This window comes from Anolis carolinensis, chromosome 4 (assembly GCF_035594765.1).
Source record: "Anolis carolinensis isolate JA03-04 chromosome 4, rAnoCar3.1.pri, whole genome shotgun sequence".
NCBI lineage: Eukaryota > Metazoa > Chordata > Lepidosauria > Squamata > Dactyloidae > Anolis > Anolis carolinensis.
This window is the reverse complement of record NC_085844.1, coordinates 224,692,294-224,980,651: the sequence shown is the minus strand read 5'-3', so window position 1 is coordinate 224,980,651 and position 288,358 is coordinate 224,692,294. Positions and strand designations below refer to the sequence as shown.

The 288,358-nt window shown below is 40.6% G+C and overlaps 8 protein-coding genes and 2 long non-coding RNA genes across 18 annotated transcripts in view; 4 read left to right on the top strand and 6 right to left on the bottom strand.

Moving 5' to 3' along the window:
• Positions 1–31,563: 31,563 nt before the first annotated feature.
• On the bottom strand, positions 31,564–40,484 carry LOC134298480 (uncharacterized). 2 transcript variants are annotated; one of them, XR_010005581.1, is made up of 2 exons: positions 40,352–40,484; positions 31,564–32,128 (listed from the first exon to the last, which is right to left on the bottom strand). It is a non-coding gene; the product is annotated as an uncharacterized LOC134298480 (long non-coding RNA). The 2 variants fall into 2 exon arrangements; XR_010005580.1 differs by lacking the exon at positions 40,352–40,484 and adding an exon at positions 38,964–39,360.
• Positions 40,485–61,505: 21,021 nt separating this feature from the next.
• Positions 61,506–121,433, bottom strand: sdc4 (syndecan 4). Its single transcript, XM_062979780.1, has 9 exons — positions 121,377–121,433; positions 116,800–116,930; positions 107,058–107,195; positions 106,761–106,855; positions 90,360–90,616; positions 68,614–68,752; positions 66,946–66,995; positions 65,952–66,138; positions 61,506–64,283 (listed from the first exon to the last, which is right to left on the bottom strand). Exons 1-9 carry the CDS (start codon positions 121,431–121,433, stop codon positions 64,132–64,134), a joined length of 1,206 nt encoding a protein of 401 aa, XP_062835850.1. The 3' UTR covers positions 61,506–64,131.
• Positions 116,816–132,366, top strand: sys1 (SYS1 golgi trafficking protein). Its single transcript, XM_003225292.3, has 4 exons — positions 116,816–117,032; positions 121,639–121,906; positions 127,754–127,821; positions 128,065–132,366. Exons 2-4 carry the CDS (start codon positions 121,745–121,747, stop codon positions 128,303–128,305), a joined length of 471 nt encoding a protein of 156 aa, XP_003225340.1. The 5' UTR covers positions 116,816–117,032; positions 121,639–121,744; the 3' UTR covers positions 128,306–132,366.
• On the bottom strand, positions 130,526–148,778 carry LOC103280028 (neuritin). Its single transcript, XM_008117606.3, has 4 exons — positions 148,741–148,778; positions 143,785–143,891; positions 141,144–141,306; positions 130,526–134,062 (listed from the first exon to the last, which is right to left on the bottom strand). Exons 1-4 carry the CDS (start codon positions 148,776–148,778, stop codon positions 133,837–133,839), a joined length of 534 nt encoding a protein of 177 aa, XP_008115813.2. The 3' UTR covers positions 130,526–133,836.
• Positions 148,779–151,133: 2,355 nt separating this feature from the next.
• Positions 151,134–160,021, bottom strand: tp53tg5 (TP53 target 5). Its single transcript, XM_008117604.3, has 5 exons — positions 159,848–160,021; positions 154,724–154,792; positions 154,343–154,503; positions 152,512–152,854; positions 151,134–151,261 (listed from the first exon to the last, which is right to left on the bottom strand). The coding sequence occupies exons 1-5, from the start codon at positions 159,881–159,883 to the stop codon at positions 151,241–151,243; spliced, it is 630 nt and encodes a 209-aa protein (XP_008115811.3). The 5' UTR covers positions 159,884–160,021; the 3' UTR covers positions 151,134–151,240.
• Positions 160,022–170,929: 10,908 nt separating this feature from the next.
• On the top strand, positions 170,930–205,757 carry dbndd2 (dysbindin domain containing 2). Of its 2 annotated transcripts, none has more exons than XM_062978875.1 (4): positions 170,930–171,178; positions 195,236–195,391; positions 195,971–196,117; positions 204,843–205,090. In XM_062978875.1, the coding sequence occupies exons 1-4, from the start codon at positions 171,136–171,138 to the stop codon at positions 204,938–204,940; spliced, it is 444 nt and encodes a 147-aa protein (XP_062834945.1). In that variant the 5' UTR covers positions 170,930–171,135; the 3' UTR covers positions 204,941–205,090. The 2 variants fall into 2 exon arrangements, with proteins under 2 accessions (XP_062834945.1, XP_062834944.1); XM_062978874.1 differs by having other exon boundaries at positions 170,941–171,178; positions 205,038–205,757.
• On the bottom strand, positions 190,234–193,229 carry LOC134298479 (uncharacterized). The gene is made up of 2 exons (XR_010005579.1): positions 192,213–193,229; positions 190,234–191,865 (listed from the first exon to the last, which is right to left on the bottom strand). It is a non-coding gene; the product is annotated as an uncharacterized LOC134298479 (long non-coding RNA).
• Positions 205,758–211,967: 6,210 nt separating the features above from the next.
• On the top strand, positions 211,968–225,128 carry pigt (phosphatidylinositol glycan anchor biosynthesis class T). Its single transcript, XM_003225299.4, has 12 exons — positions 211,968–212,191; positions 214,988–215,165; positions 215,805–215,932; positions 217,254–217,354; positions 217,590–217,676; positions 218,539–218,626; positions 218,717–218,814; positions 219,399–219,564; positions 220,642–220,842; positions 222,069–222,234; positions 222,363–222,446; positions 223,959–225,128. Exons 1-12 carry the CDS (start codon positions 212,002–212,004, stop codon positions 224,209–224,211), a joined length of 1,740 nt encoding a protein of 579 aa, XP_003225347.2. The 5' UTR covers positions 211,968–212,001; the 3' UTR covers positions 224,212–225,128.
• Positions 225,129–230,491: 5,363 nt separating this feature from the next.
• blcap (BLCAP apoptosis inducing factor) lies at positions 230,492–245,794 on the top strand. Its single transcript, XM_008117602.3, has 2 exons — positions 230,492–230,684; positions 243,973–245,794. Exon 2 carries the CDS (start codon positions 244,109–244,111, stop codon positions 244,370–244,372), a length of 264 nt encoding a protein of 87 aa, XP_008115809.1. The 5' UTR covers positions 230,492–230,684; positions 243,973–244,108; the 3' UTR covers positions 244,373–245,794.
• A 15,571-nt stretch (positions 245,795–261,365) lies between these two features.
• The window catches only part of src (SRC proto-oncogene, non-receptor tyrosine kinase), a 116,001-nt gene continuing 89,008 nt past the window's right edge, over positions 261,366–288,358 (bottom strand). For 4 of the 7 annotated variants that reach the window (XM_062978869.1, XM_062978867.1, XM_062978872.1 and 1 more), the window contains 10 exons: positions 286,717–286,752; positions 285,107–285,205; positions 282,450–282,553; positions 275,006–275,155; positions 273,103–273,258; positions 272,240–272,419; positions 271,622–271,698; positions 270,230–270,383; positions 269,252–269,383; positions 261,366–267,887 (listed from right to left, as the gene is read on the bottom strand). In XM_062978869.1, the coding sequence (XP_062834939.1) occupies positions 267,679–267,887; positions 269,252–269,383; positions 270,230–270,383; positions 271,622–271,698; positions 272,240–272,419; positions 273,103–273,258; positions 275,006–275,155; positions 282,450–282,553; positions 285,107–285,205; positions 286,717–286,752 (1,297 nt within the window). In that variant the 3' untranslated portion in view covers positions 261,366–267,678. The remainder of the gene's footprint in view (positions 267,888–269,251; positions 269,384–270,229; positions 270,384–271,621; positions 271,699–272,239; positions 272,420–273,102; positions 273,259–275,005; positions 275,156–282,449; positions 282,554–285,106; positions 285,206–286,716; positions 286,753–288,358) is intronic. The other 3 variants (XM_008117599.3, XM_003225288.4, XM_062978871.1) reach the window with 2 other exon arrangements.

The window sequence follows — 288,358 nt, the reverse complement described above, 5'->3', positions numbered from 1 at the left end:
AAATTCAGCTCTGTGTTTCCACTTGAATGCCAAATTAACCAAACTATGGGCAGGAAACATAAGCAAGGAAGACTCCGCTGATTAGTACATTTCTCCCATCCATATGATGTGAGCATCTTTTTCTTTCAGGAGAGGGGAGTAGGGGGATAAAGCACTGGGTGTTCTGTGGAACATCCTACTGGAACAAGTGCTGAAGTTGTAAAAGAGTTGAGTAATCCAAAGAAAACGTTGGTGCTTCGTTTCCAGGTCAAACTATCATAGGTTGTCTTATATTTGATGACCTTCAGAAGTGTTCATTTAGGTCCGCATTTTCTTGTATCTCTAAAGCTCAGAGTAGGCAACAACATCTGTCTGTTATATCACTGTGTAAAAAAATAGCTTTTGGAAAACTCAGAGCCAAACTAGACGTTACAACACTGATGCCTAAATTCACTTCTCTTTAATCTTTCCCAAAAACAACCACCACAGAGGTCTCAGACATATTGGAGCAATGGCATGGAGGTGGCAGATCCCATTCATAAAAATATATGAACATCCTGATTACCAGGGCCATAGCCAGAAAAAGAATTCGGGGAAGGGGGGGGTTGAAACTTTTTTTAGTGAATCATGAAGAGTAGTTCCATAATGTAAAATAATTTAGAGATCAGGCTCCATCAATAAATTCAAGACAGATAAAGTTCAGTGGACATTCATGGGGATTTGGTTAATCAGTTAAAATTCATTAGTAAATCATTCATGGATAGACAGTGTAGATTTATAAGGAGAAATGATAAATTATTCCATCTCATTCCGCTGAACAAAATGCCAGCAGAAGCGTGTACCAGTTTTTTTAGATCAGAGCTTTAAAAAGTTACTTTTGGGACACCAACACCCAACATTACTTAGATAGCATGGCCACCAGAGGATTCTGGAAATCTATCCCATACGTCCATATAATTTGTGTATTTCTGCTTTAGTTGTGCATTCCTATATGGAAGTGGGTTGGATTGGATGGTCCTTGTGGTCTCTTCCAACTCTGTGGTTCTGTAATTCAGTTGAATAGCTCTATAGCAGAAGTCTATGTATATTTTTACAGAAACCTTTTAATTTTTCTGAGCCACCGTTCAGGCCATACTGTCTGGGGAATTTCCAAAAGCAGCTTTTCTGAGCTCTGCTCAGAATTAGATTTCAGTGCATTCAGTACAGCCTACTGTCCAATAAGTGGACATTGGATTGCAGCCCTAATTAAGCATGTTAATGGTTGGTTGGTACTGCCTAGGAAATAAATGGCAGAATTGTGCTCTGAAGTCCTGAGTGAGTGGTCCTTGTGTGTAAAACCATGGCAGGCGTAGTCCTCAGCTGTTGCAGATCCCAGGGGAACTCAGCAGAATTGCAACCTCCCCACTTGGCTCCCGGCCGCTAAAGCTTTTTCCATGGAAAATGACACAGTTGTTCTCCATACACACATATTAATCCTGTGGCCACCAAAATGAAAGGAATGTCTTTTATTTGTTTAATTTCTCTGACAAAAAAAGCACACACTGCTCAAAAAACAGCGGTATAGATAAGTATATGGTAGAAGCATGGCAAATTGGGAAAGGGGCAGTGGAAAAGAAAAACAAATGGTTGGACCTAAGTCCATACCATGTTGAATGAACTGTTTCATTCAGCTTCCAAAGACTTGACAACTTGTCTCTATGCACCAGTCAGCATAAAACAGAAATTGTACAGTATGTAAAACATAGCAAAAAGTGGGTTTTCTTAGGAAAGATGAAACTACAGCTTGTATGTTCTTCAGTTAAGCAAATGCAAGCCCATTCAAACTTCACCTGCTTCTAAAAGCATGTCCTGCCCTTGAGCATGCAATTCAGATAATGTAGCATAATCTACAGAGTAGGCTTTACAAATTGTGATTTGTTGGACTACATCTCCCAGCAATGTATAACCACTAATTGCAATGGGGTTATTTTAAAACTGTGCACGAAAGGCACACAAGTGCAGTGTGCAAGACTAACGAAAACAAGCCTCATGGTTTTCCAACCTTTATTTATTTACAGCAGCATTTATATTCCGCCCTTCTCACCCCGAAGGGGACTCATATGATGATCAGAACACTATATGATCATCCCCATATGATGATCAGAACACTATAATAATGCATTTGGGCACATAAGTGAACAACAATAATCTGTCATTGTCTAGTTTAAAAAGCAAAAAAAAAGCTGCAGATCTGGCCACAGAACAGGTTGCACAAACATTTCAACAGAATCTGCAACTCATCCCAGCAGGATTGTCCTAAATGGTGTTCAGTCACAATAGTTAAGCAATACTGCAGAAAAATACCAAAGGAGGTTTCTGTACCATAGGGCTGAGAACCCTGTAGTCCATTTGTTCCAGCCAGAATACTTTTTTTATTTTATTTATTTTAAAAAACTCAAAGATTAACATTAAAATGTAGAATAAAACTAAAACATTAACAATTGTTATATGCCATTAGATATATTTTTATGATCTTGAAATGCAAAATTAATCCCTTTGTAATTATTTGTTCTGTTTCATTATTTCGAGATGGATCTGTGGGAAATGGTTTTCCCTTCATTAGCCTGAGTCACAGAAGAAATAAATGAGAACCATATTTCATTTAATGTTTTTTTTAAAAACCTGATTTTAATGTTTGAATATTTTAAACTCCTGGTCTGTGACCGTAATAATAAAATTAATTCATGTTAGCTTAAAGATATTACCTTTCTGTTCTTTTGTGCCTCTTATTTGCCATGCCAGTCTTTCTCACTTGCCAAATTCCATACCTTTTTATACTATAAGTCTAAACTAAGGTCAAAGAATTTTTTTCCAACAAGTACTAACCAGAGTTAACCCTGTTTAGCTTCCAGGATCATATGGGATCTGGTCCCTTTAGAGCAGGCATGGGCAAATTTTGGCCCTCCAGGAGTTTTGGACTTCAACTCCCACAATTCTGAACAGCCTACTGGCTGTTGAAGGTTTTCATGGCCAGAATGACAGTGTTGTTGTGTGTTTTCCGGGCTGCATGGCCATGTTCCAGAAGTATTCTCACCTGACGTTACACCCACATCTATGGCAGGCATCCTCAGAAATTATGAGGTATATATACATCACAACCTCTGAGGATGCCTGCCATAGATGTGGGTGAAATGTCAGGAGAGCATGCTTCTGGAACATGGCCATGGAGCCTGGAAAACACACAACAACCCAGCCTACTGGCTAATAGCAATTGTGGGAATTGAAGTCCAAAACACTTGTAGGGTCAATGTTTGCCCATGCCTGCTTTAGAGTATTTAGGTAGTTTCCATAAGTGCTCCTGGTATAAAACTCCAAGACAGCAGCTACCTCCTTGACACAGGGCATATGACACATCTAAACCAATTCTTTCTTACTAACACTGGAGATCTGCTCAACACTTATTGAATAGAGAACTGCTGCCCTCTTCTGTTTCATCCGTGTATTTCAATGTCTGCCTTTGTGAAAACCTATTTTATTGAGCTGCAATATTGTTTTAATAAGACCTATGTTCTTTTCACCAGACAGTATAAAACAAAATGAAATTATGTTGTAAACTAAAATTTTAATTAAATTGTGCAGATACGTCTGGGTGTACGTGTGTGTGATGAGGAGGACTTAGAAATCAGAAGACTAAACCTAGTTAATTAAAGATCCAAAGAGTTCATTTCCCAACTGTTTACTATCCACAGTTCCAGAGTTTGAAAAATGGCTTCTTTCCCAGCACATCTGCCCCAAATTCCCAAATGTGTTGGGAGTTGTGGCCCAAAAAGTCACTTCTAGATTCTGCGTCATTCCCGCCCAAGCAAACCAACCACTACATTTGCAACCTCAGCAGTATGTTCATTGATATACATTTTCAAATATTTGTATCTGCTATGAGATCTTCATCTCTTCCATTTCTGCAGGTCAAGCTACTATTTAGGGCACAGAGGATTTGTTTTCATTCTTACCCCGATCAGCTTCCAAATCCACCACATTCTGTCCACATGGACGTCATTATGGTATAATACAAGCATAGGCAGAAGTTAGATCAGTACCTAGTGGTAGATCCCTGTATGATTTGTGGCAGACCAGCAGGGATTTCTTATTCTGTTATTTGTCAACAAAAACCATGCCTTTTTGTTGCTGAAACAAAGAAAAAGTGGAATAGATTTTTGTATGGGAGTACTGTAAATTCCATTAAAGAAAAAGGTGTCGTGGTTTGAATATTGGACTATGTAGACCAGAGTTGGATTTGCCACTTGGCTGTGCTAACCCAATAGGTGACCCTGGGTGAGTTGCACACCCTCTGCCCCCCAAAATCGTGTCATAGGGTTGCATAAGTCAGAAATGACTTGAAGGAACACACCAACGAAGAGGGGAAGGATGGTGCTTTGTTCCTTAATTTGTAAGTTGTATGACCTATTTGAATTTGGGCTTCAAATAAAAAGCAGCTTGCAGTTTGTCCATCCCTGCTTGACACTCAGCATAAAGAGAAGCTTCCGTTTTTGTACAGAAGCAAGATCTACCTGCCATCATTTTGCAAATGAAAACCAGGACACATGTGGCCAAAGTAACATCCAGATGTGGTCAAGATGGTGAAGATTATTAACAAGGAAGAACATACTACTTCTTCTCTCCTGGGTGCCAGGCCCAACCCTTGTGACCAATCAGTTGTCAGGGGTGGAGCTGCACCCACAAACTTCCAGTTGCAGTTCCAGAAAGAGAAGTGACTTTGCACCTTTGAGCACCAATGCAGATATGCTGTTGGAGGTTTAGTTCCCCTAGAGCAGGGGTCCCCAAACTAAGGCCCGGGGGCCGGATGCGGCCCTCCATGGTCATTTACCTGGCCCCCACCCTCAGTTTTATAATATAATATTTTATATCAGTTTTAATAATATATTGTATATACATATAATATTGATAAAAATATAATGTTATACAATATAATACTAATAATAATACCATATAATAATATTAATTATATGTTATATGTTACATGTAATATTACAGTATAGTGGTATAGTTCAATATCGTAATATAGAATGCTAATATTGTGCTATGCTAATAATATAATATATTGTATGTACATACAGCTGCTTTGAGTCCTCTTTGGGGTGAGAAGGGTGGGATATAAATGTAGTAAATAAATGTAGTAATTAATTAATTAATTAATTTTAGAGTTGGGCTTGCCCAAAGTCTGAAATGACTTGAAGGCACACAACAACAACAATCTTAATTCACTTGACTATCTCATTGGCCAGAAGCAGGCCCACACTTTCCATTGAAATCCTGATAGGTTTATGTTGGTTAAAATTGTTTTCATTTTTAAATATTGTATTGTTCTTTCATTGTTATTGTTTTGCACTGCAAATAGGACATATGCAGTATGCAGAGGAATTTGTTCGATTTTTTTTTCAAATGATAATTTGGCCCCTCAACAGTCTGAACGATTGTGGACCGGCCCTCTGCTTTAAAAGTTTGGGGACCCCTGCCCTAGAGAGTTTTCTTGTAGATTGAGCTCCCCTTATCCAGAACTCCAGAATACAGGCAGTCCCCAAGTTGTGAACAAGATAGGTTCTGTGGTTTGTTCTTAAGTTGTATTTCTTTGTATACAGAAGTTTTAACACCCCTGTGGTATTTGTTTTGCTATCTGTACCTGTACCCTGTTCAGAAGATTTTGCTTCACTTTCCATCCCTGTGATCATTGGATTTTGAAAAATTTTGCTTGTTTCAGAAACAAGGATTGTTGCGAAAGCATCAGTGGAGACATATTTTCCCCAAGATAACTCTTCCATGAGTCAATTTCCGTTCCTAGGAGTAGATTTCTCTCACTTCCTATTGTCTCACCCCCGTTCTTAAATATGAGTCATTTGTAAATCAGATTTTTATAACTTGGGGACTACCTGTACAAGTCAGTATTTTGTGGATACAAGTCAATATTTTGTGGATACTGACTTGAATTGAAAATTATTCACATGGGTGGCTGAGATAAGGACATCTTTGCTTTCTGGTTGTTCAATGTACACAAAATTTGTTTCATGCACAAAATTATTTTTAAAATGTACCTTCAGGCTATGTGCATAACATGTATATAAAACCTGTGGTAGGTTCAGTTGAGACTTAGGTCACATTTCCAAAATGTGGCATTTAAAAAGTAAATGTTTCCCCTTGACATTCAGTCTAGTCTGACTCTGGGGGATGGTGCTCATCTCCATTTCTAAGCAGAAAAGCCGGTGTTGTCCTCAGATGCCTCCAAGATCATGTGGTTGACATGACTGCATGGAGCACCGCTACCTTCCCACTAAAGCAGTACCTATTGATCTACTCACATTTGCATGTTTTTGAACTTCTAGGTTACCAGAAGCTAGTGCTAACAGCAGGAGTTCACCCTGCTCCCTGGATTTGGACCACCGACCTTTTGAACAGCAAATTCAGCAGCTCAGTGGTTTAACCCAACATTTTTTCCCAAGCATTATGGATAAGGCATACTCAAAGTATATGAATTCTTGGCCTTTGCTTCTCAACTGCCAGGTTTTCCATTCTTTTACTATTAATAGAAATGAGCAGCAGCCATGTGACTGAATGTAACTGAAAGTTGTGGGCCCCTGGACTTTTATTAAGAAAAGTTAGAATTTCAGAAATCAAATCCAGTATGGTGTAATGATTAGAGCACAAAAGTACAAGATTTACAATAATTATTTACAACAATAGAGGAGGTTCCATATAAACATTAAAAAGTCATAGGCTTTGAAACAGACGCTTAGATAGGCATCACTCATGAATACTTCAGCTGTGTATTCCTGCATGGCAGGGGGTTGGACTAGATGGCTGTTGGAAGTCAATGTGAACATTTCATGTCTGCAAAGACTCCTGTCCAGTTGCCACTCAACCATGAAATGTATCTGTTGGCCTTGGAGCTTGTTGTAAAAAAAAAACTTTGTGAAAAACCATGGACACTGACTTGAAATCCTAAAAAGAAAGGCAAGAAACAAAGGATAATAAAAATAAATCGGTGTAGTTTATCTCATCAGAATAATAAATGCTCCAGGATGGATTGAAGTGGCTGAAGTACTTCCTTTGGCTCATCTACTTAGGGCAGTGGTTCTCAACCTGGGGTCCCCAGATGTTTTTGGCCTTCAACTCCCTGAAATCCTAATAGCTGGTAAACTAGCTGGGATTTCTGGGAGTTGTAGACCAAAAACATCTGGGCACCCCAGGTTGAGAACCACTGATTTAGAGTATGAATCCCATGCCTAGGGTATTGGATCCCTTTCTTGGCCTAAACTGAATGTCTATTATGAAGAATTATGCTTGAGTCCAAACCTTGCTTTTGTGAATATTGACTTGAATTGAAAACTGATGCAGAGTCTAGAAAAAAAGCTTAAGAGTCAAGGTAATCCCTTTACAAAGAGCACCCAGTCTAGTTCATGCAGACACATCCTAAGACTATACCCGTAAACATCACTAGACTGCCCTGTTTGCGTTAGTTGACCATTTGCTCTTAGCATTGGTGTGTTTACAGTAAAGTATATTTAGATGGCACCATGGCCTATTCAACCTTAAGTGACCTTCTCTTCCATCAGTATAAAATCTATAACTGTTTTACCTTGGGAACATACTGCAATTACATTAGCCAAAACCAGCAAGGGGTTGCTTGCTCTTTGAGGAATGTCTGTGTACCTGCTTGTAAGAAACTTTCCCATGAGCTTTTTAAAACTGCCTGGGTTAATATGTTGCCAACCAGTATGAAACATAAAAGTTAGTAAACATAAATAAGTATGACAGTATACCAAAATGATAAAACATTGGTTCAAGCTTTCTGATGAACAGTGTATAACAACAGGACTCTTGGTAAGAAAAATCTACCTTATACCAGGTCAGACCACTGATGTCTAGAGCATTTTCAGTACATTTTAGGCTCATTCTGGAGGAAAACTACGTTTCAAAAAAAGGTTTTACACTGATGGTCAGAAATGGAAAATAATGTTATTGTTGTTAATGTTAGGGAGGTGGAAATTTAATTTGCACAAAGTTGACACAAGTATGTGTGATTGCCAGTCTCATCCCCATTTTATTATTTACTCTTTCAAAAATGTTCCAGTTGTGATACTCATTAAGTGACCTTTTCCATGGCAACTATAAGCAGTAGGCATTCCTAGTCTCTTGAATGTATCATAAATCATTCTAGAGAGTCAGACAATTCTGACAGAGAGGAGGTGGTCCACAGACAGGAATCTGTATCTCCTGATAAAGATGGATTTTCTGAATCAGAGGAGCTGCGGGTTCAAGCAGAGGTGAATCAGTGGAGCTTTCTGAATCAGAGGAGTTGCGGGTTCAAGCAGGAGGCTACAGATGATGAGAACACATTCCCAACATTTATAGATCACCCAAGGGACAAAGAAAGATGACGCAGCTTCTAACAATTACTACTAATTTAGGCATTTGTGTTTGGAGACAACTGCCTATAAATGTTTCAGACACTTCCTGGCAGCTTTCTTGCTTTCAGCTCTCCTACTTGGTGACTAGGAGTGCATCTACACTTTAGAATTAATGCAGTCTGGTACCACTAACTGTCATGGCTCAATATTATGGATTAATGGGAGTTGTAATTTACAATATCTTTAGTCTTCTCTGTACAAGCATGCTGTTGTGTTACCAAACTATCAATGATACCATAGCATTGATCCATGGCAATTAAAGTGGCATCAAGCTGCATTAATTGTAAAGTGTAGATGCACCCTAGTTGTACTTTTTGTGTTTTACTGATTTCAAACCAGCTATAATTTATTATTGTTCTACTGGCTTTGTTTATGCAGACTACTGACTTGCTGAACAACTTCTGGACTGGCTGACAGCCACTCTAACTGTGTTTCTTTTTATCCTGCTAGATAATCTATTATTGTCCTGGGCTGAGTTAACTCCTTGACAGGTCTTACGCCCCAACCATCTGGTTCTTGGACTACTTGCTGACAGAATATGGTTAAACTGATTTTAATAGTAATGAAAACCAACACACGTTGAAATTTATTGAGAAAACGACTGATAGTTCTCTATGTTCACTTGACATAGTGATGGTGCACACATACACACACACACACACACACACACACACATTCAGTGAGATCTTACATCCCGTTTTCTCTTCTTTTTTTAAAAAAGTGTTTTGCTTGTCAAGAGCTAACCCTGGCACATCCCATCTCAGGATATGAAACAGAGTCAGTAGAGTCTCACCTATCTAACATAAACGGGCCAGCAGAACGTTGGATAATAAGGAGAGATTAAGGAGAAGCCTACTAAACATCAAATTAGGTTATGATTTTACAAATTAAGCACCAAAACATCATGTTATACAACAAATTTGACAGAAAAAGTAGTTCAATATGCAGTAATGCTACGTAATAATTACTGTATTTACGAATTTAGCACCAAAATATCAAAATGTATTGAAAACATTGACTATAAAAATGCATTGGATAATCCAGAACGTTGGATAAGCGAATGTTGGATAAGTGAGACTCTACTGTATATGCAGAGCACCAGTCTTTCATATTCAGTTATCCCAGATAGGCCTAAACAACAACAAAAATGAGGCTTTTCTCAGCCTGTTGAAGCTCGACCCCGTTCAAGCAGAGAACTCACAGTTTTAAAAGTAATTGTTCCTTCAGATTAGGAATAGGAAGCTCTTAGGGTCTTTTTCTTGCATCCCAGGCTTTTTACTAAAATACCACACAGAACAACAGTACTAAATATGCCTTCAGAGTAAACACTGGAGGGCTGGCAGGGAGACTCCATGTAGGGATGGTGCCAACTCTAGTAGCCAGTATCCTCTCTTTAGTTTCATTCATGACTGTACTTACCTAAGCCATGGATGGCGCCTTGGTTCTTTCACACACTTGTCTGCAAAGACAGCACTGGGCAATTTGGAACTGACTGATACCTGCTTGAATACTCCAGCCATCCCACCTAACATTTAGTGCAGGCTTGGCAAATGGGACCTGTGTTTACCTGCCCACTCAAAGTGGGTTTGAACAAATGAATCATTTCCCCTGATCAAAAAATAATTAAGCATTGGACTCCCAGCCTCTGGCATCTGACAACCACTGTGCCGCGAATGCACCATCCCCAGGGATAACAGTAGATTCAAGTAATATCAGTTTAAAGTTCAATTTATTCTGATGGCTTGATTACTAACTGCCAGTGTTAGAATGTGCAATGCCACAGAAACCAAAAATGTAAAATGGCTAAATGTTCAATCACCCCATGAGCCCTTATGATAGTTACCTTACACAGCCCCAGCTCCATCCAGTGTTGCTTGAATAGATCTTATAGGGAGATCTTTGTGCAAAATGCTGTCTATTGAACTATTTACTAACTTTCATGAGCTGTTAAAGAAAGATGTGGTCAAGGGATGAATGGCTAGTGAAGGACATTGACATAATAGCTAACTCACTTTGGAAAGATGCTTTGAGGTTTTTCACTGTACACAGGATGACACAGTGAGCCCATACCAACTGATTCTACAAGTGAAGCTGATGGCATGTTTGTACTAGCCATGTCCCTCCAGCAGTTACTTATATAGTAGGGATGGACAAAATGCACATAGCCTCCGGCATTTCATAGATGAAAAATAGAACACCTTTGGCCAAGCAACATCAGACAGTGAACAATATTAATGAAAAAGGCGTAATCTAGGGGAGGCAGTTTGCTTTTGGTTGAGTCTACTGTGAAGGAAAACGATTCTATCCCTTTCCCACTTCTCTCCCCACTATGTTAACTGAGCTTGATCTCACATGGTCATCAAACTCATCTAAGAAACTCTGTGCAGATGACATGTTCAGAGCTAAGTAGAACTGATCTGCCTTTTTGTCAACAGCCAGTTTGAGGGGTGGGGTGAGAGGGGAAAAACAAAGAGATGTTGAGGGCCATATGAACTCGTTGTCTACATAACCAAAATAAAGTGAACACTGCTTAACTGCTGCGAAGAGTCCAAATGACACACAGCCGGAGTTTAGTCTGGAAGTTGGGTCAAGCCCGACAGACCCACTGTCCACACCACCAATTGACATATAACAGCATTGCAAGCAACATTTCATTTCTGGCGATGTCATACTAGGGTGCTCAACCATGTGACCAGAAATAAGACATTGCAGCAGTGGACCTGATGCACCCTTGGCCCAGCCAGCTGGGTGGACAGCTGAAGGACTCCAGGGATGTTCCAGGACTGCATTAGAACAGCACTGAAATGATTTAAACAGGATTAATATGGGAGTAGTAGATGCAGCCAGGGAGAGAGTGAGATAAAGGAGAGAGCTTTCCTGGTCCCTTCTATTGCTGGCTCCACCCACATCTGATGGATTGCCCCTGAGAGAAGGTTGCCCAACGTTGATTTAGATGCTGAGGGAGAGGTTGTTTCATAATCCACCTGAATAAATCCAAAAAGAACATCTATGCCAGCAACAGCCAGGTTTAATGCAGCTGGATCTTACTGAATTTCCCCATACTATACCAGTTGCTAGCTGGATGAGAGGCATGACTCACAGTGCTTAGGGAACAAATTGGCTCTAATTTGGCTATATTTAACTTGACCGCTTAAGCACAAACCTGTCTCTAATGTGGCTGCCTTGATACACGATATCGTTTAAATGAGAACATTTTGTTCCATTTCTAAAACAAATGTACAAGTAGTGTTTGGAAACTAGCTTCCAGGCTTTGGGTTGTTAGATTAGAAGATAATTGCTCCATTGGTATAATGCGAAACATTTCTGGTTGAATTGAAATGAAGAGGTCATTTAGCCCATTATTGTATATTCACAAGGAGAGCAGGAATCCTTTCATTTTATAGCAGCTTAGCTAGGCAAAGACCAATGTGGAGACCAGAAGCCAAAAGTCAAAATTTTCATCCTAATCAGTTTGTAAATGCGTATTAATCATGTGATTTTCCTACATTGCATTAACACGCATACTATATAAAGACATCCTGCAAGTCACATACAGCCCATAAAATCTAAGAAAGCCTTGACCATTCTTCCTGCCAGATGCATATGATAGCAAAGCCTTTTTCCAGGGTGAATCCATAAAATATATTTAGAACCATTTGATACAAGTTTAGTAGCTATGACCCACCCTACAGAATTCTGAGATTTGTAGTTTGGTACGGTACTTTGAATTCTCGCTACGAAGTTCCAGAGCTGTAGTGCAGAGGCATTTAATACATCTCCATTAGGATTTCATAGAACACAGCTATGATAGTTAAATTAGTAGCAAATTCCTATAATTGTGTGGTGTGAATACATTCCAAGATTGTTGTAGGAAGATAAGAAGAGACTCTATACCAGGGGTCCCCAAACTAAGGCCCGGGGGCCGGATGCGGCCCTCCAAGGTCATTTACCTGGCCCCCGCCCTCAGTTTTATAATATAATATTTTTATATCAGTTTTAATAATATAATATATTGTATATACATATAATATTGATAATTATGTTATACAATATAATACTAATAATAATACCATATAATAATATTAATTATATGTTATATTTTACATATTATATAATAGTATAGTGGTATAGTTCAATATAGTAATATATAATGCTAATATTGTGCTATGCTAATAATATAATATATTGTATGTACATACAGCTGCTCTGAGTCCCCTTCAGGGTGAGAAGGGTGGGATATAAATGTAGTAAATAAATGCAGTAAATAAATAATTAATTTTAGACTTAGGCTCGGCCAAAATCTGACATGACTTGAAGGCACACAACAACAACAACAATCCTAATTAACTTGACTATCTCATTGGACAGTAGCAGGCCCACACTTTCCATTGAAATCCTAATAGGTTTATGTTGATAAAAATTGTTTTCATTTTTAAATATTGTATTGTTCTTTCGTTGTTGTTATTGTTGCACTACAAATAAGACATGTGCAGTATGCATAGGAATTTGTTTGTATTTTTTTTTTTCAAATGATAATTCGGCCCCTCAACAGTCTGAAGGATTGTGGACTGGCCCTCTGCTTAAAAAGTTTGGGGACCCCTGCTCTATACCTTATAGGAAGGTACAAAGTCCAGCAGCCCCACGGCAGACAAGAGAGCTGTTTCCCTGTTGCTAGTTGATACATTTGTTTCAGCTAGAAAGGTAGGTGTGTATGAGTGCAGTAGGATATATGTGGAAGCTCATGTTCAGAATAAGCAACAATACTATTTTAAGGGAAGGATAAGCTTTATATTATTTGCAACTATATCTGGAGATATGGTTAGGATGCTATCACTAGGTACATTCCTTGGAAAGAGTTCCAACTGAGAAGGGCGGGAAGTGAAGTAACTCAGAAAATAGTAGTCTAGGTAAGGAACAGATTTAGAAAGAAATAGTTTATCTGTTTCTACTAGTACAGTATCTCCTTTGTTGTTTATAGGCACATGATTGGACTCCATTTCCAGTAAAGGTAAAGGTTTTCCCCTGACGTTAAGTCTAGTCGTGACTGACTCTGGGGGTTGGTGTTCATCTCCATTTCAAGGCCAAAGAGCCGGCATTGTCCATAGACACTTCCAGGGTCATGTGGCCGGCATGACTGCATGGAGTGCCATTGCCTTCCCGCTGGAGCGGTAATAATAATAATAATAATAATAATAATAATAATAATAATAATAATAATAATAACTTTATTTTTATACCCCGCCTCTATCTCCCCGGAGGGGACTCAGGGCGGCTTACATGGGGCCAAGCCCGAATAAAAACAGTAGCAGTATAAAACACAGCAATAGACAACAACTTGCACAATAAAAAAAAATTAAACGTTAGCCAATAAAAAAACAAGAACTATTAAAAACATGGATTAAAACTGAGAGATTGTAAAAGTAGACTGGGTAAGGTGCACCATATAAATATTGTAAACACAAGGTGACTGATAAAGTGCTGCAAATTCTGGAAGTGCAAATTGGGATGGGAATAGACCCTGTGTCTATATCGAGTTGACAAAGGTAAAAGGTGCAAACCGGTACAAGAATGGTCACAGATACAGATTGCTTCTGGATTAGCAATCTTTATCTAAAGGCTTGAGTAAAGAGCCAGGTTTTCAAGCTCTTTCTGAATGCTACCAGGGTGGGGGCTTGCCTGATTTCCCTGGGGAGCGAGTTCCAGAGCCGGGGGGCCACCAAGGAGACCCAGGTACCTCTTGACCTACTCACATTTGCATGTTTTCGAACTACTAGGTTGGCAGGAGCTGGGGCTAACAGCGGACGCTCATTCTGCTCCCAGGATTTGAACATGGCACCTTTTGGTCCGCAAATTCAGCAGCTCGGCGCTTTAACACACTGTGCCACCAGGGGCCCCCCATTTCCAACATCTATAATATTTGCTTCATAGTTCCTTTGGGTTCTGACTATGCCTCCAATAAGCAACACAACAAATGTAGCCCTTGATCCGAAAAAGGTTACTCAGTCTGGTCGCCACTATGAGTAGTTTTGTATACGTTTGTACATAACTATTGTGTTATCCTTGTTTGACTATAAAGTGATATGATGTGAAGAGTAAGAATCTATTTCCCCAAGAAAACAAAGATTTATTGTTATTATGTGCATTCATGCCAACTCCAACTTATGGTGACCCTATCAGAGAGTTTTCTCAACAAAACTTATTTGGAGATTTGCTGTTGCCTTCCTCAAAGGCTGAGATAATGTGTGGTTTAACCATCATCACTCAGTGAGTTTCCATAGTTGACCTTGGTCTTCTGAAGTCCTTGTCCATTACCCAAATCATTACACTGTGCTGGAATCTATTGTTCCAATATCCACATTATTGAGTCTTATGTGCTTCAAAATAATGTAGAAAATGAGGTTTTAAAGGAGAGAAAGTACTGGTCCTAGGGTGACATTTTCTCCTTTTAAAATCTGTTCTCTGTGAAGGCCCTGACTTTGCTAACCTCTGTAATTTGAAGTCCTATTATATGCTCAACTCAGAAACTTCATGTCTCTTGGTTTCTTTTACCTCACTTTGAAAGCATTTTCCCTCTCTGTGAGTGACTCCCACTATATTTCTGAGAGGTTTTATAATGTAATATCCCCACTAATACATTTTGTATTGTAGTTGTAGTGTCAGTTTGTATTTGGAGTGGTAAATCCTTCAGTACTTGTTAGCTAAAACATTACAGTATAATGTTACATTACCTCCACAAACATAATGATCAAGAGACAAAACTACCCAAAGGTCTGTAAAATGTGTCATCTCTATAAAGAAAGGGATATTTTGTTTTCAGCAATGTTGTAACCCGCCTGGAGCCATGAAGAGTAGCAGGAAAGAAATAATCATCATCACTATCATCATCATCACCATCGTCATCATCTCAATTCAACTAGGATGAAAGCTTTGCATAAGCTCTCAGGAGAAACAATGCTTGAGGGGATACTGAGGAGTGCATCCTGAGAAGAGTTAATAGAAGCTAAAAAGCAGGAGGAGAAAAGGAATGAAAAGATTAAACCAAGTGAGGAGTGGCTGAAGTAGAAGAAGACTTTCAACTTCATCACACAATGAATTTTTAGCATCCTGCAATGCTGCCATCCCAGTTGAACGACGGAGCCCCATGCTGCCCATCACACGACGTAGCCTCATTTCCAGCAGCACTCAATTACTCATCTGGGGTGTCAGCATGGTAGGAAGCTGCACTGTCAACACAGGAGCCTCCCCATGTTCCATTTGGAACAACAGGAATACAATGGGAACAAGAGGCACTTCCCTCCAAGTGATGGGCAAGTGTCACTACCAGCCAGGCACGGAGCGATGAGCCAGGATTGTCCTGCTGCCCTGCTGATTCACCACTGAGGCTGGCAAATCGGCACAGGGGACCTCATCAATGTGATGAGGTTCCTAGACTGCACAGAAATTTGAAGCTAGAGAGTATGGAAGTTTTAGGATCAGTATATTTTTTCAGCCTGCCTGCACAGTTTTCCTGATCTAGTAAGCGAGCAAGTGTGTGCTCTGGCATGTTTTATCTAACCAATTTTTAGGAGTTATACCATATATAACTGTCCCTCCAGGGACAGAGGGCAAGTTAAAAATAAACTTTTTGTTATTGTATAACTTTTATATTGGAAAATAGAAGATGCAATTAAAACAAGGCAGCCAAATAACAACGGCCTTTCTTGTGACTAACACAAAGCTCTTGGTACTTGTTCATTATAAACTATTCTGAGCACTGTGATTATGCTGAAAGGGCAAGATAAAAATTAACACACATAAGGGTATAATTAAATATAGTATAACCTGCATATCCATTCTTAAACTTACCATGGAAACAGGAACCGTGGCTAATAGGAAACCCCAACTGAAATGAACAACTTCTATCAGAAGTTACCATAGAGTTGCCTTGGAGAAACAAGAAAATCCACAAAGAGATATCCTCTCTAGGAACTTGTGGATCCTCTTGGGTGACTTTATGGTAGTTTCCAGCAGAATCATACCATAGAATCACCTGGAGGATCCAGAAAATCCCTAACGAGGAAATATTTTGTCAGATGCAGGTAGGCTAAACTATAGGTTCTGGTCCTGTGGGTACTGGTGTCTACTGTATGTAAAGGTAGTACATACATCCCTTTAGTATGAAGAATTGTATTTACTTTTCCCCAAAGAACTGCAATGTAGCCCATTGATTCAAAGAAAGAAAGAAAGAAAGAAAGAAAGAAAGAAAGAAAGAAAGAAAGAAAGAAAGAAAGAAAGAAAGAAAGAAAGAAAGAATCCAAAGAAAGAAAGAATCCAAAGAAAGAAACAAGAAGTATGATTCCAAGAAAGAAACAAGGAGCAAGAACAGACTCATAATTAGAAAGGGGTCGTAGAAGTAGAAGGCGAAAACCCTCCCACACATTTCTGTAGTTCATTGGTTCTTACTGTCAAGAAGTTCCTTCTAATGCTCAATCAACATTAACCATCTATATAACCTGGATCTATTGTCTGGGGCAAGAGAACAAAGCTACACCTTCCTCTCTGTGACAGTTCTTTCGATGTTTAAAGAGTGACATCATGTAATTCCTCAGCCTTCACTTCATTTGATCACCCTCTGATTCCAGTGATTGTATTTGATGCATGTACAATAGAGTCTCACTTACCCAACATAAACAGGCCAGCAAAACATTGGATAAGTGAATATGTTGGATAATAAGAAGGGATTAAGGAAAAGCCAAAACACCATGTTTAACAACAAATTTGACAGGAAAAGTAGTTTAATACACAGTAATGCTATGTAGTAATTACTGTATTTACGAATTTAGCACCAAAATATCACGATGTATTGAAAACATTGACTACAAAAATGTGTTGGATAATCCAGAATGTTGGATAAGTGAGTGTTGGATAAGTGAAACTCTATTGTATTTTAAAGGAAACATGTTTGAGATGGACTATGGCAAGTAGAATATTTTAGGTTTCCTTAAGATGACAGAGTTATTTTATGGGCCAAAAGTTTATTGTGTGCCTAGAGAAAGATCCTAGAAAAGAAACAATTCCTGGTGCAAATGCTCACCTGCCATCTACCAGTTCTGTCCACCACTAAATCCTCCTCCCAATGACACAGTGAAGAGATGCCACCTGGAGGACCAGCCATGTGCCTAAAAGTCTTGATTTTTGCAAAAAGCTTCAAGGTAAAAGGCAAAGTTAACACCAAAAGAAACACAATCCAAAGAAATTGCCATGGATAGAGTGTGTTAGGATCAAAGCACTTATGAGGTTAAAATTATTTTTATAGTCTTTGCAGACAAGCCCTTACTCTCCATCCCCAATGTTATTCCCTTTGGAGGCTTCCTAGTATCTCGGGTGGAGGAGGGGGAGGAGGTAGATGCTAACAAAAATCTAACATGAGTAATTATTTGACAGATGGAATTTCAGTTTTGCTGGAGAAGAATTTGAAGGAGCAACACGATAGATCTCCCTCTCTCCCATGTGGACACACAGTAGCCAACACGTTTCCTTTTGCAAAGTCTGTTAATTGACAGTCTTAGAGGGACTTTCTTAATTTCTTTACTCAATGAGCTAACGGAGCTTGAGTAGCAATTTCCACTTTGCTTTACTCCCTGAGCACTGAGATGTACACAGAGCCCTTTGCAGAGGGGCTGCCAGGAGGCTCCTGCATGAATGGTAGACGAACACTGTGCCTCTTATAGCTCTATACATTCAGATCTGAGGAAAGATTTTTTAAAACACTCCAGGAGCAAGAGAAAATGAAAGGCTGTCAAACCTCAAAAAGTATCACACTGCAGGTAATAGCAAAGGTGTTTCATTAACACGGAAACTTTTTAAAGTTAAATGCATGCAAGCATATAGAGCACACCAGAACAGAAAGGAATTAAAGCTTGACTTCCCTGCCTTTTGCCTGTAAGAATATGCATTTTAGCTGCGCACTGAAACTGCAGGAGATTCCAAAAAAGAATTGCTACTATATTACATACAAAGTATATCTAAGATCAAGCTTTTGTGGATTTCAATACACTTTTAGTTCAGTGCATTTGAAGAAAAGGATTAAAATCCTCCACAACTTATTTTAAAATAAATCATTTATTCTTAAAGGTGCTGCTGGATTACTTTTTCTCATCCTGTTTTTGTATTTATCTTGAGACAGACTAACACAAATATTTCTTGAAATAAAGAATGCACAAAAAAGTATAGACTTAGTACAGAAAGAAACAAAACTTCAATTCCTGAGTATACTAAAGCTATCAAATATTAGAAGAAATGGAGAAGGCAAACTCTTGCAGTAATGTGAACAACATTGTATTCACATTAACAATGCAATCACATATTTATGCAAGAGAAAGCCACAATTAATTCACTGGAATTTATTGCTAAGTAAGTGTGCATGGTTGTAGCTTAAAAGGCCACTGAAAGCATTTATTTCTTTAAGACAATGACATTGTCTCAACTATATTTTTCTTAACTAAGTTCATTAAATTGATATCTTAGAGCTTTATAGTCAGTCCTACACATTTGTTTAAATTTTGTGGGTTTCATTAATATAATCACTCAGTGAATCTCTAGGTCCCCCATTACAACTCCGTAGTCAACTTTTCTCAGAAACTGACTATAAAGTAGTGCTAGAGGACCTGTAGATTCCTAGAGGGGATATCTCATTAGGAGAAGCTGACTTTAGAGCAGACATGGGCAAACTAAGGCCTGGGGCCCGGATGCGGCTCCCTGGGTGCTTACCTCAGGCTCTTTGCATTTTCCCTGTCCTCTTGGCATAAAGACACAGTGGCCCACTGCATACTTATGCCAAAAAGATGGGGGAGGAACGCACATAGCAGCTGAAAGCCCTCTGGAGCACTCTCAGCCATCATGTGTCTCATCCGCCTCCTGGCATAAGGGCAGTGCAAGCAACCCCATTTTATGCTGAGAAGACGGCTCAAGGAAGGCATGCAGTGGCTGAGAGCCCTCCAGAGGATTGAGCAAGGAGGATGGGAAGGAGGATTGGGGCAGTCGCTGCGTGACTTGCCTTCCTCCCAGCATAATGATGGGATGAGCAGCCCCATCCTTATGCTGGGAAGACAACCTGAGGATGACCCGGGCCCTGACCTTGCCCACTCCTGGCCTCGTCCTTTCCTGTGCCCTCCCCACCCAGCGTGTGCCCGGCTCCCCTCTCTCCTGACCCAGCCATCCCGGCTGGATGAACAATGTGGCCCCAAGGCAAAAAGGTTTGCCCATGCCTGCCTTAGAGTCACACTGGAGGACCTAGAAATTCCAAGAGAGGTATTCTCTTAGATAAAACAATAGCCTTTTTTATTTGCATTTTTTCCACTTTCACAGGGTCTGGTGCCCCTGACTTCAGAGAATGTGGAGGGCCAACTGTACATATTTTATTACACTCATATACTTTTATCTTAACAACCTTGTGAATTAGCTTATTCTGAAAGTCTATGATGTTGTCTAAGGCCACATGAGTATTATGAAAAGGCGAAGATTTTATTTTCTCTATGTTATTTATTAGGTAAAGAGGGAAGGTATGAGCACAAAACTCATGCATTCTTCTTCATTAACGTTGTTTGCACTGCACCACACTCTTCACCATAGCCTTTGGTTGTCTGGGCACATCTTTTTGACCACATGCTGGTGCTGCTTGCACATATGAGTCCTTTTTTAAAAAGCCAGTGGCAACACTAGGGTTTGGGTCACCCAGAGCAAGGAAGGGAGGTGGACCATGGCAACTGGGAAGCCAACAAAGCCCTAGGTTCCAGAAAATCTGACCTCTTACCATGCCAAGGAACCCAGCCAGTGACCTGCTGCTATCTTTCCCCCAAAGTAGCCCATGATGAGTTGGTCTGGGACTATGAGAGCTTCATGAGCAGGAGGAAAAGCAAGGCACATATCCCAGAAAAGTCCCATTCTCTTTCCACTGTGACATATTTAATTCTATTTTAATGTTTGTATATTTTAGGTTTCAAATATAAAATATTTTGTATTGCATTGCTTTTATTGTAAGCTGTTTTTACATCATAATAATAACAATAACAATAATAATATTTTTCCATTACAGCAGAGTCTCACTTATCCAACATTCGCTTATCCAACGTTCTGGATTATCCAATGCATTTTTGTAGTCAATGTTTTCAATACTTCGTGATATTTTGGTGCTAAATTCGTAAATACAGTAATTACTACATAGCATTACTGTGTATTGAACTACTTTTTCTGTCAAATTTGTTGTTAAATATGATGTTTTGGTGCTTAATTTGTAAAATCATAACCTAATTTGATGTTTAATAGGCTTCTTCTTAATCTCTCCTTATTATCCAACATATTCGCTTATCCAACGTTCTGCCGGCCCGTTTATGTTGGATAAGTGAGACTCTACTGTATTTATAAGTTCCTTAAAAGGTATGCTTGCCCAGTTGGTTGCACCACCTTCACTTTTTTTGGATGGGATACTGTTTCACCTAATACTTTTACTAGTAAGTACAGATGTCACACCCAGCCACACACCTTTCTCCACACCCTCCATCTTTTCCTTTCCAGGAAGTCCCTGGTAAGGCCTCACCTGACAGACCTGTCAGTGGTGGCCCTGCCCTTCTCAGAAGCCAGACTGAAAGGCTCTTTGTTCTGCTGGGCAATTATATCTGAGAGTGGGAATAAAAATGTGTTGAAAACTCCTAACTGAAAGGCAGCCTCTGACTGACCGTGAAGGTTTTGAAACAAACAGATCAGCCATAAACAGTGAGCACTTTGTTTTCCTTTGCCATGCAGAAGCTCATTCGGACTGGTTTCCTCGCTGATTCTCAAGAGCCAATTTCAAGACTTAACCTGAAATAATAAGTTGTGATAAAACAAGCCTTGTGCTTTGCAAAGAGAGACAGAGAATCGATAACAAGGCAAAACCATCTTGAAACATTCTTGTTTGTACGCCACTGGGAACCAAGCTGTATGAGAGATTACACCAATACATTCCTTCTTTCCTCCTCTCTAGGCCTTATCAATTTCATAAGCACAAAAGTTATATTCTCACTGTGTCAGAACTATTATCTCATACTGAAGTAGGCTGTGTTTAAAAAGCATATATTTGGCAGGAAAAGTATTAGGACATGCAGTGTGACCCCCATATATGCAAGGGGTATGTTCCTGGACTCTGCACGGACATGTAAAACTATGGAAACCCTATTTGAAATGAAGGACTTCTGGCCAGAGAATATCATAGTGTCACACTGAAGAACCCAGAAAATGCCTTGAGGACTTATTTTCTCAAATGTAGATAAATGAAACTATGGCTACTGGCCCTGTGGGTATGACGGTTGTATTGTATTTGCATGTCACACTAAGCTATTTTTAACATTAGCCATAGATTGATCTTTTGGTTATGAATTGCTCAGCTGTTATTGAAAAATCGTATCCCCCAAAATACGAATTATACATAGGTATATGAATCTCCATAAACTGGCAAAGCCACAGTCTTGCAATGTCCAGCAGGCTGCTTCCTCTACCTGACCTCTTTCCTTCTGACCTCTTTCATCAAAACTCAGCTAGGAAGCAGACCAGCTATATATACACTAGAAGGAATTTGCACATTCTCTTTATTAAACATACTGTCTCAGGGAAATTCAGCTAAGAAGAAAATGGCTAAGCACCCCAATCTCCCTGATATGATCGGGGGTGAGCCAAACCCATTCATACATTTTCCCCATCCTGGAACCTCAAGAGTCTGTTTTGCTCTCCAGAATTCATTCATAAATTCCGAGGGTTCATTAATAAATGTATGTCAAATATTTTTCTGTCAATCTCACAATGCCAGCAGATTGCCCTTCCATATCCTGTAACCCTGAAGAAGCTGAACAGATTGTGCCTCCCCCTCCTCTCTTTCCAAAATTGTAACCTAGAATGTATGCCTAGCCATACTTAGATGTGTGCACCCAATTTTCATAATCTCACCACAACTGGACAGGGAGCAAGAGGAAGAGAGACTCTAGGCATATTCAAAGCACTCCTCGTTCCCATAGATGAGATCCTCATTGACTGAAACCTCTTCCCATTGATAAATCCATGGATATATTTCCTGCTGTCATTGAGAAAGGTTTCTGACTTTCACTGATATCTGCTGCTGAGAATCAGTGCACATGTCGCAATAAAGATTTCACCCATTTTACTTCTTTTCATTCATAATTTCACATTATTTTTACTGGATCAACTCCTTTGTGTGTACCCAAGTTGAATTGTTAAATCAAGCAAGAATTCATTTACATATTATCTGGGATTTGTGTTCCTCTCAGGGACAGAACAACCAATGGACTAAGATATCAAATCAATGAATGACTGCCATTTATTTTTCCTGCCACAAAGGAACACCAACCAGCAAGGACATCAGAGGAAATCCCCATCCAGTAGGAGCCCGCATCCTAGCTGTGTCATTTCTCAGCAAATCAGAGCTGGCTCAGGTATTCCAAATGGCTGTCAAAATGAATAAATATACTCTGTATTTTCTAGTGTCAGATCTTTGGGAGTGCAGACTCTATTCTGACATCCTTTCAGGCCTGAAAGAATAAACCTCTGTTCTATTTCATGTCTTGATTTGACCTTTGGTATACTGTGGCATGCCAGGCTCCAGACCTGTGGGGTTTTTTTAATAATAATTTTTATTGCAAATTTACTAACGTAACATAAATTAAATTGGGTGTCAAGAGGGATTTGGGATAGAAGGGGGAGGTTAGGGTTATATGTGGAAAAGAAAAGGAAGGGAAGGGTGGGAGTGAGGGGGAAAGGGAGTAAAATGAGTGGGAACAAAAGGGTAAGGGAAGCAAAGGGAAGGAAGTTTGTACTTCCATTTTTCTTATTTGCAGTGTATTAAAGTTTCATATAGTCCTCTTTTATTTTTATTTATTTACCTATCTTCACTCTAGTTCTTCGTATTTTCTATTGAACCTTCCCTTCTTGTGTCTTTTATTCTTCTTACTACCAAACCTTTTTCTTTTCTTTTCTTTTCTTTTCTTTTCTTTTCTTTATATTTTCATATATTCTTTAAAGGGTCTCCAGTCTGTAGTTTTAATGTAACTTCTTGTATTTTTTTCAATAAAAATGTTCATCTATCCATATCCATGATGTCCATTATTTTGTCTAACAAGTCATCTTCATCCTGTTTTCATGATTTGGCATAGACCATTTTTGCTTCAGTGGTTAAATAAACAAACAAAATATCTTTATTTCTGTCCAGTTTCTCTTCCTCGTCCATCATGCTCAGTAAAAAAATATTCAGGTCTCCGCTCTATTTTGATTTTTAGAATCTCTTGAGATATTGCATGAACCATTTTTCCAGTAATTTATCACCTTTTTACATGTTCACCACATGTGGTAGAACGTTCCTTCTTGGTCGCCACACTTCCAACATTTATTTTGTGAATTTTTATACATTATTCCTAGTTTTTGTGGCATCACGTACCAGTTGTACATCATTTTGTACCAATTTTCTTTTAAATCTATTGCGTATGTATATTTTAATTTTGCATTCCACATGAGTTCCCATTCTTTTAATTTAATTGGTTTCCCTATATTAGTTGCCCATTTTATCATACAATTTTTACCAATTCTGTTTCAGCAGAGCATTCCAGAAGTTTATTATATATTCTTGTTATCGTCTTCTTTTCTGTATTCATCGCTTTTTCCCAAAAGGAATCTTTGTCAATAAAATCAATCTTCTTATCTTTATTATATTGTTCTTTTAACTGGAAGTATTGGAACCAGGAAAAATTCTTAAATCTTTGAGCTATCTCGTCCTGTGATTTAATAGACCTGTGGTTTTAGCAGTTACTGAAATCACTCAACACAGCATATAATCATGGTATATTTGACTGTATGCTGAACAATTCAGTAGTATTTCTCTCTGCTTCCAGCCATCTTTGCCAGCTCTGATTCAAGGGGTAAACTGGGGAAACAAGGCAGAAACAAGCCACAATTCTGGATTCAGACACAACAATAAACCATGGCTTAATTACACCAAAGATCATAAGCCAACAACAAATGATGACCTCACCTAACGAATGTATTTATTTCATTATGAGCTCTCATGGACTTTCATCAGTCATCCTGAAATAAGTTCCTAAAATGCTACTAGATATCTTCTCTTCCCCCTACCTTTTCCTTACATTCAAAAGATTTCTATGTTCCTCATAGCAACATGATTGTTTCTCTAATAGAAATCTGACAATGCCTGAAATCACTGTCATTGGACTTATTTTCTTATAATGCATTCCTATTCACATTCACTAACAAGTAGGTCCTACTGTGTGCAATGAAATTCATTTATATTTCAAATATAGCTTACACACATAGCCTGGAGGCAATTTTATACATTTTTAAAAAAATAATTTGCATCAAACAAAGTCTGTGTATACTAAACCATCAGAAAGCAAAGGCGACACTATCGCAGCTATCCATGTGAACCATTCCAGTTTTTAGAATATTGTGGATTTCGGAATTCCAGAAAAAGGATGCTCAGCCTATAATATCAAAGGCCACATCCATTCAGGGGGAATCTGTTGGTGGGTCTATGTGGTGGGTCTGACGCTAGCAATGAATGAAGCCCTCCAGACTAAGTTGTCCTTCCTTGATCTACTACTCTTTTCTCTTTCTGCCATCTCCTTCTTCCTTCCTGTCACAACAGATTATTTTCAGAGGTCTTTTGAAATTAAACCAACAGACCTGTGAGACTTTAGTTTGTCTGCCCCAGGTGCATAAAGAAATAGGAAATAAGAATATCATTTTGGTATGGCAAGTGGCCGAAACTGAACAAAGAAACACTATTCATCCATGCTTGATACTCATGTGTTAAGTGTGCATCCATTAATAGCTGAAAAGGGGTTTGCATTTACATGTTCCCTATCTTCAAACTGTAAAGTAGATTAAAGGGAAATGTTTGAAAGAGACTGTTGCTAGTATGAATAAACACACTTGTTATTTATCAGGAAGATTGGTATTTGGCTGACAAAAGCAGCATTTTGGTTGAGCCAAGTTTGTTGAAATATAAACCTAGGGAAAGAACAATCTAAACCTATCATATAATATGGCCTAAATATAAAACCTTTTCCACCTCTACTCATGAACTCAGAGCAGCTGTTTGACATATCAATGAAAAGAGTGGGAAATAGTACCAGACTATGCCCTCCCTATAGGTTCATAACACAGTAAAACAAGAGAATCTAACACTTTGGGACTGGTGGGCATATCTGGAATCTGGAGAATGTTGTGGGCACTTTTCTGAAATGGCTGTCATGAGGAGGGGATGTTTGGATAAACAAAAATGACTTCCTATTATGGACATTGCAAGTCACAAAACAGCCATTTCCTCCAAGGTAAACTGGTCAGACTAACAGAATTACTTGCAGTTCAGTACAAGTGCATTTACATTACAGTGGGTCCTTGGTATCGGTTAGGTTTTGGTTCCAAGAACATTGCTTTCCCTCATGGATACCAAAAGAAGTGCTTGCACAACTCCTATAATGTAAAATTGTGTGGCAAAATAGCATCCATTAAATAAAACTTGTGTATATGGCCAATGTTGCCCGGGCATTGTAGGGGCCACTGCCTGCCTGCTTTCTCCCTTCTCCAGCTTGAAATGGGCCACCTCACAATGCCTCCATGGCAATGCTCTGGAAACAGTGGGAAGACTCTCTTTGCAGCTCTTTTTTCCTCCTACCATTTCACTCATGGTGAACTACCAACCCACTTTGCTCCTTTCCTTTCCCTCAGCTCTGTGCCCAAAAGAGATAGGGTTTTTTTGTTGTTGTTCAAATAAAGCAAGCAACAAACAATGAAACAAACAAACATACTTTGACTTTCAAAAATGGTGAACAACTGGAAAGAGTGCCAGAGAGACTTGAGGATCTGTGAAATAGCAAGAGGGTACAGCAGAGTATGGCTACACCGCTGTGTCGTCCTTGGCACTTGGCAAAATCACATTTTGAATTTTGAATGTTTTTAAAATAAATATTAAATAATTGGTAGGATGGCACTTACTGAAAAATGTTTTAGCAAAACTTTATTTCTGAAAAACGAGCTTGTGGGTGAGGTCAGTGTAACGGCTCGTTAAATGGGTAGCAATGTCATAATTAATACTACAACACTTTTTAATCAACCAATTAAAAGCTATTGAAGTAAACAACCTTAAAGAATTTGTTTGGGTGCTTTTGTATAAATTAAAGACTGGTGCCACTAATGTGGGTGGAACGCAGCCAGATATACACAGACAAAAATCACTGTAATCACCTACATTTGAAAGCTGCCACTCTCGAACAGGATTATGTGTACACACAAGCAACTTGGATGGAATACAATGCTGCAAAATGTAGCAGCAAGCAAACAGGAGAAAACAGAGATTGGAAGCATAGTTACTGATCATGCTAACTGAGCAATTCTAAGTGATGGCATCCCAAACTGAAAGAAATTACTTACATACATACCTGCAAGCTTACTTTTTGAATCAAAAAGACTTCTCAATTTTGCCATGTTTTGGAACCATCTTGGACTGTTTTAAGACCAGAAGAAGCCTTTTTTTTTCCTGAACAGGAAAACCATTAATTTTGTTGAATAACACCACTTCTGTGCTTAAAACACCCAGGCAGGAGCAAAAATATGCAGGACTTACCTTCATCCTCTTAGGAGATGAACAGTTTTGTTTAAAAGATTGAAAAAAATGCCTTCTAGTTTTTTTTAAAAAAATGGAAGAATTCAAAGGCACTCCAGGAATTTAAAATAACTCTATGCAACCCATAGACTCTACTTTCCCCTTCCCTGTTCTGTACAATGTTCAGACTAACCTTAAAAAATATAATTAAAAATGTAGAGATACGGTTTGATAAAGCACTTTGCCGAGGTAACAAAGACTATCGGACCAGCAGCATTTCCCATTATGCCAGACACTTCTGTTTCCCTTGTTCTGAACAAATTCACATAAGTTATTTTTTTCTTAATGGAAAAACTTCTTGGAGATCTGATTTGAACTGAGGTAAGGGTTATATACACTCCTCCATGTTGCAGTAAGTCTGGATTGGATTTCTATCTAATCAGCCCATCGCCTTTTCTTTTGTTTTTAAGGCAGAGGTTAACTGTGTTGATACAGTAACCCAAAGGCATCATAAGGCTAGATCCAATGTCACAGAATTTCCCATTTCTATGTAAAGTTGTGAAAGCTGGACAGTGAAGAAACCTGAGAAGAAGAAATCCACTCATTTGAAATGTGGTGCTGGAGAATAGTTTAGCAGATACAATGATAGCCCAAAAATGAATAGATTGAGGGCAAATCCACCCTGGACTCTCACAGAATCAGATATTATTAAACAAGTTATTGTGCTTTGGACATATTTATTTGTTTTTTGTTTGTTTGTTTGTTTACAGTATTCACATTCTGCCCTTCTCACCCCGAAGGGGACACAGAGCATACATAGACAGCAAATATTTAATGCTGTTTTTATACACAAACAATTATGGGTGTCTTTAAAATACATAGAAGAATGTGTGTGTGTGTGTGTGTGTGTAGGCTTTTCCCATCTTCAGCATCTCAGAGGCTTGTGCTCGGTTCCAGCCGGAGGGGTGCTGTTGCTCCATCTCCTTGTTGAAGAGCTGTTTGTAATCTTCCTCCTTTTTAGGTCAAATTGCCTGGCATTTTTATGGTATTTTTCCTTTTGGGTGCCTTTAAAATACCTCCCCTGCTTTTAAGCGGTGCCTATTTATCTATCCACATTTTTTGCTTTCGAACCGCTAGGTTGACTGAAGCAGGGCTAAAGGCCAGGAGCTCATCCTGACCCAGGCTTCGAACTGTCAACCTTGGGTTGACAAGATTTACTGCAGCTGGTGGTTAACCTGATGTGCTAAAGCTCAGCCCATATCATAAGATGACATGGTGGTAATATTGTGTAAAATTGTGTATGCAATAGGGGAAGAGGAAGACTTCACTGATGAATTGACTCACCCATGGAAACTGCATCCGTGTCTTTGTAATCCCAAAGCAGGACAGATTTTCACAATATTCAAATTACTACTGCAAGTCAAAGTGGACTTGATGGCAAATAACAACAGCAACCAGAGCCAGTGCTGTGCAATCAGTTGTGTTGTGCATAAAATGCAACTCACATAGTTAGAACCCTTAAAACCCAACCTAGGAATTGCCTTCTTCATTGGCATTACAGCACATAGGAGCTGACATTAAAGAACAACACATGAGCTAAAATCTGAAGCATTAGCTCCACAAATTTCATTAAAAGGGAGTTTGGACCAAATACCTCAGATTGCAGACCCAGCCTGCCTATTGGAAAGGTAGGCAGCAGAACGATGGGGGGATATCATGCTGTATTCAAGTGTGTTGGAGAATGCTGTCCCCATGGAGAAAGGTTCGGCATGAAATTGGAGTAGCTTGGGAGTGGGCCTTTCGCCTGAAGCCTGGGTGGCCCTGTCAAATGGTTTTGTGTGTCTCTTTGTGTGAACAAGTCATGAATAATACAGAGAAAGATGTTAGACTTGCTTCCTCCCAAACAAACCAAACACTTCCCTGCACATGGGCAAGTAACAACTAGCAGGTCAAGGACAATTTAATGCAGGTGAAAAACCCTGATATAGTAGTGTTCTTTTGTTTGCTCATTTTAATATAAGGAAGCATTGCAAATTCAACGATGAATATGTCTTTTGCAAAAGAAATTTCTTCTTTTATATTACTGTCCAATTAAAAAAAGAAAGACCACAGAAATATCCAATTAGTTTCTATGGAATGTTTTGATACAGAGGAGGATTCAACTGTACCGCACACCTTGCTTACAGCCAGAGCAGGTTTAATAGTGTGCTGTGTTGTTTGCGTAAACCAGCTCGGAGAGGTCAAGGAAAGGCTCTGCAATTGCTTGAATGTCTTTCTGCAGATTGCCCCAGAATAACCCTCCACGGGATTGTCTCATGACCTAGACAGATCACGGAGACCTCAATGCAGGGCTTGGCCTTCTGCCTACCAGTCTATGGTAAATGTTTATCAACAAAACTGCATATTGGAGAATGTACAGAGTAATGAGATCAATATGGGGCTTTTCCTCCCATACAAGCTGCTATGTAATAATTAACCTCAACCTCTCCTGGGAAACTGGCTGACATCACCTAGAACTTTGGTACTACATAACATTTGAAAACAAGGTTAGAGTTACGTTTCATGGTGTGGTTGTTTCCTATTATATAGAACTGTATTATCTTCCTTATTCAAATCAGAGTAGCTGTGAAAAATGGAAAAATAAATATGCAGTATCTTTGACGACTTTACATTTTGCTGGAGGAAAGTTCCTGAAGGTGAAAGAAATCATTATTATTATTGATAATAGGAACATTTGGAAAAAGAAGTCTTTACCATTTCAGAGACAACTGTGAGAGATGGGCAACTGACAAGGTTTACATGTCCAGTTTGTGGGTTTCCTATAAGCACAGTTAAAGTCTTATTTAACCCAGGTGTGGCTCAAGATTTGTGCCCACCTACAGGATTTGAGACAGAAAGTAAGACATTTAATTCTTCCATACATTTTCAAGAAATAAGTCAACTACTTCCTCTTTCCTAATCCTGTTTTAATTTAGCTTTGTGACAGAGATTAAATTTTGAAAAATAGCTCAACCTAAAAAATTCTAGAACAGTGATTCTCAACCTGTGGGTCCCCAGGTGTTTTGGCCTACAACTCCCAGAAATCCCAGCCAGTTTACCAGCTGTTAGGATTTTTGGGAGTTGGAGGCCAAAACATCTGGGGACCTACAGGTTGAGAACCACTGCTCTAGAAGAAGCCACAGTTTGACTTGCCTTGGCATGTTGGCCCTCTGCCCTTTGCAACATTTTTGCATTTTGCACCATGCCATTGCTTTTTCACTTCTCAACCACTACCTAATCCTTTCAATTCTTCTTAAAGGACACTGTTGACAGTTTGGTTCTACTATCAGGAGACAGGTTTCTGTTTAAAGGCATTGTTTATCTAAAGTCCTATTCAGGTCGAAGTCCAGTTTAAAGATAGAGAATTATTAGAAGGGAAAGCAGGAAATGTAGGACCAAGCAGTGCAACTCTACTCAAAAGTAAATCCCTTTTATTTGTATGGGTTTTGCTTCCAAGAAAATAGGATCAGATTGCTAAACAAGGGTGTCACCATCTCTCCTCCAATCTCTTCCACCCAAGAAAAGCAGTTTGAGCAAAGCTCTATTCTGACAAATCTCTCTGTAACAGAGCTGCGAAAGACATCTGAGCTGTTCCAGAAATGGGTGTTGCCATCCCTTGCTACACACACAAAGAAGATTAACAGCCTGTGTTACCAAAAGCTGTGGTCAGCACTGCACAAGGGACTGCGATCTAACCGAGCTTCATCAGATAATATCAAACATGTTTTATTGGCACAAGGAGATATCACATGAGTACCAATGTAAATAAGGAAGTAAGGGAGGCTGTGAGATCTCAGAGATCTCTGGCAGGGAATGTGGAAAAGTGTTACTGTCTGTGTTAAGCTTGTGTAAGTGCAACTTTCCACAAGGTCCTACTTTGCCATCTCATTTGGTTATGGGAGTGACTGAGCTCACAAAGACAGTACCAGCAGATTGTAAGACTTGGCAAATTCTACCAAATGTCTGAAGTTTTCTTTGAGTATGGCCCCAATGGTAGACTTTGCCCCCTTCTACACAGCCATATAATCCAGATTATCAAAGCAGATAATCCACATTATCTGCTTTGAACTGGATTATATGAGTCTACACTGCCACATAATCCAGTTCAAAGCAGATAATCTGGATTTAATATGGCAGTGTAGAATGGGCCTTTGCGACTGCTGTCTTGAGGACTAGCAGATAAGAGTATATCTTAGATAGGTAAAGGCTTCTAAGCCACAGAGCCGACATTGTCCATAAACCCTCCAAGATCATGTGGCTGGTATGACTGCATGGAGCGCTTTTACCTTCCCGCTGGAGAGGTACCTATTGATCTACTCACATTAAAAGTATATCTTATTGCTGTAGAAATAATGCAGTTTGACATTGCTATGAGGTCATGGAAGGGCTGGTGTCATTGTTTTCTCAGATGGAAAGACCCTGTAAAAAGCAGAACAAATCACCCGCACAGAACACACATGGTTTTCTTTGCATTTGGAAAGGGCACACCTCAAATGTGAATCAAACAGTAGCACCAGCCTGGAAAAATACCCTTCCCTTGTTCCTGTTTTCTTGAATCACACGTGGGGTGGCAGAGGCGATGGTGTTTTTTCCCTAATAGGTGGGGTGAACAGTTTTGCTTGTGAGCAAGCTAGTTGCTATTTGTTATGAGCTGTTCAGTGAAGTGTTATCGGCCCTAATCAGGCTGACTCTGAGTTCCAGCGACTGGAGTGTAAACATCGGATTTTCCCCCCTTCCCTTCCGGTGTGAGTGTACGATGACGTCACAGGATCAGTTTTGGATTTCGAGTGGAAATGCGAATCCTTTTCTTCTGGGCACACCTTCCTGGGTTGGGTGCTAGTAAGGGGCCTGGCCAGCAGGTGGCAGCATATCACAAAGTAAACAAGCTGTACCTTCCAGTTGCCTTCAGTGCTGTTTGAACGAGACCCTTGAATTTCATTGGCTTTTCTTAGGCGAATAATACTCAAGAAGTGGTTTTGCCAGTTCCTTTTCTGAAGGATATAGCTCACAGCACCTGGGCAAGATATTAAGGTACATATTCAAGGACAGCAATATACAAAATCCACCTAAGAGTGATAGCTTATACCTCATATATACCTCACAACCTCTGAGGATGCCTGCCATAGATGTGGGCAAAACGTCAGGAGAGAATACTTCTGGAACACGGCCATATAGCCCAGAAAACACACAACAACCCCACAGAGTGACAGCTTTATTGGCTATCTGAAATAAAATACAACATGCAAGCTTTCAAAGCAACACTGACGTCTTCATCAGACAAATGGAGCCACAGTAGCACAATGGGTTAAACCCTTGTGCTGTCTGGACTGCTGACCTGAAGGTTGGGTTGCTGACCTGAAAGTTGCCAGTTCTAATCTGCGAGATAGGGTGAGCTCCTGTCTGTCAGCTCTAGCTTGCAGGGACATGATACAAGCCTCCCAGCAGGATGGTAACACATCTGGGCGTCCCCTGGGCAACGTCTCTGCAGACGGCCAGTTCTCTCACACCAGAAGTGACTTGCAGTATGTTCACTTCTGTCACAATAAAAAAATCAGGCAAATTATGTTTTAAATTTAAGTTATTGTTCTTTTATAGATTTTGGATTTTGTAAGATACAGTACTTGGCATTCTTTCCACAGGGACCATTTTGCTTGGGTAAAATGACTAGTTCTTACTGTCATCCAGAGGTGTCCTTTAACTAGCTGAGGTCTATGTTGTCAACCTACTCACACTCTCTTTGTATGTACTACCTGTTAGCATCAGGCGTGGTTCAAAATGACCAAATTGTTAAGAGGTTATGGATCTTCTTCATATTTATTCTGCTGTATTGGCACTGAATAGACCATTATTGCTTTTCAAAGCTATTGGAAAATAACTGCATCCAGTCTCTGGGCACATATACTTTTGGCAAATGTGAATCTCCATGAATATGTAGAGACCACCTTTTGAAAATTACTAGTCAAGAAAAGCATGACCTTGTTAGAATTCAACCCTTTGAACAAGTGATATTCATAAGCATTAATGTAATGGCACAGAGGTAACTCAGTTGTTAAACTGAAGAACCATGTCTTTAAACTGCCAAGGATAAAGACATACCACTACAAAAATATACTTGGTTAGCAGAGGATGGTTGTTTCTTTGCAGTTGTAATTGCCCAAAAGATATACATTTCCTTGAAACCTCTTAGTTTAAAATATGCACTCAGAGATTTAAAAAACAAAGTCTTCTTTCAAAAATAACCTATTTTGTTTACTCATAAACATCTTGTATTAATTCACCATACAGGCACATTTCTTATTGAAGTTTACTTACAGATAGGATGTAGCTTCTCTCTGTGTTGAGTACACAGGGCATCATTCTTTGTCAATAGTCCATAGTCTTTAAGTATTAGTTGTACTCACTGAAGTCCATAAGCATACATGCATCCATTAAAGTCTCTAAACAGCAACATGCATCCACCTCCACTGAGGTCTGGACACATACATCTGCTTTCATTGAAGACCAAACACATACTGGATACAAAATGGAGTCCTGTGTCTGAACATGCTCAGTACAATCACATGTCTATAACCTCTCCCACACCAAAGAGTAAGTTAAACTGGCAAATCAACATACACATAGAGTACTGGTTGGCAGATATATACATTAACAAATCAATAGTGTAGGCTTGGGAGGTTGCTATTTCTAACAAAAGCTACTTTGGTAATTTACTATTAAATATACAAATGTCAATAGAAGCAATGTGTAGAAATCTTTCTCTAATTTCCAGTCTACATCGACCCTATAATGCAATTTCACACTGCATTATATGGCAATGTAGATGGGGCCTATGGGGTTTCAGGCATGTGGGTATGATGAAAACATGAACCTAGAACTTGTTGGGACATTAAAGTGGGAAAGAGGAAGAAAGAGAGACACTGCAACCGAAAAGTGGTGACTGGGGAAGATAAAATATCCCTTTCCTTTATGATTGCTCTACTGCAAAGTATATCATCTTGATGACATCTTGAAGCAGAGAAGCTGTCATTTTATTAAATGCATCTAAAACTAGAGGTACTGGGCCTCAAACCTGCCTGTCAACCATTACCTCAAATCTCAGGTGTGCAGGGACATGTCCTTGTTACCCAGTGATGAATCACAGCAGATTTCTTTCCTGTTTACTCTGCATCTCTTTTCGTTCCTCATTTATTAATTTATGGATTGTAAGTTAAGAAATCAGAAGACCAGGACAGGGAAGGGCCACGATTGCGGAATTAGACAAGATCCTGAAGTACTAAGATATATCCTTGAATACTAAGGTTGGTTCATTCCATCACATTTCCTATATCTATGTATGGTTATGAAATCTGAACTGTGATGAAAGCTGAAAAGAAGAAGAAATCAAATTAAAATGTGATGCTGGAGAAGAGCTCTACAGATCCCGTTGCCTGCTAAAAAGACATACATTTGCTAAAAAGAACAAATCAAGCTTGGACTCAGAAATCCTACACCATGCTAAGGTTAGAAGGTTACAATGGCCGTGCTAGTTGAGGAACTCTAGGAATTGTAAATTTTCCAAGTTCTGATCCTTTCTTTCTGCATCAATTTTCTGATGCAAGACATACCTGGATTCTGCCCCTGCTCCAAAAAAGCTATTATCTACCCTGCAGTAATATATGTAGACATGATACATACATGTTGCAATTGGTTTTCTCAGTAACTGCAGCTGCAGGTGTGTCAGCACAGAGAAAACATTTGGCCTCCTTCCCCTAACACTGCTGGACTCTGATCAAACTCAAAACTTCCACCTGTTTTTTTCAAGGTTGGTTTGGGGGTGGAATGGGGGTGTTTAAATACCAGCAGAAAATGTTGTGATTCAGAAAGAAGAACTTACATGATTCTCCTAGAACATATTTTTTCTAGGGAATTCACTGTGACAACAGAAACCTTTTCTTCATTACTTCTCTTCATTAGGCTCCAAGCGATGCCTGTCAATATTTGGCTCAAAACAGTTGCTTGAGGGTAAATGGAAGATTTACAGATGCAAATACAACTGTTGTGGAATAAAAGCAAGCAGGCCTGGACTTGATGGTTGTATGTATGACAGACAATTTGGAAATTCTGAGTGTAACAGGTTGGATGTAAGTTCAGTCGCATATAGAACATAAAAGGTAAAGGTTTCCCCTAACGTTAAGTCCAGTCATGTCTGACTCTGGGGGTTGGTGCTCATCTCCATTTCTAATCCGAAGAACCGGCATTGTCCGTAGACACCTCCAAGGTCATGTGGCTAGGTTGGCAGGAGCTGGATCTAACAGCGGGCGCTCAAGCCGCTCCCGGGATTTTAACCTGGGACCTTTCGGTCTGCAAGTTCAGCAGCTCAGCGCTTTAACGCACTTCATATAGAACATAGTTACTGAAATAAATGAAAGGCCACTGATTTTAGTGAGTCTGCTCCAAGCATGGCCAAACACTGAAATCCTTGGAAGAAGAGTGGAAATCTTAACATGAATAGGTTTGAATTATAATGTTTGTGTATTTAGGCCTTCAGGTTGCCTGTTGACTTATGGTTGACCCCATTAATTTCATAGGGTGTTCCTAAGGAAGACATTCTGAGAGGTGGTTTTACCAGTTCCCTTCTCTGAAATGTAGCCGACGGGACCTGGTATTCGTTGGTGGTCTCCTATTCAGATACTAACTATGGCTGACCTTGGTTCACTTCCAATATCAGTCATGATCTGGTGCCTGTAAGATATTTATGCTCTTGTATTATCATATCATACCTGAGAGCCAGCATAGTGTAGTGGTTTGAGCATTGCACTATGGCTGTGGAGACAAGGGTTCATATTGGCACTCTGCCATGGAAACCCCCACTTTCTCGGCCTCAGAGGGAGGCAAAGACAACCCTCCTCTGAACCTATCTTACTGGTCATTGAATGGAAAAGAGGCAAGCAGCCAGACACAGCTACATCTTGTCTTCCCCAGTAGCTGTTGACAGCCTCTGCCCCTACTTTCAATGGCAATTCCACTGGTCCTTGTAGCCAGCAAGACAAGCTCCATTGTGTTTTGGGTATTACATAGAACAATCTGAGGTAGCCCTCAATGGCAGAACAGGTGGGTGACAAAATGATACATGTTACAACGGCTGTGAAGGCAGACGAAGGCTGCTACAGTGAAGAGGTCACCACTTGTTTGGTATCCATGCCTCTGGATTAAAATCTCTTTCTGTGAACAGTGTGTGTTAGTCTCTATGCATTAATATACACACATAAAGCAAATTCACTCCCAGGCATATTCAAAGCAAAGCAAACCAAAACCAACAGAAGACTCTACCTTTAGAAGACAATCATTCTCAGTCATTAGTGATCATGTATGATGATGATCTTGCTAAGAAAACTTTGTCATAAGTTTACCATAGAGGTGCCATAGGCAATGACTTGAAGGTACACATTAATAATAATTATCATACCTGTCCGGAAATATATGAAAACGCAACAGGTGTCTTTCATGTGTTTATCACATGGTTAAGCTATATCCTTAAATACCAAAGTCAGGATACCAAACAATTGTATTTCCAATTTCCATGTATAGTTATGAAAGTGGGAGAGTGAAGAAAGATGACAGGAAGAAGGTCAAGTTATTTCTAATGTGTTGCTGGTTATACCATGGAGTACCCAAAAAACACAAATAAATAGTGTCCTAGGATGTATATTATAACAGTTTGACATCATTTGAGGTGCCTTGGCTCAATATTATGGAATTCTGGGATTTGTAGTTTCATAAGACATTGTCAGGGAGCTCTGATGCCACAACACACTACAAATAGGATAAACCAGTAGCAGTTAAAGTAGTGTCAAACAACTATGATGTGGATGGTCTCCTACAGCAAATTTTCACAAGAAGTCAGTGAATCAACATGACTCACTGGAGGAAAAAACTATAATACTCAGCAAACTAAAAGGCAGCAAGAAATGAGGAAGATTGCATTAACGATATGTTTATAGTTTCAAGACTTAAGGAGGACAGTTTATTATTACATCTAATGGAGGTGTCTCATTCTTAAGATCAGGGTTCAAAGTTGACTTGATGGCAAATAACAACAAGAGTAAATTCCAAAATTAATTTTTCCAAGCTCTGTACCTCGAGGCAGACAAAAGGACAATTCTTTCCTTCACCACTCCCCTTTGAAATTCTGTGTTCATCTGAATCTCTTAACAACACATATTACTGTTTTCCAAATAATCCTCCTTTTATATCCATTAGCTTTTGATTACCAAGGAAATCTAGAGTAGTGGAATGTCAGAGTAGAAGCAGATGGACTCTATTCACTAAAAAGTCTAGGGCTAGTTATCGTCTCACCATCTGATCTAAGTTACAGAAGGTTTGTGAGGATAAAATGATCAATTAGCAAACTACATTTGCCCCTCCATATTTGCAGGTTTAACTATTGTGGATTTGATTATTCACAGATTTAATTAACATGTTCTCTCTAGGAATTTCTAGGTCCTTCAGCATGACTGTGATCAACCTCCACTGGACGCTCACCGTGGAGTACCTCAGGGAGACCTATGTCCCTCAACTTCACTGGATTGGCCACATTGTCCAAATGCCCAATTACCATCTCTCTAAGTATTTACTTTATTCTCAGCTCAAGAATGGAAAATGGAATGTCAGTGGATAGCAAAAGAGGTTTAAAGATGGAGTTAATGCTAAACGGGGAAAAATGTGGAATAAACAGTGATAACTGGAAAGCCCTGGCACTCAAGTGTTCTGACTGGAGGTCCGCTGTTACCAACAGTTCTGTGGTTTTTGAAGAGGCACAAATGGAGGGTGAAAGGGAGAAACATGCCAAGAGGAAGGCACACCAAGCAAACCCTTGTGGTAACTGCCTTCCATCTGGAAATCTATGTCCTCATTTAGTGAATTCAGAATAGGTCTTCACAGTCATTTACGGACCCACTGCTAAAATTTAACCTTGGAAGACAATAATATTCAACCACAAGTGATTGCTTATAGAATGTGCACAAACACATCTCTCAGCCTCCCCATCCTCAGCTGATCTTGTTGAACAACCTTAAAATCTTGATGTTGCCATACTGTCATCTTTCTCTGTCTCAGAAAATATACCATTTTGAACTGCAGTTGTCAGGATTAGAAAAGACTTACTTTCACCAGCTAGCTGGGGGAATTCTTGGAGATGTGGTCCAAAGAAGTAACTCTTGTCTAATCCTGCCATTGATGTGGTCAAAATCGGGCTACTCACAAAAACTGGACTATGTGTGCCAAGTGACATCCATGTGATCCTGAAGCTGAGCAATTGCCTCCCTCCTTTTGAGTCAGAGTTAACCACCATAGCAGCAAGGTGGGAAGGTAAAAAGAGAAGGTCAGAGGCAGGGCTGAAACATAAGGGAACAAAAAATGCTGCAGAGATAGAAGCAAATCTTCACGGTAACTGGACAAGTGGGGGAAAATACTTTAAGGACCTTGGATAACAAAGGATTAGGGAAACAAAGCTTTGCCTCTTGTGATTTATGGCTCTATCATAGCCAAAGGCAGTTTGCCCATTTCTTTCCCTGAGTGGGAGATAAACCCACAAGAGTGTTAGGTCTCACCTAATCCTCATCACTGGAATTGTCCCAGGCTTATAGCACTGTCGAAAAGAGATAATTTGATCAAACCCAGCCTAGATAACTAAGGAGACATTGATTGCTTTTGGAACATCCTAGTGCTTTCATTTTGAGAATGTGTGCAAATATCCTGTTTTACCCCAGCACAGATGTACTCAAGCTGTGTTTACTTCCTGATTGCCTCAGACCAGTGCGGAAAAATTATGGCTGGCATTCTGTTGGGAAGGTAAATTATTGTAGACTTACCTACAATTGTGCATGGTTAAATTGTATCATTGCACAATGTTTGTATTCTTAGAAGGGGAGGAGAGACAGTAACGCTACCAGAACTACACCAATAGATATACCACAATGGTGCAAGTGGATCACCTGGCACAATGGGGCAGCTTGCATGATGTTTTGTTGTGCATCATCACAATTCACTATTATGCTTGGATGTCATGTCCACAACATAGCTCTGGCATCATAAAGTTACATGTCATTATCATTTATGGTGCAGGATTTTGGCACATGTTGCCACAGCAGAAACACTTGACATCTAATACCTTCCCCATCCCACAACAATCTCTCCTCTGTCTTCTAGTGCACATATAGAAATATCCCACCCAAAAAAGAAGGAATGCATTAACATTCCCGGGAGTGGGGGGGGGGGGGGAGGAGTATGTAGTAGTTCACTGATTCTAAATCACAAGGTACCAGACCAATATCTGGCATCTCTAGGCAATTGAAATCAAAGAAATCATATAGAGTTAGGAGGTTTCATAAGGGCCATGTAATCTAGTCCCCTGCCATGCAGGTATACACAAGTTGAAGCACTCTCAAAACATGATCACCTAGCCCCTAACGAAGAAGACTTCACCACTCTCCCCATCAGATGGGGTACTTTTCCACAGCATGCCCCCATTCCTCTATCATTTTACAACAGAGCCTGCTGGCTTCCATCCCACAACGTAGAACTACTTCCAGCGGACTTCATCATAAAACTATAAAGCAACCAGCGCATGCCACCATGGTGCATGCTTCCTTTCATCGGATGAGGTAGGGTGACAGCCGGGTGATGTGGGGCAGGGGGCGATGGGTTCCCCATACTCCACGCTGGGCACAGCCAGAATCACCATAATGTGTGGCAATTCCAGCAGCCCATCTGATGAGGTCACAAGGCAGTTTATTCCATTATTGGAGCCATTGAGGAAAAGGCTATAGCCATACCATAAGCCTACAATTCCAGTGATTCCATAGCACTGAGCCACGATGATTGAATTGGTGTCAAACTACATTAATTCTGTAGTGTAGATATGCCCATAATTGCCTTCTTACTTACAACCTTATCATACCTTTGGCGGCTGGCGGTGGTGGCACTCCGTTTTACCATGGGGCATGGGAAATCTGGTGCCCCATGCCCCACATCACCCAGATCCAAGCGAAGGCGATGTTTGTGGCTCCCCCCCCCACCCCCCATAGACTGTATGGCAATACAGGAGCTCTCCTGTGTTGCCCTACTGGCAGCATGCACCAGCTCCATGCTCCTTCACCCACGGAACTGTCACAGCATCATGTGATGGGAGCCAGCCAGCTCTGTGGGTGACCTCAGCTAAAATCGGCACATGCCCAATGTGATGAGGTTGTTACATAACTGTTCAGTAGCATATCCCTCCTTCAGCAGAGTTTAGCGATCCAAGCAAGAGGGCCATTATGGTTGTCCAGTTGCCAAGTGCAGAGAATTTCCAGACACACTCACAAAGGTCTTTTCCACACTACAGACTTAGTTTGATCTCACTTTAACTGCCATGGTTGTGTTCTATGGAAGCCTAGGATTTACTGGTTGAGAATTCTAAATACCACCCACCTCTGTCCTGAAAGGATGTCATAGTAAAGATTCTGCTCCAAAGACTAGGACATAGAGCGACAATTTCAAACTAGGATATAGAACGACAAATTCAAACTATATTCCACCTAAACATTTGGAAGAACCTCCTGATAGTAATAACTGTTCAACAGTGAAATATGCTTCATCATATTGTAGAGGAGTCTCCTTCTCTGGAGGCTTTTAAGCAGAGACAAGATGACCATCAGTCAGGAGAGCTTTGATTGTGTGTTCCTTTATGGCAGGGGTTGGACTGAATGATCCTCATGGTCTCTGCCAACTTGATGATTCTATGATTCCAGGCATATATCTTCAGCTTAAGGACCACCCATTTGCTTCTTTTTTTAAAAAGTTAAAAAGCAAGAGTCTCAGGAAACTGAACACCATATCCAAGATCACATCAACAGATTTTTTTTTATTCCACAAAATTATATCAGATACACATGATATCAGATACACAGCCCTGATTTGTATAAAAACAAGTTATTACAAGATCAGTGGGCTTGCTATATGCTAGAATCCATATATTCTGCACTTTAAAATGCCAGCATTTTGAACTACCATAAATTAATCCTGTTGCCTCTTTAGATTAAAAAACATATGGGGATCTTGATTTCTATTTCTATGCTTCCCTGTTTCACATAACTCATTCTGGCTCTGCTAATTGATGCCTCACTTCTTATGTTCAAATACGGAGGGAATACTTTAGATAGGTGAGAGGAAGCCAAAGTAAACTTCTCTGTTACAGTCTCTCCTCTTCCTTGCTGCTAGTCTCTGCTGGCTTTTCATACTGAAGCGGATTAATTTCACCTGGAACTTGTTTTGCAAAGGAGAGAAAAGAAACTACTTGGACGCAGGCCTAAACTCAACCCCTTTCCTTTGAGGTGCATACCTGCTGTACACCTGAGCATACTACCTCCTCTCCCTCTCAGCCCCACTGTTTGCTCTCTTGCAGCACATTTAACTCTGTCATCCCAAAGGCAAATGGAATGCTTCTCAGTTAGTGCTTTCTGGCAGTTCCAAAAATGGCACATTCGCTCCAGGGGAACCAGCTGGAGCTAAATGAAACAGTAAAACAAGATAATGTTCACACCACCGTTCCTTTATCTTAGAAGAACATCAAATCAGTTTTTACACATTCATTGCTTCACTCAGACTGTCATTCCTACCATTATGCAGAATGTAAGGCCATGGTATTGCCTGCTGTGAAGCAGCAAAAGGCACACCCTCACCACTTACCCCAGTCAGTAAGTACTAATGTTAGGCAATTTATTGGGACCATGAGGCTGAAAATCCTAAAGCCACATCTCTTTCTTCCTGACAGCAAAATGCAATTAAACATTTGATTGCTGCCTATTAGTGTCTTCCCACAAACTGTTGCTTAAGGTGCCTACCCCACTCTGACTAACCAGACCAACTCTTGAGTATGAAGATACAATTTCTCTCTATAGTCTTGTCTACACTGGTCTAATAACCGATACTCACTATGTGTTTGATCCTGGCTGTCTTCACAATGTTTTTACACCTCTGATAGGCATCATGAGATCTGGTTTAGCCCCACCTTAAGAAAAGTAGAAGGATGCTCCAGAGTCTGCCTGAAACTCCAGAGAAATCCCACAGTAAGGTGAAAGTCTATGAGACTGATGCAGCCTTGGTCCTGCTGGACCCTCTGGACCCCAACCCACCGGGGTTTGTGATCGTGTGTGTAGCTACCTCTAGTTTAATCAGCCAGTATCAATAAAGTGGGTAAAGAGTCATAGAATCATAGAATCATAGAATAGTAAAGTTGGAAGAGACCTCATGGGCCATCCAGTCCAAGAAGCAGGAAATTGCATTCAAAGCACCCCCAACAGATGGCCATCCAGCCTCTGTTTAAAAGCTTCCAAAGAAGGAGCCTCCACCACAGTCTGGGGGAGAGAGTTCCACCCAGGCAACCTCTGAGGATGCCTGCCATAGATGTGGGTGAAATGTCAGGAGAGAATACGTCTGGAACTTGGCCATACAGCTCGAAAAACATACAACAGCCCTGTGATCCCGGCCATGAAAGCCTTCGACAACACAAAGTGGGTAAATATATATTCTCCAACATTTCACAGATGAAAACTGAGAGACATGTGGCCAAGCAAGCTCACTACATAGTCAAGATGGCAAAAGTTATTAATGCAGAAGAACACACAAGCCTGGAAAGGTTCCCGGAATTTGCTTTTGCCTGAGGCTACTGGCAAGGACAAGCTTCTGCCCTCTCCTCTCCCTCTTGCTGAGTTAGTGGAGTAAAAACTACTTTTGTACTTTGCAGCAATTGAAGTAAGCTAAGGGGGAAGGGGGAAAGTGAGAAGGAAACAGTAAAACAATGACTTTTTAAAGCAGCTAGAAAGTGGGATGGCAAAGGATAACTAGAGGGCAATCTGTGTTGTATATGTGCTGGCCTGCACCCCTAAGTTATCTTGCTGTCTCCCGGGTGAGGTAGAAGATATTGACCTTTAACTACCGTGTTTCCCTGAAAATAAGACAGTGTCTTATATTAATTTTTGCTCCCAAAGATGCTCTAGGTCTTATTTTCAGGAAATGTCTTATTTTTCCATGAAGAAGAATTCACATTTATTGTTGAACAAAAAAAATGAACATTTATTATATACTGTACAGTAATTGTCATCACAAACCAGCATAACCAGACAAACTGTGAATCCTATCAAGAATTTATTGTTACTATTTCCATGTACAACTATCTATGGTACATACATTTACTGATCCTGCATGCTCTGGTGTTCTGTTCATTGGGCATGCTTCCAAAAAAAATCTTTGCTAGGTCTTACTTTTGGGGGAGGCCTTATATTTAGCAATTCATCAAAACCTCTACTAGGTCTTATTTTCTGGGGATATCTTATTTTAGTGGAAACAGGGTAGGATAGGAGTCTGATCAGCTTCTGCACGTAGAATTTGACACAGTGAAAAAGGGTACAATCTTAATTTTTGACTCAGGCACAGTTTCCTCACTTTCTGCAACAACCTTGCACTGTGAACATTCATTATTTTTCACATCTGGGCTAGGGTTGCATGGTTGGCAGATCATAGTAGAATATTTGCAATGTGACAGAGTGAAAGATGTTCATAGCAAGTTTTAAGAAGCAGGGTTTTAATTTCTCTAATAGAAAGTGGGGGGAATTATGGCAGTCCTAGAAAACGGCAATGCCTAGTCAATTTGATTTACTGTGAGGGCAACCACTTTCCCTCACAAAAGGTTACATACTTAACAATCTGAGGAGAAAACAATGGATGAATTATTTCCTGGCATGGAGATGGAGTGCCAAAGAAAAATGTTACAGATTTCTGATAGTGACATATCTCTTAAAGGCAGCAAACCTTGATTCATGAAAAGGTGGTAACACTAACCTTGCACCAAATAATGGACTTATCAGCTCTAAACAGTATAGCCTCCACATTTGCTAAGATTAGGAGTATAGGACCTCAGTGAATGTGAAGAATCACACATTTTAAAAATGCTCTATTATTTGCACCTCTCTAGGAATCTCTAGGTTTTCCAGTCCAACATCTAGTGGAACTTGACTGTAGAATCGCACTGGATGTCCTACAGATTTCAATATAAGTATTCATGCAGAGTAGTTCTATGGTCATATTTTGGCTGAGGTTGGCTATAAAGGTGCACTGGAAGACCCAGAGATCCCCAGAGAGAGCATTTTAATCAAATCTGTGAATAATCACATCTGGAAAAGTTAAACCTGGAAGTGTGGGGGGCCGACTGTAGTTTCCTATGCAGGAAATGGGGTGGAAGAACCACAGGTTTGGGGGAGAAGAAATAAATCTTTGCTCAGATTATCCACCTCTTCAGATTACCACATCCTTCTTCTATCTATCAAATATATATTTCTGCTTTTCCTCGTGAGATTTTTTTTGGCTGGTCTTGCAAGGTATGATGCAGACACAATAGGTTCGAGGCTAGAACTTTTAACCACAGCTAACTATTCTAACAATAACACCCAAGAGTTTTCCCCATGCTGCCTTCAATCGACATATGGCCCCATGCAGATTAAAGGGTCATAAATGTCAAATGAACCACAATCTGCTAACATAACTTAAAAGTCATACAAAAGAGTAGACCAAAGCATTTGCCCTGAAAATGGATTTATCCATACTTGACTGCATAGGAAGTTTAACCTTGGTCAAAATGGCTATGTGGGTTTCAGCAGTTGCCGACCATATTTCCAGCAAAAAATAAACAAACTATATTTATTTATTGCTGAAAATTCACTGCAGACCATCAGTCAATGGCATGCAGATCAGCACTGGTCCATATACCAGCACTTTGAGTAGCACTAACTTAAGTAACATTTCTGTGTAGGCTTTAGCATCTGCAGTTTCCCAACATTTGTGAGCTTAAGTGATTTGGACAGTTCTTTACACAACCAACCTGAAGTTTTTGGAAGCATGACACAGTAATATAAAGCTAAACACTTTCCTTTTACAACAGTGAGAAATAGAAAGCTGAATCGTTACAGGTTTTTGAGCTTCTTCTTATACATTACAATTTGGGATTGCCAGGGCTCAGGATGCCAAGCAGTCTTTGGGAATTTCTGTACATCTATACTTTTCCGTGTGCAGTGATGGATCTTAATGAGCAACACTTGAGGAAGTGAATGTTCATTTTGTTTGTATGTGTAGGTAGTTTTTAAAGCTTCATCATTATCTCCACCCATTTCCAACTAGCACAAGGGCACTGTGACTCAATGTGAAGATGTTTACTTCCATATTACGCTTTTTCAGTGTTCGTGCATCAAAAACCCAGGAATGAGAGAAGGAAGACTAGGAAGCTTATAGAGATAATGCAAATGATCTATAATGTTTGAATCAAGGCATGTAGTGGAGTGTGCCAATGCTGTAACTGATGTGCCTTTTTATTGTAGAAGTCCTGGCAGAAAAGAGCAAGATCTGGAAAGAAAACTCCAGAAGGACTGGTGGTAAACCTTCCACAAGTTCTAGAAAAGCATAGCTCTTAGAGAAAACTCTCTATGGGACATGGGGCACAAGGCCTACTGGGAAGAAAGGCAGCTACTACAGCTACGCGGCAGATTTCTCCTTCTGCTGAAAAAGCTTTGGGTTTACTGCAGCTAAGGGTTGTCTTACTGTTTGCAGGATTTTACTCAAAACATGCATTCATTTACCCAGCTTGCCCTCAGGCCTCTTTCCACCATCAGCTGTCCTGAAAACACTTCTGTCTACATCAGAAGGACCCACCTCGTAACCTCTTAAGGGCTTACTCCTATTATATTTCACATACCTGTCCCCTGCATAAGGGTTTTGGCCTGCTGCTAAAGTGCAGTGGTAGGACCAACTTCATCTTCTCTTTGTGCTTTTCCAGCTCTGGGGCTATTTGTCAAAAAATCAAAGCTAACCATGGCAATAAGTATTGCAGTCCATCAGATATATTCCCATTTGTACAAAAAAACAGTAGTGAGTCCATAATGAATCTTTCTTGTGTGCCTTCAAGTCATTTCCGACTTGTGATGACCTTAAGACAAACAGTTTTCTTGTTCTGAAGGGGGTTGCATTTGCTTTATAAGTATTTAAGCAACCTTCCTGCTGCAGACTCACTACTGCTATTGAAATTGTATTCTGCAAGATGTCTATCACACACAATTGGCCAAGAAAACAGTTGAATCTCAAGAAAGAGAGAGGATAGTTGAAGTTTAGAATGACAGTGTTCACCACCCCCACTCTGCCACCAGCTTTTCCCCATTAGAAACGTCTGGTTTAGATTCCCGGTTTTTTTTTTTTCAGTTGTGCCCCTGGAGGAAGAAACAAAAGGATTGCAACACTGAAACATGACCCATGGCAAGGTAGAGGAGTGGTTTCCGGTCAGACTGTTACAAATTATGTGTTTGTTTATCTCCTGTGTCACAGGCTCAACCCAGAGAGGAAAATTCCTTCTTTGCAAAAAGGTTGATTGGCACACTCCTTTATTCTCTCCGGACAAATGGTTCAATGTTCATCCACAAAGCTACTAAAGTAATCTCTGAGAAAACCAGATTGATGGGTTTCCCCCCATTGTGTGATCAGGAGTGAGCAAACTCTGAAAGTGCCCAAAGCCCCCCAGCCTCACCCTATGTAGGTCACACTTCAGCAAACTTTGATTTTGTTTATTTAGACTTGTAGTAAAAATGAGAGCCATCTGGTATTCTCCAGTTTGACTCTGTTTGGCTAACAGCTTTTGGGGAGTGGTGAGGGGGTTCCATCAGGGAGAAATGTTAAGAGGAAAACAGTTGAAAACATCAGACAAGTCTTGTTGGATGAAACCAGAAGTCGTTTTAGTCCAGAATTCTGTTCACATAAGAGTGGCCAAACAGGAGCCTGTGAAACGGTCACGTGCAGTTGCCAGTCACAAACTACTGTGGCTCTGATCCAGTTCCAGAAGTTGTATGTCAGGTTGCAAATTTATGGAAAACTCTTTGATCATCTACTCCAGTATTGTCTATTCTGATTGGTAATATTCCTTCAGGATCCCTAGTAGAGATATTCACATAACTTGTTCCCTCACTCTTCTACTGGAGATCTTAGGAACTGAATCTAGAACAATTAACATCAAAAGCTTATGCTGTCACTGAGCTATAGAGTCCCCACAGGGCTATGTTTCCTGTCCTGCATCCTGTGAGCTTTCTTGTGAACCTTCAAGTCATTTCGGAGCTCCCGATGGCACAATGGGTTAAACCCTTGTGCCGGCAGGTTGGTGGTTTGAATCTGGGGAGAGCGGGTGATCTCCTTCTGTCAGCTCCAGCTAAGCATGCGGGGACATGAGAGAAATCTCACACAAGGATGGTAAAAACATCAAAACATCCAGGCGACCCCTGGGCGATGTCCTTGCAGACGGCCAATTCTCTCACACCAGAAGCAACTTACAGTTTCTCAAGTTGCTCCTGACACAAAAAAAGTAATTTCTGACTTATGACATCCCTAACTCTCATGGGGTTTTCTAGGAGAATGTATGTGCTTCATCGAAGGTCACACAGTGGCTTTCCATGGCTGAGTGGAGAATTAAACTGTTCTCCAGAGTCTCAACACTTAAAGCACTTCATTCTTGCTCTCTCTACCCAACCATGAAAGTTTTATGTTATCATTAATCCAAGAATCAGCAATAATCTTATCTGCTTCTGGTAGGTGGAACTTGTGGGTGAGTATCCACATACCATCTTGTTGTTTGCCTGAGGCCAGCAAATTATCCAGGGCTGAAACAGCCAATTGCTCCAAAACAGCCATGTACCCACTTGGTGGATTGGCAATCTAGTTCTGTTTTTTCCTTTTCCATGAGACATTTCGTTCAGTGCTAGAAGTCTATCTCAGGACTCAGGGCATTTAATGGCATTCCTACAAGCACTAATATTAAAAGGCACACAATCATTTGAAGCCACTTGACCAAATAAGGAGAGTTCTTGGATTCATTTCAAATGCTGCATTAAGAGTTCCTTTTATGTTACCTCCACAAGAATTAATTTCAGTAGGAGGAAAAAGGCTTTTCATATAATCCTGATGTGAAATTACAGCTATCTGCAAACCACCTACTCCATGGCTAGTCTTCACATCACAGTGGTAATTCATAGAAGCTCTGATTGTATGAGTAGCCCAGACCCATATGGTTATAGAGCCCAAAAGTAACCTTGTGAGCCAGGAAACCCTTCTGATCTTGGCCTCTGTTTCTTGCCAATAGACTGTTAGGCACAAACAAAAGGAAACGTTTGGTGACAGTAACTATCAAGCTTTATCATTGATGTGTTTAGGCAAATGGAAAAGTGTGAGGATAAAGCAGTGGGGGGAGGGAAAATAAGGAGAAATTTCAAAGGCTTTCAAATGCTTATTTATTAGGGCCAGGGTGGGCTTCAAGCTTGAGGGAACCTTTGCCTAACCCAAGTTTGGGCTAACCTGCAACATTCAGTGGTTTGGGGACTTGTAGCCAGGACCTCCCTTCCAATGGCTTATTTGGTGACACTCCTTTGATCCATGTCACATGGCTGCCTTTTTTATCTCCTCCTCACCCTGAATGACAGCATTTCTCCAAGAGGTCCCAATGCATTTAAATAGCATGCATTCTGTCATTCAGGCCTGGATTCTGGGAGGGGTTTTTATTTTGTTTTTGTGATTTGCATTTAAGGTGGTTTTGACTTATGTTGATCCTGTGAATGAGAAATCTACAAGAATCCTGGCTATCAAAAATCGAAATCTATCTTACAAATGGACTGGCCTAGTTCTCTGAGGGCAAAACTGAACCCGTTTTTTCAGAGCAACAGCCTAAACCTTAATCTCCTGTAATATTATCTGTGCACCTCTGAGGTTTCCTCTTCTTGCTATTTCCTGGTTCTAGTACAAGTAAAGAATACAGCTCACTTATTTCTGATCTTTGATGAGGGTGCTTGACCTCCTTTTCATTGCCACATGCTGCTGACAAAGACTACCAAGTTTACCTTCTTCAATGTTTATTTTGGGGTTTTTTTCCACAGCATTACTTTGAGGAAAGTCCATCTGACACATAATTTCTCATATAGGCCACCCAAAGAGCTAGTGGTTGGGAGATTATGTGGACTGTAGTTTCCACGTTGTGAGCAATCCTCATCAAAATAAAAATGTGGCAGGAGATAAAAGCTTCTTCTATTTGTTGTTGTGCGTCTTCAAGTTGTTTCAAACTTGTAGTTACCCTAAGGCAAACATATAACAAAGATTTTTGGATCTGAGTGTGTGACTCACCCAAGCTCACCCAGTGGGTTTCCAAGGGCATACAACCTGGGCAAACTGGATAGAGGTGCAAAGGTCACACCAGGACAATGTACAGCCCAAAGGTTTCCACTCCTAATTGAGAGTGATAGTGCATCCTATCATTATTTATTTATTATTTATTTATTACATCACTTCTACCCCGCCCTTCTCACCCATCAGGGGACTCAGGGCGGCTTACAGTAAACAGTTTTCATCAAATTTAAAAATCCATCAAGATTAAAAATTACAATAAAATTAAGAATAGCCATTAAAATATACATAATTATACATTTAAATATACATTTAAGGCGCTTTCCATGTTCATGTGGGGTCTGTCAGTAGGTCATATATTCTTATCTCATTTTTGCTGCTACTCATGCTCAAATGCCTGGTCCCATAACCACGTTTTTGTCCTCTTTCGGAAAGACAGGAGGGAGGGAGCCTGCCTGACTTCAATGGGGAGGGCGTTCCATAGGCGGGGAGCCACCACTGAAAAGGCCCTGTCTCTCGTCCCCGCCAGCCGCACCTGTGAGGCTGACGGGACCGCGAGCAGGGCCTCATCTGACGATCTTAAGCTTCGAGGTGGGTCGTAGCGGGAGACACGTTCGGACAGATAAGCTGGGCCGGAACCGTTTAGAGCTTTATAGGCTAAAGCCAGCACCTTGAATTGTGCTCGGTAGCTAATTGGCAGCCAGTGGAGCTGGCGTAACAGAGGAGTAATACGCTCCCTGTACGCCGCCCCAGTTATTAACCTGGCAGCCTCCCGTTGGACTAATTGAAGCTTCCGAACAGTCTTCAAAGGCAGCCCCACGTAGAGTGCATTGCAGTAGTCTAAACGAGATGTAACAAGGGCGTGTACCACCGTGGCCAAGTCCGGCTTCCCAAGGTACGGTCGCAGCTGGCGCACAAGTTTTAATTGTGCGAAGGCTCCCCTAGCCACCGCTGAGACCTGGGGCTCCAGGCTCAACGATGAGTCCAGGATCACCCCCAGACTGCGCACCTGCGCCTTCAGGGGGAGTGTGACCCCATCCAGCACAGGCTGTAACCCAGTACCCTGTTCGGCCTTCCGACTGACCAGGAGGACCTCTGTCTTGTCTGGATTCAATTTCAATTTGTTGGCCCTCATCCAGTCCGACACAGCGGCCAAGCACCGGTTCAGGACCTGGACAGCCTCCTTAGTGACAGGTGGGAAGGAGTGACAGAGCTGGACATCATCTGCGTACAGATGACACCGGACCCCGAAACTCCTGATGATCTCTCCCAGCGGCTTCATGTAGATGTTAAACAACATGGGAGATAACACAGAGCCCTGCGGGACCCCACAAGTCAACGGTTGTGGGGCCGAGCAGGCATCCCCCAATGACACCATCTGGGACCGACCCTCCAGGAATGAGTGGAGCCACTGCAAAACAGTACCTCCAAGTCCCATTCCCGCGAGGCGTCCCAGAAGGATACCGTGATCAACGGTATCGAAGGCTGCTGAGAGGTCCAGCAGAACCAGCAGGGACACACTCCCCCTGTCCAGTTCCCGGCGTAGATCATCGACTAAGGCGACCAAGGCTGTCTCAGTACCATGCCCCGGCCTAAAGCCAGACTGTGCCGGATCCAGAAAATCAGTGTCAACCAAGAAACCCTGGAGCTGCGAAGCAACCACATGTTCCAAGACCTTGCCCAAATAGGGGAGATTGGAAATAGGCCGAAAGTTTCCGAATTGAGTGGGATCCAATGATGGCTTTTTCAACAGCGGCTTGATCACAGCCATTTTTAGGCTCGCTGGAAACTTGCCCTCCCGAAGGGAGGCATTTACCACCACCTTCACCCACTCGGCCAAACCCCCTCTGGCTTCTCTCACCAGCCAGGATGGGCAGGGGTCTAGGATGCATGTGGTCGGTCTCGCCTCTCCCAGGATCTTGTCCACATCCTCGAGCTCAACCAATTGAAATGAATCCAACAAAACTGGACAAGCAGGTGCACTCGTTACATCCTCAGAGACTGCCGTTAATATGGTGTCAAAGTCGGAACGGATCAGAGTGACTTTGTCCGCAAAGAACCGAGCAAATGCTTCACAGCGGGCTGCCGAGTTATCAGGGCTCCCACCTTGATTGGTGGGAGTTAACAACCCTCTGATGACACGGAACAGCGCCGCCGGACGGTTCTGTGCGGACGCAATGTTGGCCGCAAGGTGGGCTCTCCTTGCAGCTTTGATTGCCGCGGCATATGCCCTAAGATAGGAGCCTAGCCGTGTTCGGTCTGACTCGTTATACCCTGATCGCCACACGCACTCTAGTTCCCTCTTCTTTCGCTTCATCGCTGCCAGCTCCTCAGTAAACCAAGGAGCTGGTTTAGCTCGGTTACTCGAGAGGGGACGCTCCGGAGCGATCGTGTCTATTGCCCTAGTCATCTCTCCATTCCAGAGAGAGACCAGAGCATCAACAGGATCACCTGCCGAGGAGGCGGGAAATTCCCCAAGAGTCGTCAGGAATCCTTCTGGATCCATAAGTCTCCTGGGGCGGACCATTTTAGGTCCACCACCCCTGCAGAGGTTGGGGGGCGCAGTAAGTCTAAACCTGATCAGGTGATGGTCGGTCCATGGCAACGGAGCGATGGTGAGCTCCTCCACACCGCCACCTTCCTCCCATCCCTGATAGAAGACCAAGTCCAGTGTGTGTCCCGCACTGTGGGTGGGGCCTGTTACTAATTGGGACAGCCCCATGGTTGCCATGGCGGCCATGAAGTCCTGAGCTGCACCTGAGAGGTTGGTCTCGGCATGGACATTGAAGTCCCCCAGCACTATGAGCCACCGGGACTCCAACGCCAGGCCCGAGACCACCTCAGCTAGCTCAGGCAGGGAGACTGTAGTGCAGCGGGGTGGTCGGTACACTAACAGAATCCCTAATCTGTCCTGGTCTCCCACCCTCAGGTGGACACATTCAAACATGGTCGACTGTGGGACGGGGCACCTGGTCAGGGGGATGGAATCCTTATAGACCACCGCGACCCCACCTCCCCTCCCTCCAGTTCTCGGCTGGTGCTGTACGGAATAACCTGGCGGGCAGAGCTGGGTGAGATTAACTCCTCCCATCTCGTCCAGCCAGGTCTCCGTAATACATGCCAGGTCTACATGCTCATCCAAGATGAGATCTTGGATGAAAGATGTTTTTCCGTTCACTGACCTGGCATTAAACAGCACCACCTTTAACCTGGAGGGACCGCCATCCTGGCTACCCAGATTAGCTATGTCAGGAGACCGTTTTGGAACTATTAATGTCCTACCAAAAACCCTAGGCCGAATTAAATGATTTGGTCTCCCTTTCCCGTATCTCCCCCTCCCAGACACCACCTCTATAGGGGCTCCCCACCCATCAGAACACCCTCCTCCCCTATCACACTGTCCTTTCCCTTTCTCTTCCCCTGGTCCAAACGATGTTATTTGGTTTACTAGTTTTCTGTTATAGATTGGCATCCTTTCACACCCATTCCCTTCCCCCACCCTGCAGTCCCCATAACCCTCCAGCCTCCCCCACCCCCCTCCAACAATACAAAGTGCAAATGCAGTTGTAAAGTGCAGAGGGTGCATGAGCAGCATAGGTATAGGGGTCTGAGCTGACTAAAGTGCAAGGCAGGCAGTGGGGATTATGATGGTGAACTAATTCAATATGGTGCAATATGGTATTATAAGGTGCCAGGGCAGGACCAATTAGAGATGATAGACTTAGTAAACTAGTCAGGGGGACCAGGCTTCACAGTGCATAATAGTTATTATAACAGCGTTTAAAGATTGTTATAGCAGCAATATATAAATAATGAGTGGACCTCAGTAAGACAGACTCTTAGTTCAATAGCCAATGCTGGGGAAAGCGAGGAGGGCAGTAGGCCTGCAGCAAGAGACAGAATGATTTTAAAGTCAGTTCCTCTGCCTTCTTCCTCCGGATGGCTTTGGAGTTTTAAAAGTCTTCCCTCCCTTCTTATGTCCACTCACCAGCGCTGGGAAAAAGGGAGGGGGGCAGTAGGCAAGGAGTCCAGAGGCAGCAACAGGCAGACTGGCTGGAGATGTTTCTGGCCTCTTCTGCAGCACAACAGCAGGCCTCTCAGCCCTGCCAGGGCCTTGTGGACTCAGGCTTTATAGATGGTCCTTCCTAGGAAGTGCTGAGTCACACCCAGATGGAAAGGGCCTGGGGCTGCAGTCTACTCACAAGGAGTCCAGAGGCAGCAACAGGCAGGCTGGCTGGAGATGGAGATGGAGATCATTGGAAACCTTTTAGCAAGTATAGCCATTTCTTTGGGTTTGAATTTCCTACCTTGAATAAGGGAAAGGATAGTCTTCTAAAAAGTCCCTTCCAGATCTATGACTAGATCTGCTATTTTTTAAAATAGAAATTCAGGGAACTGAACCTGGGACTTTCTGTATATGCAAATCTTCTCTTACAGTTTCACTTGTGTTGACGGGGACATGAGAGAAGCCTCCCACAAGGATGGTAAAACATCAAAACATCCGGGCGTCGCCTAGGCAACATCCTTGCAGACGACCAATTCTCTCACACCAGAAGCAACTTGCAGTTTCTCAAGTCGCTTCTGACATGGAAAAAAAACTTGAGTTGATTGTAATCATCTGAACCTTGTTTTTAGTTTTTTTTAGTTTATGGGTGTCTGCATAATCCAACTTTTAAAAGACCTTCTCAAATGACTAATGTCAATTTAGTTGTTGCTTTATGTGTCTTCAAATTGACTTCAGTTCATATTGTTCTTATCCTAGAGTTCCCTTGGGAAGATTCATTCAGGGAAGATTTGCCATTGCCATCCTTTGGGGCTGAGGGAGTGCAACATGCCCAAAATCATTGAGTAGATTTCCAGAGCTGAGTGGATACTCAGCTCTGGAAACTCAATCGACAGGCCCAGTCCTTTAAAACTGGACACACCCATCTGTATTTTAGAATGTGTTTTATGAATGTCCCGTGTAAGTTAATAATTTTTAACTGTTTTATAGTGCATTGTACAATTTTTATATATGTGTTTTATTGTAAGCTGCCCTTAGTCCCCTGTTGGGTGAGAAGGGCGGGATATAAATATTGTAATAAATAAATAAATATCTAAACTCTGTGCCAACACTCTAAACGCTATATTGCATTGGTTCTGTAATGCTAGGCAGCACTATAAAAACATAGCAAGAAGGCTTAGGGGCTTTCTTGGAGGAAGCTTTGTATTTTTTTCCCTCTGGAAAAAAGCCCCAGCTCAAGTACTCACCAAACAAGTCTGAGTTCAAGGGAATCCAGAGAACAATGTCTGAGATTGTGCAATTTTTAACTAGAGATGTCTTGTCTCGCATATCTATCCACAGATGTGGATAGCAGTCATACAGACTGATTTGAGGACAGTGCCCTGGTTATCTCTTGGTTAATAATACACATTATCACGATCTTATAGAATGGCTGCAGTGTTAAAGTCTCATGTTAGCAGTTTTGTGGCTGTACAAGCACAGAGTCGACCCAATACATTTTGCTGAGACAGAACAGCAAATAGCACCTCCTCATACATAGACAAAGACACTCCCATAGTCAAGCTGCACAGTTCCCTGTAGCAGTTATTTGGCACCTGAGCCAGGGAAATCGTGTTCTTCTTCCTCTTCCTGGCAGGAAAAAATAATAAATTATATGGCCAACATTTTGCCACCCTTTAAAGACAGCTGTTGCCTCAGGGTGCCTAATGATAGGGCCAGTTGTGCATCTCACGGAATAGAGTCGGGACTGGCTGCTTCATCACTCTACCAAAGCCAAAGAGTGAAATTATGGTATTGCCCTCCCAATAAGGATTTGTTTCTCCCTAGTTTTTTCCCTTTGGTCTCTACATTTCTAGTATTGCTATAACTGAAAATTTTGGAGTATTTAGAAATAGTTTATGCAGCCAAGATATCAAAAAAATGTGAACAAAACAAATATATGAGTTCTAGGCATGAACAAATTTCAATATCTCACACTTCAGTGTTGGAAATCTGGGGAATGAAGGAAGATTTCACAGGGGATCAGAATTTGTACATAGAGAGGCAATTCCGTCATCTTGCCACCCTACTTCCAATTCTGTTGAGACCTCGGTATAATTAAATTGATCTTGTCAATTTGTAAGTGCAGTCAGTGTCCATACAGTTACATCTTTTTTTTTCTGCTCCCAAGTATCTCAAGAAAAAGACCATTGGGCTTGATTATATTGGTCTTTCTGTGTACGAATATGTATATTTTAAATATTAACTCTTAGCAGTGAGGAAAATAATCCAAGCCCTTTTAAAAAGACACTTATGACATACATGCATTTATCATGAATATGCATTAACTATATAATAATATAGCTAAATCCATATGACAGTTTAGAATAATTCATAAAGATATGATAATTAACAAAGGAATACAATTCAAACAACATGATTAAAACCTTATAAAAAGACTTGTCAAAATGGGAATTACTTGGCACTAAAAGAATAACAAAGTATGTTGCCTCATGAGCCTCTCTAAGGAGACCATTCTATAATTCAAGGAAGGCCTTCTTTTATCAGTTGTTCGTCTTCCTTCAGCAGTGGACACAATTATAAAAGTCTTGCACTCTAAGTGAAATGCAAATTCACACTTCATCTCACTTTTTCCAACACACTGGAGCAGGGAAAAGAAAATGGCAACTACTGCAACTTGTTGCTTTTCGTGCTCTCCTATGTCTAGAACTTGGTAAAGCTTCTTGGTTCGACTGCAGCTCCCCAGATATGCCACCCTGCATGGCTACTCCTTACACTGGTTGAAACATTACGGGATATGGAGTACAGAAGGTAGTATTACCCTGGCCAGCATAGGATACAAACATTAAAAAGTCCAAAAGGATTGTCAAATAACAGAGAGTTAAACAATATGAGGATGAAGAATGCTGGAAGCTGCACTCTAACAGCATCAGATGTCCCCTTTCCCATTCCTAGTCTAGACTTCATACTTCTAATCCTCACAAATCTCAACTAGACTTGTCCTATATCTTAACTTCTGTAAACAGAACTTTAAGTGGGTGTTTAAGCTATGCAAAAAATCCTGCTACATTTGTAGGCATTCAGCACTTTTGGTCAGAAACAATAACTTAGTACTCAGACGCATTGAAACTGGATTTTGTGGGCTTTAACTGTTGAAAATGAAGCATTTAGGATAGCTGTTGGCATGCAAAAGGAAATACAGTAGAGTCTCACTTATCCAACACTTGCTTATCCAACGTTCTGGATTATCCAACGCATTTTTGTAGTCAATGTTTTCAATATATCATGATATTTTGGTGCAAAATTCATAAATACAGTAATTACTACATAGCATTACTGCGTATTAAACTACTTTTTCTGCCAAATTTGTTGTCTAACATGATGTTTTGGTGCTTAATTTGTAAAATCATAACCTAATTTTATGTTTAATAGGCTTCTCCTTAATCTCTCCTTATTATCCAACATATTCGCTTATCCAACGTTCTGCCGGCCCATTTATGTTGGATAAGTGAGACTCTACTGTAATAGATCTTCTCACAAGTTAAGGTGCAATACATCATATTGCTTTGTACAGTGGGGAGTTAAATCTGGACAGACAGTGGCTTACCAAACACCACCAAGTGGCATCCAGATTGAAGGTGAGATGGGAACTCCCAAATATTACATTGTGTGTATTAGGGGGAATGTGGTGATTTATAAAAGGGCATGTTTTGGATCCTTAAGTTATGCTTAAGATGTAGCTCATGGTTTTACAGTCTCATGCATGTTCACTCAGAAATTAGTCCCATTGTAGTAGCGTGATGACAAATCATGCAGTTAACTTCCAAGGCTACTCCTACCATTGGATAGATCAAGGAAACAGAAATTTCTAGAGATAGCACTTATCTAGGAAAGCCTACGTTCTTCAGTGTGATTCTATATTAGTTTCCCGTGGAAGTCAACCATAGAATCATGTTGGAAGATCTCAGAAGGCCTAGAGACATGTTCTCTCAGGTAAAAAGCATTTCTAATTGGTGGGTTTTCGCTTTCACAAGGCCCATGTGCCCCTACCCCAGCAAATGTGAATGGGAATAGTCAAGGGGTTCTTTCCATTATCTCATGCTCCACGCTGGAGGTTCTGTTCCCTCTTCCCTCTGCTACCTGAGGTTCTAGGTCCTCCAGCATGATCAGAGGAAGCTGATTATATACTCATAGTGGAGGATCTAGAGATTCCAAAAGAACATTTTAATCAAATCTGTGACTAATCAAACCCGCAAAAGTAAACACTGCAAATGTGGAGGGGCAACTGTACATGTTCATTAGTCTTCCTTGCTCCCTATGATCAGCCAACCCGTTCTCTCAGTGTGATGGAAAATGCTATCATCACTAATGTTGAAGTAAGATCCAGCTGCCAATCCAGTTGGCCTCTGTAGATATTGAGGTGGATGGTAGAATCTATACAGTATGAACCCCTTATTTATGAACTCAGTACCCAGCTTTACTTTTGTATGCTCCAAAAATCCCTCCTATTGGTGTTTGTGGGCCTCTCTAGGTCCTCCAGAGCTGTTATTCTGTGTGTTTCCAGTCTAAGTATATTCAAAATATATAGGGTTCCATATTATCCACAATTTCGGGTATCCACATTATCCACAATTCAAGGTACTCTTGGTGTGTATCTCTCATGGCTACTGGAGTTCTAATGTATTACAATGAACTATGCATGGTAAAGTTCAACATATACCGTAAAACATGAACCATGGGGAAAAACATCAAAGTGATGAAGCTAGTTTAAGGAAATGTTTGTTACATTATCTCCAAGGAATGACACATGACATTTAATTTATTTTCAACGGGGCTTACTTCAAATATACAGAGGATTATAGCTATAGTGATTACGTTGGATTAGCGCAAAAAAAAAAAAAACTAAAACTCCATTGGCCTGTAAAGGATCCCAGATATTTCTAGATACATATTTTACTGGCAGATGAGCATCAAGTGTTTTCCAACTCAATCTTTCCAATTTTCTCTGCTCAATAATCTTGAGAAGCAGGCATGGCTAGAAAATCATATATGGTGTAGTAATCCCTAAAATTAGGGAGTTCCACATTCAAATTCCCATTCAGCCATAAAGCGCAGAGTGAGACACAGTGGTGCGCTAGATATTCTCTCAGAGTACTCAAAATAGTGGAAACTAAAAAGGTGGAGGAATGTAGAACTGGATGTAGCTCTCAACATCCTTGAGAGGAAGAGTAGGATATAAAATGGAATCCATTGTCCAATATACAGTAGAGTCTCGCTTATCCAAGCTTCGCTCATCCAACGTTCTGTATTATCCAATGCAGTCTGCCTCCCACTCGGATCCACAGCTGTTTCTCTAGGCAGCAATGCACACTAGGCCAACATGGCCAACAACAACTCAAGTGGCAGACTTGTTGTAAAACACGTTTTGGTACTTAATTTGTAAAATCATGTAATTTGACATTTAAGAGGCTTTTTTTCATCCCTCCTTATTTTTCAACATTTTTGCTTATCCAACGTTATGCCGGCCCGTTTATGTTGGATAAGCGAAACTCTACTGTATTGATATTTGATTTTCCTGTAATCAAGCAAGTATTGATACCACATTCAGCAGTCCTCAACCTAGAACAACTGTCAAATTAAAATTTGTGGGTTTATCATATCCACCAAAGCCTGTTTTCCTACATTGTGATACTACTACTTGTGTCCTGGATTTTGAAGGTTACATTTTTTAACTACACCAACCAAGAAATATGCAGTTAATATATGCCACTGGGGAATTCTTGGAGGTGTAGTTCCTCAAAATAACTTTTTCCCCCAAGTTCTGATAGGAACCAGTAGCTTGCTCTGCCCTAATTGTGATTTAAAAAAAAAAAAGGATTGCTGCCAGCTGCTGTAAGACTGACGAGCTGGAATCTTTAAGGCATTGGACTGATTTCTGCTGAGTGAGGTTTTACTTTTGAAGTGTATTTTCTTTCTTCTTAAAACAGATGAACTATGCTTCTTCAAGTGCCAGCTAGTAAAAATGACCAAGTTATCTTAAAATATCAGGAAATATAGGGGGTAGTTGGTGGTTGAGAAGAGACCATCTTTGCAAAACAGTAGCACAAGTGAGCTTTTATATGAATTTAGCTTACACCATGCAGTTTGGAAAGCAGTATGAGCTGAAAGAGATTTGCTCTTTGGATTGTAGAAAGGCAGCCCAAGTTTGTCTCGGCTGACTGAAATGCCTCCACAGCAGGCCAAGATATCCAGGCCTTTCTTCATAAAGCAACATGCCATTGTGCGGTTGTTTCATTGCCTTTCCGAGGGCTCTGGAGCATTAAGACAATTTCCTTAGTTCTAAAGCAGAGCCAAGCCTGAACAGGAAGCTGCTTTACGCAAATAGAAGGGGCCTCTTAAAAATAAGGTCTTGCTATTCCCAAACCTCCTAAAGTACAAATCAGACCAAGTGTCATTTATGAGTTGCTTCGACCCAAAATCTGAAAGTCCCTCTCTAAACAGTGGGAAAAGAGGCAAAGCAGCAAAATAGCCCAGTTTTTCTCTGTAAACTGTGCCCTTTCAGCAAAAGCACCTGGTTTACATCACTGCTGGACATGGTGATTATTTGCAGATGTGGGACATGTGGATATTTCACAATAACTCAGTCCAAATAAAGCACACAATGGCTAGCTATGCCATTTCACTGTGAGAACTAAAAGACAACACATGCGTATATTGCAACAGTCAACAGGATAGGATGGGAGCATTCAATTACAGCTGAATGGCAGTTGTGTATAAGCATCCTGTGATACACATCTATATGGGACTGATGCTTTCTTGTCAACAGAAAAGATACCACTGTAGTAAACTAAAATTTGTGTAAGGATGCCCTTCCATTCCAAACAGTTTTCTCAGCAGGAGTGGAGGATAAAGGAGCCTGAGAAGGCATAATTGGTTTGGCTACAAGAGGTTACCCTGGCTACTCAATGGAGAGACACCTCCAAAGAGCTTACAATTGGTCACTTAGTGCCAGAGTGGAGACCCTTTGTCAGTTCAGATGCTTGGGTTACAACTCTTAGAATCACAAAGTTGGAAAAGACCACAAGGATCATCCTGTCTAATCCCCTGCCATGCAAAAAAAAAACAAAAAACACACACACACAAAAAAACACTCCCGATCGATGAGTATTCAACCTGTTTAGAAATAACCGAAGGCTTTCCACGATTCTTTGATATTTACTGTTGGTTGGGCTGTGGGGACTTCAAATCCAAAACATCTGGAGAGCCAAGGTCCTCCCATCATTGAATTTGTTTGCTACAAATACTTGTCTTTCCTCCTAACAAATGTGTATGTCTCTCTAAAAAAACCCTTAAATGTTGACCATGTCCAACCCATTCCCTAATATTAGGTTAGTAGCCAACCACTCTACAGACTGCAGCACCAGCAGAACTAATTGAGATTCACCATGTACACATTGTGTAGAGCATTCTCCCTACTCTTGACCAACCATTCCAGTTTCACATACCTTTTGTTCACTAGGAAAACAGGCAGCGTTATAAAAAGGGGAACTGTACGGTTCCCAATTACAAATGAATAGATGAGATTAGCTTATATTGAGCCCATCTACTTTAATGTAGTTTATGAAGAACTAGCAGAATGCTTATAGGTTTTTCAGCAAACATGGATGTGTCAGAGACTGAAACTGGTATCATTTGCATGGAAAACTTGTGTTCCAACCCAGGGCTATGCCTTCTTGCATAGAGAAGAGCCTACCTGAATAAAATCATGCATCAACACAGTATCTTGTGTATGGTCAAGGACTAAGGGCTCTGATTAAGTGCATCTATAGGACATTATGTTCCTCATACCTAACCTAATGGATTGGTTTTATTATACCTGGTTGACAGAACCAAAGACCCAAACACATCACTGGACCACGTGTAGCAACAGCTAAATCAGTGATGTTGTATTGCTTACAGCAAATCTGCTTTTTTAGGAGACATTATTAAGACATTCAAAGCTGCAGTTCTTCCTGTAAGCATGAAAATAATTTCTGTTTCAACCAAAGCATATATAAGGGGAAAAACTGCCTTTGGAGTAAAAGCTTAGCACTTTTAGGACATTCCCTACATAAAGGGGGAAAGGGGAACAGTTGTTTCATATTCCTTGTTTGAGTTCAATTACGTGAGAGCAGGGTTTTAGAAAGTACCAGTTTATTTTATCAAATCAGTGACAGTGAAAATAAAAGCAACTATACAAGAAATATAATCCAAGCAATCAGAGGCAGACATGGGATTCATGTTTTCCAAGCAACAGTTATAGAAAAGTGTTAAGTACATACTCCTCCCCGGTCCCCCATGCCAAACTAAACAGTTCCAGAAGCAGTTTTAAAGGACTTGTGCTTATACCAGAGTGGAATCTTTTCCACAGACGTAACTTTACCCATATGTTCACTGTAGCAATCCCAGAAGGATGTGATAAAAATCACAATATGAATTCATTCTCAAATGAAAACTGGAAGACCAATTTTATGGTGCTCTGAGTATTGGTAAAGAGCATTGATGGACCTTCTATTAACACGAGGACAAGGAAGTCGCATGTTAAGACTATTTAAGGTTTTCAGAAGCTACAGCTCAAAAGCTGCAAACAGATAAAAATGCAGGGTTATGTCAGGTTCTGTGTGATCAGAGATGGCTTGTGCAATGCAGTTCTTATTCCCATACATGGCAAGCTAAAATACAAGCATTCACATGCCCTGTTGTATGGGCAATTCCCTTCAAAAAGAAAAAGAAATTGAGAAGGATGAGACATCCATGTTGATGGATTACATCAATAAACTAGGGAGGGGACTTTTGAAATGACTGAAATTAACAAATATACACAAACTGATCGTCTAATACTGCACTAAGGCAGGTTTTTGCATGATAGTCTATTAAAAACTCTGAGCTGCATCCACACTCTATGAAAGAGGGCTTGATCTCATGTACCAGTTTTCCATTTCCCACTGTCCTCTTATGCACCACCACCAATGTAATTCTGTAATATTCTGATATAGCCATGGATGAATAAAGATCCCCTCCCTGAATATGCCAATATTGCATATCGAATACAGCCAGCTGGTTCTTTTGGGAGGGACTTATACAAAAGGACAACTTCTCCAGAAGAGAAAGAGGAACGTGATATTGAGAATTCTGAAAGCTTGTGATTCTAAAGATAGAATGAGGGCTTGCTATAGTACCAGAGTCTCTATGTGTTTGCCTAAAAATGGCAAGACAACTTCAGAAAAAAGTCACTGTTCGTACCAGGTGCTTTCAAAGGATGTTCTCTGGGTTACTCCCTGAGCTGGCCAGAAGAGCTACAGTTGGAAAGCAGCTAAGCCAAGGGCAAAAGCTTAGACCTCAACGCACCTAGCTGATGTACTCAGGTGCCAATAGTTAGCACTAAATGAGGACTCCATTGAGAATATGAAGACATGAAAGTACCGTAACCCCAAGTCAAAGCAGGTAACCCATCACCCATGTAAGAAGGCTGCACAAAATCCATTCCAGTATGTTTATAAAAATTGTGCACTTTACTGAAAAAATAAAGCTCTATAGCACTGATAATATATTACAAAGCTAAAAAACATTCCCCCTCCCCCCTTATATTTTAGTCATGTTCAAAGAAATCTGATTTTTTTGCATATAAACATTAATTCTAGCAGAGGTTATTGCTTTCAGGGTATAATACACAGAATAAAGCTTAAATAGTTTTCACAATCATTAGGAGGTTTCATTATATTAGTGTTTTACATATAAAAAGAAGAGTTACCAAAAACGGAGCAGCCATCTTAGAAACTATAAATAGTTCTATCTTTTAAAAAAAATCAAACACATCTTTGCTTTTTATTCTGGAAAAAACATAAATATTTTCTTCTCAGATCTCTAAAGTAACCTATGATATGAGCTTAGAAAGCTGTAACACACTGTAATTGCTGATGGAGTTCAGGCAATGGGTGGTGATATGAAATGCCAGTCATCTACAGAGAAGCCCAGCAAGAGGAAACAAAGAATTAAAAATTCAGCCTTAAGAGAAAAACATAAATGTAGGACTCTTTCCTAGAAACTCGTATAGGCAGGCTATGTTTAACTTTTATTTTTAAAAGAGGGTTTCATTCAAACAATAAAAATATGTTTCTTCAATTAAAACTCCATCTGACTATGGGAGAGCTTCTCCCATCAATGTTTTGCTTTTGGAGGCTACTAAGCTCCTTTCCACAAAAGAAGCAATCCATTGCATGTAGCCATTCCTCGAACTAAGACACGCATTTATATAGTGATGCTGAGCTCCACAGAGCTTCTAAGACTGATTTACACTGTAGTGTAGGACATTTCATAAATAAGCTCCTAATTTTTAAAAAAACATGCCTTATATTGGCTGGCCTGCTAAAGGACAAGCTTACAGTCAGAGTTTAAACCTTCTACAAAACAAGGCAAGTTGAAGCACTATAACCGGATGCAAACATATAACCCCCTCCCTTCTACTGAACCAAATATAAAATTTGGCAAGTTTGCTTTGCATTTTAGAACACAGGCATACCCTGCATGGGCTCCCTTCCACCACTATGCCTTTTTACTCTGCATCCTCATTAGTTATTGGGAAGGGTCACAAAGGAAGATTTTTTAAAAATCACTTTGACATTCAATCCAAGAGTGCATTTGTTTCAGAGCTTTTTGTCCATGGTCCAAATGCTTAAAAAACAACAACCAAAAACGAGAGGAAAAAAAACAAAAACAAAGTACGCTTCTGACTCCCAAGTGGATTATTGTGGCGTTGGCAAGCCTTAGGCGTAGAATTCATTTGTAGGCGCTTTCTTGTAGATTGGTTTCTTGCCAAGGTCATAACTGCCCTCGTCCTTTTTCTTCATGCGATAAACCAGGAGAAGAATCAGGAAGACAGCAAACAACAGCCCAACTGCTCCACCTGCAATGAGAGCTGGAAGGAGAGTCAGGAAGTTAATAACAAGTAAACACTCTGGAAACAGAAGAGCTTTGCACATAATTCCAGCACATCTCAAACCCTTCTACTTCATGTTCCACTGCTAACTTGGCAATAACCACTGGAGCAATTTTCTGTCTAACTGTAATTCTGATTCACACTCTCTATTAAATATTTCTAATGACATAAAACAGGCCTTTCTTCTTGAAGAAAGCAGGGAAGCAGTTTTAACACCTGTGGCTAACCACGGACAAGATCAAATTATTGAATTTCAAATTTCAGTTCTAGGGTTGGGACTTGAGTTAGAAAGTAAGTGAGAAACATTGTCTTGTTTTTCAGACAACGTTAGCATCACTAGACATTGGCAGAGATTCAGAGGTATTCTCCATGCCAGTTCCTTTCGCTTCTCCTTCTTGAAGTGGAATTTACAAGAGCTCGGTGATCTCCAAACAACTTTTTAAATCAGAGATGGGGAAAATGTGACGCAATAGACCCTGCTGGATTGCAATATCCACTCATTCTAGTCAACAAAGCCAAGTGGGAAGGGAAGTGTCAGCTGACAACACCTAGAAGTTAACACCTCTGTCTTGTTCTAGATCAGTGTGGTCCAACCTTTAGTTAACCGAGGGCCAATCAAACTTTAGTATAGGAATTTGAGGGCCAGGGACATTCCAGAAAGAAAAAAAATTCTTAAAAACTTAAAGCAGTAAGTAGGATAATCAGTGTTACTAGATACAGATTCAAGAGCCAGAGAACTTGGAAAACAGGGGTCACATCCACTGGGACAATCATTTTGCATTCCCCATCTCCATGGATTGCTTATAGTATCTTTGTTGTAATTTATGTTTATACACCATAAGAAGCATAGGTTCTCCATGTACAATTCACATGCCTACTAAGATCTTAAGTGTGGGCTACACATCCAGAACACAGGACACTATGTTCCAACCACGGCATGGAGGTTGGATCAATGCAAAGGGAGGATTCAAAATGCTGCAATCTCCATATCTAGATATATACCTCACTCCAATGGCAAAGGGCTTCTGTTTTTAAACACAGTCCCATTGTTATGAATTGGGAGTGTGGGGATGGAACAACTAAGGGAAAAGCATTATCAGAAGATTTCACTTTAAGTAACACACACACACACACACACACACACACACACACACATCAATTTTTAGGCAGCAATGAGAACGTATGACACTTAGGCCTCTTCTGTACTACCATATAAAATCTAGATTATCTGCTTTGAACTGGATTGTATAGCAGTGTAGATTCTCATCATCCAGTTCAAACTAGATAATATGGATGATCTGCTTTGATAATTTGTATTATATGGCAGTGTAGAAGGGGCCTGAGTTTCTTTGGAACTGCAAACGAGTATGCTCACACAGTAAACATTACATATACTGATTGTCCATACGCGATCCTACAGTTTACAAGTTTAGCCATCCTGCTTTAAGTATTACATTGTTGCAAGGGTACCATCTTCTCTGAACACTCCTGCATCTTTTGTTTTTCTATTACTGCATACAGTATTCCTTTATATTGTGTTTTCAGTTCTCCATCTTCCTGATAAAAGACTTCTCTTCAAAAAAAAAAGCATGTTTTCTTTTACTTTTAGGGAATTACAAGTTGACTCTTCTATTAAAAAGTGATTACCTGCAAGAACTTCTGTTCTCTCAAGAATGCTGCCGTTGGCTGTACTGGCCAATGAGATCTCATTGTCCAGGTCTTCTGCTCCGGGGGGTGCAGCTTTTTTTGGTACAATAATCTCATTTTCTCTCATAGGTTCAATCTTATCCTTGATCTCTGGTTTGGAATCAGGGATATAGTTGTCTCTGATGACCTGAACAAAGAGATAAGAAGAAATTTGCATTTAGAACACAATTCTGGGCAAGCCATCAAAATTAAAATAATGCAGAAGCACTGATATAAATCCAGGAGACATTCTCTCCATTTTGTTGCAAATGATCCCATTTGGGGTCAGTGCTTCTGAAAGCAATAGGACTACATTTTGACAAACATTGCTGCACCAAAATTAACAGCCTTGTAGCATATGAAAATTATATGGCAGGGGTATTCTTGCCATATTCCATTATAACACATTTTATAAAAAAAAAAATAGTGTTCCCTCTCTACTTCACGGTTCGCTTTTTGCAGATTTGCAGTTTCGTGTTTTTTTAATAAACACTAAAATAATAGTATAAATCATAAAATAATATTATAAATCCCTCTTTCTACTTCCTTCTGAAGGAGAAGGGAGGAAGGAGAAGCTGAAGGGAGAGAAAAGCTGGCTGAAGCAGCTTTGTTTTCGCCTTGAGCGCGCATGTGCATGCTTGAGAGGCAAGGAGGAGACAGATTTTAAACAACACAGTGTCCCCTACTTCGCGGATTTTTTTGGAACGTAACCCCTGCAATAAGTGAGGGAAGACTGTATACTGCTTTGGTTATACAGTATAAGGAATATGCAGAAACATATATCTAACTACTGTCATACTGACAATTTTTCAAAACTTGCTAGCACATGATGCTTCTGGCTTCTTCCTAAAAGCAAAATAAATGTGCATGAAGACAGTAGGTCCTCAATGGCACATCACCAGCCGAACGACTACACAGTATAAATGTCATATCAAAGGCACCTGTGAATACTTACTGAAGAACTGTCAGTATTTGAGCGCAAAATGTTCTCAGTATCTGAATAGCCTGTATAACAAAGAAGAGTTATATTTAAGTATTTTCTTTAACGAATAATAGTAAGCTGCAGCAGTTTATAGATTCATTATTTACCTATGTGTTCCTGACTTTTTTGGTTAGATTGTGTCAGGGAACATGCTGGCATATCCCAGACACTCCTCTTTCTCATCTCAACCACCCCTGTTTCTTTAAGTCAGTGGCTCTCACGCCCATTAGCCAATTCATAACAAGTCTACACAATGTGCAGTTTGCCTTGCTTTTAAAAGGAACTGCCCTTTTTCAAACACCTATTCCTTGAGGATAATTGGCTCACGGAAACCACCAGATCTGCCTCAACTTGCCGTGTGCTAGTTTTAAGAACTTGTTTTTCTTGAGAACACAGTGTACATGAGGGCAAGACGTTGGATTGAATCTATGGTTAAGGCTCAGGAAAAAACAAATAGCACCATTCTCAGAGTCCCATCTGCAAGGACCTGGGAAAGAGCCTTCTTGGTGGTTGCTACTGGACTATGGATTTCCGTTACACATTGACTCTGCTCTCTTTTCATTGGCAGGCAAAGATCTTCCCAATAAAACAGGTCTTCTAGCCTTCACTGAGGAAAATTCAATAGTGTGCTATTTTTAATACGCAATAACTTGTCTATGCATTTCTATTATTTTTAAAAGAATGTTTTAAAAGTTACGCTGTATTGGGATTGGTTGTTTAGCTGTTTTAGATATTTTAAAAAACTTATATTGTAAGCTATTTTTAATCTCATGTTTGAAAAAGATGAGATATAAATCAAATAAATAAATGATCTCATAGTCTTGGGATGAGGAGAGAGTGTGAGATGTCAAAGCCCTTGCATCTAGCTGTACTGGAACCACTAAACTTCGAGTACAAGGTAGCAAGTTTCCCCATTAAAAGGATGGGCAACTATACCTCTCCAAAAGATTTTGCAATTCCTTGTTATCTTTAGTCAATGGTGAGAAATTAGGAGTTTCAGACCATTAAATCTAGTAAGCAGTGGTTGCCTACATTTGCTTCTTGTATACAATATAGAAATCCCTTCTTTTACTGCTGGATTTGTGTGAAAACAGGCTATTTAGAAGTGAAATAAGCCAGTCACTTAAATCAATCAGCATTCTGATTTGTAGAAAGAGGAAAAGGAGCAACTCTTCCTGGATTTTTGCATTCATAGAAACTTCAGACCCAAAGTCAAGGAATTCAAACTCAAGTCCACATCATGTGATATTCACCAAACTAAATAGGAACATAATGGAAATTATCAGGGCTGCGGTAATGAGGTCCCCCCCCCCCCCCCGGTGTCAGGAGCAAGCGGAGTTGCTTCTGGAGTGAGAGAATTGGCCGTCTGCAAGGACGTTGCCCAGGGGACGCCTGGATGTTTTGATGTTTTACCATCCTTGTGGGAGGCTTCTCTCATGGAGCTGGAGCTGATAGAGGGAGCTCATCCGCGCTCTCCCCGGGTGAGATTAGAACCTGGCAGCCTTCAGATCAGCAACCCAACCTTCAAGTCACAAGGCTTTCATCCACTACGCCACCGGAGGCTCCGGCAACGAGGTGACCATCTGTTAGTATAACCCCAGGTAACACCACTACATGGAAAAGACTTAGAACAAAATATACCTTCTGTATCCCCTGAACCTGAACTTTCATCTTCATCATCAATGATGAAGTCGGTCCTCGAGTCCTCATCATCTGGCAAGTCTCCAGAAGAAAATTCCCCAGCGTACAACTGTGGGTCCATAGTCTCCGTTTCTCTCACCTAAGAAAGGAAAAACACAATTAGAAAGGAACACAGTTCATAATGAAATGTCTGAATAGGAATATCAGTTTAGCACACAAAAGTACTGCATATAATGGGCTATATGTTAAAAAACAAACTTTTTACAAATTGACTCAAAAATCTGGAGCAACTTATAAATGTGCATGTCCACTGCAGTGCTGCTTTTTTTGTAATGCCTGCTTGAAAAAATGGTGACAGCAGCAGCACTTTGCTGTTTCTCCACCACAGTAGAGACTAGAGGGGTCAGTGCTTCTCTTAGGTTACTGGGTCAAGCAAAGTACCCCTGCCCCCCCCCCCCCCCGCTCTTACTTTGCTCAGGCTGCTTACAATATCACCATTTGCTGCTCTGTAGACACTGCTACCACCCCCCTACTTGACAGTTGAGGCCTGGCACTCACACTCCTGTTCTGGCTCTTTCTCAGGCTCTGTTGGCGTGGTCTTCTCTTCTGGCTATTGGCTACTGGGTTGCCAGTGATGCTGAAAGGCTGCTCCTGAGCCTGGCATGGCCATCCTGCCACCCAAAAGAGGTCCAAAAAAGAGGAGCATGTTGCCTTTGCCACAGCCACTGAAAAAGCTGATCAGGATTGTGAGGTCTGAATAACTAAGGAGGAGATGGTGGTGGTGCCCGCAGCAGGAGCAATATCTGAAATTGGAGGCAGTCTTGGGTGGGAATGATCCTCTATTTGTTTATTCATGAGTGAACATCCCCCTCCCCACTCTATACAGCCCCAAACAGAAGGAGCTTAGTCTGTTCCAGGGATAAAGGGAAGAGCGGCAAAGACAAAAGTAAAACAGCAGAAGTAATAAATATCCAACGATACTCCAGACCCTTTTGAATGCCTGGACAGAAACATGGCAAAATTATGGGTAGCTGACCACCAAAGGTGGCACTGACACCTCCTCCTCTCCACAGAATGACCCCTGACTTATCCACAACATACTAAAATCCATAAAACCATAAAACCTACCCTAGACATACACAAGATCAACTTATACGTGAGTACATACAGTAGTATAAAAGTTGGGCCAATAAGAAAAGGTATTTTATTTGATGCTTGGCTCTTCCACTCGTGCCTTTTGTCCATCCATCTCTGCCACTTTCTATTAGGCAAAAACAAATTATATATTCCAGGGGGTCAACTCTTAAAGATACTGGGTCCATTCAAATACAGAAAACAACAATACCAAACATGTTTTAAACTTTTGGCATCATCTTCCACATTGGTCTACGCTATTCATGAGCAACACGAACTTTTGTCGTCCGTCCCCCTCCAATTGCTTATGTGTCAAGCCAGCCATATTTAAAGTGGCATTGTTTGCTTCTATAAAGCTTCAGAACTCAAATACCACTCTCATGGAAGAATTAGAACTGATAAATTTGTTTGTTTTCACCATCTGAAAATTCTGCTGATGCAGGATCAAAGGGTTTGGGGGGTAATAAATACTAATGCACATGAATTAGGTGCGCAAACAAGAAAATACAATTTAAAAAGCAAACTCAGCAGCTGCCCTTTTGAAATAAAAAGAGACCTCAATGCTGGGACCTAATACAGCCACAGATATGGCATTAGCACAGCAACAGCAGCAACAGATAAGCCACTGCACAATACATAAAAGCCAAAGTGACTTTGCTGAGGTTCAGATGTCAAACAGCATGATTTTATCAGAACCCAGTTACCCTGCGCCCTTGAAGAACCACAGGCAAACTGTGTGGCTGCTTTAAGGGAAGACAGCCTTCCTGCAGTTCATTTCCTTTGAGTGATAAAAAGAGCAGCGAGACAAGCTGGATCTACAGGTAACTCAATTCCAGAATCATGAGGTTATTTGTTGATTTTGGAACTTAACTTTTGTGTTTGCACCTGGGAGCATGAATTTCATCCTACTGGAGCAAGGAGCTTGAATTCCCCTGTTTCAAAATATCTTACGCACCAACAGCAGCAACTAACTCCTAATGAGGACTTTTTATGAACAGAAAAGAAAATCACACACTCCAGATCCATGCAGAAAAAACTGGGGACCAGAATTATTATAAGAACATATAGTAAGAATTCAAAGGAACACATCCTCAACAGACTACAACAGTGGTCAGATGAGTCAAAAGCACTAATAAAGAGGGATCATATTGAGGACTGAGTGGAAAAGGTCCTTCTGGTAAGCCTTTCATCTCAAGGACCATAGCTGTATTCTGGAAAATCAAAGTTGTCTGACACAAGCTAGATATGCATAGGCTGCCTTAGAATCCAGTCAATTGCTCAGCCAGTCAATCAGATGTCAGTTATATACATCACAAGGGATGGAAGAAATTCCAAATAGATCAAGAACTGTGGTATCTTGTGGTTGGCTCTAGTCACAATAAATCCATCCCTGGACAGAACCAAATAAAAATGTCTGCAAACAGGGTATATTTTACATCCAGAATTTCTTCCTCGATAGCAAAACACATTTATATGAATATGCAAGGGAGGGAGAGAGAGTGACTCATGACTTCACATAATATAGCCAACTTTTGTCCTCTTTATATAGCAGATATAAGCAGTAGCAAGCAGGTGCTCATTGCTGGGACACACCTATATGCCAGCTCAGACTTCATTCATTGTGATGAATCACTGATAGTACTTTTTCTTTGTCCCCAAGATGCTTGAAAGGCCAAGCAGACCAAACTAAAAAAAATACTGAAAGGAATCAGTGGAGTGCATATGTGGATTTTTTTAAACCAGGATGAACAAGATGAGAGTATGACATGTATACTTTGATTAGCTATTCTGAAATCCATTTGTAAGAATGATGACTGTTATATTTCCTGCCTCTAAAGAGTTTGCTGAAAAGATATAATAATGATCTGATGATCCTATATCATCTCCTGGGAACCTTGTTCTCCACAATCCTGTGATGAACCAATCACTTGATCTCTGCGTGAACGACCAAGTATTCTTTAAATATAGAATATTGACAGAAACTTTAAAAGAGAAGAGCTAAAAGAGGGTACAAGAACTACGTCATTCAGCTATAGAAGCTTTATCAAAAGACTACCATCCATGGGAATGCAATACATATGCAACAGGATTTAGACTATCCCACTGACCTAGCACAAGACAAATTGACTCCTTCATCCTTCATCAGCATGAATCCTGAGTACATTCTGAAGTTCTCCCCCAAAACAGGCCTCCATCACAGCTCCCAAGGAGAGCAGGCTCTGCCATGCCCTGGGGGAGATGCAAGCCCAACCTTGTTGAGCAGTCTAATTTCTCTGCTGGCTGGAAGCACAGCCTGTTCTTTCATCCTGCATAGCACAGGTTAAGTTATCCAGGTCTGGGCTGTTTTTAGTCCCTTTAAATGGAGCAGAACTCACTCGCTTTCGGCCAGAGAGATTGTGGAAGAGCATATGTAGTACCATGCAAGTAAACCCCAAGCACAGCTTTTAACAGTTATGTTTTTGACTACAGTTTTCAGAACTGGGCATGCCAGCCAAGGGACTTTGAGAACTGTAATTCAAAAGGGTAACTCTTCCTGTCCTTTATCCAAAGTCACCACAATCCTTCTTGAAAGTGCATTCCAATGTGCTTGAAATTAGACATTTTTCTATCCTGGCAGAATTTGAATATAATCTCTCTCACTTTTTCAATTTCAGCAGAAGAGATTGTAATTCTACAAAACTATATACAGTAAGATGTATGTAATGACAGAACTCATATCCATGGCTTCACTTACCCAGGTCTGGGCAGAAACGATTCAATAGTATGCTTACACTAGAAGTTACCATACAGTCATCCTGGAAGACCAAGCAAATTCCTAGAGAGATAGGAGTTTTCAAGTCCTCCAGGGTTACTTGTTGGTATGCTGGGACCAGATGTTAAATTACATAACAGTGTTCAATCGTATCTTGAGACAACTGGGCCCCTACCAGAAATGTCTATTTCCCAGAAACAGTGGTCTAACTGTACCGGTCTTTCTTAGTCCTCACTGTCATTTTCACAACATGTTTATTTACTTATGGATTTTATACTGCACCTTTCTCCCAAGATAGGATGCATAGCTGCATAGCTGCACCAGGGTAGCGCACATGTCACAATCTGCACACAGCCCTATTTACATATGAACCTCAAAAAATATGTGAAATCTCTACTAGTTTTCCTTAAAGAATTTACTACATTTCTAAAAATGTTTTGCTCAAATGAGGCCTTCCAAATGTTGCCTTTCAGAAACTTGATGGCAATTCAAACTGAGGCACCTTAATATTTCCACTGAATTTCAGTTAGGAATTGTTTTGGAAAACTAAGTTCATAGTAGATTTGTGCCTTTTTTAGAAACCAGAAATCAATTTTCTCTGTCTGGCAGAGAAATAAACAGGAAATTTATTACTATTATTTACCTGGCATTACTGAGCTGAGACCTAATGCATCCTATGTTCTACATACACAGACTCCATACTGTCCTACTTTTTCAACAGCATAGATGCACTAGCTCAGATTTGAGATTGTTTGCTTTTAAATAAAAAATACTTTTATTTATATTGAAGTTGCTATGTGTTTTCATAAAGCGCTGGCAGCATACACAAGCCTGCTATTAATATGCTCTATAGTCGAATCCTTTAACTACAGACGCCCGTCACTTCTGCGTTTAATCCAGTTGCAGTGTATCTGAGCATTAAGCAGCTTTTACCCATACTGAGTGCCAAGTGAGATTAACAAACATCACTGGGAGGAGCAGAGGGGCGGCGAAGCAGCTTTTCTAGCCTACAAATTGCTGAAAGATTTACCTCTCAGCTGCCAGCCACAGACTGCGTGCAGGCACACACACACACACAGAGTTTACATAGCACTAGCAGCCACAAGTAAGTACTAATGCAGCAAGACACACAAGCATTTAAGCACTATGACAATTAACTGCACTAAGACACCCCTGGAGATTCACAAGGATGATTCTTAGAGTAGGCAAAGTGAAGGAGAAAGCTACATCATCTCATTATTAATAGCCCCTACATGGCCAGAAAAACAATTTTTTGTTACAGCTGAAGAATATTTTAAATCCACTTGATCATTGCAAAGGATGACCATTCATTGCTTCTTAACTGTACTTCCCAGCACTACTATCAATCCAGAAAACACACCAAAGCACACCTAAAGGTGCATCTATACTGCAGAATCAATGCAGTTTAACTGCCACTTTAACTGCCATGGTCATCTATACTTCTAACATCCCTGTCCAACTTCTTTACCAGGGCTTCAAATTTGGCAAAGTGAGAGTACAAGCAGAAACAACAATGTTATATGTTTTGCATCCTTCTAGGGCCCGTCCACACAGCCATATAACCCAGAATATCAAAGCAAAAATCCCACAATATCTGCTTTGAACTGGGTTATCCGAGTCCACACTGCCAAATATTCCAGTTACTTATCTACATGAGACTTTTGACACATGTACAACCTGATTTGTACAAATAGACAGTTAATAGAAAATGGAACATACATCGGTTTATTGCAACTTCATAAAAATATTAAGAGCTAGGAACTCTTGTGTAAACATTAGAAACAAAAGAAATAGTATGTTTTTATAATCAAGTAATTATTCATAAGAATAATTGCTGTGACCATGTACAACAATATTTTCTACCATGCTCCATGAAACATAAACCATTATAGTTTAATTGCACAGATTTTTATTTGTTTATGTAATCACTAAAATCTATTATAAAATTCTGAAATTACATTAAAATGCCAGTGGAAAAAAACAAAGCTATCTGGGTCTCTATGAAGGCTGGGCTGGAATGCAGCTGCAAGCCTCATCCTGCCACTCTCTGGGCAAAAAGCTACTCTTAGGTGAAGGCTTTGTTGAGAGTATTAGCTGCAGTCTGCCCTTTATGTTCAAGGTCTCATACACTTTTTATTCATATACACATACCCTGTGCTCTCCTTGGTAACGTCACCCTCCCACCCAGTATGGCATAATGTACAAATACTCTGCACATTAACACAATCACAACACACTTGAGCACAAATTTATGAATATATGCATTCATATACACACAGAGACATGGATTTAAAGACTGTTCCAAAGTCAATAATATACCAGCCTCAATAGTGGTATGATAAGGAGTGATGGTGACATGTACTGACTTAAGACAACACCCTGTCTTCCTAGACAATGTCACACAACCATTGCCAAGGCCTCATAGACTTACTCTTCCTTTGATGGTGTGCCCCAAGTGTTTGATTATGTGTGCAATCTCTGCATGAGCTGTACTAGTAAATATTACTTTTAGCTTGTGGTGTTTGTACCTTGTCTGTTTAGTTTTTAGGTTGTGTGGAAGTTGTTAACACTGGTACTTCAATGTATACTTAGTTTACCTTAACCTGGAGACAATGAATGACCAGGGATATATTTCTAAATTTCTTCCACCCTGGCAGTGATTTTTAATCTCTCTCTCTCTCTGCTTTCGTAACAGCTTTCCCACCCGCTTTTAACTTTGTGATCTGATCAGGCAAAAGAGCACTATTTCACAGACACCTTGATCGGTTCCTTCCCAACTTTATGCCAGATACTCGAAGAAAACTGGATCCTAAAACCAAAGGCTTCTGCTGATAGGAGTGAGGTGTGGAGGAACATGTTTCTCAACAATCCCACCTCCCCGTTGTAATGGCCCTCTATTCTGGAGACTTGGACACCCCTTAGGAAGTGTTGCAGGGGGTAAATATCATCCCCAACTTCTGCATGCAGAAACCTCAACTGGGTCAATGGATTTTACTAAAAAAAATTTTTTAAAAAGATGTGCTCCAAGTCATTTCAATTCAGTTGTGCATTTTGCCCAATCCTGGGACTCAAGGATGCTTACTACATGGTTAAAGAAGATACCGCTGAAAACACAAAAACGCAATTAAGTCATAACAATTTTAGTTAAACAGATCTTCCTACTAAGGCAACCACAAAGCACATAAGGGAAGGGGAAGTAAATATTCATGAAACTATAGTAAATCAACACACAGCCAGGAACATGTGTGCATTTCCTTGGCATTTACTGTGTGGAATAGCTTTTAATTAATGATGACAGAAGCCTAGGAACTGCACTTTATAATCATATTTAATCTTCCTGGGAATTTGATATGGTTTTACTCCTTTTAATGATAATTTTATGTTCGACAGGAAGGTATGGGATTATTTTAATGGCTTAAATTTTATATTGTATGTTGAGCTGTTGTAAACTGCCTTGGGTTCTCAGAGAAAGGCAATATCAAAATTTCCTAATAAATAAGAAATACATTTCAACATTGGTGAAAATCATGCCACAAAAACCAAAGGCAGTTTTAAATTTAATACTGGATGTAATTAGTGTTTAAAATGTTGAAGTAAATAACATTTGTGGCAAATCTCTACACACATATACCTATTACTTACTTACTGCAACATTGTAAACACGAATGGCATAAAGTATTAAGTTTAAAACTGTGGGGGGTGGTTTTTTGTAAGATTTTAGAATAATCACCAAAATGGTTGGAATGCTAAGGAAATTTATTTATGCTCCTGGTTCTGTGTAGATTTACTACAATTTCATACTAACTGTCCAGGTATTAAATGCCATGACTTTCCATGAGGAAGGGCTGAGTATACATTGAGAACAGTTACACAGTGAAGTCACTTTAAGGTAGAAGAGAATGCTCTAATGCACAAAAACTTTTTTATTGTATCAGAAACTAATTGGGAACATACTGTAAGTCGCTTCTGGTGTGAGATTAATTGGCAGTCTTCAAAGACGTTGCCAAGGGGACACCCAGATGTGTTACCATCCTGCAGGGAACTCCAACCTTCAGGTCAGCAATTCAACTGGCATAAGAGTTTAACCCATTGCGCCATGAGGTAGCATGACTTAATATTTGTAATGAAGTCCATAGACACACTTAGGGAAAACCGAACTTGAGACTTGTGAGTTTAAGGGTTATTTGGGGGGATTGGGCGGGGTTGGGGGATGGGTCAAAAATCACTAATCAAAGCTAAGTGCTAAATGATGGTACAACAGTGCATGTAGCAAACTAGTACATGATCTGCACATCTCCAATCTGCCATCATCTGTTCTCATGTTCTACAATACAAATCTACAATCACTATAGTTCAGGGGTATGAATTTAACATAGATATGAACAAATCTCTGCACATTAGCAACCAATCAGTACTTATATTAGCAACATAATTAATGAATGGAGGCAAGAATAACAGGGCTGAGACAAGACTGGCAATAAACTCCCCGAATCCTGATTCGAATCAATAACCGCCACAGCCGTTTCCCCTTTGGGAAATCCAATTAGCAATCTCCCCAACCTGCTAGTTTGCCAGCTAATACCTTCTCCACAGGGGATTCTCAAAGTGGTACACCGAGACAAAAGATTTAACAGATTTCTTAGTACCCACTCCAAATTGTGTGCTTCAAATCAACTGTAAAATGCTTGCCAGTTCAGATGTAAAACTATGGTGTGACCAAAGCGGAAACTAACTTACTGAAGCAAAGCAAATGTGGGCAGGAGAAGGCTCCTGCCAAAATGCCATTATGCAGCTAAACCTGCTCAGCAGCAGAAGAAAACAACTGGAGAGGTTAGGTGAGCTCTTAAATTTATGGGTTGATTTCTGATAACTTTATCGGGCAAGAATAAGATATTACACACATCTATTTAAATGAAACAGAGGCACTCAATTTAGTCTAGTTTCTTAGGTATGTCTTCTCCAAACAGCTACATGCAAAATATGAGCAGCACTCTCTGTGAATTCATAATATATTAACAAGCTTTAGTTCAGCTTTACAATTGGAGTAAGCCTGCAAGATTTACCTAACCTAACGCAAGTAAACATAATGTGTTGTTTAGTTAGACAGGACCTTATTGACAAAGCTGCAAAAGCAAACCCTTACAGGGCAAAGCTGGCCTCCCTCTCTCCGCCCTCACTCTTTCCCCACCAAATGGGTGTCACGTAACCACTTGGCAGCCCATGTGCTCCTGGGCTTGATTCAGCCAAGATAAACCCTGTGCTTCCTAAGTTATTGGATTTTAAAGCCTACGCTTAGAAAAATGCTACTCTAGTCTTCATGAATTCAAGTTTCTCAGATGGTCTGCAACTCTTTTGAGGAAAGAGATGAAAAGGTCACATCTTATGAGAAAAGCAGAGCACAAAAGCAGAAGTACCACTTCTTTTTAATCTTGTGACTAGTCAATTCTAGGGAAGTTCAGGAATTCCTTCTGTCAGCAGACTTTCTGGTGAAGTTACACTCACCCACTCTTTCAAGTGATGTCTTATTGTGTAAAAGGCTACTAAAAAGCTACTAAGAAAGAAAGAACACCCATTTATAGTTTGGAATGACGGCCTTTATGAACTGCAGCTCAATGCAGTGTCCCATGCAGGTCAGCTTTTGAGTACCTGGACTTGTTCTGCACTTGTGTGCTGCATTTTAAGTACCACATCTGAGAAGAGAACAAGTTGAGGATCTCTCATTCACTTTATACAAACACATTTATTTAAGTACACACCTCGTGAAGTGTTTGTGTCACCATCCACTAGGTATTAAGCAATTACAATGAGAAGGGGAGTGCTCAGAAATCAGAGTTGGAACGGACCACAAGGGCCATCTAGTCCAACCCCTTCCCATACAAAAATACACAATCAAAGCATTTCTGAAAGATGGCTGTCCGGTCTCTATTTAAAAACCTCCAGAGAAGGAGACTTTACCACACTTCACAGCAACATATTCCACTGTTGAACTGATCTTACTGCCATGAGGTTTTTCCTAATTTGGGGGGGGGGGGGGGGGGTACTATAAATCCCAGAATGCCCCAGTTACCAGAGCCACTGGACGGTGGACTCTGAGGTAATTGTCTAAAATAATTTATCTGGAATACGGTGAAGTATGTAAACACACATTTCATTTAATGGGAAGACAAGAAACCTGTTACCCAGAGGCACCTGTATTAGAAATATTTGCAAGAACGGCTTCTCAATGGGTGGGAGTACTATCTAAATTATAGATGATTAAAGATATAATAGCAGTTTTCTGGATCACACCAAAACTCATCTTGTCTGGTATTCTGTTTTCCTACATCAGACATTCAGATGCCTTGGAGAAACCCACAAACAAAAGCCTCCTCTTGGGTGTTGTTTCCCAGCAACAGGTATGCAGAGGCATGAGGCCTCCGATCCTGTCTAGCATTCCCCTATTAATATCTAGTTTTGGGCAGACTATAAAATTATCCCCAAGAAAAAATACGCTTTTTACCTCCATGCTCTGTCTATTGTTTCGACTACCACCCCAAGGTATTCTGAACAATTTTCCAGTGCCAAGATGGCTAGGTTTAATTGTTCATGTGTCTGGCCCGCCAAGAGATCAAGAAAGATTTTAGGAATAGGTTTGCCTTTATACCTGAAGGCATTCTAAGCTTGTTTATACAGTTGAGCTCCCATTACATATCTTGCATGGGTGTCTGTTCTACACATTTTAATCTAATCAGGAGGCCCAACAAATTAGCACAGTATCCTCATCCACAGCAGATTAATAGACAGCCAGTGACTATTAAAGACTATTCTCTTTGCCACAATCACACTGGTTAGAAGAGATGCCATCTCTCCACATCAGCCAGATAAGGAAATGGGTGAAGTTTAAAAATCGGTCATCAAATATACCCTGACAGTATGATAAATAATGCACTAAACACAAGAAGCAGCAAGGAAATATATTTAACCAGTAGTATGCAGGGCTTCTCTACACTGCTCCCAGATCTCCATATTATCTGCTCCAGGACAAATGTGTACCAGACTAACCTATTCAGTGTAGATGAGACTACAGTAAATAATAAAAAGGAAATAGAATGGTCTAAAGACTTTCTAAAGCATTTTGACTTGAAAAACAGTAATGGATATTCATTGCAAGGCCATAAATATATTTAAGAAGCTTTAGAGGTTTCTGCACTGATTTCAGAAACAAGCTTCCAATCCTTTCTAGATTCTGTTCACCTTAACAAAACAGAAGAGAAGTAGACAGTGGGAGTAACAGAAAAGCCCACATGAATACCAACAAAGGCAATAACATATTTTGCACACATGAATGCAATTTGCAAAACTTTAGTCAAAATGGCCACCAACAGTGGATAATAACACTTGCATCTCTCGCTAAAGTCCATAAAGTGTTTATCTTACCAAGATTCCCAGGTTATTCACTCTGCTGCTTTATTGGATATTACTATTTTGTTTTAAATTTGAATCCATAGTCAAGTATAAAAATAGTGCATACTAGTTTAACATATCAAGTAGGTTTGTGTCAACATCATGATCCACAATAACATGTCAATTTGTGTGTGCAGCTCTTTGCTATATATTGGATAGGATATGCTGGTGGACAGCAGACACTTTCAGTAAAGGCTCAGAACATGCACTGTAGAGAAATTTTGTATCTTAACATATTCCAGCATACCATACATTTGTTAGATGGGCCTCTTCCTCCTAGACTTATTTGCCTGCATCAGATGACAATAGTAACTAAACCTGATGAGTCAGAATGTTAGTCACCCATAATATCACTTGAGCAATCATAAAATGCTGATTAAGGAACAATGAAGTGACCATCTCAGTCTAAGATTTCTAAATGGTAGTTCTAAAAACGTTGACACTATTTCCTTCCCAAAAAGGAGTAGTTTCCAGTAACTGTGAATTTAAGGATAAAAGTATCTCTTCTCTCTGTACGGTTGATTGAGGTGAAGATAGTCCCTCAATAAATGGCCTCAATGCATTTCTTGTGGGCTGTGTCCAGTCTAAATTCCTCTAAATACAAAACAAGGTCTTTGGGAGTAGCAAGTCACTCTTTCAATAGACTCCGGTAGCTCAATCTACAATGTTTAATATACATGTATTTCAGAATCAGCAGAGGAGTTAGATCCTGACTGATCTTGAAAGCTAAGCATGGTCAGCCCTGGCTAATACATGGAGGAGAGACCACCAATGAATACCAGGCATTGTAGACCCCATTTTAGAAGATGTGCTGTTTTCACTGGCAAACCCATCCTAAATATTCCTTACCCAAGAAAATTAAATTCAATGGGTTGCCATATTTCAACAGGTGACTTGAAGGTGCATAAAACATAAAGTAATAGCTTCTTGACACTTTGAGTTTCATTTTAGTATTTCTGGGCAGTCTTTGTGGTTCCGAGAAGGAGATAATTGCCCTGCGCTCCTGCTACCCTCACTTGCTGTATTGGCAAATAATGCATTCTCCCCAAAGCTTGTATTATAAGAATCAAGGAATTGTGTTTTTCCCCCATCCAGCTGGTTTTATTTCCTATGAATAATAGTGCATCATTAAGTAAGCCACTCCACAGATGTCTACACGTTGGTAAATAGGGACAGTAGTGGTTTCAGTGTTGAATTAGGGTTCCAGAAGACCAGGGTTCGGATCTAGCTCAACTTGACAACCTTGGGAAAGTAACATTCTTTTAGTCTTAGAGGAATGGTGATGGAAAACCTCTGAATAAATATTGATGGGAAAATCCTATGAAAACCCGTAAGTCAAGAGTCAACTTGAAGGCACACAAGGAAAGCAGCAGCAACTGCCAATAATTTTGTTGATAGTATCTAATGTAATCCTCCCTTCTCTCCCTCTCAACACCCAGAGGTAATGGCATTAATTCCTTAGGGTTTTATCATTTTTAGTGATAAGAAACCTAGCTCTCCTCTTCTCCCAAGGAACTACATGAAACATATTTAAAATCAAGGTTTTCAAGAAAGTTATATGTACCACCAAGTGTACAATTTTAAGCATCCGAAAGACTCTTTCCGTTACTTTTTCAACCTTCTCTTTATTTACATTCTCTGCCCCAAATGTTCTCCTCAAATATTTTTGGCATTACCACTTTCTTCAGTTTCCTCACAAATACTTTTCTGTAGGGAAACTCTGGCCCTCCAAAGGTTTTGGTCCACAACCCCATCTTTTACAATCTGCCATGCTGTATAGAGCCAATAGAAAGCATACAACAACATATTTCAAGACCCAAATGTTCCCTGCCTCTGCCTTAGCTCTGTCATTTAACCCTTGATCTGTTGCTATTTGTGCCTCCAAATTGTTTTCTAAGGACAACCTATCATGAGGTTTTCTTGGAAGGATTTGTTCAGAGGGGGGTTGCCACGACCTTCCTCTGGGTAGAGAGAGTGTGACTTGTTCAATCTGGGTTTCCATGCATGACTCAAACCCTAGTCTTACATGCAAACCAATATACAGTAGAGTCTCACTTATCCAACATAAAGGGGTTGGCAGAATGTTGGATAATAAGGAGGCATTAAGGAAAAGCCTATTAAACATCAAATTAGGTTATGATTTTACAAATGAAGCACCAAAACATCATATTAGACAACAAATTTGGCAGAAAAAGTAATTCAATACTCAGTAATGCTATGTAGTAATTACTGTATTTATGAATTTAGCACCAAAATATCACGATATATTGAAAACATTGACTACAAAAATGTGTTGGATAATCCAGAATGTTGGATAAGCGAGTGTTGGATAAGTGAGACTCTACTGTACCACATTGGTCCTCATCCTGACCAAACCAAAATTCAAATACTTATACATTTATCTTCTTACCTTTATCAGTTCTTATTCTCACCTCTCTCTACTCCACTGTTTTCAAAGACATTTAACATTTGGCTCCTGTAAATCTGTCATGCTCTATATACAGGAATAGTTATATTTTATTTAGTATTTTATTAATAATAAAAGGCTTACAGCCTGAAAGCATATATTTTTCAGAAGACCCAGACAGGGCCAGTAATGACAAGCAATAAGGCATAACATCTTATTAGCTGGATGAGCAGAATACCTAATGGGATCATGCAGCTTGTGATCAGTGTAGTAAAAGATCTGGTAAACTTTTATCTCCTGCCGTTTTCCCTCTTGAGTATAACTCAAACTTGCCCTGCCAATGAAAGCTGAATCAGTGCCACTTGCATGTGAAAAGTACATTCATTCATAGTGTAGCTGCTGAATCAAAGAAGGTTTTTTTCTCCAATTTCTCAGAAATTTGAGTCAAGCTTCAGAGCTTTTACCATTACTAACTATTCCTGGAAAAAGAGAGAACTTAGCAGCGAACAGCTTCACTAAGGGGATACACGCTGAACACTTACAGACACAGATATAACTTCTTCCAGTGTCCCTGTACAGCTATTTCTTCTGCTTCACTGCTCACGTCCTATATTTTGTCCTATATTCCATTGAATATGCACACATACCAAGTGTTTCTGTATTATATTATTAGTATTATTACTGTAGATCTGAACATGTATATTACAGTATTGTGCCCAGGTTTGCTTATATATTTTACATTTTTATCCCATTCCATTCACTAGTTATAGGCAGTATGCAACTAGCACCAAGGTCTAATAATTCAATTGTTGCATGAAGAAGTTCATGTTCTCCTAATTCTTGACCCATATGCCAACAAATACAGTCAGCCCTCCACATTTGCTGAGGTTAGGGGCATGGGAACTCCACAAAAGTCGAAAAACCATGAATTAAAAATGACTGTTTTTTACCTGAAAGAATTTATCTCTAGGTCCTCCAGAACAATCCCATAGTCAACATCTCTCAAAAGTTTACCAAAGAATCATGCTGGAAAATCCAAAATTGCCTTGAGAAGAATTCTCTTCAGGAATCTCTAGGTTCTCCAGGTCAATTCTATGGTCGAAGTTGACCACAGTCATCCTAGGTTGGATCTACATTGCCCTGTATCCCAGGATCTGATCCCAGATTATCTGATTTGAACTGGATTATATGAGTATACACTACCAGATAATCTGGGATAAGAAAATAATTTGGGATCAGATCCTGGGATATAGGCAGTGTAAATTCAGCCCTAGAGTATCTGGAGATTCCTAGAGAGAACATATTGCTCAAATCAAAAAACTAAAACCTGCCAATGTGGACAGCCGACTGTATTGATGGAACTGGCTATGAAGATCCTTATCTACATAAGAATTAAAAACCAGATCTGGCAACTTGCTTCTGACTTAACAAATACAATCTGTAAAATTATAATGCAAAGAAAATGTCGTTTTATTATGATCCTGAACTAAGTCTCTTTATTTTGCAGAAACACAATACCTATAGCTATCTTTTGGTGGGAAATACTGTTGCATGCCCCCACTTTGCTCAGAGAACATAAAATTCTATTGGGCTTCCACTCACCCACTTTAGGGCAAATAATTCAAACTTTCACTCCTAGGCTTGCCTTATTCCCAAGTCCATATGACATGCCAATATGTCATGAACATCAAACACCAAGAGATTAGATTCACTCAGGAGAATTTACCTGCTACTTTTCATAGGAATGCAAGAGATAGAGATAGGGAAGCCTCAGGTGGTCATGTCTGGTGGGGGGGTGCTTTGTACTTTTCTGGCACAGCAGAGGGTTGGACTAGATGGCCCATGTGGTCTCTTCCAACTCTTTGATTCTATTAGTCTAATTTTTGTCATGCACATCATGACTGCCGCCAGTCTTTCCTAATCTTTCCTAATCAAGGTCCCCTTGCCCCAATTCATTGCTTTTTTTAGCCCCAAATACACTAACCTTCCTCTTCCACACGACAAACAAAGATTAGGACAACTGCAAACATACTTTGTGTTCTTCATCAATTCCCATTCCCAATGATTTTGCAATGGTACTCTCCATCATCCCCCCGCCACGCCTCCTCTGTGTTTGGCAGTAGTCGCCACCCACAAAAGTAACTTTCCACTATCTCATCTTCCGCCTCATGTAACAACTTGTCAAAAGTACAAATAAGCTACAGTCGTGTGTCATACTATTTCCACATACATACAATTTCCCAACCTGGTTTGACATACAAGGCAAGGTCATATGACCATTTGCTTACAACCTAGGCTGCTACTGCAGTCACCGTTATGCATTGTAAATTCAGAAACTCTGAACATCTAACTTGAAAATGCAGTTAGTGTTTAAAACATGACATAGCAGGACAATCCTTACTTGATGGGAGCAGACAGCTGTATAAAAAAACCACCGTATTCTTGATACCATAGGACTTGGAATTCAACTGCCCAGCTCCTACTCCACACAAGTATATAAGCTAATACAGGTTGAGTATGCCTTATCCAAAATGCTTGGGACCAGAAGTGTTCTGTATTTCAGGTTTCTTTTTATTATTTTGGAATACTTGCACATGCATAATGCAATATTTGGAAGATGGGACTCAAGTCTAAATATAAATCGATTTGTGTTTCATATATTCCTTACACACATAGCCTAAATGTACTTTTATAGAAAGTATTTTAATAATGTTGGGTAAGACACAAAGTTTGTGTACATTAAACCATCAAACAGTAGTTCAGCCACCCCTGTAGACAATTTTGGACTGTTTCAGATTTCAGAATTCGAGATAAAGGAAACTCAACTGTACAAAAAAAAAGGCTTTTTTTTTTTTTTAAACAAGCTGGTGTCGATAATAATGAATCCAACACTGACCTAGAACAGCACAATGTTAATATTCTGAAACAGATTTATAACACTTTGTAGTTTTTTATATATACCCCCAAGCATAGTTTGTTCCTAAAGGCATTAGATTATAAAACAGTAGAAACAAAAACAAAACAGCATGTTGTTCCATCAACTATGAAAGGGGAAAAGTTTCAGAGCCAAGTAGCCCAAGGCACTGAAGAATACCAGAAGCTGGCAACCAAAACCATGGATGCAATGGATGTACTAAAGTAGAGAAATCAGGAAGGAGTGGACAATGTATTTCTGCAAATTTCACTGATTATGTGGGTCTACTCTAGCTGGAACAACTAGAACTAGGCTTGTGTCTCTCTAGTCTACGTTTCAATATTCTATCACAATTGCATGTCCCACTCAGCCTCATGCATGGCTCATGCACTGCTGGTGATGGACAAAGGTTTAGTGCAGTGCTTCTCAACCTGTGGGTCCCCAGGTGTTTTGGCCTACAATTCCCAGAAACCTCAGCCAGTTTACCAGCTGTTAGGATTTCTGGGAGTTGAAGGTCAAAACATCTGGGGACCAAGGGGTTGAGAACCACTTGTTTAGTGGGACAAGGCCCTTCCCTAGTATACCCCAACAATGTGTCCTGACACTGTGAGCAAAAGTTGCACCAGAACTATCAGTCACAACATCTATAACTTTAGGCCTGCATGCAAGTTGATTTTTTTAAAAAAAATGCAATAATAGTGTCAAACTTTGGCAGTCTCACAATCCTGGGGATCCTTTTCTCATATTTAACCACACTACTTGAGGTTTGTTTTCTGCCTCGAAAAACCCATGCAAGTAACTTGTTTGTCACTTTGGTTATACTGGAAATTTGTATGATCATGTCCTAGTTGTGGCTTTTTCATAGACATCTGGTTGGAAATTGAGAAAAAAATATGCTGGCTTAGCTAGGCTTTGAGTATGAACAAAGAAGGGTTTTTTAATGTTCCTGTGGGGGACTCACAAATGATGTGGTCTACAATTCATTTAATTTCTTGAAGTACCTCTACACGTTCAGTAGATGTTAACTACAATCATATCAATTTTATTATGGGTTTGTGTCCCTTGAATGTGGAAGACACATCTAGTACTGGCAGGCAATCCCATGACAAAACTGGATGTGAACCTGACACCAAGTTTCACTCTTACAGCATTTCAGCCATTTTGGTAGTCATGAGGACTAGAAACTCTGGAAGTGAAGAGTTCAGAGGATCCAGATTCCAAGTAGCACACACTTGATATAACCACCACATAGCCCTCGGCCATTTGCAATCTAAATTAGCTGTAGATAGATGGGAGAAAGTAATACGTTTCTTAACTTTATGAATCATGAAGAACACCTGAAAAGAGTGTTGAAGGCCCGTTCCTATTTTCAGTCTTTCCAGAACAGGCAGTTATATCACATCAGCCAAATGAGGGCACACCTGAGCTCTGTCTGAACCTGTCCAAATCATATGGTACAGACTGAAAATAAAGTTACATATTCAGGTTAACAATGCTGATTTGATTGAGAGAGACAGAAGAGAAAACTGGGCAAAGAGTAGAAAGAACAAGCCTGAGGGACTTATGACTGCAGGACAGGACAAACCGGTTTGTTCATTAATAATGCTCCACCACTTTTCAAAACAATAAGGTCAGCCAGAAACTTATATTTTAGGAATTCTGTTACTGTTTTAGCACTGTATGAACACTGAAGAGGAAGGCCAAACTGGCATGTTGCATTCAGGTTACTTTGCTGTTGCAACAAAGATTTGATTTTCCATGGCAAGGTTTCATCTCTATACAGCAAGAGAAACACTAAAAATATATTTAAGTTTATACTCCGTCCTTTTAGTGAAATACTTAAGGCAGGCTTGCAAAAATTGAGCACCAATACTTAACGTTAATAGGCTAAGATTAATATGAGAGAAGAAACTCTAATGGAATAAAACTGTCTTCAGCACATGATGGAAAGTTGAGAAAAGGGTCAAAAGAAGACACTAAAGCAGGCATGGGCAAACTTGGGTCCTCCTGGTGTTTTGGACTTCAACTCCCACAATTCCTAACAGCCTCAGGCCCTTTCCTTTTAAGTGGCTGAGAGGGAAAAGGAAGGGGCCTGAGGCTGTTAGGAATGGTGGGAGTTGAAGTCCAAACATCTGGAGGACCCAAGTTTGTCCATGCTTGCACTAAAGTAATCTGGGCATGCCAATTGGAAAAACTACTATGTAGTTAACTTAAAAGTGTTTTAAACTTCTACTAAATATGCTCCAAAATAACTGGAGTTGGGTGCCTACAATTGATACAAGAAAGGAAAGAGAAAATGTTCTTATGTCTCTACATCCACTTCAAGAAAACAAGCAAATATGTCTTCTGTGGAAAGCCTGAAGCTAGGCAGATACCTTGATAAGACTCAATGAGCACATCAACAGCACTCCTGACTGATGACAAGATTTTAGGAATGTCTAAGAAGATAGTGACCAGTCCCTGATTTAAAAAAACTACTGATAAAGGCCGGTTTCCAAATTATCCTGAAATCTAGAGATTTCCTCAGACTCACTCACTCAAGGCCATCAAGTCAGGAATGTGCATCCCAAGGGGGTTTGTTTAGTCATTGGTTAACTAGCTTCTGTTGCAATCTGCAACAAGAGAACAATACCTTATTGCTCCAGAGAGAAAATGAGTTCATGAACACAAAGAGAAAAAGAAGCAGTTCATTCCAGCTCACGTTTTCTATGTAAGAACTATGCAACTAAACAGAAGAACTAAACAAGTAATAAGTTTCCAAGTAACAAGAGTTTAAACACTGGGTGGGAGTGATGAATGTTCTCCCATGCACATCCACATGCAACCATTTAAGAGACAGGCTCGCAAACTGTCCCATTTACAAACCAAAGCTTAGAACAAAAAAAAGTGAAAAAGTAAATCTGGACTGGCAAGAAGGGAACACAGACCCCATCTATGCTGCCATATAAAGTGCAAACTGTATTATATGGTCAGTGTAGGCTCATATAATGAAGTTTAAATACACATAATTGCTGGCAACGCAGATGGAGCCATAGGCAGACGTGAAAGGAGCCAAGGAGAAAAGGATTTAAATGTCAAACCTTCCCCCTCTTACACAAACCCTTTCGCTCAAATACCACACTTCCTAACTCAAGAATGACACAGAAAGCTCTTATTCAAGTTGCTGGGACATCAAAACATCAGGTTGCTGTGGCTGTATGGCCATGTTCCAGAAGCATTCTGTCCCGATGTTTTGCCCACATCCATGGCAGGCATCGTCAGAGGTTGTGAAGTATGTTGGAAACTAGGCAAGGGAGGTTTATATATACAGTAGTCTCACTTATCCAACATAAATGGGCCAGCAGAACGTTGGATAAGTTAATATGCTGGATAATAAGGAGAGATTAAGGAGAAGCCTATTAAACATCAAATTAGGTTATGATTTTACAAATTAAGCACCAAAACATCATGCTATACAACAAATTTGACAGAAAAAGTAGTTCAATATGCAGTAATGCTACGTAGTAATTACTATATTTATGAATTTAGCACCAAAATATCATGATGTATTGAAAACATGTGTTGGATAATCCAGAACGTTGGATAAGCAAATGTTGGATAAGTGAGACTCTACTGTATGTGGAAAGTCCAGGAGGGGAGAAAGAACTCTTGTCTGTTGGAGGTAAGTGTGAATGCTCTAATTAATCACCTTGATTAGCATTGAAAAGCCTTTCAGCTTCAAAGCTTGGCTGATTCCTTCTTGGGGGAATCCTTTGTCAGGATGTGTTAGCTGGGACTGATTGTGTCATGTCTGGAATTCCCCTGTTTACAGAGTATTGCTCTTTATTTAGAGTTTTTTAAAATATTGGTAGCCAGATTTTGTTCCTTTTCATGGTCTCCTCCTTTGTGTTGAGATTGTGGATTTCAATGGCTTCTCTGTGTAGTCGGACATGCTGGTTGTTAGAGTGGTCCAGCATTTCTGTGAAAGGAGAAAGGAGAAGGAAGGAGGAGGAAGCTTGGTCCCTTCCATCCTGGTGTTTTGGACTTCAACTCCCACCATTCCTAACAGCCTCAGGCCCTTTCCTTTTCCCCCTCAGCCGCATAAGCGGCTGAGGGGGAAAAGGAAGGGGCCTGAGGCTGTTAGGAATGGTGGGAGTTGAAGTCCAAAACACCTGGAGAGAAGGCCCATGCCTGCTTTAGATCAACAATACATTGCAAGACTGTTGGGCTTGGTCAAAGGTCGCCACCAGGCACAGGCTGTTGTTTACCACCGAAAGCCCTACCTGTACAAACAACTGAAAGGTGTGCGGGGAGGAGATTGGGACCAAGGCTTCCCGGGGAAGCGGACAATCCCAGACTTGGCAGGGAAGGAAACCCCTCGGCTTGCAACGTGGGATTTTTCCTCCTGCGTGACGCGAGGGCATTGCAACAGAGGCAGCAGCCTTCGGGTCAGAGGGTTACTCATGGCGCAGCTATGAGCGGGAGGAAGTGCGGGCTGGAGAAGGCACGTTCTCGGGGGGCCTTGCGCCGGGATCTGGGGACGTCGGGACCGGAGAGAGGAGTGTAAAGGCATAAAGGTCAGGCGGGGATGAGTCCCAGATTCATTCACTGGAAGGAGAGCCGAGCCAAGGGGAGGGAGGGAGGGGAAGGGGAGCGAGCCCGGGGGGAGAGGAATGTGCAAAGCCCTCCCAAGCCCGTCCCTCGCCTCCCGCGGGGACTGGGAGGACGGGGAAGTTCTGGGAAAGGGACACAGGACTTCTCAATGTTATGGGGAAGGAGAAGGCGACCTCTTCTTCCCTCCAGGCCTTGAAAGGCTGAACGAAGGGGGCAAAGCGGGCGCCCCGCTGTCCTTAAAGCGCAGCAGACCCTGCCCAAGTCTCCCCAAGTTCTTGAAAATAGTACTAATAATAAAACTTAAATACCGTCCTATCTCCTCAACAACCTAAAACCATACAACTAAACATAAAGCAATAATGATAAGTATACAAGGCAGATCTCTCTCCCTGTTATGGCACGACCTCTTCCCTCGCTGCCTTCCAAAGCATGGCCCCAAGGAGAAGGCACCCCAAAGACCCCCCCCCTCAAACCCAACTCACCGACTCCGCCGCGGCGGACGAGACCAGGAGCAGCGCCAGGAGGAGCGAGGCGGCGAAGCGCAAGGGCTGCATGGCGATGGCGGAGGAGGAGAGAGACGGAGCGCGAGAAGGAGCAGCCAGGCTGGGCACCACGGTCCTGCCTCCGCCGCCTCGCAGCCTTCTTATACCGGAGGAGGAGGAGGAAGAGGCGGAGAAGGAGAAGGAGGAGGAGGAGGAGGAGGAACAGCGGGCCCGCGCCTCGCCTTCCCGCCGCCGCCCTCAAGGGGGCGCAAGCAGGCCCTTCGGAGGGCTCCGGTTATTCGCAGGCATGGGCGAACTTCGGCCCTCCAGGTGTTTTGGACTTCAACTCCATTGGAACTACAGTAGAGTCTCACTTATCCAACATAAACGGGCCGGCAGAACGTTGGATAAGCGGCTATGTTGGATAACGAGAGATTAAGGAAAAGCTTATTAAACATCAAATTAGGTTATGATTTTACAAATCAAGCACCAAAACATCATGTTATACAACAAATTTGACAGAAAAAGTAGTTCAATACGTAATAATGCTATGTGGCAATTACTGTATTTGCGAATTTAGCACCAAAATATCACGCTGTATTAAAAACATTGACTACAAAAATGCGTTGGATAATCCAGATAAGCGAGTGTTGGATAAGTGAGACTCTACTGTACTGGAGAGCTGACCATTGCATTGGGTAGACCACATCAGCTTGGTCAAGTGTCAAAAAAAGGTTGGGAACCACTACACTAGACCGTTCTTTCTCCTCATTAATTACCAAATGTAATAAGTGATTTTCTTCTCTCCTCTCTCCCCCCCCCCCCCCCCAAAAAAAGTCTATAAGCCAGCCATTTTGCCTAGGTATCCCTTCACAACTCTGGTTCATTGTACACAGGTTTTTAAAAAAAATAGGGGGAAGAACAAGCAAATGCTATTTTTATTGTGTTGTCGCAACTGGGTTGTTGTGAGTTTTCTGGGCTGCATGACCACATTTCAGAAGCATTATCTCCTGATGTTTTCACCCACATCTGTTGCAGGTATCCTCAGAGGTTGTGAAGTATATTGGAAACTAGGCAAAGAGGGTTTATATATCTGTGGGAGAAAGAGCTCTTGTCTGTTGGAGGCAAGTGTAAATGTTGTAACCAATCATCTTGATTAGCATTTAATGGCCTTGCAGCTTCAAAGCCTCTCTGATTCCTGTCTGGGGGAATCCTTTGTTGGGAGGTGATTAGCTACTGTATTTTTGTTATTTGTAAGAATTTGGTTGACAATGCTCAGTATGGCCAGTGGTTAGATTCCCCAGCTGGATTCATGAAGATTTTCCAGAGTGGTTCCTGGCTCATGAAACCAGTGGAAGCTGTAGCATAATTTTATCAGGTTGCTACAACAGGAAAAGTTTTACCTATTGACTTCTACCTGCCTTGCTGCTGTCCCATCTGTCAAAGGGAGAGAAACAGAACCCATGTGTAAATGGCAGTCTTTGCTGCTGGCCTCCTCTAAGGGCAGCTGCCCTTTTGGGGCAGCCTGTGTAAGTTGCAGTGTTTCAAGCTTGAAAGGGGAACAAACATATACCAGAAGTTCCCAGTTTGGGATCTGCATAGGTGGCATCTCTGTGCTGTGATCCCTGGCAGATGTTTTAGGGTGGATCCCTATAGCAATCCTAACAGTAAGGACAAGCCTAGAAAAAGATGACTCCCCCAGGGCCAAAGGCCAGGCTGTAGCACAGATGGCAGTCCCTGTCTATCTGTCCAATTGTTTAGAACCGAACTACTTGAAGTGGTGGTCCATGAAGCACTGCTGGTCACAAGCCTTCAGCTGCTAGTCCTTGGAGAATTTCCAGGAAAGCACTGTAGCCAGTGGGGATAAATATGACATCAGTCCCTAGCATATAAGAGGAAGAAATGTTTGGCTAGCACATCAGACAGCTTGAAAAGCACTGGTTTAGACTCTCTGGGCTTTTCAGCATTACTTATAACTAACAAGCTGGTTGCAACTCACAACAGATGCTTTCATGATTTGAACAACCCACTGTGAACACATTGTAACACTGTCCCAAAGCCATGCTGTTTTCAGTCTAATTTTTTGAAAAGACTATTGTCCCCTTTTTTAAGCGAGACATTGACTACCATATATCTATATATATAAAAGAGTGATGGCATCACGGCGAGTCACAAAACAACAAAAGTACAGGCCCCCCAACCTCAAAATTTGACAACACAACCCATCATCCACGCCTCAAGGTTGATACAACAAAAAGAAAAGAAAAATAAAGTCCTAATTAGAGGGAGAGCAATAATTTTTTTTATCCAATTGCTGCCAGTTTAGAGGGCTAATCTCTGCCCACTTGGTTGCCTAGCAACAAAGGGACAGCCAGGTTTCAGTTAGGGGACAGGCAGATTTAGGCCTCACTTAGACTTCTTCCACAGATTATCTAATTTGCATTGGATTATATGGCAGTGTAGACTCAAAGCCCTTCCACACAGCTATATAACCCATTTATAATCTTATATTATCTGCTTTGCACTGGATTATCTTGACTCCACACTACCATATAATCCACTTCAGTGTGCATTTTATACAGCTGTGAAGAAGGAGCCTCATATAATCGAGTTCTGAGCAGATAATATAAGATTAGAAATATACAGTAGAGTCTCACTTATCCAACGTAAACAGGCCGGCAGGATAACTGAATATGTTGGATAATAAGAAGGGATTCAGGAAAAGCCAATTAAACATCAAATTAGGTAATCGTTATACAAATTAAGCACCAAAACATCATATTATACAACAAATTTGACAGAAAAAGTAGTTCCATGCGCAGTAATGCTATGTAATAGAGTAATGCTATTACAGTAGAGTCTCACTTATCCAACACTCGCTTATCCAACGTTCTGGATTATCCAACGCATTTTTGTAGTCAATGCTTTCAATATATCGTGATATTTTGGTGCTAAATTCATAAATACAGTAATTACTATATAGCATTACTGTGTACTGAACTACTTTTTCTGACAAATTTGTTGTCTAACATGATGTTTTGGTGCTTAATTTGTAAAATCATAACTTAATTTGATGTTTAATAGGGTTATCCTTAATTCCTCATTATCCAACATATTCGCTTATCCAATGTTCTGCCGGCCCGTTTATGTTGGATAAGTGAGACTCTACTGTACTGTATTTACAAATTTACCACTAAAATATCACAATGAATTTAAAACACTGACTACAAAAACATTGATTATGAAACGGCAGACTGCGTTGGATAATCCAGAACATTGTATAAGCGAATGTTGGATAAGTGAGATTCTTCTTTAATATGAAATAACCACCATACTTTGCCATAGCAACGCGTGGCCGGGCACAGCTAGTAATATATATTCTTCTTTCCTACCGGGAAAAGTTAGGAAATATGCATTGCCCATATGCAAATAAAACAGTGCTAGAAAGAGAATATTGCATGTAAGGTAACACATTATTAAAAATGAACAGGCATACTTCCCCACATTTGAAGAAAAGGTGTTTATACAAAATGGACTGCTCTTTAACATGTAAAACATGGTTCTGAACAAGTACATCAGTGGTGCAGTTTTGCAAGGCCAGAGGACTTAACCAATACATTTCAAAATTAAAACTAAAAAAAAGTTGGGTACGGAAACAAAGAAGTTGACAAAATGGTGTGAGTGTCAGGAAGCTAAATCCTGTCACTGTCCCCAACCATATTCCATGAAAAGTTGAATCTCTCTGGGGAATTATTATGTCTTCAGAAATACAAACTCCTTTGGATTGGAAAATATGGTTTCCTCACAAGCAAAGCCTCACAGGAAGTTGTGCGGACGGTGCATATCCAAATGAGTAACAAATGAAACCTTCAGGACAAAAGGCTGATTGTACAGAAATGCTCCGACCTCTCTTCCTCTCCCCTCCTCTTTATTTCCATAAGCCTACCTTTTCCACTTTCCTCCATGCTGTGACTGTCTCCATATCAAGCCCTGTCAGTGTATTTGTGGTATTTTGTACAATTTGTTACCAGTAAACAAGTAATAATGAAAAGGGTGCGCTAGAGTTAATGTTGATAGGAGTTTGAACAGAATGGGAAGCTAAACAAGCCAGGAGGTTTGGGGGGGTGCATCATGTCTCTCTTCAACCCTTTAACTTTACACAGTATAATCCAGATAACTCAGATTATACACTGCTGTTCAGTAATGCCATTGTTTTTACCTATACATTTAGGATAACATTTTCCAAACTACCACCTGCTTGATATGTGAATCCACAGCCCCCACTATTTCCAGCCAGCATTGATAAAATACTTCCAGTTTCAGAAGTATTTCTTGTTAAGTCAATAATTGGCATTAAAAGTAGTTTCCCTTAAAAGTAGTCATGCCATCCCTTGTTTCTTTTTTCTGGTTTCTCTTTTGTCTTTATGGCTACTAATTTTGGTTTTGTTTTTTACTTCTTCCTGAGCTGGTTCATTTTGCTTTCTTATTTATACAGTCATTTCTTATTTTGGTTGATGTTATTTTAATGTTTTGAATTAACATTTTTGCATTAACCTGGTGCTATAGATGATAATACATTCCATTGTGTTGTGCTCATGGTTTTCCCATGGTTATTTAAGGTCCCAAATGCTAGGAAATTGCAGCTGTTGACAACTACACCCTTAATAGGCAAGTTATTTATGCAATATGGAATCCTATGCTGTATAGAAGAGAGGTAGTGTAGTGGTTTGAGTGTTGTGCCATGATTCTGGAGACCAGGGTTCAATTCCCTACACAGCCATGAAAACCCATTGGGTGACCTGGGTGGGTCACATACTCTACCACAGAAAACCTTATTAGAGGGTCACCATAATTCAGAAATGACTTGAAGGCACACAAAAATACCACCATAATTAGTTCCAGTTTTGGTATGAATGGGAAGTTGGAACAATTTAAAAAAATAATGTATAAATAGTTACTTTTGATTGCTTTCTTGCCTCAGTTGCAAAAGAATCACTACTTAACATTATAACTGTAATTTAAGAACTGTAGTTTTACTCCTTTTGTGTGGAATTTTGTCCCATTTCAATTTATTTTTTAGTTATAGGGTGTGGCCCCATGGAATGACAGGGGGAGAAAAATCATATGAATTAAGTGCTGTTGTGTGCTGCTGCCATGTGCTTTTTTTGTAGGTGTTGAGGCAACAAGAAGGTGGATGGGAAGAGTGTTTGCTTTGTACCACCAATCATCAGGATGTAACATATGGAAGGTTTTTTAAATAATTGTGAAACATTGCTTAGTTTTAAGTATCTTGGAAAGAGAAAGTGAACACTGCAGCATTGAAACTTAACTATTTTTTTAGGTTTTGGAACTACAAATATATTTTAAAATAATATCCCAGCCTCTGCTACTGAGATGGAGCTGCATGGGGCTCTCACAGGAGCAGAATGATGGACCTAAGCCCCTGATTTGTCTCTCCAGTGGTGTCCAGAGGAGGGTGACCAAAATGGTAAGAGATCTGGAAGCCAAGCCCAATATAGAGTGGCTTAGGGAGCCATGTAAGTTCAGCCTGGAGAACAGAAGGCTGAGAGGGGACATGATAGCCATGTTTAAATATTTGAAAGGATGCCTTATTGAAGAGAGTGTGAGTTTGTTTTTTGCTGGTCCAGGGACTAGGACATGGATTCAAACTACAGGAAAGAAGATTCAACCTAAACATTAGAAGAAGAAAAAAAACTTCCTGGTGGTAAGAACTGTTTAACAGTGGAATATGCTGCTTTGGATTGTGATGAGTCTTCTTATATGGAAGACTTTAAACAGAGGCTGGATGGCCATCTATCAAAAGTGCTTTGGTTGTGTATTCCTGCATAGCAGAGAATCGGACTGAATGGCCCGTGAAGTCTCTTCCAACTCTGTTTCTATGTTTTTATGAATCTATATAACTAAAGTTATCAAAGAAACAGGAGTTGCCATTCCACATGGAAAGTACCCAGGTGGCAAACAATACTAGTATCTAACCCTGAAGGGACGTGACGTCTATCTCACCCCAAACCCTGCCATTGGCAAAGCCTAACTATAGGAAAGAAGAAATCAGAAGCCTTGTACCTAGTTCACATCCACTCACAGATTTTCACATTTTAGCAACCTAAGCAGAAACACATTTTTTCTGACCTTTCAAGTTAGCACAAAGGGAAAATGACTTGAACATTTTGCTGCTGAGATTCCTATCTGGGGCGTTTTGTCATTGGAAAATTCTCTGGTATAAAGAAAACAGAGGCAAGTGGCTAATTTTGCCATTGCTACTATTAGTTTCTTTTCTGCCAGTTCTTTCCCAAAGAATATGCCAAGCACTACGGTAAAATACAGTGGGCTGGGAGGAACAGACATGCCACAGTTACGGAAACCTCTGATGAAGAAGCTCTTTTTTATTTTTAGACTTTTTTATGCACCTCCAGACCCTCGGCTTTGGGGGTGCTTTGGATTTATAAGGAATTAATCTTGCGTGATACCTTTAATTGGTGATACCCAAAGAGGTGAAATCCATCACACCACCATTTGAAGCTACTAAGCCTTTTCATCAAGCAAAGATAGTAAAATAACACTCAGAGAAGAAAACTGGTGATGTTGTATTCACAACATCTACATTTCTGCTTTGAAATGATGGGAAGTGTGTGCATGGGAAGCAAAGCCACCCTTATGACAGTACACTGGCAGGGCCGGCCGGAGATATTTTTTAATGTGAAGCGGGGGTGCTGAAAAGCGCCCCCCACCGGCCCCGCCTCCCGCGCCCTGGCCCCGCCCAGCGTGCCCTGGCCCCGCCTCCCATGCTGCGTGGGAGGCGGGGCCAGGGCGAATAGTGAGGGAGGCGGGGCCAGAGTTGGCCCCGCCCCCCGCCCAGCGTGCCCTGGCCCCGCCTCCCACGCAGCATGGGAGGCGGGGCCAGGGCACGCTGGGCGGGGAGGCGGCGCCAGAGTTGGCCTCGCCTCCCACGCTACTCCCACTCGCCCGTCTGGCCTTTTCTAGCAGGCCAGACTGCAGCGGAGGTCCCTCCAGGCCGCGATTGCAGCCTGAAGGGACCTCCGCTGCAGTCTGGCCAGCTAGAAAAGGCCAGACGGGCGAGCGGGAGTAGCGTGGGAGGCGGGGCCAACTCTGGCCCCCCCGCCCAGCGTGCCTTGGCCCCGCCTCCCACACAACGTGGGAGGCGGGGCCAGGGCACGCTGGGCGGGGGGGGCAGGGCCAGAGCTGGCCCCGCCTCCCACGCTACTCCCGCTCGCCCGTCTGGCCTTTTCTAGCAGGCCAGACTGCAGCGGAGGTCCCTGCAGGCCGCGATTGCGGCCTGGAGGGACCTCCGCTGCAGTCTGGCCAGCTAGAAAAGGCCAGACGGGCCAGGGCGCACTGGGCGGGAGGCGGGGCACCGTCAGGGCGGTGCCCCGCCTCCCGCCCAGCCTGACGGCGCCCCCCCGGGCCTGCGCCCGAGGCGGCGGCGTCAGGGGCCTCTATAGTGGGGCCGGCCCTGTACACTGGGAACAAAGGCAATGAAACAGAGATAACAAAGATAAAACATTACAGGGGACTTTATGCTTGACCTATTTATTTACCTCAGGTAAATAAATAGAAATATTGCAGTGGAAATTTAGAAGTGCCGTATTATTATTCCAGTTAGCGTAAAATGGGATTAAAGTCCCAACTAGTAGGAGTAAATGTGTCACATCTTTAGGTCAGTTTGTGGGTCTGCTTTTCACATGTATAATATCGAACTTCCAACTGTAATAATTTAATTTTAATAATACAGTAGAGTCTCACTTATCCAACATAAACGGGCCGGCAGAATGTTGGATAAGCGAATATGTTGGATAATAAGGAGGCATTAAGGAAAAGCCTATTAAACATCAAATTAGGTTATGATTTTACAAATGAAGCGCCAAAACATCATGTTAGACAACAAATTTGGCAGAAAAAGTAGTTCAATATGCAGTAATGCTATGTAGTAATTACTGTATTTATGAATTTAGCACCAAAATATCACAATATATTGAAAACATTGACTACAAAAATGCGTTGGATAATCCAGAACGTTGGATAAGCGAGTGTTGGATAAGTGAGACTCTACTGTAAATACATTCTTCACACTTTCAGTTGAAAAAGGCAGACAAAATATGTTTTTACCAAAATTTTCTCTATTACCAATAAGATAAATAAAGATCCCTGGCTTGAGGTTGGTAGGAGTAATACATGAAATGGAAAATGAATTAAATCATTTTGTGGGTTGTTTCTCCCTCTTGACATATTTGCATGAAATAAATTAACATTTCCTGAACATATACTAATAGGTTTCCCCCACTATCACAGAGATCTGAAATGAGAGCTGTAAATGCTGTATTGATTCCTACAATGTGGTCACAAAATTCACAGTTCTAGTTAACACTTTTCTGTTGTGCAGAGTAGCTGCTTAAAAAAAAACTGAGGATGTGTGCTTCCTGTAAAAACCTTGAGATACATGAATGTAAAGCAACAGACTAAATGGGTGTATAGAGAAAAGTTTGGCCCTATTTTTTAACAAACCACAGTTCATGCTGAACTTTTCTATCCAAATTCAGTGATAGGGTTGCTGTAGAGTCGCCATGGGTCATAAGTGACTTGAAGGCATACAACAACAGTAAATATATCATACTGCTCCCATTTTTTTATCATGTCAGAAGCGACTTGAGAAGATACTGCAAGTTGCTTCTGGTGTGAGAGAATTGGCCGTCTACAGAGACTTTGCCCAGGAGATGCCCGAATGTGTTGCTGGAAGTCTTCTCTCAAATCCTTGCAACCTCGAGCTGAGAGAAGGGAGCTCACCCCATCTCTCAGATTCGAACTGGCAACCTATCCATGGACTACATGCATCTGATGAAATAGAGTTAAGTCTACAAAAGATTGTACTATGAGCTTCTTTGTCTCAGTTAAGGCTCATCTACAATGGTCAGTTATTAACGAAAGACTCCAGTCTGGCCCTGGAAGCGTCAAAGATGCCCATACATTCTGTGCCCAACCTGTGGATGAGTAGAATCTACACCAGGAATGGGCAAACTTCGGTTTTCCAGGTGTTTTGGACTTCAACTCCCACAATTCCTAACAGCCAGTATTGTGGGAGTTGAAGTCTAAAACACCTGGAGGGATGAAGTTTGCCCATGCCTCGTCTACACTGTCCAGCTGGGCCAAAACGGATTCAGTGTGGCTGGACTGTAACCTTCCCTTCCCTTCCAGGAGAGCTCCTGGTCATCACAAATGCCACATGCTGACATCAACATGCCCACACATCCAGAGAGAAGTAGGGGGTGATTCCATCTTTTTTCCCTTAGTCATATGGGCACTTCTGGTGATGTCAGAATGGGCCACTGGCAGTGGTCAGGCTTTCTCCCAGAGATTGTCTGCAATGGTGATGGCAATATTGACCCAATCTGTCACGTTTTCCTGTGATGGTGAGCAGAGAAAGGGAGATGTCAGAAGCCCAGTCGACATTGATCTCGTGCTGTCCACACAGTTCCCAAAGTATTATCCTATTTTCCTTGGCACTGGGCTAAACTCATTTAACATGCTTGTCCTAGGTTAAGGATCAAAAATCTGTGGACACCATATAAACACACAGGAGTCACTTCTCACTGAATGTAGACTGTGCCGTCGCGCCTGGGGATGTAAACTCTTAGTGAAAGAGGCATGGACGTTACATCTTTCCCCAGGGGATTGCTTCTTGCCCTCCTTTAGGGAAACTGGAACTCCCAAGGACCAAAACACTGTAGTTAACTCAAAAACTGGGTTTATTCTTCACAAAGGGGGTAAAAGAAAATATACATTACAGTCTTTGATTGTTTAAGTCCATGAAGCTTGTCCAGATCCCTCTTTCTCTGGCTGTGAATGCCGGAGCAAACTCAGCCTCAGTCCAATGACCTATATCTGAAGACAAGAGTCTTCCTCTGTTGCCAAACGACTGATGTGAAGGCGCTTGAGACTCCTCAACGTTGTTCAGGTTGGCCCTGAACATGAAGTGTGAGTCCCAAGGGTAAGAACCTCAGAATTGGTGCTGAGAGGTAACTTTTGAAGGGCTTTTTGAGCCAAGCCTCTCTTTCACGTCCATCCGATAGAGAACTTGCTGATGGAATGAAAAGAAGAAACACAGTCCTACTCCAGGAAGAGGTGGAGCCAAACAGTTTTGCTGAGTGAGCAATGTAACAGGTACAAACAACATTGATTGACAGATATAAATAACCAATCCAACTACATTTACAGGGTAAGGGCAAAATCAGGCATGATACAACAATTCAAATCTTGCAACTTATAGTTCCAACACATAGATGGCGCCACTCGCGCCGTCACATAGACTATACAGCCCATAATTCTGTGTTTGAATTTTATGTATAGAATAGTGTTTGCTCACATGACTCTCCTAGAATCCAGACCAATAGAGCCTACTTAGAGTACTTTCAAACCATGCTTCTATCATACAATTGTTGTGTCTCATTAGATTTTGGGGGGTGGGAGGGGAGGATGTTTATTGTCTTCATTTCTAACCCTCCAATGACTTTCACTACTGTTTTGGCCTTTTTTTCTACCCACAAAAATATCCATTTAAGAGGACCAGACAAGTCACTTACAAGTGGGCTTTTTGCTGATATCACAAGAAAGGGGTGGCTAAATCACAGTTCATATGTGGCTCTTTGATATATAATTCCTAGCTCATAGAAATATGTTGGCTGGACTCCTTTTTGTATTGCAATTAATATAAAAAGTAAATAAAAACATGTAAAGCTTGATAATTATTTGCCAGGTATGAACAGCAAGTCCACCAGATTAAAACGTATGTTTAATGTTCATGGTGAGTAAATATATTTAAGAATTTGAATACTAATTTTAATGATAAATTTGTGTCAGGATCAGGTATTAGGACAAATAAATATTAAGACAAGTACATATCATTTCTGATTTTACTCCTTTAATTTTTGGCAATCTTATTTAATGCTAACGAAGTGCAAATAGACATATTTTTCTGAGATGTTTCTGTAGTTTATTGCCTTATTAAATATACTTTCAAAATAGTTAAAGCACTAATCAATCATGATTTTGAATACATGTGGTATGTATATGTATGTGGTGTGATTACTGAAACAACCATAATACACGTTAACAGTATAAAAACTACAGGCAGTCCCCAGGTTATGAACAAGATAGGTTCTGTAGGTTTGTTCTTAAGTTGGAGTTGTATGTAAGTCAAAACAGGAACATTTTTAGATGTACCTCCAGACAAAAACATATATTTCTTAGCTTTGGATAGCATTGGGAAGGGTTAACACCCCTGTGATGTTTGTTTTGCTGTCTGTGCCCCTTTTCAAAAGATTTCATCTCACTTTCTGTCCCTGTGAGAATTGGATTAGAAGTGACTCTTCTTGTTTTAAGGTAAAAATCAAAACTTGGAAAGAATTTTTTTAGATTACAATCCACAAATTCATCTGGCCTCTGAAATAGTAACTTTTTACATTCTGGTAAAAGGTTGCGGTTCCAAATTTCTGGTCAAGTCTGCAGAAACAGAACTGGAAAATGGAAATTAATAAGCTCTTAAAACCTGCTAAAAATAGGAAGTGCTGTGGTTTGTGGTTCTTTGCAAAAGCAGGCAGTGTAGCTGAGATAGGACTTTCCCGGGCATAATGGTTGATTACATCAGAATCAAATAACTTGGAAAGCCCTGTGCCAGAACTTGTTGCCTGGAAAAACCTCAGCCACTCAGGCAGCGCTACCTCCCCATTGCTACGTAGAAGAAAAGCTACTACCGGGAGAGCAGCCAAGTGGGGAAAGTAAAGCGTGTCACCATCATCCTGTGATGTCACACAGGAAGATAAAGGAAAAGGGGAAGCAGTGCTACCTACCTAACCTAAGAAACTTCCCTGTCAACCATTAGGAAAATTCAAAACACTCCAAAGAAATGTCTGAGAAACCTGACCTCAGCGTTTACAAAGTATGGGAATTATTTTTCAGTACCTGCTTGAGAGATGATGTCTTTCTGAATACCACATAGGTCATGTAATTGGAAGCTTTCCATTTTTGTTTCACAAGGTGAGACTGTTTAATTGCCTTGCCCAAATGGGCCTCAAGTTTCTAATCTCCATTGCACTACATATTTAGTCAAAATGGAAAATTCACTGTTTTGGACTACTACCCTCAGAATCCCTTAGAATATTTTTGTCATTGTACTTCAAAAAGATAACTTTCCTCAAGTTATGTAGATCCACAAAAGCATTTCACAGATAAGCAATTTTTTCTAGCATTGTTTAGAGAGGCAGTTGTTATTGTTGATGATGTTTGCCATCAGGTTGCATTTAACTTATGGTGACCCTGTGAATGAGAGACTTTCAGGAACCTCAGAACAACAAACAACCCTACAGAGAGAATGCTACTGGGACATGGCCATACAGTCCGAAAAACTCATAGCAACTCAGTGATTCCGGCCATGAAAGCCTTTGACAACAAAACCCTAATTTGTCCTCATTTATTTGACTTTGTGGTGGCCCATGGTATGTGCAGAACTCAAACATCACATTTTGGATGAGTTGATCTCTTTTGTCAGCTTGCTTCATTGTCAAGGATTTATAACAATACGTAGAAATCAATATTATAGTACAGATGATTCTGAGTTTGTGATATTTCATGTTATATCTTTATACTTAAGATCTTTGTTACCGCCTTCTGTTTTCTTGAATACAGTTTCCATTTTGATTAATGACTGAGCTGAGGTATATAAAATCTTATAGTTTTGCATAGTTCCTCAATTCAGATGCTTGGGTGCCTTCTCCACCAGTCTATCCTATGAGATAGAACAGGGTGAGAAAGAAAGAGCATGAGAGCTAATGCTATCACTTTGTCTGTGGTCCCGCACTTGCATTGACACACAGAACCAAGGGAATACAGCCTACGTCAAAAATACGTTTTTCCAACTCTATTCATTCCGACAAACATTAACATTTTATCCTTGATTGATTTCTGATCTACTAGTGTCAGTTTAGGATGGAAATCAGGGAAATGTTAGTATATATCATGTTCACAAAAATAGATGTGTTCATTTTGTATTTAAAGAACTCACTGTAGTTTGGCAACAAAGCCTTAATACAATTTTGTTTCCAAGAAAATAATCAAATTGAGACAATTCTGCATCTAATCCACAGTCTCACTATTTTGAGACTGACAGAAATCATTTTATTGCTAAAGGACTTCATAAGAACTTTGGATGCAACTACAAAACAGATGGTTTTTAAAATGTAAAATAGCTCAATTTCTCATAACTTTCAAAAACAAATAAGACTTTTCCTAACCCAGACAGCCGTGACCAAGCTTTCACTGCCCCCGATGATCCATTGGGTGCCCATCCCTAATGTGGACTGAGTATGGTTAACCTCTGTGCTCTGGGAGGACATTGATTCTGCAGCACCAGTTCCAATGATATATGCCTCCTGCTACTCTATAATTTAACTGTTCTCCTGCTTTGGAGTTTAGCATGTAAAAGGAGATTTTCATCAGGTATTCCATGTCTGGCCTACATAAGTTTTTTAAAAAACCAACACCTTAAATAAGTTCAAAACACTACAAACTTCACACCATGGTCAGATTCACCATCCATTTCTCTCGGTATGACTTCATGTTATAATTCTGGCTACTACTTCTTAAATCAGAGCTTTCCAAACTCTGTGTCGGCTGCAGTGCGGTGTTTTGCATGAACATAACAAAAAATGACGAAAATCTTGGAAATGCATGTTATTATCTTACAAATCGTATATTTTAAAATATAAATGAAAGGTTTTCATGAGATATTTTGTGTCCCTATACATTTCGTTATTACAATTTATGTATGTGTCCGTGTCTTTCATAAGCCATTGGCTCAACCTCTAGTTTGCTCATAATACTGAATTATTGTGTCGCAAAATGATACATATCCAAATAGTGTGTCACCAACATGAAATGTTTGGAAAGCTCCACCTTAAATCATGCCCTGGATTAAATTCCAGCAGTCTGTCTATATGTCCTTGTATCTACACAGCAGAAATAAAACACCTGTACTTCTTCTTTTTGACACAAACGAAATGGAACTATTTTAAAATCATCGCTTGTTTCAGTTTTACTGGTTCCTTGCTTCAGTTTTGCAGATTTATTTAGAGCTCTCTCAAATTGCTTTGGTGATTTGGCTTTATGGCTGTCAATTCACAGTGTCTGCTATGAGATTAGAAAGCCTAATCAGTTCTGGATCTTTGACCTCCAGCCAGCAGCAACCTGGTGCCATCCAAATGGCCTGAGATACAACTGCCATCATCCTTAGCCAGCATGTCTACTGGGAGTTGTAGTCCAACTCCTCTTGAGAGTGCTTGCTTGTGAGAAGCTGTGTCAAATATACAAGTCCTTTTTGGCTCAATAATTCTAACTCTGGACTCTTTGTTCAAATAAATAACAAAATAAAGGAAACACTGGGAGGAAGGAGGTTACAACCTCTCTAGATCGCCTCATATCTAAGAACCCACCAGATACTGAAGACCTGCTACATATCTGCTAAAGACTCTTCTAACAAGTCAAGAAGTCTTGTACAGTTTAAATAACACCAATAAGCTAGATTTGTGGCTTATCATTAAGAGTGGATGTTAGCTATTTACATTTTAGATTATGTCTAATGTATTATGTAGTTTCCTTGATGTTGAATAAAGATAGTGAATCCTCTACCAAGTTATACTTTGTGAATTAGGAAGGAGGGGTCTTTGAGGCAAAATCATAAGCAAAGATCCCAAGATTTGAAGAGATACTTCCATAAGCCATTTGTAATACACATCATCAAAACAATTGGGGTTTTATTTAATGTATTTACCTTAAACAGTCCCTCTCCATGATACAAACAAGCTGCTTTGAAAGTGAGAGGGAATTTAGAAACAGTTTGGGATGTAGCATGTGGATCAGACAATATAAAAGAATTGTAAACAATTCAAAAGCCCGGAGTTTGGGTCCCAACAGATTGGGAATGACTTGGGCACACAACAACAAATGTTGTGTTGGGTGATGGGAGCTCTTGTCAAATACATCTGAAGGAATTTTAAGATTTAATTAAGATCAATGCTACAAGAAATGTTAGAAATAAAGATACCATTAAAACCAGAGATCTATTTACTGGGAATAAACTATCAAAAATTAGAAAAAAAACAAGGACAAACTCCTTTTCCTACTAACTACAGCAGCAAGGATATGCTTTGCAAAGAGATGGAAAGAAAAATCAATTCCAGAAGAAATAGAATGGATAACAAAAATTCTGGAAATAAGACATATGGATAGACTCACGTATCTTATAACAAAAAGTAAAGGAGAAGCAATTAAAGAGACAGATTGGACTCGAATCACCAATTATTTGAACAAAGACCATGAAAAGACAGAACAAGAAAAAAATGAGGAAATATAAACTCCAACAATAAATAAGTGAAAGAAGATAGGAGAACGAAAAAAGAAAAAGAAAAAGAAGGCAACCGGGAAAGGGGAAAGGCTGGATCCTCAAGAAAGATGATCGGAAGTCACCCAGATATTTTAATTTTAAACTTTTAACTTTTTTTTTCTTCTCTTCTCTTTTTTTCTTTTTGATTTTGTTTCTCTTTCTCCCCTCTGTTTACCCTATTACTCTGCCCGTCTCACACCCCCCCTTACCTAACCCCTAATCCCTGAACCCACGTCTATGGTATCGGATTTTAACATGTATATGAAACTTAATAAAGATTTTTTTTAAAAAAAAAGATCAATGCTAGTAAGATGACAGAGGAAACAGGTGGCACAAAACCCACAACTTTTAACCGAGCTTCGTTTGCAAAGTAAAGTAAGACATTTGTTCAAATTTATGACCTAATTATATCTTCTAGTGGTAGCTGGTTAGAGCAGTGGACCATGTGAGAACAATTTTCTTTTCTCACCATTGTGCAGAGCCTGGATGTTATGTCAACCATATTACTGTAATCTTAATTTTTCCATTTCTTAATGTGTATTGTTCTACTTTTGCTGTAAGTGGCTTCATCTGTTTAAAAACAAGGTGATGTTCTAAATGCTGGGAACGTTTAAGGAACTCACATATATATATGAATACCTTTTGGATATAAAAGGCCAAATCTGAACTAATTAAATCAGAGCAGTGGACTATGCCATGCTTGAAGCATCCTAGTGCTCTGTCCTAGGCAATTTCTATACAAGGTCCAAATCTGTAGGGAAGAAAGCAAGCAAGTATTTTCTTTGTAGACCTTGGGCAGGGCTTCCCGGGTGACATGTTCTTACCATAAGGAAAAAGTTGAGGCTAACTTACAAATTATATTTAGATACACTTGAACCATTCCAGCCTATGATCAAGTGTAGGGGATCTAATAATGTAAGTCTGATTTCCCCAACCTGAAACCCACCAGATATTTGGGATCACAGTGTCCATCAGTCCCATCCGGAATGGATAGGGAAGAAGATTACCATCCCAAACATCTGGAGGATCCCTGTTGGGAAACAAGATGTCAGATCAAGAGCAGAGAATAAGCAACATTCTTAACCATAAAATACTATGGTAAATACTGAAATATTTAGAAGCCAGGAATATTGGTGAGAATAGAAATTTGGGGAAATTCTGTAGGACAGAAACATCATCCCACTCAGTATTGATATACCAGTACTATACTCTCATCATGTTTCACCACTTACCAGATTGCGGCAGAATTAAAGTTCAGAAACCTTGTGACGGCCACAGGTTCCTCAAATTGTTCTAGTACTTGTAGTTTGAGAGGTGATGTACTTTCCTTGGCAACATGCACTTTCACAAAGTACAAGTCCCAGCGTTTCCTAAGAAAGAGGAATTAACACATTGTGGTAGACAACTAGTAGAAGGATGGATGGACATGAACCCTCATGATTAATAACAGATCCGTTCATACATTCTCCTATGTTGAAAGAATGCACCAGAAGGGGCACTGGGCTACACAGCCCTACCACTGATACATGCCACAGCTATGATGCCCCAATATCTGCACACAAAATGCCTCCTCCCTGGCCCTTGTGAATGCAATGTAAGGGTTCTCTCTGTGTGTGTTGTCAACCCTACACATTTGTGGGCTAAGCGTGCATGGATTGTATTCTTAACAGATTGCTATATTTACTGCCACCACTACCATCCTACATGTAACCAAAATATGTTAGATGGTTGTAGGTCTTCCAGTGTGATTCTATGGTTAACTTGCATTAGAAGTTGGTTTCCTCCTTGATCCATATCTTATTTCAATTGTAAAGTAAATTCAGACTGCAAACATAGTTTGGACTCAATTAACTCAGCAGAATGGGAGAAGGGGTACAATCCTGCCTTTCCCAGTAGACAAACTGCTGCAGTCTCTCCTAATTTGTTTGTTCTTCTCATTAATACTAGCTTTTGCCACCTTGACTGCACTGTGATGTAGCTAGGCCACACATGTCCCAGTTGTTATATGTCTAATGTTGGAAGCAAATCAGATTTAAAGAAGATGTGCTTAGGCAAACATCTTTCATGTAATAGATAAGACATTGGTGTTTTGCCTGGAGCTTCTTCTCCCAACTTGATTCATTTAAACCATCATATATTATCTACAGAGCCCCCGTGGCAAAGTGCGTTAAAGCACTGAGCTGCAGACCGAAAGGTCCCAGGTTCAAGCCCAGGGAGCGGCGGGAGCAGCCGCTGTTAGCTCCAGCTCCTGCCAACCTAACAGTTCGAAAACATGCCAATGTGAGTAGACCAATAGGTACTGCTCTGGCGGGAAGGTAACGGCACTCCATGCAGTCATGCCGGCCACATGACCTTGGAGGTGTCTACGGACAATGCTGGCTCTTCGGCTTAGAAATGGAGATGAGCACCACACCCCAGAGTCAGACATGACTGGACTTAACGTCAGGGGAAACCTTTATCTTTATATTATCTACAAGAGGGCTGAGCAACCTTTAGTCCTACACATATGTTCTCTCACACTTCCCTTCAGCACCACGTAACATGATAAGGAATTGAGAAAGTTGTAGTCAGAAACATCTGCATAGCAAAAGGATCCACACCCTGATATGCACGATAGGTGGAAGAAAGTAAATTGAAGTAAAGTAGATCTCCAGTAGATGAGCAAGGCCCAGTGGTTTAACAACAAATTAGGCTGCTAAAATCATGGAAACTTGTGAGAAAAACTGGTGTATATAAAAGGATTTGTCTTCAAATACAGGTTCTGGAATGGACTACAGATTTCAGAGCAGAATAGGTACTCTGATATACCTTTTTGTCATATTTTACCTGCCTTTTGAACACTTATGTACACCTGGTAGAATTCAAGGCTCTAATGAAGCATAAAATAGAGCCAGGAAACCTAAAGTCTGTTTAACCCTGAGCTACAGTGCTAAGACAACCGAGCTGACAGGTATTCTAAATGTGTTCAATAGAAGCAAGCTGGTGTTTCTAATACCAGTGGAGATTTAACCCAAACATTAAATAATAATGAACTCTACTGTCAACTTTGTGAATAGGTCCATTAAAGTTTAAAATCCAGGGCAGATGAAAATAGGAGCCACTAGCTTCTATAGGACCTCACAGTGCCCTAATGGATCCTTCCACTCTGCCCATTGCTTTAGAAGGCAGGTTAACCCATACTTTTCTTCTCCACTTGTCACAGAATAAGCCTTTTCTCCCTTAATCAAAGTTTCAAGTCCATTTCTTGTTCTATACTCCGCTTTGCTATTAATGTGCAGCCAGATGTGGTTCCAAGTTTGAATGGCTCCTAGGCTTTTCTCAATACCTGGAATAATGGATAACCCCAACTTCTCACTCTTGTCCTTCTGACCCCCCAACCCCCAAACTGATCCAATCCATAGAAAAGTGGAGCCAGAATGAAGGCCCCTTCTATACAACTGAATAAAATCCCACATTATCTGCTTTTAACTGGAATATATGGCAGCGCAGACTCAGAAAACCCAGTTCAAAGCAGTTATTGTGGAATTTTCTACTTTGATATTCTGGGTTATTTGACTGTGCGGAAGGACCCTCAGTTGGTTGAAGCACTAGGACTTTCTGATTAGCAGGGATGATTGCATCCTCTTCCACTTCTCCATAACTGGAGAATGAGGAAAGTATGCATTTTCCCAGCAACAATAATATTATGATCTATCCCCATTGCAATGCCAAATATTTTAGGGCAGCTTGCTTTGGAATGAGCAATTAAGGTCCATTAACTTTCAAAAATGCCTGCGTCTACTAGAGATTAAAAACTTCCAGAACTGGTTTGATAACTTGGAGATAAAGTGTTGGTTATTTGTGCTGGGAGACAAACCTTCTGGAATATCGTGAACTGGTCGTTTTTTGTTGTTTGATGACATCTTCTCTCTCCCTCTTTCCCATTTTCTGCAATTTCTTGTTTGCCCAGACTCAGGAGAACAAAATATATCTTCTTTCCGCTGCCCTGATTCCAAATTTCCCATTTACTTGGGAAAAAGCACCAATTTGTCATAGAAAGGAACATCTGCTCTTGGAGTAAATAATAATAACAGGAACAAATGTAATCATAGAAATGCAGAGCTAGCCACTCCCAACTAGGAAAAAATGGGGGGGGGGGGGTAGAAAAGAAGTACAGTATTGACCAAGGCATGCTCTCAGTGAATCAGATGACGACACAGGACAGGTTTGTTATTGTCCATTATCTTTCATTCTCTGGATCCATGGGAGAGGCATGCTGTGAGGCCATGAACTTCAATTATTTCATAATTTCTGACAGCCCAAACTACATTGGCTATGGAAGTCACAATGAACATGCTATATGGGAGATTTCTCTGTTCTTCATAGTATGCAAGGCTAGGAAATTAGGGGTTCCCACAACACTGAAATCCTACCATAGGAAAGAATCATAGAGTTGGAAGACACCTCACAAGCCATCCAGTCCAACCCCCTGCCAAGAAGCAGGAAGATGGCATTCAAAGCAACCCTGACAGATGGCCATCCAGCCTCTGCTTAAAAGCCTCCAAAGAAGGAACCTCAACCACAATCCAAGCAGTACCGAACAGCTCTCACAGTCAGGAAGTTCTTCGTAATGTTCAGGTGGAATCTCCTTTCCTGTAGTTGGAAGCCATTGTTCTGCGTCCTAGCCTCCAGGGCAGCAGAAAAAAAGCTTGCTCCCGCCTCCCTATGACTTCCCCTCACATATTTATACATAGCTATTATGTCTCCTCTCAGCCTTCTCTTCTGCAGGCTAAACATGCCCAGCTCTTTAAGCCGCTCCTCATACAGCTTGTTCTCCAGACCCTTGATCATTTTTGTCACCCTCCTCTGGACACATTCCAGCTTGTCAACATCTCCCTTCAACTCCAGTGCCCAGAATTGGACACAGTATTCCAGGTGTGGTCTGACCAAGGCAGAATAGAGGGGCAGCATGACTTCCCTAGATCTAGACACTATACTCCTATTTATGCAAGCCAAAATCCCATTGGCTTTTTTTGCCGCTGCATCACATTGTAGTCTCATGTTTAACTTGTTGTCCACAAGGACTGCAAGATCTTTTTCACACGTACTGCTGTCAAGCCAGGCGTCTCCCATTCTGTATCTTTGCATTTCATTTTTTCTGCCTAAGTGGAGTATCTTGTATTTTCCCTGTTGAACTTCATTTTGTTAGTTTTGGCACATCTCTCTAATCTGTTAAGATCATTTTGGATTCTACTCCTGTCTTCTGGAGTATTCGCTATCCCTCCCAATTTGGTGTCATCTGCAAACTTGATGAACAGAACCGGGCCCAGGATGGAACCCTGCGGCACACTGACTTCTTTTCAGGATGAAGAAGACGCATTGGTGAGCAGTCTTTGGGTTTGTTCACTTAGCCAATTACATATCCACCTAACCGTACTTTTGTCTAGCCCACATTTGACTAGCTTGTTTGCCAGAAGGTCATCGGGGACTTTGTCGAAGGCCTTACTGAAATCTAGGTAGGCTACATCCACGGCACTCCCTGTATCAACCCAACTCGTAACTCTATCGAAAAAAGAGATCAGATTAGTCTGGCATGATTTGTTTTTAATAAATCTGTGTTGACTATTAGCGATGACAGCATTTGTTTCTAAGTGTTTACAGACCACGTCCTTAATGATCTTTTCCAGAATCTTGCCTGGTATCGATGTGAGGCTGACCGGACGGTAATAGTTTGGATCATTCTTTTTTCCCTTCTTGAAGATAGCGACCACATTTGCCCTCCTCCAATCTGCTGGGACTTCTCCCGTTCTCCAAGAACTCTCAAAGACGATTGCCAGTGGTTCTGAAATAACTTCCACTAGTTCCTTCAATAATCTTGGATGTAGTTCATCTGGCCCTGGGGACTTGAATCTGTTTAGAGAGGCCAGGTGTTCCTGGACAACTTGTTTCTCTTTTTGGGGTTGGGTTTCCCCCAATCCTTCATCCACTCCATGTTGGTGAGGTTGAGGCTGGATTTCTTTTTGTGAGAAGACTGATGCAAAGAAGGCATTAAGTAGTTCTGCCTTTTCCCTATGCCGTCAGCATTACCCCCGGAGCCTCCGATGGCCTAGGGGATAAAAGCCTTGTGACTTGAAGGTTGGGTTGCTGACCTGAAGGCTGCCAGGTTTGAATCCCACCCAGGGAGAGTGTAGATGAGCTCCCTCTGTCAGCTCCAGCTCCATGCGGGGACATGAGAGAAGCCTCCCATAAGGATGGGAGGGCGTCCCCTGGGCAACGTCCTTGCAGACGGCCAATTCTCTCACTCCAGAAGCAACTCCGGTTGCTCCTGACATGAAAAAAAAAGAAAGCATTACCCCATCTTCTCCTCGTAGAGGCCTTATCGCCTCCTTGTTCTTCCTTTTCCTACCGAGGTAAGCAAAGAAGCCCTTTTTATTGTTTTTAATGTCTCTGGCAAGCCTGAGCTCGTTTTGCGCTTTAGCCTTGCGAATCTTTTCCCTACAGGAGTTAGCTATTCGTTTGAATTCTTCTTTGGTGGGGAAAAGAGAAATAACTTCTCACTTCCTGCACTTAATAATAGAGAACGATCTTAAAATTACTACATCAACATCTTGTAAGAGACTTGCCCTCTAGTGACAACAATGAAATATGGCATCAAAAAAAATGTGCGTGCATAGCTGTGTGTGTATATGCGTCTTGAACAAGTTGCCTTCGGCTTTTGGTGACCTCATGATATTCATATGGTTTTCTTAGGCAAGGAATACTCAGAGGTAGTTTTGCCAGTTCCTTCTGAAATATAGCCCATAGTGCCTGGTAATCACTGGTGGCCTCCCATACAAGTACTAACCAGATATGGCACTGCTTAGCTTCCCAAACCAGATGGGGTTTAGTGCCTTTGGGAGATTTAAACCACTAAATAAATAGCTACTTGCAAAACTTAAAGGCATGGTTTCCCAAAATTTAGAAATTTAGTTCCCACAGTTGGAGCTGGATTGGTCAAAGACGTGTGAGAAGTACATCAGATTGAGAAGCATCCTTTTCTTTATTTCACTTAGTCTATGGAGTTGGATATGATGTAGCCTTCTCCTTCTATCTTCCATAGTTTTGTAAGGAGGGTTGGAGTAGATAAATTTTGCTCCTTGACATTGTTTTCTGTGGCTATTTTTCATGCTGTCCTAATTTGCCTATTTGGCGATATAGTCAGAGACAAATAAATACTTTAATGCAGAAATACAAAGCACAACACGATAAGGAAATCCCAGAAAATTCTGCTTCAGCATGTTAGAAATGAAATGAACCACTACATCATGAAAGAAAACAGATTACTGTGCCAAATGCACCAGGTGATGCAATTTCCCTGTTTCCTTTGGCCACAAGCATTGATGAGTCAAACTGACAAGGTCTTGCGCACCTTCATCAATCCTCATTCGGGATTTTCCTACTTCCTTTTACTATTTTTGGGTTTGAAGTGTTGAACCTATTGCCAGAGTGTGAGCTTAAGTCCAGATCATATACCCAACAAGCCTCTGAGAGATACTTATTAAACTCGACTGTTTGCCTTATGCTTCCTCTTTTAACTGGCAGCTGCTGTTTAGGTTTTTCTTATCACTGACTTTATGAAGTAATTCATTAAATGGAAAGGGCCAAAGGCTAAATCTCAGATCTTCTGTTTACAATGTGTGTGCTTTTTACTAAGCCATGATCCCTTCCACAATCTGCTCCTGAATATAGGGGCAAAAGTAAAGGTCACTTTGTTTGGACAGAGTCATGATATCCCTTTTAAATTGTACAAGTTTGAGGATGGACATTTATAAATCTCAGGCAAAAGAAGACATTAAGAACCACAAAATATTGTGTGGGCTCACTTAAATGCATGTGTGTGTGTGTGTGTGTGTGTGTGTGTGTATGATATTGTAATTTAACTAGAAATACAAGAAGATTCAACATGTATGGAATATTGTGACCAAGCAATCTGTTCAGGACCATTGATGGTCAACAAGACTTGGGCGGGTCAACCTTTCAAACAAAGGCTCCATCTACACTGCCATATGATGCAGTTTAACTGCATTGAAGTGCATCATATGGCGGATAGATTCATATAATGGAGTGCCCAACCACACAGTACTTTTATCCCAGGAGCTCCCATTTCAAAATGGAGAGTAGCCAAACAACATCCCCTAAAAACATGGGAGTGGTAAAAATGCGAGATTTTCAGTTGCAGGAATATTCCAGTTCTGATTGGATATTCGAATCTCTGTCCCTAGTAAAGGTAAAAGTAAAGATATTCCCCTGACATTAAGTCTAGTCGTGTCTGACTCTGGGGTTTGGTGCTCATTTCAATTTCTAAGCGACACCTCCAAGGTCACGTGGCCGGCATGACTGCATGGAGCACCGTTACCTTCCCACCAGAGCAGTACCTATTTATCTACTCACATTTGCATGTTTTGAAACTGCTAGGTTATCAGAAGCTGTGGCTAACAGCAGGAGCTCACCCTGCTCCCCAGATTCGAATCGGCGACCTTTCGGTCAGCAAGTTCAGCAGCTCAGTGGTTTAATCCGCTGAACCACTGGGGGGAAATACACTACCCTTGGAAAATACGGGATTTTTTCATGTTGATGTGTTCCCGGGTTATACGTGTTAGTTCTTGATTGGTTATATCCTACATAGCAAAGTTGACTGGAGGGTGAAAACTTTATCCTGGCAAGAGAAACTTCATCCTCCACACGTTTAACGAAGTTTGTTACACACAAACAAAGGTTTTGCCATGTAATCAACTTTTCCCATGTTTTTATGATAAAAGCAATGAGGAACAGACATGTATAATCCAGAAACATCACCTCCTGGTTCCCAGGCACAAATACACGACCGAACCTGTCTGGACAGATGGCCATGCAACCTCTGAATGAGAACAATAATGACTAAGTATTGCTCCTGGCTTGAAAGTGTCAGTTCCTGTTTAATAGTGTAGTCCTGCCTTTGAAAATAGTGGTCCTACTCCACAAACTTTGTGTGCCGGAAACTTCATTAAAACGTGTGGATGACGAACTTCCTCTTGCCAGGACAAAGTTTCCGCCCGCTAGTCAACTTTTGCCATCTTTTCAGGATATAATAATAGAATCATAGAGTTGCAAGAGACCTTGTGGGCCATCCAGTCCAACCCCTTTCTGCCATAAAGCAGGAAAATCGCATTCAGAGAAATCCGACAGATGGCCATCCAGCCTCTGCTTAAAAACCTCCAAAGAAGGGACCTCCATCACACTCCGGAACAGAGAGTTCCACTGCCGAACAACTCTCACAGGGAGGAAGTTCTTCCTGATGTTCAGGTGGAATCTCCTTTCCTGTAGTTTGAAGCCATTGTTCCCCGTCCTAGTCTCCAGGGCAGCAGAAAACAAGCATGCTCCCTCCTCCCTATGACTTCCCCTCACATATTTGTACATGGCTATCATGTCTCCTCTCAGCATTCTCTTCTGCAGGCTAAACATGCCCAGTTCTTTAAGCTGCTCCTCATAGGGCTTGTTCTCCATACCCTTGAACAGTTCAGTCGCCCTCCTCTGGACGTTTTCCAGCTTGTCAATATCTCCTTTCAATTCTGGTGCCCAGAACTGGCCACAGTATTCCAGGTGTGGTCTGACCAAGGCAGAATAGAGGGGTAGCATGACTTCCCTGGATCTAGACACTATATTCCTATTCATGCAGAGCAAAATCCTATTGGCTTTTTTTTGCCACAGCATCACATTGTTGGCTCATGTTTAGGACTCCAAGATAAAAGCAATGAGGAACAGATAGGTATGGCATAGTAACAAAACTTGTACGAACGATGCATACATTCGTACCTGCGCATTTAGGGTTTTTTAAAAGCTGAAATTTCCAGCGGACATCATGCGTTGGCCATATTGCGGGCTTTGAAATCCCGTAACAAAGCAGCAAGTCTGGACATTGCAGGCAGAAATCCCGGGAACAACAGGTCTGTGTGCAGACCTGCTCTCAGGTCTTGGGGTTGTTGTTTTTTTTGCCTCTCATGGAAAACCCGCAATTTGGTGCTGTCTGGAAGTGCCAGGCATTAAATTGCATCCTATGGCTGTGTAGATGGGGCCAAAGCCCCATCCTTCCTATTAAGGCTGGAATTTCTTAAGGACAGGAGTTTGCGTGCCCTGTAATTTAGCCATGTGTTTTACAGTTAAAATGAGCATACTGTCTCATCAATACAAATGACCTGATTTATATATTTAAACAGAACACATCAAGTTAGCAGCCACTTTGATTGATAGTGGGTGTGCATCATGAATTTCCATTGTCCCTTGTTTCGAAAACCTGGCCATTTTACTGGCGCATCTACACTGTGGAATTAATACAGTTCGATACCACTTTAAGTGCTGTGGCTCAATGCTATGGAACCCTGAGAGCTATAGTTTGGGCAGGCAGCAGAGACAACTAAAGGCCTTGAAAAGCTACAAATCCCAAGATTCCATCGCATTGAGCCATGGCAATTAAAGTGGCGTCAAACTGTGTTAACTCTACAGTGCAGACACTCTCAAGGTCAATAAGGAATACCTAGGTCAGCCATGGGCAAACTTGGGCCCTCCAGGTGTTTTGGACTTCAACTCCCACAATTCCTAACAGCCGCTAGGCTGTTCGGAATTGTGGGAGTTGAAGTCCAAAACACCTGGAGGGCCTAAGTTTGCCCATGGCTGACCTAAGACTATAACTCTTTATTATTTCTAAGAGGAAGAAAAAGTAAATTCAAAAACCTCATTGCTGTACAGGCCAACTGCATTGAACCTAATCAGAAAGAAGTAAGGGCATAAAAAGCAGCGTTCGTCACATTATCGCCGGCTAGGATTTTTTTTAGCCTTCAACTCCCAGCATCCTTCACCATTGGCCAAAGCAGCTGCGGCTTCTGGGAGTTGAAGTCCAAAAAACATGGCGGATTAGTGTTTGGTAGTGGCTGAACAGAGGAGGAACCATAGAGGTTCCCTGCCAGTAAGTCCAATATGTACTTCCTGCTTTGGTTTGCCCTTCTAGGCAGCCGGTGGCGGTTTCTCCATGGCTGCTTCCTGGTGCCGCGGTGTTCCTCCATCCAGACAGTGTCCGCTCTAGGCGTCCGGCGGCTGTGTGGCTCATAGGCTGGCTGGGAAAATGCGAAGGTGAAGGCAGAGGGAGTGAGTGTGGATTCCTTTTCCTTGGCTGGAATTGAGAGGAGACTTCTGGCCTGGCTCCCACTGAGACCAAGGTAGGGAAATGGAGGAAAGTTAGAGGGGTAAATCAGAGCAAGGGAAGAGGCTTGGGAGAGAAGTCTCCTTATAGTATTTGTACTGATGAGGCTGATGAGAATACTAATGAGGGTTTCGTCTCCTGGTTTTTGCTCAGGTTGGGATTGTTGTTGTTGTTCTGTGCCTTCAAGTCATCTCTGACTGATGGAAAACCTATCACAGATCTTTCCCTTCCTCTGAGGGTGAATCTACACCGGGTATGAGCAAACTTGGGCCCTCCAGGTGTTTTGGACTTCAACTCCCACAATTCCTAACAGCCTAGGAATTGTGGGAGTTGAAGTCCAAAACATCTGGAGGGCCCAAGTTTGCCCATGCCTGTTCTGTACAGTTTGACACCATTTTAATTGCCATGGCTCAATGCTGGGATTTGTAGTTAAAACATACACACTAGCACAACAATTGGCATATTGTGAAAGACCAGAAATAGAGACAGATCTGGAAATGGGGATCTGTTTTTGTGGTGATTTTTGTAAGTGGACCTCTGTGTTGATATCAAAGGTTACCATTTTATTTTTATTTTATTTTTACATACACACACATCTTCTTAATGACAGGAAGAAACTCTAAAGCAGTGGATCTCAACCTGGGGTCCCCAGATGTTTTTGGCCTTCAACTCCCAGAAATCCTAACAGCTGGTAAACTAAAAGGGTTGTTCTAAAGGCAAGGTGTCTTCCAACACAATGAGGAAAAGATAGGTAATGTTTTCTCTGTTTTGATTCCTCATCTAGGTTCAAATACAAGACAGGAGGTCCTGTCACAAAAGATGGTAGTCTTGTGGGGCCCCTTCTTACACTGCCATATAATCCAGATTATCTAATAATAATAATAATAATGTTTTATTTGTATCTCACTGAAGGGACTCAGGGCGGCTCACAAAAAGCAACAGTATACAAATACTAGTGCAACAGTATACAAATACAACAAAATACAGAAGAGTATAAATGAATAACAATAAAAATTGACCCAATTACACTTAAAATAGTAATAAATTTAAGAGATACTATAAAACCCAGCAAGCTACAAAAATAGCTGCAATATACAGTATTAGTCCACATCCACATTATCTGCTTTGAACTGGACTATATGAGTCTACACTGCCGTATAATCCCGTTCGAAGCAGATAATCTGGATTTTATATGGCATTGTAGAAAGGGCCATAGTGTGTCTGTTCACATGTTAGATGGTAAATTAAGAAAGTCCCACTAAATTGAAGGCCCTTCCACACAGCCGTATAACCCAGAATATCAAGGCAGATGATCCACAATATTTGCTTTGGGTTATCTAAGGCTCCTTCCAGACAAGCCCTTTATCCCAGGAACTGATTGCAAGTGTTCTGTTTATCCCAGATTATCTGGCAGTGTGGATTCATATAATCCAGTTAAAGCAGAAAACCTGGGATCACATCCTGGGATAAAGGGCTTGTCTGGAAGCACCCTGAGTCCACACTGCCATATAACCCAGTTCAAATCAGATAATGTGGGATTTTCTACAGCTGTGTGGAAGGGGCCTGAGAGTCATGCACTCTTGCTTTTTAAAAAGGTATACTGGTTTTGTAAGAATTTGGCAGTCTAGATACAATGATGACCTCAGGTTTGCTCCATCACATACAGTTCCCCCACCACCAACTTGTTTTGATATTTTAAGGTATGACTGAAATTAGTACTGAAATTAGTAATGAGCTTAGTCAAAGAGTTGTCTGTGGTATTGTGGTTTTAAAGCTCAGCATCCCAAAATCCATCAAAACCAGCTGCAAGATTGAAAACAGTGACTTCATCGAAGGTCTGTGAAGTGTTTATATTCGCCCTTTGTAAAGTCTCTGATCCTAATTCTTGTATCAGTCCTACATAACTTCCATCGTATGTTTATATTGTAGAATCTGTAGAGTATCTCTGATCAAGTGTGGCATACCGAGATTCTTTAAAAGCTGGTATGTCTCTTAAGAAAGTAATTCACCAGGTTTAGCTTCTACTACCGTATCACAGTATGACAGTAACAGTGTCACACAGTTTTCCAAAGCACAGAATCCCCATTAGAGTTCACACCTGATAATACTGACTTCTATCTTCCTTACGATTTGGTGTACTTTTTTCCCCTCATCATCATTCTGGCGGTTTAGACTAGGCTTCCTCATTTGATTTACCATGATCTGTGGTAAGAAAGTTCCTTTGAGTCTTGGTTCTGAGGGAAAAGATGGAATGTAAATGAAGCTGATGAGGATAAGTGCTTTCCATGAAGAACGAGAGTACATGTTTTGAAATCTCTTCGCAAGGCCCCTTATGGCTGTTATGTAAGCCACAAACACATCTGGACTATGATAACATCCAGAAGATGGTTGGGAACATGGGAAGAGTTATGTTGGTGAAACCTAAGTAAATTAGTGATACAAGTCAAAGCAAAATCTCATTGAGCACAATAAGACCTCCCCCCAGGCCACTGAAATATGTATAGGATTACAGCTTGACTACACCCCCAAACATAATTACAAAGGAGTAAGACTCACTGACCACAGTTGGAGTTACTTCTGGGAAAACATGCATAGGATTAATTTGAAAAATGTGTCTATTAATAATTGGAAGTAGCAATAAAATCCTTTGCATGTCTTCAGAGAAGTGAATACATTGAGCTGAGCAGATCATATTTCCAGGTACGTGGCTCTATGGGTGCAATTTAATTTGCTATACTCCTAACATATGTCATAATAGTGATAGACATATCATCTCTGAACCAAGAAATGGTGGAAGAAAAGGTTGTTGTCTGTTATAACCAAGATAGTTAAATGGAAGAAATTATTTGTTCTGAAGCAGTGTTCTTTGGATAATCAGGTGTTTCTGGATGGTAAACCTTTCTTCCTTGGCTCTTAATTGCATGCTTTGTGTGGTATTTGTTTGACAACTCTTAGAGCTCCAGTCATACATCTTGTCAAGAGTCAGACGCCAATTAGCGAACAAAAATAGTTTATTCAGCAGATAAGCCAAAAAGTAATGTTAACACAGAAAAAACCTTGAAACACTTCACTATCAGTGCTTCAAGAGCAGTTCAAACAAAAATATAATTCAGCAACACAAGCAGGTAAAAACAAAGCTAAACAAACTTAGTGCAAACTGCACTTTCTGAGTCCAAGCCCTGCCAGCCGGCTCTGTAGTTTTCAAAGGAACAGTTCCCAAAAGAAAACACCAAATTGGTCAGGAAACAAACAAACAAACGAAGAATGCAGTAGACTGCTTCCACAATGTGGATAAAGCCGAAGGCTCCAAAAGGATGGTGAAAAGACGTCGTCCGGGATTCCAAGGTCAGGTCAGGAGATAACAGCGGTGTCCAAAGAGCAAGCCAGGAGTCAAAAGCCAATAGTAGTCATCAATCACAGGGCGAAGGCAGTAGCAAGGTCAAATTCCGGTCTAAGGTCTGAAGAGGGTGCGGTCATCCAAAACAGGTCCACGATAAGACACAGCGAGAGCCAAGCTAGGTGATAACAGCAGATTCAAATCATAGTCCAAGTCCAGTCTTCATGGAAACACAGAGATCCCAATGGCGCCTCAGCAACACCTTGCCACACGCAAAGTGCAGTGGCCAAACATTCCCATTTTATTCCCCTTCCTCCTGGGTGACCAAACACTCACACCCAAACACCAGGTGTCCCAAATCTACTCAGTCTGAGCTCCACACAGCTAGAGCTCGTGGATCTGGAGTACCTAGCAATTCGTCGGAGTCCCAATCATCCTGCCCACACTTAGCCCCATGAACACTTAAAGAACCATCCTCCCTTCTCCAAGCATCCCAATTGGGATCAACTCCTGCAGAAACCCCAGGTTCAGAAGTATCCATAGACCCCAAATCCCCAGACATCTCCGGTGGCTGTGCCCATTCAGTGCCCGCTTCCCCAGCCACCACCTGTTCCTCAGCATCCATCTCCCCATCTGAATCTTCCTCAGAAGATCCCCCATATAACTCTCTAAGTCGCTTCCTGCGCAACTCCTCCAGTGAACCCTCATCACGAGGGTTTTTTCTTCCTCTTCGAATTCCATCCCCATCAACCATAATCCCCGAAGGCGCAGTCACAACACTTCTATATTACCTTTAAGATCCCAAAAGGCAATACTGCACTTACTATTTCTTAACTCCTCTTCCTCCTCATTTTAATGTTATTATTTGTTTCTGAAGAATGGGAGTTCATGGAAATTCTTGTTTTACTAAATATATTAATATAATCCTCTATGTTAAATATATTCTAAACTGGCCCAGATCTCTATGCTTAGGTGTCTTAAAAGTATATATTTTGGAAAAATAATCCTACAGTGAACACTCACCCAGTGAACACTCATCACTTTATGATCCACTTTCTGTGCTGTCACCTCCAATGCCATCTATGCAACTTTTCATTTCCTCTAATGATCTAATAGGTTACTCATACCTGCTTGTAAGGGGCCGTACTTCAAAACTATGCCAGCATGTAGTACTGTTGTAAATACCAAAGGGTGCCAGTGCTAGTTTTGAGTTTTGACAAGTGGGTAGACTGGACATCTCTTCCACAAACTGTCTGAAGTGACACATTGTTCTCTTTCCTTTCAGGTGCCAATGGAATTGCACTCCGTGATCTAGAAGCTTTGACATGTGCACTTGATGTTTTAATTTTACTGGATTGTGTATAGTCACCCAGCCGGCTCCTGCTGTAAGGATGGCTCCGCAGTTCCGCAGTTACGTCTGGGATCCTGCTCTTATTCTCTCACAGATTGTGCTGATGCAGGCCATTTACTACAGCTCTCTGGGACTCTGGTTGGCTCTGGTGGACAGCTTGGTTCAAAGCAGCCCTTCCCTTGACCAGATTTTCAGTTATGAGGTAAGACATTCTTTTTTTTCTTTTTTTTTGGGGGGGGGGGGCAGATGGATGAAATCTTTGTAGTCATGGATGAATCAAAAGGCTTTGGGGAAAACGCTGCAATCTAATGCGATTGCTACCATCAGATACATTTGATTTCCAAGACTTTTTTTGTGTCAGAAGTGACTTGAGAAACTGCTAGTCGCTTCTGGTGTGAGAGAATTGGCCATCTGCAAGGACGTTTCCCAGGGGACGCCCAGACATCATGTCCCCTCATGGGGAGCTGGAGTTGACAGAGGGAGCTCATCCACGCTCTCTCGCATTCAAACTGGCAACCTTCGAGTCAGCAGTCCTACCAGAACAAGGGTTTGACTCTTTGCGCCACCGGGAGCTCCTATTTTCAAGAGAAATCCTGGAGACAAAATACCTATAATCCAGTTTGCCTTTCTGCTCCCTTCAGATAAAGAGAGGGCAGCTTGAGAGAGAAGGAAAAAAGAAAGAAACTAATCAATAAAGGAAAAGTCTCATGTTTTCCCTATCTCAGCTCTGGCATAGATCTGAATGGGCAGAGAGAGAGAGGGGGGGGGATATAATATTAGATCCCTGGGTGAATTATGGTAGATTGGCAAGTTTCTTTTTCCCAGTTGTCTAACAAGATCACATATAGACACCCATACAATTGTTGGAAAATAATGTTTGTGTAAAACCAGGAATTGATTTTTTTTTTAGTGTGTGATCAGAGTCTGATTCTGGTTTGTTGGTTTTTGCCATAAAATCAGCTTTTACTTCTGGCACCCCTTGAAATGAGATGCCTTCAAGAGCAGTGCTCAGGGTGTAGTAGACTCAGGGCCATATTTTCCTTGATTGAATTTATCCTCATGTAGTCTAGCCTTTTTCTGTTCCTGCTGTCTTCTGCATTATAGGCATAGTCATCTTTTCCAGTGAGTCACATCATCTCATGATATGTCTCAAATGCAACAGCTTCAGTTTAGTCATCTTGTCTTCTAGTGAGAGTTCAGGCCTTATTTACTATGAGACCTATTTATTTGTCTTTTAGGGAGTCTGTCATGCACCAGGTTTCAACTTGATGGATTTTCTTTCTGTAGTATTTTTTCATTGTTCAGCTTTCACATATCTTAAACTGCACAGCCCTGGGGTCAATTGAGGTGCTAATTCAGAAAATTGCATTGGATAGACCACATCAGCTCTAGTTTCTTAGGTGGGGTTATCATGCTTTTCTATGGAAGAGCAGATAGTGACTGGTATACGGCATATTTTCTGTATTTCGTAAAATAAAGCTGATAGTGGAAACAAAGTGTCATTTTTAGAATCAGCAACTCATATATACTCATAAATAGGGCTAACATCTGAGGCACCAAAATGTGTGTTGGCCAGTGTTATTGTTGTTGTTTTCCTGATATCCTCTTTCCTTGTGACTGGAATATAGACAAGAGTGCTTCCACTGTCTGGAATGTTGTTTTGTGTTCTAAATTTGGAGGCACATTTTCATTAGAATTTGGATGGATTCTGATTGTATAGCATGGAAACTGCTTTGTTAATATACCATCATGTTCATGGTTCTTTTGGAGCAGCTTCTACTCCACTTTCTAGACTTTCAGATTCTTTACTAAAAGGCTTACTTTGAAGGAACCTGTCATCGTTTCATCATTTCTGCTTAGTTCCTCAGTGCATTGTTTTCCATTTATTTTTTTATTGTGTCCTGATTATGAACATTCTACTTTTGCTTGATATGCAAACCCAATTTTTAAATTCCCTTTGTCCTCGGAGATCTTGTAGAAGATGTCTCTTGTTCTTTCTTTTTTGTTGTCTTTTTTTTTCTTTTTTTCTTTACTTATTACATTCCAGGTGTCCTTGTATACAAGTTGCTAAACAATTGTATTAAGGATTCTGTTTCTACTTCTGTCAGTTTTACTTTTGTTTTTCATCTTTCTTCAACAGTTTAAAGAGTTTCATCAGTCCATTGAGACTTTTCTTTCCTTTTAACTATATACAAGACTTTTTTGCATTCTTTCCTGATAACCGCCCTGGTTGAGAACCACTGATCTACAGCTATCGCCTGAGTGTTTTGTATAATGTAGTAATTTTGGAAATAGAAAACATTTTAAATATAACCACAAACTTTTATTTTGGTACAAGAGAATATTAGGTATAAACCCAAATATTTATTTTGGTTCAGGAAAATACTGGAATCACACTTAAAGTGATAAAGAAAATGTTTCATTTTGTACTTAAAATAGTTTTGAAATTGGGCTCTATGTCCCAACAGCTGAATATGTAAATCTGAGCAGCATCCAGCTTTCTCCTAAATTTCTTGTTGGTGTAACTATACGCTGAAAAGCCTGATGCGCATTGATATGTGGATACGAAGGGGAGTAGAGTTGGATAGCCTTTCTGGCTTCTGACATCTATAAGTGTATTAGTCTTATTCAAACCCATTGCCAAGGAGGAAGTTTAGGGGTTCAAACCACCCCCCAAAATTTTCAGGTCAAAAAAAACAAAACCTGCTTTACTCATTAATTTTAACTGGTTAACCAAATCCCCATGCCAAGTATATGAGAAGCAAAACTTAAAATCCCTCCAGAACTACAACTCAACCAAATTTTGATTATTCACATTACCATTACCTACCTTTCTACCAATTTACATTGCAATAGAAGCAATAACTGACATAGCAGAAGTGACCATAGTGGAAGCTGCCAAAATGTGATAGCTGGCAGGCAAAGACTAAGGTGCAGGACGGGACGAGGATTTGATCCGAATTGCAGGTGAAAACTGAGGAAACTGTAGAAACTGAGGTGTCCACCACTGGTTCCTCTAATCAAAGCCACACCAAGGAAACAATGGAACAGGAGCAAAGAGAAGAAGCTGTGTCATATGCCGCAGATGACACAGATGTTTATATGAACAAGACTGTTTCTGATGACCATGTGAAAGCTCAATTAGTGCAAAATCCACAGACTCCATTGCCAGGATATGTATTTCCTCTGGATAAGAAGAGGCATCTAAAATTTCAACCCAAATGGTTCAGCAGATTTCCCTGATTGGCCTATTCATTTCATGTACAAGGTGCACTCTGTCAGTATGGTATGATGTTTCGAGGAGAAGTTGGGGGTAAAGGTGGTCATCAGAAGCTTGGTGCATTGGTTGCTAAACCGTTTGTGTGATGGAAAAATGCAACTAAAGTCTTCAGTAGACACCAAAAAACAGAGTACCATCAAAACAACTTGTGCTTGGGTGAAATTTTCTTGCTGATTCACAGTGGAAAATGTCTTGGTGTAATCCATCATCATGATAATGGAAATAAGAAAGCAGAAGAAAACAGAAAGAAACTTCTGCCAATTGTGGAAACTATTGTCCTTGGTGGCTGACAAGAGGGAGCAAAGATTCAGGACCTATTACCTGTGAAGAACGTTTGCATAATGATGGTAATTTCAGGGCCTTGTTCAGCTCTTGTACCAGATCAGGAGACACTGGCCTGAAAAGTAATCGGGGAGGGGGGGGGGAGAGAGAGTTTCAACCCCTCCTGATTTTTTTTCTGGCTATGGGCCTGGTCCTACCCAAACATCATTCAAGGGTACAGATTAAAATTTCATTTTTACAGAAGAGGTACACTGAATTTCAATAAAGTCATACTTTGGCATGGTCATTTAAAAAAATTAAAAGTTTTTTTTAAAGAGTTTAAATATTTTTCATGGAATTCCTACAATGCTTTTGTGGAATCCTAGCATTTGGAAACTGCTGTTCTTGATCGTCTGTTACCTTGGAAACCCTGCGATGAAATTGCTTACTGTCCTTATAGTTGAATGTAGGGTTAGTAAGGGAATAAAATAAACACTGAAAACTACAAAAGGCTCTTAAAAGAAACATTTGAAAAAAAAATGATGAAACAGTCCCAAATGAAGCAAGAGATATTGCTGGAAAATGAGACCAGCAGAGCAGAAGCCACTCAAACAGCCACTGGGGAAGAGCAAAGGACAAGTACAAATAGTGCTGTGTCTAATGATGCAGCTGGACTAATGCTGAAAGAATGTGAACTGCTGATACACTCAGATGTGAAAGTTCAAAGCGGCACAGCACATAGAATGAAAACATGGAATGTGGAAAATATGGATCAGTAAGCTAGACATTGCAAAGTTTCTTAATGTTAGAAATGCTTCCTCTTTTTACTGTAACTATAAGGATGCAACAGTAAACAATTTCACTGGCTGTTTTCTGTAACAAGCTAAAATAGTTCACAAATGCCTGAAAGTTTTGTCCAATTATGTTACCTTAAGGAACTAGATATATGATTTGCATTATAGGATACGAAACAAGTCAGAGTAAACTTATTTTATTGATATAATTAGTAACCGTTTTCTAGTTTCTTTTTCAAATGTTTCTTCTAAGAGCATTTGATAGTTTTCACTGTTTCTGTTATTCTCTCCCAAACCCTACAGGGTTTTGTTCTTCAAACAAGTAACTGAAATTAATTGAAATCAATCAGCATTTAAGCTAGTAGCATGTTAATTTTTTGCATCGTCATAATGAGCAAGAAGAACAGTTTAAAACACTATAGCGTAACAGAATTAATTTCTTTTGAAGCTTTTATTTCTAAGCTCTGACACAAATATTACAATTTGTAGTCAAAACATGCTACATATAGCTGTTGCTAACAAAAACTGGCATTTATTTATTAAAGTATTGAAGTATTGATATCCTATACTATTGCAAAAGATCTCAGAGTGGCCTGCAATTCTTCATTTGTCAATTAAAAGCCAGGAAATGTAAAAAAAAAAAAACCCAGTTCAAACTATTTAAAATGTAGTACAACCCCTGTATCTCTAAGGGATACATTCCTGAAACTGGAATACCTGAAACCACAGGGAAAAGTGAATCCTGTATTTTGATTATACTTGGGCTGGAACCATGTAATAAAATAGCATTAGAGGGACCTGTAAACATCACCACTACTACTACTTCTTTTTTTTCTTCTCTTCCTCTTCCCCATCCCCTTCTATTTATGCCTTGCCTTGCATTCTTGATCAAGACCCAAAGGGCCATCCATTTGTAAATCTCTCTAGGTCATTCAGTGCTATTGGATGCTATTCCTGGTCCAGAATACCATCATAGTTTTGACCTGGAGGACCTAGAGAGGCCCACACACACTTCCTGAAGGAATATTTTGTACTTTGGACATTGAGTCCGTAGATAAGGATAATAGCAACCATTGCATATGCACAGCTTGGATAAGTTAGGCCCAATATTATGAACCATGTTAGACAAAGTGAAACTGTCACCACAGGTAACAGGCAGTGGCAAACAGTAGCTAGGCATTGGAAAGGAGTTAAATGTGTGTTGCATCCTTCCCTGGATGCAATTGTGATGAAGAAAACATCCTACCACTCATGCTAAGGAAATGTTTACTTCCAGTCCAGTTAGCTTTTATGCATAAAGAGGGAAAAGGGCCACCTTGGTCTCCACATCCAGCCCTTCTTGGGCCAACCTTTCTGAAAGTAGCCAAAGGCTCAGTGTCCTTTGATTCCAAGAGTCACGTTCCCTGGGAAACTCCAGTTCTCCTTGTCTTCCTGCCTTTGAAACAGCAAGATTAAAGATTTGTTCTGTTGAAATTGGATTTTACATCCTTCTTAATTAAATTCAGTCCTTGTCAGTCTTTCAGTAATGTGGGCAGTATTCTTATTGAGGAATTTATTTGACCCAGTCCTGATTAATTTTGTAAATTACCTAATGCACTTTCTCTGCAAGTTGAATCTGTTTTGCTGTTTAGACTTTACTGTGAGTGACATGTATAGAAGCAGAAGGTCTCAATGCATCTTGAACCATCTTGTTTATCTTTATAATACTGTACAGGTTTTGGGATTTTCCACCTCACCTGGGAGACTTGCCATGATGGCTTTTATCCTGAATGCACTTACATGGTAAGTCACCATTTCAATTTCCGACATTTCTAAGAATAAATGTCTTTTGCAGTGATGAAATCAGGGATTAGACTTGTGCTGAGGTGTCCTTTGCGGGAGAGCTATTCAAATAATCGGTGTTGTTTAAAATTGCAAAAATAAAGAATGAAGTGTCGGTTGGTGTTTGGTTGCATAACCTACTCTGAATGTTACAGTTCCAGAAAAAAACAATAATTATATATTTGTGTGTGTTTTCCTTCACAGTGCCATAGGCTTATTGTATTTCATTCGACGTGGGAAGCAGTGTTTGGATTTCACTGTCACAGTTCACTTCTTCCACTTGCTGGGCTGCTGGATTTACAACACACACTTTCCGACTGCTCTAACCTGGTGGCTTGTACATACTGTTTGCACAGCACTCATGGCTGTCATTGGAGAATACCTCTGTATGCGAACAGAACTGAAGGAAATCCCATTAAATTCAGCCCCTAAATCCAACGTATAGACTGTCAGAGGTACCACCCCTCACTATCCACTGTAGCATCTGCGTACTACATGAGAATGCAGTGAAGAAACCCGATAGGTCAATTTGGACAGCTTAAGAACCCTCATGTGGAAGACTGGGGCTGTAATGCTTCCATGTGCACAAGAGTGTTATTTCAATATCATACCTCTTGCTCCTCGTGTAGACTCATCCATTTTGCTCAAGTGGCACATTCAATGACGGACACCAAAAATATAACCGTAGGAGCAGACAATGGACTGTTCTTGAGAATTTGTATGCTGAACACTGGATTGTGATGATCCCAGCCTGGGTTTTCTGTAGCATGGACACCATCTAGGTAGCTGTCTCCAGGCAGTTTGCAATGAAAATGTGAGATTGCTTTCCCCCGTCCCTCTGATTTACTTCCAATAGTTCTTTGAATTGAAAATCAAAGAGATAAAACAGTATAAGTGGATGTGATGCTGTATTTCCCACTTGGTTGCTGTGGTGCTAGAAGTTTGGTTAAATGCAGGGAGAAAGTGATCATATTTATTGGACTGGGAAAAATAATCTTTGAAAGGGTTTTTTTTAAATCAACTTTTTATTGGAACATTACAATTTATTGACCAGACAGGATTACATTGTGGATTAATTCACAATATGTAATTCAGGGGAACCATAATACTGAATTATAAATCTACCAGCTATGAGGAGATAAATACATAAGACAAGTCAGCCAGCCAGACAGGCTTGTTGACCACATCTTGCCAGGGATATCTGATTTCAGATTAGAATGGATCTGCTTCCAATGAGCCTTTTTTATATTACAATGAATGTATTTCCATAAAGATCTGGGGCTTTCTGCTCACTACTAGATTCTAATATTTATTAACCAAGGACACACTTTCTCTGCAGCAGGATGTTGTGTGGAACATTTGAAAAAAAAATTAGGATTACTGCCAAAACTGAATCACATTCAAAAGGAACTTACTCCGCACTCAATTTTAGTTGTCTCTTATTAACAAAGATCTGAGTAACTACGTAACTCCCTCCTTTTTTAAAGGGAGGACTAATCAGCAATGCCCAGTTGTAACTGTTTTATTTTCATTTCTGCCACTGAACTTCTCCTTGTATGTAAATATTTGTGAACGTCATTCATTTGTATAAATTATATTGGTAAGTTAATGCTTGGTTTGCAATGAATAGACGGAACATTTTACAAACAGAACTTGATAAACCATCACTCCAAAGGTGCCTGTTGGATTCCATTGATGCCACCTCTTATTGTCTTTTACAGGTAGAAGCTCTTGTTAAGGTTGCCTCTTCTGTTCATTATCCTCAGAAATGGTATTGGGAAGAAGGCAAAACTTTTCCTCCTCAATTTTACATTTCAAAATATCTCTCTGTCTTCAAGTTGTTTCCAAATTATGGCAACCCTACATAGAATTTATCAAAAGGGTTTCTTGGCATGGTATGTTCAGTGGGGGTTTGCTTTTGCCGTCCCGTTAGGCTGGGGGATTTGCCCAAAGTCACCCAGTGGGTTTCCATGTGTGAGTGTGAACCCTAGTCTTCAAGAGTTATAGTCCAACACTCAAAACTGTTACCATGCTGTGCTTTCATCAATATACTTAAGTGACAGTTCCTTCTTATATGAACATATTTTACAGAACAACGTGTCACTTTGCTTCCACAGGATGGCACTGTTGCCTTCTGAGTCGAGTACAATGGCCATTGCAATGGCAGAACACTGCATATTTAGCAATCTCTTTCCAATAGTTTCTTCTCAGTGGAAAACTTTTTCTGGTAATTTTTGCAACAGTATTTCAGTCAATATATAGAGCTTTGAAGTGTTACTCTTTGGAACTTGAGTTCCTATGAATCCTCGCATGCTGACTCAAGAGTTGTACTCCTAAGTAATAAATTTTCCAAGCAGTGGCAGGAAATGCCATTTGAAGTTATCCATACTCAATCGGTTTAGTTCAATATTGTCACATTATGAAGCTAATGGTTCTCCAATGAGTTAAGCAGAGGTCCTTCATGGGTTGACCCCCAGGTAGCCTTTCAACTTTAATGGCAGATTTTGAGCCAGAGAGTGCTTCCCCAAAATGGAAACCTTAAAGTGTTTTGGATTACAGCTCACAAAATTTATCACCAGCACGGCCAGTGATATTCAAAAATTAAAATGGAAAACACCATATGGTAAGATGATAATAATAATAATAATAATAATAATAATAATAATAATAATAATAATACTTTATTTTTCTATCCCGCCACCATCTCCCCGAAGGGACTCGGGGCGGCTAACATGGGGAAATGCCCAAAACAAAACAGAGTAGAACAATACAACGAATATCAAAATAAAAACAATAATAACTTCAATAAAATTAATAAACAATTTAAACATTTTAAAAAATACATTAAAACACATAAAATCAGAACAAACAAATAATAATAATAGAATATCAATCACTAGAGATGAAAGATGGAAGAATTTCATGCAGACAAGTGATATGTTCTCCTGCCCAGTATTTTTGAGCATGATGATGATGTTACATAACTTCATCAATGCATACCACTGTAGCATTAGTTGCAAACCATCAAGAGTGGTACTCTGATTTGATCTTTCTGCCCCAAAGGTCCCTAAGGCAGTATACAAATTTCAGGAACAAACAGTAAAATTAAGAACAAAGCAAGGCAATCTTTATATCATGCAGAGAACAAAATAAAAAATTAAACTCTTCAAATATGAAGTAAAGTGATCTTTGTGACTCACCTGAAACTAGCTAGTTGATCTGATTTTGTTAAAGAAGAAGATTCTGATTTGTGTCACTTACAAAAGAAAATTAACTATTCTGTTGATCTCCCTGATGTTGGTAAGGAGATCAATAAAATACTGAATTTTACCCTGGAAGGACAGGGTCTTTGAAGAAGACTGCAAATTGGGAGATTCACATGGAAGCAGAAAGTATCCACGCATCTTGAATCCCCACCATTAGGAACTTAATAAATAATTGCAGCTTTGAATTGGGCCTGAAATGAATTGGGAGTTGATGTGGTTGGCAAAAGAACATGGTGTTATAGTCTATGAAGTGTATACAAAATGCTCTCCCTGCTTTATTTTTTTGCTCTAGCTGCGTTTTCTTAAATCTCTTCAAGAACAGCCACAAGAAGGGTAAATGAAGAAACTAAAAAGCATAGAACCAACATACAGGCGGTCCCCAAGTTAAGTTCTGTAGGTTTGTTCTTAAATTGAGTTTGTATGTAAGTCAAAATATTTTAAAGTGTCACTCCAGTCGTGTGTGTGTGTGTGCGTATGTGTGTATAAAAGCTTTGGATAGCATAGGGAAAGGTTAACACCCTGTGGGGTGTTGGTTTGTTTGTTTTGTTTTGTTGTTGTTGGCGCCTCTGTTCAGAAGATTTCACTTCACTTTCTGTCTCTGTGATAATTGGATTTTGAAAAAAATTGACTTATTGTGGAAACAAAGACTGGTGAGAAAGTTTCAGTGGAGACACCTTTTCCCCATGATAACCTTTTCGGGAGTGATTTTCCCTTCCTAAGGGTAGATTTATATCACCAGGTGTCTTCTGCATTGATAGATCCACAGATCACGTAAATAACAGACTGTGGCTTTCAGCACTTGAGTTGCTCCAAGAAAGTGTTTCCACAACAGCTGGTTCTGTTCCAGAGTCTGTTGGCAAATACTTCATTAAGCAACGTTATATTTTGTTAAGAACGAATATGAGAACAGTTGTTTTTATTTCCAATTTCATTTAATGAACAAGGGTGTTTTTTTTTTGTTCTTGTTTGGAATCTAAGTGACTACATGACAATTTATAACAACAGTTGTACATGAAATATGAGATAAACATTACTAAGCATTGTATTCCCCTGAAGAAACCTTGTACCTCCATCTCAGATTTGAAAAATAGGTCTGACTAAAACCTAGTGGTCTTAAAGGCAAACGTGATGCATAATCTAATCCATGTTTTATTAATGTCTAACCCAGTCATATCTTTGTGGCTCATACCACAAAAAGTGAGTGGATTAAAAAAACTGAACCTTCCAGTTCCTCAATGTATTTTGTCAACTGAATTTCATTTTTTAAATCCAACACTACTTCCCAAAATGGGCTATTCTAAAGAGAAGTGAGGGGCATGTGTAGAAATGGGGCATCCAGAGGAACTTCCATGATTCCATAACATTAAGCCATGCCATTTAAAATGGTGTCAAACTGTATTAATTCTAAGATGTAGATGCACCATAAGTGATAGGATCCAGGGGTCTGGCACTGTTTGCAACCCTCCTCTCTTTCTATTGATAGAAGTAGAAAAGAGAAGGGCTGAGATGTGCAAGTTCTGAGGTTCTGTTTCTGACATTTCATAGAATCAAAGAGTTGGAAGAGACCTCGTGGGCCATCCAGTCCAACCCGCTGCCAAGAAGCAGGAAAATTCACATTAACACCTCTGTCTAAGACCCTGCAGTAGTCAACTACACTTATGGTGTAATGCTGTCTCATATACTCATTGCAGATGCAGTAAGCAAAGCAGTTGAAATGTGGAGTGGCTGCAATATGTGGGCTGGTCAACATAGTTGACACTGTGCTAGAACTATGTAAGAACACAGGTCTTAAAGCAAAAGATGATTTACATACAGCTGGTCAACTAATGAAGACAGAATACCCACCTCTTCCCGTTCCTTCCAACAGATTCACATCACCACAAAATTGCAAAACAACCTTTCTCTCTTTTAATACCATCTTCAGTTTTGCCACCATATAATCCCTCAGAAAAGTAGGAAAGAAAAACATTGGTTGTCAGGAAGAAAAGCTTCTTCATAGATGCAGGTAGACACAAGTGCAAATGTCCATTTTGCAGGTAGACCTGAGATCGTGGAATTTCTGTGATCATGTGTTCAAATGCAACTGTACAGATCAATGAAAGCTATCTGTTTCCAGATTAATATGGGGATGCAGCCATATAGATCCCACAGTAGATCTTTCTTGGGACTGAAACTGAATTTGTTTCTCAGAAGAAATCCAGCCCTGATGGCTTCAAAGATTTTGGGTGGCTCACTTCTATCCCATGTTTTCTGTTCAAAGATGGTGTCCAGTATATTTTCACACAAGTGCGTTAAGTTAAGGTTTTATAGATATGGGAAGAGAGAGTCAATACAACAACATGAGAGTAGTTTCACCAGAGCATATCCAAACTAGCTGATTAAGTTATGGAAGGCATTGATGCCAGTTTGTGCCATACAAACTATATTTCAGTTGGTTAAATCTTCAATCCCTGTACATCTTAAAGTGGCCAAATTGAACTGGAGCCTACCAGACTTCCTATTTATAACTCAAATTACTGGACAAACTAAAGATTAGGAAATGTTTCCATTCACTAAACAAACAACTTTAATAGTGTTTAGCAGAAAACTTGGAAACAAAAATATGTACATCTGAATACAATTGCAGAGCTGCTCCTTTTAACCAAAGTGACCATAAGAGGCATGCTTAATAACAACATAGTTAGAACCTGCATGGAGCCATCTACTCTTTTTATAAATTAAGCCAAGTGACCATAAGAGTGATGCTTAATATCGATGGAGTTGGAATCTGTACTGAGCTGAGATTCTGGGAGTCGCTAGGTGCGCAGAGGTCAAAAAGGCTGCCTTGAAATTTGATCTTCGTCGATTCCTTTTTTAACATTTCCCAGATAGTCACTGCCTCCCTCTGGCACTCCCAAAGGGCAGTCATGGCGCAAGTATGAAACTCATCCCAATATCTGTAGCAGGAGGAAAAAGAGGATTCTTTTAGTTCCTTGCTATTAAACAAAAGCAGATAAACATGATCTGTATATGAAGACTACATGCCCTGATACCTGGACCTTTTCCCCATACGAGTAAGCCTAGGAAAACCCTACAAAATCCAGGAATCAGCGTAAATTGACAGGCAGTTTGATGTTCAGCACAAATACGTACACACTCAGTGTAGGGACGTCTGATCTCACCCTTCCTAGAGTGATTCTATCTTATAGAAAAAAATCACCATGGCATAAAATGAATGTGTGATTTAGTCACTAGATGGCACTAGATGCCCTGCACTGGTTTTTCTGGATTAACAGAGAAGGTGAGTAGTAAATGCTTGTATGTGTGTATATCTATGCATGAGTAAGGTGTTAACACTATAGGTATAAAAGGCGTGTGTGATAGTTGCAGAGAAAGAGAGAAGCACATTTGAAGAAAGTGAATGTATGATGTGGGAGGTGTGTGTGAGTGTATATGTCAATTGTATGAATGGTGTATGTGAATGAATAGGATGCACACTGCTGGCATCCAACTAATGGAAGAGATCTTTCATTTTACAATTTGACCTCTGAGGTTCATAACTTAGTTCCCCACTCCTAATTTATTATACATTGTCATCAAACACACCTGGTGCCAACAGGACTGCTGACCAAAAGGTCAGCGGTTTGAATCCAGGGAGCGGGGTGAGCTCCCGTCTGTCAGCTCCAGCTCCCCGGTGCGGGAACATGAGAGAAGCCTCCCACAGAATGGTAACTCATCAAACATCTGGGTAACATCCTTGCAGATGGCTATTTCTCTCACACCAGAAGAAACTTGCAGTTTCTCAAGTCGCTCCTGACATGGAAAAAAATCAAATACACCCAGATAGTAAAAACTCTATAAAAAACAACTTGCTTTGGATTTCCTGCCTCCTAATTAATTCAAACATTATTGTTGCTGTTCTGTGTCTTCAAGTAATTTCTGACTCATGGTGACCCTAAGGCAAACATATAATGGGATTTCTTGGCAGGATTTGTTCAGAGGGAGTTTGCTCTTGCCGCCTTCTGAAGGTTGAGAGACTGTGATTTGCCAAAGGTCACTCAGTGTGTTTCCATGACAAAGCACGGATTTGAACAATGGTCTCCAGAGTCCAATATCCAGACTACTATACCACACAGACTTTCAAATAACCTGAGCAATATGGAGAAAGGTAAAATGTTCCATTGTATTTTATTTATTTATTTATTTATTATATTTATATCCTGCTTTCTCTCACTCTGAAGGGGACTCAAAGTGGCTCACAGTATGGCAAAATTCAATGCCACATATACAGAACAAACAAGTAAAATGCAACACATCATCTTAAAAAATAAATAACAACATATAAATACTATAAACTGTTAAAAGCCATAAAACCAAGTCAGCGTCATTTGCATTGCTACAATTATGGCAATTCTCTTTTGCACTTATCCAAACGCCTAGACCTGGCACTTAATTGTGCAATAGTTTGTGAAGAATTTAATTCTTATACTAGACTTGTTGAAAATGTTCTCATCATAGAAAAACACTTAATTTTAAGTTTCTATTTTTGCATAAGTAGTGATTTCAGATCCCATCAGGCTCTGTTACATTGAAACAAGAAACTTTCTAACATAAGCTGTGTTGGATTACAACCCCGCATCTTCAACTAATGGCAATTACCTTCAGTCCTGGTAGATTCTGGCTAGGGCTGATGGTAACTGTAGTCCAATAGAGCTGTATGTGCCAGGTTGGGAGGCCTTTTCCAGGACTGTCTTTGTGCAATCATGAAACAACACTGCTTGTTTGTTTGTTTGTTGTTTTAGCTGAGGTCATTTATCCAAATACCAGCTGCAAAGAGCTCATTAAATAGAACTATTGTGGCAGAATAAATAAGATCCTGAGATCATGATGAGAGAAGCTGGTGCCAAACTAGGTTAACTCAATTTTGTCTGATAACAGAGAATTTCCCCTAGAACCTACAGAAATATAGTGGAAGAAAGCAACAATTCACGTAGAGGGCAATTCTAAATTATTTGACCCCAGGATAAGGAAATCTGAACAAGGAATGAGAACAAAAGTGTCAATTTTCACTGAAGGTTGTTTTCTGCCCCTCACTGCAGACACCTTTCCACTGAATAACTGCTATTCCCCAAATGCCTCTGGGGTTTTTGAGGTCTCCATCTGCTCAGTAAGACAGACTAAGGCCACATGACTTATCAGACTCATGAGGGAATGTTGCACAAGTAAAAAACCAAGAAGGCAGCTAATTTCATAGTACGGTGCTTCTAGGGGCATCAATTATTCCAATCTCCATATCTGTCACTGACTAACCTATTCTCACTAGCAGCAAGGGTGCAGGAATTCGAAACCACTGTGTTTCTGATACATGACGGCAGGAAAGAAAGCAATCAAGCTGTGTCCTGGATTTGTCTTTCTCCTGGTGGGAAAACTGAGGCAAAATCAAGTCTTGCATTACAATGTGGGAACTCTACAGACTCCACATTTTTTCCTTGCATTTTGTCCATCAACAAAAGGTCTATTCAGTGATCTGCCATATATACTCATGTATAAGTCAACCTCATGTATGAGTCAAGGGCAGATTTGTGGGCCGGGAGATGGGGTTTTTTTTATACAGTCTATGAGACTGTATAACGACGCTCCATGCAGTCATGCCGGCCACATGACCTTGGAGGTGTCTATGGACAACGCCGGCTCTTTGGCTTAGAAATGGAGATGAGCACCAACCCCTAGAGTCGGTCACGACTGGACTTAACATCAGGGGAAACCTTTACCTTATGGGACAGTACTCACATTGACTTATATTTAAATCAACCCAAGTTTTGGGGATTGATTTGTTGACTAAAATGTCAAGATGAGTATATAAAGGAAAATATAAAGGAGGTTAATTGGGCAGATTGAATGTAGTTGCTTTTTTTGCTTAATGTATTCTGCTTCTTATATCCTCTGTTATTTACTAGACAGGCCAAAAAACTGAACAGGGGATCTGGAAAACACATCTTTTCTGTAGCTTCTGATTATTTATCCTATATGGCCAACATATTTACAGATGTACTGACACTATTTTAAGAGCTGGAAGCTGGCTTTAAGGAACCTTAGACTCTCTAAAAAATATTCACGGCGAATGTCAAAAATTTCTTAAGAAATCTTTTCCAATGAAACCGGAATATTATCTTTTGGGAATATTTGATCTGGGACTATTCGCAGACCCAAATATGGACAAATTGTTCACTTTCTTATCAACAGCAGCGAGAATAGTATTTGCTAGAGGCTGGAAGTTGGACACGACCCCAAATATAAATGATTAGATTATTAAAATAATGGATATAAAAGATATGGATAAACTAACTTTTTTATTAAAAGAAAACAGTGGCAGAGGAATGAAAAAAAACAGATTGGTCACTTTTAGAAGATTATCTTGAGGAACTTTAAAGATACAAGTGGGAAAGAAACTATTATTAGTTTTGACATTGATAGTACCAAGGTGTTATTCTTTTTTACAGGAAGAGTAAGAGCGGAAGTCACTGAATTCCCGCATATATTTTTTATATATTTTTTTTCTTTTTTTCCTTTTTTTTCTTTAGCTATCTTTCCCGCTTTCCTATACACATATTGTTCCGCCACTTTCCTTGTATATATTATCTTTCTATATACATTTTCTTTTTTCTCTCCTTTTTCCTACTTTCTATACCTTATATTGTTCCCCTACTTTTTATGTATATAAATCTTTTTCTCTTTATTAATAAAAATTTTATGAAAAAAAAGGAACCTTAGACTCTCTAGACCAGGGATCCTCAAAACTTTTTAAACATAGTTCATGATTCCTCAGACTGTTGGGGACCAGACTAGAGTTTGAAAAAAACATGAACAAATTCCTATCTACACCACATATATTTTATTTGTAGTGCAAAAAAAAAACCCCATGAAAGAACAATACAATATTTAAAGTGAAAAACAGTTTTAACCAACATAAATTTGCCAGTATTTCATAGGAAGTGTGGGCCTGCTTTTGGCTGATGAGATAGTCAAGTTAATTAGGATTGTTATTGTTGTGTGCCTTCAAGTCATTTCACACACAGGGCAACCCTAAGTCTAAAGCAGTGGTTCCCAACCTTTGGGCATCCAGATGTCTTGTACTTCAACTCCCAGAAATTCCAGCCAGTTTACCAGCTGTTAGGAATTGTGGGAGCTGAAGTCCAAAACACCTGGAGGCTCAAAGGTTGGGAACCACTGGTCTAAAGTTTAGGGCAGGGGCAGATAAATGGCCATGGAGGGCTGCATCTGGCCTTAGTCTGGAAACCCTGCTCTAGGCTGTGAATGCTTTGCTTCATGCCAGATTTCATTCATAAGCGTATGTGTAAACATGCGCATGCGCAAGTACAAGACCAGCAGTGCATAGCATAATACACAATTGATTAGTATCAGCATGACTGCAATCATATGCATGGCTATTTGGGAGCAAGCTCTAATCACTTGGCAGTCTTTATTCTGTTTTGATCTGTAAAACACACTGAGCTTGAACAAATGTCTTCAGCCAGATGAAATGCAGTCTTTAATTTTAAAATTAGAAATGCAAAACATCATGCAAAGAAGTGCTACCATTTAATTTGCTACAGGCATTTAAGAATATAATTGCATTATAAAGATACTCAGTCTATGGTTGATTATTTTCATAATTCTCTGGCTTGTTCTCTATGCCATTTGTAATAACAGTAAAGCTTGCAATTAGCATTATCCCCTTATTCACCTTCCAGAGGAAGAGGGCTTTGTCAATTACTCTGCATGCTAATAGATATCATTAATCCTAATCAGTTATGAAGCTGCACTCCATCACAATTTGCCTCCAATATACAATTGTTGTTATTATGCCTGTACTGTGATATCTCATATTTTATACACTACAGTACCATAGGCTTATCCCTGGATGCATCACTATTCCAAGCCCAGGTAATACAATTCAATATAGTAACCGAGCTACAAATGAGAAAGTTCTTGATTCAAAATATTCTTCTCCCATGAACTCTCTAAGTATCCCTAGGCAAGTTATGTTCTCTGCCTCAGTCTCCCCCATCTAAACTTCCACTACCATGTGCAATATGTGGGATAATAATATTGAGTAATCCAAAGGACAGTTGCAAGGCCAGAAAAGGGCAATATTACATTTGTCTACACAGTCTCAAGTGTCTTACTGTGAAGATGCAGACTAAGAGCTTGTCTACACTGGCAAAAAAAAAAAAGCCCACCTTAACACCGCAGATGGACCACTGACTGTCCCCATCATACTCAGTCTCCAGTGAGTATTGAAGATGGGTTTTGTGTTTTTTGTTCTAAGGCAACTCACATAATCTCTGAATATTAGGCATGTTAACTGGAGCATATAGAAGTAGTGGTCCAAAACATCTGTATCACTTTGCCTAATGCTGAAATAATCAATGTACATAAAAATAATAACCCCAGATTCTAAATCACAGTCTATTTCTCATTTGTTGTTATAATTTCCTTCCTCAGGATTCTTCAGCCAGACAGCTGTCTCCCCATTCAGACTCACCTCATGTTTCTTTTTGAGACCTTTTGGTTTTTTTTTCATTAATACTTCACCATGCAAAATGAGAAATGTCTTTATCCCTTAATCCAGCCTGCTCTTGCTGGTGTCCTAGTTTCTTATTTACAGTCTTCTCTGCCTTTTTGGATTCCAGCAGCTCTACTTCTACCAGCCTAGCTATTTCATTGCCACCACATTTTTCAACTTTTCCTAAATTGCCTTCCACATTTCCTAACTCACCTTCTACCCTTCTCAATCCAATATGTTCACAATTGAAACCTTCAATGACATACATATATCTCAGACAACTCTCCATTTCTTCCTTCTTCTGTCATTGCTTTTAATCAGGCCCTTCACCCAAGTGTGCTCCAAGCTGAACATCCACAGCCTTGACGGTGCTTTGCTACTTAACATTCCCTTTAGTTCTGATTAGATGAGGAGGAAACAAATGGCTGCAACCCACTTCCGCCTCAAATGTCTTATTGTCAAGGTGCAGACTAAGAATTTATCTACACTTGAAAAAATAAAACCAAAAACCCCATACCACCATGCATGGACTGCTGGTTGTATTCATGGCATTCAGCGGCTTCTAGTGAGCATCATCGTGTTTAGGGTTTGTTGCGGGTTTAAATGGACTGTCCTGTTTTGGGTAAAGTCAGGGGATATCTCTGAATATTCTGGGGTTTGGGGACAGCCTAAATAGTGGGATCAGGTGTGATTAGATTTGATACACTCCCCAAATGGGACATTGACACTATCACACTTTCTCTGAATTCATTCAATACAGGGAAAGGAGATGGATTGTGTCTGCTGCTGCCACTGCTGACCAGCCATGGAGCCACATACAAAGCCCCTGTGTTATGTCAGAATGGAGTCCCCACATGACCAACAAGGAGGGAAGACTCCATCAGACTAGAGTTTGAATCTTGCACTCAGCCACAAAAACCCACGGCTTTCTAAGCCTACAGGAGGAAGGCAATGACAAATCTCATCTGGATAAATCTTGCTAAGAAAACTCTAGGATAGGGTTACCATAAGTTGTAGTTCAATAAAAGGACAAGCACAAGTTCCCTTTCTATAGAGAAACATTTTACTCACCCTAGCTTAAAAAGTAGAGGTGTTAAGAATTCGTAACCAGATACCTCTAATGTTTAAGAGATACACATCTGGTCTGATCTCCACACTGCCTGGGTTCTACAATACATCTGTCAGGGTTTTGGTCTTATAGTACAGGAATTTAACTTTCGATTTTATTTTCTGCATAGATGGGATCCTCCTGAATATGAAGAAATACACCCTTAGTCTATGAGTGGATTTAGTAGCAAAGTGTGCCAGTGATGTACATAGAGCCAAAAAGCTGAAAAGGATCACAAGGGCCATCTAGTTCAGCCCCCTGACATGCAGGAATACACAATAAAAACATTCCCAGCATATGGCCATCCACCCATGTATAGTAGTTTGATATAAATGAAGTACTAAAGCCAGAGTTAGCTGCTCACCCACAAACAACATGCAGTCCTTGCACCGGGGTCTTTTCCTCTTCCTCCTCCTCTTCCTCCTCATAGCTGGCCATATTTTCTCCCAGTTTTAAGATGCAGTCAGAGAAATCCTGGTAAATGTTTTGACACTGAGCTTCGGCAGTCAGAGATCTGAGCAGATACCCTGCGTAAACAGAAAGGGGATATCATCCTAATTCTCTGCCAAGCACCCTTCTCTCAGTTTGGAACTGTGCATTTCAACAGGAATTCAACTTATTTAAGGTTCATATATAGAATGGAAATTACAGGAGAGATAGAATGTACCATCAGAGAGAAGACCAGAGTTAATGGATATAAGTAACTATATTTCTTCTCACTTCGTGTCTTTGGGCTACTACATTACTAATACATCATTTTCAGCCACATAGCTGTGGACAGTCCACTTTTGTTGCTGCTATTCTGTCGTGCATGTGAATACATGTATTTTCTGTTTAAGGAGAAGTGCACTAACGCTAATATACTAATGTATACACGTGTGCACACCCATACACACCCAAACTTCTTTTTAAAAATAAATAAATTTCAACCCAGGAAAAAGCTACTTCCTGGTGAGAATGTTCACCTCCCACCAGCCACTTCCAGCTTCCACTAACTCCTCTTCACAACAACATAGCGAAGTGATGCAACCTGGAAGAACACCACATTGCTAAAAGTTTGGATTTCCAGTAAAACCTTGCTGTAAACGACAAAGTTTTTAAATGAATTAAAGCCAAGTGAAACACATTGCAAAGTAATAGTCATGGACATCGTGTGACAGGATCACAATCCCAATGAGGTGAGTTTAATCCATGTACACAAGTCCTAAGAGAGCTTGTGATGAACTCTATCAGTTAGGCTCAAAGGTGCTACCTGACTCCTTCATCTCACCCCAACATTTTTTCATTGAATGCTGTAATGGATGTTCACTGGCATCCTATTAGTGACTTACATATGTACATATAGCTTGCTTTACACACGAATAATGATTTTTTTGGAGCAATGAACAACACTTCACTCCAGCTGAAGGGGGGTAAGTGGAGTTGTTAATGTACTCACACAATAAAATACACAAAGCATTGTGTAACTATGCCTTGGCTCTATGAATTGTACTTGTCCATAGGACTGAATGATTGCAATTAAATGATGGGTTGTCAGCCAAGCTCATTTACCACTGAGCCACGTATATTGTGCTGCATTGGTATTCCCTGTAGAGAATGTGTAAGGTAACTTGGCCAGCAGGTATGCTGAAACAATGTAAAATCTCAGCCTGGTACAATCATCCTTTTGAACACTTTTTAAAAATCATTGTTGATAATAAAGTTCAAATCAGTCAGTAGTGGGGACCTCTGTCACATGAAGACAATGTTGCTAGCTTGATATTCCATGATATTCAGGATTGATAATAAGAAAGCACCTATGCTAACAAGTTTGTCTCCGATCTAAATACCAAATCAAAGTACTGATTTCACTTAACCTTGTCAATGTTTCTCTGTAAAATTTATATTTCACATGATGCACACATTTCTGACTTTATGAAGGACCTACATCCCAAAATACAGCCATTATTGTCATTTTGTCTACATAAAAAGAAAAGCTTTGCAACCCTCAAATAGGAGATTTCCTTAATAACAAGGAACACTTGCTATCCTGATAAAGGACACGCTTTCTAAGCCTTAAATAAGGAACAGCCTATAATAAGGGGTGCCTGTCACCCCTATTATGAGGTGTAGGTTTCTCCTCAAATAAAAAGAAGGCAGTATTAGTAAAGTTGAGTATCCTTTATTCAAAATATTTGGAAGTGTTTTAGATTTTCTTTCAGATTTTTAAAAATAGCCCTATATGCATATATGTATATCATGAGATATCTTGGAAATGGGACCAGAGTCTAAATCGATTGTGTTTCATATACATCTTATACACATAAAAGGTAAAAGTTTCCCCTGACGTTAAGTCCAGTCATGTCTGACTCTGGGAGTTGGTCTCATCTCCATTTCTAAGCCAAAGAACCGGTGTTGTCCGTAGACATGTGGCCGTCATGTGGCCGTCATGACTGAATGGAGCACCGTTACCTTCCCGCCAGAGCAGTACCTATTGATTTACTCACATTGGCATGTTTTCAAACTGCTAGGTTGGTAAGAGCTGGGGCTAACAGCGGGTGCTCATTCCGCTCCCGGGATTTGAACCTGGGACCTTTCGGTCTGCAAGTTCAGCAGCTCAGCGCTTTAACGCACTGTGCCACCAGGGGCCCCCAATAGTATATCAAATTACATAGTCTAATTTGATATACTATTTAAAAAATAATTTTGTGCATGAACTAGAATTTGTGTCCATTGGAGCCATGAAAGCAAAGGTGTCACTATCTCAGCCAGCCACCTGGACCATTTTGGATTGCAGAATTCCAGAGAAGAGATGCTCAAGAGATGCTGTATCAATACTTGAAAGTTTGAGTAAGTGCTTTCTGTTGTTTGAACTACAGTTTGCTGTCCAGGGGATTCTGGGAACTGTAATCCAAACAAGAGAAGGAACTTTCCCCAGTTCTGATCATGAACCCTTTAGTCTTTAGGATTCTTTATTCCCTGGGGAGAAAGATAACTCTTGGACTGGGCACTTGGCCAGGACTTACCCAAAGTGAGGAGGAGCAGCGCCTTGGTGCCCAACCGCTGCCCCATCGCCGCCGCCTCCTCCTCCTCCTCTTCCTCCTCCTGCTTCAGGAACTGGACTCCATCCCGCCTTCAACCGCATGCCTCCAGCAAACCCATCATCCCCACCTTGGAAAGCAGGACACGGTCCCTTTGCCCCAGTTCAGCCTCTCCTTCCCGGGATTGCCGCTTCCTCGGTGCTTCAAGGCGAGGCGAATTTTTTTATTATTATTTTTTGGACACTGTTTGGAACCCGCCAACTCTCCTTGTTCTTCTCTTTTCGAGGGAAGGTTTATTCCTCGGCTCTTTGCCCTCCAACTCCTCCGAAAAAGTGGCTCCGTTCGGGGAAAAAATGCCTCTCGGTGGGAGATTAACCCGCAGAACTTGCCACGGTGCTTTTTGCGTGGAAAATGCCAGGTGAACTGAAGAGTGAAGGGAGGGGGAGAAAGGAGGTGCGTGAAGGGGAGAGGGAGCGTTCTCCTCATCTGGACAGAGGCAGAAGGTACGCAGAGGCAGGGGAAGGATCCTTTTTTGGACTATTGTTCCCAGAACACTTCCATTATCACGATCTCAGTCAGCAAGGTTTGTGGCAGCAAAGGTCCAAAAAAGTCGTCCCTCCATGCTGCTGGGTAGGAGGCTCTGGAAGCAGTGGTTCAAAACGTTAACTTCTTCCCCAAACTGCAGCAGAAGAACCCAAAGCATGTTTGCTGCTGCTGCTGCGGTTGTGTGCCTTCAAGCCATTTTAGACTTATGACGATTCTAAGGCTTTCTGGGGCTGAGAGAGTGTGACTTGGCCAGGGTCACTCAGTGACAGATAAGGAATTGGACCTTAGTATTTATTTATTTATTTACAGTATTTATATTCCGCCCTTCTCACCCCGAAGGGGACTCAGGGCGGATCACAATGAACACATATATGGCAAACATTCAATGCCAACATTCAATGCCAAACAACATACATTAGACAAACTCAGAGGCATTTTTTTTTAACATTTTTCCAGCTTCACGATTCTGGCCACAGGGGGAGCTGTTGCTTCACCGTCCAGTAGTGGCTGTACTTCCGCATTCCTTTCCTCGTGTTTTGCTGGCAGTTTTATGGTGTTGTAAATTAGCCTCCCCGCATAAAGCGTCCCTAAATTTCCCTAATTGACAGGTGCAACTGTCTTTCGGGGTTGCATAGGTCAACAGCAAGCCGGGGCTACTAATGGTCGGAGGCTTAACCCGACCTGGGCTTCGAACTCATGACCTCTCGGTCAGTAGTGATTTATAGCAGCTGGTTACTAGCCATCTGAGCCACAGCTCAGAATTCCAATTCTGAAATTGGAATTCAGCCCCTGGGCTCAATTGAGTAAGTCTTACTTTATTGAGTAAGTATCCGGAGTTGTAATTCAATTTTTGAACTACTACACTGCACCTGGTGGTGCAGTGGATTAAATCACTGAGCTGCTGAACTTCCTGACTGAAAGGTCAGTGGTTCAAATCCGGGGAGCTGGGTGAGCTCCCACTGTTAGCCCCAACTTTTCCAACCTAGTAGTTCGAAAACATGCAAATGCAAGTAGATCAATAGGTACTGCTCCGGTGGGTAGGTATTGGCGCACCATGCAGTCATGCCAGCCACATGACCTTGGAGAAGTCTATGGACAATGCCAGCTAATCTGCTTAGAAATGGAGATGAGCACCAACCCCTAGAGCCGGACACGACTAGACTAAATGCTGGGGAAAACCTTTAGCCTTACCTACACTGTTCTGGCTCTCAAGTATGAGACCTATCTTTTCCAGCAGGCCTACCCAGTCAATTTTAACTTATGAATTTTAACCTGCATTTTATCAGTACATTTTAAGCTACACTTTACCTGTGTGTTTAATAATGCTTGGTTTTATCTCACTGTTTTAACCATGTTGAATCAGCCTTGAGCCACATGGAGAGATGAGTGATAAATACATTGTTGTTATTATCCACTCCGAGTCCCCTCAGGGAGATGGGGCAGGCTATAAATAAAGTTGTTGTTGTTGCTGTTGTTGTTGTTGTTGTTGTTGTTGTTATTATTATTATTATTATTATTATTATTGCTGATTCAAGTAATTGGAATACACAGGGCTGCATTCTGGAGCATTTAAAGTAGAAGCTTACAGAACATTCTTGAAAGATCACAAAAAAATCTGGTTTACTTACACCAAGGCTGAGATCTTACATGGTGCTTATGTGGTATAAATCTACACTCCAGATAGCTGCATTACACCACCTTCCTCTTGAATATTGACACTGGGCAAATGGTTGTATAGCTGTCAATATGCTTACTTGTTGTCTCTTTGAGCAACAGGAATACTCAGTGCGTGTTTCTGCAATCCCAAGAACTGAAGGCACGCTTCATCTAAGAATGCACAACTACCTGTGAAATAATTAGATTTAGAAATTCCTCTTATGTAACCATTAACTGTATACTGTGTATGACACCTTGATGTGCTTCACAATTTCCATCAGTCCACATCCAATTGCCTTTGGTTGTAGTAGCCCATAACATTTGGAGAATACACATTGACCTATTCCCAAAATGCACCTTTTATATACTTGGACCATTGTCCAGAACAGCTGTCCTCAACCTGTTGTCTTTCAGACCTTAGGAATTGCATCTCCCACCATTCCAACCAAGAGAGGTTGGGGGTAATGAGAACTGAAGTCCAAAATATAACATTCAGTTATGCTGTTCTGAACATCAAAGCTTAAGACAGATATTGGCATGCAGGAATATTTGCAGAGGACTTCAGTTCACTATAAATCAGAGTCCGCTTGAAGGCACAAAACAACAGTACAACTAACCCAGAATAAAATGTGTTGTTGTTTTGGCTGCACGTTGTATATAAGAGAATTAGCATCAGTTAGGAGTGCAGTGAGAGAAATGCAAATCCGTCCTCTTGCTATAAGAACTGTTCTGAATCATCTCAGACTAGTTCCATGATTTCTCTTTTCAGAGGGCAAAGCAGTATCTTCTGATGAAGTCAACAATAAATCATTTAGTAGCATGTTGTCTTTCCACCTGCAGGAAACTTAGCCAACCCTAAGTTTTAGTTATGTGCACTTTCAGAATTACTATGGGACCATCTAGAAGTAAGTCATTTGGTAAATTCTTACTCTGGGGTCTTTCCATGGTGGTGGTGCAATAAATTTGCTCTAGATTTTATCCTGGGCTTTAATGGAGCTCTCCAAGGTTCTGAATGCTACTCTCCAACATAGAAACAGTGCTATGACTAGCAGCTCTTTAAAAATCTACACACATAATAAAAGTGAAAATCTGTATGTGTGTATGTGGCACAGGTGTCCGCTCACACAGACAGCCTCCAGCCTCCACAAACAGGCAATAGTTCTCAGTGCTGAGGAGCCACCAAGTCACTCCCTTCCAGGACATTGCAGGTTACAGAAAGCACATCCCAGTGTCCCTTTCTCTCTTCATTTGCATGACTCTGCCTACTGTCTCACCCTTAATTCTTTCCTATCCTTTCTTATGGCACAAAGCAAACAGAGGAATTGCCCAGTAACTGAACATACTAGAGAGGTTTGGGGAGAATTCAACATGTTTTATAGGAGTTGTACTGACTGGGATGTATAGTTCACCTGAAATCTAGGAGCCACACCAACGATGGACCTGGAACTAACTTGGCACACAGACCCAACATGGCCAACTTTGCATACTGGCAGGGTTTGAGGGTGATTGCCCTAGGAATCTGGGAGTTGTAGTTCACCCGTCTCCAGATAACACTGAACCCAGCAGATGACGGATCTGGACCAAACTTGGTACACAGATCCAACGTGGCCAACTATGAATACCATGGGACTTTTGGGAGGGTTGTCCCATGATTTTGGGGAATTGTAGTTTGCTCACATTCTTATATATTTTCTAATGGGAGCATTCATAAAAAACAAAAGCAAAGACTAAGTATTTTTCTAAGACATAGTGTAACATATGACCAAACTGATATGACCTGACATCAAAAAAAAAAAGAGAGAGGCCCTTTTCAAATAACCCAGGCATTGCCGGGTACCCAAGCTAGTCTAGAATAAAACTGAGAGTGGATTCACTGTGATAGTGACATAGAAGCCACTGGCTTCCCCAGTAGTGTATAATCATTGTTCAGGCTGTAGATAGAAGTATAAGGAAACACACATACATGCCCCTGCCCTTATAATATGAGACTTTGTCAAGGAAATGCTTTGTGAAGGAAATGCTAGGCAGATTTGGCATGAAGGAAGTCAAAAATATCAGTATATCAAAACAGAATATATCAACAATATATCAGAACAGAATGTATCAAAAGGCAAATGCTTGCCTCTGAGAATCAGAGAAGTATGAACTGGCATTGATAGGCTTTAAAGTTGATATAGAGAAACTGTTTGTGTAAGTCTATGTTAGTGTGTATGTGGTTACCTCTCCACAAATGTGGGCTTGAATTTTTTTTATTTGTTTACTCATAGATTTGATTTAAATGTTCTCTCTATGGATCTCTAGGTCCTTCAATGTGATTCTATGGTCAACTTCTGGCAGAAGTCAAAAAGCACCTCTTCAGGAATTTCTAGGTGTTTCAGCATGATTCTGTAGTTAACCTCTACCAGGAATCTCTAAGTCTTTCAGTTCTACTCTATGGTCAACTTCTACCAGAAGTTTTTCATTTTCAAGGGGATTATGTGCCTCTAACCCCAGAAAATTTGGAGAGCTGACTGTATACATGCAGACATAGATATGCTTATATTTACAAACATATAATCACAATATTTCCTATTGATTGTTAGTTAGTAATATTGTCTGTAAAGATGAAAATAAATATAAACAACAATAATTAGCAGAAATCAAATTGCAGAAAAAGTGACATATTATTAGGTTACATTTTGCATAATTCAAAATCTTAGCACCACCTGCTGGTTTTTCCTTGTACTCAAACCAATTCACCTTTTCTGAAATTGAGCCAAATGGTTAATGATAGCCATCTCCAAACCATTGCTCTTTATCCATATTGGACTACAATGTACATTATCTACAGTCAACTGTTTCAAAGGAAATTGACTTCAGTGTTGATTTCTTAAGTTCCTATCGATCCAATAGATCTATCTTTGCTGAGACTAGAAACAGGATTTCAGCTAAAGTGTTCCCTATTGGTATTGAGGTGCAGAGGCATTGAAGACACAGGTGCTGCACAAACCTTCAATCTCCTGTGTCTCAGCTGGACATGTGTGCAGGGCCCCATCCGCACCCCATGATCAGTCTTACCAATGTTTTATTGCATTTCTCCTACTACAGGCAGCCTGGTGGAATTCATATTAATATATTGCAACAATAATATTTTAAACCTCTTTGAATTTGCTTTTATCACTTAAATTGCAAAAGTTTAGTTGATATACATTCAAAAGAGCAACATAGGATGGTGGCTCTGATATCAGTGGCTCCTAACTTTTAAGGAACTATCCAAGGTACTGAAGTTATTTTGGGGACAGAAGTCAGTCACTTGCATAGTCCTTTGACAGTTAGAACTGGAATCTGGATTCATTGCCACACAAACACGGGATCCTTGCATCCTCAACTGAAGAAAAGAGACGCAGGAATATTTTGAAAAGGTAGCGAGTTTATCTTGACTGTTTTAGACAAGCAGACATAAATACAGTAGAATTGACTAGAGCAGAAGCCCAGTCTTGTCCAGTTCAAACTTTATTATATTTCTTTTTACTGCAGACATACTGCTGTAACCTGACACCCAAAGTCTATGTTTCTCCAGCCCTTTTTCACTTTTTGCCCAGACCTCTGTTTATTTGGACATTTTGTATGCCTTCTCACACACATTTCTATGATAACAATATTCTCCAATACAGATGCCAAAGTATGTATAAAAGGAAGACTTTATGAAAATATGAAAGCACTGTGATTGACAGGAATGGGCAATAAGATGTTTTTGGCCCTTCGTTGTCTATGAGAATTGTAGGCCAAAACCACCTGGACTGCTACAGTTGCTCACCCTGCTTTGAGGACATGAGAAAAAACGGCCAAGTGATGTACACAAAAAAAGGGGGGGGGGAAATATCTCAAGATGCTGGAAAACATTCTTTATTAGCTAACAAAACCCAATGTGTTTCAGCCTATGGAAATTCTGATATCTTCTTCAGGAGACACTAAAAGTTCAGAAATTTCTGAACAAGGAACTCTAATGCTATTTCCATTTTATTAGTCAATGGGATTCGAGTTCCATCGTTCAGAAATTGCTGCTCTCTTCCCTTTCAATGTTCCTTGAAAAATGCTTCAAAGCATCCTCACTCGACTAATAAAGATCATTTCCACATCTTGAGATGTGTAATCCTTTTCTTGAGTGAATTTTACTTGACACTTTCCAGTTTTTGTTCTTTTGGAGCCCTTTCACACTATATAATTATAAGACTAGGATTCCATCTTAATGGGTGACATCCCATGGAGTTTAGCTATATATATATTTATAATTCTCTGCGAAACTACAAACCCCATGATCCTGCAGGATATGATCATGCTGTCTATGGACGGTAAAAACAAATAGGAATTATGTCCAAATATGTCACATCACCTACTAAGACCTCACCATAACTTAATAGTTCCGGTTTCCTCCAGCCTTCACTTTTTTGAGTTGAATAACTAGAGATAGTAATGAAAGGTTTTTTCTATATAATTGACATGATGTCCTCACATGAAGGGTTTTTATAGCCTTTCTTGGTATTTAGCAAAATGCTTCTAAATTCAGAACCAATGAACAAGAGCCTTCTCTGGAATACACTGAATCCAGTCCATTGTGATCCTCGTATCCATGGGACTGGTATTCATTGTATGATTTATTCATTTCAGACAAAATATGGCCTCTCTGGGCATTTTCTGGGTTCTCTAGCACAACACTATGGTATTCTTCAGCCAGAAGTTCTTTCTTTCAATAGGGTTCACCATTATCCATGATTTCACATATCTACACAAAGTCCAGGAACGTATCCGCTTTGGAGATGGGGGTCATACTGTATTATTTGGGTAGCTGTTATTCTGCTTCAATTTTCTTGGGAACCAATTGTTCTTTAGGGGACAGAGGTTTAATGAAAACCATAGGCAAGTCCTCTCTGTAAGGACATCCAGAAGTAAGCTCAATTGTAACCATGGGAAGCAATTGTTATTTCTACATGATCCAGAGCAGCAACATTTCTGTATTCTGTGCAAGGCTTGGAAGCTGCAGTTTGCAATGTTCATTACTCAAGTTTCCAAATAAAATGTATCTCTTTCCTCTCCAGCTCCCTCCTCCATTTTTTGGGGGGAGGGGTAAAACAAAAAAAAGTTTTGCATTTAAATGAAGCTCAATATTCCTTTTATTGTAGGAATATGAATCAATAGGACACTCAATAGATTTATATCTTCAAGGCTCCTCTCAATAGCTTCAGAACATCTGGACTAAGCATCAGTTGTGTTGCTCTGGTTCCTTTAAAAAGAGAAAATGTGGTGAAGATTCTCAAATGCTAAAATTTCCAAATTACTCTTCTGAATACCATCATTACTACTCCTGCGTTATCATTGGGAGCATCTACCCTGCAGAATTAATGCAGTTTGACAACACTTTAACTTCTGTAGCAAAATGCTAGGGAATCATGAAAGCTATAGTTTGGTGAGGCACCAGAATTCTTTGGCAGAGAAAACTCAAGACCTTGTAAGACTACAACTCCCAATATTTCATAGCATTGAGCCATGGCAATGAAAGTGTTACCATACTGTATTAATTCAACAGTTTATATTATTATTATTGTTAGTAAAGGTAAAAGTTTTTCCTTGACATTAAGGGAGTTGGTACTCATCTCCATTTTTAAGCCGAAGACCCAGCATGGTCCGTAGACATCTGGCTGGCATTACTGCATGGAGCATCATTACCTTCCCACCAGAGCGATACCTATTGATCTACTCAAATTTTTATGTTTTCAAACTGTTAGGTTGGCAGAAGCTAGAACTAACGGCAGAAGCTCATCCCGCTCCCCAGATTCGAACCGCTGATCTTTCAGTCAGCAAATTCAGCAGCTCAGTGGTTTAATCCACTGTGCCACCAGGAGCTCCACTATTGGAATTCACTCGATTATTATTGTTACTCTTCTGGTCTTTCTTTCCATCCTTAAATGTAAGAGTGAAAACTGGCAACCTTTTCCATTGTAGAACCTGGCAGTGTTGTTTTGACCTCTCTTTGGACCTACAGACAACAGCCCAGTTCTCATTCTTTACAAGGCTATTCATCAAACCCTTCCCACTATTATCATGTAAAAGGCCTTGCAGTTCAATATAATTAGATTATGTGCAAAAAGACCCTCATTTTCTGTTGTTAGTTTGGCTCCTTTACAGGGAATTAGACCAGTGAACAGTTAAAGGAAGAACCCAATGGTGTTGGACCTCTTGCTTAACCTAACTCCTATTGAACTGTAATTAATTTAACCTAGTTACCACCCACAGCAGCTTGAACTGTTGCCTACAAGTTCTGGATCTATATTCTGGTTCAGTTCTGGAGGAACTGAAATGTCACAAATCAGAGTAAGTGGGAAATATTTCCAGATTGTCTTGCAGTAATGTGCTTCAAGAAAATATCACAAGAAGACTCAGTTGCACAGCCCATTTCCAGTAGCATCCAGTTGAAAGCTCCTAGAAATATCTTTCCCACCCCAAGAGAAGAGAAGTCAAAGTTAGATTGCTTACAGGGTGCAGTTTGGGACTCTTGTAATAACGGATGCTGATGACATTTTCCAGAGACTCGTAACATGATCGAGTGCAGCAGGGTTTGACCCATCTCAAAGCTGATGGTCTGCAGAGCACTCTGGGTGCAGGCATGCGAAGCCGCTGAGGCAGGCCTTTCAAGCAGAGTGCTTCATTCAGCTTTGCAGAGGAAGACTCCAGAGATGTCCCCGCCAAAGGTTTATCCTCGAGCTCCTTGTCAATGTTGATTGTCTCCATGTCTATGATAGACTTAATAGCATCCATGACCGTCTCCGCAACCACATCTGCTATAGGCTTTGGAGGATCTTCAGTGATGACACTCATTCTAATATAAAAGCAGAAGAGAAGTTTTGTGAATGTGTCCACATTGCCTTTTCTCTCTACCATGTAGGAGGGAAAGACCAAAGTATTGAACAGTTTTGGCTACAACCCCCATTATCCTCAACTAGTATAGAATTACAGTGCTTCCAGCACATTCACTGGAATTGGGAACAAAGAACCCAAGTAACGTTGAAAAACTACATTTTTCTAAAAAAAACCCACAATTTTATAAACCTAAGAATATCTCTCACGGATTCTCTAGGACCTTCAATTGAAGTTGATTATAGAATCACATTGGAAGGCCAACAAATGTCTAGAGAAGTATTCTTTCTAGGAATCTCTAGGACCTCCAGCACAATGCTATGGTCAGCCTTGAACTGGAAGATCCAGAGATTCATAAAGAATGCATATTTAATCAAATCCATGAATAATCAAATCAGCAGAAGTCAAATCTGTTAGCATGGAGGATTGACAATATAAGCTGTAGAAACAAAATTTTCCTAACTATATGGGGTGAAAACCAAAGCCCAGCCATGTGATGGTCTCATGGAAGTGATCTGAAGGAACTGTTGCTGAAGTACACAAACCATCACTTCTGAATCAAGAAGCCACTTTTCATTATTTCTGTTCCTAGGAGAGAGAGGTTTCCCTACCAATTGAAAAGTCTCTGATTTCCATATTCATTCTGTTACTTCCTGATCCTTCTCAGTTTTCTGACATCCACAATGGAGAATGACTTAAAGTGACTGTTGCTATTCCTACTCATATGAGAACTTGGAAATAGTCTCTTTCCTGGCTGTCTTTGGTGACCTCAGCTAACCAGAATGAGCAGGTCTGGTACAATTAGAAAAGTATTACTACTTCATTATTTCTGAACCACTGATTATCACACATTATGTTAACCACACAATGACTATGTGGTTAGGATAATATGTTGACTTATCACGTATGCTTTGCTTCCATTGATCCAATGGATCTACTTTAGTTGGCATTAGATTTAACTTTGGGTTTCACTTTTGTGAGAAGTTGAGAACAACCAAAGGGAAGCTACACATTATCTTAACCACATTAGCCTACTCTATTTAGGACTAATTAATTATTAGGCTTAGTTGAGAATAGCATTCATGGCAGGGTATAGTAGAACAAAACTCCTGCATTTTGCCAAGATTTTTAGCAGTTTTGGCATGTTTGAGGGTAACAAATCACCTGGAAAAATTAAATGGTCTTAAGGCTTCTGGAAAGGCATACAGGGTCAAAAAAAGAGGCCCTATACATCTTTTATTTCCCCCACTCCTGAGTTAGGCTAGAACAGTCATCCCAACCTTTGGTCCTCCAGGTGTTTTGGACTTCATCTTCTACAATTCCTAACAGCTGGTAAGACATCTGGAATTTCTGAGAGATGTAGTCCAAAACAACTGGAGGACCAAAGGCTGGGAACCTCTGGGCTAGAAGAAATCTTCATTTCCGCTTCGACTTTCACATACACACTCACATGTTTCTTTCCATAGTCACTCGCCCTACAGAGGAAGATGAGGCGTCCAACGGTCCCACCAGTGCCAGCATCTTCCGGTACTTGTTGGCTAACCCACAGAGACATTTGATTCTGCGATTGTCACTCTTGTGCATTTTGAGGAGAATCAGCTTTTTGATTATCTGTTCAAGCACAGAAAACAACAATTAGTTCATTGTGGCATTCTCCCTATTTCTAAATTGCTGGCCATGATAGGGCTTAGGACTTCTAATGAAATCCTACTTTTTATCTAACTTCTCCTATGCACTGACAAACAAATCAGTCTATTTTCAAATTACTCTGGCTACTCTTGGTCTTGGTCAATTTAAACCCTGAGGAAAGAGAACAGAAGTAGCATCTTACCCTTCTCAGGTGGCTCCTTATGTGTACCAGGTTTCTGGACCGAGATAAACTATTATCCCCATCATTGTTCTGGGAAAGAGACAACATCACTTAGGCTTAATATATTTTCTACATGGCAAAGTATGTTTATCAGTGCAAAATCATCCAAAATAGAGGTGCATCTACACTGCAGAATTAATGCAGTTTCACACTATCTTAACTGCTATGGCTCAATGTTATGGCATCCTAGGACCTATTGTTTGGTGATGCACCAGCACTCTTTGACAAAGAAGGCTAAAGATTTTGTGGAATTACAACTCCCAGGATTGAATTTTAAAAATTGATTGTAAAGAGCCTTTAAAGATATAAATATTGTATAGGTTAAACTAACCCTTCAGGAATAAGAGTCTGTTTGTATAATTGTTAAAATATATTGTCAAAGGTAAGATGCCAGCCAGTTAGATAAATTCAGTTTATTCAATAATAACTCAAAAAAGCTCAACAAAAGGTCCTGAGAGCTTGCAACACTTAAACTTCAGTGTGATTAAACAGTCAGAAACAAAGAAACCCGAAAAACACAAACCGGAATATAATCTGGATTATCCGGAGATATAATCCGGATTAAAACTAAGCTGCTTAAATTCAGCTCATAATTGCAGCACAGGGTCAAAATAGCAAAACAAACACAGGGCAAAGTGCCCCAAAGGCCCAAAATGTTCCAAATCCCAAAATATACGGAAAAAGTCCCAAAACTAAAAGGAAGCCCAAACTGGGCTAAAGTCTACTGCTGAAACAAACCAAAGCCAAAAAGCGCTGAGGCAAAAGCGAAGAGTCGGAAGCCGGGCCAGTGGTGAAAGGAACGGAACGTAGTCACAGTAGTCGTAAGCCGGTCCGGAGTCAGGGCAGGAGCAGAGCGTCAGGGTCGGAGACGAAGCCAACGGTCAGCACAGGAAGCAGTCACAGGGATGGGAATGAAGCCAAGCCAAATTTGGGAGCGAAGAGATACACCAGGTCGTAGTCCAGTCCAGGGTCCAAGGAATGAAGTCGTCACAGCGAGGTCCACGTCATGGGGTAACACAAATAGCCAAAACGACGGAAGCGAGCGGCAGATTGGTTGCAAAGTCCCAAGCCAGTCTTCAGAATCATGTACAAGAAACCCAATGGTGCCCAACAACACCTTGCCACACGCAAGGAACAATGGCCAAAAGCCCCCAATTTATTTAGGTTTCCTTGGGCGTCCAAACAACCAACGCCTTAGGATCAGGTGTCCCAAGCTCCTCATCAGAGTCCGAGCTCCAAACAGCCAACGCCTTAGGATCAGGAGTACCAAGTTACTCATCAGAGCCAGGATCGCCCTGCCCACGCCCAACCCCGTCCACACCTGTGGAACTACCCTCATTCCTCCAGGCAGACCATGTGGGGTCTGCTTCTGAAGAACCCCAAGCTTCCCGCACGCCCTCAGCATCCATGGGCCCAGTTTTCTTCCCAAGATCCTCCGGAGCCCGTGTCCAGTCCATGCCAACCTCTTCCACCACCACCGGGTCCTCAACTGTCATTTCCACCTCAGGATCCCCTTCCAAATCCCCAAATGAATCCTCATCTGAGGATTCTTCAAGTAACAGTCACATCTTTCTTCGGTTATTCCCCTAGGATATTTATCCTCTAGACTGTTCCACTATTTTATGTCCCTGCTCCCCGTGGTTTTATTCATATGTCTTTCTCACCGAGTTTTAACTTAGTGTTCATGTGGCCTGCCCTGGTTTTTATTGCTTTTTCTGAATTTTGGGTTGTAATGTATGTTATTATTTATTGTATTGTTAAATTGTGTTATGATATGTTGTTTTATATTCTGTTATATTGTATGGTTTTGGGCATGGATCCATGTAAGCCGCCCCGAGTCCCCGTTGGGGAGATGGTGGCGGGGTATAAATAAAGTTTTATTATTATATTATTATTATTATTTCCCTGATCCTTTTCCTGTGTAAGTCTTCCAATGAGCCGTCCTCACGAGGAGTCTTCCTTCCCCTCCTGATCCTACTATTGGTACTAACAGCCTCGGAAGACTCATTCACAACAAATATCTCCTGAAATCCTTTTATGGTGCAGACTATAAACAGAGCTTATAACAACATGGGTCACTCAGTTTTGTGACCAAAGGACAAGGAAATCTACTTATGGCTGCTGGGTGCCCTGAGGCTACAATCTCATATGCACTTACTTGGGAACCAACTCATATTGGATTTGACTGTACATTTATTCTGTACATGTATTTTAACATATCCTTTAATTTAAAAAATTCATTGCGTCTTTCATAAGTTCTCAGAGCGATCTACACCATCATTTTAAAAGCAATGGATTTGATTCTGATTTAGTTATGGACAGAGTTGACCCACTGAAATCAATGGTGAAAGAAAGCATTAATTTTTCACATCCCATTGGATTCATCAGAGCATGAGTAGGTTTGAATCCAGCCCAATACAATACTATAGTGTATCAATAATAGCAACACCAAAGAGCTTATTCAAGAACTTGAAACAGTACAAATTACCCAGTGCTCTTCAATCAAAACCCTTAAAATGGAAAACGAATGAGTGGAAACTTTTCTGAGAACCAATATGCCCCACTATTATTCCTATGATTTTCAAAGTATGCACCATTAATGCTACATCTCATGGTCTACTCAAGGCATGGACTTGAGCCTGGATCTCAAGAGAAAAAGTATAGGTCTTCTGACAGCTTCCTAGACCTGAGGCTCAATGCTATATCTGTGGCTCAGTGCTATCTAGTATTTGACCTAATTTTAGACAGATCTAAATTCATGTTAAAACAGTGGATGTGGCTCTTAATGAGACATGCCGCATTATCACAGGATGTCTATGCTCAAAACCACTGGAAAAATTATACTGTTTAGCCGGTATTGCACCACCTGACATCCACTGGGAAGTAGCCACCAACAACCTTCAGATATCAGCCAGCACGCCAATGCCTTAAATCAAGAAATAGTTTTCTAAGATCTGCAGAGATACTTGCAGGAACACCCCAGCAAGTGAGAGTCCAAAAGTGGCAGACTAAAACCCAGAACCTCAAGCCATGGCTTATACCGAATGAGACACACAGAAGACTGGGCGACTTGGAAGGCGCTGAACAGATTACACTCTGGCACAACGAGATGCAGAGCTAACCTTAAGAAATGGGGCCACAAAGTAGAGTCCACGACCTGTGAGTATGGAGAAGAGCAAACCATAGACCACCTATTATAATCCAGTCTGAGCCCTGCCACATGCACAATGGAGGACCTTCTTATAGCAACACCAGAGGCACTCCAAACGGCCAGCTACTAGTCAAAGGGCATTTAGTTTTTAAACTTTGTGTTTTTAAATACATTACAGCTGTATCCTTGGTTCGCTTCTGACACAATAAATAAATAAATAAATAAATATGTGGCCTGTAGATATGAAATTGCACAAAGAGAAAATGAGAGACAGAAGTAGAAGGAATGCTACGCAATCTTGTAAACATTACCCATCATGACTAGCTGGTGACATCCACTACCAACCAGCTCTATCTAGCATTCATTGAAAATTCATTATTTTTTTCCATTGATCAATGGCCATCCTTAGATGGCCCATCTTCTACAATGAGAACCATGAGTTAGAGCAGGTGTGGGAATCATGCAACCCTCCAGATATCGTTCAGCTACATTGTTCAGCAACCCTAGCTAGGATAATAAACAGTGGCTTAGTGCAAAGGTCCCTGGGTGGTTGTTTTCAGGGGACACATTTCAGTACTGAGAGTTGGGAACAAAAGCAATGCAATAGAACTAAAAATGCCAGCCTATTTTATTGTAGAGCTCTTATTGCCAGTAACCATATTTTAGGAGAGACATTTCAACCTTTTTTAAAACAGAAACAATTCTGCACAAAAACTAAGAAAACACCAAACACTAGTGTCATGGGAAGGGGACATAACGTGTTAAGAGTACTACCATATAGAGGGTTGGATTTCATATAACCATATGAAATCCCAGAAATAAGTTTCACATGCCTGGTTTAGAGCTTTCTGAACGTGCAGTACAGTATTTGCTACTATATCCTCTGCTAGTTCCCTCTCATACATCAATGTGCAACACTGTGATCATTTTGAGTCTAATTATGAGGTACAGAGAGAGTTCCACATCAACTTTTGGTGTTCTATAGGAGAAGTTGTGACTGTCCCTAAAAACTTTCCTCTGCCAATTGTAGTCCAAACGTTCCTCATTACATCCTAAAATAACTTCATGGTTAGATGTAAATGCAACGAAATATTATTTCTTGTTCCTGGTCTTGATTCTTTATCATTATTGGCATTTGATAACGTAGGTTGCCATTCTACCCACACTTATCTGGGACTTAGTATTACTATTTTTATTGGCAGAAAGAAAAGACCATAATACAATTATAATAAAGTTATACATAATGATATACATTTTTTTAAAAAGACACCCTACTAATCTCCTTTCTAACTAGTACCAAAAAAACTAAAATTGTATAATTCTGTATACGATTGCATTGGACAGCTTCCTAGGTGAAATACAGCCATTTAAGCAACAAAAAAAGACCACGAATTGAATAATTGGGAAGTATCAAATCAAACAATTGCACAAATACTTTTTTTAAAAAATGGTAAGAATCCCATTAGTGGATGACATAGCCATCAGAGGTATATCATTTCCACATAGAATAATATCAGCCTAAAGCTGCGGTGGCACAGTGGGTTAAACCACTAAGCTGCAGAACTTGCTGACCAAAAGGTTGGCAGTTCGAATCCACGGGATGGGGTGAGCTCCCTTTGTTAGCCCCAGCTTCTGCCAACCTAGCAGTTCGAAAACATGTAAATGTCAGTAGATCAATAGGTACCACTTTGGAAGGAAGGTAACGGCGCTCCATGCGGTCATGCTGGCCACATGACCTAGGAGGTGTCTATGGACAACGCCGGCTCTTCAGCTTAGAAATGGACATGAGCACCATCCCCCAGAATCAAACTCGATTAGACTTAATGTCAAGGGGAAACCTTTACCTTTTAAAAATAAAACTCTAGTTGGAACCAATGAAATAAGTGGGAAATATTAGTCCTATGAAATATTTGAAGTGATAAAAGTTGAGCCACCTTGGGGAATTCTCTCTTCTTTTCTAAGGCCTTCATTGTCCTTCAGGTGGTTTTACAAGAGCATCAGCAATAGGTTCTGTAGCACACCAGCAAGATAAGCTGAGAGAAAGGTGGCTGCTCCCTCTGGCTCTGAAATGCTACTGGTCCCATGAAGGTGGAGAGCCATAATGTTAAGCCACACTTATGCTGTGATGTCACTTCTTTGTGACATCGCTACCCAGGTGCCAGTTATGACAAGGGAGCTGGATGAGGATGAGGAGGGATGAGGGGAGGAAGCAGAGCCTGCCCTGCCATTAAGCAAAGTGAGGAGACTGCTTTAGGGGACAGACTGAGGCTGTTTGAAAGGGCAGCAAACACATAATTATGGTGGCTGAAAAACTGCTAATTAAACGATTAATGTATTTGCTGCCCTTTCAAACAACCCAAAAAAGAGTAATCTCTTTTACAGCCAAGGATGGGAAGAAATGCTTACAAGATTTATGCTTTGTATGCCAAGCAATGTATCTGGCTTTTGGTACTGCACTAGGTTATGGAAAACAAGTGGGAAAGTGAACAACAACTTATGAACAGAACAGGTGTCCACAATTTCTAGCTCTGTTGTATTGGGTGTGGTGTGGTTGTGATGTAGGTAATACAGGAAGGGAAAAGAAGGGAGCCACAGACACTCTGGTTTCCTAAACACCTCTTTATCCCCCAAAGTGTACTTAAGTATGGGCTGTTCTTCTGTCTCAAACCAAGGTTCATAGTACCCATTACAGAAAAGTAAAAACTGCATTTTCAGTTATAATAGTATTAGCATTCAGTGGTTGTGTGAGTTTAATCTTTGTTTTACTCTGTGACTCATAACTTTTAGCATCCTTTCTGGAGTCCTCCTCCTTTCAGGGTTCAGAAGAAGAGAAAGGGAAACAAACAAATCAGACGCAAACACACACAAAATCAGATGAAGTCAGAGTTTATGATCAAAATCAGCACAGGACATAGCTAGCCAATATGGGTTCTTTGTAGTTCAGACTTCCTCTATATTGCACGGATAATGTTTTCTGCAGTAAAACCTTGGAAGTATATTCTCACCATAAAGCCACATATTTCAATTCCATTAATCCATCCCAGTTAAAAGGGCAATGTGGAGAGATGGGGGAGTGCCTGTTCTGTATTATAATGGGGAACAAAGAATGCAATGAAAGGATCAAACAGGAAGAATCTTGTTACATAAATTGATTGGACGGTTGAAAGAATTATTAAGTAAATAAACCAATGAGTAGACCGCTGCTAAAACCACTTCCATCAGCAGGGGACAGCCTTGCACAGTTCAATGTCCCCAAGTAAGAGAAGGAAGGACCACTTAGTGGTTGTTTCCCAGAGCTGTCCATCCAATTTAGTCCTTCTGCCTCTTGGCGTTAGATGTATTTATTCATTTATTTGTTAAAATAAAGAGTATAATACAGTAGATCCTTGGTATCCACAGGGGGTTGGTTCCAGCATTCCCCATGGGTATTAAAATCATGTCTGCTCAGGTACCATTATATACAATGGTGTAGTTATATAATGTCACTTATATAAAATGGAGCCCCCAGTGGCACAGTGGGTTAAACCCTTGTGCTGACAAGACTGCTGACTTGAAGGTTGGGTTGCTGACCTGAAGATTGCCGGTGCGGATTCAATCCAGGGAGTGCGTGCTCCCTCTATCAGCTCCAGCTCCATGTGGGGACATGTGAAAAGCCTCCCACAAGGATGGTAAAAACATCAAACTATCTGGGCACCCCCTGGGCAATGTCCTTGCAGAGGGCCAATTCTCTCACACCAGAAGTGACTTGCAGTTTCTCAAGTCGCTCCTGACACACACAAAAACTTCATATAAATTGCAAATTCAATGTTTACTCTTTGGTTTTAAAATATATATACGTATATATTTCAAGCTATGGGTGGTTGAATCTACGGATGCAGAATCTAGGGCCGACTGTCCTTCTCTGCAGTTCATGCCTGAAAGACATGAACAGGGAAATCCTCTATATTTTACTCAGAGGTGAGCCCCACTAACACGATTTATTCCCAAGGTTTACTCCTTCCTTCCTTCCTTCCTTCCTTCCTTCCTTCCTTCCTTCCTTCCTTCCTTCCTTCCTTCCTTCCTTCCTTCCTTCCTTCCTTCCTTCCTTGGGTGTATTTGATCAACACTTATTTCCACCAATGGCAATAAATATAACACTAGGGACACACAAACACACAAAAGCTAGTAGTGAGGGTAACATTAGGGCCCCATTGTTTACCCCTGTTGTTTATGGTGACTCTGGATGAGAGACCGCCTAGAACTTCAATTATCAATAGCCCTGCTCAGGTTCTACAAACCCAGGACTATGGCTTCCTTGATAAATGTTGCCCACTTGTGATACTGTTTTCCTCTTTTCCTATAGCTTCTACTTTACCAAGTATGATAATCATTTCCAGTGAGCTCTGTTGTATCATGATATATCCGAAATACGATAGCAGTCATTTTGGCTTCTGATTCAGATTTGCTTTGCTCATATAGACCCACTTATTTGTCCATGGTTTCAACAGAACTCTCCCTCATCACCACAAATTTAATTGAATCAATTATTTTCCTGCCAACTTTCTCCACTATTTAGCTTTCACGGAATCTGCAAACTGCTAGTGTTGAAAAGTGTCAGCCCAACTTTCCTCAGCCTGACACTATCCAGATGTGCTGATGAACCATTCCTATCACACCCCCAGCTCCCACTACCACAGGGCTAACTAGATATGGTGACGGCAGCTATAATCTAACACATCTGGAGATGCCAGGTTTACTGCTGCCTCCTTCCACCCACATGCTTCTGCATTGAGAGTGCTTTCCTTCGCAATGCTTCTTTGCTTTGTGAAAAGGGTGTGTGTGTAAGTGTATGATTGGATAGGAATTCATCTGCATAGAAGATGTTTTTCCTTGAGCAAATGGAACAGCCAGGCGTATCCTGTTTGGAGTTCATGTGCCTTCTAGTTGCCTGTTGGTCTATGGCATCTCTGTGAATGTCATATGGATTTCTTAGGCAAAGTGTATTCAGAAGCAGTTTTAGCAGTTCTTTCTTTTGAAATAGAGTCTACAGCACTATTCAGTGGTGATCTCCCATCTAACCAGGGCTGCCCCTGCTTGGATTTCAAGATCATATAGGATCTGTTGCCTTTAGGGTATTATTTAGGCCCTGTTTGCTGATCCCTTTTTGCCTTCTCATCCCCCATAGATAGGGACATATATAACCTTAGGCAGCTGGCCAGGGTTGCCAGCTTCCATCCTTTGCACCAGATCTATAGAGAGAAATCATTCAGGTTTATCAAGCAAGTAACATTAAAAGCATTGCCTGAATGAAGTTACAAATCAGGAGCTACCTATATAAAAACAAAAAGGATCATATCTGCACTGAAATTTCTCTGACCAAGTGCCACTTTAGGAAAAATCTGGTTTTAATTTGACCTTTCAAACAGTGAATGCTAGTGGTAATTCTTTGTCCTTCTTTAAAATGTTCTTCCTTGTTTTCTTTTCTTTTTTTGGTTAAGAGACAGATTCTTGGCACGTTTCTCTACAAGATTTCAAAAGCAGCCTCTGTGATTGCTGTGCATACAAATTCAGTAAGATCATAATAGGCCCAAACCGGATCAATCAGGAGATTCTCCTTCCCTCCTTACACAGCCTTGGCCCAAGTCTCTCACCACTATCTTATTGGCATTCTCACTCATCTCTTTGCTGTAGACATATGCATGCCATAGTGACCCGGCCAACTGAAGGCCAGCTTCTCATGTTTCATCTTGACTCCAGCTCCTCAAAACCAACACATTGGGAACTAAATCTGGACCCTAAGCAGATGTGGCTTATGATGCAGGGAAACACTGTGTGCTTTCATGAACACTGCTTGCTTTGAACCAATCCTCCACAATCCTTTACTTTTACTTGGCCTTACAGGTCCAAATCCATATGGAGGACCTGAGATTAGTGCAAACATGAAGTTTTAGTCACATGTACAGGAAATGCATTGAAACCAAAAAGACTCCACTGAGGAGTGACATGTCCCATTGGTTTCAATTGCATCCTCCAATTATGACTGAATGTAACCCTGAAACTCTAGTTTGTGGTGGTGAAGATGGAAGTAAGAGCAAATAAACATATCCAAAATCAGAGAGGCGGCATGAAAGTGATAGATAAAATTTTAAGACAAGCAGGGCATCTTGGGAAACCAATAGCTAAATAAGTAGGACAAAACTAGAAAATCTTCAACTATTGTTGAACTCCAGTTCCCATTAGCCTCATCTGGCATGACCTAATCAGGAGTTGGAATCCAAGGACATTTGAAAAACCGCAAATTCCTGTCCCCAGAGCAAAGAAGCATCCCTAACCTCACCCATCTAAAAATGTTTGTACATGTTCATGAACACATGAATGCACAGAGAGCTCTCAACATTGTAGTGTTGTGGGGAATTCCATTTTCACCTACTATCATCATTACCACGAGGCTTGCAGCTAAACTCAGAGGAATCAGAGAAGTCTGTGATATCATTGTCCCTTCTAAAAGGTTCTAACACTTTGATCTCACAAGCCCTCATTCCACTACAACCCTTCTTAGGAAACAAATACTGCTACAGCACATCTATGCCAGCTTTCCCTATACTCATCTTTCCTGTTATGACCTATAGCTAGTCCCCATAGTCCTATTATTATTCTGCTGCTGTTCCTTCTTGTCTTTCCATTGCTTTATGCTTTTCCTTGTAGACAGCCCTTCAGAAACCAAGAGTGATTTATTAAAGCAGAAAAAACTGCTTTGATTACTAAACAGCCAGAGCAAAGGATGAGGTTAATATAGCAAGAAATGAAGTGACATTGGCCTTCCATAGACATCTGGATTTCTAGCCCTGGGCTTCAATTTTCTAGCTAGCTGGTATTGCTTGCAGCTTCCTTTTCCTGATCAGCTGTATTGGCGGCATAATAAGGTGCGAGCAGCCAACGCCTGGTTCTTGGCTGGAGTCCCACAAGGTGATAGTGATGGGTGACTACATGCCAGACCTTCGAAGTGGCAACAATATTGCAAGAGAAAAGGAGGCAGAAAATCCTGAGAGCAAGATCAGGCAACATAAGGGTGTTGGTGACTCGAGATATTTTGCTTCACAAGGTGAAGGACATGACACCCCATCCTCATTCCTCATACATAGGCAAATGGTCAGTTAATATGACAATATCATCAATTTCATAATAACCAGCAATCTTGTTTAGAGGTCTCATGGCAGCCTGTATGGCACATGTAGGTCTTCCCAGCATCTTACGCCTGAGTCAGTTTCCTCAATCTGCCTAATAATAGAGCCAGCCCCAGTTTTATGTAGCTCTCTCACATCTGGAAGTGTGTGTGTTCAAGGCTACCACATCCTCTTTCTGTTTTATGGCTTTGTCTGCTTTTTAGTCATAAGATGATGAAACAAAGTGGTACAAAGGTTGGACAAGTTACTTTTTAAGACCCAGAACCCCCCAACAAATATGGTCCCCATATTAGTTGTAGTACAAAAATGTAAATGTTTTTGGGGAAAAATCAAGAAGCAATGTGTGTATGAAAAATATGCTGAATCTTTTCATCCTCAGCAAGCACTGAGACGAATGGGGAATGTTTTTATCATGTTTCAAAATGTGATCTGAATGAACAAGTACACTAAATGCAAAAGTCGGTTTCTCAATCCCTTTTAACTGAATTTAGTTGTTAAGTCTTCATCTCATCAGGGGAGAAGAAGAGAGAGAAGTACTTCCATGGGCATGGTGGGGAGCCAAGCGTTTACTTCCCTTTATCTTTCATCCCCTACTTGGCTCCCCCTTCCCCAATTCCCCCAGGCAATTTAGTTTTGCTTTGGGGAACACCACAGAGGAGCATCAATGGTGGTTTCTTGGCAACTGTTACATCCATCTTTCCACATGCTTTCTCAGCAAAACAGCCACAAATCCATCCAAGCAGCAGAGGTGGAGATGATAGGTATGCTGCAGGGAGAAGAGGGGCAGGAGTGGGCGGCTTTCTAATTGCTGTCTGGGATAAACTTAAGTCTGGGGCATGTTCATTCTGAATTTCAGGCAGCATTTGCAATTTCAGCATGCACTTTCTCTCAAGCTTCTCCCTATAATGTATTTCATCTAAATCACAGTAGTCCTTACCAATTCAGCAGCATTTCATGTCTTGCGTTGCCTCTAGGTGGGCAAACGTGGTTCTCCTCCCTTTCCCATTTTATCATCACAACAGCCCTGTGAGGAAGGTTAGGCTTGGAGATGTTGACCAGACAGAGGGCCCTTCCACACAGCCCTTTATCCCCAAGGCAGAAAATCCCACAATATCTGCTTTGAACTGTGTTATCTGAGTCCACACTCAGATAATGTGGGGTTTTCTGCCTTGACATTCTGGGATATAGGGCTGTGTGGAAGGGCCCCAAAATCAACTGGGAAACATCATTGTTGAATGAGAATGAGAGCCTGAATCTGATGTTGCAAACATGATACTGCAATGACTCCCAACAGCTTTGGCTATTTGGCCAGGAATTGGAATACCCAAAAAAGTTGTCTCATCTTTGGGCCCTTCCACACAGCCACATAATCCAGAATATCAAGGCAGAAAATCCCACAATATCTGCATTGAACTGGGATAGAGTCCACACTGCAATCTATTCCAGTTCAAATCATATAATGTGGGATTTTATTCAGCCATGTGGAAGGGGTCTTTGTGGGGAGGATAAATGGGTAGCTATCAAAAACATGACTTTTTTTGTGGTGGCACCCTGACTATAGAAATCCTTGTCCCCGGATAGGTCCACCTTATGTCAACCCTGGCATAAGATGTATGGAAGTTAGAGCCTTCCCACACTATCCTCTGCCACCCTCAGCAATTGCTACCAGTAGCATAAAGCCCCAGACTCAGATTCCATGGAGCCATGAGGACTGCGAGGCATTGAGAGACTCATCCTTTATGCATTTGTCTAATCCCTTTTGAAAGCCCCCTAATTTAGTGGCCATAATAAACCACACATTCTGTGGCACAAAATCCTCTAAATTAATTATGCACAGTGTTCAGAAGCACTTCAGAGCAGTTAATTATAGAACAAAGTAGATCAAATCATTTCATAATAAATGCACATTGGGAATAGGATGTCTACTATGGGAGTTTTAGGCACAGGAGAGATATTAGATGTTGGATTATATAACACTAGATTCCCAGTGCTATGAACAGCTGAAAATCTTGCCTGTAGTATATAAACTGCTTAGAAACCTGCTTACTATATCACACTATGCTCTGGACTATTTGAGCTGCACTGAGAATTCATCACCAGTATCATCTTAAAACAGGCAAAGCAACCTTGGTTTTAGCACTTGTATTGTGGTGTCTGCCCTACATGCCCGAGTGCCTCTGAAATGAGGTGTGAAAGTCAAAGGTAAGCCCCGCTCTTCAGCTCTTTCACAGAGGCAAAACAAATTACAGCTTGGGTTCTTCTCCTTTCTTTGCTGTGTTAGCTGGATCTATGAACAGACTGAATAAAAAGAATTCCTATAAGCTGCATGTTGGAAAGAAAGGGAAGTGGAGATGCAGAACTAGTTTCAGCATAGTCCACTTGCTTTCATTTCTCTGTTGGTGCACTTGGGGCTGTATTATTTATATTATGTAACCATATATGAATTCTGTTTTCTTCTTTTCTAAATAATCACAGCTCAAGCTTGACTGGAATATTATGTTGCCTAAAGCAAAAGTGCAGATCTTTCACCCCACAATTCCCATGTGCAAAGATGGATTGGATTGGCATTTGAATCTTGCTTCATCACTCATTATGAAACAGATTGGAAAAACAAACACTCATTATATTTCATTCAGTGGTCTGAAGACTTTACTGTGTTGTTTTTATATGAACCCAAGACAAACCTATTATGGCTTTTTCTTGGCAGAGATGGTTTGCCCTTGCCTTCCTCTGAGGCAGAGTGTGTGACTTGTCCAAGGTCATCCAGTAGATTTCCATGGCTGAGTGAGGATTTGAATCCTGCTCTCCCAGTGTCCAATTCCAACATTTCACTGTACTGCTTTAGCTGTGGATAAATCTATATTTTATAGATCTCTAAGAAAATTTATTTTTAGAAATATGGACAGCTTATATCGACACACATACCTACCTTATTTTCATCTCCTATGTACTTTCCCTTTCATTTTTCCATTTTCTTTCTTTCTTTTTTTCTTAATCATATTTTTCAAATGCAGAAGAAAGAGGAAACATTGATGAGGAACACCACAACTGAGAGCAACAGGCTAGAGCAGGGTAAATGGGACTGGTCACATAACACATGCATCTTTGTTCTTTTATCAGCTTGGCACGTTTCCCTGCCTCTCAGCTTCTGCTGCTTGGAGTATGTAATCTAGGTTACAACAGTATTACAAAAGATGATAAAAAAATTAATAAAGCATTAAACAAGCAATTGAATTAAAATACGAAGCAATGAAACACATCTTACTTTTTTTTTTTGAAAAATCCAGACGTTTTTTCTATCTCAGCTACCAAAAGGCTGAAGGCCTATTTAAATAAGAAGGTCATTTTTCTGCTGACGAAAGGAGGATGCCAAGTGAGTCTTCTAACCATCTTAGATAAAGGCAGAAGTCAAAAAGAGGGCAAAAAGGGTGCCAAGTGAGTCCTTCTTGGGAGGGAATGCCATAGATGTCAGGCAGCCATTGAGAAGACTCTCTCTCCCTTATCCTCATCCAACAAATGAATTAGGATGGTGAGGCAGCATCGCGAGAAAAGCCTCTCTCAAAAATGCACAGTTCAGCTGGGCTCAAATGGAGAAAATATATTAAAATGATGGCTAAAAAAGCAAATCTTGGTCAGATCTCAGTATCCTTTTCACCATTAGGCTTCGCCTCTTGACTTCCTGGTTAGTGAGATGGGGAATCCACTTTGACCTTTCACCATATTCTTTTAAACATTATCCCACCACATAGCTAAGGCTGAGAGAGTGTGACCTGCCTCAGGTCACCAATTGGATTGTATAGCCAAGCTGGGATGCAAACCCTGGTCTCCGGACTTGCAGTCCAGTGCTCAAACCATTACACACCACACTGGTTATTACAGATCTAAAAGGAAGCATGTCTTTTTATCATAACTAGTTAATGGCTGAATTAAGGAGTTGTGATTTGACACGGTCTTTTGCATTCTCTGCCAAAAAGCACTTGTATGGTACCTCAACGAACTTGATTCCAGGAATCCAGAGCACTGAGGTATAGCAGTTACAGTGGTGTCAAACTGCATCAATTCTACAGTGTAGATGCTCCATAAGCGACATCCCTATACATCAAGTATAAGGATAACATCAGACATGTGTGGAGACAATCAAGGAAAAGGCAGGGCAATGTCTGTGAAATGTTGCTTTTGGGGGAGCACAGTTCTCAAAATACAATCGGTATTAATTCTACAGTGTAGATGTGGTCACAGTCTGCCTTTCATGCTCACCTTCTTGGTACAGTGTAGAATTAATGCATTTTGACACCACTGTAATTGCCACAGCTCAATACTATGGAGTCATGGGGGCTGTAGTTTGGGGAGGCACTAGTAGTGAAGGCTAAACGTTAATTCTACAGTACATTATAGATCAGTGATTCCCAACCTGTGGTCCCCAAAGAACTAAAATATGGCCCATGGCATCACCATTATGACACCGTTGCAATGAGAGTGACTGGTCTCATGAAATCCTCTTATAGTGCCGAGGCAATGGGGACGTCAGGAGGGGAGAGGCCAACTACTCACAAAAGGCATGCCAACAAGCCTCCTGACTGCTGCTTCTCCTCCTCCTCCCTCCCCCTGAATGGAGCCATTCCATGTGGCACCTGGAAGCAGGGGCACCTTGGTGTCTTCATTTTTAGACCTGTTCCTGGGGTTATTTGGGGTGCTGATTCAGAAAATTGCATTGGAAAGACCACATTGGATTATTAGGTTATTAAATATGGTTTTCTGTGATCGAGCAGATGGCGACTACTGGATGGCATATATTCTTTATCAGAAACTAGAGCTGATGTGGTTTATCCAATGCAATTTTCTGAATCAGCACCCCCAAATTACCAAACTGAATCTAAAATTGACCAAAAACTGATTCATCACTCTTTTGGTACTAATGTTGGAGGGTGGCCCCTGGTCAATGTGGTCCCTGGTCAAAAAAAGGTTAGGAACCCATGCTATAGATGACCCTGAGAAAGAGGGCTTTGGTTTCTGAGGGGATTTCAGCCACTTTCCCTCTCAGCGACCTCATCCGAAAAACTGTGTCCAGTTCTGGGCAACACAACTCAAGAAAGATTTTTTTTTCGTGTCAGGAGCAACCGGAGTTGCTTCTGGAGTGAGAGAATTGGCCGTCTCAAGGATGTTGCCCAGGGGACGCCCGGATGTTTTGATGTTTTACCATCCTTGTGGGAGGCTTCTCTCATGTCCCCGCATGGAGCTGGAGCTGATAGAGGGAGCTCATCCGCGCTCTCCCCAGGTGAGATTTGAACCTAGCAGCCTTCAGGTCAGCAACCCAACCTTCAAGTCACGAGGCTTTTATCCCCTAGGCCATGGGAGGCTCCAAGAAGGATATTGACAAGCTGGAATGTGTTCAGAAAAGGGCAACCAAATGATCAGAGGCCTGGAGACCATGAATCCCTGTGTGGAATGGCTTGGGGGAAATGGGGATGTTTAGCTTGAAGAAAAGAAGGCCCAGAAGGGGCATGGAAGCCATGTTCAAATATTTGAAAAGATGTCACATTGGGGAGGCAGAAGGTTGGACTGGATGGCCCTTGGGGTTTCTTCCGACTCTCGGATTCGATGGTTCCATGGCACTAGGGCAGGCATGGGCAAACTTGGGCCCTCCCTCCGGGTGTTTTGGACTTCAACTCCCACCATTCCTAACAGCCTCGGGTCCCTTCCTTTCCCCGCTCAGCCGCCTAAGCGCTGGCACTCGAGCCACAGGTCCGTCCCCCCGCTTTCGCTGGCTCCTCTGCTTCCCCACGCGCGACCGTGGCATTGGTACACCCTCCCCTCCCCTCTCTTCCCCTCCCCTTGCTTGGCTTGGCTCCGCCTCCGCCCGGACTCTCCTTTACTCTCGCAGAGGCAGGAGCCGAGGCGGGCAGCGGCTTCCCTTGGCGGCGGCTGTGAGAGAAGCCGGGAGGCTGGAGCCCTCCTGGGGAAGATGAGAAGGGCGCCGGGAGGGAGCACCCCACGCCCCTGACTTTTCCCGCGGGAGGAAGCAGGCGGGCCGCCACCGCCTGGGCTGCCGTCTGAAGGCCATGTCCGGACCCGAAGCTCACGGCCACAGCCGGCGGCTGCCCTGTAAGTCTTCCCTTGGCTCCCGAGAACTGGTGGGGCGGGTGGGGTTGGGAGTAGCAAACTGCCCAGGCTCGCTTTCCACCCTCAACTTATTTCTGGGAAATGGGTCTAAACTACCGCTTTCCCCTTTTCTTGCAACGAGGAGCGGGTGGTTGTTCTCTGGAGCAAGGTTGTTGTTTTGGTTGTGTGCCTTCAAGATGTTTCTGGCCCCAATCAGTAGGTTTGTCTTGATACTGGGAGCTGTCATCCTATCCAATACATCTGTTGTTGGGTGCCTTCAAGTCATTTCTGACTTCTGGCAACCCTGTCATATTTTGGGAGTGAGGTGGATAAGATTTGTTCCTAAGGTGTTTGCTCTGCCTTCTTCTGAGGCTGAGAGAGAGTGACTTGCCTTCAGAGTCACCCAGGGGGTTGTATGGCCAAACCCTGGTCTCCAGAGTCATACAATGCACAAACCATTATGCCACACTGGCTCCCTGAATATGAATTCTAGTGACTTCTTCATCTTGTTGTGCGCCTTCAAGTCATTTCTGACTTATCACAACCTGGGTTTTCTGAGGCTGAGAGTGTGTGACTCCCAGGCCTGTAGCCGGGGGGGGGGGGTGTTAGGGGTTCAAACCCCCCCCCCACTCCGAAATTTTTCAGGTTAAAAAAAAAACCTGGTTTACTCATGGATTTTAACTGGTTAACCAAATCCCTATGCTAAGTCTATGAGATGCAAAAAAATTAAGAGTCCCTCCAGGCACTATCTCAAGCAGATATTGACAGGTCTGTTTCGGGGGGGGGGGGGGGGGGTTAAAGGGTTCACACACACACACCCCCCCCAAATTTTCAAAACCCCTCCCGAAATTTTTTTCTGGCTACAGCCCTGGTGACTCCCCTAAGGTCACCCAGTGGCTTTCAATGGCCAAGCAGGGATTCGAACCCTGGTCCCCAGAGTCATAGACCAATGCACAATCCATTAAAAACATTTTGACTGCTAGCAATTGAGGTGGAGGGCATAATTTCTAACCCTCTCTGGACTCCACCCTGCCCTGTCTATGTATTAACAGGGCTCAAAGCTCAAATTGAGGCAGCTTCCTTGGATACTTAGCAGGGCTTGGTAAATATTCAAGTCATGTCAGCATCTCTCCATTTTTATGTGTTGTCAAAGGTTTTCATAGCTGGAATCACTGGGTTGCTGTAGTTTTCTGGGCTGTATTGCCATGTTCCAGAAGCATTATCTCCTGACGTTTTGCCCACATCTATGGCAGGCATCCTCAGAGGTTGTGAAGTATTTTTCTCCACTTTTAATTTTTGAAAAGCCATGTTTGTTATTTTAATCCCAGACCCAAATATCACCTGCCTGTTTTTGCAGCGGAGAAGCATGGGCCAGCCAGTTGGCATCGATTTCAGCTACTATGTGAAAGCTGCTCTGGGCACAGCTTAAAGGATTCACACCTCGTTGTAATGATCAACAGCTGGGAAGCCTCCCCGCCATTGTCTTGTCACTGTAGCCACCCTATTAGCATTGTGTGTCATGCAAACAGCAGCCCACAGCATTCCTTTCTCACCCAGCGGAGCTGACTCAGAGGCCTGCCTTCATGATCTCTTTTATCTACTCTCCCAACCTGTCTTGTTTGGCATGGCTTCACCCTACAAACACACACCTGTCAGCTTTGCACCTTTCTGTGAAAGTGATCTCTAAAAAAAGCCAACAGATCTGAACAATTTCTTCTCCCTTGCACATGTGTCTGAAGATTTAATACTCTGCCTACCTGTATTAGGGGAGAGGGGTGGATGCAGTTTGGTCATTTCATGGCAATATCCAAGGGGCTAGCCTACAATATTTTGCTGTCTGAAGTAAAGGACAAAATGGCATCCCTTCACCGACATAAAGACTCTAACTGTCTTGTTATTTAAATATTGCTTTGACATCTGTGGGGGGATTGCATTTTCTCTGTCAAAGCTGAGACAGCAGTCTTGGTTTTTTAATATATTAGGTCAGTGTGTGTGATAGATCGGGTCAGATCAGTCTGTGTTCTCCAAGGAAAAAGAATAATTGTGGGATGCAGACTCAGGGATCATAGAATCTGTGTTGGCCTTGTCATCCAACCTTGTTCTGTGCATGAATATGCAATTAAAACAGCCCATCCAACCTCTGTTTGAAGACTTGCAAAGATGGAAGGTCCACCATCTTCCAAGGAAATCTATTCCGCTGTCAAACAACTCTTACAGGAAAAATAGTGGTTTTATTTTGTCCAACCTGACACCTGTTGCTTGAAGCATTTGACTCACTCTACCTAATGGTAGATCTGGCCATTACTTCCCAGTCAGCAGCAAAGGAGTAGTTTTTTAAATCATGTCAGAAGCGACTTGAAAACATACTGCAAGTCACTTCTGGTGTGAGAGAATTGGCCGTCTACAGAGATGTGGCCCAGGGGACGCCCAGATGTGTTACCATCTTGCTGGGTGGCTTCTCTCATGTCCCTGCAAGCTAGAGCTGACAGATGGGAGCTCACTTTGTTTTGTAGATTCAAACTGGCAACCTTCAGGTCAGCAACCCAACCCTTCAGGTCAGCAGTACAGCCAGCACAAGGGTTTAACCCATTGCACCACCACAGTTGAAAGCATTTCCTTCAAGGAAGGGAAGAACCAAAGCTCATAATGTGGCAGAAGGTGGACTTGGGGTGTATGTCTGGATTCATGGGCACCAAGCTGTAGATTTCTATTCCCATTAGGGCAGTTTTTGAATTTTGAGTAGGGAAAGATAAGAAGGGCCTTATCCAGCCAAAAAAACCCTCCCACTTTCCATTTTAGCCTAATCATACTTCCAGCTAGAGCCCAGCCCAAGACATGTAACTGCCTGAGGCGTGGACAAAATGGAGCTTCCTCCATTCCATGTATAGAAGTCCGTGAGAATAACAAGAATAACACAGTTCTGTCTTGCAAGAGAGGGGAATGGCCAGGGGCTCCCACTTAATTTCAAGGTCTAAAAACAGCAGAGGAAGGCAATGTCTTCTAAACAAATCTTGCCAAGAAAACCTTAAGATAGGGTCACCTTAGGTCAGAAAATACTTGAAGGCACACAAGAAACAAGAAAAGAAACAAAAGTTCAGGGTGTAAGTCCGCTCTGTTCCCGTTCCGCCTACTCCCCATAATTTCCTCACTGTTCTAGATGTCCTTTCCCCTCCCAACCCAAGATGAGAAGGATTCTATGTTACTTAAATCTTTGTCTGTAGGGAATATGTGCAGATGCTGTTGCCAGGGTCTGCTCTGGAGTGGAGCAGATTGTATTACTATTACTAAATAAATGCATTCAGACTTAAATAAATAAATAAATAAAAATATAAATAAGTCACAACGGCAAGATGCTTGCCACCCCAGTGAAAAAAATGACAGGAAGAATGAATGCATTTCCAGTTGCCCTATGGACATGCTTTCTTTTGGAATTCATTACTTACCACCACCACTCCTCCATATGCAACCTTTTCACCAGTTCTGCCATATTCCTATCAGGGCTGTAGCCAGAAAAAAATTTCAGGAAGGGTTTTGAAAATTTTGGGCGGGAGGGGGGAGGGTTGAACCCCTAACACCCCCCCCCCTCCGCTACAGGCCTGTCAATATCTGCTTGAGATAGTGTCTGGAGGGACTCTTAATTTTTTTGCGTCTCATAGACTTAGCACGGGGTTTTGGTAACCAGTTAAAATTCACAAGTAAACCAGGGTTTTTTTTAATCTGAAAAATTTCGGGGGAGGGGTTGAACCCCTAACACCACCACCCACCCACCCCGGCTACAGGCCTGATTCCTATGGCCCCATACAATCTGTGAACTATCTTTGCCACAAGATACCCAAGCTACGTCTATTGTCACAAGAGAATGCTATAATTCATTCCCTTCCTCTTGATGTATTTCTCGCCCCACGGACACACTATTCATAACAGTAAACATTTCTGATTTTTCCCCAGGAAGACTATATCTGAATTGTCTATTTTAACTGCACATTAAATGCAAATATGCATTTAACATTATTCCGGTTTGGCACTTAGTCTGTTGGGGCTGTTATAGTAATTCTAAGGGTTGAGCAGCCCTTCTTTGTCAGCTGATGTGGGTTAGAATCTGAGCAGACAATTCTTCCTGTTTGGTGATATAGCCCTTTTCTTGAATCATAGCCCTGTAAAGAGCAATCTAGTAGCATTTTCTCTGAGTAATCCAGACTGTGTTGTTTCTTAGAGATACACGACCTTCCTAAAAATCTTCTTCATGGGAATGATGGAGAAGAAGGTCTTAGATACAGAAACCTCCAAGAATGAACTGGCCTGTAACCAGAGAGAGAGAAAATCATCAAAAAAGACTCCCATAGAAACATTTCCCACAGCCTTCCTTTGGGATATGATGCAGCAGCAAAAGCATAAAATCCAAACCACCGTAAGAGGAAACGCAGGAAGCGTAGAAGCCAAGCGAGGCAGTGGTTTTGGCAGAGAGTTAAGAGAAAAGAGACCGGGGTGAGGAGGTGGTACCTCATGACCCTTCTCCCTGTCACAAATTCATAATGAAAGCCAGACTAGCCAATCCTCAAATCCCTCGAGTCACAGAGCTAAAAATATCCCCACTGTCCAGAGCTCTTTCTCCCCAGCAGAGACTACATCATAAGACCCTGCTATTTACAGGGCCAGGAGTTACTTTATATAGAATGACGAGTAGAATAAAACCATGAGCGTATTAGCAAGGATGAAGGGTGAGGCCAAGAGGCTCTCCAAACATCGAGGACAACAAATGGTGTCAGAGTCTGTGTGTTTGGCTTTGTTCCTGCTTATCTTTGCCTAGTTTAACCTCAGAAGGGCTGTGTTTCTTTCATAAGGAATATTCTGGCCTTGTCTCTGGACAGGAACATAAGTATTTCTAATGAATTCCTTTCTGGGGAGATATTTCCTGTGTCTTGCTGCTCTCTTGAAGGTCTCCTACAGGGCACCGGAACAGCCTTAAAGTGGATTAAACCAGTGCTCTTAATACAGTGCTTAAAGAAAAAGGGCACCTGACCCTAGATGAAAGCCGTGTTCTTCGTTGAGGAAAACCGTGCCACCTAAAGTCCAAGTACATATTGTTTCAAGCAGTGATGGAGGTGTGTTCTGCATATGCTCAGTGGAACTGCTCTTTCCAGCTGCTATCCAAGTGCAGAATTGGCTTTGATTGTGACTTTCATGTGATAAATGCAGAACCCTGTGGTGAAATTAACAACTGGAATCAAATGGATTGAACAAATTTAGCAGCAGCATTGTCAAATGCTCTTCTAAATGACAAACGATCTTTGTACTGTTTAGATCAGAGTTTTCAGCCAGGGTTCCCTGTGATTCTATATAAACATGTTTCTTCTTTTTCTTTTCTTCTTATTCTTCCTCTTCTTTGAGTTGTGTATAGAATGTATTTTTAATGCAAAGGCTTGCCTGAAACCTGAAAATTATTTAAAAGATACTTCCATGGTAAAAAAGATGAAAAAAGCTGGTTTAGATTCTAGAAAACCTTCTAGTATATCTCTGTAATATAGATGTGAGTCTGTACAATTGGAAATGGAATACCAATATCAGGGAGCTATATTAGTAGAGGCTGGTGTTCTCTTTTAGCAAATGTGCCCATTGCTCTGTGTAGTGTGTAGCTTAATTCCATAATCACCACATGTCAGTGTAGTACTTAAAGATAAGTTTTTTTTTAATGTTTTGGGCAGCCATGGAATCCCAAGACAGATCCTAGTATGATTCCCAGCAGCTCAATGCCTGGTTTTGCTCTTTGCACCTCTTGATGAACAGCATAGGCAGCATAAATTATGCAAAATAAGAAATATGTGCAATTCTGATGTGTTACAGAATTTCTCTCTTCTCAGTGCAGAATTTGCATACTGAATCCTTTCTCTTATTTCAGTGGTTCTCAACCTTCCTAATGCCGTGACTCCTTAATACAGTTCCTCATGTTGTCATGACCCCCAACTATAAAATTATTTTCATTGCTACGTCATAACTGTAATTTTGCTACTGCTATGAATCATAATGTAAATATCTGATATGCAGGATGTATTTTCATTCACTGGACCACATTTGAAACAAATACCCGATACGCCCAAATTTGAATACTGTTGGGGGTGGGGGGGTGGGAGAATTATTTTGTCATTTGGGAGTTGTAGTTGCTGGGATTTATAATTAACCTACAATCAAAGAATATTCTGAACTCCACTAACAATGGAATTGAACCAAACTTGGCACACAGAATTCCCATGACCAACAGAAAATACTGGAAGGGTTTGGTGGGCACTGATCTTGAGTTTTAGAATTGTAGTTCACCATCATCCAGAGAGCACTGTGGATTACAAACAATGATGGATCTGGACCAAACTTGGCATGAATACTCAATATGCCCAAATGTGAACATTGGTGGAGTTTGGGAAAATAGACTTGACATTTGGGAGTTGTAGTTGTTGGGATTTATAGTTCACCTACATTCAAAGAGCCCCTTGAACCCCACACAGAACCCCCATGACCAACAGAAAATACTGGAGGTATTTGGGTTCCTAAGACCATCAGAAATATGTGTTTTCTGATGGTCTTTAGCAACCCCTCTGAAACACCCTTCGAAACCCCCATGGGTCCTAACCCCCAGGTTATGAAATGCTGCTTTATATAGAACTGTGAGAGTATCACTTTCACATTCTTGGAGGGCAGAGATCCCAAACTCTGTGTGCTATTGTAGCATTAGGAGCAAATACTGCACTGAAAAGATTGAACGTGCAACATTACCCTTAAACAACCACTGGTTTTTTCATTTGTAATATGGGGATAATAATTTGTAGTATGGGGATAATAATTTGTAGTATGGGGATAATAATTTGTAGTATGGGGATAATAATAAATTAATGGGATTGTTGCAAAGATTACTAAAGCATGAAGTAGTATGTGTGGATGATTTTGGATTTTTTAAAAACTTCTTTAAGCTCTTAAAATGCACGAACACAACTTTCATACTAGGTCTTCTCTAGATGCACTGGACTGCAGCTCCCAGTCTCGCTTTCTACAAGAGTTGAGGCTAGAAATGATGGAGTAGTAGTCCAGGATATCTAGAGAGCCTTAAATTGAAGAAGACTCCATCAGTGTATCACTAGACCCAATATTGCAACATAGTAAGGTTCATTCTGACAGTGTTATTTAGGATGCTGTTATTTCTACTAGTGCAAAAGAGGAATCCCCTTACCCTCAAATGCCAATGTCAAAGATATTTTTAGGACTGTTACATGGGTTGAAAAGGTTGGTTTTCCTTCTGGGGCTGCTGTGATAGTCATAAGTAATCACACCCATCTTCTAGCTAGCACATCCAGAGCTCAGGGCCTTACTCTGAATCTCAAGGCTCAGCATCACTTCTCTAGTCTGCTGGCAAGGAGGAGGAATCTCAAAGTGAGAGAAGTCCTTTGAAAAGTACGTGTATACAGTTGGCCCTCCATATCCATGGATTCTGTGTCCACCCTCCATGGCTTTAAAATATTTTTAAACCAATTATCTTGCCATTTTTTTATAATAGACACCATTTTACTACATCATGATGTACAATGGAACTTGAGCATCCCATGAATTATAGTCTCCATGGGCATTCCTGAAACTAAACCCCAGTGGATATTGAGGGCCAATATATTTGTTTTCCTTGTGTTTATACTTGGTGCTTTGGGTCTGAATTGCATCTCTAGATCCACTGTGGCTTATTGTACATGCTTAATCACATCACAAGGGGCCACTCTTTATTATATCACCAACCTCACCTTGTAAGGTTTCAGAGCCTATGATCGTCTTGACTGGACAACCTTATTCCTAACTAATACTATTCAAGTTTTGTTGTTGTTATGAGCCTTCAAGTCATTTCTGATGTATGGCAAACCTAAGATGAGCTTGTCACAAGTTTGTTCCCCCCACTCCACCCCAAGATTGGTTCAGGGTTTGCTTTTGGCTTCCTCTAAGGTTGGGAGAATGTGACTTGCCCAACATTACACTATTTCACATGAAATGCAAAGGCACAGCAAAGCTTAAGGTGTGTTCATAGCTCTTGAGTGATGGACTGTGCCTCTGAGGAGCAGGGCTTGAATTCCCCCTCAGCCATGAAAGCCTGTTTGGTGACCCTGGGTAAGCCACACACTCAGCCCTAGAAAACCATTTGAAATGTTTGACTTAGGGTTGCCATACTTTGGAAACGATATGAAGGCTCACAACAGCAATAGCTCTTCTTCAACATGGAGGAAGAGCAAGAATTGTTTAGGAATTGTTTCTTCATACAATGAAGGAGACTCATTCATCAGAATCTGTTGTCTCTGTTTTGGAAACAGTGGACTCAAATCCAGATATGCAAGAGACTGGCTCTGGCTATTTGATGGCAACAATTGTCTCTGAGCATGGACAAAATTCCTGCCATTGGGTACATTAAATTTCAGATTAATATTACATATGTGAGTGCTGCTATTGAGAATGAGATTCAAGTTATTCTCTGGTTCAAATTTAATTCTATGAAAAGACCAAATAAGTTATCTTTTTGTGCCTGAATCTTTCTATCAGAATATTCCCCTACACTTCTTTATCTGTTACTGTATAGCTATGAAAGCTAGAAACCAGTGAGAGTCTGAGGAGCCCAAAATTTCCACCTTGCAGTCTCACATACGGATTATGATCAGCAAAGAGCACAAGCAGTTATGTTTTATGATGCTCCAAGGGGTTGCTCTAGCAACAGTAATGGGATCTGGGAAATTGTTATCTTTTGCACACTTGCAAGCATTTCATTTTCTGTTGTGGCTGGGTGGGCAACCTATGAAGCATAGGCTAGATAGTGAAATACGATTAATCAGTTTCCCTAACCAACCTCAGAATCTGCATCCTTTGTGGCCCCCAAAGAGTTATATTGCTGTTCTCTATATCTTCACTTTGGACTCTTCCTTAGGCGTTACCACTCCCTTAGTGTCCTTTACCCTTTAAGCTGTTGGGAGTTTTCAAAGAACCTAAAGAGCCTTGAAAATAAAGAAAAGCCTCCCATCATCATTTCTTGGCTTTATGCCTACGTTAACAAGCTTCCCCCTCTGCCTCATTCTTTCATTCACACTGCCTGGTGCACAGAGGGCGCTTGTATTCAGGGTCCAGCAGAACAAGGAAAAAATGACAAATGCCACCACTCCCAGCGGAAATACAGCCAGACAGTCCTGTCAATGCTTGGACAAAATAAGGCATTGCTCACTGGTGTCAATGCTACCCAAAGAATCTAGGCATCACATTCTCACCCCCTTGAACTTTGGGTTTAAGCCTATTCCTAATATCTCTGTACACACACACACACACACACACACACACCAGTCCCCTGGGTAATTCCTGTTGTTGACTGTTTCCAAATGGGAGAAAACAGAGCAAACAGAAGTGCTGTAAGGTCCCCATATTCAGGGTTTTTTTGTTTAGCCAAAAGAACCTCCTTTTTCAGGAACAATAGGCTGCTGAATATCGGTTCCTTTTGGGGCAACAGCATTGAAGGAGTGATTGCCTTCAAAACAGATTTCCTCAAGGCATTTGGTTGGCCCTCTGAGAAAAAAAGAGTCTGATCTTAAGATGGTAGAAAATGTTTCTAAGGCTCAGTAAAAATTAGCAGAGCTTGAAAAAGTTGCTCTTATTTGAGTGATCAGAATTTTTCAGCTGGCATGGGTAGTGGCTATGTTGGTTTGGAGGAATTATCATATTTATAGTCCAAAAATTACATTTTTGTAATTTAGAATTCATGTCAGGTATAAGGGATTTTGACCGATGAAGCTGTACATCTTTGGAGGCCCATCCCCATGACTTTTAATCTCTTTAAAGTTTCTTGCATAGTTGAGTCTAATAATTCTGAAAACCTATAATCAGTAGGGGTGTGTTATTCGGTTAAACCCTGCAGCCAAAAGATCCAGGAAGATCAGGCCCATTGACGGCAATTGAGAACTTATGAGGCTCCCCTTTCTGCCATTTTTAGGGCATCAGTCTTAAGAAACCCCTGCTACTGGTATCCTTCTCTTTAATCTCCTTCAGCTAGATCTGGGTTAAAGCATCAGGCTTTAGAAACCCCTGTTTCTAGCATCCTTATCTTTAATCTCCTTCAGATAGTCCTGGGTTAAAGCATCAGGTTTAAGAAACCCATGTTTCTATCATCCTCCACTTTAATCTCCTTCAGCTAGATCTGAGTTAAAGCATCAGGTTTAGGAAACTCCTGCTTCGAGGATCCTTTCCTTTAATCTCCTCCAGATAGCCCTGGGTTTAAAGCATCAGGTTTAGGAAAGTCCTACTTCTCACGTCTACCTGGCACCAGGCTTAAGTAACCCCTGCTTCTAGCATCCTTTCCTTTAATCTCCTTCAGCCAGACCTGGGGGAAGAACTGAACTATCCTCATGGGGACTTAAGGGAGTCAGGCTATCTCCTCCCTCAGGAAACTACCCCAAGATTTAAACAAACACCCCCTCCCCCAAATGCCCTGTCACCGCCCATAAATAAAATTGCCAAAGGAAAAGGTTGGAATTGAGTCCAAAATCAAGATCCTAAGAGTAGCTAAGGCACCGAGATAGATAGAACAGGGAGCACTTTCTTCCTCCGATTGGCTCAGACAGGCAACAGGTCCACAACCTCACAGGGAAATGTGCCTCCCTCTCAGCACTCCACATGTAACTGAAAGAAACTTAAAGCAGCTCCATGTGGTCTGTTGTGGCTGAAAAAAATGGTTGTGGCCCCTGTGCCCTTACTGCTGGCATAGGAGCCAAACCCGCCGGAGCCCATTTTTCAAAATGTAAATGTGCACAGCCCTAATATCTAGCCAAGGTTGAATGGAGTTTTGAACCAATCCCAGGGTTTATGCACCACCATCTTCCTTTATATTTTTATCACAATCCTGGTAAATTAGTGTTAATATTACTTTAAAGATGTGTAACAAAGAGAAAAGGTATTTGTATAATGCAGCCTATGCCTGAATTGGGATTTGAAATTACGTGTCCAATTGCAGCCCTCTTTTCAATGGCCCTTACAAAATGAAATGCTTCTTACAGTTCTATCCATAATGCTAATTCCAAAAAGCTGGTGATTTATTTTGTCCATTGTATTTTAAGTTGGGAGGAGCATGTCAGACAGGGGGGAAATTAGACCATTTTGGATGTCTTTTTAGTATAGCCAGATAACACATTCCAAGAGCAGCCCCTTAGCCATGCCTCTGTGCTGCAGGAAAAACAACCCAAGAGCCGTGAGAGACCTTAAAAGACCCAACAGATACTATTACATATGTTATAAGCCTTTGTGGACAGTAGCCAAATTGATCCAATGCATAATAAGCTTCCAAGTTTTAATAGTTTGGGTCAGAAATGTTATCCCAGCAGGAAGACCTGGGTTCATAATAAGATCCCAATTCATGGCTGAGGAACGTGTGGCCTTCCTGGTGTTGATGGAGCATTATTTCTAATTACTACCAGCCAGGATGGATGAGGCTGAGAGGAACAGATCCAACAGCATACTAATAGGCCCTAGCTGCTGTGGAAAATGCAGAATAGCTACAGTGCATTGCTATGGTGATTATAGTGTTTTAGACTGGGATTAAGGAATCCTGGAATCAAATCTCCACTAAGCTATGAAACTTACTGAATGACCCCAGGTTAGTTCTGCAGTCTATCTGCCTGGTCCACCCTGCAAGATAGTTATGGAAGTGAAAGCAGTAGAAGAACGATTTGCCCTATCTTGAGCTCTGTGGAGGAAGGAAGTTGTTGTATGCCTTCAAGTAATGACCCTAAAGCGAACCTTTAATGACAATATGATTTGCCCAAAATCACTCAGTGGGTTTCCCTGATTGAATCATGGTTTCCAGAGTGATTGTCCAACACAGAAACCACTACACCACCCTGCTTTTCCAAGAAAGTGTAAGGTTAAAATTTAATGAAACAAGCCAGAGGCTGTGTCATTAGAAATGGTTAAAGCTGGCCTTTCTGTTCCCTGAAGTTTATGCCCCTTTTTCCTTGAGAACAGGTGAAGCAGTTGTTCATGTCACCAGCTCACCAACTTCCATTTTTCTCCTCTTTGCAAAAGGTTTGCAGGCAAACAATAGATAAAGGAATTAGAAGAAAATCCCATGGCTTTACTTCCAGCTTCATTCCTTCCCTGAAATCCCCATGCTTATATTCAGGCTTCAGTGTGTAGTGGCTAATGAACGAGAAGCAAGAGCCGGAAGGATTAGCAGGCAGTGGGGAGCCTGGTGGCCATTTGATGCTCTTGGAAGCCAAGTGGCCGCGTGTTGGGAGATTGCCACTTCAAGGGAAAAGTACTACTACATTTCCTCCAGCTGTGTGAATATGTATGGGGCGGGGTACCAAATTGGTAGCATGCCATGGGAAAGAAAAACCCACACAGCAGGTAGTCCCTCCCCTCCTCCCTGCCTTGACCTCCCTTTGATGACAGATTGTACTTTACAAGAGCAGCATTGTAGAGGAATGCATAACAGTCATGGGGAACATGCCATCCCAGTGAGGCAATTGTAGTGTGAGTGTAAGACCATCAGTCACACGGGGCAAAGGGGAATGGTACACTCTCTTCTTTTCTGCTCCTGTCTCAGCAAAGTAGCATGCATCTGCAAAGCTCTGTGCTTTTCATCCAGCCCAAAATAAACCGAAAGGATAGTAAACAAAAAAGGAGGGATGGGGGGAGGCAGACGACACTGTCTCTGACCCTCACTGCATTCATGGGGTGGCTGGGACCTGTTGTCAGCTGTTCCGCCAACCCTATGGCTATCTGCATTGGTTACATAATGGCAGTTCAGTGCTTGTGGCCAGCTGCCCAGATGGCTAATAAAATCTCATCAGAGGGATTTATCAGCAGATTTGTTAATTTATCCGAGAAATAAACCCCAACACATCTTTTTTGATTCAGGCTACTAACATAAGATGTTTTGTGCAAACTTTGGCGTGTACTGACACAAACACAGTACCAGTCGGTCCCATCTCTCTTTGTCCAGATGTCTGCCCTTTTCAATGGCCTGGCTTCCTGGTATGTTTCCTCAGTGGTTGGATCTAGCCTGCCAAGTACAAGGCAGAGAAGCAGCAGCTCTGACCCCTGAAGTGTACTAATAACAGATTATCCAATCATGGAATAAGAGTTGGGATTCATTCCAAGTGCCTGGGTTTAAGCGTGCCTGGAAGCTACTGCTGCTGAGCTGAAACCCAGACTCTTAATCTGAGATTTAGAGAGAGGGTTAATAGGAGTAACTGTGGCTATTCAGCTGCAAAGGAGGTGGACTCTTTCTTACTGCAGGGATGAACTTGATCATTTAAAGTGCTAGGCCGTTATCCCGTTAAAAATCATAGAGTGTAATTTAGCAGTGTGTATTAAACCATGGCAGATAGCACAGCAACTTCAGGAAGGAACACAAGGGGTTACTTTTGAAAAAGTCACACAGGACCCCCTTTTAAAAAATCGATGGGGTTGACACAAGTCGACAGATGGCTTGAAAGTGTGCATTCCTACTCAGAGTTACAAAATTCAGCAACACTTTATTTTAATGTTATTCTAAAAAAATAGGTATAACATTTGTTTACTAGCCTTTTTCTGACAAAATATGCAAGCTACCAGACTGTGGCAAAAACCCATCTAAGTCATTAAGCCACAGTTACACTGTAATTTTCAATATCACTAAGACATAGTTACAAATAAAAGGCGTGAAGATTGGCCCATGTTGTATTTCAGTTGTAGCATAGCTTTGTTATGCTTTCATAATTTCAGAAAATGAGCCAATATGATATGGTGTGAGTGAGTGTCGAACCCAAACCCCTGCTCAGATGAGTGTGTGATCTTGGACAAATCACATTCTCTCACACTTAAAGGAAGACATTGGTAAACCTTTTCAGAAGAATTTTTGTCATGCAAAGCCTATTATAGGATCATCATAAATTGGAGTTGACTTGGAAGCATGTTAACAACAAATTTCAGAAAGGACTTACATAAAACTGATTATTTGTTATGCATTACTTTCAACCTCTGTTTGTGCATTATGTAAAAAAAATGGACATGCATATTGATGCAGTATATATGTACAGTAGAGTCTAACTTATCCAACGTAAACGGGCCAGCAGAACGTTGGGTAAGCGAATATGTTGGATAATGAGAGATTAAGGGAAAGCCTATTAAACATCAAATTAGGTTATGATTTTACAAATTAAGCACCAAAACATCATGTTATACAACAAATTTGACAGAAAAAGTAGTTCAATACACAGTAATGCTATGTAGTAATTACTGCATTTACGAATTTAGCACCAAAATATCACGATGTATTGAAAACATTGACTACAAAAATAGAATCATAGAATCATAGAATAGTAGAGTTGGAAGAGACCTCATGGGCCATCCAGTCCAACCCCCTGCCAAGAAGCAGGAAATCGCATTCAAATGCATTGGATAATCCAGAACGTTGGATAAGCGAGTCTTGGATAAGTGAGACTCTACTGTATAGGCAAACAGGCATACTACAGTATATATGTATAGGTGAGTAGACATATGCTGAACAAATTACTCTAATTTAAATAGAGTACACCACATCAAAGCTGAGAAAGGCTGTGTGTCTGCTTAGATTACAACCCAGCTGGAGATATTCAAGGTCTCTGCTGTGCCTTCTAATGGTTCTTAATCTTTTAAAGGCTCTGAAACTACAATCATAGTTTAAATAGAGAATAGCTTCAAAGAGACAATAGTCTTTTTCAAAGCAGTGTGAATTGTTCTGGGAACCTTTTTTATAGAGTGGCATGTATATATCTTATCTATACACATAATAAAAGTGAAATGTGTATGTGTGTATGTGGCATGGGTGTCTGCTCACACAGACAACCTTCAGCCTCCACAAACAGCTTTAACCCACAGTGCTGGGAAAGCACCAAAGGACTTCCTCCAAGGACATTGCAGGTTACAATGAACATCTCAGGGTTTTTTCTCTCTACATTGCTGTGCAATTTGCAAGACTCCGCGCACTGCCTCTCCCTTAACCTGCCCAAAGAGAGGGGTTTGGGGAGAATCACCATGATTTAGAGTTGTTGGGACTGGGGTGTATAGTTCACCTGCAATCTACGAGCACTCTGAACCCCACTCTGACCTGGAACTAACTTGCCACATAGACCCAACACTGCCAATACTGGTGGGCTTGGGGTGCTTGACCTTGGCACCAGAGAGTTATAGTTCACCCGTATTCAGAAAACATTGAACCCAGCAAGTGACAGATCTGGACCAAATTTGGCACACAGACCCAACATGGCCAACTGTGAATACTGGCAGGGTTTCAGAGTGATTGACCTTGGCCTCACAGAGTTATCGTTCACCCGTATTCAGAGAACACTGAACCTAGCAAGTGATGGATCTGGACCAAACTTGGCACACAGACCCAACATGGCCAACTTTGCATACTGGCAGTGTTTGGAGGTGATTGACATTGGCATCAGTTCACGTGTATTCAGAGAACCCAGCAGATGATGGCACTGGACCACATTTGGCACACAGACCTAACATGGCCAACTGTGAACACTGAGTTTGGGGAGAGAGTTGACTCCTGATTTTTGGGAATTATAGTTTACCCACATCCTTATGCATTTTCTAATGGGAAGATTCATAAAAAAAACAACAGGAAAGACTGAGTTTTTTCTAAGACATAGCGTAACATATGACTAACTAACATCCAAAAACAAACAAGGCTCTCTTCAAATATCCTGGGCATCGCTGGGTAATCAAGCTAGTTTGTAATAAAACATAATAAATTAAAAAATGTGGTTTTGAGGCTAGGCAGCAGTTGGACTAAACAGAGAGGTTGGTTTTAAAATCAAGTTAAGTTAAGACTGATGAGACCTCAATCAGTGGCTGAGACTGAATGAGAAATTCTATCCTGGGCACACAGAAGACTGGGTGACTTGGAAGACGCTGAACAAACTGTGCTCTGGCACCACAAGATGCAGAGCCAATCTTAAGAAATGGGGCTACAAAATGGGTTAAGAGCAAACCAGAGACCACCTACTACAATGCAGTCTGAGCCCTGCCACATGCACAATGGAGGACCTTCTTACAGCAACACCAGAGGCACTTCAAGTGGCCAGCTTCTGGTCAAAGGAAATTTGGCATAATGTCAAGTTTTTAACTTGGTTTGTGGTTTTTTAAATACATTATTCTCAATTTGCTTCTGACATGATAAATAAATAAGACTGATGGGGAAAATGCAAGATAGGCAAACATTCCCTTGCCAAAAATATTTTTATAAAAAATAAAAGGTTAAAAACTATTAATTTTGTGGTGTTGGTGTTTTTAAAATGCAAGTTTTCTAGTCCATTTTATTACAAAGTTAATCTTACATCTGAAGGCTAGATATGTCTGGTGGCATTTTTGAAGCCATGAGTATTGTCTATATTTTCTGGTTGTCTGGTGAGCAGACTTTGGTGCCTTCACTTGGTTTATTTCCTCGCAGCTCATAGAAACAGAGTACATTTTTGTGAAATCTGTGTGCTTTATACATTGCACAATTCATCTCTTTAAGGGAGAAGATTGTGGGTTACCTTGGCTTTGATTATTTTGTTTTAAAAAGAAAAGAGTGTACGCCTAGCCAAGAAAAAATACAGGACTCCTCCCTGTCTGTCTCTTGTTCTTTAGTTTTGGTCCAAACTCCAAACCATGAAACTACTCTGGAACTGCATCCCTGTGGGAAGTGAGCGGTTGTTTATTATCTTTATAGTTTGGGAATTTCAGCTTCAAAAGAGATCTTGTTAGTTTTCAGTATTTGATGGTTTTGTAAAGTCAAACAGCCTGGCTGCTAATGTTTAGACTTGGTGGTAGGACTGTTTTCGAAGCAATGTAAATCCCTTTCGTCAACCTCTTTTATCACTTGTTTGTTATTGCTTTAAATTGCTGGCCACTTTCAGTGAGGAAACTAAACTAGGCAGCTGACTGGCCTAGCCTATTAGTAATGGATTCCCGTTGTGATGTAGATGATGCTTTGCTTGAATGAAGAGAAGTCGCCTGGTTTGAGAGGAAGCTGACCCTGTTAACAATCCTGAATGATCTTGTACACCACTGGCTGGAAGCAGACATACAGGAAGAAGCCTTTAAAATTAGGTTGCTGTTTTGTCCATTTAATTATTTTAGAGCAACAAACAAAGCCAATTATTAAAATAATAAAATTTTCAAAAACAAAAATGATAAAAACAAATAATGCAGTAATTTAAAACCATTCATTAAAGCCCACAGATATCTGACACTGCTAGCCATCAGGAAAATCCCTCGGCAAACAAAACAATCTTCTATTTCTGGCAGAAATTATGAATGCTTGGATTCTGCCTGATGAGAAATAATTCAAGATTGTGGGAGTTTCACCAGAGAAGATGTCCCTTTTTGCTCCAGCCAACTATTTATTTATTTATTTATTTATTTACTTCACTTGTATACCACCTTTCTCACCCCAGTGTGGGACTCAAAGCGATTTCCAGCATAATTATGACAAGATTGAATGCTTCACATACAGAAACTTAACATAACGATAACATACAATTGTCAATTAAATCATAAAACAACATCATTTAACATTAAAATGTAGAATTAAAAACATATCAATATAAACATTAACATCACACAATCCAACAATCATAGTCTAGGCCGTTCCAAATATCATACCTATTGCACATAATCCCTGATCATTCCTTGTATTGCTTACTGCCCAAAGGCCAAGTTCTTACTTTTTTTCTGAAGATCAGGAGGGAGGGTCTTGATCTAATTTCATTGGAGAAGGAGTTCCATAGCTGAGGAGCCACCACTGAGAAGGCCCTGTCTCTTGTCTCCACCATTGCACTTGCGAGGAAGGTGGAACAGAGAGCAGGGCCTCCCCAAAAGTTCTTAATCTCCAAGATGGTTCATAGAGGGAGATACATTTGGACAGGTAAGCTGGGCCGGAACTGTTTAGGGCTTTATAGACTAATGCCAGCACTTCGAAATGTGCTCGGTAGCAGACTGGCAGCCAGTGGAGCTGATGCAACAGGGGGCTCGTGAGCTCCCTGTACCCCACTCCAGTGAGTAATCTGGCTCCTGCCCATTGGGTAATTTGAAGCTTCCGATCAGTCTTCAAAGGAAACCCCATGCAGAGTGTGTTGCAGTAGTCTATGAGGGTTGTAACCAGAGCATGGACTACCGTGGCTACGTCTGACTTCCCAAGCTATGGGCACAAGTGGCATCCAAGCTTTAATTGTGCAAAAGCTCCCCTGGTCACCGGCGAAACCTGGGATTCCAAGCTCAGCGATGAGTCCAGGATCACTCCCTAGCTGCAAACCTATGTCTTCAGGGGGAGTGTAACCCCGTCCAACACAGGCTATAACCCTATACCCTCTTCGGCCTTACGACTGACCAGGAGTATCTCTGTCTTGTCTGGATTCAATAGCAATTTGTTCGCTCTCATCCAGACAATTACAGCTGCCAAGCACCGGTTCAGGACCTTAGCAGTAGGTGGAAAGGAGTAGTAGAGTTGGACATCATCGGTGTACAGTCTCAGGCATGGCAAATCTTTGATCTCACAGATATTTTGGTCCATGGCTCCCTTATTCCTTTGTTAGTGGCCATATTCTGTATGGTTACTTGTAACTGAAACTGAAATTCTAATCATTAGGATGTAATGGAGAGTTCACTAACTATAATTTAGTAGTGGGTCCTTGGTATTTGCTAGAGTTTAGTTCTAGGACCCCCTTGGATACCAAAATCTGTTGATGCTCAAGTCCCACTATATATACTGTGATGTAGTGAAATGGCAGCTTTTATATAAAATGACAAAAATCAAGGCTTGATTTGGGATTTTTTAAATCTGTGGATGCAGAATTCACGGATACATAAGGCTGACTGTATTTAGACACATTACAATTCTCTCAGCAACTGTAGGTATACTTCTGGATTTTCAGATCAACATTTTTTTCAGATACAATTTTGAGATCCATAAACTAGAGCCATGTGGCAAAGATTCAATCTTTAGAAATCAGAATTTAAGGAAGCCCTTAAACACACAAATCCACTCCTGATTACCTTAATAGTTTTTATTTATTTTTGTAATATAGTTTGGCAGAGAGGAAAGGGAGAACAAGGTTCATTGTATTGCTGCTATTGTTAAACATTTGGAAGTCAGAAATCAGCCAGAGATTTATTAATAGAGCCAGATCTACCTTCTTCCGATTCCTAGTCCGGTTTTATTATCAGCAGACTTCGCCTCCTGTGTCTTGGAAGTAAGTTTCCCATCTACTTATCTTTTAGCAATATAAGGAAGAGACTCAGGTTGGGGCTTTCTCCATGTACTGCATGCATTCTCTTACTGACCCATGCTGCCCCCTTCCATCATTAAGTCCCATATGCTGAAGTATATTGCATTGCATGATATACGCTCATGCATTATTACTAGAGCTTGGGAAAGTTCTTTTTTAGAAATGCAATGTCATGCCTCCTGGAAGAAATCATGCTTTTTGTTCCAGGCTGCATTAGGAATTTAAGTTATCCCCCTCATGCTGACATACAGCAACTTGTTGCTTCTCTGCTGCCTCTGGCTTAGTACATGCAGGTATGCCTCAGTTTAAAAGTGGATGTGTTCCTAGGATTCTTTCTTTAACTTAAAATGTAGCACTAGAGACACAAATAAAATGGAAAGAATAGGGATAGGTTCTTATACTTCAAAAATGGCAGACCAGTTCAGCACATTTCAGCAGTCCTTTTATTCAAAACTAGCACAATGCATATGTGAAATAAAACAACCAGGTCAGATGAGCTTTACAGAAGTGAATTTCCCCAAGATCACTAGAATGTTTGAACTTCTTGTCTGAAGCTTTTTTAAATGAGGCATACCTATTTAAGGAAACCAACATGGTTTGAGTGTGGCGTAGGGGTTTGAGTGTTGAATTCAGTGTTCAGCCATGGAAACCCACTGGGGAAGTCATGCCGTTTCAGTTTCAGAAGAAGGCAGTGGCAAAAAACCCCTCTGAACAAATCTTGCAAGAATCCCTGTGACAGGTTTGACTTAGAGTAGCCAACTATAAATCGGAAAAGAACTTGAAGGCACACAACCACTTCATTTATCATCAATAATAATAGTAACCTTGGTGTGGTTGCTGATATAGGGAATTTGTAAGATAGCACAAGGCTGTCTGAGTCCCATGGCTGGATTTTTCTCATTAAACAACTGCTCATGCTTTCTTGGGTTAAATCTGGAACTCGGAGTGAATAACTTGGTCCCAGTAGAACGATTCTGCCTTATCTGTCTTCCTGCCTCTTGGCTCCATGGCAGAAATTTGCCTTGAGGCAGCAAACAAGCCTGCTCAGCATGACACAGACACAATTAGAAATTTCACTGTTTGTTTGGTTTCCTTGGTTATGGCACTGCCCAGTTCAGCAATCACATTTTCCTTATACCAGTTTGACTGGGCTCTGCACCAACAATTATTGAGTGGAGGTAGTGAGGTGCTTTCAATGCCTGGAGCGTCTCAGAATTGTTATGGTCCAGGGGCAACTTCATCTTCCTCATTCTCCTGAGTTGCTTTGATCATCACATGGAGATTCACCTCCACCTCTTTCCCCATCCTGTTCATTATAAACTGAGCTTGCCTTGCTTCCTGATTGAAAATGGTACTTTTCCTTCACATGGTACTTTTCCTTTCCTCCTTCTAGTTCTGCCTCATGGAAATAATTAAAAGAATACTTCAGAAAAATAGGCAGGGACCTAGTTATCTATGTTCATGTTAAAGTGAGTGGGTGGATTAGAGGACTGAAGGGAATTATGAGTGGATGTCTTATGCATTAAAAACATTGGGAATGAGCAGACATGTTGTTCATTTTTCATTTACACAGAAGGTATCCAAGGATAGAACTGTTTCCTTTAAGACTGTGTTCCTTTTATTTGTCTTTATTGTGTTCAATTTACAGGATATACACGGGTGGCAAATTGTCTTTGGTGGTATATCATAGTGATTCACCTTTTTGCACAGTTAAAGCTCTTGTGTAAGTTCAATTCACTTACCAGGAAGCTGATTTTTCTTTTGCTTTTGCTTTGATCAAGCAGTTTCTTTCAACATCTTAATCCAAGCAGAATCTGAGTTGCTAGTTCCAAGCAGAACCCTTTCGAATAAGTATCTCAGCAACACTGCAAATTAATTAAGAGAAACTTTGCTAAAGCAGAGCTCAGATCAAAAGACTTGCAAAGAGATCTTGCCAACACTTAAATACTGAATCTATCCAGCCTTGAAATATGGCATTATTAAATATTTTAATGTCTCTTTTCGTGTTTGTTTTAGCACATGCATCAACATTGGAATACAAATATTAAAATATCAGATTAATTACAGGGGCGAGCTACAGGGAGAGATCTACTCCCCTGTTCAAAGAGCTCCACTGGCTGCCGTTCACCTTCCGGTCCCAATTCAAGGTGAATACCATCATTTATAAGGCCCTAAACGGTTTGGGACCCACCTACCTTCGTGACCGTATCTCCTATTATAAACCTATTCGATCCCTCCGCTCATCCGGGGAGGCCCTTCTTTCGCCACTGCCTCTATCCCAGGCCCGTCTAGTGGGAACGAGAGAGAGGGCCTTTTCTGCTGTGGCCCCCCGACTGTGGAATTCATTGCCCTCTGAGATCAGGCAAGCCCCCACCTTATTGGCTTTTAAGAAAGATCTAAAAACGTGGCTTTTTCGATGTGCCTTCGGGGAGTAAATGTTATATACCTCTTGATTACTCCCCTGGGATTCTATCCTTTGGACTGTTTGGACTGTTCCGTCTTATACCCCTGTTCTCTTTATTTATATGCCTCTCTCTCCCGAGTTTTTAATTAAATGTTCATGTGGCCCGCCCTGTCTGCTCTGATTTGCGTTGTAATGTATATGATTATTTTTGTACTATTATATTGTGTTATGATATATTGTTTTATTTTGTTATATTGTATCGTGTCTGGGCATGGCCCCATGTAAGCCGCCCCGAGTCCCCATTGGGGAGATGGTGGCGGGTTATAAATAAAGTTTTATTATTTTATTATTATTATTATTATCTGCCATTGTTGCATGCATTGGTCAATAGAGACAGAGGGTGAAGCACTTGTATTTTGAGGGAGAAGGTTATAGTTCCTTCATTTCTGGATTTTTCAATGAAATTGGGAGGGAGGAGGAATAGTAAGCAATGCATTGGGTCCATGATATGACAAGGAAATAAGGGTGATTCTTGACAGTCTATTGATTCACAAGAGAGAAAATTTAATGAAGATATTTTTTAAAATTGAGAGCTGTGAAAAAAGATGGATTAGAACGACTAAATAAAAGCCTGGCACCTTTTCTGTCTTCTGTCACCTTTTGTTCAGTCACCATGCTAAATATTTGTAGAAAGTAGAGTTTGACCCCCTATACTGGCAAGGAATACATTCCCAAACTTCATGTTGAAATGCAAAAACATGGATAATAATATTGAAATGAAATACTTCCAGCCTATGAATACATAGAGTTGTGAAGAAGGATCTAGAAAATGTCTTGAGAGGGCATATTCAGTAGCCTTCTACAGAATATGTTTTGCTGTCTAAACAGGGGCACAGACAGAAAAACAAACCCCACAGGGGTGCTAACTCATCCCTATGCTATCCGAACAGTGTGTGTGAGTGTGTGTGTGTGTGTCAGATATATCGCACACATACATACATATATATGCAGTTATACTTAAAAAGTACCTGTTCCAAACTTCCATACAAATTCAACTTAAGAACAAACCTATATAGAATCTATCTTATTCATAACTTGGGACTGACTGTATTGTACTTCTGCTAGACAAAAATGATACTGTTTCCCCACCACTTCTACTATCACCAATAATAGTGGTATTTACCCATCTCATTATCACCTGCTGGGAAAAATGGAAGGAAAAAGGAAGTGCCGTCGACCAAGGGCAAGAAGTATCTTTGAAGTCACTGGCTTCACCTTGAAGGAGCTGGGGGTGGCGACAGCTGACAGGGAATTCTGGCGTGAGCTGGTCCATGAGATCACGAAGAGTCAGAAGCGACTGAACGATTAAACAACAACAACATTATCACCTCTGATAAAAAGGATGTATTGGGTGGGGGAGGGGTTTCAACTATGTTGTTCAAAAAGTAACAGTTTGGGGGGAAGATTGACATTTCTGACATACCCCAGACATTAGAAAAAATGATTTGCTGCACTCTCAGTGCCAGAATCCATTAGTCCATATATACGTCTTCAGAGTTTCATCGAAACAATCAATTTTAGACTAAATCCTGGGAATTTAGCTTTCATATCTTATATATCTTTTTCAACCTCTGGTTTCAATCAAAAATTATTGTGCCCACCTGTGTTTTTCCCTCGAGCGTGAATCAGGAGGATTTTGAACATTTATTTAATATCCTGTCTTTCTCGCAAAATAGTTTACAACAAATTAAAACAAAATACAGTACTTCCTTCATATCTGTGAGGGATGTCTTCCTGAACTTATTGAGGAAACAGTAAACCATGGATAACCTTGCTGCAATTAATTACCGTACTTCTGCCAGAAATTTCCATAGAGTCACCTTGGACGACCTAGAAAATTACTAGAGGGGCATCCTCTCAAGGAATTTGATAAATCCTTCAATTTGACTCTATGGTAACTTCATCAAAAACGATGAAAAAGAAAAAAAAAACCACAGGAGACCACATAAAACAAAAAAACCCTTATCTCACTCACGTTGAGGCCTTCCTGAATGAAAAGGTCTTTGTCTTCTGGCAGAAAGAGAGCTGAGAAAGGGGACAATTGAACCTCCTGTGGAAAAGATTTCCATGACCTAGGAATATCCATCAAGAAGGGTCTCTCCCATGTCCTTACCAAATGTGCTTTACTGAACTTCCACTTGTGGGATCAAAAGAAAGCCCTCTCACAGTGATTTTAACATTTGGGCAGACGTTTATAGCAACTTTTATAGGGAGATACAGTCTTTGAGAATCTGAAAGGATGCTGCTTGTGAGTCCTTCTGTTCTCTGCCTAAACATTTCATTTCTCTGATGCCTTTTTAGCTGACATGGAAAATGGGCAGCGGGGACTCGATGCAGAGCAGCTGCAGCAACAACAGCTCAAACTCCGCGAGAGGCAGAGATTCTTTGAGGAGGTTTTCCAGCATGATGTTGATTTCTTCTTCCCAGTATCCCATCTGCAGATAGAACACAGGAGACGTAAGTGCTGCTAAAGATACTATATACCAATGCGTGTAAATGTCGCTGGTTTTCACTGCAGCTCTCAGAAGTCCCCAACCAGGATATCTGCTGGGGGATTCTGGAAGTTATAATCCAAAAAGTGACTGTCCTAGTGCTCGAGTCTAGAATTCTTCTCGCTTGAAAGTGACAAGCCAGTACAGAAGTATTACACATGCAATACCCATTGCTGGTCTGCCCCCTCCCCACAACAAAGCTGTCCCCAAATATTGATGGGCCACAATCCTAGAACTTGTCATGTAATAATGTCTAGGTGCTTCTGTGCTAGCATGCAGGATCAGCCAAGTGGCGTAATTGTGGCATCACGGAGACATTCTATAACAAAGATGGCCATTCAGTACATTCCTGGATGATATGAGATGGTGGCTTCATGCAATAATGTCCAGGTTCTGTTCCACTTGCATTTGAGATCTGTCTGATTTACTTGTTTTGCATTTTTGTTAGTTGAGGAAACAGATACATTATTATCCATTTCTACAATGGCAAGTGGCACCTGATGTTGTGCTGCATGGCATCTGATGGTTTCCCTGTCTTTGCCAGCTCCCTTGGGCAGCATATCTTCCATGGAGGTGAATGTGGATATGCTGGAACAGATGGACATGATGGACCTCTCTGACCAAGACACTGTAGATGTATTCCTTGGCTGTGGGACAGAGGACAACAACAACGTAGCCACTCTTTTGCCAGGTATGTGCAACTTACATAGCAATTCCCAGAAGCTTCAAGACTTATCCAGGTCATGGCAAAGCCAAGCTGGTCATCTTGGCCAACAATTGTCCTGCTTTGAGGAAATCAGAAATTGAGTACTATGCAATGTTGGCCAAAACAGATGTACATCACTACAGTGGCAACAATATTGAATTGGGTACAGCATGTGGAAAGTACTACAGAGTAGGTACATTGGCCATCATTGATTCAGGTGATTCTGACATCATTAGAAGCATGCCAGAGCAAACTGCAGAAAAATTAATGTGGCAGAAGTTTAAATTTTATGTAATAAAATTGGTTATAACTCTGTTTAAAAAAAAGACTTGTCCAGATATTTTTGGATCATTTTGAAGTATAGGTTGAGGCCCCTTCTACACTGTCCTTATATCCCAGGATCTGATCCCAGGCTTTCTGCTTTGAATTGGAGTATGTGAGTCCCCAGTGCTATATAATCTGGGATAAGCAGATAACCTGGGATCAGATCCTGAAATATAAGGACAGTGTAGAAGGGGCCAGAGTGTCTCTTATCCAAAATGTTTGGGAGCAAAAGAAATGCCGCCTAAACTTAGGGAAGAATTTCCTGATTGGAAAGAACAGTTCGACAGTGGAATATGCTGCCTTGGAGCTTACTAGAGTATACATCTTTGGAGGTTTCTTAAAACAGAGACTGGACGGCTGTTTGCTTACAGTGCTTTCCGGGTAGGACTAGATACCCTTGTGGTCTTGTGCAAATCTATTATTGTTCTGTCCCTCCTCCCCCTCCAATTTTGGAATCTCTCTGCATTTGCAGTTTAAGCATTCTTTGATTTGATTATTTGTAGATTACTGTATTTGCCACCACCTTTGTATTTGCTGTTTTACGTGAGACCAAAAATAATGTTCTCTTTAAGCATTTCTAATGCAATTCCTAGTGCAATTCCACAAGAAACTGGCCATAGAATTGCACTGAAGGAACTTAGAAATACCCAGAATAAACATATATTCATGGACATATCTTTGAGAGGTTTTCCACTTTTGTAGGGATCTTGCACCCCACCCCTTTGAGGTCTGACTGTACTTAAATAATAAAATGTCTTGGAGATGGGACCCAAGTCGAAACATAAAATTCATTTATGTTACATATATATCTTATACACATAACATTTTGAAGAATTATCTGCATGGAATAATGTCTATGTACACAGAACCTATAGAAAGAAAATGTGTCAATGTCTTAGTCACCCATGTGGACAGTTAGAGATTTTGGAATATTTCAGATTTCCAGATAAAGGATGTTCAACCTGTATAGTTCATTGTAAAAGCTAAGAGCTTAAAAGCCAGACAAAGGCTTAGGAAGACGGAAATTGGATGTCTTTACTAGTAGAATAGTTGCCTAATGCAGCCTTTCATTTATTTGCTTGTGGTAGTTCCTACATGCATTTAGATTTCCTTTTGAAACAGTGATCAAGGGCTAGTAACTTAAAAGTCACAGATAATCAGATTGGGCACCATTTTAGATTATGATTTATCAAACTAATTTGGGCATATAGGAACATTGTGGTAGATGTCCTCCTTCCATTTGTTTGATAGAGAAAAACAAAACTCCTGCAGCTTTCTGCCTCAGGCCCTGGTGCTTGTGTCTGTGTATTTTCATCAGCATGAAATACATATTTTACTCAACAGTCAACAATAAACATTTTATTTTACTCCGTAATGAAATGCTATGGCACAAATAGCAGCAGACATTGATATTTGAAGCGAGATTGTTTTGCCTCTTGGATGGATGTGTAAACCAGGCAGAATCATCCTCATTTGCAAGGCAGATTATCTAATGGCCAAAAGATAGAAGATAGGAGTTGTATACCAAAAAAAAATTGATTGGGTTTTGATACACAAGTTGTCATCTCTAACTGAAAAACCCAGATGCCTGAAATCAATTAGTTTAAACCCAGAAGCGATCACATGCCACTGTGTTAATTCAAAAACTATCATATGATCAACTCACACTTTGCTACTTGTGCATAGCAATGGCTCTCTCTCTCTCTCTCTCTCTCTCTCTCTCTCTCTCTCTCCCCCCCCCCCCCCCCCCGAACCTTTTTCCTTCTGCTTTATGTTCATGTCTTGCTTTATTTGGCCGGGATCATTCTGTGCTGCCTATTGCTTTACCCCTACTTCTTTCTTTTCCAAAATCTATAAATCCTAAATGAGTTAAAAGTAACTCATGTTCATCTCCTATGTTCTCTGCACGCATTTGAACTCATCTAAACAAGAACAGATGACAGATTTCACACTAAATGTGATTGATTGTTTAATCAGTGGACTGTTGTGGCTGTTTCGTCGTAGTTGTACAAGGTCTAACTTTCTCTGCCAAAGAGTGCTGGTACCTCGCTAAACTATAACTCCCAAAATTCCATTGTATTGAGCCATAGCAGTTAAAGTGGTCTTGAACTGCATTAACTCCACAGTGTAGATCAGGCATGGGCAAACTTGGAACCTCCAGGTGTTTTGGACTTCAATTCCCACAATTCCTAACAGCCTACTGGCTGTTAGGAATTGTGGGAGATGAAGTCCAAAACACCTGGAGGGCCCAAGTTTGCCTATGTCTGGTATAGATGCATCTCTCTTCTTGTGCCTGCTTTAGTCAGTCTAGTTGCACAATGTTTTTAGTGGCTTATGGTGCATGTACACATTAGCGTTAATGCAGTCTGACACCACTTGAACTGCCAGTGCTCAGTGCTCTGGACTCATGGGATTTGTGGTTTGGGATGCACCAGCATTCTAAAGACCTTGTAAAACTACAATCCCCATGATCCCATAGCACTGAGCCATGACAGTTCAAATGGTGTCAGACTGCATTAATTCTGCAGTGTAAATGCAGCTATAAGTAGAAGGGTAGCCAGGCATGTTTCTCAAAACAAATAGACACACATTGTCCACTCCCTGTAAAAAGTCACAGATTATGTGAGATTTGCATGTGCTTGTTTGCATGCCTATAAACAAAATGTTGAAATAATTACTATAATTTTGGGGGGAAATGCCGTATATCTCAGGACTGTGTGCCTGTTCAACCGAATGTGCAAACTATCAGAGGACAACCAGAAGGCTCTGTCTGCCCTTCTTCTGATGGAAAGGACCTAGAGGTTGTTGCCTAGCAACTGTAAGCTTATTGCTAGACAGAGCTAGACAGAAGCCCGCTTTTCACACCTCCCCTTCTGCCATCGAATAAACAGTGACATTGAAATAGAGCCGGCATGGGCAAACTTTGGCCCTCCGGGGTTTTTGGACTTCAACTTCTCCATTTCCTGATAATCAGTAGGCTGTTAGGAGTTGTGGACATTGAAGTCTAAACCCCTGGAGGGCTGAAGTTTGCCCATGCCTGATGTAGAGTTTGCTAAAGCACCAGCACGTTTTAGCAGAGAAGGCAAGAGACCTTGTATAACTACAAATCTCATTATTCCATAGCATTGAGCCAGGGCAGTTACCATAGTCATATCAAACCGCCCTGGCTCAATGCACTCTTAGAAGTCCAATAACTATATCATGCTGGTCCCTTCCGTAGTTGCATTATTTTACAAAATTATAATTATATTATTATCATCATAATTACTGTCTTGCATTTTTCACACGCCCCTCCCATAGTGCTTTATGAATAAAGCTATTGCAACACTAAACTTACAAAACCTAGAAATGTATAGGACTTTCAGAAAGGAAGCAGTAATTGACACTGATAGCGAGTGTTTAACATGTTTCTCTCATACATTAAGTGTCAGCTTTGTCTATCTGAACAAAGCTTAAATCCTTGAATGTCTTTTCTCGTGTGTTGTCCTCAGCCTGAAGATAAGTTTGTACCCTCTTCTTTGGTTCAGTCACATCTGCATTGACATTTTTACATTTTGATGACTCAATTTGCTTGTGTATCTTGCCAACCAGTCCTGTTGCTATCACTGCAGCAATTCGCACGGATAGCAAGTGCATTGTAATAGTTTAAAAGTGATGAACTGAGACATTGAAGAGGCAAATGCTAGTCTCCACATAGCCATGAAATTCAATGGGCGACCTTGGGAGGGTAGAGTGGGAAGAGATATTGGGAATCTCTTGGAACACATCCCTTTGGAAATAAATGGCAATCAGAACCTTATTGAAAAGGAAAAATGATGTCATATCTGTTTAGCAAATGTGAATCTTCATGAACATGTGGAGACCACCTTTTGAAAACCACTAGTCAAGAAAAGCATGACCTTGTTAGAAGTCAACCCTTAGAACAAGTGGTATTCATAAGCATTCGTGTAATGGCACACAGGTAACTCAGCACTTAAACTGAAGAACCCTGTCTTTGAACTGCCAAGAACAAAGACATGGCACTACAAAAATATATTTGATTAGCAGAGGGTAGTTGTTTCTTTGAAGTTGAAATTGCCCAAAAGATATACACTCCCCTGAAACCTATTAGTTTAAAATATACACTCAGAGATTAAAAACAAAGTCTTCTTTGAAAAATTACTCACAAACATCTTATATTATTTCACCATACAGGCACATTTCATATTTAAAGTTCAGTTATAGATAGGATGTAGTTCTCTCTGTGTGTTGAGACACAAAGTATAATTCTTAATCAATAGTCCATAGCTTTTAAGTATACTTGTACTCACTGAAATCCATAAGCATACTTCTATATTGAAGTCCAAACAACAACATAGATGCATCCACCTCCACCGAGGTCTAAAGCAGACAGGCATCCACTTCCACTGAGGTCTAAAGCAGACTGACTACTACAGATTAAAGCAGTCTGAACATGCTCAGTACATTCACATGTCTATAACTCCTCCCACACCAAAGAGGTACAGTTAAACTGGCAAATCAACATACACATAGAATACAGGTTAGCAAATATATACATTAACAAATAAATAGTGAAAGGCTTGGGAGGTTGCTATTTCCAACAAGAGGAGAGTTAGGTATGCTGTCCAAAGCTAACTGAAGGAGTCTTGTAATTGTAACACATAAGATAAATTTAAAAGAATTGCTGTAATGAAAAAGGGGACCTAAGAGTGGCCTCTCCATATCTCCCCTGGCCCTTTGGTGAATCCCCCTTTACCTGGTTACTGGTGACAGGCTTAAAGCAGACCCTGTTCACAAGATTTCTCCTTTCCACCGCTATTGTGCCCTTAATACCAGGTATTAGCAGATGATCATGCTTAAAACCTATGTCATGTAGATGTCATCACCATACAACAACCTCTAATGCAGTGGTTCTCAACCTGTGGGTCCTCAGGTGTTTTGGCCTTCAGCTGCCAGAAATCCTAACAGCTGGTATACTGGCTGGGATTACTGGAAGCTGTAGGCCAAAAACACCTGAGGACCCACAGGTTGAGAACCACTGCTCTAGTAAAAAGCACAAGAACAAGCCTTAAGTTCATGTAGCAATCATATGAGGAAGGTGCAGGATTTTGCCTTTCTTTTCCTGAATTTATTAGTTTGTGAATAGCCCCTGTTTATTTAAAATCAGACGTATATTCAACAAGGAGAGAATCTTGTAATATTACACCATCCAAAATTTTGTGAACTCGGTCCTACATGAAGTAGAAATATAGCTGCATAAGTTTGGGGTAGAAATTCAATTTCTTGTTGAAAATATATCTGCATAACATTTGGCTGGAAAGTCTAACTTCAGACATTGCCGCCTGTCATGAAAACACCACTCCCCACCAAAAGAAAGAAAGCATTAAAATTGGCTGAACAATGACATGCAACAAAACAAAAGAAGCACTGTAACATCTAACCAGTATTCTGGAAGCATCCTAAATACCCTAAATACACCAAATTCCACCTAATTTTGGGAAGTTTAGCAGGGCAGCCCTGGTTAGTACTTGGATGGGAGACAATCAATGAACACCAGGCACTGTATGTAGGCTGTATTTCAGGGGAAGGAGCTGGCAAACCATCTCTGAATATTCCCTGTTTAAGAAAATCATTTGAAATTCATGGGGTTGCCGTGGTGTGCAAGTAACTTGAAGTCACACACATCAATTGATCTGATAATACTGAATTGAATGGCTTAAACATGTATAGATAGACAAAAAGTGATAAATGTAGGAGCCTGAAACTCTTCATTATCTCCATCCCCATTATGCTTATTCTTATTCTGAAAGGTTTACTTCAGGGTCCAGTGGAAGGCCAACTGGAAGGCAATAAAAGCCTGTTAGTGATTCAGCCTGAATGTGATTCAAACACTTTACTAGCAGAGCCTCCTGCATTCCAGTTAAAGAGCCTCACTGATGAGATCTCCAAGTGGCGTTATTCACAAGCCATGCACAAAAGCCCCCATTGCCAAACATGGAAAAGGAATGTGAGGCACATGTTTTGTATAATAATACAGGGCCAAGGATTCATGGAGGACATCTTCTGGCCAAACAGGGAGCCTTGCCCTTGATGGAAGGGTTACCAGGTCACTGGCTCAACCTGACCCAATCCCTATGGGTTACTGTGTCACAGAAGGAGTGCTGTATTTTGCTAATGATTCATTAGCAGCCTGAATCCAAACCACAGGGGGCTATTGCTAAACAGTATTTTGAACCATGTCTACCATGTAGCACACATTATTTGCCAATATAATACTAATTCACCAACTAGGAAAAAAGAAGCAAATTTAGTGAAATTCCATAGATTACACTGAACATCATTCTCTTTTTGAAATGCAAATGTTCAAATATTTTCCTATTATTACATTGGCTTTGAATGAATCAATAGAAGAAAGGAATGGGGCTGTAGATTGTATATGGCTGAGCAGGCATTGAACATAATAGCCCTGTGGTGTGGATAGCAAGGAACTATGGAAATTATTGTAGAATATTTTCTGGATCACTAGGTATGCAAACACTATAACAACAGTGTAATGCACACGACATTCCGCACATATTTAAGACGTTTTTCACTCGTATCAAAAACATAGAAACTTGTTTCCTTTTCTTTCCTCTTGGGTTTGTCATATACAGTTGAATTCTCCTTAGTGACAAGATTGTATGCTTGTCCAGCAAAACCCGCAGGCAATCAATATATGTTCGTAGCATAGCAGATTCCCCCTTCTGTCTGTGCCTGCAGATATGCAACGAAAGTCATGTAATAACACTGTAACTACACCTGCCAGTTCCATATCTGTAATTTCCACAGTGCAAACTGAACAGTCAACCTGCTGAGCGAGACATTTGTAGAAATTTGGCATGCTTTCGCAACCAGTATAGATAAAAGGGAGAAATCATCACATAGGGTGTTGCAAGAAGAGGAGATAACACAGAGGCATTGGTAGAGGCTGCTTCTCTAATTATAATTTTCTGTGAAAATCTGTGCAATGCAACATCTGGAGAATATTTATGATATTTTAAATTAAATCAGACACTGTAAGATAAATAAAAATATGCTGCTACATATAACTCCTTTGTTGAGACAAAGGTTTATCCCAACAACCATTTTAAAGTGTGTGTCACACCTCCACTTTATTCTTGAAGCTGGATGGCCCTCCAAATTTTGGACTGCATCTTCCATCTGCCCTAGTTAGCATAACCAAAGCTGGAAGAATGATGAAAGTTGCAATGCAAAATCATCCCTGAGGGCAACAAATTAACGTATTTGCTCAAGTATAATGCACCATTGAATGTAATACACACCTCCATTTTACCAATGTAATTTAGCCAAAAAAAAAAAAGGTGAGCATTAGATTCAACTAAATATAATACTCACCCTTTCTTTACATAGTGACTTCAAGGAACAAAAGTGGCAGGATCTATAATTGCATAGCCTGTATTGTATGTGTATGTTTGAGATCCTGTATGTGGTTTAATGTGGTCTAATGATGCCCCTACATTGATGTCCTTCAGAAAAGCCTTGAAAACTGAAGTGAACAGTTGATTAAGTCCGCACCTGTTCCTATAGCACAATCTTTTGTTCCTCATTACGGATGGCCATGATTAGGTCTCCTAATTCACTGCACGATTGAAGTTACCTCTCCACCAAAATTATGGACTGAAGCGCCATGTTATCGCCTCTTTTAATGGCCATGTTTTTACTCTGTTGAAGCTGTGTTATTGATCTACTGTGATTGTTATGTATTTTATATTGTTATTTTATATTGTGTATTTTATACTGTTGTATTTTATTGTATGTTGTTGGGCTTGGCCCCATGTGAGCCACCCTGAGTCCCTTCGGGGAGATGGGGCGGGATATAAAAATAAATATTATTATTATTATTATTATTATTATTATTATTATTATTATTTATAGCTATGTGGGCACCATCCTAAGCAGCCATGTTTTTAAGCCTCAACTCCCAATAGTCTCATGCAACATGGTCTATTATCAGGAATGCTAGGAGTTGTAGTCCAAAACTATGGTGGGACCAGCTTGAAAAAGGGTGCCTTATAATGCATCATGAAATTGTTCCATGATTGAATAACTTTGGGAGTCAAGGAAAGATGTTCATGACTAAATGAAGTTTAAACTCCCCTGGCCAAAAATATCAATGCAGGTATTTCTTTTTTTGTGTCAGGAGCAACTTGAGAAAGCAGGTATAAACATTCCTGCTGTGTTCTTGATACCTTTGCCTGCAGTAAATGCTAGGATGGTACAAGGCTCTGCATGTGGAATAGTACTACTTATTGCTGCAGTAACTTGGCTTGGCACATGAGTATTTTCTATTAATAGTGTAGAATGTTTATTTGTTCTCCATTTGCAGTTGCCAGCAGGGCCCAAGTACCATGGAGAAGCTGCGGCAGTGCATGTGTTTCCTTCTGCAGCATAATAATAGAGGTTGATGTGGGTAGGACTGACTAGTTTGGCTGGCCAGGAAATCATAAGGGCACAGAGGGCAGCCAAGTGCAAGCATACTCTTCAGATATTTGTTCCTTTTCTTACCCCTCTCCTTGGCCAGATTCCAACCATTACCAAGAGGAGATTTCTCTGCAAGTGCCCAACACTGGTGAGGTCAAATCCAGGATCTCGTCCACATCCTCAGCCTCCACAGACCTGAACAGCCTGGATACCAGTGAGGAGGGGGCTGAGACCCCTGTGGTACAATCGGATGAAGAGGAGCTGCAGCAAGATGGCCCTGAAGAACCGGAGACCAAAAGCTAGCAGGGCAAAGGGATGTAATTCTTTGGCCATGCTCTGCATCCAACCCATCGCATGGACCCTGCCAGCATGAGAATCATGATGGAAAATGACTGGCTGGCTGGCTCTTTGACTCCCACTGAGTAAACCCCACCAAAGTTTCCTATATCCCGTTGGTCCTAGTGGGGGAGGATTTGAGAGAAACCCTCTCTTCTGCAGGATGGTCAATGCATGGAGAAAGCAAGAAGCAGGGGGAGAACAGGGTGAAGTAAGGGGACTGTAAAACAAATTCTCTTACATACATACATACATACATACATACACACACACACCCACACACACCTAACTCTCCAGGCTTTCATGGCTAACCACCTGCTTCACTCACTTTGACTTCTCAAATTGGCTGAGGGCCCAGCTGTAACTATTTCATGCAAGACCTTCATCCAAACTTGCATTCTCTTGAATCCCAAAACGCATACATACATACATGACAAATGTTTAACTGTAACATAATAGATAATTATATTCCTTTCCAAAACAAGCAATGGTGTTACTTTGTTTTATTGGGAAAGTACCACTGAAGCCTCGTGGCTAGTAAGAACGAGGACAAGACAGCCAAAATATAGCACAGGCCTAGAAACCTGGGAGGAAAATACTGGGCCTGGAGGCAGAGCTTTTGGCTACTTGTTCTTTTATCTGATTCTGCGTTGTCATATTGTCAGTATGATACACCTGCTGAGAAGGTAAGATGCCTAAGAATGGCTTAATGAGAACAAAAATGGATTTAGTAAAGGGGTGCCAACTTCAAAAATTGCAAATTCATAAATTAAAAGGCAAACTATATAAATCACAGATGAGGATTGTGTGGCCTTTCAGGCCCCTTCTACATAGCTGTATAAAATCCAAATTGAACTGGATATTGTGGATTATCTGCCTTGATATTCTGGGTTTTATTTTTTAATTATTTATTATTTAATTATTATTTATTATTACGTACATCATTTGTACCCTGCCCTTCTCACCCCTCAGGGGACGCAGGGCGGCTTACAACATGAACATATATATCAAAACAATTTATATCATGTTTAAAAATCCATTTAAATTAAAAACTTACATTAAAATTTTATGGCTGTGTGGAAGAGCCCTCAGGTGCTGGACTACAGTTCCCATCAGTTCTACCCAATTTAGCCAATTGTGAAAGAAGACGGTGCCTTGCCAATTCACTGATTTTGCTGGATTGGCATGTGCTGAGAAGCTGTCGCGGACTACATCTTCCCATTATGTGCACAGGCAAGAAAAACACATAAACACCACTGTCATACATGTTACCCATCTAATTTTGCATGGTTTTCCTCCCATATTGAAAAATTAGAAAGTGGTAATGCTGGGCACAGCTCTTAGGGTACTTGAGAACTTCTATCTAGTTTCAGCTAGACAGGTGACAACACTATTGCAAGTGGAAAAAAAACAAAACTGCTATGAGAGTAGCATAATCCCAAAAAGAAATGAAAAGGATCTGGTTTATAAATAATCCTGGTCCAGCCCTGTTCCTGGGAAGCTCCCTGGCACAGCCACTGACTTAACGCATCAACCGCCCTCCTGGGTCCGGCTGCAACATCCAGCATTAGAGCTTCCATCCAGGTGCAAATGAGTCATGCTCTCTGCCTGTCTGCTTGCAAACACAGCAATAGTAATTGCTTTTCAGAGAGAAGTTGAACAGAAAAAGCAGGACTGAAAAAGGGAAGTGACTCAGGGGACTAACAGGTGGGCGGGGAAAGAGTTCAGGGAGAGAGATTTGGCAGTGAGGGAAACATCCCACCCTAAACAATGAGGAAACCAGTGGAAAAATACAAGTGCTAAAAGCATCAACTGCTGAACTGCACAGAAAAGAAAACATTTGCATAAGAGCGCTTTTAGCAGGAACTGCCTTTGAAAATGCAGCCTGCTGTTTTTTTCCATAGGAAAGTAACAGCCATGTAGCATCACGAAGACCAATACACTTATTTGTTATTATGTAAGCTTTCCAATATTAACTGATACAAAAGTGAGGGAGTTAATGTTCTGCGAGCACTGATGAAGAATTACTATAGGCGACATCTACCTTTAAAATTGCTTTGTGCAAGCCCTGTACAAATATTTTAATGGCTTTTACAACAGCATGCTCAAGTAGATTCAAAGTGCTGTACTGGATTTTACATTTTAAAAAGGATGACAGTTCAAATGGTAGAAGCTATTTGACAAGAGACAGCTATCAGAATGACATCTGGATACAACTGAGAGCATGCTTCCAAAAAAAAAAAAAGTTGACACAGCAAAACAGAAGACCAGCAAATATGTGATTCTAATGTATGGTTCCTGATGGGAAAAAAATCGTAACTATTTATCTTCTAGGTTTTTGTCTACACTAGCAAAAGATTCTGGTCAACTAACATTTTCCTAGTCCACAGTGGTTGCATTAACACTGCACACATTCTTATTACATTGAAGGAACGGGATTAGCAGCTATACATTTCCCCTATGTGAACTCTGGTGTTAGTGGTCATGGAATGATCACATCTGTTATGCTTTGCACTATTTCTGGACACAAGGCAGTGGCCACTATTATTTCTCCCTTATGCATGCCAAAAAATACATATATGTATATTTGTATGTTATATGCATGGCTCAACAGGTCATTGGCTATCCCACTAAGTAAGGTGGCTGGTAGTTGAAGGTGTACCAATATTGATATTATTCATAGAATAATAGAGTTGGAAGAGACCTAATGGGCCATCTAGTCCAACACCAAAGTGCCTTTAAAAATAATGGCAACTGCATCTGTACAAATGGACCTACAAAAAATAAAGACAATTGTATGCCGCAAAATGAAAACAAGTATTGTTTTAATGGCGAGAAGGATCAGAGTAGCTCCCATTTACCTGTGCCACTTACTCACCCAAAACGCTCCTCCCTGGTTCAATACCAAAGCTGACTCAAGCCATGGGGATGTGAATATAACTCGGGTTTTCCAGAAAAGTGCAGGATGAAAGGTCAGTCCTTTTATTTGAATTTAAGCTTTCATGCATGAAAAATAACTTAGATTTGAATCCACAATAATGTGTGCTATGTCAACACCAGATCTTTTTTTTTATCACGCATTCAGACAACCCCTTCCTCCCTGCATACACCTAAATAGAACCTATGTTTTTTCCCTGAAATCGTTATGTTATGCATCCTTCTCCCTCTACGATCGGAAAAGAAGCATGAAGAATGAAAGTGTGATACGGGGAACACTGTAATATTAAGTAATGGGTAAGTCCTGAAGAGATTGTAGATGACTGGCTTTGGTTTTGGTGGCCACTGAACATTTAGGATATTGCCAGCCCACGGAAAAGAAAAAAGACTTTTCTTTTATACTATACTACACTATACTATGGATATAAACTATATTGATTAGGTCAAGTCAAAACAAATGTGCATTTGCCAGAACAGCAAAGTGCAAATTCTGCTAAACTACACGAAATTATCTGAAGTGGAAAGGCATCCATCAGATTGGTTAATAAAATTAATGGATGCATTACACTAATTCTATCTGTATTTATGGTTTTATGGATATAATGAGACCATAAAGATTGTACTATATAATCTAGGGTGCATCTACATTCTTCGGCAAAGAGGGCTAAAGACTTTTGTAAAACATCAGTTCCCATGGTCTCTTTTTTTTCATGTCAGGAGCAACCTGAGTTGCTTCTGGAGTGAGAGAATTGGCCATCTGCAAGGACGTTGCCCAGGGGACACCCGGATGTTTGATGTTTTTACCATCCTTGTGGGAGGCTTCTCTCATGTCCCCGCATGGAGCTGGAGCTGATAGAGGGAGCTCATCTGCGCTCTCCCCGGGTGGGATTCGAACCTGGCAGCCTTCAGGTCAGCAACCCAACCTTCAAGTCACTAGGCTTTAACCCTCTCCGCCACCGAGGGCTCCCCCATGGTCTCATAGCATTGAGCCATAGAAGTTAAAGGGGTGTCAAAGTGCATTAACTCTACTGTGTAGATGCATCCCTAGATTGGTGCAGATACCAATAAAAATATATACTCTAAGCATATTATAATAGAATATATTAGTTCAGAACCACCTGCAACCTGATCTGAATTACACCAGACACTTTTCAACAGTTAGAGAAGGGCTGGGCAGCTATGACTCTCCTGATGTTTATTGGACTGTCCTTCATGTCATCCATCTTCATTAGCTTTGACGGTTAAAGCAGTTAAAGGTTATAGTCTAAAGAATCTGGCAGGCTACCAAAACCTATCTCTGCTTTAAAATCATACTTTAACCACCCTTCTCTGTCCCCAAATAATCCCAGTAATCATTGCAAAATAATGTCAGATATTTTACTAAAAATATCATCGAATTCATCTGTTAATCATTCAGATATTCTGAATTCAGCAAGGTGTTTGTACTACGAATGAATGGTGCCATCGGGGTAGGACTTTGAGTCACATACTCATAGCTTTGCTCATCTCAGCAAAAAGATCAGGGGTCTTATAATGTAGAAAGATTTGCTTCCCTCATTTTGAAGTCAAAGGTAAAGTGCATTTTAAAGACAAGGGGCACATCTATACTGTAGAATGAATGCAGTCTGGCACCACTTTAATTGCCATGGCTCAATGCTATGGAATCCTGTGAGATGTAGCCTTACAAGATATTCAGTTTTTTCTGCCCAAGAGTGCTGGTGCTTCACCAAATGACAACTCCAAGGATTCCATAGCATTGAGCCGTGGAAGTTAAAATGGTATCCAACTGCATTACTTCTACAATGTAGATGCAACCAAGATATCCCCCCATGAGACCATTAAGGCAGTATCTATTTCAGATGAAGGCTGTGGCGTGTTCAAGTACATAACTTAAAAATAACTTGGTGAACTCTTGAACATTATGGCACAGGTCTAGACTGCCAAGATCTACATACAAAACGGTCATGCTTGCCCTCTAGTGGCAAAATATTTAAGTTGAGCAATATCTTTCTTAAGATTAGACAGAAAGCCCCAAAAGGATGTGCATGATTTCCAATTCACCAGAATCTTTCACCTGGTTATGTAGTACAGAAACAAGGTTCTGGACAATGTGTAAGTTCTGGACAATTTGTAAGTTTGTACAGACTTGTAGTAGTTTTGGTGGTTTGCCATAAACACACACATCTATACACACAACCAAAAATGCTACCAAAGAGTGTTGTCCAGAATTTTGTTTCTGTACTACATAGCCAAGTGGAATATATAAAGTGCTGATGAAGATATGGTTTCACCTTGTCTCTCTTGCCTCCTCAGGAATCTAAATGTTCTCAAAGCCATCTCTTGAAGCCAAAAAATATTTGCCTGGGTCAGGAATCTGTTTCAGAGCATCACCTATTAAGTGTAAAATGAAATATTCCTGTCTGTTTTTGGCAATATAATTGACATTTCCATGAGGATAACAGCAAAACAAGAAACCCTCAGACATGGAGCCTAATATACACTCCACCCTCATACTTAAGCTACAATAACAATATGGTAAAGGTAAAGGTTTTCCCCTGACATGTCTGACTATGTGAGTTGGTGCCCATCTCCATTTCTAAGCCGAAGAGCTGATGTTGTCCATAGACACCTACAAAGGGTATGTGGCTGGCATGACTGCACAAAGCGCCATTACCTTCCTGCTGGAATGGTACCTATTGATCTACTCACATTTGCATGTTTTCGAACAGCTAGGTTGGCAGAAGCTGGGGCAAACACCCCAGAAGCTGGGGCTAACACAGGGAGCTCACGTCACTCCCCAGATTTGAACCACTGATCTTTTGGTCAGCAAGTTCAGCAGCTCAGTATTACCTGCTTTCGGCTCAAGGTAGGGCACAACAGAGTTAATACATCTATAAAATCACATATTTATTAGTACATTTAAAATGCAACCATAAAAGCAAATGCACTTGTAAGTTTCAAATAGCTATATTAAAGGCACTTTGAGCAACACAGCTAGCACCTCACTTTTCAGGCCCCATCTCCAGTCCCTTAAATAATGCAGTTTGACACTGCATTATATGGTCAGTGTAGGCCAGTGGTTCTCAACCTGTGGGTCCCCAGGTGTTTTGGCCTACAACTCCCAGAAATCACAGTTTACCAGCTGTTAGGATTTCTGAGAGTTGAAGACAAAAACATCTGGGGACCCACAGGTTAAGAACCACTGATGTAGACACATTTAGCACAGTTCATGGGAGTTGTAGTTCTACATGGTATTTAGCCTCCTCTGCCAAAGAGTGCTGGTGCCTCAACAAACCACAAATCGCAGCACTGAACCATTGCAATTAAAGTTGTGTCAAACCTGGGCGTGGGTAAACTTGGGCCCTCCAGATGTTTTTGGCCTACAACTCCCAGAAATCAGTCAGTTTACTATCTGTCAGGATTTCTGGGAGTTGAAGGCCAAAATATCTGGGGACCACAGGTTGAGAACCACTGGCCTAGGAATTGTGGGAACTGAAGTCCAAAACACCTGGAGGGAAGGCCCAAGCTTTCCCGTGCGTGGAGTCGATGCACCTACAGATCCAGGAACTCGCATTTGCTTCCTACTCATCCTGTCTTCTCCAAAATCAACCCGGAATGTTCCTTTCCAAGGCCTGGGGGTATTCTTCTCTACTTTTTGGATCTCTACGACTTTTAAAGAACGCTTCCATTGGCCGCAGGGAGAGCAAGAGGCGAGGCTATCGGTGACGGTCACCTTTGGGCCGCTTCCCATTGGCTGGCAAGAGCCGGATGGAGGGCGGGGCTTGGCGGCAATGGGCGAGATGGGAATGGAGCTGGTGAAGCTTTTGCTCCTTCTGGGCCTGGTGGAGGCGGCGGTTGAGGCTGAGGTGCCCCGGGATTCTTTGCAGGAAGAGCTGCTCCTCAGCCCGCTCCCATCCGGGGATTTGTCCGCCACCTTCCAGTTCCGGACTCGCTGGGACTCGGACCTTCAGCGAGAGGGCGGTAAGCGCCATTGTCGGTGGCATCTACACTGTAGAATTAACACAGTTTGACACCACTTCAACTGCCTTGACTCAATACTATGGAATCATGGGGCCTGTAGTTCTACGAAGTGTGATCTGCCAAAGAGTGCGGGCGCCTGCCTTACCAAACTACAACTCCCATCATTTCATTGCACCGAGTCATGACAGTTAAAGCGTTGTTATACTGCGTTAACTCTACAGTACAGATGAACCCTAAGAGTGGAAACTGCAGTCAAGAAACCAGAACAATCTGGCTTTGTCTACACCGCCATATAATGCAATTTTGAAACTGCATTATATAGTCAGTGTAGACACATATAATGCAGTTCAGTTAAACTTTGTTATATGAGTCTACACCAGGCATAGGCAAATTTGGGCCCTCCAAGTGTTTTGGACTTCAACTCTCACAATTCTTAACAGCCTACTGACTGTTAATACAGCCCCGGTGGCGAAGTGTGTTAAAGCACTGAGCTGCTGAACTTGCAGACCGAAAGGTCCCAGGTTCAAACCCTGGGAGCGGAGTGAGCGCCTGTTGTTAGCTCCAGTTTCTGCCAACCTAGCAGTTTGAAAACATGCCAATGTGAGTAGATCAATAGGTACCGCTCCGGCGGGAAGGTAACGGCGCTCCATGCAGTCATGCTGGCCACATGACCTTAGAGGTGTCTACAGACGCCTGCTCTTCGGCTTAGAAATGGAGATGAGCACCAACCCCCCAGACTCAGACATGACTGGACTTAACATCAGGGGAAACCTTTACCTTTACCTACTGACTGTTAGGAATTGTGAGAGTTGAAGTCCAAAACACCCGGAGGGGCCACCTTTGCCCATGCCTGGTCTATACAGATTCAAACTGCAGTATATGGCAGTGTAGATGGGGCCTAGGAGATTATCCACACTGTGGAATTCTATCAGTTCAACATCACTTTAGCTGTCATGGTCATCTGTAATAGAAGCCTAGTTGTAGCACCAGAGCTCTCTCTCACACTCAAGCAAGGGTAAATATCCCACAAAACTACAAATCCCAGAATACCATAGCATTGGGTCACATGGCAGTTAATGGCCCCCTTTACACTGCCATATAATCCAGATTATCAAACTAGACAATCCACATAATCTGCTTTGAACTGGAATATATGAGCCTAAGCTGCCATATAATCCACTTCAAAGAGGATAATCTGAATTTTATGTGGCAGTTTAAAAGGGGCCAATGTGGTATCAAACTTCCATAATTCTGCTGTGGATACAGCCTAAGATTTGGAAAGGCAGCCATGAAGCAGGCAGATGAGATCTTGAAGTGTAAAGCTATATTCCTGAATACTAAAATTAGGATTGTTCATGTCTTTGTATTTTCCGTTTCCATGCATGGGCGTGAAAGCTGTCAAGTGAAGAAAACTGATAGGAAGAAAATCAACTACTGTATTTCTTCAGTTCTAATATTCACTTTTTCCCTATATATAAATACCTCTAAAAATGGAGTGCACCTTAGAATCACAGGTTTATCTTATGTATTTTTGTTGGTGATGGTACTGAATTCGGGTGCAGCTTACGATCAGTGATGTCTTACAGTTGAAGAAATACGGTAATTCAAAATGTGTAAATTCAAAATGATACCATGGACTGATAAGAAGACAAACGAATGGGTCCTAGAGCCATCAAGCCTGAACTCTCTGTAGAAGACAAGATGAGTAAGCTGTTGTACTTTGGGCATATCATGAGAAAACATGACTCAGCAGAAAAGGCAATGGTGTACCTGGTAAGACAGAAGGCAGTAGGACAAGAGGAAGACTGCATTCAGGTGGATAGACTCAACCAAAGAAGCCGCATTCTTCTATCTGCAAGACCCAAGCAGGGCTGTAAATGATAGAAAGATTTGTAGGCCTCTTATTCGTGGGATCACCATAAATTGAAATTGACTTAAAGGCAGTTAAGAACTAAATCTACAAATCCAAGGGTTCCATAAGATACTACCATAGCAGTAAAAATAGAATCAAAGTGCTATACAGGTTAAGCACCTTTATCCAAAGTACTTTAGACCATAAGTATTTTGGGTTTTTTCAGTACTTGCATATGCATAATGAGTATCTCAAAGATGAGACCCAAGTCTTAACATTAAATTAATTTATGTTTTGCATACGTCTTACATGTATATGCACAATATTTTAAATTATTTAGTACAGGAAATAAAGTTGGTGTACATTGAACCACAAGAAAGCAAAGGTGTCAGTGTCTCAGACATCCAGGTGGACAGTTTTGGATTTTGGAGCATTTGGGATTTCCAGACAAGGGACATTTAACCTGTATCGCTCTTTGTTCTTTCGTTGTATGCTCCTGCATGGCAAAAGGTGTTGGGCTGGATGGCCCTTGTAGTGACTTCCAAGTTGATGATTGTGTGATTCTGACTGTAGTTTGGGGAGACATTAGTGTCAGCTGGCTGAGATTTCTAAATGCCTTCTACCCACCTCCAAATAACTGCTACTTCCATGAGTCCATAGGACACAACCATTGCAATTAATGTGAAATAACAGTGCTATTGGTAAGTAGTGCAACATTTTAAGGGCTACCTGATTCCTATTCTCTCACTTGGAAAAGTGCTTTCTGGGGAGTGAGTCCCTTATCCAGCAGGAAGACAATATTGACTGCAGATACTAGAAATCGTAGTACCATAAAGTCACTCCTCCAAGGTGTGAAAGAGGGGTTGGTTTGATGCCGGGGCAAATGAAGTCAGAGGATGAGGAACATACTGTTGTAACTCTTGTTTCTTTTCTGCTTTCCACAGTCTCTCATTACCGGCTATTCCCTAAAGCTCTGGGGCAGCTCATTTCCAAATATTCAGTGCGTGAGTTGCACCTCTCTCTTACTCAGGGCTTCTGGCGGACGAGGAGCTGGGGGCAGCCTTCCTTGCAGGCTCCCGCTGGGGCTGAGCTCTGGGTCTGGTTTCAAGACTCTGTCTCTGAGTAAGTGCCTGACATGCTGCTTGTTTCATGCATGTGCTCCCTTTCAGTCATGGGTAATCATACCAAAGTTGTTACACTTTTATTTTCTTCCACAACCGTGAGCTTGACCTGTAACATATGCAATAAAAGTTTTTTTAAAAATATCAGAAAATATGTAAAAGAAGAAAACAATTTAAGAGAGATTCCTTACTCATCATAAAACACCCGTTCTCATGCATGTCCAGATGATTTGACCTTTACCAAAATTCATCCTTTTTCACCAGTCTTGTTGGATAGGACTAAATAGGAGTTGCATAACATCCAGAAGGCCATTCTACAGAAAATTATAATGTAGTTCAAAAATGAAAAAGATGTGCCCCTGGATAATCTCCTTACAACTACATAAAACTTGCAATCCTTTAGTGTTAATTACTGTATTGTCAAATTACTGCTACAATAGGTACTGCTGAAATGGGAATAGAGCCCAAGTTAAGGTATCTTTTTATAGATTTTATATTCTGCATTCTCTATGATATTCAAATGATGCTTGAAATGGTGTGTTCAACTTAAACTTTAAAATAAACAGCATTTTGAAAGCATTCATAAAACATATCTTGTAAGTTTCAGGGAAATCTCCCACCTGTTATTTTCTTTATCCAGTGTTGACAAAGCTTGGAAAGACCTCAGTAATATCCTCTCAGGGATATTCTGTGCCTCCCTGAACTTCATTGATTCCACCAACACTGTTACGCCAACAGCGTCCTTCAAACCTCTGGGACTGGCCAATGGTAAGAAACTGTAAACTGTAAAGAAACTCTTTATATTAAACTAGACACATTTTTAAACAAATGTTTAAAAACTGGAGCCATCATGGATAATTTAAAAAAACAATATGGCAGTACAATTTCTGTAGCAACACACCTTTTAAAATCCAACCTAGCATCACTATATGAATACACATACCCATAATACAAACAAGTGCCAAGCTTTTAAAATATGGCACTAAAAATCCAACAAGTACAGAAAAAAACCTGTGGGGACTGGTTTGTACATGTGTGTTCTTACTGATTCTAGATTTTCACACACTATAGTTCAGTAATCCTTAACAATCATTGTAATAGTATCAAACAATGTTTTTGCCAAAACTAACCGGTTCAGAGGTCAGAAACGTTGACCTTTCAGGTGTCCAAGTCCCATTAGCTTTGCCCTACTTGGCAATTGTGAAGGATTGTATCACTTGTAGTAAAAAATATCTGGAGGGGCTAAGGTTATTTTACTCAGACCTAGTGAGTTCATAATTGACACAAGACATGATTCCAATGGTTTCTAAAAGTAACCTGTCATTTTGCCTTTGAGTGGATTTTAAAAATTGTTCTGTCATCCAGATAATTCACAATATAGAAGTGTCTGCCTCCCAAGAAGTTTCAAATATGTCCCCACTGCCACCATTTTCTAGTATTACTACATTCTTTAGAAGATGGAAACATTTATACATATGCCAATGTGATATTGTTAACTTCATAAAAAAGAGAGAAATAAAAAGTGACCATCCAATATATTTTTCCATTTTTTTCTTTACTCCTCCTGATAAGAACTGCCAAGATTTGCAGAAATTAAGTTTACTAAACTTTCACAAACCATTAAATATGTTTGTCCATAGAATTAATTATCCATTTTTGAGCTTTCAAATTCTTTGCACCAGTTTATTGCTTTGATGCTTATTTTTCTTTGATCCCTCAAATAAATAGAGGTGCTGGGTGTTTTTTTTACTTTATTTTTATTCCACCTTTCTCCCCATAGGGACGCAAGGTGGCTTACAATGACATGATGCAATACAGGAGAATTTAAAAACAAGGCAAATACATTATAAATATTATAAATAGAAAAATCAAAATAAATTAAATGAGTGTGAAAGTAAAAAGACAATTAAAATTACATTTTAAAACTAGACAGCTTCCTCCCAAATTCCACTGATTGCATTACTACTAGCTCATCAGACTCTCTTCTTTTTCCCAAAAGAAATTAAATGCATTCAGGTGCTTTTGAAAGAACTGTTTAATGGAACATCAGGGCTCACCAAGCATCTCACCTTTCTGTTCCTTCATTTAGTGACAGACCATCGATTCCTGCGGTATGCTGCATTGCCCCGTGAAGTTGTCTGCACAGAGAATCTCACCCCCTGGAAGAAATTGCTGCCATGCAGCTCCAAGGTGAGCATCACATCACATAGATGTGGTAACTTGATATGGTATAACCCTCTCCTCTTTTATCCTGGGGAAAATATATTTGGACATGTGTAGCTATGGGCTCGTATATGCCTTCTCATTTGGAGCAAAAAGTTTAATGTTGAGGGAAATAGTAGTCAATGTCTGCATAGTTCCTAAGCTTTACTCTGGTTATTGTGTGAGAAATCACTTCTGCCATTTCCCCGTCTTTTCTTCCCAGGCTGGACTGGCTGTTTTGTTGAAAGCTGAGCGCTTGTTTCACAGCAGCTATCACTCTCAGGCTGTTCACATCCGTCCCATCTGCAGGGTGAGTTTGATTGTACTTAGTAGAATAGTAATTTGGAAGAGCTGGGCACAGGATCTCCAAAATTAACACATTTAATTTCTAAATATACTCAGTTACTGTGGATGACTATGTTATAACAACTGTTCCCCTTATAACTGTGGACTCTTTGAGTACCTGGACAGATGGGCATCTCAGTAAGGAACAAATGGGTCAAGGAGCCACAATGACTGTATTTTGTTTCTGTAATGCAAACATTTATTTAAATGCAGATGAATGAGAATTTTATTTCAGTGCATTTTTATAAGTTACTAGTGTATATACCCAAGGTTGCTCAGGTATTAATTTTCTAATGATGTTTGTTAGAAATACTCATTGTTAGCTTTATGATTTTAGTGGTGGTTCAGTCAGAGAAGTGAGAAAAAATATCCTCAATTTATTATTTTTAAAACTGCTTACACTTTTTCACTGGGCCACTACTTTTTGGATGGGAAGGAATGGAATGGGACAGGGGTGCTTTCTTAGCTGCGATTGGAGCTGGAGTCATGCCAGCTCTTCCTCTATTCTGAGTAAGCCAAGCCATGGAGTAAATGTCTTCTTTTGCAATGGCTGCTAGGCTGCTATTGCAAGATTTATGGGGGAATTTGGGGGCATGTGAGATTTGAGATGTTGCAAGAGCATCAGGAGCCTGTGAGAAGCCTTCCTCTTGTGGGATTTGGGAGACTTCCTGCCTGCCCTAATTTTCATGATTGGGGCTCTGGTAGATTTTTTCAGTTTAAACCCTTTCAGCATTTCAAGTTGGAGATCATTCAAACCTTTGAGGTAAAAACATACATATTTTCACCTTTATTTATAAAGAAGTACTTCTCTTTGCCTTTTCGTTTAGGATGCCTCTTGCCTCAGTGTGTCATGGGAACTCAGACAGACCCTCACTGTTGTCTTCGATTCTTTTGCTAGTGGCCATGGAAAGAAAGGTAAGCGAGCTTGTCCTGTGGTATCAAGAATGGCTGCTCTTACAGCTGATTACTGTATCTTTACTGACCTTTATGTTAACTTCCTTGCAGATTGGTCTCTTTTTAAGATTTTCTCTCGTACTCTTACGGAAGCATGTCCTCTGTCATCTCAAAGCAAAGTCTATGTTGATATTTCCAGCCGAGGCCAGGTAACTTTTCTCTTTTCAACCATATTCAAGTAAGGCTAGACAATTCATGACAAGAGAGTGCATTCAAACATTTTCTTCTCAGCTTCATTTATTGTTTCTATAGTATAACCTGTTACAAATGAAGTTAAAGAACTAAAGATATTTTAGAGAGAGCTGCAGCAGTAGTTTTAAATAGATTCAAGTAACCCAAAATCTCCTCATCTCTTACTCATCTAATATCTCTGAGATGTAAACTGATATTTCTAGGGATCTTTTAACCTCATATTTTTCTGATCCTTTATTATCTCACTTCTATTGAAAAAGAAACGGTCTTATTGTTCAGTGTTAGCTTATCCCCTTTAGGTACCTTTCTTGACTTTAATGTAGTTTCTACAATAAAACCTTCAAGTTCTGTTACACTACACTGTTATATAAGTGGTGTTTTCAAAGTCTTTTAAACTGCAACTCTTATAATCCCATACAATTTACTGAGGCTTATGGGTATTATAATCCAAAATATTACACTGTACCTTTTGGTATAGATGACATGTTACTGGATTGGCTGACTTTCTGATGTCTAATGACAGTTTCTATTATGTTTTCAGGAGAAAGAACTTCTAGATGTTTCTCCAGCTCCCTTGTCCATACACGAAGCAGTTGTTCAAGGTGACAGGAGGACCTATGCAGTCTATGACCTCCTGAATCCAGCACTCTTCAATGGTTCTCGCAGCCTCAATGTGCAATTGAAATGGAAACGACCTCAGGATGGTTGTGAGTTATCAGTAGCTTTCCTGCCTAGAAGGCTATTATATCTCCAGTTCATTGCTGATGGTTAATAATTCTAAGGGCCAGAATTCTGTTATGCTTTCTGAGTGTCACTGTTTACACTTAGTTGTTCTTTTTTTGTCCTGCTGAAATTATCCCTAGAAGTATCCCAGTACTTGAGAACTAAAGTTTTCTCAATGCTAATTCACAATCTTTAAATGTGGCAGTGGTCATCAGTAGGTCTTGTAGTAACATCCCAGTGCAATTATGAGAAGGAATTTCATTAAAACAGAGGTATTGGTGAATAGTGGAGGTTTGTAGGGAATGGGTGAGGGTATTCTTATGCATTGAGGGGGTGGGAAAATCCAGTGGGTGAAAATAACCCTACAATTATGCTAATATTTTCATTTGGAGGACTTTGGAAAGTTGGCAGGGGGTTTGAGGAACACAGCAGTTGAGTCCAGAAGCCTGCAGCCAATGTGTCACACTTTGCTCACACTTGGACTAGAGCAGGGCCTACTGGATCTGTTGGTGGATCTCTGGGCGATTTGCAACAAGTTGCCAAGGAGTTTTGGCTTTCAGTTGTTTAACAATAACAGCAACGTAAATACGTTCTTTCCACATTAAACTGTTCTACTAAAATGGAAAAAAGCTTGAGGGAACCAGATTGTGTGGGAGAACTGTGAGCTTCATTGAGATGTGGTAATCAGAACAAATTCTCAGAAAAAAATGAAAGGTAAAATATTGGGGTTCAAAGAAGGTTGGGAAATAGGAGTTAGGATTCAACCATATACTTGAGGAGGGCTTTTATTCCTTCCTCTTTCTCTCAACCCACTGCACTACTAGAAAATTTGACGAAGGATTTCCCAGACATCTTTATCAAATCATGAGCTGGCACGAGGAAAGGCCAGGAAGATACGTAACAACCAGTAGAAATACACTATTGGACCTTGAATGTAGGAACTTCAGCATACATTTGAGTATGGCAGTTGGTGACAGGAACTATAACTCTATCCAGAAACTTAATTAACTGTTGCTTCTGTAGTATGAGTTCTAACCCACTCTTTCATCTCCTCCTTGCAGTGGATCTGCCAGCCCCTGTGCTCCACGCTCAGCGCTATGTGAGTGGCTATGGCCTTCAGACAGGAGAAATCAGTACCCTTGTATATAACACACATCCATACCGAGCTTTTCCTGTTCTGCTGCTGGAGACAGTGCCTTGGTATTTGAGACTCTACATCCACACACTGAGCATTATCACAAAAGGAAAGGAAAACAAACCAAGTAAGATTTAGCCCCTTTAAAACATTTCCTGCTTCTTGGCAGGGGGTTGGATTGGATGGCTCATGAGGTTTCTTCCAACTCTATGATTCTGTGTGTCTTTTCATTGCTGTTTTTGGTGAGCATAGATGCATTTTGCTTTGTAGATGAAATGGTGCACATATGTCACTCTAGATTTTTTATTACCTTGATTATTACCTTGATTTGGTTGTTGGCTTTGTGATGGAGCTTGAGATCTGAACTGTGGAGCTGAAGTGTTTGTTGCAATCACATATTTTGGAAGCCATAGTATATGGATCTGAGAATGCATAAGCTTGGTCCTTCTTCAACCTTTCTATTGCATGTTAATTTTGGCTCTGAGACCCAATATGTTGAAATCTGAGATCCCAGTTTCATATGGGTAGGTGTGCATATAGGATAGCAGTCGGACAGTGCAATTCTATAGGGACTTATCTGAAAGCTAGTGAGTTCAGTTTAGGTTTACACCCAGTGATAATGTAAGAAACAAATAAGCCTGATTAGAGCCAGACAATCACAGATCAAGAAATGCTGTGGAAGGGAGGCTATAGGGGAAATTATGTAAATTTGAGGTTGGCTTATTTAAAGAGATAGCAGTAGAATAAAAAGGGGCTAGTTTAAGGCAGTAAGAGTGAAGACCTGAATAGAGTTTTGTAAACTGGGCAAACAAAGAGTTCAGGGATTTTCTATTTAACCTATTTGTTATGCAATGATATTACATTGAAGAACTGAAAGGAAAAACTTGTCACACTTTACCAACTGAACCCACTGATCAACATAGCATTTGTCTAGTATAGTAGTAAAAATCAGGCCTGGATATCAGACCAAGGGAAAGATATTGAGCGTAAAAGTGCAAGAAGAGTAACAGGAGACCAAGGGCTGGAACTGTGGAGCTAAACTGAAGAAAGGTTCCGTCACACCAGGTAAACAGGTATAGGATTGTGGCCTTCAGTTGTTTTCAAGTCTTTGACTGTGATTTATCTAAACCCACAAAACTGATATTCCACACAAACAAACAAAAAACTAAACAAAAAAGAGACTTATCAAGGAAATTTGCAGTACTCAGAGTTTATCCTCTTTCCACAAAGCCCTTGTAGATGTCCTGGGAGGTAAGTGGGGCCTGTGTAAGAGTGTTCCTTAAACATCCAGGAAGCCTTTTATTTACGTATTTGACAAAGTGTTGTCTCATAATCACATGTCTTTGGTGCTAGGCTACATTCACTATCAACCTGCTCAGGATCGACGGCGGCCCCATCTTCTGGAGATGCTGATCCAACTACCTGCAAATTCTGTCACAAAGATCACCATCCAATTTGAGAGAGCCTTGTTGAAGTGGACAGAATACACTCCTGACCCTAACCATGGCTTTTACGTAAGGTAAAGCTGCAGCATTCCATAGCCAGACAGTATCTAGGTTTGATTCTTTGTGATCTGGCTGTACTCGCTTTTTTTTCTCAAAAGGTGCAAAACTTACATTCATCTTCTCTCTCCTTCTCAATCTGCAGTTCATCTGTCTTAAGTTCCCTGGTGCCAAGTATCATTGCAATGAAAGAGGAAGAGGAAGATCTGAGCCCACTCTTTACATCACTGTGAGTGCACTGAATGCTTGAAAAGAAAAAAGGGATGGATGGCATGGAGTAGCTTCCATGGAATTGATACTGTTGATTCCTTGGGTTGAATCTGTGTGAGAGATCATATGTGAGATCAGACTCTTGAACTGTATTTACTAGAACTGGTGTATACCAACTGTTAGTACAATAGAGTCTCACTTATCCAACATAAATGGGCTGGCAGAACTTTGGATAAGCGAAAATGTTGGATAATGAGGGATTAAGGAAAAGTCTATTAAATGTCAAATTACATTATGATTTTACAACTTAAGCACCAAAACATGTTTTACAACAAATCTACAGAAAAAGTAGTTCAATAAATAGTAATGTTAAATAGTAATTACTGTATTTATGAATTTAGCACCAAAAATCGTAATGTATTGAAACATTGACAACAAAAACATTGATGACTAAAAATTGACTACAAATAAAGACAGAATTGCATTAAATGAACTTACAGTAACAACATTGAAGTTAAATCTGTAAAAAGTTCAGTCCTTGCTATCTAGAGAAATAGCTGTGGATTGGGCAGGAGGCAGACTGTGTTGGATAATCCAGAATGTTGGATAAGCGAAGGTTGGATAAGCGAGACTCTACTGTACTTGCGTTGGGTTGAGTATTATCGCTCTACATTTACATGAGACAAAGTGAGCAGGTTACTTAATTGTGTTATCTCTAATTCTTCCTTGAAAGCAATTCCCTTTCTAGGAGTAAGTTGACAATACACCAACACCTAATAGGCTATGTCTTCTGGAATATCTCTGAATTGTATTAGGTTGTCCTCGTTACTAGTATTTTCTAAATACTAACTGAACATATGGAACCAGCATGACATAGTAGTTTCAGTGTTGGACTATAACTCTAGATCCGTGTTTCTCAAACTGCTCCTTCTAATGTTTTGGATTTCATCTCCCACAATTCCTGACAGCTGGTAAAATGGTTAGGATTTCTGGGAGCTGAAGTCCAAAACACCTGAAGGAGCACAGTTTGAGAAATACTGCTCTAGAGAATAGGACTCAAATACATATTCATCCTCAGAAAACTTTGTAATAGGGTCACCATGAGTCAGAAATGACTTGAACACACACAACAAGACAAACTTCTTGTCCTAATTAACAGTGAACTGTTAGAAGAAAACAGTGAACTCTTCTAGCCTGTGCATGTTTATATAAGCTAAAATTTGAGGAAATCCAGTATTTAATGAAATTCTACATAGTTAAAATCTCAGGAGACTGAGGATCAATTATTCATATGATGCAGTGGAAGGTGAGTGTTGCCTGTAGGAAAAGCACTTGTATATCATAGCTTTCCATATGTAGATGTTATTTATCAGTTTTATTTGGAAGCTACCTTTTGAACAAATGGCATTTTGTCTCCCCCACATGACCTTCAGATGTATTATTTCAAATGAAGTCAGTGTAAAATTGCACCACATTAGCATCTCACTCTGAAGCCTCAGTTGATACTATCCTTTTCTCTTTGACCTGCTAGATTTCCTTCCTCTGATGGCTCAAGCTACTTTGTGCGTCTCTACACAGAACCGCTGCTAGTAAACCTGCCAACCCCAGACTTCAGCATGCCATACAATGTCATCTGCCTGACTTGCACTGTGGTAGCTGTGTGCTATGGCTCCTTCTATAATTTGCTGACCAGAACCTTCCAAATAGAGGAACCCAACAGAGGAGGCCTAGCCAAACGACTGGCAAACATCATTCGTAAAATTAGAGGTGTCCCACCTCTTTGAGGGCAGCTGGTGATGCCACTTCTTGAGGTTTTAGGAACTCTATAAACTAGGATTTGCAGGGACAGATCTGTCAGAGGGCTAGGTAAGAGACTCTGCCTTCTAGTTCCTTCACCGTTAAGAGATCCACCATTGTTCCTGGTTCATGACAGGCATGCACTATCACCAATCTTTTGACTGTATTTAAAAATGGCAAGGAGAAAATGTTGTTCAGTTATGAGATAAATTTAATGGTCTGCTGAAAGACATGGAAAATAAGCATGACCTACACCTGGACTTTTTGCTCCTTGGGCTTACTGGACTGGAACCCCTGCACTTCTCTAAGCAGCCTAGGTTTGTTTCCACATGCAATTCCTCACACTGTGCTTCTCATACCTCCATAGCTGCTATGTGAAAAATTTAGGCAATTGGTGAATTTATCAAGAAAAGGATCACAAAAATTGTAACAGCAAAAAATGTGGTTGCTAAAGAGGAAATACCATTTATATCTGAGCATGGTTTATATAGTCATGGAATTTTGGCAGGTTGCCTCTTGTCATTTTTGTAGAAAATTCTAATGGAATACAGGGCGAGTAACTGGCAAAGGAAATTAAATCTTATTGGTGAAGTTGTAAGTGGTTTTGGAACATGATGTTATCAGGCAGAACAAGGAAATATGAAATAAAAAATTCATATTACATGAGTCTCAACTATGGTGGAGGAATGACCAACACTCCGCATGTGGACTACCATTCCCATCAGCCCAAATTAGCATAGGCAAAGGTAAGGTGATGGGAATTGCAATTCAGCTTCTGGAGAGCCAGTTTCCAGGGGGAATGAAGATTGCTTGTATGTTTACTAAGGAAAAGCACTCCTACACTTCCAACATGTGGGCAAAAAATGGTTGAAGAATTCAACAAATAAATGCTTTGTGGTTCTTATGTCTTTGGAAAACCTATGGTTTTTTTTGTTTACTTAGTGATGGATTAATATTAATTCGAACACAGACTGGCTCTGACTTTGGCTTGAAATTTTCCCTTTTGTAATGGTCACATGGTTTTAATTATTTTAGTTTGATTTGGATAACAGCTTTCATTTGTGTTTTAAGTTTGGTTTTTCTACATGTTGTATTATATGTGGCATTGTGCCATTATGTAAGACCGCTCTGAATCCCCCTGGGGGAGAAGAGCGGTATATAAATTAAATAAATAAATAGGAATTCCATGTAAGTCCACAAAGATACATGAAATCATGAATAATAGTTATATTTTGGCTATACTTGGGTTGGAAGCATACCATAGGACCACGCTGGAGGATCTAGACCAGGGATCCTCAAACTAAAGCCCGTGGGCTGGATGCGGCCCTCCAAGGTCACGTACCTGGCCCCTGACCTAAACTTTAGACTTAGGGTTAACCTAAGTCAGACACAACTTGAAGGCACACAACAACAATCCTAATTTTGGACTATTTCATCATAGTCTGTCCCCTCAACAGTCTGAGGGACCATGAACTGGCCCTCCACTTTAAAAGTTTGAGAACCCCTGATCTACACAAACATTGTGCTATAGGTATTTTTTTAAGCATACAGTAAGTAAGAAAGTCATACTGTACCACATATTGGACCAAATTACTGCAGGAGCATGTATTGCAATGCTGAACCACAGTCCATCCCCACTACTGCCGCAAAAAAAAAAATTCCATTGGGAAATGTATAACATTGCAATTTTAAACCTACATTTTGCATATGTACTTTGTAATAATAGTATTTATTTCAAATGAGGTTGCTTCTGGGCATCATATAGAAGCAGCTATCACTTCAGACTTCATGAAAATCCAGTGGTCTTCAAGATAAACAAGACAAGTCTGCATGGGAGCTCCAAGATGGCACAATATAGTAAGATGCAACTACCCTGGGGCTAAAATTTATGTTTTTGCATATTTTGTACACACTGACCTAGAGTGGTTGTTGTATCATCATCACTGAACAATTGTCAATGGTTGAAGGCACAAGCAACTGCTGTCTGAGTATCTGATGTGTTGAATTGGAATGTTTGAATTTCCCTTTTTAAGTCTCCCAGCTAAAGGCTTCCTATGTTATATATTCCATGGCCTTGTTTTCTAGGTCTGTCAGTAAAGGCTTTTAATGCCTCACCTGGTAGAGATAGACGTAAACACAGCTTATGCTGCCTTCTGATGCACAACAGTGGCTAGGTCAGGAAAAACATGTGCACACATGTTTTGTTTTAATGTGATGCCTCCCATATTCTGGTGTTTACATGTATTTTTGACTTCATCTCCCAGAATCCCTAATCATTGGCCAAAGCAGTAAGAATTTTAAAAGTTAAAGACCAAAACACCTGGAGGACCACTACTTTAATGCATGTCCCGCCTTTCACCAAAGCCCTTGAAGTAGCTACATCCCTATCCGATTTTCTCTTAGTAAAGTATTAAGGTACCAGAGACTATATTGGTTTAATCTTTTTCTTTTATTGTGGTTGTCTTCTTATGAGGGTTTGTAGTATAGAGAATGAAGGAATGATACGTTCACGTCACAAAGGGAGTTTTCAGTGCCATGAATGTGTTTGTGCTTCCTCTACTAAAATTAACCTTGCTTCACTTGGTAATGATGGATGACCTTATTCTACTAACCTGTTATTAAGATGTCTTTCCGCATGAGGTAAGGAGTGTACCAGCCTGACTGCAGCAATGGTGGCAGCAGCAAATCCTGCAGGAATGGGGTGTGCCAACTCTAGGTCTGACTCCAGGCTTCCATGGACAATACTTTTCAGTGGCTTTGTGCCTTAAAAGCTGTAACAAAACATGAATGCATTGGGCAAAAGGTTTACTTAGAATCTTTAATTTGGGGTGTCCTTTTCAATCTGGATGGAGTTCAGGCAGTGCTCAAGTTATGAACAAGATAGGTTCTGTAGATTATTTTGAAAAATGTGGCTTGTTGTGAAAATAGAGATTGGTGAAAAAGCTACAGTGGAGTCACCTTTCCATCATAATAACTTTCAGAAGTGAATTTCCTTTCTGAGGGGTAGATTTCACTTGCTTCCTGTTGTCTCACTCCCATTCTGAACAATGGGTTGTTTGTAAGTCGGGTGTTTGTAATTCAGGGACTGCTTGTATTTAAAGTGGCTTCTTCCACCTGCCTACTCAGGGTACTATCTATTATTAGCATTATCCCATCTTTCTCCTGATAACGGGCACCCAAGGCAGCAAGCAAATGACCTCACTGCATCTACTAAGTCCTTGCTTCCATTACGTGATATTGGTTGAATCTCTGTTATCCAAAATGCTTAGGATCAAGAGTTTTGGGATACCTGTATTTGCATATATGCACATAATAAGATGTATTGGAGACTGAATCCAAGTCCAAACATGAAATTCATTGTTTCATATACACCTTACACTGTACACATTGCCTGATGGCAATTTTTTTACACTAGAGTGTGTGGTTTAGTGGTGTTAGTGTTAGACTACAACTTTGGGGACAATGATTCAAATCACTGCACTGCAGTGAAAATCAACCAGGTTATCCTGGGCAAGTCACATACTCTCAGCTCCAGAAAACACTGTGATTGGGGGTGCAGCTACATTGTCAAATTAGTGTAGTTTGATACCACTTTAACTGCCAAGGCCGAATGCTACGGGATTTGGAGTTTGATGGGCCTCTAGCACCCTTTGGCAGAGAAGGCTAAAGGCCTTATAAAGCTACAGCTCCCCGGATTCCAAAGCAGTGAGCCATAGCAGCCAAAGTATCAAGCATTAATTCTACAGTGTAAATGCACCCAGGATCAGGAAGGACTTGAAGGCATAGATGAACAAATTTATATACACAATACAATATAATAATGCTGTGCATGGAGTGAGCTCTGTACACTGGATCATCAGAAAGCAAAGGTGTCAATATCCCAGCCAACCAAATGGACAATTTCGGATTATGGAGTATTTTGGATTTCTGAGTAAGGGGTGCTCAACCTGGTATTAAAATTGTCATGTGGGAGTCATAACGCTTATTCCTTATTTAAGCCGCTTCTGCAATTGTGTGTTCCATAAGGTTTTATAAAGCATCATAATCAACACTTCTGCATGGGTACTTTTCCCCCCAAATCTTGCTACGTTCCCCATAGCCTTAAATAGTTGTTGCTTTCCGTTCCCTGCCTGTTTTTCTTTGTCCTTGTACACCCAACAGATAAACCACAGCTGCACATCTAAAGACGTTGGAATAGGTGCAAGACTGTCAGGTTTCTTTTTGATTTTAGTGTGAAAATTGTTAATTGCCAAAGGTGTAAATGTGGCTTAGAACTATTGTTCAGGGTTGACAAAATGGCTTTGTGGCAGGAAATCTGCTTCTGGCAACCCAGGCTAGAATGGAATAAATGCCTCTACTTTTCCTCTTTAAGAATCCTATACTCTTTGAGTGTACCAAAGGGAAACGCTAAAGAATGCTCTGACTTACGTACAGTGGCACTCATTTCACATGTCAGTAATGTAATGCTCAAGATCCTGCAAGGTAGACTCCAGCAATACATGGAGCAAGAGTTGCCAGATGTACAAGCTGAGTTTGGAAAAGGCAGAGGAACGAGAGACCAAATTGCCAATATCCACTGGATAATGGAGGAAGGCAGGGAGTTTCAGAAAAACATCTATTTCTGTTTTATTGACTATTCTAAGGCGTTTGACTGTCGATCATAATAAATTGTGGGAAGTTCTTGGTGGTATGGGGAATACCAAGTCACCTTGTCTGTCTCCTGAGAAATCTGTATAACGACCAAGTAGCCACAGTAAGAACAGGCCACAGAACAACAGACTGGTTCAAGATTGGGAAGGGAGTATGGCAGGGCTGCAGACTCTCACCCTACCTATTCAACTTGTATGGAGAACACATCATGTGGGGCTTGATGAATCCAAGACTGGGGTTAAAATTACTGGAAGAAACATTAACAACCTTAGATATGCAGATGATACCACTCTGATGGCCGAAAGTGAGGAAGAGCTGAGGAGTCTTATCACCAAGGTGAAAGAAGAAAGTGCAAAAGCTGGGTTGCAATTAAACATAAAAAAACCAAGATCATGGCAACTACACCTATTGATAACTGGCAAATAGAGAGAGAAAACGTGGAGGCAGCGAGAGACTTTGTATTTCTAGGCGCAAAGATTACTGCAGATGCAGACTGCAGTCAGGAAATCAGAAGACGTTTACTTCTTGGGAGGAGAGCAATGGCCAACCTTGATAAAATAGTGAAGAGTAGAGACATCACATTGGCAACGAAGGTCCCCATAGTTAAAGCTGTGGTATTGTGTTGTTGAAGGCTTTCATGGCCGGGATCACAGGGTTGTTGTATGTCTTTTGGGCTGTGTGGCCATGTTCCAGAAGTATTCTCTCCTGACGTTTTGCCCACATCTATGGCAGGCATCCTCAGAGGCTTATCTATGCCACACAGCCTCAGAGGATGCCTGCCATAGATGTGGGCGAAACGTCAGGAGAAAATGCTTCTGGAACATGGCCACACAGCCCAAAAGACATACAACAAAGCTGTGGTATTTCCCATAGTAACCTATGGATGTGAGAGCTGGACCATAAGGAAGGCTGAGCGAAGGAAGATAAGACACTTTTGAACTGTGGTGTTGGAGGAAAACTAGAGTGCCTTGGACCACAAGAAGATCCAACCAGTCCATCCTCCAGGAAATAATGCCCGGCTGTTCACTGGAGGGAAGGATATTAGAGGCAAAGATGAAGTAGTTTGGCCACATCATGAGAAGACAGGAAAGCTTGGAAAAGATCATGATGTTGGGGAAAATGGAAGGGAAGAAGAAGGAACTCGACCAAGGACAAGATGGATGGATGGTATCCTTGAAGTGACTGGCTTGACCTTGAAGGAGTGACGACAGCCGACAGGGAGCTCTGGCGTGGGCTGGTCCATGAGGTCACGAAGAGTCGGAAGCATAAATAAACAACAAAAACCCTTTGAGTGGAGCAAGCATGGGCAAACTTGACCCTTCCCTCCAGGTGTTTTGGACTCCAACTCCCACAATTCCTAACAGCCTACCGGCTGTTAGGAATTGTGGGAGTTGGAGTCCAAAACACCTGGAGGGAAGGCCCAAGTTTGCCCATGCCTGTAAAACATGCATTACCTCTGCCTCACTCTACATTTGCGGAGAGCTGTCTATATCAAAGCCTGCCCAAAATACTACACAGCTGTCTCCATCCAGCATTTACTGGAGGAGTTAAAGACACATGGAATAAGAAGCGCAGGCAGGATAAAAGCCTTGCCTGGCGTTCCGGAAGGGGCGTCGCCGCTTTAGCACTGGAGATTTAAAAAGGCAGTGAGGTAGACGCCTCGCCGCGGGTCTTGACACGGCAGTTGCGAGGTCCTACGGAGAGCGAGCGACGCAGCGAAAGAGCGAGCGAGCGAGTGAGGAAGGCAGGGAATGCCCGGGAGAGCGGCCTAGAGGCCTCTCAGGCGACGCCATGGCGAGGACGAGCGGAGGTGAGGGAGCCGCCGGCAGGGCCTGAGGTTTTGGTCCCCCTTGTCAGCTCATGGGGAGGGAGAGGCGACGCCTGTCTGTAGCCATAAGCGGGCAGAGAGGAGGCTCTGACTGTGGGGAATAATGGGGAAGGCCCTCATGGTCCTTTGGCCATTTGAAACCGAACAGGTTGGGTATCCTCCTTATCAGAAATGTTTCGTAACTAGGAAGTGTTTGGGACGTCAGGTTTTTTAATTTGTATATGTGTGTATGATATATGTGTATGTGTGTATTCGTGTGTGTTTGCATATGTGTATATAATGAGATATCTTAAGTAGGAAAGTCATAAATGCTCCATAAAATTATAGAGCTGGAAGAGACGCCAAGGGCCACCCAGTCCAGAAATGGTTCTGAATGAATAAAGGTAAAGGTTTCCCCTGACGTTAAGTCCAGTCATGTCTGACTCTGGGGGTTGGTGCTCATCTCCATTTCTAAGCCGAAGAGCCGGCGTTGTCCGTCGACACCTCCAAGGTCATGTGGCCGGCATGACTGCATGGAGCGCCCTTACCTTCCCGCCGGAGCGGTACCTATTGATCTACTCACATTGGCATGTTTTTGAACTGCTAGGTTGGCAGAAGCTGGAGCTAACAGCGGCCGCTCACGCCACTCCCGGGGTTTGAACCTGGGATCTTTCGGTCTGCAAGTTCAGCAGCTCAGTGCTTTAACACACTTCAGTGTATATATCTATACAGGTCTGGGCAAACTTGGGCCTTCCCTCCAGGTATTTTGAACTTCAACTCCCGTAATTCCTAACAGCCTACCGGTTTATTATGAGATATTTGAAATTAAACCCAAGCCTTATTTATTTATATTGTCGAAGGCTTTCCTGGCTGGGATCACTGGGTTGCTGTGAGTTTTCTGGGCTGTGTGGCTATGTTCCAGAAGCATTCTCTCCTGATGTTTCACCCACATCTGTGGCAGGCATCCTCTCAGGTTGAGAGGTCTGTTAGAAACTAGGCAAGTGGGGTTTATGGTTTATATATCTCTGGGGAAAGAAATTCTTGTCTGCTTGAGGCAGCTGAATAGTGCAGTTGGTCATCTTAATTAGTATTGAATGGCCTTGCAGCTTCAAAGTCTGGCTTCTTCCTGCTAGGGGAATCCTTTGTTTGGAGCTGATTAATTCATGTTTGGAATTACTCTGTTTTCTGAGTGTTGTTTTTTATTTACTGTCCTGATTTTAGAGGAATTTCTTTAGAAATCTACAGGCATGTGGACAGTTTAAACAGAAAGGAGGAAACCATAGCCATACAGCCTAGAAAGTTCACAGCAACCTTTATTTATTTATTTATTTATTGCATTTTTACCCTGCTTTATCTCAACCCCAGCAGGGACTCAGAGCTGCCTCCAAATTGGCAATATTCAGTGCCATATTAAACATAAAAACATACAAATACAGAATCATTATTCATTAAAATAATTAAAATCATAAAAATAATGGCATATAAATGTATTACATAGACTGTTAAACATTGCATGTAGACCCAAAATTATAATCCAGAAGCCATTCCAAATTACATTACATTCACTTCATAGCTACATGTTGCCCTGTACTACTCTCCAAACACTTGGTTCCATAGCCAGGTTTTAACTTTCTTTCTAAAGGACAGGAGTGAGGGAGCTGATCTGATTTTGCTATGAAGGGAGTTCCACAGCCATAGGGCCACTGCTGAGAAGGCCCTGTCACTTGTCCCCACCAACTACACCTGTGAAGGAGGTGGGACTGAGAGTAGGACCTCCCCAGAAGATCTTAGCGTCCGGGGTGATTCATAGAGGGAGATAATTCAGTCAGGTTAGCCTAAGCAGGGAATTCATTAATGCTTCCTAGAAACATAAGATTTGGGAGATAGCTCCAGGGCCATCTAGCCCATCTACATTCTGCCAGACAAATGCACAGTCAAAGCACAACAAAGGGATGTCCTGCCTGTGTTTAAATACATCTAGAGAAGGAGATTCCACCATGGTGCTACTGCAGAACAGCTCTTATCATCAGGAGGTTTTTCCTAATGTTGAAGCATAATCTCCTCTACTGCAGTTTGAATCTATTGGCCTGTGTCCTAATCTCCAGAGCAGGAGATGAAGAACCATAGACAATTACAGAGTTAAAAGAGATTCCAAGGGCTGTCCAGCCTAGCCATACCCCACTCTGCTAGGCATACAATCAAAGGGCCCCTGACAAATGGCCATCAATTTCATGGAATTAATGCAGCTTGATACCACTGATGCCATGGTTCAGTGCTATGGAATCGTGGGAGGTATATCTTCCAAAGGTCGTTTGCCTTCTATGCTCAAAGAGTCTTGGTGCCTCACTGAACTACAGCTCCCAGGATTCCATAGTATTGAGTTATTGAAGAGGTGTCAATCTATATTCATTCTACAGTGCAGATGCACCCTAAACCACACTCTGAGGTAGCACCATATTCCACAGTCAAACAGCTCTTACCATCAGGAAGTTCTTCCTAATGTTTAGGTAAAATATATTTTCCTGTAAATTGAATCCATTGATCTGTGCCTTAGTCTCTGGAGCAGTATGTATGCCTTATAAACATAGCCTGAAGGTAATTTTATAGACAATATGTTGTAATGATTTTGTGCATGAAACAAAGTTTGTGTGCACTGAACCATCAGAAAGCAAGGGTGTCACTATCTTAACCACGTATGTGGACAGTTTTGAATTTGGGAGCATTTCGGATTTCCAAATAAGCTATTGTTATTTTTGTGTGTCGCCAAATCATTTCAGATCTATGGCCATCCTAAGGTGGTCCTATCATAGGGTTATCTGTGGCAGATACATGTGACTCTTGCTCAGGATCACCCAAAAGACTTTTATGGCCAAGTGTGGATTTGAACCCTGGTCTCTAGAACCATAGTCATGACACCACACTGGCTATGGATAAGTGATACTTAACCTGTATCTTGGAGTTAATTTTAAGTTAATTTGGACAGCGTACACTGTTGATCACAGGGGATGGTAATCTGGGTAAAACCATCTCTTCTCAGAACTTCTCTCCTCTAATCCCTTTTATTCTTTGCATTCATAAAACAACATTGCTTGGGGTTGCTCAGTTAAGTTGAGCTCAGAATGAAGAAAATGAATTTCTTGCCCCATCATCGCACCACTCAAGACATGGTTTTCCATTCAAAGCAGCTCACAGAACATTAAGAAGCAGACAGAATAACAATATATGTGCAAATTTCAGAAGTTTGTCATCCATTTAAAATATATTATGAACAGAAAAGATATATATGATGTGGGATTAGATGTACCCTTGTCTGTCAGTAGGTTCACTATTCATGTGTGTGTAGTTCAATAAGTATGTAACAGGCAAAGAGTGATGATAAATATTACTTCCCAATTCTGAAGTTAAAATATTGCAAACATCTTTAAAACAGGATGTCTTCTCTTAGCTGTAAAACAGGCACATGGTGCATGCATCTGTAACTGGAGTAAGGAATGTTTTTAGTATCTGGGACTACTTCATCCGGGAATATGGTAGTTGTTTTATTTTGGAAATATGGCAGAAAGGGAATGGTCTCTATAGTTGAGCCTTCATCCTATGTAGCTTTTTTTTTTAAAAGAATCACATTTGTTTTATTCATGCTTAATTGGTGTATCACATTTATGCATGGAAAAGGCAAATAAGCAGGGTAGAGCCTAAATGTATCTACCTAAGTATCAAACCAGAGTACTCTTTAATTCGCTAAACATTGTCACCATGTGATAATCAGAGGAAAATGCTAGGGTCCACACAGATGCTTGGTCCCTACCTTGTGTTAGGTATTGAACTTGAATTTGGGAGAGCTGAGCTCAGGTCTTACACTGGACAATGGATTCATTTGATTTTTGTGTGTGTTGAAGAATGAACAAAACAAAGATTGTATCTCACTTGTATAGAATTTGAAGGCTGTGTTAACCTGGAATGCCACCTTAGTGAATAAGAGAACAAAGTTGGTAGCATAAGCTTTTGAGCATCTGAGGAAGTAGACCTATAGACTATCCACACTGCAGAATTATGGCATTTTGACACCACTTTAACTGCCATGGCTTTGTCTAATGAATTCTGGAATTTGTAGATGGTTGTGGCATCAGAGTTCTCTAACAACAAAAAGTAATTACTCACAACATTACAAATCCCCAAATTTCATGGCATTGAATAACTCCAGGGTGTATTTGCCTTTTTTGTTATACTGCATTAATATCTTGGCAGAGCTAATTAAGTTTTCAAACAATACCTTAGTACCATATTTCATTTGATGGTGATTAACTTGGGAGAAAAATGTTTAAGTATGCTTTCCCTTATCTTGTAGGCATTTGGTGTATTTTAAAGACAGCAATCTAAGAAAGAAAGTGACTTCTAGTGTATTGTTTCACCCACATTTTCATTATCCTTGTTATTTAAAATAGAACTTTCCATTTTCATATAAAATAGTGTCAAATAGTTACTGATGTTTTCAACAATAAAGATGACTAGTTTCCTTGAGACAGTACAGCGTCTCTTAAACTAAATGAGATATCGAAATTACCGGTGAGGCAGGTGAGGGTGAGTTTTCCTTCAGTGGAGCTGAATGTGCTGTTCTAAGGTATTTATCTTCGCTTCATTCATCCTGAACAATTCTAAAGTACTTGTTCATTGTACTGTATTTCCTGCTGTATAAATAAGCACTTCAGATTTAGAGATTCCAAGAAAAAGGCAGCTTGCTTGTAGCACATGGTAGCCAGTTTCATGGCAAAACTGCATTTTTGTTTTGAGGTTGATCTTTGGAAAGTAATTCAAAGACATATCTGTATTCGTCTGGAATATCAGTATGTAAAAGGATCTTGTAGCACCTTAGAGACTAATTCAGTCAACGAAGTTTGTAACATAAATTTTTGTAGACCAAATCTATTTTGTCAAATTCTTGGGAATATAAGGAAGTTAGTTATTCAATATACATTGGGCCCTCTGATGAGATTGGTTCCTGTGGATACTAATTCTCATTATATATAATGGCGTAGTAAAAGGTAGTCCTTTATATAAAAGAGTGAACTATTGAACTGATTGCTGGAAAGAGCTTGAGGCTCTGTGAAATGATGGGAGATTACAGGAGACTATCAGCGTGGTGTTTGATACATGGCAAAATCAAGGCATGACTATTCCCCCAAATATTTTCAACCCATGATTGGTTGAATGTATGGATGCAGAACCTGTAGATATGGAGAGCCAGCTGTAACTGCAAAGCAGGTTAAGGCTCAGTTTTACAGTAGAACAAATTGTGCTTTGTCAAAGGAAATGGAGAAAATCAGCTTTATGTATTAATGAGCTAGTTGTTTTGTGTGCTCAGTGCTGGGGGAAGATGTCACAGGATCCTTAAGCTCAAAACGCTTTCATTGATTGGGGACTACAGTGTTCCCTCACTACTTCACAGTTCACTTTTTGTGGATTCGCTGTTTTGCGGTTTTTCAATAAACTCTAAAAGAAAAAAATCATAAAAAATTACAATTTACAGCCTAAGGAAGGGAGGAAGGAGAAACTGAGAAAATGAGCCCAGGCCTCAACGGGAGGAGAAGGAGGCGATTTATCAACACAGGATTGGTTGATAAAGACTTAAAATAGTGTATAACTACTAAAATAATGTATAAATATATAGCGTCCCTAGTTTGCGGATTTTCACTTATTGTGGGTGGTCCTGGAACCTAACCCCCACAATAAGTAAGGGAACACTGCATACTATTTATGTAACATTAAGTATTTTCGCTCTTTGTTCATATTTTTTCACAGTTCAAGAAAGTGGAAGATCCTATTTAGGTGAACCCATTTAATACGTTAACTCAAAAACATTTAAAATATTGAAATATTTTTTCTGTCTAGGAATGTTGCAGTATATATATTTGTATATTAAATTTCATAGCTCGCATTCACAGTAGTTCTCTAATCTGTGTAGTTGCCATGCTGAAACCACATGTTACATCTCCTGAAGGCAAATGATTTATTTTGTTAATATAGCTGCACTGACATGAAGATCTGTAGAGAGAGTGTGGTTTTAAAAAAGTAAGGACCAGAGATGTTTCAAAGCTTTGCTGTCTCCTATAAGCTTTGCTGAAGAAAACTGAGAAATGGAAGTAGTGTTCCCTCACTACTTTGCGGTTCACTTTTTGTGGATTCGCTGTTTCGTGGTTTTTCAATAAAGTCTAAAAGACTATTATAAATCATTAAAAAATTACAATTTACAGCCTAAGGAAGGGAGGAAGGAGAAGCCGAAGGACAGAAAAGGAGCCCAAGCGGCAACGGGAGGAGAAAGAGGCGATTTATCAACACAGGATTGGTTGATAAAGACTTAAAATACTGTATAACTACTAAAAGAATGTATAAATATTAAAATAGTGTCCCTACTTCGTGGATTTTCACTTATTGCGGGTGGTCCTGGAACCTAACCCCAGCGATAAGTGAGGGAACATTGTAGTGTGGATGGCAGCAGATTAGACACCTCATTAGTTGTGATGAACATGTGCCTACCCCCCTGAAGTGGAAGTGCTTGGTATAATATTATATAGCTATTTTGAGATATTTCTTCAAGTGGTCTCCAGACCACAGATACGTAGAAATAGAAGTGCCCCAAGCAGGCACTTTAAAGTACTACATTATGTTTAAAAGAATGGTTGTTATATTGTGGCTTTGTACTCTATTGTATGCAACTTCCAATAGCTGATCATGTTTTACTATTTTTCCCCCTCTTATTATGAGTGGGAATGAAGATAACACTTTTGTCCCTGATAATTATCAGAAAATCAATAATTCCTTTTTTGTTTATGGTCTGCATATTTAAGGGCTGCAAGTGGCATCTTCTGTTCTTCTAGTCTGTTCTATTTTTAAAGCCAACTGGTGATTCTTTCTCTAATCCAAGATAATTGGCATTGTTATCATGAAGTTAGCCGTCTAGCTAACTTTCTACTTCTGTAAGTCTCCAAATAGCTAATGTCTCAGATTCTGGGACATTAAGCTACTAACTGACATAATTTCGCCAACATTTTGTAGTTAATAAATATTCAGTTTTGCAATCCTTACTATTAATAAGTATTAAGTAGGACATGGGCCATGGTGTATATGAGTCAAAGAGAGGGCGCAATAGGTATGGTTTGTTCCGTAGTGCTCCTAGATGCTGATCTAATGTGTGTTTCCAGTGAGTAGTGGATTAAATCTGTAAAGGAGAATATCAGAAGAGTGAAGGGAAGCAAACAATTAGGCAGCAATTGAAAGGTGCCTTTTTTAGATTCTTGAATTATGAAGCAAATACCAGGTTAACAATCTCCTATCAAATATTTTCTTCTTAGAGACTTAACATAAACCTCAATTCATAGTTAATCTAAGTTATTGTGGCATATCCAAGAGCAGCCAAGATACCCATAATGTATTATAGTGACATAGAGGATCTGGATTCTAAAATTAGCTTGATCTTGTGATTCCAAGGAGTTGTGCTCTCCTCAGTGCACATCAGTCTGATTCTTATGATAGCACTTGCCCTGGTTGTAACCTTCAGCATTCTCCTGTGCACCTTGACCTTACTGTTGATTTAAAAGCTTTATGAGTCTGAACTTGAATAGCTGTAGTGCATTAGCATTGCCTATATGAAAAGCTAAGAGAAGTTTCAGGAAATCTCTTTAAATATCTGATAAAATTAATCAAATGTAAAGTTCTCATATGAAGTCACCTTATATGGAGTTAGACCATTTGTCCATCTAGTTAAGTAGTGTTTATTTTAATTAGTCACAAATTTCCAGAGTATCTAGCCCTTCCCAGCTACGTAAGATCCTTTTAATAGGGAATATCTGCAGTGGAGCCTGGGACTCTGGCAACACAAAGCATATGCTCAGCCAAAGCTATGTTCTTGTCTTTCTAAACAATGACTTACGGTCAAGAGAAAGAACAGACTTGAAGTCTCAAATCAAAATGTAATCAGCTTAGAGAAGAACGTAGCTTACTTAAACAAAAAATACACCCCCTCCCCCCCAAAAAAACCCAACCTCTATTAACTCAACAAAATGCAGAACAAAGATAATTTCATGACTATATAAAACAGCTTCTAACTCTAGAAGTGTTTGATGTGTAGAACAAACTGCCACTCTCACTAGTGTTAGTCTCCTGCCCCATAGTCACTGAAGTGCAACATGATCAATGCTTGGCACAATACATTGATATTTCAGGCTGTCCCCTGATAAAAGTGGTTTCTCAGACAAACCTCAGGATGATGTGCCTGCTACATTTGAGCTTGGAAATAGTATAAAGAGCATGCCAAGTGTTATAAAGAGCATGCCAAACTGTTATCTATATATATAAAAGAGTGATGGCATCACGGCGATTCACAAAACAACAAAAGTACAGGCCCCCCAACCTCAAAATTTGACAACACAACCCATCATCCACGCATCAAGGTTGATACAACAAAAAGAAAAGAAAAATAAAGTCCTAATTAGAGGGAGAGCAATAATTTTTTTTATCCAATTGCTGCCAGTTTAGAGGGCTAATCTCTGCCCACTTGGTTGCCTAGCAACCAAGGGACAGCCAGGTTTCAGTTAGGGGACAGGCAGATTTAGGCCTCACTTAGACGTCTTCCACAGATTATCTAATTTGCACTGGATTATATGGCAGTGTAGACTCAAGGCCCTTCAACACAGCTATATAACCCATTTATAATCTTATATTATCTGCTTTGCACTGGATTATCTTTACTCCACACTACCATATAATCCACTTCAGTGTGCATTTTATACAGCTGTGAAGAAGGAGCCTCATATAATCCAGTTCTGAGCAGATAATATAAGATTATCAATATACAGTAGAGTCTCACTTATCCAACGTAAACAGGCCGGCAGGATAAGTGAATGTGTTGGATAATAAGAAGGGATTCAGGAAAAGCCTATTAAACATCAAATTAGGTAATCGTTATACAAATTAAGCACCAAAACATCATATTATACAACAAATTTGACAGAAAAAGTAGTTCCATGCACAGTAATCCATGCTCACTTATCCAACACTCGCTTATCCAATGTTCTGGATTATCCAACGCACTTTGTAGTTAATGCTTTCAATATATCGTGATATTTTGGTGCTAAATTCATAAATACAGTAATTACTATATAGCATTACTGTGTACTGAACTACTTTTTCTGACAAATTTGTTGTCTAACATGATGTTTTGGTGCTTAATTTGTAAAATCATAACTTAATTTGATGTTTAATAGGGTTATCCTTAATTCCTCATTATCCAACATATTCGCTTATCCAATGTTCTGCCGGCCCGTTTATGTTGGATAAGTGAGACTATACTGTACTGTATTTACAAATTTACCACTAAAATATCACAATGAATTTAAAACACTGACTACAAAAACATTGATTATGAAAAGGCAGACTGCGTTGGATAATCCAGAACATTGTATAAGTGAATGTTGGATAAGTGAGATTCTTCTTTAATATGAAATAATTACTGGGATAGAATAATGCAGAACAATATAATCTCTAAAACCAGGACAGTAAATAAACGGGAATTCCACACAGAAAACAATCAGGGCCAGCTAACACCTCCCAACAAAGTATTCCCATCATCAAAGTCTGGCAAATCCTGTTTTCTCAGGGCCACAGACAGTAGAAGCACATAAAATATCGCAAACAACACCACTCTGAAAACAAGGGAATTCCAGACAGGAAACAATCAGGGCCAGCTAACACCTCCCAACAAAGTATTCCCATCATCAAAGTCTGGAAAATCCTCTGTTTTCTCAGGGCCACAGACAGTAGAAGCACATAAAATACCGCAAACAACACCACTCTGAAAACAAGGGAATTCCAGACAGGAAACAATCAGGGCCAGCTAACACCTCCCAACAAAAAATTCACTCAGGGAGGAAACAGCCAGGCTTTAAAGCTGCAAGGCCATTACATCCTAATCATTTTTCCTAATTACAGCATTCATACTTGCCTCCAACAAACAAAAAAACCAATCAGAAATATTGTATATTCACAACCTTTAGGAAATAATATCCCCTGATGGCGCAGCGTGTTAAAGCGCTGAGCTGCTGAACTTCTGGACCGAAAGGCCACAGGTTTGAATTGGGGGAGCGGAGAGAGCCCCCACTGTTAGCCCCAGCTTCTGCCAACCCAGAAGTTCAAAAACATGCAAATGTGAGCGCATCAATAGGTACTGCTCCGGCGGGAAGGTAACGCCGCTCCATGTAGTCATCCCACATGACCTTGGAGGAGTCTACGGACAACGCCGGCTCTTCGGCTTAGAAATGGAGATGAGCACCAACCTCCAGAGTAAGACACGACTGGACTTAATGTCTGGGGAAAACCTTTACCCTTGACCTTAACTACCACCAATTCCTCAATACTTTATTTCCCATACTACCATACTTCGCCACAGCAACGCGTGGCCGGGCACAGCTAGTAAAGTATAAAGAGCATGCCAAGCTGTTATAAAGAATTGTATGCATGTGAAGTGCATGCATGTGAAAAAATTTTGAGTGCATATCCATTATAGTTATTACTTGTGCTGTAGGAGGAAAATGGTAATTTCTAGAGAACAGTGCTAACATTAGCTAGGATCATGTGTCTTCTTCCACTGGTCCATCCCCACATGGGATGCTTCAGCTCCCAGAAGCAGGGGAATGGCTTTTATTTGATTCGCCCATTTTTTTGCATTTCTCCCGATTGTTGTATGTTTTCAAGTCCTTTCTGATTTATGGCAACCCTAAGACAAACCTATCATGGAGTTTTCTTGGAAATATATTATTCAGAGAGGCCGAGAGAGTGTGATTTGCCCAAGTATGATTCACGTCTAAGTAGGGATTTGAACCCTGTTCTCCAGAGTTGCATGCACTACTCAAACCACCACACCATACTGACTTCCTATTTCACCCCCTGAAGATTATCCCCCTGTATCAGGTGAAGGGAACTGCTGTGCAGAGAGGGAATCGGGTAATATTGTCTTCCCTTTGTTTCCTGCTGGTGGAATTCCATTATTGATTTCAGTAACACATACATGGAAGAAGCCTGTTTAAGGTCCAGGCCTTTAAAAGCAATCACAAAAACTTCAGCAATTAAACCACTAGCTCTCTTCTTAACAATCTTGAGAAAGAACTCACCAGGATAATATTTTAAAGATGCTCTTTCTAATGTTGTGATTGAGTGCGCCCTCAGGCACACCATTGCTCCAGAGCGACAGAGGAATTTCTTTCTTCACCAGCTACGAGAAAAATCCAAGAGACAAATCCAGGAGACAACGTAAGATAATCTGCCTCCTGTTGGTCTGAGCCAGGCATTTGATGTAATCAGTGGAGTGGGACTTCGAAAGATTCTTAGATGTTTCCAAGTTAGTTAGCCTTATCTTATGTTTCCATGGCAATGTGCATAATACTTTTCCGCTTGACATAGCCATGCATGATAGCTTTTCAGGGGAAGCTAGAGTGAAACAGTACTGCAACCCCTCACTGTTCCTTTTTATCTCTCTGCTCTTCAAGAGCTTTGCAGCCATGCTAGAAAAACATTTATTTACAAAAATTTCATTGCTCTTCATTGACAGATGAAGCCAAGTGTAAAGCTATTGTTCTTCCCTTTCACATCTTAAGTTCTCTTATGGCTAGCCTTAATGAAATGATAGTTAAGAGACATTATAATATTACTCTTGGGATTGGTTTGTATTGCTCCATTCTTTTATGACAATACTTTGAGAAGCGCTGATAGGAATGATTCTGCAGCATTGGCATAGATACATATCAGAGGAAACTCTCTATGATGGCACTCTATTCTTAGGGGCTCAAATGTTTTCTAACCATGGGTGCAAGGGCATTAACCTGTGTCATCTGGATAGAGATATCACATAGGAAGGGTATTTAAAGAAATGCTTGATATCACATTGTGCTGGTGCACAGATGGCTTTGTCAATTACAAGAAGGCAGAATAGATAGAAGAGGCTAGAGGACAATCATTACCTCCTATTTGAAGATATTGAAGAGAACTTTTGATGATATTAGGATTTGACACATTAATTAAGTGTAACCTTTTCTTAATTGAAAAATACTTGGAAATATGTACTTTCTGTTTTGGTTTAAATATTTTTTCTGGATCATGCTAATCCAGGAAGGGCCATGCTCCACCTCCCTTGGTTTTTTTTACTTGTGTGTGTGTTTTTTTTAAAATTAAAAATGTCTCCCATTTTTATTTATATTCTTTGGGTGTTTTAGGCCAAAAAGGAATCTTGTTTCAAACCTTCACTAGGGGAATTTGAGGGTTTAAATTAAGCAAACACAGAATCAAATTATAGGTTGACTTTCAGTTTATCTTCTGGTCTCCCCAACTCTCTAGCTGAGTTGGGGAGGGAAAACATGGCAAAATTATCCACCTGCCAAGACGTTGATAAATTCTGGCATCCAGTTCCAACAATTCCAGCTTTAAAAAGAAGTATGTGCGCAAACTAGCCAGTTGCTATTTCTATGCTGTTTCCTACTTGCTTACTATATGAACCACTATTCACTTACTATGTTATAGGGCAGATACCATTTTTGAATAGTTGTTCCTGTCCTTGCTAGGCCAGATACTTCTTACTGTTAAGTACTCAGGATATAGTGGCAATATAATGAATATTTTCTGTAGAACTTGAATGTGTCTTTTAGAGCAGTACTTATCAGGCCATCTGAAGTGGGGGACTGGCAGTATTTTTTTCCAATGTGCTGCACCCTTTGGGCGCAGGATTTTGAGATGTTTCCGAGTTAGCTGGAACGTGGGTTTCCTGGAAATTTGCCAGGACCAAGAGCCAATGGCTTAGGGAATGACACTGATCCATTTACCAGCATTTTGAATAGCACTGTTTAAAAGAATTCAGCTGTCATTCCAGTTCAGGTACAATGTAAATGGAAGTTGTCAATACACTGGCAATGACTTTTACCTTTTTGAAAAGCATATATTAAAATAGCAACACACAGGGAAGAAAATATACACTGCTAGCACTGTGAAGTAGTGTGTGTACTCTTCCTGGTTATTTGAAGAGGGGAGGCTGGAAGAAGCAGTTGGGGCTCCGCAGGTCAAGGCATTGAAGTGGCAGCTGGAAAAAGTGAGGCTGTTCGGTTCTATATGAGAGTTAAGGCTGTTGAAAGTTGTGCATATGTGGGTCTGCAGTTTGTTGTGAGTTGGACCATTAAGGAATGCACATTTTTAAAAATCTGCTAATTAAATTTGCTGATTTAATCCTTTTTCTCCCTCTCTCTTTCCTTCCATCAAGACTTACTCATACATTATCACATGATTTTATGAAGCTCGCTGACCTTATTTCTGAAGAGTTGGCTGCACAGAGGAGAGGTTTTGCACTGCTGCTTTGGATTGCTGTCATCACTGTGACACCTTGATCACCTGACGCCATGTACTGCCTCCAGTGGTTACTGCCTGTTCTCCTCATCCCCAAGCCCCTCAACCCAGCCTTGTGGTTCAGTCACTCGATGTTCATGGGCTTCTATCTACTGAGTTTCCTGTTGGAGCGGAAACCTTGCACAATCTGTGCCTTGGTCTTCTTGGCTGCTTTGTTCCTCATCTGCTACAGTTGCTGGGGGAACTGTTTCTTGTACCACTGCTCTGGCTCCCAACTGCCTGACTCTGCTCATGACCCCAACATAGTGGGAACCTAAAATGTTCGACTTGGTTGCAAACTCCTCTTTTTTTTCCTTTTCTTTTAAAGGGACAGTTTTATGAGAAGGAGGTATTCTAAGGCATTTGATGGGAGTACAAGCAACCTGTTTGTCTGGATTAAAGTGTTTCATTCATGATCACCTGCACTTCCAAAATTTGCCTGTAAAATTGTACAAAGTCTGTTCATAGTGATAATTGACATTGCTGTCTGCCCAAGGGTAGCTTTTCTTCCCCCTTCTACCTTCTGTATTGTCTGAGCTTGATCCTCCCATTTCTGGTTTGGTGGTGAAGAGATCTGTTGAGTACTGCCCGACACTGGAGCAGCATTGGGCTGACTCCTCTCCTAGATTAGGATGCCACTATTAGCCTTCTGGAATGTGTCTTCCAGTTCTGTTGAGAGAATTGAAAAGCCTTTTCTCATCTTGTATTTGATAAACAGCCAGTGATTGTTGTTCTGAACGTCTGAGAGGGAACTTGCAAATGGCTAATAAGCTTGAAAGCTTTGTGGAGCCAGAGGCTGCTGATTCATCTGACCAGACTGAACAGGAATGTGTGTACTGCCAGAAAGCTTTCCAAACTATTTATCTGCCCAGATCATAGCTCAAAAATTCCAGCGTCATCATGATGCCACTTTTACAGCACAGGTGCTGAAGCTTGTCTCTCCCCTTCCCCCTGCCAAAAATTTACTTGTTTACAAAGGTCTTAGGTTGGGAAGAAAGCATGCTTTACTGTAATGTTGTGTACTTTTTACCATTTTTGCTTTTGAATTTTAAGCTCTCAGTCTTTTTAACTTGGAAAGGCAAAGGGAGTGCAGGGGGTGGGGCGGGGTGGGGGTTGAACGTGCAAGTGTCGAAATGAGATGTATGGGCTACTTTTCACTATTGAATCGGAGCTGACATTTGAAAACATATTACTTATTTCTTTTTTTCACTTCCTCTGAAGTCAAGAGTATTATTTTGTTCACAAGCAAATGATCCATGGCTCAGATATATGAGAAGAAAGCAACAGACGGTTTGGTTGCAGATCCTTACATGATTTCTGCAAAGCTAGTTTTTTTTTATTACAGTCCCAAGATTATAGCTTTATTTTTCTCCATGTACCTTCTCTCCCAAGTTAAGCTTTTATTCTCTTGCACATCAGCAATTTTCAGAGAATATTTCTTATTTCTTCCATAGGGAATGATTGCTTGTGAGAAACATAAGCTAGCCCTTGGGGGAAAGCAGACTTTTTCTTGTAATTTTAAAATATTATTTTCTTGTTTTGCCACTCATTTGGCTTCGCACAATCTTCCCTGGAGGAGTATTGCTGAAAACTTTTTTCTCCAAGGGAAAGCAATCGTGAAACTTCTACGGAGAATTTTTATTTTATTTTTTGTTCATTGCACAGCTGTTCAACAGGTTTAATAAAGCTTTATAAACTTTGGTCTGTGGACTAGTGCCATTTGTGATGCAGACACTCTTACTGGACTAAGGCCTCTGAGTTGGTAATATTTTAACTCCTTATTTCCTTCATTTCTCCCCCAACATTTCCTTTTGTTTCCAGGATGATTTAATTGCAAAATGAAGCAAACAACTAAATAAATAAATCGGGAGTTTTATATGGTAGTCCCGAACTGACCTGATCATCCTTCTCTCAAAATACTCCACTTACCTTTTCCCTCCTGAATTTAAAAAGAACATTGATGTTCTGGGCAACAGTGTGCAACCTAAATTTTTGCTGAAGCTTGTGGTACTAAAGAATTTTCCAGCAGAAAGGTTGGGAGGAAAAAGAGAGCTAGTGGAGGAATAGAAAAGGACCAGTGTTTAGACTGGATGGGTTCCATGCCCCTCTCTTTTGTCATGGTGCTGTTAGCAGATGTCTTTTAAGAACATGTCTAGGCAGTAATTTGGCAAAATCTAAAAGCGTGGGACTTAGTGGTTTTATTAAAACTTTCACTGCTTGCTTGATATTTTAAAATCTACTTTAGTTATGCACCAATGATGGCAATGGTGATTTATGCGATGGCAACTATTATGTAATGAGATAAGGTATTTAAAACTCACAAGTAGCTCATACATATAAAACAAAATAATCCAAATTGGAGATTACTAGAGCCTGGATGTTATCCCTGTGTATGTTGGGGCTGAATTTGGCATATCCACTTAATCTAAAAAAATAAACAAATGAGCTATTAAAGCCACTGTGCTTCTAGTGACAACTATACATCTGATAGCATCCTTAAACTACATACTTGATTCTTTAGAGGAATGTGCTGTGCTCCAGATCTGATGGGGCACAATTGTAGTAAACAGATGAAGTGTTCATAAGCAAGACAGGTGTTAGCCCTGATTCAGCCTGTTGCAATGCCCAGACAAGGCTCTGGCTAGAAAACTGTGTTGAAATGTCATGGGATCAGTGGCAGATGAGAGAGGCCAATTCTGTATTAGGTGAATGCCACAAAGTCCTACTATAAACACCTGTTTTTGCAGATATTAAATGGTTCCACATACCGTATATATTCAAGTATAAGCTGACCCGAATATAAGCCGAGGCACCTAATTTTACAACAAAAAAACTGGGAAAACATTGACTCAAGTATAAGCCGAGAGTGGTAAATTTCAGAAATAAAAATAGATACCAATAAAATTACATTAATTGAGGCATCAGTAGGTTAAATGTTTTTGAATATTTAACATAAAGCTCAAATTTAAGATAAGACTGTCCAACTCTGATTAAATCATGATTCTCATCTTCTTCAATGTAAATGTGCTTATGTATCCTTTTAATAATAATAGAGTAAAATAATACATGTAATAATAATAATAAATACAGGAAAATAATACAGTACATGTAATAAAACAGAGTAAAATAATAAATATAATAATAAGATCAGAGTGAAATAATAAATGTATTAATAATGAAAATAGAGTAATGTAATAGTAGCAACAATAATAGAGAAAAATAATAAATCTAATAATACCAATAATAATAGAGAAAAATAACAAATGTACCAAATATTCTCAAGTATAAGCTGACCCAAATATAAGCCAACCAGGACTCTCACCCGAGTATGAGCCGAGGGGGGCTTTTTCACTTTTAAAAAAAGGGCTGAAAAACTAGGCTTATACTTAAGTATATACAGTATTCAGGTAGCAGAGATCTTGCTATTTTGACGGGGGTGGGGGGTATGGTTTTTGTAAAGATACGGAAAACAAAGATGGTTACTCCAAAATAGTTGTGTCCATTTCCCCTCACTGGACACTGAGTGTCTTTTTTGCAGCACTTCCTAGGGTCCAGATTCAAAGCACTTATACTGCCACAGGCCCACACTGATAGGGACCGCATAGAGTAATGCTACTCACAGTGGTCTGCAGGTCAGTGGTGGTCTGAAGTGAGTGTCCGGAAGGAAAGAAACCACTGTAGCTAATGGCAAAAAATATGATGTTGGTTCATGGCATATGCGATGGGTGGAAATCCTGTCCGCCCTCCACATCAGATAGCTTTAAAAGCACTGATGTAGAAAACAGGCTTCATAGCAATTTTCCTGTGTTGTTTTGGAACACCGTAATAATGTGCAGACTGATAGATGGTGCTGGCAATCACTTTAATCTTTTCTGCTGTTTCGTTTCTGTAGGCAAGAAGGTTTCCTCACTGGAGCAGAAAAAATATGGCTCTTATTTCTATCTGTTATAGAAGTCAACAATAAGGGAGGAGTTCAGAAAGGGAAATGGGGCAGAAGGGGAGTCAGAAATTTGTATACCACTAAACTTGTCTACTCCAGTATCTTCTAGCCAATTCATTCTTGGAACCATGAAACTGCCTTTGTGTGTTCCTCCCACATCACAGGTTTATTATTAGTTCTATCTACTTTACTCTTTGTAGTTTTTCTCTTTTTGTTATCACAGTTCACTTGGTACTCAATAAAAGCATTCTTGTGCTCAGTTTCTCGCCCAATAGAAATTCCCTTGCCATTTGTTTAACAGGGCAGTTCAGCAGACCATTAACACTTAGCAACCAGAGTTTTGAAAAATCCACTTTAAAGCAACACTTCTGAAACTGTCCTCCTCTCTCTTAGAATTGGAAACTGGAATAGTTCTCTCTTTGTTATAACAGGATGGATTAAATGAAAATATTGTAAAATTCTCTATTCAATTCTATTGATATGCCCTTTTAAGTTGGCATAATTTCCTAATGAAAAGCTCTGTATTTACAGAGCATGTGCAATCTCAGGCACAACCAGAGTGTGGCATTCACAGTCTAAAGGAGAAATGTCTGTAGAGTCATATTGACCTCAGTGTTTTGTATATCATAAACTGCTTTGCAAGATGTTTGAGGTTTCAGCACTTAATAGTCTTTTGTTTTTAGATATACTTTAATCTTCTTTGCTTAATAATTTGTATTTCCCCTGTTTAAAATTGTTTCATCACTCTGCATCTGACTTCCTATAGGGAAGGTCACCTCTCACTCCAAGATTCATGACTTATACTTGAAAAGAAGAAAGGGGCCTTTTGTTCTTCAAGACAAAAATAAAACAGGTTAAAATAGTCAAAACTTACCCATTCCCCCTTTTATGCAGTCTGCCTTTTAGATGTGGCAGGCCCCATCTATCAACATGAACTATTTCTTTCCTGTGAATAAATGGACAGTTCAGCAAAGTTTTTTTTTCCAAAGCTGGTTTAACAGATCACCCATTACTAAGAAATGGAGGGCAGGGAAGAGCTGTAGCCACAGTCTCTTCTTAACCTTTGGCTTTCATTTAGAATGAAGCATGGGCTTCTTTATAATGATAATTTCATCACAGAAGGCATAAACTAACTCCCTCTTCCTTTCCAAAGACGATTTTCATGGCGTTCAGAGACACCATATTTACTTGACTGCAATGCAACATTAAATATAATGCACACCTCAAGTTTGAAAGTGTGCATTACAAAAAAAATGGATTTTCCCACCAAATGTAATGTGCCCAACTTTCTGTCCCTATGATAATTGGATTTTGAAAAAATTGGCTTGTTGTGGAAACAAGGATTGGTGATAAAGCTTCAGTGAAGACTCCTTTTTCCCATAAAAATTCTTTCATGTGTGAATTTCCCTTCCTAGGGGTAGATTTCTCTCACTTCCTGTTGTCTCTCCTTCGTTCTTATGAATCATTTGTAAGTTGAATGTTTGTAACTCAGGGACTGCCTGTAATCAAATGCGAACACAAACAGCAAGATAAATTCCTTTACGAGCCAAGTAAGATAATCCTCTTGAAGGCTCATCAGCCAACTCAGTTCAAGATTAACAACTGTCCTGACCTATGACTTGTAAAGGATTACAATGTCGTGCACTGTGAATTTATCCCGGTATGAGTTGGGAGCAGGTGATGATAGGCTAGAAATCTGCAGCAAGGGACAATTTCTGGAAATACTAGTTATCTATTAAAAAGAAATCTCACTAGCAATATAGTCAACTCTCCACATTTATGAATTTAACTTTTGTGGATTTGATTATTAGTTGATTTGATGAAAAATGTTCTCTCTGGGAATCTCTAAGTTTATTAGTGCCACTCTATTGTTAACTTGTTCCAGATGATGATCATAGAGCCATGCTAGAAATTTCTTTAGGTCCTCCAGTGCGATCTGGCAGAAATTGACCATAGAATCCTGCTAAAGAAACTAGATATGTCTACAGAGGTATTCTCACAGGTAAAACAATTGCAATGGAAAGCAGAGAGTCAAGAGCCTTTCCAAATTATCAGAAAGGGTTTCCTGTTAATCCTGTTCAGCAGTAAGGCTGCAGTCACAGAACCACAAAGGAAATAACAACAACAACAACAGGAAAAAACGGGAAAAACTCTGCTGTTATTCCTCAAAATCGAACTTCAAAGGCTCTGGCATAAACTGGGTGCCATGCCAAAAGATCTTAGCCAGCATTTGAGAACAATAAACGTTGACAAAATTATGATCTGTCAGCTGCAAAAGGCCACCTTACAGGGATCTGAGCACATCATCCGAAAATACATCACACAGTCCTAAATGCTTGCGTTCGACTTAGAATTTTGTGATACGAAATCCACCATATATATCTTGTTTGCTGTGTCATACTGTGTCTTTATGTCAATAATAATAATAATAATAGTGCGGTTTTCTGGCATTGTATATTTCTGCTGCTTCTGTGTCTGTTCATTTGTATTTTGATTCTGTAGCCCATATGTCGATGGATGTCCAGAATCAGCAGCATCCACCGTGGTCCTTTTTATTCTGGGTGACGACCGAGCCAGTATAGACTTCATTTTGGTTTGTTTTTCCATAATGTTAATGGGTTAGGTGCTCTTAGTCCCACTCCTCAGCGGAGACCTCTCTGGCTTGCTTGGACCTGCCGGTAGTTACACTACCACCCGCACAGCTCTCAGCATCCTTGGAGCAGTTAAGCCCCCCACCACCACCACAACAAGGTGGCACCCATTGAGGGGGTGGTGGAAAGGCTCTGGCACAAACCAGTACAGGTGGTCCTGGTGGTAATCGGCACACTGGGTGCCGTCTCAAAAGATCTCAGCCAGCATTTGGAAACAATAAACACTGACAAAATTACGATCTGTCAACTGCAAAAGGCCACCTTACTGGGATCTGCACGCAACATCCGAAAATACATCACACAGTCCTAAACACTTGGGAAGTGTTTAACTTGTGGTTTTGTAATACAAAATCCAGCATATATATCTCATTTGCTATGTCATACTATGTTTTTGTGTCAACAAAATTAATAATAATAATAATTCTTATCTGCTGTCCTCGTAGCTCAAGGCAGGTTAAAACATTGCTAAAAATATTCTATAAAATACACATATTAAAACTACAAAATACATATTAAAATACACAGAACAAAAAATTAAACATAAGGTGCAAGTTTAAAAATTGTAATTAAAACTGGCTGAAGTCCAAAACACCTGGAGGCCCAAAGGCTGGGAACCACTACTGTAATAAATCTGGCTGCTGTATTTTGAACCAATTGGAGTTTCCAAACTTGATACAAAGGTAGCCCAATGTAAAGCATATTGCGGAAAGCAAAATTGAGATTACCCGTGTGTGCACTATCATTTTTAGGCCCGTCAAATCTAGGAAGGGGTGTCGCTGGTGTATCAGCCGAAGCTGATAATAAGCACTCTTGACTGTCACATCTAACAAGGCTGACATTTGGAGAGATGGATCCAAGAGCACTACCAAGCTGTGGGCACAGTCTTTCAGGGGGACTGTAAATCCAGTCAGGACTGGCTGACATACCTCAATCCCCAGATTAGGAACCTTGATGTCAAGCATCTCTGTTTTATCTGGATTTAGTTTCAATTTGTTTTTCCTTGTCTAACCCATTACCTTCTCCAGGCAATCATTCAGAGGAGACATAGTATCCTTAGCTGAGGCTGTTTTTGAAGGCATGAAGAAATATATTTGGGTGTAATCAGCATACTGATATCCCCTGCCCCATGCCTACGGATGATCTCTCCCAGCGATTTTACGTAAATATTAAAAAGCATTGGGGATAGAATGGCACCTTGTGGAATGTCACGTAAAAGCTCCTTTTTGAGGAGCAGCTATCTCCAGGCACCATCATCTGGAACCTGCCTGATAAGTATGACCAGAACCACTGCAGCATAGTACCTCCAATTCCCAAACCCCCCAAGTGTTCCAGAAAGATATCATGGCAGATGGTATCAAAAGCAGATGAGGGGTTTAGAAGCACCAACAGAGACACACACCCCTTGTCAGATTAAGACATTAAGGCAACCATAGCAGTCTGAACTCTGTATCCTGCTCTGAAGTTGGTTTGAAATAGATCAAGGAAGTATGTGTCACCCAAGACTGCTTGAAGTTGGAAGGCAACTTTCTTCTCAATTACTTTGCCCAAAAAAGGAAAGTTAGAGACTGGTCTGTAATTATTAAGGTCCAGACGATTCAGGGAATGCTTTTTCAGCACTGATTCTTTTAAACAGGATGGAAAATTTCCCTCCCTGAGAGATGTGTTAATAATCTGTTGTATTTGAGATTGAATTCTGTTTCCTCCCCGAATGATCAGCCAAGAGGGGCAGGGATCAAAAACGCAGCTTGTCTTCCTTACTTGCCCCAGCAGCTTTCCCATATCAATACTCTCCAATGGAAACTTATTCCATGCAGTCCAACTTGCAGAGTTGCTAGACACTTTGTTGTTTGCTTCTGCTCCAGTGACAGCATCTAAGCCGGCTCTAAAGCATCACTACCGAGCTACCAAGGTTATAATAATGGGTTCAGAGGAAAGGGTACCTGAGTTATGCTCTCACCACTCTGAACAGCTCAGCTGGATGTGAATCTGCAGATGCAGTGCATGCAGATAAAAAAGCTCTATTTGCTGCACGTATTACCACCTTATGGGAGCAGAGATGCCCTTTATACTGTGTTTTGGCACATAAAAGTCAAGTTTTCAGCCATTTGTGGCCTAGTCATCTTTCCTGTTTCATGTCCCTGAGGATCTCTGTATACCGGGGAGCCTGATTTCTCAGAGTTCAGAAAGGATGTTTGGGAGTAATTGTGTCAATAGCCCTGGTTAGATTCTGATTCTGATTCCATTTATTGACCAGGAATGAAACAGGATTGTCAGTGATGCCCTCCAAGACCTAGCATCTGAGAGGATCCATTAGCCTTTGGGGGGGGGGGGTGTAACATTTTAATAGGCCCTCCATCTTTGCAGAGGTGGGTTGTACCTGTGATACTAGCTCTGACCAGAAAATGATCTTTCCTTGACAACTTGGAGGTATTGATCACTTCTCCCACAAATCCAAGCTGAAAATCGTATCAAGGGTATGATCTGTTGAATGTGTCTGTCCAGAAACCAATTAGGATAGGCCCATGTTTGTCATGGATACCATGAACTCCCAAGCTGCACCTGAAAAACTCATCTCCAATGGTATGTTTAAGATACCCAGAAACAAAAGTCTTGGTGACCCCAACAACATCTCCGAGACCAGTTCCATGAGCTCAGGGACTCTTAGGCAGCAGAGTGGACGGTAGACTAACAGAATCCCCAGTCTATCCCTGGTTTTCAGACTCGGGTAGACACACTCAATGTGATTCAGCTCCTTAATAGGTCATCTGGTCAGGTTAAGATGGTCTTTATAGACCACAACTACCCCACCCACTTTCTATCACCTCAGTAATGCTTTACTTGGCTGGGAGGACCTGAGCCCAGGTTGGGCCACTATAATTTCCCAGCCAAGTTTCAGTGAAGCATGCCAAGTCAGCTCCCTCATCTTTGAGGAGATCATAGATGCTAGCCCTCTTATTTTTCACTCACCTGCATTTACTTAAGAGCAAGGTGAAGTTTTGTGGGTCATTCTCCAAGTTCCCCAGGCTGGCAGGCTGATTGGAAGGTGAGACAGGTATTAAACACCTTTCTCTTCTTCCTCTACAAGGGCATGTGACCCTGCCATCACCATAACTCCCACTGCCTTGTATGACTTGTATTGCCACCGCAGGTCCTGAATACATTGAATCAAAAACAAACAACACAGAGCCAAAAACAAAAAAAATGAAAACACAAAATACAAATGATAAGGCATTAATACAAACACACTGAATACACAGTCAATGGATGTGTTCCCAGTCGACCAGACCGATTAGTCAGCTAGTCCAACAACACCCTACTCCCACCAGGGGGCTGTCTTGTAGCCAACTACATCAGAGGTTCTCAAACCTTTTCAGCCATGGAGCCTTTTTTTGAAGGAAAAGTTTCTCCTGGAGACATTAGAAATGTTTATATATTATATATTATATTATATATAATGTATATATATCAGGCATAGGCAAATTTTTGGACACGGATGGCTATCCAGCCTTTGTAATAATAATAATACGGGTTTGGGTGGCAAGGAGCTGAAGGAAAAGGGGTCTGGGCAGTGTAGGGGTGGAAAGAGGGGCATTTTAGAACTGTTTCCTTGGACTGAAAAAATATATATGCAGATTTATTGCTAATTGTACACAAGAAACCTTGGGGAACACTTCATCCATATGGCATCTCCTTCTATAGTTGTGCTAAATACTATGTCCTAGTTTTGTTTTTGTTTTTTGCATTATGCTGTCTCTAGTGTTTTTCTACATTTCAAGGAAATAGTTGCTGGCAGAAATCCTCTTTTACCTTTTCCCCAAGTAGAAATTGATGTACCAATTAAGCAATCAGTCCTTGTTACAGAGATTTGCAGGGAAGCTATTGCTGCGGAGAGCGATTCCCATTCATTTTGTAAGCTGCTTTAAAGATGGGTGTGTAGTACAAAGCATCAAACATTTAGAGGATGAGTGTGACTCCTTTACCAGTCTGCCTTGATCAGAGGAATAAGAGTCAGGAGCCAAGCAAGTCGAAGTCAGGAAATCAATGACTGAAAGTGAGTAGGTGCAGGTACTTCCAGGTCCCTGGCTTTCAAGAAGGGAGACTTTGCATGAATAATTATGCTGGAGGTGAACAACAGGACTGACTACCTTTTAACTACAAATGAAACGGAAGGAAACTTCTCAAGGCACATGCAATTCCAATGGACTTATGAAATTGACTCAAGCAGAAATTCCTAAGAACATTTCTATAATAAAGTCTACTTCACTCCTAGGACCAGAAAAAAAGTGTTCTGGAATGCTGGGAGTATACTATAGTCTTGTGTAGTTTCCTAAGATGTATTCAGACATGAGGTTGTGTTCCCACTGTGTTACACACTCCCCCCCCCCCCCACACACATAACTCTAAAAAACCAACAACTATACAATATGCAGCAGTATGTGAGACCCATTTCTGGGAATTAATTTTGGGTTTTCTGTGGTATCGTTTGAAGGAACATAAATAAAATCCTGTAAAAGTAATACAGTGAGTCTGTGTATTTGCTGGGTTTTGGTTCTAGGATCCATGGTGGATACTAAAATCTATGGGTGTTCAAGTCCTGTTCTAGATGATGATGTATTAAAATGATACTCATAGAATCACGGAATTATAGAGTTGAAAAGGATCGCAAATGCCATCCAGTCCAACCCCCTGTCATGCAGGAACACACAATAATTCCTTTTTTAAATGGCAAACAATTCAAATGAGTGTCAGTGCCTATGACATGGGAGGAGGCTACAACAAAGTATACCTATATCAGCATAACACTTGGCACATGGCAAAATCAACGTTTGCTTTTGGGATATTTTCCCCTTGAATATTTTAGAGCCATAATTAGTTGAATATATGGATACAGAAGGATGGCTGTATGGTAGTAGTAAATTTACAGTACCATCTCTGCAGCTCTGAAAAACTATCTTCTGTGCACAACAATCATGTAGACTGATTGAAAAGGTAATTTAAATTTAGAGTGCATATATTTCAGATGCTTGTTATCTAGCAGCAACCTAATATTATTCCTTATTTATTGAACACTTGTAAGACTGCTACTGTACAAAATCTGTAATTCAGAACCTGCCATTTATGAAATTGCAGGTCAAGCATATTCCACAATGATTGATCACTTGAGAATTCCATGCTTAAAATATAAAAATCCCACTGGAGGCACACCTCTGCGGCTGCCCTCTAACCCTTTTTAACACATGGGCCAATTGCCAATCTAGACCATGAAAAATGGGAAATCCTGACTCAGTTCAAGCATCATACTCTGGTTTAGCTGCAATTTTTCTTTTGCTAATGTTTGCTGGCGGAAGGGAAAATGCAGCCAGGCTTGAAGTCTTCTGAGGCAGCCCAGTGGAAAATGCTGATGACCTGTTTTAGGAGTGGGGTTGGATCTCAAAATGAAAAATGTAGCAACATGCAGGTGAGGCTGAAGAGTTCAAACCCATTGTACAGTTGGCCCTCCACATTCCTAGGTTTGACTTTTGTAGATTTTGATTGTTCATTGAATGGTTTAAAATGCTCTTGAGGAATCTCTAGATCAGTGGTTCTCACCCTGTGGATCCCCAGATATTTTGGCCTTCAACTCCCTGAAATCCTAACAGCTGATAAACTGGCTAGGATTTCTGGGAGTTGTAGACCAAAACACCCGAGGACCCACAGGTTGAGAACTACTGCTCTAGACCCTCCAGGTTTTGTTGTCCACCTATGGCAGAAGTTGACCATACAATTATGCTGAAAGATCTAGAGATTCTTAGAGAGGTATTCTCTCATATATTTTAAAAAGTATTTTTAAAATTGGGATTTTCCCACTTTCAAAGAAGCTCTGTGCCCCTAATCCCAACAAATGTTGAGAGCTGATTGTAGTGATTTTATTTGGCAATTCAGGTGAAGAGCCCCATAATATATGCTGGATTAAACAATTCTTTGGTCGGATGCAGCAGTTTTCTTTATATATTCTTAAAATGGAAACTTTAGCTGACATACTTTTGCTGAAATTACTTCATATATACAATTTTTTTAACAACTTGTTCTCACCATTTTGTCATTTAGTCATTTCTTGATGCATATGTTTAACTTGTTCTGTTTGTGTGTTATTTACTTTTTAAAACAACAACATCCAGATAAAGCAAAACAAGTATCATGCGTTTTGTGTAATCCATCATAATAAATTGGATGCAACCCATTTACAGGTCTTCAACCTGCCAGTTAAAAGATTCAAAATGTAGGAATGAGCTAGCCTTGTCGACTTGTCATGGACAGGATGTGTGTGTGACATCAGAGATGATGAACTCCACCCTTCACTACAAAGCAGTATCAGAGTGCATGCATTGGTAACCTCAAAACGACACCTGCAATTTGTTGTACGTTGGGCTATGCCCATACCCTGTTTGGAAACTCCAATTAGTTCAAAATATAGTCACTGGTACATTTAGTAGTGAACATATTACACTTACCCTATTTACTCGAATCTAAGGCTCACCGTTTTTGGCTAAATTACCTCATCAAAATGAGGGTGCACATTAGATTCATGTTATATGGTAATCTTAGTGCTGAGGCAAAGCAAAAGGGGAAGCTGCTTCAGGAGCTGCACCTAGAGCTCCTATTTGAGAGATGCCATCTCTAATTTAACCCTCGGATTTGTAGTTTGGCGAGGCATCTGCATCCTTTGGCAGAGAAGGCTCAAAACATTGTAAAACTACAGTACCCAGGATTCCATAGCATTGAGCTAGGGCAGTGAAAATGGATTCATTCTACAGAATAAATACACCCCAAGGGTTTCCTTTCAATTGCTAGAAATTTTGGTGTTCTAACACTTTTGTTTTTAAAGAAAGAATTCTAAGCACGTAGAATGTGCATCTTTTTCGCCAAATTAGAGTGCACTTTGTGCCGCTGCACATTAAATTTGGCAGCAAATACTTTTTTTGGTTTCAGGGTTTTGAAAATTGAGGTGCACATTAGATTTGTTGGCGCAGTAGACTCAAGTTAATATAGATATATTAAAATCACTCCATCTGCCAATTAGTGTCCAGGCAAAATGCAAAGTGTTGGTTATTACCTCTAAAGCCCTACATGGTCTGGGTTCAGGTTATTTATGGGATCACCTCCTTTCATATAATCTTCCCGGTAGACACAGGTCCTCTAGGGACGCTCATTCCAATCAACGAAAACTAGGCTAGCAATGGTAATCCAGATATCCTTTTCTGCAGCCACCCCTAGATTGTGGAATGATCTGCCGGAAGAGCTCTGACAGATGAGTATACTGCCTGAATTTAAAACAGCAATAAAGACTTCTCATTTTCCACAGGCTTATCCAGATAAATTTTAAATTATGAATTTAAATTATGTACTAGTTGTTTTAATACGTATTGAGTATGTAGGTTCTTTCAAATTGATGTTTTAATTTGATTATATGTTTTACATTTATTGTATATGTTGTATTTTAATATGTTGTTGTTTTCTGTCTTGATCCCTGTGAAGAGGTGAGTAAGTAATCATAGTCATAATCACAATTTGGGAGCTGTTCATGTATGAGGCTGAATATTTTCTAGCTTGTAGAACTGAAGCAAGGAGAATTCACCAAGTTTCAGCTTCTATCATAGCACCTTTATGCTGTTTGAAACTGAAGGCAGGCAGGTATCTGCTAAATTAAATTTTTCAAGAGACAATTTTGGCACCAGGTGGCAGTAAGCAAACAGAGAAGACACACTAGAGTTGTGTAGTACAATTAGGTAAGAACCTTCACATTTATAAAGGTGAAACCTATTCAGCTTAGAGTATCTCTGTGTCAAGGGAATCAAAGTCTCAGGTTTTGGTCTCTTGGGGTTATAGAAGACTGCCAAAGACTGTGTTCTAAAAGCTGTCAGATAAAGCAAATCACACCCACAAGGTTTAAATTGTTCTCCCCACAGCCATGAGGGAGAATAATCCCTCATGGCTGCAGGAGAAAAATTCAATCCAGCCACACAACATCTGGTGCTGCAGTCATATTTAACAGGTATAGGGAAAGACAAGATAAAAGATTTCTGTTGTCTGCTAAGATAACATCCAGCATCCATTATATTAAAGCAGGGGCCAGGAAATCATAAGCTGTCAAGAAATCTTAGGAATTGGCTTTGGTTGAATAACTGGGTGCAGTGGCATCACTAGTGGAGTGTAAGGGGCACAAACCACTCCAGGTGACACCATCAAAGGGGATGATATCCAAATTACTGTCTGTAAAAAAATTATGTTGCATTTCAGGAGAAGTGTATTGTCTTTAATAGAAACATCTCTATAGATATATCCACAATTTTTTTTATATGCCCAGTTTGCAAGTATTGATAAGACCACCAAGACTAAATTTATGGTGATTTAGTTTTTGAAACTTCTAACGTGCATGTGCTCTGGTCATGGCTATTATTATTACCCCACTACAATGTTTTGAATAATTGTAAGTGGCTTCTTTTGCACAGACCACAAGCACATGCTATTGTTTTACTTGCCAGTGTTGTTTTAATAGTTGTTGATTTTGTCAACTTTTCTGGAATTTTAGTTATAATATTGTGGTCTGGTAGGAGAGGAGGTCCATGGAGATAAATTACTGGCTTGGGTGATACTAATACCAATGATGCCCCTGGCTGGGAGAGAATAGTCCCATGCCTTTGCTTTGCCATTTTTAAAGGATGCAAAGGGACTTGGAGAAAGGGGAGTTGAAGTAGAGAGAGCCTCTGGGATTACACATCCTGATGAAAAACTAAAACATTGGAATCCTCAAACTCTGGCTGTGGGGAAGAACTTTTGGAAAAGAATTGTTAAGAATATTATGGTTGTATATATTTTCTGTTTTTACAATGATAACTTGCAAATACAGCCTAGTGAAAAAATTTCACTGTTTTGTTAAAGCATAATGACTATGGAAATGCATTAATATGCATGATTGCAGCCTTTGATGGTTTGAATGGGCCGGGCTGTGGCGCAGCTGGCCAGTAACCAGCTGCAATAAATCACTATTGACCAAGAGGTCATGAGTTCGAAGCCTGGGTCGGGTTAAGCCCCCAACCATTAAATAGCCCGGCTTGCTGTTGACCTATGCAGCCCCGAAAGACAGTTGCATCTGTCAATTAGGGAAATTTAGGTACGCTTTATGCGGGAGGCTAATTTAACTAATTTACAACATCATAAAACTGCCAGCAAAACAGAGGAATGGAATGAGGAAGTACAGCCACTACTGGACAGTGAAGCAACAGCTCCCCCTGTGGCCGGAATCGTGAAGCTGGGAAAAAAAAGTTAAATGCCTCTGTGTCTGTCTATATATGTTGTTTGTCTGTTGGCATTGAATGTTCGCCATATATGTGTTCATTGTAATCCGCCCTGAGTCCCCTTCAGGGTGAGAAGGGCAGAATATAAATACTGTAAATAAATAAATAAATAAATAAATAATGCTGCTCAATTTTTACTGTAGAAAATGAAGAACCAACTAAAATTCCTGCTAAACTTTTGTGCAAGACTTCTGTTTTCCCCGTTTTTAAAAACAATCCTATTCTGCCATGCATGTTATTTCCACCTTCTTTTTCCCCTGCCAACATACAATACCAACTACTATACCTGTCCCTTGACCTAGTCTTCTTACAAGACAAACTGAACATATAATGGTGAACATCCACAGCACACTGAAGCAGCTACCAGAAGTAATAGCTGGCATCCTGTTGCTGTCTTAATGATATTGTAAATCTGTCAGTCATGGAAATCAACTGGGTGATCTTGGGTGAGCCACACTCTCAGCACCAGAAAACCCCTTAGACTCACCATAAGTCAGCTACAACTTGAAACCACCACCACAAGGAGTCTGCTTTATGCCATCACAATTCACATTTCTGTTCATTGGGCATTTAAGCAGAAGTCCACTTAAAATGTAATGTTTTCAGCAGTACAGTTGCCCCTGCCTAGGGAGGCTAGAGAACTCTCTATACATATATTTTATAGTCATCTACAGTGGCCCCCATCTCAGTTCATTCTCTGCACTCTGGTTATATCAGCACAGGTCAACTTATTGCCCTTTCTTGAAATAAAATTATCAGTGTCTCCCCCTATATACTTAGTACCTTAGTGCATTTAATGGTTTGTAACAATCCTCAGTTTGTTGGCATGGCCATACATATACTTGCTTCTGGGTATTAAAAACACATCAAATGTGGCCTAGGACATTGATAGGGAATTTACCCCCAATTATGTTGTTAATGAGAGCCAGTGTGGTGTAGTGGTTTGAGTGTTGGACTAGGACACTGGAGAACAAGGTTTGAATCCCCACTCAGCCATGGAAACCCCTGTGGCTGACACTGGGCAAGTCACTCACTCTCAGCATTACAGCGAGACAAAGACAAACCTCCTCCAAAAATACTCTTCCGAGAAAACTCCATGATAGATTTTTGCTTTAGAGTCACTGTAAGTCAGAACTGACTTGACAGCACACAATAAGAACATGGGATTAATGGACTAACGTGGTATTTGTTATGTTAGGTATGTCAGCTCATTTCTCTCTCTGGATGTCTTTCCACGCACAGACATTGTGACATCTACAGACATTACATAAAACTGTTTTTAAAAAGAGGAAGAGGCACACACTGAATTGAAAGAGGGCCTTCACCTTCATTCATTTAGGAACTGTCATTTTTCAAAACATTTTATTTTCCAAAAAGAAGAATTAAGTATTCAGACACTAAAAAGGCAAGGGAAAAAGAGAAAGGTCATCACATTCTCTGCATAGATATCTGTAGATTATACAAAGAGTGTGTGTGTGTGCTCACGCGCACATATGTTTTTGTGTCTATAAAAAAGAATAATAGCAGAAGACATCAATGTACAGACTTGTTTCAATGTCATTGAAGCAATGCAAGAGCCTCACTGCAAGAGATTTCTCCATTGCAAACTTTACAAAAAATGAAGTGAATATAAAGAAGGACGATAAACATTAACACAGGAAGCGCTTTTAATGCTTCCTTCTTCACTTTGTTACTTCTTGCAAAGGGTGGTGCAGCTACCTTGAGACTGCCTGCATTTTACTGAACAAGCATCTTTCATCTTTAGCGAAGTTTCTACATCATGCATGAAAAAGAGTCGGGAAGTTCATAAAAAGAAAATTTGATCCATTTTTTCTTTCAAAACCTTCCCATTGGCAAAAGAAAATTAAGACTTAAAGTACACTGTTTGTTTAAATTAGTATCCATCATCATTATTGCTATACCAAAACCAAGAGATTTAAAACAGACCTATTTGTCTTGATTTTTGTTTAAAAAATGTACATACTTGGAAAAAAGAGGAATCTTTATACATTAATATCTATACACATATATGTACAGAGACATACACACACCCTGGTTTTCGCTTCAACAGTGAAGCTTTCCCCGCAGCTTGGTATATGTTCCATTTTGTATTTGCCAAGAAGCTGGTCCTCCTTGGTAGCAGACATTTAAAAATAAATCATATAAGTTATACAAGAATCATTGGCACAAAACAGCAGTACCCTCTTCCCCTTTTGCAAAAGGGGCTTCTCTCCATATTTAATTAAACAGCAATAATAACAAAAGTGGCATCTCAGTGGAGAGAAGTCTCCCCTTTTAAAACAACTGTTCCAGCTTGTACAAAAAACCCTGAACACATGTAACTGTAACATGAATATGCAAATGCAAGTCCTGCTCACAAATAAAGAGTGCTTTTAAAAAATACAGCAATATTACATGGTGGCGAAATGGCTCAGTCACAGATTCAAGAGAATACAGACGTTTTGGCCAGGCTCCTCTGACTGAGGTGGTAAACCTGCATTGGACCAAACCCAGGGGGAATGCAAGTGGGAACTCATAAGAAAATGCTCCTTACTGTCATCTTTTTCAGGTGGAGAGTTTTAGTTTTTTTCTTGTAATGAGGAGTCCTCACTTGGTGGTATAGCCCAGTCACGTTTATCATTTCATTTAAAATTAGAGAGTGTGGAAATCCTTAACTGAACATAGCTGGAAGGAGCAATTTAACCAGACATAAAATATCAAACTCATAGGCAATTGACCATGGCGTTTCAACAAACCTTGCTTTAATAAAGGAAGGTACTAGGTGGAATTGGGTAGATGTCAAATCAGAATCCTAAGAAATGGCTCAATGAAGAAAATCATTTAGGTCCCAGAAGCAACTGTAGGAAGAAGGTAATGTTCAGGGTGGCAAACAGAAACGAAACTAAAGGTTTGGGGGGTTGAGAAGGCACAGTCTCCATCACACCCAATAAGAACTTTTCTATTCACTGTGATAGGTTGGCCAGAAGGCCCCATATGATCTCCCTGCATTTCTAATCACACCAGAATAGGAATTCAAGACATCAGAGGAAAACAAATGCTTTAAAAATCAATGCATGGGAAAAAATAAACATCTTATGAACGAGCAATGTAAAAGATATTCAGAACTGCTAACTTGGAGATCACCCCACAATGTATTACAGATACCATGTTCATATTGGAAAAAGGACATGGACCTTTATAGCAGTTCTGCGGAAGGTAGGGATTTGGGCATATAACAAAGCAATTAGTTAAAAGATTGGTTATGGTGTCCTCCCATTGTTCAACCTATGCTAACCCACTGGTAGATTTTAAGAATTATTTGTGGCAATGCACTGGAGGTACACAAGCAACCTTGATTTAAGATTGAAGATTGGCTCAGTTGCTGTAAAATGGATGACGTTAGGTTCTCAGTGTCATAAAAATATGAGTCCAGATTATTTAGGGAAGAAGTGTGTGTAAAAATGGGAACTCCCTCACATTCCAGGTCACGCCAGACACAGGCATGTTTGCAGGGCTGAATGAAAGGGAAGCACATGAAGATTTATCACTTTGGACCATTTTGGTTTCCTACAGCATATATTTCTGGTGGTAACAATTTGCTGCTAAGCCAGTGGTCTTGGAGGATGTAAATGAAACACTGATATAGGTTCTATGCTCCATATATGTATTTCCATCAATTACACACACCATCTTCCCTGCATGAAGGACAGTTATCAGATTTTTCTGAGCAAAAAAGAAGAAGAAAGGTCCAAAACACCTCCCTATTCTAACACTGAGCTGATCACAAGAAGTATTTACATCTTGAACATATGGGATGACACCATATGAGATTCAATAGGGCAACATGATACCTACTGGTATTTGCCAAATCAACTAAGTTCTGGGAAACACCATCATAGTCTTGGCCCATGTTGACACTGAAAGCCAATGTGTTTTTTCCCCTTTTCTTTTGGCACATTAGGGAATATCCAGATTTTGTACATGAAAGATAACATGATAAGCTAAATACAATGGACACCAGCTAAATATAATTGCAACAACATTCTCATGGTTGTAAAAATCACATGCACAAGTCAACATCCCAAACCACCGAGCACCAAGAACTCAAATGACTAAAGAGCTATGTACAAAAGAGGGACTATTTTACAGCTGGTAAGAAATTCTCCCAATTAAATGAAACTGATGCACTACAGATGAATGTTTGGAACTACCCTGGCAGTAACCAGTGAGATAAAAGGCAGACTTGTTTATATATGGCTTGGCTTACTGATTCTGCCTAGATTTCCATTTTTATACAGCTCTTATAGAAGGCAGCAGGCCACATTAGAAAAATGGCTGGGCTGGCTTTCTTAAGATTTTTCTATCTATTGCATTGCAGGGATAACATGATCCCCTTCCTTAGCTTTCTGTAGTTTACTCCAAAACTATCTCACTTGCTGTGTAGGAAGATGGGTGGTTTCTTGGATTGTAGGCTTGGAACCTCAGCTGTAATCAAAGGCCACATCCTAAAGAAAATGAGTTCTTTCAACATCCTGTGGAGAGTAATGGTATAAAGTTGCAAATAAGAAAACTTTTTAGTATGATTTTCAATTAAGCAACCAGATTCTATGGAAGATACACTATCTAGTTGCAGCAGATGGAACAATTGTGAGTAACTGAATTCAGGTGTTGCTGGCATATTTGAGGTATGGCATAGTGGCACTTGCTTTGTACATACTGGACACATGTATTTTGATGGACAAAAACGAACATCAAACTATAGGCATCAGAAATGTGGGGTGCTGGGGTGACAATAGCTGCAAGATCAACTTACGGATTAACTGCATGCTCCACATATCTCCAGAAAAAATATCCTGTTTCAAATACTGCAGTGACCTTGTCAATTGAAAAACACCTCTTCGCAAGTTCTTCAGAGAAGCTGCATTATCAGTCACTCTGAGACATTTTCTCGGGCTAGGAATCGGAAATGCGCAACTCTATTTGTGTAGAGATATTTGCCCTAGTTAAGGAAACAGCATGACTCAAAAACCTGAACTCTCCTGTCAGTTCCTGGAGTGCATCTCAGGTCTTTCCTAGCGTGCTGCTGCTCAGTCTCCCTCCATCTGCCCAGCCAGCCTCCGGGTGAGGATTCCTTGGCTTGCAGACTAATGTAACAGGCAGGCTCCAGCCAAGACACCTGCATTTTGGCTCCCCTGGGTGAATCTCACGAAGCAAAGTCACAACAAGACCAACAGCTGATGGGAATAGTTGCTGGTGTGCAGGTCTCCATCCTGCCCAGTCCCTTACCCATTCCCAAATAGGAGACGGTTTGGGCATATAACAAAGAAGAAACACCTTACGGACTAGTCTAGAAGTGTCCTCCATGCAAATATTGCCAAATATCTCATATATAAGCTATGGTTTGCTGCAATTAAAACAGCTTTTGAAACACAGCAGGCTAGATATAAGGCTGGAAAGCTTTTGCAAGTATTCCTGGAAGTAAATAAATGACCGAAGAAGAGATGCACAGGGTCTGATCCAGCAGAAGCCTGAGCATCCATAAGGAAGGAATATAATGACCAAACTAAATGTCTTGTGTAGTTGTGTGGATCACTTCTCTTTTTAAAAAAACAAAATAGCCCCTCATGCTTTGAGTTTTAAGCAAAGGAATGATACCACAGCATGCGTTCACACACATGCATGTGCATGTGTATTTAATTATTTTGCTTTTCAGCTGTTTTTTTTTAAAAGGAATCACATCCATGCCATCTATTCCCTATGAGTTAAAGTCAGTTTTGGGATGGGGTGAAAAAGAACTGGCAAGAGAAAAAAATAAGCACTCCAATGTCTATTATTACTTTCCTAAAATTCACACTAGGAAAGATAGCTTTTAATTAAAAAAAAATACAGGAAAAGGTATATGCAGCTGCCTAAAACATGTAGGCAAGTACTTCTCCTTTCTGCTTTCCACTGCTTTGACCACCAATGCTTTAAAATGATGGGGAGTGGAAGCCAACAGGCAAAACCAAAACATTTGGTATGATCTGTATCAAACAAAGAACTATAGTTTTCAGGTCATGACCAAACATGAAGCAAAAACATGGAGTTTGATTTCTTAAAGGGTCATTCTAAGCAAGGAGCCTGCATGTAGTTTGCTCTTGTGCGTACTTTCTAGAACAGGCAACTGAATCAACTTTTTCATCTAAAGTTCATTGGAACAACCCTATCCCTAGGCTCAACCACAGCTTGGAAAACAGATTAAACACTCTAGAAGAAAAACCCCCCCTTCCCTTATGGGCATTTCCTAATACTGCTTTACTGGAACCTTTGACCTGCTTTACAAATATCACAAGTTGCAAGAGAGGAAAGGGACTGCATTCCAGTTTCCCTACAGAGATTAGGTTAAGGGTACACATTACACAGCTAAGACATCACAACTGGAAAGTCTGACCAGTATTATGTTTCTGAGGCACTAAGGAGCTCCAGAAAAAATGAAGCTAAGATGTAGCAATGTGGAAAGGAAAGGAACGATGTGCTTCATGAATGCTAGTCTTAACTAGGGGAAGAAACTGGCATTATAGTGGCTGGTAGCATTTTCCATGTAGGGAAAAGAAAAGCTTGCAAATCTGCCAAGTGGTTTTTTTTCCCAGCAGGTCTAACAAATTGAATAATAGGCTCTCATTATTGGACAGAAAGGCTAAAATGGAAGACAAGCCTGCAATCCAATACCTAACATAGTCCTGAGAATATATAAATCACCACGGGTACTACAAGTATCATATGACAAAACCAGCCCCTCCGTGAAGTCTTTGTCATATTTCACTTCACCCCCAGAGGCTGAGGACTAGCCAAACCCCAAACACTGCAAGTTTCCAAGCAAGACCAGTATCTCCAGTTCAGCTTATTATATGGCTAGGATCTGCAAGTGCACTGCATACAAATGGGAGAAGACTGTATGGACAGTGGGACAGCGACATCTTCAGTGGCAGATTAAAAGAGGTACACAGAAACATGGAAACATGAAGTGCCCAGAATATTAGTGAACTATGTTTTTTCTTGGAGTGAAGTAGTTGGTCCACTTCCAGGCAATGGGATTTGATACAGGAGGGAAAGGAGAAATTTGTGCTGGTTTTATACATAAAGGAGGACAAAAGCCATCTGAATCCAAAAGGCAGAATTCTATAGCATCACCACTCAGAGATGACACAAGTGCTATGAAGTCATGCAGACTATAAAGCGCATCATTGCCATCAGAAGCAAGTCCATCATGTTCCTTCTGACTAGTCTGGAGTGGTTTTGAGGAAGGACAGATTTTTTAAAAGGTAGATGGCCCTCATAAACGGCATCCCTTGGTTTTCACTTGGCCTGTTTGCTTCTGGAATAACCTGACTTTTCTGAAATTTTGTCTACTGAACCACTAGCAAGTTCATATTAAGGAAGTAGAACAATAACACTTCGCTAAATCAAGACTTTCATTAACCCAAAACAGGCAAGGACATCACATCTGCTTTGTAATGGGCCCAAAACTATTCTTGGATGGAAGAGCAAATCACCAGAATGAGGAAGAGACCTCAGCAGGTGCTCCAGAGATGTTCCAAGTATGTCTCAAAGTATATCCCTTGAGCACCTATGCAGTAGAAGCAGCACTGAGTCTTTGACAATAGATTCTGTTTCTAGATCTATAAGTTCTCGCCTGGCTGATACTGAGGTTCTGTTGATGTGAAGTAATCCTCCAAGAAAGCTTGAAGGTACTCAAAGGTGGGTCTTTCTTCAGGATCCTTCCTCCAACACTGGCACATCAGATCATGCAAAGATTCTGGGCATTCAGGTGGGCAGGGCATCCGGTAGCCTCGTTCCACTTGATCAAGCACTTCACGGTTCACCATACCTATCAGTACAGAAAATGAAATGGGTTATTGATACCAGTAATAGCATTGGAGCTACCAGCAAACATGGAAAATTTTTTTCACAATTCTCTTGAAAAAAGGAGTATATCTCATGGCTGTTTATCTTATCATATCATCCCATTACCATATGCACAGGCATTAATAAATTGAGCCAGAATCTTTCTGGTGACATATGCCAGTATAAACTTCTATCCTTGCCAGTGTATATACTTTTGTGGTTATAGCAGAAGGAGATCTCCAGTTCCATCTCCTGTAACAACCCTGCTCTCTAGTATAACTGCAACTTGATGGTACCAGATAACCCTGGTGCTGGGAGGGATGGGAGACCCAGACACAATCTAGCTATAGTTATATAGCTGGGGAAATTATTGCCTTCAGTGGAGGTCCAGGAGGGCAATGGCTGTTCGTTTTTCCTGCCCACAAACTGCAGCTGCTTGGTGTCTAGGATCCTCTACTGCCCATCTCTGTGCCTGTGTCCTTCAGCAAAATCACATTATTTTGTGCAACTGGTGCAGCAGAGGTATCGGAGACTGGTGCTCCACTAGCACTAAACAGCATCTTAGGCTTAATTCCTTGTTAACTCAGTATAGTTGGATAAGATTACAAGGAAGCAATTTAAGTATGCCTTAATCTGGCATTAAGCCTTTTCCTCCTTTAAAAAACAAATTCTCCACATAGCATTGCAGCAACCGAGAAAACTACTTTCCGGATCTGCCTTGAAGTTCCTTCTACTACTGCTGTATCAGCACTTAGAAGTAGAACAGAGGGCAAGGCAAGGATACCTGTGAGTCCCCAGGGGTTGTGTGAAGCCTGGAGGGATAAGATGCAGCTGTCACTTAGGATGTAGCAAATAAGGCTCACTAAGAGGCAGCAAAGCAAAAGGGGACTGTAGCAGCTTTCTGCTGTGCTTTTTAAGTTACCAGGGACCATACACATGATGTTTCTAAAAACCAGGAGTGCTTCCAGGCAAAACTTTCATTGAAGAATTGCACAATTCACAGAACTATTGGACATCCAGATGAAGATATCTTTTATTTACACGTCTTATATTTTCCTACCACTTATTCCATCTTATTTCTAGCCACACACAAAAATCTATTAAGACATGAAGGCAGAATAGCTACATAATGTATTTTGACTGATAACACCATCATATAAAAACAACTGAGGTTAGAGTTACCTGGCCACAGTTGCTCGCTATGATCTCAAGCAGATCTCTGTGACCTCACTATTTCTCTTATCTGCTGTCTGTCTGACTGTGTGGGTGTCAGATTCTGGAGTTTTCTACATGCAAAGCATATGCCCTGTCCTTACAGAACAAGTAGTAAACCTGAAACACATTTACCTGGATATGGCACTCGGCCTTTTGTGGCTAGTTCAGTCAGCAGTATTCCAAAGGACCATACATCTGACTTGATGGTGAACCGGCCATAGAGCGCAGCTTCTGGAGCAGTCCACTTAATAGGGAATTTAGCACCTGAGTAAGGTAAACAGGACAATTAAAAACAAATTCAAGAATTACCATTCTTATAGAACTGTAAGATTGGAAAGGATTCCGAGCCATTTGGTGCCAATCCAAAGGCCATTTGTTGCTACGTTAGTTCGGTAAGGCCCTCTGAAATGCATTTCCTGTGTTAAAATTCAAGAATACAAAAACTGTGTGCTGTGCCCTATCATACCTTGCAGTAAGAACTGAATGAACATAACAGCTTCCTTAGGTATACTATTACTTTCCTTGATCTGCAGTTCTTTTCATGTAGCTTAGAATTTTCCCCCTCCCAACAGCACCATACGATTGAGTTGTATTAAGCTTGTGGTCTCACAATACCTTAGATCCTGTTCACATGCACTGTTGTTTAGGCAGGTATCATCCATCCTACACCTGCGTATCTTATTTCACATGCTCAGATACAGTACTCTCCATTTATCACAGCTAAAATTTGTTTTGTCAGTTTTGGCACAGCTCTCTCATCTGTTAAGGTCACTTTGAATCCTGAATCCAGATTCTGTCTTCTGAAATATTAACGACCTTCCCAGTCCAGTTTGATGTCATATTCAAAAGTGATAAGCATGCTTTTTTTTCCCTTATCACAAAACGTGGAGAAATTAGGGATGATAACTTAAGCCTACAACTACTTCTGTATCTTTCACCAGCTATGCTGAAAAGTTCTGAACAGTGAGCCCTGTAGATCTCCTTGTACGTAATCTCACCAGTACCTTCTTCCATCTTTCTCTGCATTGTTCCATAAATGTCTTCCCCAAAGCCCTAGCTAGTTGCTTCTGAAAATCTTCTCCAAATAACACAGGAATATGTGGTCTATACCTTGCCTTGCCGTATATTCGTTGTCCTCAATCAGGCGAGCCAGTCCAAAATCAGCCACCTTGCATACCAGGTTCTCCCCGACAAGGATATTGGCAGCTCGGAGATCTCTGTGAACATAGTTCATTCTCTCCACGTACGCCATGCCAGATGCAATCTGGAACCATTCCAAAAGCAAAAGACATTCTAAATTTGCTCGAACTACTGTTATATTCTGTCAGTCTAATGCCTAACAAGATTGAATCCATTGACCCAGGGTGAATTCTTGTAACCATTCCATACACTGGCTGATGTAGTTAAGCTGGTGGATGGTAGGGATCATTTTTAAATGCTCATTCAGCTTGTTTTCCCTTTAACTGTCTGAATGAGCATTTGAAAAGGAAGGTTAAATGTCCTGCAGTTCACTGGAGATGGAGACTCAAGAAAATGTGGATTTTCTCCAGCTGAAGTCAAAACAGATGAAAAATAAAATACCACTCACTCACTACTAGGAAGTGGCACTGTCTGACGTAGCAGCCAATATAGTGTGAGGGTTGTCTTGCTCCTTTCTTCAAGGCTTCTCAACCTCCTCCAGAGGTTGGAAGCTTGATAATTATTTTGGTGCTTTTCAAACTTTGCAACTCTGCACAAGGTGGAAACCCTTGAATGTAAAAGCCTCCACTATCAGTAACAGTCTCACTGTGTGGAACCTGTTCATTTGTGTGACTGCAGATCCTTGCCCCCATATCAGTTCTGCTCAGTTTCTCCCCAGATACACACATAACCAAGATGGAAGGAGGCAAGACAAAGATGAAGGCTAAAGAAATAAACACTACTACTGTCATAACCCTTGGTTCATTGACTACTCACTCATGGGGATGAGGAATAGTTTGATCAGGAAACTGCAAGATGTGAAATCAGGAAATGCATGGCAAGCAATGAAAATGACTGTGCATTTCCAGTAGCATCCCGCTGCCTGATGGACCATTCCTACCACTAACAGACTTACTGTTACCTATAAAAATGTTCTTTTCTTTAGTCCTTATAAAATACTGGATTTTTCTGAATTTTAAAAGGGACTAGCATAGGATTAACACAGTCAATGAAAGATTAAGCATAGGATAAAGGCTTCACATCGACAATGGCATCTGCTCAACCAATAAAAAGTTAATAAAAATTTGCCATTGCAGATTTGAGACCTCCTCTGACAACACTAAGAAGATCATCTTTTCCCCCAAAACTACAACATCCCAGACTACAAGAAGGAGAACTTCGTGTTTTAATGCTCTTGCCAATAACTCTCTTCTCCCTCACCATCTCTCTTTCACACATAGATAAAATGGTATATGATAGAAACAGAGTTTACCATGTTGGTAGTCTCTGTGCAGGGATATGATTTTCAGAGGAAACAATTACCTGTGCAGCCATGTCCACCAACTGGGGCAGCCTTAGATATTTGCCCATTTCACCCTTCAAGAAATCCAAGAGGCTTCCTAGAATTGAACACACATTCATCAGTACATAATACCAACCCTTGAATTTATGCAGGTGTTTCTCTCTCATCCTCTTTCACAGATCAGCAGCTGTTTTAAACTCAAAGAATGAAAAAAATGTTAATTGAGCTAACCAGCTGTTTAAAAAGTGGAAGTCTTGTAAAGCCATCTATTAGAACCTCCTCTCACATCCTGATTTACTGCAGTTCTTCACACTCCTTTTATAGAGGCATAGCAAAGGAGCAATGAGCTGTGAGTTGCCTGTGTGGCAGAGTCATGTAGTCTCTTTAACACTTGCTAATTTCTTCACAAATCCATTCTGCTTACGTTTGCAGCACATTAATTTGGTTGTGTGAATCGGTCTTTGCACAATGTGCTGCCTGTTCCACCTAGAGCTAAGTGAAAAAGACAAGTGGTAATTGTGGGTATTTTTCCCTCCTTGCCTGAATTTCTAGCCTGCCTGGAGTTGCCATTTAGTTTGAAAACAAGAGCATCTGCACAAACTGTCCATCCACTCTGGCATTTATAGTATATCACGCACCTTTGCACATGTATTCTGTCACAATGTAAATAGGTTCTTCAGAAACCACAGCGTACAACTGCACCAGCTTCTCGTGGCGCAGTTTCTTCATGACCTGAGCTTCCTGTAGAAATGCCTCTGGAGACATTGTCCCAGGTTTCAGAGTCTTTATTGCTACCCTGGTGGTGCCATTCCAGGTCCCTGGAGTAGAAAGAGAAATAGATTAGCAAGGCACACTTTTCACTGAGAAATATGTGCTCATTGGTCCCATTTTACCACATGGAGGAATCGCAGGATATGACAACATATTAACAGCTATCGCCTCTAGCTTGGTGCCTCTAGCTGTTTTTGGACTTCAATTCATGATCCCTCAACTATTGGTCAAGTTGCACAAGATTGATAGGATGAGGATGGCTGAAATTTGTACAGAACAGGAAAAGGGCCAATGGAGGATACAGCTGCTGACACATACAGACTAACAGGATTACTCATGAGTCTGAAACACATTAATTCCCCATTTCAAAACTGGTTGTCATAAAGGAATATTACCCCTTTACGAGAAAATCAACATCACATTTCGGTTCTCAGGAAATAAACATTTCCAGAGTTATTTAAAAAATTGTAACCTCCTTGCCAAAGAAGTGAACAACTCATCCAGGTGTTATCTAGGTTGAAACTTTCTCTGGTTCCAAGGTGGAACAATTAGACATGTTTGACATATCTTCTCAATTATTCTCTGTCTTCAAATTAATGTAGCTTCTTGTATCCTTTAAGGGAGGTGATGATGTCTAAATGTATACAGGTGCAAATTAATTACAATCATTTTAGGGAATACTTTATGGCTCATGTACTTTATGGCTCATAGACCTGCTAGAAATTCTTACCCATCCACACTTCTCCAAAGCAGCCTTGTCCAAGCTTCACTTCTAATCTTAGGGATTCCCGGGGAATTTCCCAAGCATCCTTGGCAAGGCCTTGTGTCTGAGGCTTGCTGGTTGGGCAGACATTGGTGAGACGGTGGCACAAGCCATCTGCATGTTCTGCAAAAGAAATGTGGGCATAAGACAGAAAGAAAAAAATACTTTAAGAATATCTATTCCATTCCTTTTTCTTAAATGCAGGTTGAATTCCTATTAGTATGCATTTCAATATAATTAATCTGGAGCCATTACAAATGATCAACGAAACACTTAAATGGACATAAATATCAGAGTACCTTCTAGGGCCTTGAACTGAGATTTTGTTGCCCTAATATTTCTACTAAATACGATAATTTGGTAATTGTTAAAAAGGAACCCAGCAAGTCTGGTTCCTAAAGCCAGATATGTGGAATGCTAGTAGTAGTCATTTGTAATGCACTGATCTCTTACTGCTGTTCTGGAAAAGAATGGCATACAACCAATATGACCAGAACTATATGGGCTCACAGGTTATCCAAGAATCAGCCAAGCTTCAATAGTCAATAACAAGAGCCATTTTTCTCTGCATTTGCCTGAATAAATGCAGCTAAGTAGGTTTTCTAGGTTAAAAAGGACCACCAGCCTCTCTGATCAGTGTGATTAAGAAAGAATTTGAGAGACACCCATGAAACTTTATTTTTTTCACTTTACCTCCCTATTTAATAGGTTACTATTTTATGGTCTTCACTGCATGACCACTTCTTTCTCTTCTGCCATAACAGTAATCTCTGTACCAATATATTATTCTAAAAATGTGCACCTCTTTTGTTCTTTACTTCTGAAGTAGGGACCACTGATAAGGCCCACCTTATTCTGCCTTGTTATTCTACCTGTGGTCTTATAAATAAGTAGGTCAAAGGCTTTTTGATGTTATGGCAGTTAGAAAGCAAAAGCCAGAATCAATGAAATCACCAAAAAAAAATCTGGAGACATGTCGCAACATGCTCAGTGAAGCATGATTTATTGATAAAAAGCCTAACATGTTTCATCTGTATATGCTCTTAGAGGGCCATGTAAAATCATAAAAGTGATGGACAAAGATAGCACTTGGAAGATTAGCCTGCTTGAATTTTGTGGATTAGTGCATAGAGACTCAATAAATATGCTGGACAGCAGTAGAATGGTAGCCTTTTTTTAGATCATCCAGTTCTACTCTTAATCCCTTGCTTCCTCTAAGACAATGGTTCTCAACCTGTGGATCCCCAGATGTTTTGGCTTTCAACATCCGGAAATCCTCACAGCTGGTTGTAGGCCAAAACACCTGGGGATCCACAGGTTGAGAACCACTGCTTTAAGATTAAGAGTGGGAAAGCAGCCCCATGAAGTGAAAAAATGTTCTTGCTCCTCTCCAACCCTCCAGAGGGTTCTGCCATACATATGTTTTTCTCAGGAGATGGTCCCCCCCCCCCTTCACCAACAGGGAAAAACTGGTTAAACTAGATAGTCCTTGGGTCCTTTCCAACATTGATTCTATATGATTCAGGAGTCAAACATCTAAATAATTTTCCATTATAAAAACAAGGTCCCCCCTGGGCCTAATATGGTCTGCAAGGGGCTAAAAATCTAGCGAAATTACCCTCTGGATTCTCTAGGGAATATTGGTAGGTGTGTGTGCATGTGTGTAGGGGAACATTGCTAAAGGCTTTCACAGGGGTGGCAGTGAACCCTACAAGGTCCAGTGTAGGATCAATGAGGCCTTCTGACTCTCATGGTTAACATTGTTCAAATTTCTTCAACTACATACTTTTGCTTCAAGTACCTTGATGAGGACATCTTTATTCAGCAAACAATTCTGCATTATTACAAGTTATGCTGATGGGCTACTTACTGGAATAATATGCTACCAGCTGCTGAAGACTGCTGAATTGGGTGCGAGAGGTGATGTAGAAACCACCATTGTCCAGTTTGCGGATCTTGTAGTGCTTCACATTGAGTCCTTTGGCATTGTCAAAATCTGAGACAGAGAGGCAGTAGGCACCTGTTGAAGAACAGCATACACAGCTCAGAGATTCTGCCTAAGAGATTCACTTCAGAGCCTATCTTTGTCAGGATTGTCCCTCCAAAGAATGGCAGGACTTTATGTGCATTATTCATTCTTTTGAAGGTTATAATATAAACAGGACTATAAAGGTTGTGAAGCTCAAGGAACAGAATGGCTCACGTTGAAGCAGATGTTTAGATTCTTAATTGTCTGGGCTGACCTACCTTGTAAGAAATGAGAACAAAATACAGGGAAAGGATACATAAAAACCTATTGATTCATCATTTCCTTCTGGCACTTTAAAATGGGGAAAGATTTCCCAGCAAACCCTTCACAGGGATTTTCAAGCAAGCCTTTCAGCTACTAGAATGTTTTGATGCCATTTACACACACACACACACACACACACAGTATATCTTCTGGAGATGCTACAATCAGCAGGATAGTGGCTTTGCAGCAGGATTAAAATGGGGGGAAATGCACAGCAGCTACCTTTGAAGAACAAAAAGAAGCCAGCAAGGCCAGGGCTGTCTAATTATGGCTTCCAGCTGGATCAGCCTTCACTCTGATCCTGTCAAAGCTCACCAACTAATTTGTGAGGGGTTAACACAGAACTCAGAGACAGAAGACCTTTGCTGCAACACCTCAAGGGGAGGGGAGGAAGAGATTCTGGCAGCTGATCTATAGGGAAATGTGGCTTCCTCCTTCACAACTAATGCGATGTTCCAATTATAAAGCAAAAGTGCTGTTTTGCTAACTTGCCTGAAGTGCCAGCTTTTGGATATTATGTGCAAACTTGGATTGATCAGCCAAGCATTTCTAAAACACAAGCAGTTGCATTTTTTAAGAGTGGCTGTTCAGAGTGGCTCACTTCCATTTCCTGAGTGCTCCCCTTCATTTGAAAATCTGGCTGTCAACAGCATATTGACCACACTAGACAATTGGGGGGAAATGGCTATGATTATTCTGCTTCCTTTAGAGAATGAAATTAGCAAATATTTACACCTTCCCTTTCTACATAAGCAAAACCATGGAATAAACAGTTTTTTCAAGTATTTCATCTTCAGTGGAAACTGCTGTAGCAACCTAATATGGAGACTGCTGCAAAAACGATAAATCCTGCATTCCTTTTGACATGTCATCATCTGACAGCATACAAAGATTTAACATACTGCAATATGGAATATTTCAACAAAGGAATGGAGGAAGAAATCTTGACAAGAATAGGCTAGGCAGACATGTAACCATAGCTCTCTCCTATATCCCTCTACCTACTCTAATAAATATCTGGCCTTGTCATAGATATGATGACCGCTCCCTTTGTGAGTTTATACCTTTCTTGGATATTATATACACTAGGAACTGAAAGGTCAGGACAGAGAACACCTATTGCGAGATTATGTAGTCACATGGGTTTTGTTGCTAGTGTGTATATCTATATATATAAAAGGCTTTTGGCATCACGGCAATTCACAAAACAACAAAAGTACAGGCCCCCCAACCTCAAAATTTGACAACACAACCCATCATCCACGCCTCAAGGTTGATACAACAAAAAGAAAAGAAAAATAAAGTCCTAATTAGAGGGAGAGCAATAATTTTTTTATCCAATTGCTGCCAGTTTAGAGGGCTAATCTCTGCCCACTTGGTTGCCTAGCAACCAAGGGACAGCCAGGTTTCAGTTAGGGGACAGGCAGATTTAGGCCTCACTTAGGCTTCTTCCACAGATTATCTAATTTGCACTGGATTATATGGCAGTGTAGACTCAAGGCCCTTCCACACAGCTATATAACCCATTTATAATCTTATATTATCTGCTTAGCACTGGATTATCTTGACTCCACACTGCCATATAATCCACTTCAGTGTGCATTTTATACAGCTGTGAAGAAGGGGCCTCATATAATCCAGTTCTAAGCAGATAATTTAAGATTATCAATATACAGTAGAGTCTCACTTATCCAACGTAAACAGGCCGGCAGGATAAGTGAATATGTTGGATAATAAGAAGGGATTCAGGAAAAGCCAATTAAACATCAAATTAGGTAATCGTTATACAAATTAAGCACCAAAACATCATATTATACAACAAATTTGACAGAAAAAGTAGTTCCATGCGCAGTAATGCTATGTAGTATTTACAGTAGAGTCTCACTTATCCAACACTCGCTTATCCAACGTTCTGGATTATCCAACGCATTTTTGTAGTCAATGCTTTCAATATATCGTGATATTTTGGTGCTAAATTCATAAATACAGTAATTACTATATAGCATTACTGTGTACTGAACTACTTTTTCTGACAAATTTGTTGTCTAACATGATGTTTTGGTGCTTAATTTGTAAAATCATAACTTAATTTGATGTTTAATAGGGTTATCCTTAATTCCTCATTATCCAACACATTCGCTTATCCAACGTTCTGCCGGCCCGTTTATGTTGGATAAGTGAGACTCTACTGTACTGTATTTACAAATTTACCACTAAAATATCACAATGAATTTAAAACACTGACTACAAAAACATTGATTATGAAAAGGTAGACTGCGTTGGATAATCCAGAACATTGTATAAGCGAATGTTGGATAAGTGAGATTCTTCTTTAATATGAAATAATTACTGGGATAGAATAATGCAGAACAATATAATCTCTAAAACCAGGACAGTAAATAAACAGGGGAATTCCACACAGGAAACAATCGGGGCCAGCTAACACCTCCCAACAAAGTATTCCCATCATCAAAGTCTGGCAAATCCTGTTTTCTCAGGGCCACAGACAGTAGAAGCACATAAAATATCGCAAACAACACCACTCTGAAAACAAGGGAATTCCAGACAGGAAACAATCAGGGCCAGCTAACACCTCCCAACAAAGTATTCCCATCATCAAAGTCTGGAAAATCCTCTGTTTTCTCAGGGCCACAGACAGTAGAAGCACATAAAATATCGCAAACAACACCACTCTGAAAACAAGGGAATTCCAGACAGGAAACAATCAGGGCCAGCTAACACCTCCCAACAAAAAATTCACTCAGGGAGGAAACAGCCAGGCTTTAAAGCTGCAAGGCCATTGCATCCTAATCATTTTTCCTAATTGCAGCATTCATACTTGCCTCCAACAAACAAAAAAAACCAATCAGAAATATTGTATATTCACAACCTTTAGGAAATAATATCCCCTGATGGCGCAGCGTGTTAAAGCGCTGAGATGCTGATCTTCTGGACTGAAAGGCCACAGGTTTGAATTGGGGGAGCGGAGAGAGCCCCCACTGTTAGCCCCAGCTTCTGCCAACCCAGAAGTTCGAAAACATGCAAATGTGAGTGCATCAATAGGTACTGCTCCGGCGGGAAGGTAACGCCGCTCCATGTAGTCATCCCACATGACCTTGGAGGAGTCTACGGACAACGCCGGCTCTTCGGCTTAGAAATGGAGATGAGCACCAACCTCCAGAGTCAGACACGACTGGACTTAATGTCTGGGGAAAACCTTTACCCTTGACCTTAACTACCACCAATTCCTCAATACTTTATTTCCCATACCACCATACTTCGCCACAGCAACGCGTGGCCGGGCACAGCTAGTGTTAAATATATGTTGAACCCCTTTTTGTTTCTGTCAACAACTTCCTGCAATGCCTCACACACACAAACTCCATTAAACAATTCCCATAACCACAACAAACAACAGCCCCTGGCAGCAAAGAAAGGAGGAAACGGTGGAGTTCTCTGTTGCCATTGGTTACCCAGCTATTCCCAGCTCAGTGACCCAGTTTCGGCACCGTTCTCCTGCAAAGAGGACAGGCACAGGACCGGAGTCTCTGTTTACATTTAAATCCCGCCCAGCTCTCCACGAATCAGATGTGAAGGGGAGGGAAACAGATGGAGTCCAGCCTTGTTGACAGGACTGACTTTAGATACCATATACAGGCAGAAGATGGGATAATAGGGATGTAACAGAAACATTCCTCATTGCCTTGTTTGTAAACATTTTGAACTGTAACATTGTGGGTTTGCAGAGACTATACAAGGTCTAAGGCCACTGGTTTGAACACTTCCAATGTAAGATTGCCCACAATTAAAAATAGATTTACATATTATTTGCATGCTTGCATCCTGGGATAGACACAGAATGTGTGATGGATAATGGTATTCCCCCAAATGATTTATTTTTACTCCCTCAAATCAAGCATTTCCAGATAAGAGCAGAACTGGGATACAAGTCTATTGTACTCTTCTCACAGAGATTCACTTTAGATGCATGAATATGTTAACTTGTCCCAAGAAGCTCAAAAGACAGACAAAATATCCAACCCGAATAGCGATTCCCATATGGCATGTCAGAAGAGACATTAGTGAGTAATTTCATAGAAGCTTCTGCAAGAATGGTTACTGGCCCATGGAGCAAAGTCCAGATTTCGTATCTCTACTATCGTATCTGTGCCCGGCCACGCGTTGCTGTAGGAATGTTTTGTTGGGTAGAGAATTGGGCATGTGGAAGGATGTTGGCCGTGGGACGTTGGTGGGATGTTTTGATGTTTTTTAGAATCTTTGTGGGAGGGTTTTCTGGTGTCCCCGCATGGAGGTGGAGGTGATAGAAGGAGCTTATGTGCCTTCAGAAGAGGAAGGTCATGTTGAAGTAATAAGAGTTTAACCCCGGGGGGCAGGGGTTCCATCGGGTTAGCTTACATGTCCCAAGAAAGGATTTCCCAAGTAGGATGGAGGCAGGGTTTGAAGTTGTAAGGTTATTCAATGGTAATCAAGTGGAGTAATGACAACATTGAAGAGAAAAGTCCTTTCCTCCACCTTGGACATGATTGCAGACATATATAAACTCAATTTGCGTAGTTTTCAACACATTTGAGAATGTGTGGATAGTTGATATAGATGTGGGCGAAACGTAGGAGAGAATTATAGGGTCAGTTTACATGTCTCCACAAAGGATTTCCCAGGGAGGATGCAGTGAGGGTTTGAAGTTGGAAGGGTATTAAATGGTCAAGTGGACCAATTACAATATTGAAGAGAAAAGTGTTTTTCTCCACTGTGGTCATTATTGTATATATATATAAATGCCATTTGCCTAGTTGTCTACACATTTCAGAATCTGTGGATATGTGACATAGATGTGGGTGAAACGTGAGGAGAGAATCATAGGGTCAGCTTATATGTCCCAGAAAGGATTTCCCAGGCAGGATGCAGTCAGGGTTTGAAGCTGCAAGGGTACTGAATGGTAATAAAGGTGACCAATTCTAACATTGATGACAAAAATGGTTTAATGGATCCTGGGGATTATTGCACATATGTATAAAGCCCTGCTTGCCTAGTTTGCGATAGACCTGATAACCTGTGGATACCTGACATAGATGTGGGCGAAATGTGAGGAGAGAATCATAGGGCTAGGTTACATGTCCCCACAAAGGATTTCCCAGGCAGGATGTAGCCAGGGTTTGAAGCTGCAAGGCTATTCAATGGTAATTAAGTGGTCGAATTAAAACATCGAAAAGTCCTTTTCTGCACCCTGGACATTACAGCACATATATATGAAGGCCATTTGCCTTGTTTGCAACACATTGGAGAACCTTTGGATACCTGACGTAGATGTGGGGGAAAGGTGAGGAGAGAATGATAGGGGCAGCTTACATGTCCCAGAAAGGATTTCCCAGGCAGGATGTAGCCAGGCTTTGAAGCCCCAAGGGGATTCAATGGTAATCCAGTGGAGCAATTACAACGTTGAAGAGAAAAGTGCTTTACTCCAAAGGTCATGCAGTTGGGCCCCATTCTGTTATATCGGAGTGAATGAAAGCCCCCCCGAGAGGGTGCGTTTACCGGTAGGCCCTGCTGGGAGGCGGGAGGGAGGTCCCTGGTCGTCCTCCGCCTTTCGAGGGGGGTTGATGTGGCGGAGGGTTCGGCTGTTCCAGTTTGTCCTCATTGTGCGCTCCTACCTCCTTTTGGCTTTGTTTGGGTGGCGGAGGCGGGAGGAGGAGCTCGTCCTCCAGCAAGTCCATGGGCTGCAGTTTCAGCAGCGAGGAGGTTGTGAGGGAGGCCTTGAGGGAGGCGCGCAGGGTCTGCACCGCTGCCATCGCCGGTTCAGGAGGGAGAGCCGGAAGCCAGGGCAGTGAAAGGCCCGCCCCGCTGCCTCCGGAGGACTCACGGTTAGCAGTGTCCTCTTGAGGACAGGCGGGGTGTAGAAGGGGCGGGGCTTGCGGCCAAGTGCTTTGGAGGATGTAAAACAGAGGGAAGGGCGGGAGGAGGCTGCGGGGAAGGGTAAGCCGAGGGGATTGCAGGATGGGTAGTTTAGGCTCCTGAGGGGGAGGTGTGCTGTCTCCTGCCGGGCTTTTCCCTCTTTGCCCGGGTATAGTGGAGAGAAATGATTCAGATGATGGGCGGGTGCTAGGACCCAGGGGACAGCTTTTTCCCATTGCCTGCCTTCCCTCTTGCCGCGGCCATGAGGGCTTCTCTTTTCCCTCCCGGCATGGCTCCCGATGGGGCGTTGTGGGTTCTCTCCATGTGGAGGTGCCTGAAGTGATTTTGTGTTGTTTCAACCTTAAGGCGTGGATGATGGGTTGTGTTGTCCAATTTCGAGGTTGGGGGGCCTTTACTTTTGTAGTTTTGCTCGGTGCCGCGATTCCATTACCCTTTTATATATATATAGATGATAAATTGCTCTGGGTTAGCTTCCTTCTGATTAGATGCCTTCAACATCTGAGAAAAACTAGAGTTTTAATCACTCCCAACCACACAGCTGTAAAGAGAACTATCATTCGTCAGAGGTAGTTGTCTGTTACAAGTTTACATGAGTCAAGAGGCCCACCTAGAATACTGACCTGATAAAATATGAGATCCTCTACAGCAGTGGTTCTCAACCTGTGGGTCCCCAGGTGTTTTGGCCCACAACGCCCAGAAATACCAGCCAGTTTACCAGTTGTTAGAATTTCCGGGAGTTGAAGGCCAAAAAATTTGGGGACCCACAGATTGAGAACCACTGCTCTACAGCTTGGAATTTTTAAAAAAATCACTTATATTATTTAAAAGCATTTGCATGTTGCTCTTCCAGTGTTGTTGGACCACAATCCAAACATCCCTCACTGCTGGCTATTTAGGTTAGGATTGATAAGTGTTTGAAGTCCATTAGGACACCATTTTCCCTCTTCTGCTGATAATGGAAATCCCTTTTATTAGAAAGTTGGGCACCACTAGTGTACAATCATAGAATGTTTATATTGTCCTAAGTGCAATGGGAGCCCAGTTTTCTCAGCGATACGATCCAGAATTTTAAAAAATAAATGACAATTACCTTTTGTTGTCTCACTCTCTCTTGCCAGGAAAGTTCCTCGAGGATTTTCAGGATTGAGTAGTAGCCGTTCAGACTCTCGGCGGGTTATCTTGCCAAAATACCACCTGTAACAGTGAAACAGAGATGACCATGGAAAGATCCCATATTTCCAAGTGCCCTCATGCAGTACTCATCTTTTCTCCTATACCTACATGCGAACTTTCATATTATGGTGAAAATACTATATTATTATTTTTTTTATACCCTATATCAGTGGTTCTCAACCTGGGGTCTCCCGATGTTTTTAGCCTACAACTCCCAGAAATCCCAGCCAGTTTGCCAACCACTGTCCTATATAGACTCAAAGTGGCTATATAAAGGCCCTTTGTCCTATACATAACTTAATTTTCTGTAGATGTCTAGCTGAATATACCATCTTTCACATTACATGCTAAGGCACCACAGCTGTCTGGTCAATATTGGAATTGAACTTTTGAGCCTTTATACTTTGGGTCCAGATCTTGAATTTACATAAAGCAGTAAATGTTAGGAGGGGGGGCATCAACAGTTATTAGCTAAACTGAAACTCCGAGTTTAAGCACAGAATACTATCTTAATACTAAATACTGGAGAAGTAAACAGGAGGAGTCCATTTGTGGACTTTTCGAGAAGCAAAAGACTAGTTTTTTTCTGTGAACAGTGCTAGACTAAAATGGATCAACTTGGGTCTTTTTATGGTTACATTTTAAAAAAAGAATTTGCCGTATATACTCGAGTATAAGCAGAGGTTTTCAACTCTTTTTAGGGCTGAAAAAGCCCCCCTCGGCTTTTACTCGAGTGAGGGTCTTGGCCGGCTTATATTCAGGTCGGCTTATACTTGAGTATATAGGTAATCAGAGTTGGACAGTCTTATCTTAAATTAGTTTTATATAAATATTCAAAAACATTTAACTTACTCATGCCTCAATTAATGTAATTTTTTTAGTTTCTATTTTTATTTTTATACTTGAGTATATATTGTACTGTATATACTCAAGTATAAGCTGGCCCAAATATAAGCCAAGGCACCTAATTTTACCACAAAAAAACTGAGAGTTCTTTGTGGTAAAATTGGGTGCCTTGACTTATATTCTGGTCGGCTTATACTCGAGCATATATGGTACAATATTTCTTATCCTGTGATGAGAGATGACAGTGTGAAATACATCTAAATTTTGGCAGAGGTTGCTGGAAATTCTGAGGTTTAGCTGCACATAGTATTGTAGATTATTGCTATGAATATCTCTTATCTCAGGGGTCCTCAAACTTTTTAAGCCGAGGGCCGGTCCACAATCCTTCAGACTGTTGAGGGGCCGGATTATCATTTGGAAAAAAAAATACAAACAAATTCTGATGCACACTGCACATGTCTTATTTGTAGTGCAAAAACAACAACAAGAACAAGAACAAGAACAATGAAAGAACAATACAATATTTAAAAATAAAAACAATTTTAACCAACATACATTTATCAGGATTTCAATGGGAAGTGTGGTCCTGCTTCTGGCCAATGAGATAGTCAAGTTAATTAGGGTTGTTGTTGTTGTTGTGCCTTCAAGTCATTGGGTGACATTGGGTGAGCCTAAGTCTAAAATTTATTTATTATTTATTTACTGCATTTATTTACTACATTTGTATCCCCAAAGGGGACTCAGAGTGGCTTACAAATTATATGTACATACAATATATTATATTATTAGCATAGAACAATATTAGCATTATATATTACTATATTGTACTATACCAATATACTGCAATATTACAGTAGAGTCTCACTTATCCAACACTCACTTATCCAACGTTCTGGATTATCCAACGCATTTTTGTAGTCAATGTTTTCAATACATCGTGACATTTTGGTGCTAAATTCATAAATACAGTAATTACTACATAGCATTACTGCGTATTGAACTACTTTTACTGTCAAATTTGTTGTCTAACGTGATGTTTTCGTGCTTCATTTGTAAAATCATAACCTAATTTGATGATTAATAGGCATTTCCGTAGTCCCTCCTTATTATCCAACATATTCGCTTATCCAACGTTCTGCCGGCCCGTTTATGTTGGATAAGTGAGACTCTACTGTATTAGTAATATTATATGTAATATAGAATATATAATTAATATTATTATATGGTATTATTATTAGTGTTATATTGTATTACATTATAATATTATTATCAATATTATATGTATATACAATATATTATATTATAAAACTGAGGGCGGGGGCCAGGTAAATGACCTCGGAGGGCCGCATCCGGCCCCCGGGCCTTAGTTTGGGGACCCCTGTCTTATCTCAATACTGAAGAAATAGACCACAAAGTAAAAAGACTTTTCATAATTTCCTACCACCAATGACTATATGAATTCTCATAGGTTGAAAGGCAGATTGTTAGGCAAGAAAATAACCAACTGTTTTAGGAGCCCCGGGAGCTTAGAAAGTTTATTTTGGGGTCTAATGCTCAAATTCCTGAGTTACCACTTGATACATCCAATCAAGGGAAATATGCATGAACAAACAAGCTAAAACCCATCCAATTAAAATTAGATAATTATTTTAATTTAAGATGTGCCCAGGTGTTATGACCAAATGCTGAGGAGGTATGTTTTTTAAATTGTCCAAAAATTTCAATTACTCTTCAGCCTGGATGGAGTCTGAGGGTGCGACATAGTTACTGGGGATATAGCCTTTCTGACCAGTTGTGAGAGAGTGAGCCAGCCACCAATCTCCTTCCCTGGAAAACACAAAAAATAAAAGAAAACACAATCAGTGGAAGCATAGAAATCACATTATCTTTGCAGCCTAGTGGTATTTCCAGCACTTGATTCCAAACCAGCTCCTCCTGCCTCATCTGGGAAAGCCAACTTGCATGTAGAGGCTCATTCTACATTAGCTTTTGTGGAAAAAAGTATCCAATGCACATAGAAAATATCAGATTCTACAATGAAGTTAAGTATCAGCCAGTAATGGTCATGTATTGGGATGGGATGGGATCATCTGCATGTGAAAAATGAATGTGCTTCCCAAATGATTTGGTCTCTTCCCCTGAAGCAGATCTGTAATGGTTAGTTATCTTTCCAGATTGTACAAAATGATGCAATTACAGTAGAGTCCCACTTATCCAACATAAACAGGCCGGCAGAACGTTGGATAAGCGAATATGTTGGATAATAAGGAAGGATTAAGGAAAAGCCTATTAAACATCAAATTATGTTATGATTTTACAAATTAAGCACCAAAACATCATGTTTTACAACTAATTCGACAGAAAAAGTATTTCAGTGTGCAGTAATACTATGTAGTAATTACTGCATTCACGAATTTAGTACCAAAATATCACAATGTATTGAAAACATTGACTACAAAAATGCATTGGATAATCCAGAACGTTGGATAAGTGAGACTCTACTGTATTACTAAATCTTTAGGAAATAATACACCCTAAGATGCTGGTATTATAATTCTAGTTTTGAAATTGAACAACTTGGCTTTCATTAGTAGTCCCCAAAATCTTGCACAGTTCTTTGACAAAACAACCTGATCTGTATCTCTTGAATTAAGGTGTGAATTTGGGTTTATCTATACAGTCAGAGGAGTACGAAATCCAAATGTTGCGAAGCACTTGTTGGTAGATTACATGTCTTAAAATATGCTTGTAAACATATTTTGAGGCTATATATGTATATGTATACACACACACACCAACATATACATATATACATATATGCATTACCATACATACTTAAATGCATGTTTTATGGTTTTTAAAAATAAAATTCAGCTTAGTGAAAAAAATGAATATGATGAAATTAGGGATAAAGAAAACATGCAAAATCTGCCATGGATTGGAAAAGAAAGCACTCCCGTCTCCCATTGAAAGACCACAAGTTGGCCATCCTGGTTTGGGCGACAAGGAAAATGACAATTAAATAAAATATAATCTCCCAACAATCTTCATTCTGGAGACAAATCTAATAGATGGATGCATGATTTGTGTAATAAATCCCCACAAAAAGGTAGGATTTCTCTTTGTAGTGCGTTCCACAGCACATGGCTGTGGGGTATGCCGGTAATGAGGGCAACTCAAGCAAATAAGGTGGTCCCCATGGCAACTGAGCTGTGTCATTATCAGAGATTGCACAGCTGGCACCTTATTAGTTTGGTTAAGTGACACATAACACACAGTCCTTTTAAATAAGGAGCTTCCTTACTTTAAAAGGCATGTCAAGTACCCATTGAAAATACCTTTGGAGCCCTTTGTATCTGAACCAGAGCTGGCTGCTGTATAGGAAGCATTGGAAGTCCAAGAAAGCAGAGGTGGGAATGGGGAGGAAACAGGCACACACAAAACAAACACAAAAGAAAGAATTGTGATAATAAAAAAAGGAAATACATCGTTCCAAAACAAAGTCGAAATACCAAATAGCACAAAGCCACAGTCGGAACCAAATATTAAAGCACATACATGCAGCCTTGGGGTAAGGTGGGGTGAAGAAATAAGTGATGAAGGAGGAACTCTATATCCTGTAAATAAATAAATCCTGGAAAAGGACAAAAGCATGCTTTAGCTGAGAGTCACAGGGAAATAATGCCACTGAACTGGATAGACTAAACTGTAGAAAACAGGGAAAGCAATGTATTTTACTGAAGAAACTTGTCTCAGTGGGGGAGTTATATAGTCTTCTCAGTTGAACAGAAACTTCGTAAGGAAGAGAAATTTCAAATTAATATTAGACAAATAATAGAATCATAAAGTTGGAAGCGACCTCGTGGGCCACCCAGTCCAACCCCCTGCCAAGAAACAGGAAAATCACATTCAAAGCACCCCTGACAGATGGCCATCCAGCCTCTGCTTAAAAGCCTTCAAAGAAGGAGCCTCCACCACACTCTGGGCAGAGAGTTCCACTGCTGAATAGCTCTCACGGTTAGGAAGTTCTTCCTAATGTTCAGGTGGAATCTCCTTTCCTGTAGTTTGAAGCCATTGTTCTGCGTCCTAGTCTCTAGGGCAGCAGGAAACATGCTTGCTCCCTCCTCCTTATGACTTTCCCTCAGATATTTATACATGGCTATCATATCTCTTCTCGGCCTTCTCTTCTGCAGGCTAAACATGCCCAGATCTTTAAGCTGCTCCTCATAGGGCTTGTTTTCCAGACCCTTAATCATTTTAGTTACCCTCCTCTGGACACATTCCAGCTAAATTTCAGTGAATTCAGATGTGACCAATACTTATTTATTTATGTATTTATTTTACTTCTACATCACCATTTCCTCATGGGGGCTCAAAGAGATCTTAAAGAGATCTAGTGTGAGCTGTGAAAAAAAAGATTGACTAGGTGCATAAAGCATTTTGATCGGTCACACTATTGAGCATCCTTCAACATATTATGCTAAATTTTGTTTTGAGGTAGACACTTTTAAGAAGAAGAAAATACAATGGTACACCAAATCTGCCCAAGACAAAGCAGTGGAAAGATTTTTTTATTATTTCGGAAGCGACTTGAGAACATACTGCAAGATGCTTCTGGTGTGAGCGAATTGGCCGTCTACAGAGACGTTGCCCAGGGGATGCCGGGATGAGTTACCATCATGCTGGGAGGCTTCTCTCATGTCCCCACAAGCTAGAGCTAACAGACGGGAGTTCACTCTATCTTGCGGTTTCGAACCAGCAACCTTCAGGTCACAACCCAACCTTCAGATCAGCAGTTCAGCTAGCTCCATAGTGGAGAGATGATACTCTGGGACTCATGGCAGCAGCTTGCCGGTGCATAGTGGTGCATGGCTAAGGATTCATTCGTGAGCCACTTGGGAGTTCCATTTTGGGAGGAAGGCAGGATATTAAATAAACAGGTGTATAACCAATCCTTTTTAGAAGGAAAGCAAGAGTAAT

Bases quoted from the DNA above. Each gene is read 5' to 3' on its own strand.
- sdc4 (XM_062979780.1), bottom strand. From the start codon at position 121,433: ATGGCATTGGAGGTGACAGCACAGAAAGTGGATCATAAAGTGATGAGT. The intron at 107,196-116,799 runs GTACATATTGGA...CCTCTTTCTTAG, and splicing joins AGGGCAAACCAAAGCAGGAA to GAAACGCTGGGACTTGTACT. The intron at 66,139-66,945 runs GTAAGTATTCAC...CTCTTTGTTCAG, and splicing joins CAAATACTGACAGTTCTTCA to GTCATCAGAGACAACTATAT.
- dbndd2 (XM_062978874.1), top strand. From the start codon at position 171,136: ATGTCCGGACCCGAAGCTCACGGCCACAGCCGGCGGCTGCCCT. The intron at 171,179-195,235 runs GTAAGTCTTCCC...ATGCCTTTTTAG, and splicing joins CCACAGCCGGCGGCTGCCCT to CTGACATGGAAAATGGGCAG. The intron at 195,392-195,970 runs GTAAGTGCTGCT...TGTCTTTGCCAG, and splicing joins GCAGATAGAACACAGGAGAC to CTCCCTTGGGCAGCATATCT.
- LOC103280028 (XM_008117606.3), bottom strand. From the start codon at position 148,778: ATGGCTATCATTAACCATTTGGCTCAATTTCAGAAAAG. The intron at 141,307-143,784 runs GTAAGTCCTGGC...CTGTTTACGCAG, and splicing joins GCTGCTCCTCCTCACTTTGG to GGTATCTGCTCAGATCTCTG. The intron at 134,063-141,143 runs GTGAGCAGCTAA...CTCCTGCTACAG, and splicing joins GGACTGCATGTTGTTTGTGG to ATATTGGGATGAGTTTCATA.
- sys1 (XM_003225292.3), top strand. From the start codon at position 121,745: ATGGCTCCGCAGTTCCGCAGTTACGTCTGGGATCCTGCTCTTATTCTC. The intron at 121,907-127,753 runs GTAAGACATTCT...AATACTGTACAG, and splicing joins ACCAGATTTTCAGTTATGAG to GTTTTGGGATTTTCCACCTC. The intron at 127,822-128,064 runs GTAAGTCACCAT...TTTCCTTCACAG, and splicing joins ATCCTGAATGCACTTACATG to TGCCATAGGCTTATTGTATT.
- pigt (XM_003225299.4), top strand. From the start codon at position 212,002: ATGGGCGAGATGGGAATGGAGCTGGTGAAGCTTTTGCTCCTTCTGGGC. The intron at 222,235-222,362 runs GTAAAGCTGCAG...CTCAATCTGCAG, and splicing joins AACCATGGCTTTTACGTAAG to TTCATCTGTCTTAAGTTCCC. The intron at 222,447-223,958 runs GTGAGTGCACTG...TTGACCTGCTAG, and splicing joins AGCCCACTCTTTACATCACT to ATTTCCTTCCTCTGATGGCT.
- blcap (XM_008117602.3), top strand. From the start codon at position 244,109: ATGTACTGCCTCCAGTGGTTACTGCCTGTTCTCCTCATCCCCAAGCCC.
- tp53tg5 (XM_008117604.3), bottom strand. From the start codon at position 159,883: ATGAAGGCCTTAGAAAAGAAGAGAGAATTCCCCAAG. The intron at 154,504-154,723 runs GTAAGATGCTAC...GTGCTTGAACAG, and splicing joins TAAGGAGCCACCTGAGAAGG to ATAATCAAAAAGCTGATTCT. The intron at 152,855-154,342 runs GTGAGTGTGTAT...CTTTTATATTAG, and splicing joins GTGACTATGGAAAGAAACAT to AATGAGTGTCATCACTGAAG.